Raw genomic sequence first — 244,095 nt, forward strand, 5'->3', positions numbered from 1 at the left:
TTCCTCGTAGGTCAGACCCTCCAGACCCTTCACCAGCTTGGTCGCCCTCCTCTGGACTCGCTCCAACACCTCAACATCTCTCTTGAAGTGTAGGGCCCAGAACTGGACACAGGATTCAAGGTGCGGCCTCACCAGTGCCGAGTACAGAGGGACGATCACTTCCCCAGACCGGCTGGCTACACTATTCCTAATAGAGGCCAGGATGCCATTGAGAGAGAACACCTCTCACTCTGCGAAGCCCTGAAAGGTGCTGGTCTGTGCACTGGGGTTTTCTGTTCTCTCTCACCATGCCCCGATTTGCTTTCATAGGGTCGCTCACGGCAGCCTTGCTCTTGCCCCAAAACGACTGCTGGGCATCGTCATTGCTCAGTTTGATCAAGGGTCTAACTTGGAGCCATCCACTTCAGCTGACCAGGAAATTCACTGTCTTTGAAACACAATAAATTTGGATACGGGCTGTCCTTTAGTTATAGACCTAACAACGAGGTTTGGGCGGATAATTTATAAAGGACAGTAATAAAACAGACTGCAGAGTTTAGATCTTAATAAAACTGCGATGCCTTGTGTCTGATTTTATAGACAGTTTTTATTAACTGAGTACCTTTGTACCAGAAAGGTCTGACAGGTTTCTCATGGCTGAGGGCTCTCCTGAGCAAGCATGCATGTTTCAAAGAGGATCAGAAATGTTTAGTGCCCGATAGCAGGAGATTAAAATCCCCCTGCAAACCCACCCCCTTCCCGTGGGTCAGGGCCGGGATGGAGCTGCAGGGAGAAGGGCCATGCTGGGGAAAGGCTGCTGGCCATCCCTGGCTGCCAGCCGGCCACCGGCGAAGCCTGGCACCACGCGTGTGGGACAGCTGGCGCCCGAAAGCGCAGGTAATTAGAAACGGTTTGCTAACAAATTTCATTTCAAGCCATAATCAGCAGTACCCGAGTACCCATCCCAAGCATCCTTCTGCCCCAGGCTGACCGTCTCATGTCAAAGAATATTACCAAAAAAATAAGGAAATACATCCTGGGCTATGCTTTGTAGCTGGGACAGAGAGGGATTTCCCTGCTGGAGTTCATGGGGAGACTCATGGGCCTGGGACAAGACCACAGCATCCCCCGGCCATGCTGCGGGTGGCAACTCCTGGGGGTTGCCCCCGGCAGCGGCCATGCCTGCACTGCCCGTCCCAGTCTTTCCCACAATGCAGTGACCTTCCTAGTCACACTTTGTGCACAGACGTGTTTTAGCTGCTACTAATTACCCAAATGATTTGCATCTTCTCTAGGACAAGGCACAACTCCCCTCTGTGAGCAAATCACTACCTATTTTTGCCTCACAGACGAATTTCTGTGGTGCTGATTCAGGAGCTGCAGGACACTCTGCACCCTCTTCTGTGGCCGTGGCCATGGGATGGGGGAAATGACCTTGGGAAGCTCTGCCATGGGCACAGCCATGGGGTTTATGTTGTTTTTCTTGGAGAGCCTTCATCCCAACGCACAGCTCCCATTGGGGAGGATGGGGCGGCCATGCAAATGCGTGGGGTTGGTACAAGGTCCCACAGCTGAATCCGATGGTTTAGTTAAGGGATTGCAGCATCTTCTGGAGCTTCACCGACAGAACACTGGAGTGAGGGATGAAGCTGGGCTGCTTCAGGTGTGCAGTGCCACTGCTACGCACAGCTCCCAGCAAAGGCAAGTCTTACCCCCCACTCATCGTCCCAGGCTCATTTTTCTGTGTTCATGAGAAATGCAGATATGGATTTAAAAATAGTCATTAACAGCATTAGTGGTAAATATTTAACCCAGAACCCTTGTGCTTTCTGCTCCCTCTGTTTCCCTGGGTGCACGCACAGCGAAGGTGAGCTGGCAGGAGAAAGCACGGATTAATGCAGGTCTTGACAGATCATTTTAATCGCTTTATTAAAGCATATTTATATCTGATTTATTTATGCCCTGTTTCAGGTGTTTCGCTGCCTGAGCTGGCCCTTGCTCAGCACCATATGCTGGGTTTTTCTTTTACAGTGGGGTTTTTGAAAGTTTTAGCACCCCGTGGGTAAGGTCAAACTCTCCAAAGTTGTGTATGGGACACAGCATTAGGAGTGTCCCTAAAAAACTGCTCCCGTGAATAGGTGCCAACCCCTTAAAACCAGGGCCTGGCCAACAGGGGACTGGAGCTCTGGCTGCTTCTCCTAGCAGAAATTAAGAGAATTTGTGTGTCTGAGCTCTTAGGAATCCACGACCTGGAAGCAGCTTTTAATGAATGGAGACAGTCTTGAAAAGTCCCTTGCAGACCTTATCTCCTCTGCACCTCACTGATTTCTAATCCCTACATGAGCTGCTGGCTAATTCGAGCCAGAATTGTGGCTTTCATTCATTCTGTAATTTTTATCTCCAGATGACACAGAACAGCTCCCCATTCAAACTCCTGGAACAAGTTTTCGCATGACAGACACGCCTTCAGTCCCGAAGGAATAGATGAAGGACCATGCTCCCGTCGCTGTTGATATAGAAAACCCCACCTAGTCGGCTTCCCATGAAAGCAGCACAGAAATAGGGACAAAAATGATCAAACCAGATAGCAAGGCTGCGAGGGCAAAGCTGTGAACAGGGCACGGTTTGGTTCACAAGGCAATTAGAGCTTGCGGGGGAGCAGGAGAGGCAAAGCTGTCCAAAGGGGCGTCAGTCTCAGAGATTCCTGGGGGGCTCTTTTAGAGAACTTACTCTGTCTGCAGCAATTCAGATTTTCCCCGAATAGGTGGCAGCTGCTCCTCCGCTGGCCGTGCCCCACAGCAGTGGGACGGTGCGGGCTGCTCAGGCAGGATGAAGGGATTTTCCTGCAGCCAGCGATGGGCAGCTTCTCATTTACCCACTGAGGCATGTTCAGCACTAAAAAGGTCACATCCAGCTCCAAAATCAGAGTGACACGGCCCATGCAGAGAAATCAGTTGGGTGTTTTGCTCTGCTCTTTCCTACATGTTGGACAACACCGACAGACATGGGAGGGTGGTGGGGTTTGGTTGGTACCCAAACCCCATCCCAAGGCATCACCCCATCATTGCCAGCTGCTGGCACAGCCAGCGTCCTTCTCCCTTGTACTCCAGGGTTAAAAAAAGGGAAAAAAAAAAAAAAAAAAAAAAAAAAAGGGAAAAGAGAGAAACAGAGTTCTCGTTTTGTTGCCATAGCAGCCTTCCGGATTATTTAGACTGATAGCATTTGTAAAAATTCAACAAAGGGTAGAGGATCTCTTGGAAATGGGAGCAGATGTAACATTGCATGCCATATGCCACCGGGAAACAATCTATTGGCAAAGGCAGCATCATCAGAACGAAAGCCTAACCCACATTGTGCAGTGGAAAATGTCACTTTCCCTAGATTACAGGGTAGAGCTGTACAGCAGAGAAAATTACGTTCATGTATATAATTGCTGAAAGACGTTCTCAGCAAAGAGCCGAGCCGCTGCTGGGGGAAGGTGGGCTTTTTCCCCCCTCCAGAACTTGATGAACCGTCATGTGATACAAAGAAAAGGTTGTTAACATTAAAAATTAATTAACCCTCACACGCAGCTTAATGGAACTCGCTCCCGACAATTCCTGCCCGCACAATAGATGAATTACAAAGGTCTCTGCGAGAGCGGTGAGTAACAGAGCCCTTGGAAAGCCGCTGCCTTCATACCCCGAGCTGCTGCTGCAGCCACTGCTGGAATAATGCCGGTGCCTCTCGGTGCACCAGAGCTGACCCGAGAGCTGCTACCAGGGGCCCGAAGGGTGCTGGTGTCCTGAGGGTGCTTTAGGGAGTTATCCCGAGCAGGGGTCGGCAGCCAGGCAGAGCGGTGTGGTTAGCTGCTCTGTCCTACATGTGTATTTATAGGAATCAATAGCTATAATCTAACCCGAGCACACCTTAGCAAAGACTAATAAATCATTTTTTCCTTGGAAGACACAAAGAACCGAAGTTTTCTCGCTGCAAGGACCATCCTGAGCACCCCAAGCAGGGGAGGCTCCCGCTCCACCGGGTGCCACCAGCACCCCACGGGTCCCCTCCTGCCCCGGCATCCTGGGAGCAGTGGGGGAGCAGCCTGGGACCTGCTGGGCCAGCACCCAGGCCTGGGGGGCAACTGGCAGAGGAGGTGACCAGGACCCCATGCTGTGTACCAGCATGTCTGTGGGCAGTAGCCAGCAGGACAGACCCTGCTCAGCCTTCCCAGGGGCTCGCTGCACGCCCAGGGCTTTGCAGGAGCTTCTGCTTGGCTGCAAGTGACCAAAACCCCGGGTTCACTTCCCCACTCCCACAACTGCGAAGACTTCTAAAAAAATTATGGTTTGGAATGAAGAAATGACAATAAAATACAACTTTCGCTTGCACAGGCTCCAAACCAAGTGCAATTGCACTGTTCTCACCCCAGGTCCGCTCCCCAGACATTTCTTTCATAACGATGATTTTTGTAGCCTGGGTTTCGCCCAGACAATGTCCCTAAACACGGTGTCAGCTCAGGCGATGGCTCCCGGTGCATCCTTCAGACAGCTGGACCCTGAACAAAGCCAAAGCTGTGCAGGAGCCAGGGGCAGCCTTGGCAGCCTGGCAGGCACTCGGTGTGCGGGCATGGATACAAGATAAATCCCCGCTTGGGCGGGTGAAAGGACGGAGCTGCCGGTCGGTGTAAGCGGAACGGGCGGGAAGTGGGAAATTTGGGGATGAGCAGTGAGACGGGCCCGGGAAAATGATCACGGTCACTAAACAGAAACCTTTTTCCCTGCAGTACAATGTGCCTTTTACCCCACCTCGGCTGCTTGGATGCGGCACTTCACCGTGTCCATTCCCAGGGATGCAGGGCGAGGGCAGCATCGCGGAGGCTGGCAAGTCCTGGCACTGCAGAGCCCATGGCTGGGACCCCCAAATGCCACCGCCACCACCACCACCCCGCTTTGGAACCTTGCTTCCCAGGGGACATCTGCAGGGAGGGCTTTCGGGGAGCCTCCGCCAGCGCCGCAGCTGGGCAGGTCTGAGGGATGCTGGGCAGGCAGAGGTGGGATGCTGGATAGGTCTGAGGGATGCTGGGCAGGTCTGAGGGATGCTGGGCAGGCAGAGGTGGGATGCTGGGCAGGTCTGAGGGATGCTGGGCAGGCAGAGGTGGGACGCTGGATAGGTCTGAGGGATGCTGGGCAGGTCTGAGGGATGCTGGGCAGGTGGAGGTGGGATGCTGGGCAGGTCTGAGGGATGCTGGGCAGGTCTGAGGGATGCCTGGCAGGCAGAGGTGGGCTGCCTCTAATCCTGCCAGGTACTAGGAAAATATTGAACTGAATCAAATCAACTTGGTGGAGCGATGCTGGGAGCTGAGGTCAAATAAATTTACTGCAACATTTTCTGGAAACAGGGGCATTGAAGGGGCTGGGGTTAAGCTGAGGACAATCGGGCAGCTTGTCCCAAGTACATATATAAAAAAGGGAGATGTGGATCATTTGTTGCAGAGGAGCAGGGGGAGAGACTGGAGCCATTCCCCAGCCCTTGCAAAGCTTCAGACAATAAAAGACCCTCAGGGAATATTTTCGTTGGTGGGTTTTATCCCTTTTTTCCCTGCTTGGGAGCCAGCTATGCACACACCATGTCCTCAAATGATGGTTGAGCTATTTCGACGTGCTCGTGCATAAATCATGATTTTAAAATACTCACCCTTAGCAAGTGCCCTCGCTGACAGCACTCTGCGGTGCTTTTTGCTGCTTCCCAGGTCTGTGAAAAGTGGTTGAGAAGAATCAGTTGTGTCTCAGGCCAGGAAACTGCTGGGGACGCGTGGAGCTGGGCACCCTTGAACCTTGGTGCTTGTGGCCAAACGCTGGGGCGCAGAGACACCCGCTGCTCTCAGGTGCTTTCCTGGTGTGAAAGGGATGCTCTGCGAGCTGGAAAGTTGCTTTTTAATTAAAATAATGAATTCATGCCAAATCATCATCCCTAACTAGGAGGCACTCCCGGTTGAATGGCTTTTCCATGGAGGGGGCAGGCCCCGGGACGGCCCCGCTGAGCCTTTTCGGGGGTACGGCGTGGTTAGGAAAATGATGTGCGGTAGATCACAGCCTCACGCTGCGGCCGGTCTCCGTGGCAATTCTGTCGGCCTGGAGGCCAGCAAAAATTACATTGTCTGCACTTAAAGAAAAAAATTGCTTTATTAAATTACCAGTCTGTGAAAAATGTATATCATGTTCCCCTCGAGAGGGGAGAGCCACATAAAATTTGGGCTCATTTTGACAAGATACCTTCGTCGAGTGTAAATCCCTCGTAGATTAATTAACCTCTCTGCTTGGGCGATTCTGCAAGTTAAATGACAAAGTTTCCCCTCATCCTGAAGGTTTTTACTGACCTTGTAATGAATCCACGTATGCTAATGTCTTTTTTTTTTTATATAGGGCCAAAGCAGCACGGCAGCTTTACTGCCTGGAAGCTGTTTGCCGTCGGTACAGGACATCACTCGCTGTTTACCTTGTTTTCGCCTCAAATATCAGTAAATTAAAAAATCACAGAATGGAAAGAGAATTTTATCAGCCATGGCAAACGATCCCTTTTTTGATGCACATTCAAAGCAGCAAATTAAGCATCTGCTGATGTTCTTCCATGTACCACAGAAAGGGGATGGGATGCTGGATACATGGGATGCTGGAGCAATGGCACAGGAGGGAGGGATGGAGGGAGCGTCACAGCCGCTCCACCGTGCACACACTGAGCATGGATGGGGGTCACCAGGACCAAAATATGACAACAAACTCAGAAAACCCCAGAAAACTCAGAAATCCCCTGAACTGGCCCCAGCCCCCTTGTTTATGTCTGCCTAGCTCATGGGGCTGGGAGAGGTGCAGCCCCCTGCCCTATCTCAGTGGGATATTCGCCCCCTGGCCCCGTGTTGGCTCCGACCTGCACAGCTTATCCCTGCTGAGGCATCGAGGCACTGAAGATTAAATGCTTCACAGGCTGCTTAGGAGCTATTTTAATTCCAGGCGTAATTATTTGAAACGGCAATTATGTGCTCGGTGAGACTCAGGCACAGACATCTCCAAAATCCCACCTGAAGGGGAGGCTGCTGGGCACCGCGGGTTATCAGCCACAATGTCCATGGGAGTTTTGTGGCCAGTGGAGGAGGACGAACGTCCCCATCGGGTTTGAGCCTGGCTCTGCTCCCCTTCGTCCCTCCGGGGCAGGGTTTTCCCCTGGGAAGCTGCACCAGGGATGGAGGAACCTCCTTCTGCCCCTCAGCTCTGGCTGCAGCATTTTGCCCATGAAATCACAGCGGTACCATAAAACAATCCTTATGAACTTAGGAGTGTTCTACTCATGTCCTAGAATCTGCAATGTGAAATATCATCATTTTTAAGCCCACTTGTAGCAACACTTCTCCACGTGTGGGACAGAGAGCCGGGGCCAGGGCTGCTCCCCCTGCTCCTCACCCCTGCAGAAATACAGATAAAAAGGGGGAGAAAAAAATCCCCCAGCTTCCTACAACCAGGCTCAGCAAAAGCAGGGACATGCCGTTAACATGGGAAGGTGCTCTTACGAGCTGCTGAAATGTTTTCTCCGATTGACTAATAAGAAAAGCTAATTTCTCCAGGCTCGTTAGAGTTGTGCTGCTGACAAGAGCAGGGACTGCAGCGAGGAGGGGTGAGCGCCCGCCCTGGGCAGGGGCAGTTTCTTGGCGAGGCTGGCGATGCCTTTTGCATCACATATGGAAAGTCTAAGTACCTCCGTGATACTTAGAGTAAATGATGGAGTATGTCCTTAAAAATAAACACAGTCAAGGAAAGCTGTACGATGAAGCTGTTAGCAACAAAGGAGTTATGAGAGGAGGGGAAATTTGCCATTCAGACAAAGATGACCTTGCAAATACATGTATTCCTGCCACGAAAAGAACAGAAACAACATGCTCCCTGTTCTCCCGCTTATTCATCCCTTTCAAAAACATCCAAGGCTTCCTGCAAGGACCATATTTTATCTGCACATTCCCAGGTTCAGCCGAGGTTTCGGTGGGAGCTTGCTGAACTGTCGCTGCCTGCAATTAACACTTGTGACTATTTTTATAGCAAGCTCCAGGCTCGGTGTTTGAAAGTCCCTGGATAGATGCTCAGATGTGCACGGTGGCGAGTGTGGCTTCGGGCAGCGCATTGCCCTGACCCGGCGGGCTCCTCCATCCCCCGGATTCTCACTGAGCCCCGGAGAGCTGCAGAGCAATGCAGATGGGTACGTGGGTAAAAGGGAGTCAGGACTCGGTTAATCCCTTTCTCTGCAAGTTTTTGGTCTCAGCCTGACCCTTGGGCACTGCCTCGCTTGGCACTGTAAAACCAGAGCTCAGCATGGTCCTTGCACCCTGCCACGAGCATGGCAAAGGCTGCTTCTGCCCTCTGAATGTTGTCACCAGAACAGAGCAGCCTGTGACTTCAACTGTCTTGAGGCTGGAAATTTCTACGAGCAGAAACAACAGTCTGGACTTGAAAGCCCTTGATCTTTGAAGTCTGGTGTTGAATGTACCGTTGGCATCCCGAGGCCATCTCTGCTGGTACCAGAAGTCTGCTGGTGTTACCTGGGCTACGGGGAGCACGAAACCTATGGTGATGTCTGGTGCTACTGCCCAGGCTGAGGATGGGAAGCACAGTAGCTTATTGGCTAACTCCTGGAGTGAACTAAGCTTAGATGGCAGGTCATCTCATGGGTCACTTCATAGCCACGACAATGACATTTTTGCCTCTTTCTCTGCAGAGCCAGTGAGCACCCACACTCCCCCAGAGGGTACTCGCTGGAAAGGCACAGTCCTCCAAGCAGATGTAAGTCAAAAAGCTTTCAGTGTAGTTTTTTTTGGTATAAACCCAAGAGAAGCTGCTTTGCCAGTGGAAAGAGACAGGAGTGAAGCCCTACGTGATGGAGGAAGGTCTGGGGGCTGCTGTGGGCATTGCTGCCCTGCAGGAGAGCTGCAGGCACCGGCCTCCAACAAATTTAATTTGGGGGCAGGAAGGGCTATTTTTGTGTTTGCTGAGTATTTCACCCTGTTTTGGTGGCAAGAAGGGGCTCGCTCTCCTGCCTCAGCAGCTTCATTCCCTGGAAGCCGCGATTCAATGCTGCTGCTTTTTAAGCTGCTTGGGAGAATGGGGATAATTAGTAACGAGGCACACATGTTAAGAACATGCAATTATAACCCGTTGGGTTATAATTTACGTCTTATCCTTCTGTGCAAAGTAATTAATATAGTAAAAGATTATTTATACCTAAGTGCCTGGAAGGCAAAGTTAGCTCTGCAGCAGCGATGAAACCAGCTGAACGCTGCGCCCTAAAGAGGCCGGAGGCTGGAAACCCAGCGTGGACAAGGAGAGGTTTCAGAGGAATCCCTGGCTGAACAGAAACTGGTGGTTTGGAAAGCCTCTTCTTCTGGGCACCCTCAAGGGGAGGAAAAGCACTGCAGGAGGGCAGGGGGAAGGCGCCTGGCTGGTCCCCACTCGGCCCATGCTGGGCTTTCCTCTGCTCCCACTGCATCTCCTCTTTGGGGCAGGGGCTGCCCGCGCCCTGCGGGATGGCTCCCTTGGCCCTGCTGAGGCTTTGGGCAACAGGACATTGAGATTTATTAAAGAATGATTTAAAGATCTTGCCTCCTGGCCACGAGCCTGAAGCAAGCAAGGCAAAGGCTGGCCCATCGGTGGGCTTCCAGCAGCCACCAGCAAGATGGGGTAGAGAAGAGTGGGGGGGTAGCTGGGACAGGGGACTTCAGCCAGCCAGCAGTGCCACTTGGCAAGGGAAATGAGACCAGATCTCAGCTCTAAACACAGTCACGCCTAAGCCCATGCAATAGTTTGAGCAAATTAGTAGGGACTAGTTTTTTCCTGAGGATGCGCAAGCAGTTGAGACCCCGTGGTTTAATGAGTTTTTGTTCCTCAGCTCCGTCCTGCAGCTGGTCCCCACCAGCACAGCAGCGAGACGCAGCATCAGTCTGACGTGCACATACCGAAATCGCTGCAAACTCCTACTGGGTCACAGAAATAGGGAACTATTAACCCTCAGTGCCCTGGGGAAGGCTGCAACACGTCCAGGGAGCTCTGGGATGAGGTTTCCTTGCCCTGTCCCTGCTGTTTCTGGAGCTGTAAACCCCTGGAACTGAGGCTGAAGGCTGAGCGCAGCCCATCCCCTGCCGAGACCCCCTCAGTGGCTGCTGAAAAGCACATTTTTTTTGCCTTGGCTCTCTGTTTCCATGGTAATTTGCTTGGGAGCACCACTGTTGAGGGAGCATCCCCATGGGATGCCCCTGGGAAGAGCACGGGCAGCAGAGGTGGACGTGGTCCAACCCGGGCTGCCCCCATGGGCTGGCATTCCAGCGGGCTGCTGGGGGGTTTGCCCGTGTAAATTATGGGGAAATAGCACAGACTTCCAAGTTCAACTTCCAGAGTGCTGCTTTTCTCTTGTGCTGGCGGGATTTACAGCTCCGTGTTCAGCCCCAGCTCCCGCCAGGCTGGTTTCTCCCCTTTAATTCTCGCCTGGGCGTAGGGGAAATGTTTTACCCAGCAGGTCCCAAACTAAAGGACCAACCGCTGCTACCAGCCCCCAGCACGGACAGACCAGCTGGGCTGGAGCCTGAGGATGGGTGTTCAGGTGCCAAATAGCTGTGGCATTCACTGCTGCCACTGTCCATGTCTATCCAAGGCAAAACCCGGATGCTCAGAGAGCCAGGTCTGTCCGGAGCAGCCGTAACGCAGCTGAGGATGAGCACAAAGTTCTTGCTCAGGCAAGAGACCTGCAAGCAGGATGCCTGCACATCCTGCAAACAGGTTCGAGTTTACTTAGGCTGAGAAAAAAAGCCTCTGCAGGAGGTTTGGTGGCCAGAGTTGGCACAGGAGCCCTTCAGCTGAGCCATGTTGGGGCAAGTGTAAAAGGCTTTTGGTCACCTGGGGGAGGTCATGGCCCACATGCAGGCAGCAGGTCCCCCCATGCCCCAGCTGTGCAGGAGCCTCCCACACCTCCCCAGCCACGGGCTGCTGCTGCCGGGGTACCCTGGGGCAGGACGGACACGGTCGGGTGCTCTGGGGAGCACTGGGGAGCCCAATCCCTGGGTTCTGCTGCCGGGCCAGAGCTGAGCATTTCATCCCCGGAGCCAAGACAGGTATGAGAAAGGACAACATAAGCCATTTGCCAGAGGCACCCTGGTGCTGGGTCCTTTGGTAACTCTGTACGTACACTTACCACTTTGCTATAGCACAGGAGCTGCTCTGGGTCCTGCTGGGTGGCTGCACGGGGCACTGGGATGGCCCACAGTCAGGCGGTGGGACTGGATTTGCCCAGAAGGAGCCCAGGGGACAGCCCTGCTGCAGAAGGAGCCCAGGGGACAGCCGTGCTGCAGAGCAGAGTGTGGGCTCAGGCCTTGCTGACAGTCTCCAGAGCTCGGGGCAGACGGCTGGGGCGTAGCCAGGCTTTGCTTTTTTTTTTCCTGGCACAGCCTCTATCCAGAGCAACTGCCAAGAACCCTCTGACAGTCATTCACCCTCCAAGAAATATTGGATTTTTTTTATGGCCATGAAGCCTTATTGCGCTTTGACAGTGCTGTAAATGCTCAGGTGCTGCTGCTGATGTCGGTGCAGATTAAACAGTTGTGTCCATCTGGCCCTGAGTCTGCCTGGGCAGGACCGGCCCCAGGACGTGGCACTGGACCCATGTGCAGGAGCATGAGCATCTTCACCCTCCTGACCAGTGCTTGCTCCTCCACCTGCTCCGTTGTGGCTCTCGCAGCTCATCTGTACCACAGTGACACGCAGTCCTTGCCTCACCCCACAGCAGTAGCAGGACCTCATGCGTACGTACAGAATCACAGAATCACAGAATCAATCAGATTGGAAGAGCCCTCTGGGATCATCAAGTCCAACCATTGCCCTGACACCACCATGGCAACTAGATCAGGGCACTAAGTGCCATGTCCAGGCTTTTCTTAAACCCCTCCAGAGATGGTGACTCCACCACCTCCCTGGGCAGCCCCTTCCAATGGCTAATGACCCTTGCTGAGAAGAAATGCTTCCTAATGTCCAACCTGAACCTCCCCTGGCCAAGCTTGAGGCTGTGTCCTCTTGTCCTATAGCTAGTTGCTACCCTTCAGGTAGTTGTAGACTGCACTAAGGTCACCTCTGAGCATCCTCTTCTCCAGGCTAAACACCCCCAGCTCCCTCAGCCGTTCCTCGTAGGTCTGACCCTCCAGACCCTTCCCCAGCTTGGTCGCCCTCCTCTGGACTCGCTCCAACACCTCACCTGGGGTGCTTGTGCTCCTCCTAAAGGTCACTGTAATGAGTGAGGGGGATTGCTTCTCCCTTCAGGCAACCTGAAAACTTGGGGAGGCCTCGTGAAGTGCATAATAAAGCTCATTCTGCAGGGAGAGATGAGCACTAAGCAGCACAAGAAGGGTGTGCCAACCGCTAGTGGTGAAATTCATGTTTTAAATTCTTTCTGGCAGTGTAAAGATGGGGGATTTGGCAGCAGGCTCTCAGAGACCCTGGCTGCTGGTGATTTATGGTGCTCCGTGATGGAGCAGGATTTGCAGAGACAGCCATCCCCTCTCCCGCTTCCCTTCCCCTGCTCGGTGAGGACTTACTCAGGGAGGATGAGACATTGAAAGCCGTCCAGCTCCGCGTAGCTCCCTGCTCAGCTGCTGCCCTGGGCTCGAGTGCTGCTCGGCAGTGCTGGCGGCCACGGGAGGGGTTTGTCAGCAGATGCTCCTCACTCCTGCTTCCAGAAATTGCATTATAAAATGCGGTGCAGAGAGCTGTAATGACAAAAGGGTAAAGAGAGCCCTCCAAACGCCGCTCTGGCAGCACCCGCCTGCTCCGAAGGCCCCGTAGGCCACCTCCCTGGGGTGACTTGTGCTGCTGGAGCTCAGCGCCGGTGTCTGCTGGGGATCGGCGAGCCCCGAGGAGCTGTTGCTGTGCAATGCTCGACCCTGTTGTTGGCAGAAGCCAGCCCAGAAACACTTGGTGTGTTTCACTGTCGCTGGAGCCGGATGGTGACGGGGGCTTTGATGGGCTGATCTGGCCCATGGAGCATCCCTGGTGCCCTCGGGAAATCGATCCAGAGGGAAAGGAAACTCCACTAGGTGTGGGGTTTAATGGCCCTATTTTCTTGGCCATGCTGAGATTGCTCTGACCCCAGAGTAATTCCTCCCCTGCAGCCTCTCTGCCTCAGCCAGTTCTTCAGCCCATTCCTCACCCGGGTGTGGGCAGGGCATGTGGATCGGTGGCCGGCAACCACACGGGTCGGGCACGTGTCCCAGGGGCAGAGCAGCCCAGCTCGGGGCGGATGCGATGGGGTTTGGTACCCAGCCACGGCCTCCGCTCCTGCGTCCTCTGCTCCGACCATCACATCCCTGCGCGTCCAACACCCAAATATCCAGATAACCATTGGGAGGGGAAAGATTTTGGAGTAACATTTTGGAAGTGGCTGCAGGGGAGGCTTCAGGGCATCACGGGGTGAATACGGCCCTGGCTCCGAGTGCCATCGAAGTGCCTCGCAGCGCTGCCGTTCGTCCTCCCAGCCAAGAGCTGCTGCCCCAAGAGGAGCCAAGAGCAAGACGAGGTAGATGAAAAGATCCCCTGTGGGGTTGCTGCCTGTCTCCATCGCCGTCACCCCTGAAACACAGTGGGGCCAGTCCTGGCACCCATTACCCACTGTCCCATTTGCTCCCCAGCATGGTGGCATCTTCCCCTGCACTGGCCCTGCTATGGTCACAGAACTCATCCCCACCCGTGTGACATCTGCCTTGTCCACGAGGGAGCCGAAAAACCCTTATAAAATTAAATGAAAGCAATTAAAGCATTCCTGGGAGCTTGCAGGAGGGGCTCAGGCTCCCCAGTTTCTTGCTGACAGCCACACTGGGAGCTGGGCACGCTCCCCGCATGCCAGCAGCAGGACCCGGGCTCCTGAGTGGGGACCCAGGCTCCTGCGTGGGAACACGGATCCTGCGTGGGGACATGGCTCCTGCGTGGGGACATGGCTCCTGCGTGGGGACACGGATCCTGCATGGGGATCTGGGCTCCTGCATGGGAACCTGGATCCTACGTGGGGACATGGCTCCTGTGTGGGGACATGGCTCCTGTGTGGGCACCTGGATCCTGCGTGGGGACACGGATCCTGCGTGGGGACACGGATCCTGCATGGGGATCTGGGCTCCTGCATGGGGATCTGGGCTCCTGCATGGGAACCTGGATCCTACGTGGGGACATGGCTCCTGTGTGGGGACATGGCTCCTGTGTGGGCACCTGGATCCTGCGTGGGGACACGGATCCTGCGTGGGGACACGGATCCTGCATGGGGATCTGGGCTCCTGCATGGGGATCTGGGCTCCTGCATGGGAACCTGGATCCTACGTGGGGACATGGCTCCTGTGTGGGGACATGGATACTGTGTGGGGACCTGAATCCTGCGTGGGGACACGGAGCCTTTCGAGGCCGGGCAGGGAGCAGCAGCCACTCTGACTCATCAGGCTCGCAGAGAGGACTCGCAGATGGATGCTAAAGGCATTTAAGTTTTAATTTTTTATGGTGTCTGACAGTTTATTTTTTAATTAAGGCTGTGCGTGAGCAGGAAGGGCTGGAGCTGTTATTTCTATGGCTGCTCTGCCCTGGCAGATGCTCATGGTTGAGTTTCGCCCCTCAGGTTTGGGAAAAGGAGCGGGATGGCCTCGGGGGGCACAGCCCTTTCCTATTTAATAAAGATGCTCAGAGTGACATCTGAACGAACTCAATTTTCTAAGAAAGAAGAAGTGAAGAAGCTCCTCCAGGCTCCATTACCTCCGAGATACCAGATGCGACAAGTTATTAAAACCCACCTTTTACACTCACAAACGACATTGCGCGTGGTGTACGCCTGGAACGGCACATCGTGTACCCCGGAACGGCCTTTCTGTTGCTTCTGTGGGGAGACAGGAGGAAAACCCAGCGCAGGGCACAGCAGGAGCTGCAGTCGCAGGTGAACACGTGTGAGCAAATCCAAGGGGTGAACTGTTTGGCTGCCCTAAGCCCCGCTCCTGGCAGCGTGGGTACCCCCGTGCTCCTGGGTACGGCCGAGCCCGAGCTGGCGGGGACCCCCCGACCTCACTGCTCCAGCCCAAACCAGCAGCTACTGGAGAAACTCAGCTCCTGATGCAGAGGCTGCTGGTTGGATCCAGCCGACCCGTTCCTGGGAAAGAGACACCGAAAAGCTCCTGTTTTGGATGGACAGACACGTGGCGGTGGTGATTGCTGAATCGGTCCCTCCTTGCTTTGCTTCTCACAAGAGCCCTGCTCTCAGCCAGTCGCTAAAAACCAGGCATAAAAGCAGGCTTAATTACGTTAGCAAATGGCTCCCAGGAAATAATTGCCTCTTTTATGGAAGTGACCTCATTAAGCACCATTAAATTGGGCAGTAAGGAGACATCTGGTGTTTGTGACATCATGGCACCAGCAAGGGATGGGATGGGATGGGATGGGATGGGATGGGATGGGATGGGATGGGATGGGATGCGACCACGTCCGTGCTGTTATCCCCAGGGTTGAGTTGTGGGTTATTTTTGTGTCCCTACAGTCTGACCTTAACACGTGTGGCCACGTCTGTGCCGAAAGACACAGAAGTGCCCGGCGCTGGCGCACAACGGTCTGTGCCAGGGTAATACGGGGCTAGATCCCGATCCAGAAGACTGCGAGTCCCACCCAGACCTGCAGCACTGGGGGCTTTAACAAAGGGAAGATGGGAAAACACAGATGAAATCCTGAAGGAGTCAGGGCCGCCTAGGCTGAAAACACATCTAAATCAATAACCAGGCAGCACAGCATAAATAGAGATAATTAATTACCTCTGACTGCATTATTTATTAATCCAATGATTTGACATTTTCTATAATGGTTCATAATTTTCTACTCGCTCCCTTCTGCGGCTCTTCATCCTTGGTGCTGAGTGAATTTCCAGCAAATGTCACACCAGGGAAAAACCAGTCCTCCAAAGATGCTGGGAAACCTCTTTGGTGCCCAGCAGCTCAGCCTGTTTCTGACCCAGGGTGAATGAGCAGCCCCCTGTTTTGGGGGGTAATTGGTGAGTGTGCCCAGCCGTGCTGGGCGGCACACACCGAGCTGCTCTGCTGGGGCTCCCACTGCTTCCCACCCGGCCTCACCCGTGCTACACCTGCACCTGCAAATGGTTCTCATGGGGTGGAAAGAGTGGATGGACCTGGGGGCAGCAGAAAGAGCCCAGGCACCTTCCCTGAAAAATCTGAACCCATATTTGCAGAGAAGTTGTTACCTGGGAACCCGAAGGCAGAGGGTGGGCAGTAGGATGTGCCAGGGCTGCGGGACGAGCCTTGTCCTTAGCTGGAGGTAGGATGGAGCAGCTACAGCAAAGCCAGGGTCTTTGTGTGAAAACCCCCAATCTGGCTGCCAGCTCCTGCAGCATCTCGGTGACCTGCAGAAAGCAGAGATGGAAATTAGAGAGCAAAAGTGCCTGTGTGTGAGTGTGAGCGTGCAGGAACAAAGCTGGAAGGTGCCTCTTGCTTTTCCCCATCTCCCATCGCCGAGGCTGAAATAAGCTGTGATTATGTGTTATCAGAGAAGACGGGCAATGTTTGCCATAGTATCTGCCTGGCAGCTGCTGTGAGCGCTCCCCTGGGCTGCAAACACTCTCCTTTCCCGACACAACAAATGCGATTTACTGCGCCCATCGCTGGAGACGGTTGCGGTGCCGCGCGTGGCACCACTCTGCTCCTGTCGCCGCACTTGACGCTGCAGTGCCATGACGAACGCTCTGCCCAGCCCCGAGGGAGGCTGAGATTTGCTGTTTCCCGGCTTGAAGCTGCTCCGGTCTCAGCCACCCACAGCAGGGCCCCGCCGGCCCCCTGCCCACCACGGCCAGTGGCTCCTGGATGGGGGTGGCCAAGCCCGGGGTGCCCCGAGCTCAGCCCACCGCGGTGAGACAGCCTGCGAGGCCTTCCTTGCCTGGCTACTCACTCTGCACTTAAAAAGACACTTTTAAGTTCTGATGCAATGGGAAAAGCCTTTTCTAGCCAGCTAGGAATAAGATGGGTGACTTAACAATGATTTTTCTCCAGGTATGCTGGGCCCCGGCAGGACACAGAGGCCAGTGCTGGGGCTGGTGGCGGCCCTGAGATGTGCTTGCCAGCTTCATGCTCCTGAAGCTCCGCGCCAGGAGCCGGGTCCCCAGGAGAGCTGCTGCTGTACCCACCCCACACGGCGAGCTAGTGGGTAACCACACAAAAAGGGTGCTGGAAAATAACACTGGGCTCAAAGCGTTATTCCTTTCCAGGATGCAACAGCGAGGGTGGTTGGCAATAAAGCCGGTGGCTCCACAGGCCACAGGTCCGTGCCAGCAGCCCGAGAAGAGGCAGCGCTGCGAGCCATTGCCATCTAGAGGCTTTTGAGCAATGAATGGCCTCAACCCCACAAATGCAGCCCGAGACAGGCAGCACCGGGCCAGGGTGCCACAGCATGGGTCCCTCCAAGGCTGGAGGTGGCCGTGGTGCCCCATGAAACCCACCCCAGCCGGTGCGTCCCATCCCTGAGCACTGCGGCGGCTGGGACGGGGCGAGGAGGCTGCGGCGACGGCGCTGGCTTCAGGCTGTGCCCGGGGGAGAAAGCACTAATTAGGGCTGGATTGGGCAGCCCCCAGGATGGGCCCTGAAGGGCTGCAGGAGAAGAGACAGCCTGGTACAAGCCCTGGGTGCCGCAGCCGCAGCCCATGAGCCCTGCAGCAGGGATGCTCTCGCACTTCTTCCCAAGCCATAGCCAGCCGGGGTAGCTTAACAGCCCTGCCCAGGGATGGCGTGTGGGCTCTGCTTCATGAGATGGCAAAATGCGAAGACGCCCCAAACAAGATTAAGTTGCAAAGATGCATCCCCGCAAAAATACATCATGTCAGTATTGCATCGCTTGTCAAGTTTCTTTTGGCGACACCGGGGCAAACCCGCAGCCTGTCCTGCCTCCCGTTCTCAGGTTTTGAAGTGCTCAGGCGAGAAGGGTGTGGGGCTGGTTTGATTTTATTGTTTTTAAATTAATTGCATTTTAGATTTCTCTGCTTTTTGGTCTCCCAACAGAGCCCCAGGCTGCTCTCCTGGCGCAGTGTCACCTTTCATGCCTTCTTCAGACCAATATTTTGCAGCTGTGTGTAAACCCAACAAAGCACCAATTGTTTTCAGAAGCACAAATGAATTTAATAAGGGTCTCAGTAAGTTTTTGAAACCCCAGTTGCCTTGTCGCACCTCCAGCCCCCTGGGCTGCATTGATCTGCTTATCGCTGGGCTGAGAGCACTGTCCATCACTGGTGCCCAAATACAGCCCGCGGCCCGGAGAGGACACTGATAGAGCTATTTAGGTGATAAATGAGACGTGCCTCTCATTCAGCACGTTTATGAAGCATGAAATGCTCGTTTTTTTAAAGCACTGATGTCTAGGAAAGTCAGCAGTTGGTTCCTTTATGTTTCTTGCTTTAGGTAAGTAGCAGTTGCGCTGAGCTGCGGGTGGAAATGCCCTTGCAAGGCCAAATGCTGCTGCTAAACAGCAGGCTGAGGGAGCTGGGGGTGTTTAGCCTGGAGAGGAGGAGGCTCAGAGGTGACCTTAGTGCAGTCTACAACTACCTGAAGGGAGGTTGTAGCGCAGTGGGAGTCGGCCTCTTCTCCCAGGCAACTAGCAACAGGACAAGAGGACACAGCCTCAAGCTTGGCGAGGGGAGGTTCAGGTTGGACATTAGGAAGCATTTCTTCTTAGCAAGGGTCATTAGCCATTGGAAGGGGCTGCCCAGGGAGGTGGTGGAGTCACCATCTCTGGAGGTGTTTAAGAAAAGCCTGGACATGGCACTTAGTGCCTTGGTCTAGTTGCCATGGTGGTATCAGGGCAATGGTTGGACTCAATGAGCCCAGAGGCCTCTTCCAACCTGATTGATTCTGTGATTCTGTGAGCTTCTCCTCTACTGCTACAAGACTTGCTGAGGGTTATCAAATCCAGAAGGAACTCCCTCTTCAACTGAAGGGCTGGGAAATCCCTTACCTCAGCATCCTGTAACCCCCCATACTTCACTCCTTATCCCTGAAAGGTGCCTGTTACCTTCCGTGCTAGAGTGTGGCAACACTTCACCATCCAAACCCCCTTCCACTCCCCGCAGTAACAACCTCAGTAAGCAACAAACCTGGACATGAAGGCTTTCTCCCAGCCTGTTCAGGACCGAAACATCAGCGCCATGGCCCGGCTCCAGGTGGAGGACATCACACAGAAAGCACCTTTCCTTGCCCGCCTCGGGACACCAAAGCCACATCAAGACAAGTGGCCTGAGACGTGACGGGCAGGGTTGGAAATGTGGGCAGAGTTCTTGAAAGCCTCATCCTCACCGATCAGCGGCTGCCGGTGCATGTAACCCAACTTTTAACCCTCTGCAGCTGACTTATCCATGATGCAGATTTAGAAGAAATAAGCTCTGCCTAGAGAGAAGGGCTGGAAGACTTAATGAGCTGCCTGCTGGCACGTAGCAATTACTGCTGCATGGTATGTCCCAATTATGGTACTATTAACTTTGGTTCTCTGGAAATTCAGTGATTAATAATACTAATAATTCTACTGACCTCAAAGTAATTGCAGAACATTAAAGGAGAAAACTGTTTCTAATTAAGCAATTCCCAATCCTTCTGTTTTCTCCTTTTCTAAGCCTCTGGTGCCCCCTTGGCTGTCCTGGCGTGGGGCTTGCCTGGCCAGGGAGACGGGACATGTGGCGGGGCAGAAACTGTTTTCCCCACCCTAAAAAATGACATTCCTGGAACACTTCAGCATTTAAAAAACGCAAAGCCTCTGTAAATGACTTCTGAAGGGAAGCCTTTGTTTCACTGCCTGATTAACCCCCCTGGAAGGAGAGCTAGTAGCCCCCACCGGCCCCCCAAATGTGTCGCTGGAGATGCTCGAACACCAGGTCCTTCATGCTTGCTCAGCACTGGGCTCTTGCCATCAAATTGGGATTTAATCACAGAGCTGAATCGAAAGGGTAAATATTTCCCTCTAGGAAAGCTCTTGAGGATGATAAAAGGGTCCGGACTGCTCTCAGCTTTGCATGGGGAAGGTAAAGGAATGGGAAGGAGTTGAACGAAGATAAAAGTTTATCTGGAAAAACCCTACCAACTGACCTACCACATCTGCACGGGCTTCCCCAGAGCAGGACGGGCAGATGGGACGCGTTCCTGGAGCACGCAGGGTGCTGGAGCACGCAGGGTGCCAGAGGCAGCAGTCGCGCAGCCCTCGCCAGAGGTTGCCCCTTTGATGCTGGTTGGCTCCAGGAAGAAAATGCTTGTGGTTTCCTTGTCCTTTCTGCTGCAGACAGCACTGGGGCTGGGGTCTGGGCTGGGACGGCCGGGCAGCGAGCACAAACACAGCCCAGGAGCTGACGGGAGTCACGCCGGGAGCTGTCGCAAGCAGGGAAACAGGCAGAAGTGTTCCTCTCCCCAAATCCCTGTGGGGTGGCCACAGAAAACCTAAACCCTTTCAAACAAAGGAAACCAAAAAGCTGGCGGTGTTTGGAGGTGAAGAGAGGGCTGGGTCCCTTGGGGGTTGCTGCCGTGTAGCATCTCTGCGGGCTGGCAGGGCTCTGACTCAGCCCCAGGCAGCCCCAGTGCCTGGCTTCCTCCTGCCAACCTCCAAAAATAGTAATTTAATAAAAATTGATGCTAGCTCTTGTGATCTGAGTGTGATTCCTTTCAAAATGAGAAACAATGGGAAGCAGTCCAGCCCCAGTCTGCGCTGGGCGCTTGCAGTGATGCTGCACGAGGCCTGAAGCAGAGCAAAAAAGCAGCCTAGGTGAGCCCTGTTAACACTGAAACCTACTGAGGAAAAAGGCTGTGTGCTGCTCAGCGCCTTGCTCTGGGCACTGCAGCTCAGCGAGGACGGAGCCCGGGTCGTGCTCAGCCCATGAACAGCCACAATAGCCCTGTCCCACCATCCCTGTCCCACAATCCCTGTCCTGTCCTCTTGTGCTTCAGCCCATCAGCGAGGGAAAAGCAACCAAAAGACCCCCAAAATGCTGAAATAAAGAACTGAAATGCTGCAGATGGGAGGGTTTCTGTCTTCTTATTTTTTTTTTACTTCTAAAATGCAGCAACAGAAGGGCAGAGAAATAACAAAGTTCCAAACCCGACCATTTACGCTTAAAAAACGACTAGGGGTGAAAAGAAAATTTCATCTTGTACAATGAGGTTCTCAAAATTACCAGCTTTCGGATATTGTATGCATTTATGTGTGTGTGTGTATATACGTATATAACGGCCTTATATTTTAAAGGTTAGTACTCCTCTTGGCAAGGGATCAATGAAAATGTTCCTCTAAAGTTTACCTCCAAAATACAAAGTGAAGATTATCTCATTCCAACATGTCACTAGATGTAAACATCACTTTAAAGGCCCCTTTACGATGCCAGTCTTTTGCTGCCATTTTATATTACTCTTTCTTACAAAATTCAGAGAAATGTTCCAGAACATATAAAACACTCAAATTTTGTTTGCCTTGGGGAGGAGGAAGGGAAGGCAGAGAGCTGTCTCTGTAAAGGTGCTGTGTTATTATGGGATTTTGCTTTTCTTTGTAGGTATTTAAAAGCAATGATAGACAATGCTTTATAATAAATAAAATAATGCATCCACCCACGCAGCACTCGGGACCAGGCGCTGTGGGAGCTTCCAGCTCCCTTCCAGCACCCCTGGGAGCAGTGGGACCGTCGGGGAAACAGCTGAGTGCAAAGGGGCTTTGTCATTCAAATCGAGAGGAAAAACAAAACAACACAACCAACCTTTTAATCTTTGTCTCCCATTTTAAGCCCCAAATCTTGTCAGGCTGAGTAGCAGGAGATGGGATGGAAGGAGATGCCTTTACCATGCCCGTGTCCCACAGACTCGTCCAGCTGGGGTGGCTCTGTGACCAGCCACCCGGGACAGCCTCTGGCCGGTGGTGGTGGCCAGTGGGCTGGTCAGCACGCTGCCGATGAAGGTAAGGGGACCTGAAATCCCCAATTATCCCTGCGCAGCTACTCACTGCTCCCTGTGGAGCCGTGGTCGGCTCTCCACAGGCTGCCTTCAGCGGGTGTTTCGCTCCAGGCTCCCCTCCTGGCCACAGTGACCGGCCCATTGGGCTACCAGGGGCGTTGGGAAATGTCCAAACACTTCACTCGCACCCGTCTGCAGATGGGCCAGGGTTGTTCTGTTAAATAAGCCAGCTATTAGCAGGCTTCTGTAGCTGGTGGTTTTTGTCTGGCTGGGTTTTTTTTGATCTTCTCGTTTCTAACTCTGGCATGCCAGAGAGATTTATAGGAACAACATCAAAAGGCCTGAAAGCGTCGGGGATGTACGTGCTAAACTGACCACTGGCCCCCGGATTTGTCAAGCTGGTATTTATTACAGCACTAGCAACCAGGGGAGGATACAACCGTGTTAAGATCCGTTTCAAAAGTTGACAGTGAAAATGCACCAAGGCTGACCACCTTCCACCAAACTGGAGACACCAAAACGCACCCAAAACACGTGAACAAAAAGCACATTGGTCTGTTGAAGACCGGGGTGTAGAAAATACTCACGTGGCTGCAGGTTTCTCACGTGCTGCTACCCTCAGACATCTGAAAAACGGTCCAGAGACTGGAATGAACAATTATTTTACCCTGCAAAATCTCCAATTAGGAGTTGAAAACTTATAGCAGGAGGCCAAGCAGCAACGAGGACTAGATAAGGTGAAGATTGGTTTTGTTTTATAACCAAAAGGGTTTTCATACTAAGAAAATTTACTGGAAAACAAGCAAATCAGTGGGAAAAAAATGAAAACACAGGATCTATTCTTTAAAAACACACCAAATGTTTTTATAGCTAACTACAAACACAACGATGGACATTTACAAGACCTCTTAGTGCATATTTACACTTACTTTTTTGTCTTCTTTCCTAGAATTAAAGCTGTCATAATCTTCAAAGACTTTAGGGCTGTTTCAACAGCTGAATTACAAAACAGCTCAGTCACAAATTACAAAATAACTTGATGGTTTAAATGAAGAGGAAAAAAATAATCCACAAGCCACTTCAATACAGATTTATATAGGAAAGATCACTCTCTTGAGACATTTTCTAAGGCTGTGAAATGGCAAACTTTTAGTATTTTAATTTATGCTTTGATATTCTGGATCCTAAAGAGAAGCAGCAAACCAGTCGCTCATTTCTCACCTTTGAGACCACAACCCTGCTGAAAGGGAAACTGGGTTGAAGCCATTTGCCCCCCAAAAGCTCCTCCTCTACAAATGGAAGAGACCTAAATGACAGGACCCGCGTCCTGAGCGATGCCTCTCTCGAGGACGAACCCTGCTCCCCAGGGAAAGGCAAAGGGCAGCTCTTTCCCAGCTCTCCCCGCAGGCAAGGCTTGGGAGCTCCGCTGCTCTCCAGTTATTGCAGCATCTCCTGAGCAGAGCTCAAGCTGAATGAAATCAAGTGTTTCAAATACTTCAGAACTTGGAGCAACACAGGCTCTGCTCAAGATGGGAGGGCAGGTGGTCGCCTTTTTCTTCAATCTCAGTAGTTTAGCACAGCCCTAACGGTACAGTTGGACAGCATGGTGCAGAACAAGAGGGGCTGCAATGCTCCTGAAAGCCTAAGAGATGATGTTGTTGGAAGTCAAGACTCCAAAACCAACTTAGAATGAGACCTTTTTGAAAAGAAATGTATTTTCTTCATAAATACAGTACAATTACATTTTACAATGTCTTTTTACTTTCTAGACATAAAAATGCTAGCTTAAAAAAAAAAAAAAAGAGTTCCTATACAAATACATGAAAAGAGACCCCCCCTCCCCACAGCCCCCCGCCCGCCACGGAGCAAAACCATGGGCCACGGTGCGAAGCAGCACAGTGAATCCCAGGATAACCTGTGCCAGCCCTCGTGAGGAGGGAGAGAAAGCCAAATTACCCCCCGGGGCTTTCCTTGTCCTCACTGCACCGAGTTCGTATCGCCACCGTTTTATAAGCAATAGGAAAAGCACATGGTCTGGGATTCACTGTACGGGTGTCACGGCTCAGGGGACGCGGTTGTTACACGTCTCAGGCACCGCTGGTCATCGGTGTGGGCTCCTGGAGCAGGAGGTGTCCTTAAGAAATGGTTCTGGCCTAAAACTCTGCGAGTCCCCTCACTCAGGCAAGCCTCGAAAACGAAGCAAAGCTAATGCCAGTTTTCAGCCTCCCACTCTACGGTCTTGCCAACCGAGGCAGCGACCACACATGAGGAATTTCAGCCCCCTGACAGTACTTGCTGACCTCAGCCACCCTTTGCAGACTCCTGAGGAGCAACTCGGAGATCCCCATGAGTCCTCAGACCACAGAGAGAAAATTGCTGCTCTAGACCCCACAAGAGTCACCAGGTAGGAGCTGTCTGAAGTTAATAACGACATCGGGCCAGATGGGAACTAAAGCCTCTACATCTCAGGCAGTTCCCTGAGCTGTCACATCCCAAAGGAACTGTCCAAGGGAAGGACTTGTGAGTTTGGCCATTCTGTAAGCAGTGAAAAGAAAGAGGAAAAATAACTAAACTAATTTTCTTGTTTTGCTCTACAAAGAAGAATATGTCGCTTTCTTTATAAAAGCTACAATTCTGCTTCTAATACCCGAGTTTAAGAAAAACTCTTAGTCTAAAATTTTGGTTTGCAAAGAAAGTCATTGCAATCATTGTGTTAAAAATCACTTTCTACTAGAAATAAGCTCTACGGAAGGAAAAGGAACTAAGTGTGCAGTTTGTCTCCTTAAAGCAGTTTCTGTTTAAAAACAAAATAAAAATCTGTACAGAGACTGAAGACTATAGTACACGTGTTCCTCAAAGCAAGCAGCTCTGTTACATTCACACCAGGATGGCTCTGAGGAAGCTCGAGGCAAAGAATACATTCCTGATGGTTCCTTGTTTGTCAGCACAGGAAGAGGACCCTCAAACTTCCACGTCAAAAGTTTTGGGGGTTTTGCTTTTGGAAGAAATCAAAACTACAAAATAAGGCAAAGAACCTGACCTAAACAATGTAAAACTTCACCATCTTCTTCCAAATTTACTTCCACAGGCACAGAACTGCTAAGGTTCCTGCAAACCTGATGGCTTGGACTGTCAGAGACCACCTGGCTTCCCATTTTTGGAGGAGACAGTTGTTGCCCATAATCTGTATTTTATTCACCAAAAGCTATTATGTCCTTTTTCTTCATAAAAATAGATTACAGAGGCACTCAGTTTGAAAACAATGAGCTGCAAGGAGGATAAACAAATTATTTTTACCTGGTCCAGCTGAACAGCCAATATCGATTGGGGAGGATCAGTTTTCTAAACCAGACTTTATCTGCAAAGGATCCAAATTTTCCCAGATGTTTTAGAATTAATGTGAATCAAGCGAGTTGGAACTGTTTATCTAGAGCCCTACAGTTGCAAAACTTCTTTCCTACTGCTGAGAAGTACTTGTAAAGATGGAATATAATTTTTCCCGACTTGAAAAGAACAGAAAAGCACTCAGACATCTCTCCCCCTCTCTCACACAGACACTCAGTGGCATTTGATCTCCCTTATTGCTCATTCTAAGCTCAAACCACAAAATAGAAAATGATGCTGAAATGGCAGAAAGATGGACACCTTGAGCTAATGAGAAAAGCTTCTCCTGCATTTTCAGCTGTGGAGGAGGAAGAGAAATCAATTCAAACCATCCAGAGCAGGCATTACTTCATATAATGGGATGGGATTAAGCCAAGAGAAACAAACCTAAGACATTCTCAGGGATGAGAACAAAGACTGTGAACAGCTTGCCTAGAAAAGGGTGGAGAACTAATTCAGACAGATTATTAGAATACACCTAGGGAAGGTCTACCGCACTGTCCAGAAGGACGTTGTCCCATAGGCAGAGACAGTCAAAGCCTCAAAGTGCAGCTCTGAAGTGTCTTAAGTGGTGGTGATGGACAGGAGTTTGTGCTGCCTGTTCAGAGCAGTCACCGGCAAAGCCAGGCTATTTAGGCTTAGTTCATATCTTACCATACGCATTTTGCCATCTCTAACTCCCAGCCTGAAGAACACCAACAAGCAGCAAATCTGCTAGAAATGATGGGAAGTGTTTTCGTCGTTTTTTAAGTGATTATCACTAGAAGACAAACAAAATCCAACTCATCTTTAGGCACCACTGAGTCACCTGTGCAGCAGACAGAAGGCACCTCTTCATCTCCCAACCCTCCTTTGTAAACTCATGTTATCTGTTGATCTGGTAAGGCCATTGCAATTGGACACCTATCAGTAGTGTCAGCTAAGGAGGAATTGAGGACATTCACTAACTGTTTGACGATTAATTGCCGTTTTCCTTATTTCTGGTGTGAAATGATCTGAAACGAAAATCTGGCTACTCTAAAGCTGCACAGAAGGCTGAACTAGCCAGGTTCCCAACGTGTGACCACTAGCTAGTTAAATATTTTAACATTCAAGTTAAAAAAAAGTAGTTTTTAACAGAAATTAAGATTGAAGTGTTTTAATAAAATGCAAAAACAGTAACCAAAAATACTCACTTACTTCTATTGGTCTTAATATCTCCTTACAGCACCTGCAACCAAAGCATTGCTGCATCTGTGCTAGTTCCCAAAAATGTGAAAGTGAACTTGGTGACTTAAATGTGTAACTTTCTTCTGTAAAGCCTCTGGGACTTTCTTTCAGCTGCTCTCTCCAGTTAGATGAAGAAGAAAAAAACATTTTGGAAGGAGAGAATTTGCCATCTGAAACTCTACAGAGAGCTCCTCTTTAAAGCTCTACCTCTGAGGCTTTGCTCTATGAAAAAGAATCTGGTATCTCCAAGAAGGAGGGACACACAAAGTAGAAGGCATTTGAAATACAGGAAAACCTGCTACGGAGAAAGAGCTTCACAGATGCAGTAGATGAAGCTGCTAACACTGAAAAGCAACAGGGCTTGCCACTTGCACTCTGATAAATTTGGAGTAGTTCCACTACAGCCAATGGAATTACAATGGCAGAAATCTGATCTAACAGATCAGGACTGAGCCTGTAAACTCTCCTTTTTTAATTTACGTAAAACATGATTACAATATATTATTTACTATCCACTGTATAAATTATTGAAAAAGTACTTAAGTATAAAAGTGTGGCAAATCTTTCAATGAAACTAAAAATAAGAAATGCGACATTAATCACCGGAGTCATTTTTTAACAAAGAAATAATACAATTTGGGAAGTAAAAAATAAAAAAAGAAGAATGTTACCACACCGAAAATGGAAATCTTTCCAGCCTATGAATGTAAATACCTATTATGAGTGTAAAGAGAAATCTCCCTTGATCACAGCTCAAAGTTGTAAGAGCTTCTCAGAATATCTGTATTCTGAAACCATTAAGTGATGCTCACAACTAAGCCCCTGGTTCTGATCATTATAAGGCCATTCTGCCCATCTCACTGCGTTCACGCTGGACATTTAACCAACCGCTGTGAGAGTACATACTTCTGTTTGAGATACTTTAAAAATACTGAAATGAAATATTAGATGTAGTGCACCTAAGTTCTTGGGTTTTCTCCAGATGTTACCAGATCCAGCATTTAAAAAATAAAGGGGGAAAACTTTAAAAGAACAAGTGTTACGGGTTTTTTATAATTTAGAACAAATTATAAATTAACCTGTCCATACTTTTGAGACATAATATACAAGAGCAAACAGCTGAGTGTTCTTTTATTACTCAGGTACTACAATTTTTTCCCAATAAAAATGTCTTTTTAAAATTTCTTGCTACTGTATCCCAGCTCAGATCCTGGTACAGCCTTTCAGATGAGGTATTCTACCATCTCTCCATCTGGGAGGTCCTGCCCCATGGTCTGAACAGGGGCTTTTCTTTCAAGAGTGCTGGAGTGGAAGAGTGGCCCATCTACATGATGAGGAAAAACAAGAGACAGATAATCAAAGCTGTAAGTTCAATGAGGTTAGAAAAATGACGTTAACATTTTAAAAGTCGTCTTCTATCATTGGCCAAAAGACAGCTAACAACTCTATTTCATTTTTAAAAACGCAATTCTTCATGTATGTAGCTAGAGAAATACAGATATTTCGTCAAATTCCCTTTGGGTATCTCCCACTGACACACACTGGCATATAAAACTGGAGTGACTGCATTTAAACCAATATAGTCAGTGCAGACTTTCACCACAAAACCTGTTCACCTGTCTCCCTCGGTACCCACTAAAGAGCACAGCACGGGCAAGATGCGCAGCAGACCAGCCAAATTCACTCTTCCATAAAGAACAACGTAATTGTAATGTGTCTGTAAGTAGCAGAGGCCAGGTTGTGTAATCTGCATTGATTTGGCAGAGTGGGCTGGAAAACGAGCAGCTCTCGCCAGCTCGGAGCTCTGTGGGAAGCAAATTCAGCTTCTGTGACAGTCACTGTCAACTGGATCTGCTTGTGCCAATGCTGAAGCCGGTCCTGCGACTGGGACAGCACAACAATGAGACAGCTTTATCACGATAGCTGCCTTTCGTTCTGCTCCCTTCCCCTTATCTGAGCCCACTTTGCTTTGAATACCCACTGAAATGCAATGGCCAGTTTCTACAGCTCATTTTCATGTGCTGTTTAAACCCCACATGCTACTCGTAATTTACTTCAGAGTAGACACTGACTCAGAGACTACCCTGGGATTTCCATATACCTGCTCCAATTCTTAAATCTCGCTATACCTCTCTACCCAGGGTGTCCATGCTTATGCTACCACTCTTAAGGCTTTTTTTTTCCTTCAGAGCATTTGAGACCCCTCAGAACATTGTCAAGCTTGCCTCTGAAACCCATCCTGTCCTCACAAAAACAAACCCAGTATTCCTGAATGGAAAAAGGGACGGCAGGGCCTGCCCCACAGAGCAGAACTGGTGGAGAGTCAGTGGCAGGGGATCCCTCTGGGAGGGCGGCTGAGCTTTGTTACCTGTTTTGTCTGCACTGTAGGCCAGGCTGGTAGTGGGGAGTCGTCCTGGTGTGGGAGCTGCAGTGGAGGGTGCAGCTTTGCTTTGTTCGTTCCCCCGGTCAGTCTGGGTGCTGCAGTCTCTGCTGCCTGTTTTCGAGTGGGCTGACAGCAACGGTGTGGAAGGAAGGACAGGAGAGGGCGTGGAGGGAATGGATTCGGAGCGATATTCTGTTCCCAGCAGAACACCTTTGTGGAAAAAGGGAAGGAAATTTCACAGTCTCAGAAAACTAACTGGTATCAGTTCTGCAGCCCTCTGGAACTTGCTCTAGCATCTGGAAAGTGCTCTGTGCTTCAGGAGACAGCACTAATTTACCTTTCTATAGCACCTTTCACCACTGGGTGCTGAAGTACCTGAAGACCAGCAGTATCCTCGTGTTGCTGCACGCAGATACACAAGTGGGCACTAACACCTTACTTCCCTGTCTCTAAGCAGTGGCCCATCTATGGCAGGGTAAGTCTGCACACTCTGAAATCAGCTGCAACAGATTCTTGTTTACATTTCAGGGTCTTTCAGTCTCATAAGGAGGGTCTTTGGGCCTAACTTCTCCCCAGGAAAAAAAAAAATCATTTAAGGTTTGCTTTGTTACAACTAATTTTCTCTTAACAGTGGTGTTGAGCCGCTCCCAGATAGGAGTCATGTTAGTGCAGACACAACACTAAGGACAGCAATCCTGATTAGTATCTCTGCTCCTATTCAAGGAGGCTTTACACCTTCAGACAGCCTAACAACCCAGCTGAAAGTAAGCGCTTGGGAACTCCGAAAACTAGATCTCAACTATCCCTAAAGTCAGGTACCAAACTGGGAATAAAGGCTTACATATTTTAATGACAGATCCTGGGGCATGAGAAGACACTATTTCCAAAAAGTGATTAAAACAAGCAGTTGCTCCAAATGTGTCCCATCTTGCTTGCAGTCAGCTTTACTGCACGCTAGGCCAGCTGATCTGTCTGTCCAACACACCTCCTTCCTTCTGCTGCTCCTGCCTCCCCTCTAAGCAGTGATTCCCAATCTGAATTGCCACTGTTATTGAAAAATTACCTAGGCTGCCTTTCCAGCTCTTGTCCTCCCTCTTCTCCTCCAGGATGGGAGTGCTGCTCAGTGTTGACGAGTGGGACAGCAAGCCCGAGCCAGCGTTCGATATCGACATCAGCGACTTGGCGGGTCTCATGGAGGAGAGCTGGTCTGTCTTACCAGGCTCCTTCCGGGAGCGCTGCTGCAGGACTTTGATCATGGCATCCTTCTCAATGATCTGAGCATGCAGAGTCTTAATCCTTTTTGAGAAGTACAAAGAAGAACAATATACTTGCACTCCCATCTCCTTGGACTGAGGCCTCAGTGCCCCCATGGCTGTGACTAGGACTCCCTCAGGCATTTGAGGAGGCAGAGAGAGGATGCAAGCGACCTTATTGCCCAAATACTGGCTGCTCACTGGCCCACCAGAGCAGATCATGCATAAGACTTCCTGTACACGTGCATGAGAGAATGGCACTGAGATACCCACCCACCTTTGGCTACTGGAAGCTGCTCTAAACAGCCACGGAAGGGGCTTTGAGACAAAGCTGAGAGTTAAGGGCAGGGCAAGAGACCAACAGAAAGAAGACGGTTAACACACTTTGGGGAGTCTGCACTGGACCTAACCCCAGGGAAAACAGTTCTGTGAGACTGTTAAAAGGTGGCTGGAGCCTGGGGTCTGATGAAGATGTCCTGAAGAGAGAAGAGGAGCAAGCTAGATGCAAAAAATCTAAGATGACTTTTTGGCATTAGCCTTCAGTATCAAGACAGGTTTTGGATTGCTATGTAGATATTCCTTGGCCAAATGAGCGTCTGGCATCCTACGTCGTTGCTATTGGTGAAGACACAAGAATTTCTGGTTCTGAGGCATCTACCCAGACAATTAATTTAAAATCCCTGTTCTGAAGAAGTCAGATAGGACCAAACTGCATTTTACCTCCCCTCCATGTCGAGACACCTCCTGTTGGCAAGCAGGATCTCCTCCTCCTCCTTCTGAATGCGAGCTTCCAGCGAGGTGTCATAGCTAGGGTTAGGCGAGTGGTTGATCACTGTCGTGTCCCTGAGAACAAGCAGTAGAGCAGATGAAGGACCAGCTAAGTTTGCTGCTTTCCTCCTAGCAGCACAAAATTATTGCTCAAAAGTAACAAACGAGAATATCCGCTTTTTTTGAGTTTAGGCTGGCTCAGTATCTTCCAAAAATCCAACTCCCAGTACTAATGAAAGAAGGATTACAAAAATATGCAAGTCATTGCAACAACAGACAATACACTGACTATCCTGGGCCAGTCTATAAAACTAATGGATTCATTGTACTATTGTAAAGTGATCAATAAGGCAAATCCAAGGACATGGGGAATGGGAAGGATGGTACAGAACACTGGGCACTTTCCTTCAACTGAAACAGCACAAACTTCACTTCAGATATAAAGCTTTTCCCTTCCGCTTCCAACAGTATCATACAGGGAATCTGAGTATCAAAGGGAACTAGGCATGGAAGGTTCTTAAGCAATCCCAAGCAGCCTGGTCAAAAAAACTTGGAGTGGGCTGAAAACAGTTTTAGACTGATTGCACATAGTGCCTGATGTTAACACTATGATAGCTGTTCAGTCCACTACCCAAAACATAATGAGTATGTCATTCTACTTGCTGCTGTTCAGTCAGAACAAAGTCACTGTGCTATGCTCCGTATCGCTGTATGACTCACAGCACTAAGAGCATGTTACTGACACAGCTATATGTTAACATCATTAGAAAAAAACCACACACATAAAAAAAATGGACTTACTGAGAGCTCCAATTCATTGTAATATGAAATCTGTTCTCTCAGACCCAGCAGCTCTAAGAACTGTCTGGTAAACATACCTTTAACTCTGCAAAATTTCAGATCAGGAACAGCAAAGGACCAATGTGAAGGGCATAAGGTCATTCATCAAGGAAATCTAACCTGACCCAGATTCCTGCCTGTACTGTAAAGCACCCTTCCTGCAACCTCAGCTTCCTAAGGGATGCTATTTTCCACTGTCAAAGAAAAGGGAAAAAAATCTGTGCACAGCGTTCATGAGGTTGCCGCTGAAATTAGTGGAACCCCTCACAGCCTCTGTTTTTGAAGGAGATACTACAGGTGCCAGTTGCATATAAGCTTGCAGAAGTATTGACACTAATGGAATACTCTCTTTTAGGGGAGAAGCAGCTAGAAGGAAATGGAAAAACAGAGGTTGGCTTTTCCCTGACTGGAAGGCATTCTTGCTCATTTAACAAAACCTGAACAGGCCTAACACATCCCCTCTCATTCCACGATAAACAATAGACCAGACCCCTACTTATCAGCACACGCTGAAAATATAACATGGCCTCTAAGGACAAGCAGCAGCAAGAGCCTTTAGAGAATCTCTGGGGAGGCGGAAAACAGTGCACAAGAAGCATCAATACCCTAAAATAACAGCCTGCTTCTGGAGCAAGATAAGATAAGTCTTTAAACACCAACACAGCAGATCTGCAACTTTACCCCTGTAATTCTAGCATGATCCTACGAGCTAGGAAGCCAGTTGTGATAACAGCCCTATTTGAATCTGGTTCACGAAACAATCTAAAGTAAAATCTGCCATCAAGAACCAAAAACTAGTGAGCAATGAAATTACATGTAAGCAGTATCTAACGCTGAAGAGCTGCACTCCAGTAACAGCTTTTGTTTACCAACTAGCTGAAGCTCTTGGGCCTGTTTACAGTCACTGTGTTTCTGTACAGTTGCCTTGGAATGTGAGCTTGTTACCAAATTTCAGACACTCTTCCCTTCCCTTCCAACTCCCACAAGCAGCACTTCTCCATACACAGCAGAATGTTTTGAGCAGATTTTCCTAGTAGATGTTTCTGGTTAGTACTGATGTTGAGGACAATACCACAAAGTAATTTGCAAAAACATTCTGGAGAACAAGTAAGCCATTCAGGGTGAATGATGTGAATCACCAAGCTTACCCCATCTCACATGACTTCAGTGAGGACTGATTCCTGTTTAAAAAAATAAAAAAACAAAACACTCCTCATACATCTATTTTTGAATCAACAGCTTCTAGGAATGGCTCAGAACAATTCGAGTCTGGAAAATGGCTCCTGCATGTGGGGGGAATCTTCCCCTGGAAAAAAGTTTCTAATCGTTGGCAATTGCGCAGCTCCCAGGAACAGCAGCCAAGCTCCACTGGTGTGCAGAAGTCTGAGAAGCCATTCAGACCGCAAGGAGAGGTATCATGGGAGGGTGGTATGACAACATTCCTTGGTGGGAAATATGACATTCAACTGGAAAAAGAAAACACTCCCTGTACTATGAAAAGTCTCGTTTACCTCTGAGCAGCCACAGTTGCAGCTGCATCCAAAGCAAACTGCCTCATCACACTCTCCTCCAGGTATTTCTGTTCCCACTTGGTCATGTCAGCTTCCAGAGCAAGAATCCTTTCTTCCTTCTCGCGCAGGAGTTCCATGAGCGCCGTGGCATTGTACTCTGAGACGTTGGCAGCCTGAGACGTACCCTGACGCTGATTTCCGAAAGAAAAAAAAAAAGAAGTCTGAGGATGCACCTTTAAGAGTCAGGGTTGGTTTGTTTGCTTTTTGTCTGAAGGACAGAGGCTGCTCCAGAGCAGCACTGGCTTGACACAAGTCCCCTCAGAGTGAAAAGCAGTGGCCTATGCCATGTTGGGCAGACTAGGTGATGGTAACGTTCTCCTTCAGAGCTTAATCTGAAACATCTGCAGGGCCACTTCAGCCTCACTCTGTCAAAACCAGGAAACAAGCTCATATAATGCAAGAAAGGCTCCTTCTATTTTCCAAATGTTGAAGCTCAAGTCATTAAACACCAAGAACTGCTCCCAGGAAAGACAGCTTAACTCACAGCACCCATGCTAGCATGGTGCCATTCCAGAGCTGGTCAATACTAACAAGCAAAAGTTTTTTGAAGGGCCTCTTTTCAGGCTAGTTGTTCATGAATTTTATATAAAATATCAAACTATGAACAATATTTTAAAAATAATATAAAAATAAACAGGTTACTTAAAGATAGAATACCATCTAGCTATAAGGCTATGTCTCAATCTTGTCGCTTGATGGATCTCATATTGCTCTCATGTAAATTTTCTAGTTGGAATGGAAGAATTAAATAAAGAAAAATACAACAGGCAGCAAATCCGTGATTCTAACTCCCAAAAGAAAAATTTGCTAATTTTACAAGATGGAAAAAACCACTGCCCTTCTTTTATGTGTGGCATAGGGCATAGTGTACAATCCTACAAGAAACCTAGTACGGCACAGGGAGACAGCGGGTACCTGCTGCATCCGGAGAGATTCCAGCTCTCTCTCCAGCCGGGTCCGCAGCCTGTGTTCCAGCTGTTCCCGTTTCTCACACGCTGCCTGCAGCTGAACCAAAGCCTGCTGCATCTTTTCCACCTTCTCAACATAGACCTGCTTCTTTTTGAGCTGAAACAAAGGAAAAAAATGCAACGTAAGTTAAATAATGAGAACAAGTGAGTGAACTTCTGGCTTTGTACACACTGCAGAGCACAGAAACACCAGCCAGGAAGAACATGTCCAGGTGACTGCTGTCAGCGTGCCTCAGACTCCCACTCTGGACTAAACACTCAGGATGTTACAGGCATTTCCCACCTCTGCTTTCCTGCTAGGTACAGTTGTTCTTTTTGTTCTCAATGACCCCATGGTAATGATGGGGAAACTGAGGTAATTATCTGTTGCAAATAACTGAGAGCAGCAATGGGCTAGAAAGGGCATCTGGGTTCAAAATAGAGAGTGTTTAAGTGACTTGACCTGTTACCACGGTAACTGTAGCAAAGACAGGGATTAGAGCTGGTCCACAAGTCGGGAACGCTTTTCAGTGCAATATTGAAAACTGCTGGCAGTGGGTTTATAAGATTAAGCAGAAACTGAATCAAAAACTGCAGGATCCTATTGCAGGATCCTATTGCAGTCCCATAACAATAAAATAATGAATAGGATCATAGCATACACTAGACACGACCTGTGCTCTCTCCACACTGCAGGCAGGTTTATTCTAAGTCTGGACATTCACCTCGGTCTTCTTGGCCCAGTGTGACCTGAGAGGTCCTGCTCCGTTCCTTGCCCCTGCCCTTCCATCCTCCTCCGCCGTCCATCCTGCAAACCAAGCTGCTCTCCTGCCTCACGATAAGCAATGGAAACTACCACGCTGAGACCCCCAATAACTGTCTTAGCAAGGTTAAACCCCAGATCACGCAGAAGAAAACCAAACTAAAATATGAATAAAAAAACAGAATAAAGTACAGCCAGGGCCCAGCTCGATCCTAATATACAGAATAATGCACACCTATGGACATAATCTTCTGTTAAGGAAAAGACTAACAATCACAATTAGCTGGCCTTCCGTGGCAAATCTAGGGCTCTGCTTTTGATTGTCATAAACCCTGAAATACAAAAATAGCAGGAAGAAGGCAACTCTTCCCAACAGTCAGAGCCAAAGTCTAGAGAAGCACCACAATGTAAAACACAGACTCCCTTATGCGAGTTCAAAGAGCTACTCTACAGCTTCATGGAAGAAAAGTCCACCGAGGGATATCAAAGACAAAAGACACCACTTTTGGCTCAGGAAGTCCTTCTTGGAAGCGGAAAGTATTCTGGGAAGGTATCGCCGTCTGTTGGCCCCATTCTGGTAGTGTTCCCTAGGAATCTGCTGTAGGTTTTGGCAGAGACAGGACACTAGGCTTGCTGAGCTTTGATCTGAACAACAGGAGCTGTTCTTACATCGCACCTTCCTTCCAAAAAAGTCTTATCATGTGTTTCTTCAAAATTTTCCCTTTTCACACTCCTGTTCCTTGAGGCAATCCAGAGACTGCAATGTGAATAGCAGAGCAAGAAAAACCTCCAAACACTATTAATCCCAGACATGGTACCCTTTTTCTTCTCTTCATAAAGTCAGCAGGCATCTAATCTCACAGCATGAATGCTGCTGCCCTAAAGCATTTTCCCCAAACAAGTATTTTATAATAAAAGTTACAATAAATAGAGAGTAATCCAGCCAAAGGCCTTCCCACCAGTGCATGTACAGTAGAAAGGTATTTTTGTTCTTTGATTGCTCAAGATTTCAAGCTTGTTTGGAATGGGAGGGACAAGAACATTTTAATACTTAATATTAAGTATTAACACTTAATATTCCACTGCTGCTCTGCAGAAAAATCAATAAAAATGTTATGCTTAATAGATCTTTTTATTCCAGACCATAGTGCTTAATAACACTGATTTAGGCTTTCTCGAACTCCAATAAAGTGTATACTAATGCACTAGTTTTACATTCAGATTAACAGCAGCTCATAGTAGTTATGTAACTAGCCAGAAATGATGAACTATGAGCACCAGAACGTAGAAATGGAGAGCACCTGGTATCTTGGTTTTGCTATGAGCTTACTGACCTGGACAAGAGTAAGGAACAACCTAACATACTCACTAACAGTGAAATATCATGCATCGAGCTGAATAATAACCTCTTGAAAATCAGCTCTCCTCTCCCACTCTTCTATATAAAAATTAAGGCAGGAAGGATGGACATTTGGTCTCTTATTACCTACCACAACACATTTAAATTTCTGAAAAGTTTTTTAACGTACAGGGAAAATTCTCCTTGCAAAAGGTAGCCGCCGACAACACTTTCCTAGTTTCATAATTAATAAACTTGTGTGGATTAACGTTTTGGCCTGCATTCAAAGAATACCAAGAGCCCAGCCAAAAAAGAATTAGGACACAGAAATTCCACTGAAACGTTCACTTTGAAAGTGCTCCCATCAGCCGAACCTGCAGGTGAAACGTTGCAACACAAGCTGTTGCCCAACCTACCAGCACTGCCTGCACATGCCTAACTCACGCACCAGGCCTAAAGTACAGGCACGGCTTGTTCATTGCCTTTGCATAAAGACAACTTTTTTTTTCCCTTCACAAAATACACTTCATCTTCCAGCACGAGGAAAAATTAGGAATGTTAGAAAATTTGGGGTTTGTGTGTGTATTTTTTTTTAGTGGCTTAAAACCAGAACTAATTCAGGAATCCCTCAAATCATTTTCAGTTTTTTGGAACACAGATGATCAGTAAGCTTTAAAGGCATGTATGTGCTCCAGACAACTCAGCTTTCATGATGTGCCTTTTGACACAATTATCCTTTATATACGAGATTGTTTCATTTCATGCACTCGCTGCACTCGGTCAACCCACTGCATACTCTGGCAGTGCCACTCATTTCCAGCTCTGCCATCTCCGCTACTGGGAGTATTTCTGAGGAACAATTTACCTTTCTGTGCACCAGGATTCTCCAGGAGTGGTAGTAATGAAGCCTAATTTATTTTTTTTTAATCTTTCTGACTTGATCTGTCTTCTCAACATAAAGAGGATCAGGAATAATTCTTCCAAGCACAGAGTGATTTCATTACCATAAATTGAGAGTATGATCGTGTTTTCCTAAGACAGGAATTGGAAACACGAGTTTCCTGAGTATTGCCAGGGTGCTGCAGACATAAGTGAGATGGGAGGAATTCAAAAAGGCAGCATGCTGAGGCTTGTTCTTGGTTATTTGCCATGGATTCCCCACCCTCCCTCTTCCAGCAAAGTACCAAAACTGGCTGCTCAGTGCCAAGGGCCACAGTAACATCTACCACGGGGGAGATGGCATCAAAGGACACTGGAATTCTCTCCTCTGCAACAGGCCTTGCAGTGAACACGTGCTCCAGACAAGAGTTCATTCCTGAAGCTTTATAAGGATGCAGTCACTCCCTTCGGTATATAATTTTAAATAAATTTGACAAGATAGTAATTTTCCTTTTGATGGGACTGCATTTAACTAAGCAGCAAGCTAATGCTCACATAATGTAGTGTAACTGTTTTGCCTTGAAGGGTGCTCTGAAAACACAGAGCGTTTTACTCATGATAATATCTTTATTATAACACTCTTTAAGATGGTAAGATCTCAAATAACCTCAGTGCACGTCTGGAAGCACAGCAGAGCACTCCAGCATGGCTGTATCCCTTCCCAGCATTTCCTACAGCACATGGCACAGCTTTAATCGTGTGTATATCTTCTCCAGTCAATCCCTTACTGCTTTGGAAAATGTCCTAACCAGGTGTCAGAGGTCAGGCTTTAACTCTATCAACAAGATTTTCTAATTAAACAGTTTTAAACAAGAGCAGTCACTCTCCAGTTCACATCCACTACCATGTTTATGTAAATTCTGCAACAGGACTGAGGACAAGAAAAATAAAGAAGGCAAGGACTGGCTTGGGACTCTGCACAAATCTAGTACACAGAAGTGTGAATTGATGCAGGGAACACCCCTGAAAGATTCCCTGGCCTCCCGATCAAGTATTTCTGTCTTCGTTTTATTTCCTCTACCCCTTGTCAAGATTGCTTTCGGCAGTTGAGAGCCAGCTGGGAGAAGCAGGATACGCTTGGGATTCAGAGGCTTCCTGCTCACAAGAGCCTGGCTGACCTGAAGAGCAGTCTGCTTCCAAGTTAGTCAGAAAGATTTACTGCCTGAAAATGCCTGCACACCAAAATCCCCCAACTGCAGGGCTTCCAGCAATGGAAAATGAATCAACCACTCTAAACATACAGGAATTAAATGATTAAACAAAGTCACTAAACCTAGAAAACTGGAACTAGTCCTCAGGATCTTTTTGCAGAAGAAAAGACTTCCTAAGCCATCGTAATGCCTGGCAGCAGGCAGCCTGCAGGCTTCTCTGCCACAGAGAGCATTTGCATGGTCTGAAATCAATGGCCAAGGACAAAACGTTCCTGTCAGAAACAGGGACGTTTGACTATTACTACAATTGCCCAGCAGAAACGGGATTAACATTCTAAAAGCCAAACAAATCCTGTTCCTCCATTCAATTCAGGCTTCTCAGCCAAGTCTTTGACACACCATGCAATCTCTTTCAGGGGTCCCAGGTCCTTGCAGAAGAAGGGCTCTGAAGAGGGCATGGAGGTCTCATGCACACAGCACAGGGAGCCGGGGCAGACAGGAATGAGGAATTCCTACTGTCGAGTCACCAGAAGCAAGGGAGGTAGAGGCTGTAACATCCTCCAGACTGGAGCTGCCTCTGCAGGACAAACGCAGCCCTGGACATAGCAGGTAAGGGGGAAGGAAGGATCTTCTTTTGTAAAGAGATTCATTGCTTCCAGATGCGTTACTCAGCAAAGAGCTTTTCTGGGGAAGAAGAGAGGACTTCCTGCATAGCTCGCAATGATTCAGAAACCCTCCCAGGCATTCTGACAAACCCAGCCATTACCCTCTTCATCTTGGACAGCTCCTATTTCAGCAAATTGGTAACACTCGTCAGCATCTGCTTGTCTCCCACCCACTATTTCTAATGTCTTCAAAGTCCTTTGTTTAATATATTCAGGGTGTTTTCATTACATTCTGGGTTTATCCTAAAGCTGAATCCATTCAGATGCAGCTGAAAATGTGTTTCCCCACAAGAATTTGCCTGCTATGGCAGAAATGTAGTAAAAAAAAAAAAAAGACAGCAAGCACGTTTAAACCACCTCTCCCTCTTGCAGTTGGAATATATTCTTCCAGGATGCCTTTGAACCCTCAGTTTGTTTGAATTCAGGCCCAAGAAGGCGCCACTGGCCTCAGCAAGAACTCATGCTGAAGCAATTTGGTAACACTATCCTCTTGCTAGGGAATAGTGTTTGTTGCATGGGAATGTCATAATGTCGTCTCTCCATTTGTTTGTGTTAAAATAAGTTATAACTCTCAAAGCCACCTCTGGAAAATTACTAACAGGCAAAATGTGAGAGGTACCGACACAGCAATAAAAAGCCAGTTGTGCATTGTTACACGAATGCAGGTCATTAAAGACACACACACGTACTAGCTACAGGGACGAGAGGGAGTTTTCCCTCATCTCCACCCTACCTGTCCATGAATGATAAGCCATCCAAAAAGTGTCCCCTTTAAAAGCAACTCTGTCCTCAAAGGAGTAGTTATGTAGCTCTGAGAGTCTAAGAATTGAAGTGAGACAAAGCTGTGGAGACTAGGAATATCTTTTTACAGACACAGAGGAGTGACTGGAAAAAAACAGACAAGGCTTCAAGCACACAAACTCTCCTTTGGGTCCCTTCCCTACGAGCCAGAGCTCTGTTCTGGAAGTATCTCAGGCACCGCACAGAAAGTACAATAGATGTCTTTTGGAAACGAACGTTTCTACGTTTCCCCACAGACAGAACCCTCAGTGTTATCAGACAGAGTGTGGTACTTCTCTCCACAATAGCTCAGTGGGAAATGAATGTCATATCTTAGCTCTGGTATCTGGTTTATGATGAATTCTGATGGCTGAAAGATCTTATAGCTTCTAAATAGAAGCCAATTTTAGAAAAGATACTTTATTCAAACTTCTTCCCTTCCCCAGCCCCCAATTTGCACCCAACAGAGAGGATGTCTGGCTTCTCCTTCTATTGCAAGGTGTGTGCATGAGGATGGCAGAGAGTAGGTATTTTTATCTTCTTAGTGGTAGTCACTATTTTTCAAAGCTGCCTCCCTACAGCACTCATTAAAACAGTGGCTTGTAAAGTGGTGGAGTAAAGGGAGTACAAGTTACCCTACTATAAAAAAACCCACAAAATTTTTTTAAGTTGAAGTGTGGTCTTCCATAGTATGAATTTACCAGGGTAAGCAGAAATGACCAAGTTCAATAGAAGTTCTGGAAATTCCTTTTTTTTTAAAAAAGTGTAAAAACAGTAGCAATTGTACCCTCTACATCCAGCAGTTGTGGTTAGATAAAGTATTTGGCATCCAACTCCCTCCTGCAATATTACAAGCCTGGTCAGGACCCACGATAAGCCAGCCTTTACCCAGAGTCTCAGGCTGGTCAGGATGGTCCTTTCTGTAAATGCAGCAATTCTGCCTGTGGCCCAGAGCAAAGCAAAGTTTAACCATCTGCTCTGTTTGCTAAAGGCTCTCAAGGTGCACGCTAGCAGATGTTGGTGAAAGCACGGTAACGTGACTAGTTCAAAGGCTCACACATACAGGCCATCTGTGACCATCTAGCAGCTACCCACCTGCTGCACACTGCAGCCATTCACATGTTTACATCAAAATTGAGACCATCACGGCAATCCATGCTCCAAAATGAGAATTTTTCATGCAAATATTATCGCTAATGATTTCTGACTGTGATATGTTTTTAAGCCAACATGCATTTTACCTCTAATGTATTCAATTTATCTCAAATTTATTGCATGTAATGAAAATAATCTGAAGTTTAAAAACCAGACTAATACTTCACTAGAAAGAATTTTAATAAGCTGCTGACTTATGCATAACTGTGGAACAGCTACTAAAGGGAAGAATGAAAATGGAGAAGTTAAGATAGGGGTTAATCACTGGGTATCTTTCTGCATAGTGGAGAAGTCATGAAGTTTAAATATTACATATAAAAAATGCACATACTTATCAAGTCTGTCTGTAGACATATTTAAGTTTGTTTTAACCTATGATCACTCACCCTTTTTAGCACTTTGCAGAAATAAACTCCATGCTATCTAAAACTTTAATGGCAGCTTGTTCTAAATTTGAAGAGACATTTCACCCCTGCTAACAGAGCAGGGAAAGTATTCGGTGAATGTCTACTTTTGCTTCCAACTGCTTCACCCTGTACTTGGGTATCTCCAAGATCATTCCTTTCTCCAGCACATTTAGCATCCCTTTATCTCTTCCTTCCCTCTAACTTGGATGCTAAAATGCAATATTTATAAAAGCTCTCAAAGTTCCACAGGAGTAGACAAGTATCTACATTTTACAGATGGGTCATTTTGCCCAAACTGGCAATTCAGGGAAAGGATTTTTACAAGAATATGGAAATTCCAATTCCAATGCAACATTTAAATTCAGCTATAGTGATATATGGCCTATAGCTCTCACTAGAATGGAAATATTCTTTTTATAAAGGACCTGGTGAATATAAGGCAAGGTAACTCTGCTTAATAGGAAGTCAAAACGGAAAGGGGGAGAAAAAAAAAGCTGAAAACTTACATTACAGGATGCAGCACACCCCCTCAGGCCCTGAGCCAGAGTGGCTGCCAAACCTTTGCCTAAGAAACTCCACCCTCTTCTGCAGGACTAGTTTGGAAATTCCTGACAACTACAGGGACTAGTAACTCAGATTAAGCTGGCAGGAATAAAAGAAATAATTGACAAATGGTTCATATATCCCGGTCACTGCACGTCACTAACTCAGGCTGACATTTACAGTTCCTTCTAAATGGTGCCCTGAGCACTGAACAGCTTGCTTGGCTGTCGTTCGGAAAGTTACCAAACAGCTTGGGGATTTGAGAAGTTCCCACAATTTAACACTAATGAGGCAACAAATGCTTTATAATCCTAAGTATTTCACTGAAAAGTTATTTGGGAAACCTGCAAAAGTGACTCTTTACCTCTTCTGTTTCCCCTTATTGCCCTTCACCTCTAGGAAAAAGCAGAGTTAACTCCTGCTCCCTCACTGAGACGCTTCCATATTTATCTACAACAGGAAGGGTGGCACTTCCTGCGCACCCTGGGATTCGAGTAAAGGTTGGATGCAAATGACCACAAGCCCTCGTGCAATCAAGACCAGGGCATTTCACTCTATGTCAGCATATATGTGTTTTTAAGCTATCTTGCAATCTAGCCCAGAGTTACTTACCTATTTTACTATTCTACCTAGGCAGAAATACTTTGCAACAGCACTGAACCCAATTCTTCTAGTAAAAGGAGAGAGGTCTTTTGAAAGGAAAACGTACAATTATTATTACCTCTAAGGGCTTCAACTTTACTGTGAGGGAGCCAATATTAGTGCCTGCACAGAGGCTGAACCTAGCCAAGTGCTGTGTGCGCTGGCTGATCACAGCACCGCTATACACGTTGACTCCAAGCATGTGAAGAGTTCCAGGGAAGGCACAAAGATGTCCTGTGTACTTAAAGTTAGTCACACATCAGACTTTCAGTGTAATAAGGTGCTGAAATCCAAATGAAAGCCAAAGAGCTCCAATACATTGCAGGATCAAATGACAGAATAGTTTTAGAGCCAAAGAGAATCATGTCATGTTTAAACTACCCTATAACCTAATGTTCCCTGTGCCCCTGAGCAACAATCGGAAACACACACATAGGGCAGGCCAAGAAGACAGTCTCTGGGTTAGCATGAACTGTGGCCCAACCTCTGCCAACCATGTTGTGAGCATCACAGCAAGGGATGCTTCAAAGTGGCCTTGCCAGTGTTTGCAGTGAAGGTGAGGACAGTCTGGGAGGAAGCAAAGAGTGCTTGTTTGGGGTGAGGAGGAAGAGGTCGTTGGAAATTGAGAAGGACAAAGGTAGAAGAAATCCTCTCAGCAACAAGAGGAGAAAAGAAACGGGGTTGGGTAAACCATGAGGGGCCTGGAAAGTAAAGAGGAACTGCCTGAATTTGATGTGGTGGAGAAAGGAAAGGAAGGTGGAGCACTGGGGAGCAACGCTAATAAGGTATGACGGCAGGTAACCCTGCGACAACATCCTGAATGAGCAGAGCAGATCCAGGAGGGGACAGATTGAGGGAGGGCTTCCATGAAGCTGAAGAGATTAAAAGAAAGGTACTGCAAGGGGCAAAAATTAAGGACACCAGGGAAAGAAACAAAGGAAGGTTCAGGGAAAGGGCTACTGAGGCAAATACAGAGCTTAGAGAAGAGCAGGCTAAAATTAAGAAGGTGGCTACATCTGTACCTGGCAGAGGAGGAAGGCAGGCAAGATAAGGTAGGAGGATGTTCACTTTGTATTTGATCATTCCTCCTCTCTTGGCACAATGGGATCCTGAAAAGAGACAGGAGTAGGAGGAGACAAGAGGAGGGTTTGAGGAATGTCTCTGAAGACAGCAAGATGCAAGTGGATACAGTCGTTGTGCTCAACTGAGGGCGATGGCGAGTGCTAGTAGGTAGGAAAATGGCAGAACTGAAGGAGGAGAGAGCAAGTCTGCTGTGGAGGAAGTGTGCTTGGTCATGAGATTTCCTCCAGAGGCTCTCTACGGAGGAAGAGTAGGAGTAAAGGAAGCAGAGTGGGAAATGGAGCCTTTGAGAGGAAAGGAGTAGGCGGGAGGAAAGAGGACGGACACTATGACGCAGAAGGGCAGCAAGGTGAGAGCCATGTGTGAGTGGCAGGGACAAGGCTACGAAAGAAACTGCTGTGAAAGCCGCACAGCTAAGCAGCTCAAATGCATTATACCCTCTTGGGAAGAAAGGGAGAGAAAGCAACTAAGGTCATACCCAGCTTGTTATGAATGCTGGGCACATACGGTGATCTGCACTGTGCACCACGATAACCTGGTGTGGTTGGAATACCTGGCAAGGGGACAAGCCGCATTCATTTGATATTAGTTAAAAGTCCATCCAGATCTGAATTTCTGCCAAGTTCAGGAGGTTGCCAGGGCTGGGACTTCAGTTCCAGCCCACTTTTATCAGTTGAAACAAAAAGAAAACGAAACACGGCTGCTTAGACGAAAGTACTTCCAAGGAAATAGGGACTCATGGCTTATCTGTGCACAGCTCGGTGGTGCAGCTAACCCACACAAAGCTAAGCCGACAAAACAGCTATGAAGCAAGCAGATCTCCCTATAACATGCACAAGACAAACTCATTCCCACAGTCACTTTTACTGGAACTCCAGCCACCCTAATTTCTCTCTCCCAGCATTCTTACCTCCTCCTCCAGTTTCACCACCTTGGCCTGAGCATTGTTCAAGGCCTGGTCTCGGATCTCGATGTGTCTTCGTTGGTCCTCGTTGGTGGAACGTGCAGCAGCCAGTTCTATTTCCAGTTTCTCTTTTTCCCGCTGTGTTTCCTTGTCTATCAAAACAAAGCAAGAGTTACCAACGGACAGCACTCGCCTCTACCCAGCTTTCAGGAGTCTTTCACTCCAGAAGGAAAGATTGTACTGGAACTTCTCACAAGAGAGACAATGCAAATCTGGTGCTAAGGGGGAAAAAAATGTATATGGCTTTCAAGGAAGAGAATGACTTGTAACCCTGAAAAACAGGCATGGTACCTTCAAGTAACAATGTGCCACAATGCTAGTGAGAAGGAATAGAAGGTGCATCACTCAGTACAGTTAGGTAATTTGCTCTGATTATGCACACGGTTAGTGAAACTTGGCACCTCTTTAACTCTGAGCTTTCAGCAGTGGAAAACAAACTGGGTAATTTTAATATCCCAGGCTGGGGAGAGGAGATGGCAGACTTCTGTGCCTGAAAACTGGTGCTCCTTTTCTTCACACTGACCCCACAAACAGCAAGGCTGTCCTCCTTCTCAAAGTAACACCCAGTTGTCCCACTTTGCTGGCAGTACCATCAGAGGAGTCAGAAAACAAGTGAGCAACGAGAAGTCCTCAGTCTTCCTCTACTGCCCTTAAAAACGACCCCCTGGGCCAGAACTGAGGCACATATATCTGTTCTGTCACTGCTCAAAGCAGACCTGCAGTTCAAGAAAGCTTTTTGCCCAGCACTGAGAGTTCATGTCTGATGCTTTAAAGCCACCTCAACCACAGCAGCCAGTCCTCCAGAAAGAGCTGGACCTAGTGGGAACAGCTACACTGTGTGTTTCAGGAACAGGGCAACTGCCTTCATAAAAAAAAAAAAATAGGATAAAATAACTGGGGACTGGAGAAATTATCACACAGGGGTGTAAAGCAAAGCCACAACACAGAGCTGACGTCCTCTGTATATGTTGCCAGTGCCAGCTCAAGCCAACCAGCTACAACGATAACATTAACACACTTGCTGGATACATAACCACAGAATACTCCCTCGAGTGATCTACACCCAGCACTGATGACACCAGAGAAACTGCATTCCAGAAACCAATATCCCATGACAAAGGAATGAGGACAAGGAGTGGAAGGCTTGAAAAACAGGAACTAGATCCTGGGTGTTAGGACAGACTGCATACGGAGTACACAGGCCCGTTTGTGCAAGCATGTGCATAACTATATTTACAGGACCACAATTATTCCCTTTCTTCTGCCAGCAGAGAGCCAGGAGCAAAGCTTTAGCAACACGGAGTAGCTAAAGATTCCCTTCTGCTAGGGAATCAACGCAGCCCACACACAGGTTGCAAAACAAACCTGTTATCCAACAGCACCCAGAAGTCTGCAGAGCAAACCCTGACTGCAACCCAGAGCCAGCCTGTGACATAAGATACAAGGACAAAGGCTAATGTCACCACCTGCCTATTCTTTTCCCCATCTCTCTCATCCCAGTATTTCTCCTCCACCCAGGAAATGAGCTGCTGACAGTGGCAGCATGCTAAAATGCATTGCAGAAAATGGGCAGAGACAAGACAGGGTGGCACTACACCAGCAGGTATCATAAGCACCAGCAGCCTGTTAATCTGTAAGTGCTTGCAGTAAGGCTCTTGGAGGTTTTGTTCTGGACTCTTCCCCAAATGAGCACTGCTTCACTTCACCAGTGCCTACAGCACCCCTAGAAATGCTGGGAGAGCAAAATGTAGACTATCGTTTCTATGTTCACCCAACAGGAGAAACTGAATGGGAGGCCTCACAGCTTTGACCTTCCCACCTCTCTGGGTGAGCCTATGAACCTCAAAGTCCACCCAACCAGTCTGAATGCGAGACTAAATTCACAGACTTTCCACTACCACCAGGAGTTTTGAATTCACACCCTGACAGCCACCTGCTTGCAAGGTAAGCCACAAGGAATAAGCTAAAGACAACACAAGAGAGGGATATTAGCATTTGTCAGAGCAGAAGCAGTGTGTGATAGACCACAGAAAATCTCTATTTTGCAATTTTATTGCGTTACCTTTTTATATAACAATTGAAGAAAAGTGAGCATTGTCAGAAGGGTGGAGTACACTATGGGATGAGAGAAAAGTTGGCTCGCCGCCGCCAGCCTCAAGACATTTCAGTACAAAGGAAAAGCAGCATTTCACATCTGTCATTTTGGTTTGCCTTGTGATAAATCCACTGCCGTGGACAGAATTCATGACCCTCACCCAGCTCAGCACACTGCAGGCAGTGTTCAGCCCCTTTATTTTTGCTGAACTGGATTGGGCAGTGGCAAATTAAAGAGGAAAGAGATAGGAGACCTACCAGATTCCAGTCCTACTGGCCTTAACTCATGCCAGGACTCTCATCAGCCTGGAAAGGTTTAGTTCCAAAGCTTTCAGGGGACAAAAAAGGTGGACAAAATATCCTGTACGTTACAGGGTAAACACTAATTTCACAGTCTACCTGCAAACTACATTTGCTCCAAAATGTCTAAGAAGTGTCACCAGATGGACTTTACATACTGACAGAAAAGGCATTCTTGAATCCCTCCTCCTTTCTCCACTGCCAGTTTTGGACTGTCACTGCCCTGATTTCTGTCCTGGCAGAAAAGCGACAGATCTGAGCTACAATAACCTGCTGCATTGTTACCCTTCCCAGGGTGACCGGCGCATTTCTACTGACCCATAACGATTGCATAACTCACTTTGTGCAAAGAGCTGAGAGATGGTTTTCCGATTGTCTTCAGACCCCTCGAATTCCTTCTCTGCAAGCTGCTTGTTGGCTGTCTCCATACGTTCTGCAAAATTTTTCAACAAAAGGAACACTAAATAATTAAAAACTTTCAAGCATTAAGTCACGTCTGCTTAGGACATTTCTAAGGCAAGCTAGGGAAATGGATCTCCTAATTCTACACAGCCAAAAGTAAAAAGCCTATCAGAAGCTGGTACTCACTTTTGAAATGTTCCTAATTATGTCCTTGAGAAAATACTCTCAATGAGACAAAACAGGTTAAATAAAGTTCCAAAGAAATTACTTTAAACAACTATAACCCATAAGAAGCTTATTTTTTCCATTTTTACAAATGTTAAGATATCTTATTTTTTCCACCCAAATAAATCTCACTATGCCAATTAAAAGACTCCCTTATAATTCTCCACTAAATCTTAATAGTTAGAAGATTAAATCACTGCTGTCCAATTACGTGACTTTAGGGAAAGGTGTAAGACCCTAAGGACAGCTTAACAGTTCTGCTGCTGCAGGCTGTCAGAAATTCTATCAATCGATGAAAAAAAGAATGAAATGTTTATGCTGTGTTTTATTATGAATAAGATTATTTAACGCAGGCCTTTGTGTACTGTCCTTCTCGATAGCACTGGGCACTGTATGGCCTTACTTCTCAGATGCAAAACAATTTCTGGGAGCACAGTAAGAGACATGGGGCAGTGAGAGTAGACGACAGGTAGGACAATCAGAAGGCTTTCACAGAAAAAATTAAACTTACAGATTAAAAGACTGATTGTGCACCTTTAAACATCTCAAATTGCAGATGTTTTTCGCCTTTCAAACTAGTGCTTAAACTTTGACCCACGTTAAGGTCAAATACTATCAACATCCCTCTCCACTGCCAGCCGTCATACTGCCTCAGCCTCTTAGCAAGAACCAGACGCTAATAACATCTCACTCTGGAAAAGGAAGGGAGATCCAAAAAACCAGATGCCTACATTGATAAGGAATGACAAGACCTTCAGGAAGAACAGGCAGTCTGCAGTTTGTATGTCAGTGCAAAAGGGTCACTGGACAGGAAATAAAGTGAACGTGCCTGGTGTGGGATTAGGCAGTCAGCAAAGCGTCTTTCCATTCGTATAAACTGAACAAATTGTACAAATTGTGTCTACGATATAAGACCAGAGAGAATTCCAGGCTTGCATCTGGTTTATGGTATTTGGTTTATCACATGTTTCTTCTCAATGAGAAACAGGCTGGAAATGAGAGACCACAGCACTCTCCTAAACCTGTCTTTTCCGCACTCCCAGCAAGTGCTTAAGATCTCAGACTGCTGAACATACCTGAGTATCCTGTCATATTCTGGTTGTGTGAACAGACACAGGGAATTCTGCAGCAAAACACTGCCCTGCCAAGTAAGTAAAACTATTTAAAAAAAAAAAAATGAAGAACAGAAGTTTTACTTCATTCACCTCTTAGATCCCTGTTGAAATCATGAAGCCTACGAATTTCTCCTTCCAGCTTGTTTCTCATGGCCTTTTCCAGGGCATCCCGCTTAGAGGACGATTTCTCCAGGTTTTTGTACGCCTCTGAAACTTGCTGAATTTCTGTTTCCAGCTGCAGTGGAAGTGAAAACAAGCACTTACTATTTTATCACTAATAATTCTTTTCATTCAGTCTCAGAGAGGAAACTACTTTCTCTCAAGTTTTTTTTATTGAAAGAAACCTACACTCATACATTAAGCAAAACGTGAGTCTCAGGTTTGCGGTAGATCCTTCTGTATAAAGAATACCAATGGCTGAAACAAAGACCTGGACTCTCCAGATCTTCCAGTCTCTAGCTCTGTTTCCTCAATATGATCAGAGCATAAATATAGCAAACTGAAGAAGTGCAAACGTAGTATATTTTTTTCAAAGACTGAGGCAGTTTGGCACTACTGTTAGTTTGGGCAAAAAGCATTTATATAAAGAGCTAACACGATATCAAGTTGAGTAAGTAAAATAAAACAAGAAAGGCAGACAAAACTATGCTAAAAAAATTGCTAGCGGCAGATGCGGCATTGCTGATGAACTCTGCGGATCTGTAATTGTTATGGTCCAAAATGCATAATAATAAAATCTCCTGATGTTCTATGTTTACACTTCAACAACTTAGTTGTGCTTTTAAATATTCAATTTACTAAACGAGGGAAGGGAAACATTTGCAGTAAAATATGTTTTATCCTTCCTTCTAGCCTGCAGTGTAAAGCTTGTCTGATCACCCAGAGCAAAAGGAGATTCACTTCTAACTCTCCTTCCCAGGCATGGTTTGGTATGGCTATGGAAGTATGGATCCACATACTAGCAAACCCCATCAGCACTGTCTACAGCAAGTGATCAACAGGGGGGTGGAGGGAAGGGCATTTTTATCCTTCTTTCATTATCAGGAAGCTGTCAAATATTTCTCTAAAGCATTTCCTGGCCAGGAACCTTCCAAAAAAAATACAACAAAATGAACATATGTCCCTGAAAAGAGGTAACACAGGGAAAAAATGAGTGTGGAAAGCCACACGTGAACTCAAACAAGTGTTTTAAGCAGCCACACATTTTTATCGCCCTAAAGACTGCTCAGTGCAAAGAGCACAGCAAGGCCCACAAAGTCCTAAATTGCAGGTAGCATCAGCCTTTTCACAGCTGCAAGGCAAAAGCAGAGCTGACCTGCTGCACAGCTTTAAACCACTGGTCATCGAGAAGTTATTTCTATGAGGCTGCAATGAAAATACCTCTCTACACATGGATGTTGATGATGGCTCTCACTGGGATTTTTTTTTTTTAAAACATCTTAGCATCACTCATAAAGCCAAAGGTGGCAAATACCTCGATACAAAACAAGATACTAAGTTTTCATGGAAGTTGTGTGGTATTGAGGGAGTGACAAAAGAAGTGTTAGTTTCAGTTCTGCAGTCCAAATGTCTTTAATGTAGCCATAGCAGCAGCACTTGTCTTGCACACTGTCCTGCCAGCCAGTTTTGTAGCAATGTCCTGTTGTCTCCTTGAGTGACTATGGTCTCATGTCATTCCAAACAGGCCCTTCCTGCAGCCTCTACAGTCTTTTAGACTGATGGGAAAATGAAGCCTGGTGCTACCCTGTACATAAGAACACTAGCTTTACTTTAACCAAGCAAGCCAAGCTGCCAGCCTCTTCGAGACAGCTGATGAGGATGCTCTTTTGAGCATGGTCAATAAGCCGTTAGAATAAAACTGAAGGCTTTGATTTTATCTTCTGACAAAGTTAAGCTGCTGCCCAAAGGGACTGGATACAGACTAATCAATCTACATCTAAAAGACTCTAAGGTAGATAATCAATCCCTTAAGCAAGAAATGTTAACAGTTGCAGATTAGATGATTCAATTATGGACTATACTAGACACAGGAGAGTGCCTGATATCCAAAACCACCCACCTTCTGCAGCCGGGCTACTTTCTCATAACACCCATCCAGCTCCTGCCGTAGAGACCGGTTCTCTTCTGACAGGATTTCCACCATCTGCTGGGCCCTGGAAACTATGGCAAAAGGATCTACTGGCATCTGCTGATATGGGGAAGGTATCTGCTGAGCCCGGGACATTACTGAATAGGAATCGCCTTGTTGCTGCTGTGGGCCTAGGAAGGGCTGGCATAGTCGGTACAAATCTCCCTGATGGACTTGGTTTGACAAGAATGGCTGCTGGGTCCGTGGCAGAATGCCAGGATCTCCCTGGCTTGGAGTCAGAGGTTGCTGATGCTGGGAAGGGGACAGCCTGGATGGTGGTGGAGACTGAAGCAAAGTCAAAGATCCCAGGGATGTCAAGGAAGAAGTTGGGCTGTGGTGGTGAGGTGGTCTCTGTTGTAACTGCAGCTGCACATCTGGGTTCTGCCTGGAAAAGAAAGAGCAGAAGCTCCATCAAAGTCATGCAGAAGACGGTGCACAAAGCCAGTGACGAGGCGTGGGACAATCTGTGTAGCTCCTGTGCACAGTCTTCCCACACAAAAGACTCATATGTGAGGTTTTCCTCAATTTTATAGGTTTGTTTTAAAAAAAAGCTTCAAAATCAAATCATTATCAGCAAATATATTCTAAGTGCACAAAGGTCTTTCCTCTTGAGTCTATTTTGTACAGAAACACTGAGAAACTTCATCAACAACTACTGACCAAAATTGTAACTTTTCTCCACACTTTGTGGATAAAATGGCTAAACTGAGGACTGTTAGGAATGGGCTCTTTTGACCTGTCCTGAAATGTGCCATCTCTCATGGAGAAAACAATGAATTTTCTTCTGCAATAGAGGATACAGAGTCAAAGGGACTGGCTAAGCTGTATGTATATATGCCAGCACCACTGATCTGAGCATTCTGAAATATCAACCAACAAGCTGCAGTCTGGTGAAAGAGGCAGTTCAAGGATCTGAAAACCAACCTAAGAATCAGAAGCAGCCTTTTGATTCAGAACCACCCTCAGTCCTACGCAGTAGGTATGTTTACTGCTCCTAACAACAACCTCTATAGGATATCAAAGACAGATCTAGCAATCTATAACATGCTTGAGTCTGTCACAGACTAACTCCAAGCTACACCAGCCCACATTTCTCAGGCGCTGGAGATCCCCAGCTCAATTTCCGCTGCATTAGCCAAGTAAGAAATCTCTCTTAGAAGACTGTGTGGATTTATCACGCTTGGATGACCTCAGGAGGCAGGTTTTGCTTCCTCCTCCAAAGACATTCAACCTTTAACTTCTCTGGATGTTCTTTATTCTAACAGTTGAAGTCACTCCCTCTCTACGCTGCAGCCAGTCTCTTCTTAAGCACAGACCTCAGCCCGGCGCAGATCCAGTCTGGCAGTTCAACGTGTTCCAAAATACTCCTTTCTTCTGATAAAATTTCCCACCCCTTGGGAAGCAGTTCAACCCTGCAGCTGAAAACCACATAATGTTGTTCTACCTGGCCATAGCTGCTACAGAATACTCCCATGGTTGTCTGTGTTCACGGGAAGGACCCTACGCTGAGCGCAGTAGGGACACTGGATGTACAAGACAGTCCGCATGAAGCTGAACTGGGAACTAAAGGGTTACACAACGGGCTTCTCAGCTGATGTGCAAACACTCAGCATCATCCTTCCTGTTCTCTGCAGAAAGAACGCATCAACCCTTCATACCGTCCAAAGAGGAAACGTCTGCATTACTCACATCTGGCTGGCAGCGCGTGTAGGAGTTGTACATTCTCAGCCCAGAGCAGGGTTCACTATTTCAATATCACGCACCTTATGTCTCATTTTCCCTGCTTTCCAGCAGAGAAGGTGCACAGAAACCACCAAGCTGATGCTTAAATTCCTTAATGGGGAAACAAATCTAGCCTTTGTCACTTAGGAAAAACCAAATAATTACTGCTCTAGTTACTGTTTCTCTCTCTCTCACACTCTGGTGATGGTGGTCCCTGTCAGCAACATCATTTCAGAAGCTGCATTTCCCCAGAAATGATCATATGCAACGTGAGGATCTCAGGGGTCGTTCAAAAGAGAGATGTGCAACTAATTTCCTCAGGCATGTTCAGTTTAGTAGCAGCAATTTGGTTCTTCCCCTCCCAGGAGGTCAGCTCTACTTATCATTGCATTTATTTCATTACCTTTATTTGCCAGTGCTCCTAAAAACGAGGCAAAACCATCACATGCCGTGCTCAAGGTCATCTGGTCTGTCTCAGGTGGTTTCCAGCTCCTTTCTTAGCTCACCCAGTTACGTGCAGAGTTAAAACTCTGCATCTTCAGAAACCACGCATCTCCTTGAGCTTATTCTTTCCCTAATGTCACGCACCTCTGCTTTGATGTTATAATCGATTAGGGAATAACCTTGCTGTGACATTTAATCTATGATGACCTACAGAGGTTAGATCAAAAGAGATACGCTGCCAGTCTGCCTCATGGATGCAAAAAAAACACCTTTCCAATTTTGAACCTACAAAATACACTCTTCCAGTCTGCAAACAACCTGAAGCAGTTACTCAGAGAGACTGACTCTGCAGATGTCGGTGTGTTAATACTACAAGCCTAATGAGGACTACTTAGATGCCAACATTAACAATTTGAGCTATTCGACTAAAAGCATCTCGTTCTCCTGCCATCAGAGACGCATGGGCAGAATTTTGCCATTTCTGCAGGACCTGAGCATAACGAAAGGAACATAGAGATGGCCCAAGAAAAACAGCAGTGGCAGCTAAATTCTGAAGGGACAGTCTTTGCACAGACATGCCTGGTAATAACTTTTTTTTTTTTAAACCTATTGTAAAGAACAACTCTAGGAAACCATGGCTGAGTATTTCTAAACAAGACACATTTCCAAAATTTCCAGCATCTTGGCACTCACACCCGAAGCCTCTCATAGTCTTGAAATTATACCAATCTTGTGGGTTCAAGCTAAAACATGAGAGCTGGGAGCCTCTAGTTCTGTTGCGTTACCAACAGCATTAGAGCTTCCAAAATGTCACAAATGCCTTTATATTCCTGCAACTGGAGTAATACACCCTATCTTTAAAAAAAAACCCTAGTATCCCTCACAGTGACAATTAGACCTTTTAAGATCTCGTACGCAAATTTTTACATACAAAAAGTTCAAAGAACTTTTTAGCATCCCCACTACTTTCAATTTTGTCTTATAAAATACTTGTGTATATTTTGTGGCTTCAAAATACCTGGCTCTGAGGTCCCTCAGACTAACATGAGAATCGTGGAATTTACTTCTCTGGCAAACCAATTTTGGACTGAGAGATTCAGAAAGGTAAATGAACACAACTGGACTTTTCAAGATTTTTAAGTCAGGCTGCAAAATTTTAAGGTACAAATCACTATTGGGGTCACCTGATAGAACTGCTGACAGAATGGTAGTAGAAACTTCTCTCCAGGAGAGAATGAGTCCTTGGGTAACCCTGCAGTAGCAATCAAAATCACATTCAAACTAACCACTTCATGCAAAAATGCAGAAAGACTCTCAAAAGACGTGGAAAACAAAATTACACAATCACCTTTCATTTGCCTCAGTGTCATAAAGACCTGAAACCCCCAAACGCAGGAAAAAAACTCAGAGCAGTAATTCCCACAAGTGTTTAAGTTTGAAAGCATAACTTCAAGGGCCACTTCATTTTGAAGACCATATCATGCAAGAATCTCTGCTTCTCTTACAGTCCCTGGCGCGTATCGGAGAAACACACCACGCGGGCCAAGTACCTGGATTTATGGTTCTGCAACTACAAGGGTCACACTAGCTTTAAGTCATGAAGACAGAGATATGGAGTAAGGGCAGCTCTGCAAGCAAACCTTGCCATCAGGAGTCCTGAGGCTGCCAGGATCGCAAACATCAAGTCACGCAGAAGATCTGCGGGTAGAGCAACAAAGTGGGGAGGGCAGAAGAATGAAGAGATCAGGAAAGGTCTCTGGCTCAATTAAATTTTTTTCTGCCTTCCCAGCTTCTCCTGCCTGTTTCATGTTCAAGAAGCTACAGTTCCCCTCCCTCCCACAGCCCTCCTGCACAAACTGGGAAACGCTGGCTGCAGGAGGGAGCAGACTACTCAATTCGACAGCTGAAATCAAACCGACGCATTTTTGTTCTGCTTCCCAGTCATACCTGATTATCCCCCACTTTGATGCTGCTCAGGGGAACGCAGTGCACAGAAGTGATTTACTAATTATGGGACAAATTCTGCAACCCTCCTTCTCAAAAAGTTCCTGTGAAGTCAGTGGGATTAATCACCCCAGCAGGAGCTCAGTCATTTGGGCTCTGAACAGAGGATGGCGCCTGAATCGGAGAGACAGCGAGCTTCCTCTGCACCCAAAACTGCACCAACACAGCCCCTGCTCCCCCGTCTCTCGCTGTTCTGCCACAGGAGACCTTGCAACCCCACAAGACACTGAGCCCAAGGCACCCATCTTCTCCTGTTAGACCTGAAGGTTTGTTTCCATCACCAATGCTAAAGTGCAGCTGAGATATCAGGGAGAGAACAGGACTTTGGAGCTTCGCGTGCAGCCAGCCCTCTTCTGAACTTTCTCTAAAATTCCCAAATAACAGCCCAGATGCCTCCGGCATGCCCAGTATTCACATTAAACCAACATCATTACGAACACATACGTGTTCCCAAACTTACACCACCCAAGAGCAGGTGAGGCAAACTCTTTGCAGACTGGTTTAAACTTACCACACAGCCCATTCCTTTCCCAGACTGGGGAGGGTGAAGCATGAGAATGCTGTGAATTCCCCAATGTTTATCTTGCTCAACGAGTTTTATTTAACCGCATCGTTAGGTCACCCTCAAATTCCCCCGAACAATGAGGGGAAAAACCCGCAGAAAAGGGTGTGGCTTCGCCAGCAGAAAGAAGGGGCTTTGTTTCCTTGACGCATGGTTCAAAAAATGCACACATTTACCAATCCAAATGAATCCCGATAAACACAGAGCTGCAGCGCAGGAAAACAGGAGTCTCTGGAAGTATTTTATCTGCAAAGACACTTGTTAGCAGTGCCTGGTGTGAGGCAAACGCACCCCCGAAAGCTGTATGCCTTTAAAATCCTCACACCATTACCCAGCTGCACCTTTAGTAACACAGAAGGTTTCTTGTCTAAATGACAGTTTCTCTTAAAGCGTGTGGGAGAGGGAAGGGAATAGAGGACTCGCTCCCTTCCTTTGCCACGCTGCGCTGTAATTTATGGATTAGTCTTGCAATTGTTCTACCGCTTCAGCATTTGCTTGCAAAGGAAACCTCTCCTCTGTGCAGCTATTTAGGTTAAAAAGTAACCTCATTAGATTCCCAAAGCTTTGAAGACAAATTTCAGTTGCTTCCCCTACTGGAAACCTTGCCAGCTGAACCTTTCTCCTCCCCCCGCTTCCCCCCCCCCATGTTCTTTCAAAGCAGCCAGGATCCATCCAATACAGACAAAAATCACCCTGTCTAGAGGAGCTGACTGTTGGCGTGTTTTCAAATACCTCTCCCTTAAACAGCAAGCAGGCTACATCTCAGATTCACTATATATAATATTATGAGTATTTCTGATGCAGCACAACCGTCAAGGATCTGTTTCCCTTTCCTGTGTGCACAGAGATTTGAGGCCTTTGAATTTTCAGAAACATTTGCAACGAGCTTCTACAATCATTACCCTCCCTAAACCCTTTACTTCCCCTTTTCCTGGCCTCTTTATTATTTATTTAGCCAGATCAAAGGGCCTTTTCATCAGACTTGTATGCTGCTGAAGTCATTTCAGATCACAAACAATGGTGGACAAACTCTGAAAATAGCTCCCCATAGGACTAGGAAGGTTCTGAGCAGATTCAAATCCCCCAAAGCTCAGACCCTCTTCCCAAATACAGGCTGGTTTCTTCTTCATGCTCCCCTCAAAACACAACACAGTATGTGCAAACACAAAACCTCACCATTTACTTATGTAGCAGCACCCTCCCGTTGCTCCTTTGGATTACGCTTTCAGCTTCAAAATAAGGCCCAAATCGTTATATCAGATCCCACCTGCCCTTGGACAGAGATGAGATGGCAACAAAACAGGTAAAGTAAAGCCGTATTTTTAGCCCACCTGAATAAAACTTCATCTTCACCCACCCGGCCATCAGTGTGTGCCTCAAGCCAAATCTAGCTCCTTATCTAGAGGAAACCAGAATAGGCTGACATTTCAAATGATGCAAGGAAAATTAGTGAAAGCTAAACAAGACAGGCTGGGATGAGGCACAAAGCACACTCCATTTTCCACTGCTACACTTTGGTCCACTGAAAATAAAATTTGAAAAACTCTAAAGGAAGTTCCGGTGATTTTTGCTACCTGCACCATCATTGCGTTCATTCACTTCCTCCTTTCCTACATAGCATTTAGATGCAGTTTAAATCTAAAAAAAAATCTTTTGTCTGGGCAGATGTAATTAAAGAACAGCTTAAGTCTTGCAATAAGTAACTGCAAGTTCCTACAATGAATCACACCATAACTTTGGCTTTTGTAGCAAACCTTTTGTAAGGCTCTGGAGCCTCAGCACTAAACTTCCCCATGCCATAAAACGAAACTTGCTTGTTTGGGTTTATTTTTTGTTTGTTTGTGGGTTTTATTTATTTTTTTTTAAAAGAGTCAGGCCTCTCTAGGTAAGCTACTGGAACAGGTCACAGTCCTTCCAGACACGGTCTGTAGCTGAACACAGTGTCATCTCACATAATAAAGACAGGGTCTTTGCTGAAAGAAAACCTGCCTCAGGAGTGAGGGCGATGGACTGAGTTTTATACTGTCCTTCCTTATGTGGCTGTCACAGAGTTTGTTTTAAGATCTTGCTTACCTGACTGACACATACTCAGGGGGATGTTGATACCTCATCATAGGCCCATCAGATCTTCCCTGCTGGCTCATGCGATGATCACTATAGAAATGTCCCGAGTCCTGAGGTTTGCAGTTCATAGACGGGGTGGACACATTTTTGTAAGGATACTCTGGAGGAGGACCCCGCTGCTCCATCCCTTTCATGTTGGGCTGGGAAGGGGGCTGCACTGAGTTCTTGTAGAACTCATTGGAGCCAGAATTTTTGTAAGGGTCGCTGGACTGCTGAGGAGAAAGCGGAGAGAGGGGGGAAAGCGGTGCGCTCGTGACAGGCGCGTGGGCTTTGACACCGCTGGTGGCCAACGACAGCTGCATCAGCCTCTCGCTCAAGGAGCGGACGTGCCCTTGCTTGAGGTCCTTAAGTCCTTCATCCTGGTGGACCTTCCCCGGGCTCACCCGCTGAACTGTGGGCCGCCCTTCAGTCCTCATCTTTTGGTTGGTAACCCCTGTTACATAAAACGCTGCCCCGACACTAGCATGCGGCTGGCCCCTGAAATACTGTGACTGGACTTTGGCTTCCTCATAGGTCGGGAGATCCTCGCTGTTCTGAAGTCGCGGGGAGAGCTGCTTCTCCATGATGCTGTTGTCCACCTGTATCTCCTGGCCCTGGGGCTCCTGCCGGGCAGCATGAGTCACAAGCTGGTGGTCCTGGGAGCTCAGCCCTTCGTTCTGAGACGCTGGACTCCCAGTGCTGTTGAAAGGGGGGGCATTTCCTGTGGCTTGCTGGTGTAAGGCAAGAAGGTTACGGTTGTCATTTGGGTTTCCGTATCTGAGCTGCTCCTGCAGCAGGCGCTGTAAAACTGTCGTAGCTGCTTGCTCTTCTGAATTCCTCATCTCAAACTGTGGTGCCTTTTGGGTGGAATGTGAAAGCTGCCCTTGACCTAAGGAAGGGAGACATGGTTATTAGCACCTGAGTGGATCAAGCAAGAGACATTTAAGAGCAATGGCTTGAAATACAGAAAAAAAGCAGGTTAGATTACCAAAGGTTCCCATAACAATAGGGGTCGTTAAGGCCCTTGACCTAAGAAGGACTTGCATGCCAGGGGGCAAAGCCTCAGAAAGGTGATGAAAGGTGACTTGCAAGTTTATAGGAATATCAATCGACTGCAAGCTGTAGGGATGCATGCCGAATGCCTCAGACTGCACGGCTGCTTTCAGGCAGAAAGGAGACCTATAATTCACAGGATGATGGTAAAAATACCTAAGACCTGTTTGCTTTACACTTAGGGCTACCAGCAGTGAAATACACTTCCCATATTTCCAGGCAGACAAGGATTAAAGGGTGAAATCAGCAATTTGTCAGTTTTAAGGGGGAAGAAGGAAAAAAAAAATAAAAAAGGAAGCGAGGCCCATTGAGATAGGATATGGTTCAAAGGAAGTAAAGAAATCTTAGCTTAGATCGTTTAAAGCAATTAATGAATACCTCGTTAGCCAGCAGGTTTTTAGAGTTATGAAATACCCAGAGTGAGATCAGCACCTAGTCTCCCTGCTGCAGAAAACACCACGTACTGGTGCAAGTGAGGACTCTGTAACTTCCTGCTATACAAAGGCAACCAAATCCTCACACATCTAAATACCATCAGCTGAATGCATGCAAATGCAAGAGGAGGAAAAAGAGTTGTCTGATCTAAGGAGCAGAAAAAGACCTCTGAGTGGCAGGAAAAAACAGCGTACCAAGGAGAGAAACACAAAGAGCCAATGTCAAGCACATCCTAAGTACAGATTAAGTCAGTGACCAACAGTGATTACACTCTGCTCAGTCTCCCAGTAGAGTCAGGAATTTGTCAGGGAAACTCAAGCCCATTGGCCTTGCATGAGTTGAAATATCCAAAATTAATGATACCTTTGAGACATTTAACTAAAAGCAGAGCTACTTTTGAGCTAGAGCAGTTCAGAATAGAGAGTATGCTTTACTTGCTGGCTAAGCTGTGGCTCTGCCCTGACAGCAGAGCGCATGTTGGTATTCTAGCAGTTTATTTTGACACCTTCTTTCTGTATATCATCGTCCCTTAGCAAAAGGTACCTTGCTCCCAACAGCTTGTTCCGTGGCAGAACCAGGGATGGACTGCAGGAGTCAGGAGGCCTGAAGGGTCTGCTTTGTTCTGTGTCTCCACAACCACCCAGTTTCCTCCCCCAGGCCAACCTACCGCAGGAGCCTAGCCCTGTAACACAAGGCCTCCACACATCAGGCAGACAGAACCCTTCTGCAAACGCTAATGAAGAGAAAGTTAAAATCCACCTCATGCCAGGTTGCCTCACCAAACTAGAATCCAGGCCCTGTTAACTGACCTGGAACGTGGTTCTTCTGAAATCCTGTTTGAAGTGGCACATACCTATTTCCTTCACTTTGACTTCCTTGGCAAGGAGAAGCAGTTCTGCCACATGGAAGGGGCACACACAGCCTTCCTCCTGCAACTCCAAAATCTCCACTCAGAGATGGCTTCAGTCTCCTCTTCAGTTGGCCAGATCACTTGATACTCTCCTCGCTTCCAAAATAATTCTGAGGAAAGCATTGAAAACATCATTTTAATCAGCAGATGAGACCCTACAAATAATAAACCTTGGCCCATACTTGAGATTTTTCATTTGTAGCTTCTTGTTTTCTCCCAGAGCCCAACAATTTTGATCCCTTTAGGATGAATGAACCCCCTCGTCCCTAGCAATCTACTCCAGCTGCTGCTTTAATCATGACAATTTCTGCTCCAAGATTAAATGTTGCCAAGTAATGCTCTGTCCCATCTGTGCCTCCAAGTGAAACACTGATTAAAACCCGCTAATTCTTTAACTCCATTGTTTTATTTTTTGCTAAGAATGAAAGCTGCAGCACAGATGATGATACCCTGTGCTTACGGCTCCTTTTCCAGCGGTGCTGTATATTTCAAACTACATCAGCAGAAATCCTTTGATGAAAGGTGATATGGTTAAATGCTTTATAAACTTCAACGGATTATGCCTCAGAAATGACTGTGAGAATGATCAGTAAACCAATATTAGCTTTGTTTGACAGACTGGGAAAGTGAGGGGAAGAAAAGGACACTGACAAAGTATATGCCAGAAATACACTGCAGAGCACAGCACAGCTCTAACTCCCAAAACATTCTCTAATTACGTTACTTTTCCCTTTCAGAATATAAACCACTAAAGAAACTTTAACCATTGAATGGAGAATCAGGAGAACACAGAAAAATGTGTATTTAGGCGTGTTACTCAAAAAGCAGTTAAATCTACTACCTAAGGCGTCCTAAAGAAAAAGGCAAAAGACAAAACAAGAGGAACATACTTGTGCACTCGGTGTCCTTATACTTTAAGGGCAGGCAATTAAAACAGAACTAGTGAAATTAAATATGTTCATTGAGATGTATAATTTAACTTAATTTCCTGGAATGTTGCAAAAAATAAAGTGAACAGATGCAGTGAAGGAATGCAGACATGGATACTTCTGTCTCTCTCTTATTATGGCACACATCCACACCCAACAAAAATTATCTCAGATCTGCAAGTTAAATACTTGAGGTGTCAACAGCGATTTCGAGGCACATGAACAATATCTAACGAGGGAACAAGGCTGTGTTGTGTGGCACGGTACTTCAAGATGGTGGTTGAAAAACACATCTAATGTCAAATTCTTAACTGGTGACTTAGCTCGAGAGGGATATATTGAAACCAGCTGCCAGCAAATATGCAGTAAAGAACCTTTAAACCAGGCATTAAGATAGCAGATAACCAGAGCAATTTCTAGCCTCTCTTCCCAGTGTTGCACAACAGAAGTTATGGATTTCTTGTCCCTCATACCAGTATCATCACTGACTCTTTTTTCTTTTTCTTTTTTTTCTTTTAAACAAAGTTGCCCTAAGCAACCCTTTTTATTAGAGCAGAAAAAGGCTTTTATTACGCAATATGATGCTGCCTTTCCACCCAGAAATTTCTTTTGTCTCAACTGGAAAAATCTAAGGGGGGGGGCGGGTGGTGTTTATTTTTTTTAATACAAAGATACAACCCAGCTTGAGATTCTGCCTCTCTGCCTTAAAGATTTTCTCAGCAGACCAATTCAATCTGTGCATGTTTAACTCCTTCAAACGTTCAAGGAAGTAATTCGGTATGCAACCATTTCACACCGAGTTCCACTGCACAGCAATAGAGGCTTATTCTGCTGATCCGCTGAAGGGAGGGCACAGCTCACACTGCAGGTACTTGCTGGGACTGAATACTACCAATTTTAGTGTGGATGTAAACTAGGAATCAGCCTGGAAACCCAAAACAAAAGGTAGACTGAGATATAATATGAAGATATTCTGGCCAACAAATCCACTTTCTTTAAATACCGACTGTTAGCGTTAAGCCTATTTTTTCCAGTTTTATCCCATTATTTTTAATTAACAAAGAAAATCTTGTGCAACTAACTTGGGTGGCAGCGTTCCTGGAATCTGCTTTCTGAGCGAGCTGGCAACTCATGGCAGAACCAGTGAGCTAACTTTTTTCTGCAGTGAAACACAAAAATGAACAGTACAATCGGTCCTGAAGCCCATGTGTTATTTATTTGGACACCAAATTCTATTTGTGTTAGACTCTTCCAGCAACTTCAGCTTTCAGCGTGCCAAAGATGGAAATTAGTGAGGTGCACTGGAAAAGTTGTTATGATAGAGCTGGAAGGAAACTGGAATAGGTTCTGCAGATATTTTAAACAGACATATTTGGGGGTTTAGCCTAAATCTATATGGACAGGGCTGAATTCAGACTACCAACAACTCTGCAAAACTGCACTGGTTTATGGACTGGATGGGGCGCTCTTCGTAACCACAAAGCCAAGAAACATCTTGCTTTTCAAGTGGAAAATTCAGGTTTAGACCAATTCTGTTCCAAGGAACCACAGTGAGGTGGATTTCCCAGGATGAACCGATTCCATAGTTTGTTCCTGAGCATCGTGACTCTATCATCTTACTATCTTATTCTAACTTCTAGTCTGAAATTATTCATGGAACTTTATATCCGTACGTTCTTGAGCAAAACATCAGTCTAGAACAAACACAGGGATTGCAAGTAGTATTGCACTTAATCATGCTGAGATCAAGAACGGGCATAAAAGGGGAGGTAAAGTAGGTATTATTTAAGGAAGAAAAGACCCGTGTTTGCAGGGCATTGTGTAAAATCTCAGTAACTGAGGCTTCTGTCTTAAACATCAAGTAATTATGCACAGGAACCTTGCCAGTCCCTCGTGAGGAAGAAAGATTAATGAAGAATTTAAAATGATAATACTGCCAGGCTGTAAGGAACCAAAGCAGCACATTTCTGTACAGCGTGCAAATATTTTTCAGCATTATAAAAATAAACAAGCTCAGACAAGTGAGCTACTCACCACTGTTTGATGAGTGGCTATAACGCTATAGCTCAATTAACCCGCATGGAGCAATAATAACCTCACAAGCGAAGAGAAGCATCTTTCTTTAGCTTGTGAAACTAAGAGGAATGCAAGAGTCCCTGTGAGGACAGCCTGTTCATACTTGCCCAGAATTACTGCTTAGCCAAGGAGCTAATTAGCTTACACATCAGGTGGGATGGGAACAGGTTCACCACCTCAAAAGGGCTGGAGTACAGTTAAGCACTTTCAGTTTTACTACTAAATTTTGTGTCACTCATAGACAAAACAGTCCAGTGACAGTGACAGACTTCAAACTCGAGCAGTAACTTTTGACAAGTAATTCTGTGTTTTCCTTAAAAGACGTGCATGTGACACTGCTCATCCTGGCTGGCGACACGTGATGGGATGCTATCAGTTAGATGAAGTCTTAGGTTGTTTTTTTAGGTGCAGAGTTATCTTCAGCCATACCTGCACACTGTAACAGAGGAGGGGAACACAAAATACAGATAGCACAGAAAAGACTGGCTGTGAAGTCCCTGGGCAATCGCAGAGACCAGCTCACACGCTGAGTCACCCACTGTTTAATAGAAACATGCCTTTGCTACATGGCCTACGCAAAACCCAGCAGGCTGATTGCCTGATCCTGCAAAATTTGCTTAACGTGAGTGTCTATAAGACCATTGGAAACATGGCTATTCTGTACCCACGCTCACTTTGAAGTGGCTCAGAGCACCAGTCTCACAAGGGCGAGGTCCAAAATCATTTAATGAATAGTGCAGGTTATCACTGAACGCTCTTCATTTCATTTCAGCCCTACCCAAGGAGGAGGAAGGGAGAGAATACACATTAGGACAGTCCTTGAGAATAAAGGTTCCCAACGTCTGGCGCCAACACCCAAACCCGCATGGCAGCTCACACCGAATCCCAGCATTGTGATAGCGTTTTAACACCCGCTCCTAACCCAAAGTGGGTTTCAGACTCCAACCATAAACACTTCCCCAGCTTTCATTCAACCATCCCGTCCCTGCTTGCCTGGATCTGCTGACTGTGACTCAGGTGATCTCGGAGGGTGGCACTGAGCAGGTGCATGGAGCAGTGCCAACATTACTCATCTTCATACCAGAAGGACAGAGTCACCGGGCAAACAAGAAAAACTTCCTTCTTTTAACTGAAAACAAGAACAATGTCACCCCGAGGTGTGCAAATAATATGCATACCCATTAGATTAGATCATCAGGCAATTATAGCGAGATGCCACCGCAGCACCCGAAGATTGATCACGGTTCTAACAACTCTCCGGGCCAAACCGAGTCCACCTTCAGCAAGGACCAGAGTGCCTCGCCGAGAGCCACTAACCATTCTCCTCAAACACTCATGGTATTGGGATTTGGGCACAGAACAGCACAAGAAAGCCTGACAGGCCTGAAGAAAAAGCAGCAAGTCGCTTAGTCTGGCTTGAGATAAATAAATCAAGACATCAATGTAGGAAGACCCTCTCTAAACAACATCTCTAAGGAAAAAAACTGCAAAGACCTTACTTGACCTTTGAATTACTGCTCCCTCACTGTAAAGTATCAATTTCTTCACAGGGAAGTACCTATAATCTTCTCCAACATAATTTAGGTTTTATATTACAAAGGGAAAAAAAAAAAAAAGAAGAGAAGAATAAACACTTACAGAGCGTGGTATAAATAGGAATGCTTCATGGCTGTTAAGCATTTTGATAAGAATGCTACGGAATTTCAAGTTCCTCAATAAAATTTCAAAAGTCAGAAGGGCAGGAGGATTTAGTCTGAATACACTGGTCTAACAGCAAAATAGGTATATTCATCCGCTGTTTTTATTTGGAATATTTCTACATGAATACATCACACCGTTCAGCTGCTTAAACTATGATGCAGCACTACCAAGCACTACTCACATCTGCAGAGAGACAACCCTTTAGTGGCATGTACTGCCACTTCTGCCTAATTAATGAAACACTAATTCCAGCACAGGCGACAGGATCTTCGCTACTAACTTCATAAAGGCCAAGATCTCACCTTTTAGACGTCTTCTTGACAAAATCAGATCAAGCTTACACGGGTTTTAGTCACACCAGGTCTCATTTCAGAGGACTGCCTCCCAGCATATACCAAGCAAGATTCATTTGCTTCGAACTTCACAGATTTCCAGTAATTATCCTTGTAGAACCGGGGAACTGTTGTAAACCCACGCCACAGTTTTAATTCAAGATCAAGTTTTGTTTTGTCTTTTAAGAATGCTCCACTTCTTGCTGCTGCTAGCACTCAGGCAGCGCCCTGCTTCTGTCGTCAGCAGCCCCTGTCCCACAACTATCCCAAGTATGCCTCAGCACCATTTTCATTGCATTGTGTGGTTTCTCCATTCCTTCACTGATTTAGTCCAGGCCTCTCCTCGGGGCTCTCAGATAATGAAAACCATGTGAGAGTAAAATGTAATCTTCAAACACGCAAACCAGTTTCATGTGCATTATCAGAAGGGAGCAAAACGTTGACAGTGCATCATTTGTCCCTACCGATAGGATCAGGCTGTTTTAATTGCTGGTGAGATAAAAAAAAAAGATCAGAATCACCATCTACATTAAAAATAAAGTCAAAATTCGAACCTAAAAACTTAAGTCCTGAGAACAATAGAAATACACTCCCCAAACAGACGTAACCTTTTTATGCTACCTTAAGGCAGTTTTTCCTCACGTCAGTTGTGACAGCCTGAAAATTTGTATCATACATTGACACAAACAAAAACCACAGGTGGAAAAGGCTGTAGAGAAGAAAACAATCACTATGGCTTAGCTTCAGCATGGAATTTTCTGGCTTTTTCTAGCATTACCACAATTTAAACTATTTTAAGCCCCCATATGGAGGAGCTCTTCTTGTTTCACCAAGCAGTTTTACCGAATTTAACGGGACTCGTCACAGACTACAGAAAGCAAGCGGGCACGGGCCCTCCTTTTTTCAAAGGGCTGCTTTTTTTTTGTTATAAAAAGAAACAGTTAAAATACAGTTAACTTATCAGTTGTCCGTCCGCCTAACAGAGCTGGCAACGCTCATTCTGAGATGCTGTGGCTCAAACCTACTGCAGTACTGGGACAACCCAAGATCACAAAGCAAGGCCATTTTGTGATCTCAAGGGGTAGCATGGGTTGAAACGATGGATCTGCATTTTTTTTTAAGTAAAACCCAACAGAAGATCCAGACCACCAAATTTTTAGAAAGCAAGGATGTTAGAAAAGAACACCACCAAAACCACTTTTATCATAACCACTTGGGTTTTTCATGTGCACCTTGTAAAAACCTTTAATTGCTTGTAAGATGATTAATTAAGTCTCACCACCACACCGAGAGGAAGATATTACTACGTTCGTTTTAGCACAGCGTTGGTTGGCTAAGACCCGGCCTACGTTTATGTTTTTGTTGCCACAACTATGTCACTCGGGGAAATGATTTCTTTAAACGTAAGTATTCCAGCAACCACTCTAAAGCAGATGCAGTTACACTAGGAAATAATTGTTTTTAGGTATACTACTTAGGAAACCTTGTGTAAACCACTCCAGCAAAACTTCTTCCTTGTTAATATAAACTTCATCACTACGACAAAGATTTTTCCATTCTAACTGGAGCAGCAGAAGTTTTAAGCATAGATCCTGCCTCAATGGTTTTGATCGAAGATGGAGGCATCTCAGAACCTGTGCAAGCACAAGGCAGGGGAACTTTCTGAGTATTTTCTACAGCTGGAGAAGATACTTCTGCGAGGTATCCCTAGCAGCTGCAGGAACAAAAAGTTAGAGCTACACGACGTTCCCCTAATGAAGGAAATCTGCATGTTTGCATTTTGATGGTGCAGTGTCAGCAACTGTGTCAGCACCACGATCTTATGCCACTTAAGCACTGAGATGCCATGGAGATGGGATGGGGCCAGTGGCCTTCCATACAAAACTCCTCTTGCCATCCCTACATCCCCAAATCAGAAATGCACGGGTCTTTCGCCAGGTGCTAAATCCACTGTTCCCCCATGGATGCTAAGATTTTTTTATTACTTTTTCTTTTTTTTAAACAAGATCCAAGTGCTCCACACACGATCCCAACTTGGCGGCAGCAAAAGCTGTTTTTTTTTGATGTAACTTTGGAGCACTCTTTTCTGCCTGCTCTCTGTGGTTCCCTGATCTTACCCAAAGGAAGAAGGGAACAGACTACATAATTGCTCTCAGTCTCTTCAACCTTCATCATTCTGCAGTAAGGTGTGTTTCAAATTTGTTTTTACCTAACACGAATATCAGCATTCAGTTGTGATGACTTCAGTAAAATACCCATTACCAATTCCTTGTGCCCCTCCACAGGCTGCCTTAGCCTGTTTTAATGTTCTGTGTCTCCAGAAATACGGAGGCAGTTTCTGCTTTGTTTCTTTTCAAAAAAACAATGGGAAAACTAGGAAGATATGTTTTCCCACCCCATTTCTCCCAAGCCCCACAACAAGACAGGCTAGCCCCAGTATGAAGCAATAAAATGTGTTTCAGCTGGCCACAGAACCACCCAAATTAGAACAGCAGGAAAAGTCCACCAAACCCTGAAGCGAACAAAGTCACGGAAATGTGGAATTACTTTCCTTGAGGGTTACAGTAAATAATCCTAAGAGATTAAGTAATTCTTTTAAAAAACAAGTTGTGTAGAGACACAAAGCATTTTAAAGCAAACAAACATTACTGTGATACGACTCTTAGACAAGGTCTTACATATGTTAATTAATGCATTAAACAAAAACTTAAATTGGCGTAATTCATAGATATTCACATAAGAGAACTGCTCAACAACATCTTGGTCTACAATTAGACACTGTAAGTGCTTTGCTAATACAAATAATAGCAAGGCTTTAAAAAATGATTTTATTAGATCAGTGAACTTGTTTATGCTTTAAACAAAGTCTCAATTCTATATTCTAACCAATACTGATGAACCTGACTCGGTACAACAGTAGTTATCAAGGAAAATGACCAAAGACCTCTCCAAACTCCCAAATATTTTCAAGTAGTTAGTAAGTAAAAAAATAAAAGGTTATTTTAAGCTTAGACACAACCAAACTAGACAACAGTCATTCTGAGAGAGGATGAGAAAGTAAAAAAGCAACAAGTATGAATGGCAGTATTTATCTCTGAACCCCTTCCGCAGGACCAAGAATGCAGACTGCGTGCCAGCAAAATATGAGACGATTCAGCTATTAGAGGAGAGAGCACTCGCTTTTCCAGCGCTAAGCTAGCAATGCGGGAGCTGCTCCCAACAAAGCGTGACACATCAAACAACCATCATGAAGGATGACCACAGCTCATGATCCCCAGTTGCTACAGGAGACTCCAACACATGTTCTTCCTTCACTTAAGCACCTCACATAACCGCTACTCTACTCAGACATGATTTTAAGGCTTCGAGAACTCTGTTTCCACAGGCCTTTTTATTTTGTTCTCAGGTTTTGTTTTGTTCACAACTTTTTCTTTTCCGTTCCTATCCATTCACCTATTCCTATTCACTCACCTATTCATTCCTCATTCACCAGTCTCCCTCTTGTATCAAATGTCTGGTTTGCCCTCAACGGCCATTTATACACAGGTAAGTTTCAAATATATTCTTACTTAAAAAATTACATCTAAGGGTCTAGGTAAACACAAATTTCATCAACCCTGAAAAAATCCTTTCACTTACAGGCATAGTAGGCAAGTAAGACAAATATTATATTGCATATTTTAAAATGAATTGCTCCTAGGAGCTCCTTTACATTATTATTCCCCAAAGTTGTTGAGATGATTTTTTTCTGTCTTGAAGATTACATTTCAAGGCTACTCTGGAGAGCCAAGTAACGTGCAAGATTTGGATATTTGCTGACTTTAGAGTTCTCCATACAGTACAGTATTTTCACATGGATACAATTTCAGCATCAGATCTGTTCAAAGCATGAGCCAAATACTTCTGCAAAAGCTGAAGGTATGGCCGTGGCGTGGAGGCTGCAGCATGCAGTTCTTCCTGTGGCCGGCACCGCATTCCAGAGCTGTTTGGGAATACACTCGCTCCTGTCTAAAAGGGTTTAACAACGGAGAAGCTCCTGCAGCCAAACTGGACTCATAGGGCATTTATGTGCCTGTTCTTTCATAAAGACAATGATTTAAAGCCTACAATATGATGATGCCATATATGGGGCACATACAGAGAGAAGATCAGGCACAAGAGGTAGATGAAAGTCTAATCTAGAAAGTAACTACTCATCAGAAAGTAAGGCAAGCAAAGAATTCCTGAAAGCAGAAAACGAGCTTACAGAAATTGGTTGTGGCCCAGATTCAACACAATGGACTAAATAATTCTGGCAAATCCTCTAGTGCTTCCTGAAACTTTATAACCCCAGCAATAGGCAATTTGGAACACTTCTGTGAAGAACCAAGAGATCCAAGTCCTCTCTTGTATTTCAGTGGATAGAAGAGGAGAAAGAGAGCCTTCAACCTTGCTGCCAATCACCAAGAATGGCTGTTCTCACACTATTATAAACGTTTGGTCTCCATGGAAGGGGGATACCTAGCAGCAAACATTGGCAACCAAGGACATTCCGCTCCCACTGTATCGTCCACAATAGCAAGAAGAAAAAAAAAAAATCCATAAGGCTGCTTCAATTAGGAAACCTTTGAGAAGACTTCTTCAAAAGTGAGCGTCCAAAAATACCTTGAACTGTGGGAATGTGCAACAAGAGTTAGATGGGGGAAAACAGGCGTCTTACTTTATTCTGAAAGCATTTACACTTCACCCCAACGTGGGAACATCTAATAATCCAAGAACCTTCTGCCAAGAACAAGGTCACAGTTTTCTTTTTAATTCAGAACAGAACCTAATACACGCCACATTCTGCACTGAACAGAGAATCCTGTAATCTACAGGTGTTTGGAGCCAGGTTTTAGTTTAATGCAGACTCAACACGTAAGAACTTTCTTATATTGGGCTTTGTCTTTCCATCGGGTTACAGTTCTGCAGCTCTTTAAAAGCCGTCAGTAAGAACGAGGCAAGAACTGTAAAGCAGAGTTCTGCCCCAAGAGAGGTATGAACAGATAAATCCATTCACAGCTAAAAGTACGTATACATTAGCACACACTTGGAGTGTTGATAATTCTAGAATTAAAGACTTATCTCTGTATATACATTAATATAGTAACAATCTAAACCTACATCAGATTTTGCTCCATGTTAAGAAAATAAAGTGTTTAACGAGCTGAAATTTTACTTCAGCTGTTTATGCACTGTAGTAACAACGAGCCCTAGCCATGGGCCAAGACATCATCGTGCTGGTCGCTATACAGAGTTACATGGTGCAAGTTGCTCCACCAAAAAAAACACCACCACCACTCCTTGCCCCCCCCCAAAAAAAATCACGTTACACTCAACTGGAGACAAAAGGAAGGGATAGAAGAGGCATTTATGTTTTGAGAACTTGCGGGTTGCAAATTCTCAATTTTACTGTCATGGTTAGGAAAACGTGGCAGTAAAGCAACACAACCTTATTTCTAGATAAACAAAAAGACTGGTCAGTCTGCTGATGAAAGACAGGATAAAGAGAACAAGAGAACTATTAAATTATCTCCACTTCTAGGATTCTTGCTATTCTCTTGCAAAGTGAATGGCTTATGCTAATCAGGATGCATCTGAAATACATCATTCAAGCCTTCTTGTACAAATATAGTTCTTATTTATCCAGAAGGATCCCCACCAGCTGGCAATGTTTGCATACAATGTTAAACCCAACTTGAAGAGCCCGTGCATTATGAGTCATTTTACATTTAAAAACACTAGTTCTCTTAGCTGTTCTCGAAGGTGGTGTATCCCATGAGAAGAATTTTAGTGGGATTCAACAATAACACACTATGTTACCATCCTACTTCCTCTAGCACAAAGAAGTTTTAAGTTTTCTGTTGTTTGGTGGGTTTTTTTCTCCTAATGGTGCTTTGCCTACAGAAAAATCTTTGGAGAAGGGACAAAAGGATTTGCACCAATCCCTTCTATATGAATCAAATATTTATGCTATACCCTCTTCAAGCACGTCCATCTGTAACCTGTGGAATGTGATCTCCTGACCTTAACACTCAAGCACGTCTAAATCAGCTGCCCTTTGAGCTGTATTACAGACTACAGAGAATTTTTATACATTTGTATTACAGGCATATGAAAACCTTGTGGGTCAGCCGTGGTATTCTGTGCTACAAAGCACACATCAGCGCAAAGTCGCTCAAGCATGCTTCAGGAAAGAGCAACGCTTTGATTCTCCCATGTTTATGGCACAATCTGATGTCACGTGTCACCATAAATAGGTAGAACGATGAACCATGCTATCAGTACATTAACCAGCCATCACAATTTAAATATGTGTCATACCAAACACCACCAAAATTACGAGGCGCCAGCACCACTGCAATCCCGTGTCCCACTATACAGCCCATTCTGCCTACTCCGCACTGCCCAGCTTCCTTTCTGCCTCCTCACAGGACAGGCAGTGCTGCCTGCAGAACATCTCCAGAATCAGGAAGACAACAAGCTTGGGGGAAGACCAGGTGTCTCTTTCCCTTCTCCTGGAAATCCTAGCCTTTCCTCAAGAAAGTGCTAGAGCAGAAATAAATCACTGTGTGTTGTGTTTGTGGCTCCCAGGAATGTTTTAAGGACAGGGGTTATGCTGCAATTAAGTATCCTGGAGAAAAAGAGAGGGAGACCTAGTGCCCCAGATGAACCTGCAACTTCAACTATGGGATAAATTTTTCCAGGGTCAGCTCACGACCCTACTCCTAGGAGGAGCAGTCAGTGAGGTAACCCTGGTGAAAGTCTGACCCAAAGATTTAACAGGGTCACGGTCTTGATGGTAGGGTTCATGTTTTTGTATCAGCCCTGAAAAACCGACATGCTGCTGCCCACCACTCACACAGGAGCAGCACAAGGCTGTAGGGCAAGCTCGAGAAGATGGTTCTTGTGTTCCCACCCTGATTTGGCAGAAAGGCTCAGTCCCCAGAAAAAGTCAAGGGTAGCAGAAAAAAGTGGGACAGCAGCCAAAAGCTATGCTGTGGCCTCTCCCCCAGGATGGATCCTGGTCAGACACCCACTCCAGTCCACTTGCAAGGTGCCCCGCTGGCTGTTGCACCTCAGCAGAGACTGAGGCACCCTCAGATCTCCGAGGGTCCATCAGCTCTGAGCACACTGACTTGCTGCCCCCCCTCTAAGCGAAGAACAGGACACCTTTTCCACTTTCTTTCCCCATAGAAAACCCTCCAGGAGTGAGGAAGAGTCAAAAAAAGAAAGAGGAAGAGGGACCACAACAGACCAATATTTAGCATTTCCTGTATCATCTACAGGAAAAACCCACGCAGTGGGGAAGAGCACGATGTCAAGGCTGGTTTCACCCCGTGAACAGCCAGATCCTCCTGCTGGGGGCCGCCGTGTGTTTCCACAGGGAACAATATAATCCTCCCTGCAAAGAGGAGTCCTACTCCCAGCCACACAGAATTCCACAGGTCGTTCCCTTGCACAAAGGACTGGGAGCAATGAAACTCTGGCTGTGGGAAGTGGGGATGTGGGGACAGAGCTGGGGAGAAGGAAAACTGGAAATTCACAGCGGTATTATCACTTGTAAACCAGCACACACTCAGCACTCGGCCCCTAGAGAAAGGAGTACGCTACGAAATACGTTTCCCTGCGCAGAGCCTGGGCCTCCCTCCAGTTATTACATGCACACGTCCCTGCTGCGTTTTCAGTCTTAGTTCAGAAAAAATCTCAAAACAAAGACAACATCCTCACGCTCACACTGTACAGTGCCAAGCGTGTTCCCAGCCATGTTCAATAATCTGTTAAGGCACGTTAATTACGGGTTCAACACTTTCACACCTTGTGACACAGTAGTAAAGCACTTAATGTAAAACAAATTCCAGCGTGACACAAGAAGTCTCAACTAATTGTGGAAGTCCTGCCTGCACACACGCATACGTAAACGCACATACATGCTTCTCTGCGAAGCATGACGAGCAAAGACAACCTTGACACGTGGATTACAAGCACAATGACTGCGATTATTTTCTCAAAAGAGCACCACAAGAAACGCGGCTGCTTTCAAACACAGCCTGACACAAAACCGCTTCAGCGACTTCCACAGAATTGTACTTCACCCGATTACACACAAGCACATCACTATTAATTTTGGCTATTTACTGCCAGGGGTGAAACGGGTGCATGGGCATATTTTTTTTTTGCAAGAATTTTGCAAGATGAAGAGTAATCTTTACAGGAGAGAAAAGTGATGGGCAAAAGCTGACAGAGAAGAGAGCCAGTCTAACTCCCAGGTTCAGGCTGCAAGAATGAATGCAGAGTCCCTTGCGCCATGAGCACGTCTCTTACCTACTGATCTGCTGAAGACAAAAGGGTTTTCTTCTTTTCAGAAACTGGACACTTGTAGCTCGTTGGGTCAGTCACACAAAGCTTCCCTGCTGCCAAAGGTATTTTTTTTCTCCTCGGGTTTTTGTTGTTGTTGTTTGGTTTTTTACCCCAGAGAGTAAAGGGCAGAACAGTGGATTCAGCAGGGGCAAAGGGTGGAATTCGAGACTCAACAGGCGAGCTGCAGAGCTCTCTCCAAAAGATGATGTATTTCAAGGCGCTTTCACTTGCAAATCCTTCTTCATCCTCAGTGTCAATAAAACCGGAGAGGGGGGCAGTAAACTTTTTTAACTGCAGAAATAAACCGGACTCCACAGAAAGGGGAATACGATATGAACTGAGTTTGTGGATCGACTTTTTCTTTTATTAAAAATAAATATACTTTCAGACAGGCAATCGAGATAGACGGATAAAAATCCAACAGGTCAGACAGGACCTGCCCGCACCCCCGGAAGGAGGATAGCGGTACCTCAAGAACGGCAGAATAAACAAAAAGAAGGGAAACTCCGCGTCCCGGTGGAGGCGGCCCGGCGCAGGCTCCGCTGTCAGCGGCAGCGCCCGCGGGCCCGGCAGGGAAGGGCGGCCCGCAGCATCGCGGCGGGGGGAGGCTGCTCTGCTCCGCGCCGCTCCGCGCCTCCTTCTCCGCGGTTACCTGTGCGCTGCGGGGCGAGGCGAGCACGGCGGAGCCGCGGGGCCGGGCGCGGGGCTGGGGCGGCAGCGTCCCCCGCACAGGCTCCCCCCGGCACGGGCTCGCAGCGGCCTGCACACAGCGGCGGGCAGGGCCGGCCCGGGCAGCTCCGCTCCCTCCTCCGCCTCCTTCCGCCTGGCTGTGCGGCGCGGCGGCCCCGCGGGACGGCGCTGGGCCGGGGCGGGCAGGAAGCGCCGCACCGCCCCCGCCCCCGCCCGGGACCGCCCCCGCCCCGGCGGCACCGCCCCCGCCCCGGCACCGCCCATCGCTCCGCCGGCGGCGGCGGCGCGGGGCTGCCCCGGCCGCTATTGTGTGCGGGGCGGCGGCGGGGCAGCCGGTGCCGTCCCGGGAGAGCAGCGCTCGCCGCGCCCCGCGGGAGCGGCGCCTCCGCAGAGCCGCCGGCGGTGGCCCCCGCCGCTGCCCCGCGGGAGCGAGCTCCGGGCGGCCGCTGTGGCAGCGCAGGCCCTCGGGCGGCGGCGGAGCTCCGGGCGGCGCGCAGGCACGGCTCGGCCTGGCAGCGCATCCCGCCGGACTGCCCGGCCGCACCTCGGCCGAGGCACCGGGGAGCTCCGGCCGTGCCACCCGTTACCGTGTGTGAGCCCGACGTGCCCCAGCCAGCCCCGCTCAGCGCCGGGGGGCCGTAGGGACTGCGTGTGACTAGTCACTTCATCACCCGCAGAAGCGTTCACAGGAGTTAGCCCCAAGGTCTCAAAACCATTCTGCTCCGTCAGTGGAGTTTAATGGGTTTATACCAACGCACACCAGCCAAGGATCTGACTCACCCGCTTTTTGCTGGCCAAATGCTGAAAATAATTGAAAGCGTGGCAAGAACTGATCATGACTAACTGCGTATAAGCACGATATTAGAGGAGCTTCCTGCATGTAATGTTCTGCTTCAAACTAAAATACGTATCGTGTAGTCTTCCAAGGCTCAGTCTATCGTAACAGCAAGCACCCACCGATCTCTGCTACCCTGACACCGCTGGATCTAACGGCTGCTGCAGAAAGAGGAGATGGAAGAGACTTCAGTTTGGCTTTAAACATGTAACAACCTTTAAAGAAAAACATGAACATATCACCTTTGTGCATATCTCCCCATTCAACAGCAGCCAGTCAAAGGATCCCAAAATGTTGATAAAAAGAAAGGCTTAAGCCAGTCTCCCTGTTTTGGAAGATCTACCAGCACCTGGTAATGGCAATAACGCAGTCATCTCCACAGTGGTACCAACCTCTGTACCAGAGAGGCAAAGCTCTTCTTCTAAAAAGGGGTAAAAAGCAACCTTAACTTCTAGCCTGGTGCCTGTAATCAGGACAAACGCCCAGTCTAAACAAGGCGTGAGATAACAAACTGGTCCTTCGTTAGGGACGTATTTGTGTACAAACAATGGCACCTTGCCTTCCTCACAATCCACCTCCTCCTCTGGCTTCTGCATGCAATGCACTCGAATCCTCCCCGTGAGGTCAGTCCTGCCCGCGAATGCAGAGGACTATCTCAGAGTGACACCTTCTACCAGTCACCTCCCTCCTGTTCACTAACTTGTAATTTCAAGAAAGAGCAAAACAAGAAGTGAGAGATGCTGTTACGGTGTGTCCACAGCTGATTTAACACACTAAGGCCTGAACACGCAAATAATCCCAGGTTGGTAAGGTTTGGCCATAAAATGACACCAGTTTCCAAAAGTATTAAATGTGCAAAAACTGGCCACATGTCAAATCCTTGCACTGTGAAACTTGGCCTGCTGGAGTTCAGTAGGGCTCTTCGAGTGAGAGAACATAATTCAGCCATTTACCTTTTAATTGCTCTAAGCAAACGAATCCTTTCCAACATTCCCAACTCTTAACATGGAAAAGAAAGATCTGGGAAAAAATGCAGGAAGTCACATTTCAGAAATCCCAAATGCAGCATATATAAACATCTTTTTTTTCCCCTTGTAACTGACATTTGTTCAGTGGAACAAATGTAGAAACACATGTAAACAGTTCATTAACATCCCATAACCTTACGGTTTGCAAACGCAAAAAAAAGACAAGGCAGAACAAGCTAATGAGGCACATATTGGCTAGATGCTGTGGGGTGGAGTTGTAAGGGAAATACATAGCTACAGCGAGTTAGAGAGTTATAAACTATGCTTCCACACACATCCTGTCTCCCTCCCACACGCTAAAAGAAAATAGTGAGGAGTAAAGAGAGAAGGTAGAGTCATCAGGAAAGTAAAATATTGCTTAATGCAGACCCTGAAAAGCAGCTAGCCTGGCCCGAGGCAGATTAACCTCAACTCATCTGCCGCTGTTTATTCCACAGAGCACTAGGGCTGCTCGTGTTTAACCCACACAACTGGAGAGAACAGCTTTATGGGAACTGGAAAAGAACAAAGATGCATGAAATCCGCATTCTCTTCCTTAAAATATTCTCCCCCTGCATCCTCCCTTCACCCAGCTCCCCGCCCAGCCCCGTCCTCAGGAGCTCCAGCACACATCTGAACGGCTGCCAGTGGAGGAAGCGAGCAGTTTCCATACACACATCACGCCACAATGTGGGAATTCAGGAAACAACACAAGAAAGGGGTTCCTAATAACTGTTCCAGCGTACTCGGGCCAATTTATGCAATCATACAAAGGTCACAGTAGATGTGTTAAAAAGCACAAAAGATAAATGCCACAACGGCAACTAGTTCAAGGCAGGAAAATAAATCTCGGGCTTACGAAGTGTTTGGATGACCTGGAATTGCTCCACCTACAATTTTTTAAGAGGTTGTCCTTCACATTCTTTAAAATTCCTCCATCTTAAAGTTCCTCCCTCCAGGAATCGCTGTAGCTCCGCCGTCCTTTGTCCACAGCAGCTGGAGCTCAGGAAGCTGCTGATATTATCCCTCACGTACAGAGAGAAATCACCGCTCAGCCCTGCGTCCATTCAGTGCAGCTGAGAGGGGTGTAAATTAATTTCCATGGACCTCTGATCTCGGGCCAGTTTAGCAGAGCTTTCCTTCTTGCACATAAAAATAAATTGTTAACAGTGCTCAGAAGTGCCATTTAGCTCTTGGGACCGGACAGGACATCCCTACCACCACCAAAGCGGGGGGTTCTCTGTCTAGTCTGTAAATACGCTGTTGGGTGAAATAATGGCCCTACAGTACACAAACAATAATGCAAGCCATAGTAAAAGAAGAGTAAGAGGAGGAGACGAGGCCAAGTTTACTAGGTGAGCAGGAGCAAGGAATAGGTAATTCTGATAAGGGAGATTACTTTATCTTTCTTGCCATAGAAGCCAAATAGCTTGACAGATCAGCACCCAGGGCCTTCAGGGTGGTCATGGCCATTTTTAAGTTGTATTTAGAGGATTTGATGTTGCTGCTATATCCAGCCCTGAGCTGTAACAAACCCTGAAAGGCTCCCTCAGGTCCTGCCATTGGGTATGGCTGGAGACCAGCTACGATTTCTGAAGAGAAACAAAATCAATCTGAAAGACATGAGACTGAGGCATGAATTGTATGTAAAACCAGTTATCTTTCACCAACAGATGGTGATGTCAGGCATTCACAGACCAACACCACCAGAAATTACTACCATGAAACCTGACATGCTCGGAATCACTAGAAAAATTCTACTTTTCAAAACACAAGAGCAGGAACAGTTATGCACTATGTATTCCTCTGTCCTTCACTAATTGCTGTGTCTTTCTACACGAGGTTATTATTCTACCACTTCTACATAATACAACTTTAATGACCACACAACTTCTGGAAGGGAAGTAATTGCTACAGAGACTTTTGCGTAGCCAACTTCACGTCCTGTCTATATTGCGATTTACACTGTAACGTGGCTCCTGCTCATCTGAGGTTTTGTATGCTACTGCGTGTGAAGAGTTTTAAAAGTATATCTGTCTGGATGGCAGCTCTAATGGAGTGTAACTCAAGTTCAGCATGGTTCCTTGGGTCAGGAAGGGGAAGAAATGGAACAGCTTACCCCAGTGAAATACAATCTAGAGGTCAGCAGCGATGTGTCACCCATGAGTTGATTGATCAGGTACCACCTGTAAAGAGAATTATTCTAACTGCTGAACCTTGGCCCCTTTTTATCCAGAATTTTGGAAGAAAGCTGTGGAACCAGAACAGTGATAAACAACTGCCAACTATGGAAAAATAAATGTTTCAGCTTTGCTCTAAACGCGTTCACACCCCAGTCCCCTAGATTTAAATGTAGTTTTGGCAAAATGAGGACAGCAGGGTTAGCCTGGACAAAGGGATTTCCTTACGAGACACTGTTCTTCTCCCAAAGAAGGCCCTGTAAGCCTTTAACTGGTGTCTATTGTACATTAACAACCCTGACGTACAGAAGTTGACCATCTCCCTTGTTTCTCTGCACTCTTGCCTCTCGTGCCTCTTTACAAAAAGACGTCTCTTCAAAATCTGCTGAAATGAATTAAAAGATTCCCTTAACTTCAATGGATTTGGATCAGAGTGAACTGTAAGAGCAACCTGCACTTCAGCACAGTCTTTGTTTGCTCTCGATGACTAAAGAATGTATGAAATCACAAGAGAGTGAGGCGTACAGCAGGTTCTGCAGCAAAAAACAGATTTGATAATCCTGCTATTTCAATGACCATAAAGATTAAGAGGGGAAAACCACAGCCGATTTGAAACCAAAAAGCCCAACCTCTTCACAGGCTCCAGGACTTCTAAGGTGCAACTGTATTGATAAATACCATGGGGACGGGGGAGAGGGGGGGATTTTTGATTTAAAGCTTTTGCAACTTGTTTTTAATATTGATGTTGGAAGCAGACTCAGAACTGAGAAATGAAAGAGGCCCAACCAAAAGTAATCTTTAGCTGGAAGCAACCTTCCATTGCCTGGGAAGGTTCAAAGTATGGTCGCAGTGAAACAATGAGCTCCATATAAATGCTAGAGCTCTACTAGTTGTAGGAGCAGGGCCATCTTCCCCTACTACATAGAAGCTGTACTGAACAGTAAACAGATTGTTTTGAACATGAAATTAAAGAAGAGAAATGAAAGGAGAAATAATGTTATGTACAAAAAAAGGTCAAATGCATTGGAACAAAATATATGACATTCTGTTAAATAATTGCTTCAAAAAGTGGCAATTATAATTTTTTGAGCACATAGTTGTGCTGCTAAAAATGATCTTTCTCCTGTAGTAAGCTACAAAAAGACTGATAATCAGAGACAGCAAGATTATCAAGTTACAGATAATTGATTAACATTCCATTTTCACCAAAATGAAAAACTAAAAATAGAATTATGGAACAAAGTCTGATTTGGCTTTACAATCAATTTCAGAAGATGCTGCCGCATCCTGGAAGAGCACCAGCACTCTCTGCTGGTGATCGTCGTTCAATAGTTATCTCGAGGAAAAATGAGGAATGAAAATGCATTATAGTTTTGACATGGAATGCCATTTTTGTTTTAAATGGATGATTAATTAGATCCATATCAATGTAGCAAACAGCAACTCTAGGAGCTAGTTACATCTTTGGAAACAACACGGTCATTACTAAGAAGTGTATTTACTCTGGGCAATCATCATTCACTGGAATAAATTCCACTGTTGCACATAGACATCTGATGTTTAATGCTTCTCTCTGCAGAAGGCACTTCTGCTGTGCTGTAGCACAAAGACAAGCTGGTGTGAGAAGTTCCCATGATGCCAAATCCCTTGGCTCCACCCTGACTTTCCATCAGTTTTAGAGCTACGCCAAGAAAAACAGCTCTTCTTAAAAAAGTCCTAGCGTAGCACCAACGTCTTCCCCTACGGTAGTCACAGTGGAAATGCTGCTGTGTTTTAATCAAAGCAAACCTGCTTCCAGCCCTGTCTCTGTTACACCCTTCGCCAGGAAGCTGGAAAACCTTTGACTCCCTCTCCCCAGCAAGCACCCAAGCCCTGTCCGCACCCCTCGTGGGTTACTTGACCGCATCTGAGCCAGAGACTGCACAGGGACAAACAGATCAGGAGCAAAAAAAACAACAAAACCAAAGCCAAGTACCTAAGTGACAGCTGTCCCAGTTTCCAAACTATGCACGGATCAGGCATCAGTAAGAAGGGTTAAAGACTGGCAAATTGAATCCATGTGCAGCTCATGAAAGTGTGGGAAACAAAAGAGACAATGTGAATTAAGGACAGAGTATTCATCAGCAAAGGGCTCAAGTTTCTTGGCTTTTGCCGGTCTGCTTCCCAATGGCCATTTCTCAAGGTAGCTTTTTGTCCTTTAGTTTTGAACATAGTCCTGGAAAGACATTACACTCTTTCTTAGCTAACAAACTAAAGCTCAGTACATGTTGAACTGCTTAAAATATTTTGTCTTTTTAATTCCCTGGGGGTAAGAGGGGATAACAACGTCAGAGATGGGGTTTTTCTGCTGGGCTACAGTGGGCTTTGGATCAGAGCTTCATATGACATACCTGATCCAAAGACCTCAGACACCTTCATAAATATTCATTTATGCTATGGTATTAAATACATAAAGAAATCCAATGTTTAAAAATCTTCTGACTTCACAGTGTTTGGGATGCTGAAGAGATTCAGTTTACAGCAGCAATGTTAGGTTGGAGAAAGGGGTCCCAGTTATTCACGGAGAGAGGCCTGGGGTCTCCAGTTTTTTCCACTTGAGGGGCACAGTCAACCCTCATAGCAGGTGGAGTGTGCAGCCACGGCTGAATTAAACGATGTGGGAGCGTGAGCGACACCAGTGATACCCAGTGCTCCCAAAGCCCTGGGGTAGGTCTATACCCCTCCATCATGTGGGCGACACCCAGAGCAAGACTGCAAATCCCCTGGTACCCAGGGCCAGTATTTTGAAAGCAGCTCCGCATCTGGTAGGACATAAATACCAGTTCAGGATCTGCTTCATAAGGTCCCTACGTATAAGCTGAATCTTGAAAATCTGACCTTTGCTTCTTCAGAAAAATCTGTATTTTGGTAACCCCCCAGGAACTGATGTGCTGCTCAATCAAGAAAGAGCAGCAATTAGGGTGGAGTTCTGGAAAAAGTTAAAATAGTGGATCAGAAATTGAAACCCAGGGTCTATTTCACTATTTCAATCAGTAGATATCTATATATTCAGTGTAGCAAGATACATAGCGTTTCACTTTGACTGTTTTACTTCATGAAGTAAAAAAATGGGAAGCACAGCTCCTGAATTAGAGAAACAGCTAAGAGCCCTAAAAGGAACAAACACAGTGGTAAAAATCAGTGAGTTTTAACATAGTTATAAGTCAAAATCAGAAATAATAGTTCTAATGCATTCTGCTCCCGACAAACCTCAACTTCTGAAGAGCTTCACATCTGCAGAGAGTCCCAAGGAACTTTTTAAGCATTCAGGGATCACCGACACTTGGCCGAGTGGGACGGAGGGACAGCCAAATGCCGAGCACAGCATCATAAAACACTGCATGAGGAACAGAGATTCCTGCCTAAGGGATCAGAGCAAGTTTCCCATTGTACAGAAGGACAGAAGGTTTCAAACCTGAAGTTTTCTACTTTTCTAGGAAGTAGTATTTTGAACATGACAGGACCCAGCAAGAGATCACTGATGTACAGGGAATGAGAAGATGCTAAAAGCCTTGAGAACTTGAGTAACTATAGGAAACAAACATGATTACTTTTTTTGAAATATTATTAACTATACATGCCAGACTGCTCTTAAATATTCTCTTCCCACATTCATACCCACACCTTTACCTTCGTACCATACAAATTCCGTATTCAGCTCTGTCCCTTGATCATTAATGCAGACTCCTCAGCTTCAGACTTCAAAGAAATGCACGCGTAAGAGTCACAGGCACAGGACTGGAACAGCGTCAAAGCCTCCCTGTGCAGGAACCTCCATCTTCTGTTTGAGTTCACTGTACAAATATCTCGTTCTATCAAGACTAGGAAATTCAATGATTTATGTAGGGCTTCCCACAGATTAAGTTAATAAGGGAACCCAACAGTGCCTCATCTCCTTCCGCCTTCCAAACACTGGTAAATGAAAGGAAATGGGAATGTCTCCTGGGGTAAGGGAAAGACGTGAGCGCTCTACAAATGTGCAAGGGAAGAAACCAAAGGCTTCATTGTGTGGATATGCACTTCTCCAGGAACCCTCTTCCCTTCTCCTCCCTCCCGTAAGTGGCATATGAGAATGTTCTTAGGGAAACTTGGTTCAATTGCAAAGCCTCACCCACACCGAACCGATCATCACCTCCAACAGGGGTGTTTTAGTTTTCTTCCTCCTTTTTCTTTTATATTTTTCCTTCCCTTGTCCCTCCCCTCTTTTTTTCTGTTCTCACTCTCCCTCTTTCTGCTGCTCAAAATGTCTGCACTCCCTGCTTCCTTATTGCTGGAGGTTCCCTTCTGTCATTTGTAGTACATTTCCAGTACCACCAGCATTACTCGGAGCTCCAGTCATGCCTTACTAGGCAAAGTTTCCAGCATATAAGACTGAATTACAGTTTAACACAATACAAATGAAGAAATTACAGCACAGATATAGATCAAGATATAGGTCTCTCCAAGACCCTGAGGGACTCAGGGACTCATTTTAATGTAACTTGCAATCAACATCCCTTTGAGTTACATTTGAAAATTACACCAGCATTCCCTGGCCAAGATTAAGCCCCATCACGAGACAGGCAGAAAGGCAGGCTGGCCTTTTTCAGCCTTATTGGTGGCTGCTCATACACCGCCAACTTGCAAGGAAACTACCCAACACCAAACTAACACAGGTGCCGCTTCTTTAGTGGTAAGAAAGCTGCCATGGGTCATCCAGTTCAGGCATTTTCATCAACAAGATGGTCTACACTTGCTCTGAGCTAAGTTAGACTTTACAATGGTAACGTGTGAGAAGCTCTTGTAGATACGCTTCAAAGTGCCTTCATCAGCCTTATGATCCCTCATAAAATATTGGGCTCAAGTGACAGTACTGATGGTAGATAGTGTTACAGAGCAATGATTTACTTACTGAGAAGGTGAACTATAAAGCCAAACTCAGAAATTTCTCTGCCTAATGAGAACATGGCAATTAGGTCATTGCTGAACACGGCGTAACCACAAATTGGAGCAAAAACATTCCCACAGAGTAAGTAATACGTGAGAGCAGGTATTTGGAATGAGAACAAGGATTGCATCCATGTAGCCCTACTGCTGAATTACACAGATAAACAGTGGTCCTGAGATGATCAGCTTCCAGTGGGGACATGCAGGTCGGGATACACAGACCCAGTTTAGCACAAGCAATCTAGAGCCTAAATTCCCAAACATGAAAGCTCACATCCTACTTTGATGAAATTTGACAAGGTGTTCAGAGCAAGTTTCGGGGTCAGAATTCTATTTAGGTCGTAGACGAACCGGATCCAGGCCACAACCTTCTTTGTATCTTCTGGACTCTAGCTGGAGCAATGCTTCTAATTTCCAATAACTATTTCTGCTAAAAACCTAAATTAGTTCTCCGCCTAACCTTGCTCAGTTCAGGCTGTACATTTTGGTAAGCCGCCGAACACGAGACCTTTATTCAAATGACAAGATAGGGGACTTCAATAGGAGAACACTCTCCAGACTGCTTTTGGTCACTGCAACTCCCCGACCCTCTCCCTCCCTTGGGTCCTGCACAGGCATGTGGAAGTACCTGCTGGTGGGGCAGACAGGTCAGGAGAGTGAAGATTTGCAGCTTAATGGGATACTGTTCTGATCAGGGAGATTAGGTTACAAGGCTGTGCCTTTGAGGACTGGCTTCTTCAGTGTGGCACTTCGGTTTATGACTGGGGATTTCTTTTAATTAGGTTGTACTCTTAATTATTTATGACCTATATTATCTGCAGAAGCTGCCCAAAACCTAAGCCTTAATAAGGATAATTGGAATAATCATGTTTTTACCTCTTTTGTAAAGCACCTTGAGCCTTACTGATGAGAAATGCTAGGACAGGATTAGATGCTTAATGAAAAATTATCATTGAAAAGTGGAATAAAAATGAAAAGTGAACTAAAATGGGATTTACTATTTTACACTGCATTAGGGCTGAATTGAGGATCATTTATCAGAGGCAAGACAGAAAAGTTTAACCTGAAAATTGAATGGGGATCTTCTTTACGCGTCTCACAATGGGAGATTCCAGGCAAGGATGCCAAGGGCTAGAGCCTGGGCCTGAATGTTGTGAGAAGTCAGAACAGCCCCCCACGAGCCTGCACTATGGAGGTGCTGAGCTGTCCTACCGCATGCTGGCGATTCAGTCAGCTCTTGGCTATTTACAGCATCAAGCAAAAGCAGTGGGTGTTTAAGGTCACCCACGTTCCCGTGTCCACCACAGTTCCTCCACCCTAAAGATTTGGCCTTCCAGCCCTCACCTTCCTCAAAAAGTACCCTGGAACAGAGACAGACAGCATTTGTGCTTCTGCTTTGACCATGTGGTAAATCTCACCGTGAGTATTTATGGGCCTACCTCAATCAGTCTCCTAATGAAATACATCATCTTTCAACCTGAGGGCAGACCATGAAGTAGTAGCGGGGACGGCTAAACCCAGAGCCTCAAGAGGCTGGTGGGATCCCCACTCTCTACCAGGCAAGGATGCAAACCCAAAGCTTTGTGGATTATCACCCTCAGCTCACATTTTGTTCTCTCAGAGATCAAAGCAGGAAGATTTGGAGTCACTTCTGCTTAATTCAGAGTTTGGGCAGATGCGGATCAGCTCCTGTGGGTGTTTGGGGCTGACAAGGACAGGGACTCTGGAGGGAAGAGGAGGGCAGAGCAGGCACCATCTCTTGCAGCTATGTCAGGAGCTCTGGACCTCCTCTGCAGCACTGCAGGTAGCAAAACATCCCCTTGCATTACTTGGACTTGAAAATAGACCCAGGAAGGGACAGGAGGGCTCTGCTCTCTCCTTCTCACTGAATCCTCTGTCCTACAACACACATCTAACAGTCCCCATTACAAGCCCTCACGGCTTTCTCCTCGCCTCGCCGCTTGCCCATGTGACGAGGCTCCCCCGAGAACACCGGGGGTGCCTGCAGTGACCCCCAAATACTGGACGTGGCCGCGGGGTTTGCGGGCTGAGCCACAGAACTGCCCCGCACCCGCCCACCTCGCCCGAGGAGGGAGATGGTCTCCGTGCGGGCAGCGCAGGGACACGGCAGCCCCTGAGGGAGCACCCCCGCCTCGGGGGAGCCGCGGGGCCGTGCGAGGAGAGGGCAGCGCGGGGGGAGGGCCGCATTTACCTCAGGCTGGTACCTCGGGGCGCCGAGGGGAGGGCCGGGGCCACGGCGGCCGTTAGGCGGGAGCCGGCGCGGCGCGCCCCCGCCTCAGCAGCCCCTCCGGCGGGGCAGCCCCAGCGCCGCTCCCCGCTGCACCTGCCCCCGAGCCCGGCATCCCGGCCGGGCGGGGCGGCCGCGGCCCCCTCCTCGTCGCGGTGGGGGCGGCGGGGCAGCAGCCAGCCGCGCTCCCCTCCCGCAGCCGGCCTCGCAGCGGCGGCCCGAGCCACCCCCCCGCTCCGCACCCGCTCCTCACCTCGCGGGCGCCTGCCCCAGCGGCCGCCCGCTCATCCATCTTGCTCCTCTTCTCTCCGAGGTGACAAAGCCGGCATGGCAATGAGAGACACCGAGGAGCTCTGGGAAGTGCCTACCCCAGATTCAGTTATTAACTTTCACCAGGCGGCTGCAACTACCGCACCCGGCATCCCTCGCCGGGCCAGCGCCTGCAAAGGCGGCCGGGAAGTGTAGTGCTCCCGCCCCGCCCGCCGGCGGGAGCTGCCGGCCCGCCTCGCCTGGCCTCACCGCCCGGCCGCTGAGCGGGAGCACCGCCCTCGCTGCGCCGCCCCGGCTCGGAAGGGAGCTGCCTCCGGGAGATCCTTTGGGTTTCCATGGCCTTGGCCGATGGAGAAGAGGTGGTCCAGGCAGGTGCCCCATGGAGGCAGCTCCTCTCCAGCAGGCCGAGGACACGCAGGCATCTGCGGGCTAAAAGCGCAAAAAGCCCTCCATGAAACACCATCTGTGCTGCGAGGCACACCACGAAGGCAGGCGTCAAGGGGAACGCACAGAAAAAGAGGGGACAGAGGCGTTCACCCTTCCCTCCAAGAGAGGGGGAGGCCTTCCCCACCGTCATGGCAGCACTCACAAAATGGCCGCTGCCCACCGGAGGCCCCATCCCTCCGAAAAGCAGAGCCGTCCAGAGCCATCGCAAAAAGTTTTGACGTTTTAGCAGTTGCGAAGGTACGTTTGCCACAGCTGGCCTCCTAGCCAGCCATATCTGCACATATTAAGGATGTCCTGGGCCCCCTCTGCCCCATCAGGGCTGATATCCCTGCATGTAGCCACCAAGTCACCAGTGCTAGGGGGTAACTGCCATTTTTACTAGAGTAACTTTTCTGAGTACCCTTGATTACACATTTTACAACATGGAAATGCTTTCTCTACCTCCTGTAGTTAACAGTAGATTGTAAATTATGCAAGGAGACACCACTATAAGAGCTCACATATTTCAGCCTAAGAGGAGCTTATTTTGTTGACAACAAATTTGAAGACTTTCATGTTGAAATTTTTTATAAGCTCAGCCATAACGATTTAAGCTCTTCACTTTTTATTTCACTTGGCTCTTATTATCAGCCCACTTACATGCTAAATGTATTACCTTCATCACATCATGAGCTTTCTGCAACAGCTTTGTTTTCAATGTCTTCCACAATGTTTCTGACTAGCAACATCCCTTGCCCAAAAAACAGTCTCACAAAAGCAATAAAAATGTAAAAGCAGAACTGTCAAAGATTCATGTCAAAAAAGTTGTCAGAACACATGCAAAAATAATCTAGGAAGACTGGTGGGACTCCAGAGGATGTAAAATTTAACCTTTAGGTGCCTCAAGAATATTTTATCACTGCAATAGCCAGATGCTGAAAAATATTAATAGGCAAAGCTTCAAAAAAAGATCTGGAAACTCTGCCACTCAAGTAATCAGCTGGTAATCAAGTGTACAGCTCTTGCAGTCTCATGTTGAGATGTTTCATCCATTTTTCTATACAACCCATAAAGCTGAGTATCTCTCTGGCCTTGCTGTACAAAGTTTGCTGTGTTGAGCACACGGACCTGAACATCGCATTAGTTACAAGAAGCCGTGTGGAAACAAAAGGACATTTTAAAGATGTGAGTAGGAAGCATCCAAAGTCAGGTGGAAAAATGCTTTTAAGTGCAGACATCTGTGGTCATGGAGCATTACTACTCCTTGCCATATTTGATTACAGATAGCTTTGGTTTGTTGCTTTTGATGAAGAGGGGAAAGAGCCCAGCAGAGGTAGGAGCCACACACCAACCTTTCACTGTAAACACCAAGAAAGGAGCTTTGGAGGGAAGGTCTGTTATTGCTCCATGGGAATCCAGCGACACAGGGGTGTAAGAGTGACACTAAAATGGGCTGTGCTGTCACGAGGCCTTGTTTGCCAGAGCCAGACAAGAATGATCTGTTATAAAACATGGTGGAACGATTGTTTTTGTAGTACTGGATTTCCAAAATCCATAGTCTTTTTGCAGCCGACAAGCTCACTCCTTTCTTTGCCTCGTTACTGCAGCTGTCGGAGGTCTGCACCCCTGCCTGGAAAACATGAGTAACAGCGAGAAAGCAATCCTAGCAAAAATCTGCATCATTCATGCATAATCAGACAATGCTTCGGAGATTTACAAAGGAGGGGAGGAGGAGGAGAAAACCACAGCGCTGCAGTCATTTGCATTCTTTCTAGTTTCTTTTCAATAGTCACTTTTAGCTTTAAAATGTAATGCCTACATATTCCATACGCAGCTTTATACACGCTTCAGGGTCTTAATTCGCATCCCACTGTGACCAAGTAAAATTTGGCAAATAGGCTGTGTCTGTTTATAACACATGCTTTCATTTTGGTTTGGTAATATTCTGTACATACATACAAATTAATTTAAAAGCATACTCTGTGTTGTGGTTTACTGCTTACCTTAAAGATTGTCTTCCCTGTTTTGTCCTGGCTGCTTTATACTATTCGGGCCATGCAAAACCTCCCAGGAAGCACCCTAACAATGCTGCTGGGACTTCACTCGGAATAAAAACAGGCAATGGCTGCTTTATATCACCTACTTTTCTCTGATCCAGCAGGAAGATACACAGGCAGTTCAGCTGGAGCACTGCACCTTCTTATGGTTCTTACAAGCAGAGCCATGACTACTAACATAATCCAAACCACACTTTCGGATGCTCAGAAGCCAATTTGAGTTTGGAGTAGTCCTGGGTTTGGTTTAGAGCCACCCTGTGCTCACATTTGGGTGCTGCAGCAAGCATAGGAGCCAACGCACAACAGTGAAAATGGAAATGCCAACTTTATACATCCACGCCGTGTTGGTGGTCCTCCACTGACAATACTTGTGGTTCTGCAACACGCTTAAGCCACACACACGCCTCATTGTCCAGCTGTGTGCGTTTACTATGCTAGTTTCAGTGCTTTTAGGACCACAAACGTGAGCAAAGGTCGATTGCAGTTGTGTTTCCTGTAACTCAAGTTTTTACCTGTCTCTCTCTTCAAAGTTTCCCTTATATTCAGATTAGATACATCAGTTGCCTACTATGAGGCAAGTTCTCTAGATGAGAAAGGCTTTTAAATTTGCACGTTTTTTACTAGACTTGCACGTTCAAGATTTCATCTTACTTTATTACTTGATGGCATGGAAGTTTTAACTAACAGCACACCTGTAACAATTTACTTCCTTACCAACAAAGTTCACTTCTATAACTGGGTGCTTATAGATCCACTGGATAAAAATAAAAGGATATTTACAAATATTATAATTAGTGCAAAAAGGACAATTATCTCCAACTCCTGATGCAAGGAAGAAGATATTTTAATGTAGACTGTTCTAAAAACCTGAAAGAAGGACCATATACAAACTGGGAGCACTTTAAATATGTTTATTCAGCAGCTATTACAGTCAGCCTCCAAAAAACTGGAGTCCCCTCTTGTTTCTGAACCGTGTCAAGTGATGAAAATGCCTAAGGACGTTGAAGCTACACAGTGCACTCCTTTCTGAGAAACAGACACGTCTAACAGGGATTAATCTCTTTGAAAAGGCAAAATATAAATATATACACTCTAAATTCACAACAACAGTTTAAACTCACTACGTTAATTCAAGTGGGATAACAGTGGACAAATCCACATCATGTAAACTGCAGTCATAAAATCTCTCTGCTGTTTCCTCCTCAAACCCTGTCCAGTTTCGGTTTACATTCTGTGATCTGCCTGTCGCAGAGCTGAAATACAGAAGCGCTGAAGTGTTGAATCTCAGGGGCTGTGCACAGGACCAGGAAGGGGGGCGATACTCCGTCTCTACACGTTGCTCAAGGCATCCACGCCAGGAAGAACCTTACCTGTAATCAGTTAAAAAACACCAATAGAGTTAAGAACCCCTCCACCCTCAAACAACTAAGCTTTACACTTGCAATTGCAACATTTAAGCATATAAAACAAATAAATCAGAAATTATAGTGTAAAAATGGAAGAGCTTGGCTCTGCATACACTCCTGTTGACGACTGGCCCTTAAGGCATATGGGTTACATTTAAACTGTTCCACACAGTAAATACCTTTTAGGGCTGTAGTATCCAGAGCACAGCTGCACTCGTATGTCAGCAGACAGATTCTTAACGTACCACAGTCCTCAATTCTCAATTAACAATAATGGGAAATTTCTATCCAAGTCTCTGCTAGGGTCAGATCCAAACTCCTCAGATTTTTTTCCATTAAGTTTGATGGCAAACAGATTTTTGATTGGATCTAGGGAGTCGTTGCATACTTTCTTCAACCCCTAGTGGCATGTAAATAGAATTTTGGAGTGCGTGGTGGAAATTTTAAGAATGAATTAAGAAAAGGAAACAAAGCCTCCTACAAGTCTTAAGTCTTTTACTGGGATTAAACCACCCAGGTCTAGGTATTTACATGCCTCATTCCAACTGATGGAAGCAAGGAATATGCACATCTTTGAGTATGAGGGCCCACATTATTAAAGTGTAATGTTTTCTAAAGCATTTTTAGCTTTTTCTCCTACTTTAATAATGAAGAGACCATTCTGGTTTTGCTTTTTTTTTTTTTTTTCCAGAAAAGCTGCCTTCTAATGCTGAAGCTGTGTGGCACTAGGGAATTTTAACACTGTTCATTCACTACTCGCTAGTTTGCTGGGTTTGGGGGTGGGTTTTTTTGCCTGTTGTTTTAATCTTCAGAAGCTTTTCTAATTAGCTAGACTTCCGTTACATTTAAAAGATCAGACACACAAACCCACATTTTGGGCCAAAACTTAGACAAGTTTGTCCTTCTGAATAAATCGGTTGCACAGTGTTTCCTTCCAGCCATCTAGCCATCCGCATTCTTCCCCTTTACCACCACTCCCTAGGCAACAGAACAAAAGCTCTGTCTTGCATAGAAACGCTGGAAACTAACAGCTGCAATGCAGTTTATTGCAGTTTCTCTTCTCTAGAGAAGCTGACAGCATTAAATAATTTACACATATTGGGAAACAGCTAATTACCAGAGGAAATGAAACCTCATTTAGAGTACAATGTAACTCATTAGAAGAATCCTGTAAATTCTCACTGTTTTCAATTCCAAGTACCCTCGTGCAGGCTCAGAAGTGATCACTAGAGGGCTCCCCAAAACCAGGGAATTTCAAACAATGCCCTGAAAAGGAGCCTTCCGGCAAAAATTCGAGACTATTCTGATGAGATTTCCCTAACAGAAACTGGGCCTTTTGAACAGTCTGGTTAGCACGTCTCAGGGGATCACCTACAAAAGACAGCCCGCTCTCAAGGCTGTTTTATTTTCTATTCCAGCATTTTTGCTTTCTGGGAGTGGCAAACTGTTTGCAAGAACACTCCATTTTCTTTCCTCTCTTCCTCTAGGAGGACTACAAAAGAAGAGCAATGAGGAGCTCATTGCTCAAAAGCTACATGCAGCTCCACGTGGTGGAACAGAAAAGCCACTCACTCTAGTGCTGTGCTTTCTTGAGTATCAACACATGGTAGAGCACCCAGAACTACCCAATTTGCTCAAACACGTTAAGAGAAAAAGCACAGTTACCCTCTAGCAGTTCCAGACTGGCACCACCTCCCGTGCTGACGTGGCTAACTTTATCCTCAGTGTTCCACTTTGCACAGCAAGTAGCTGTATCTCCACCACCTGTAGTACAAACAAAATCAATGAGAGACACAAGAAAGTCAGATTTTGTTCAGCTTAAGGGCCAGAGCCTTGCTACGGGCTGGTGCTGCTCCCAGATACTCAGCACTAGTACAGACATCAGTTTTTAAAGCCCCATCACCAAGCTGAAGGACAGATGAAAACATGAGGAAAGAAAAACAATTTGACAAGTATGTTTCACATGGTACTGGCCAGCAGAAGCTTCCTTGTTGCACTGAGAAAGACAAGAACAAACACATACAACTACGTACCAATAATGGTGATGCTGCCCTTGCCAGTTACTTCTACCACTTTGTCCATCAGGGCTTTGGTTCCTTTGGCAAACTTGTCCCACTCAAAGACACCAACTGGACCATTCCACACAATTTGCTTGGCCCTTCCCACAACTTCAACAAACTTCTTCACGCTTTCAGGGCCGCAGTCCAAGCCCTAAGGCAAGAGAAGCCATAGAGACACTTACTGCCCACCCTCATCTGAAATCACCAATGTCTAGCTGGGATCCTAAGAGGCTTCCCTCTCACCCCCAGATATGAAGCAAGGGTTTCTCTGAATGCACTGAGTACTCCTCTGAGTACTGAGGAACAGCGAGATTTGCCAGCAGCTGCTGCAGTAGGGTGGAGTCTGGTGTGGTATTTATCTTCCTAGTATGAATAAGTAATTTTTAAATCAATGTCAGATGCTTGAAGCCTTGGTTACAAACTCTTGCCAACTGCACTTAAATTCCAGTCAAATAAAAGGGATTTCTACTGCATTCAGATTTAGAAGAATTTTGCTGTTTTAACCCAAATCTCACAAAAGCTACTTTAGACTTAAAGATTCAGGACAAACCACAGGGCTTCAATTTCATTAAACCAACATACTCTATGCAGCTTGACTGCCCTCAGAAACATTTGCAAAGGATCACAATTACTCTTTCTACTCCTTTAAGCTGTGTCCTTCCCATCCCACCGCTGCCTGTTACTTCTTTTAGTCCCTTGCCTGTTAAAACCTACCATCCAGCCAGCAGGAATGCCTGAAGCCACGGTGGCTGCCCCAGTCTGTGCATGCTCATCAAATTTGTCTGCAGTGATGAAGTCAACAGGCAGAGTAATCTTCACACCGTTCTTCTCTGCCTTGGCCATCAGGTCCTTGACAATTTTTGATCCCTCTTCATCAAACAGAGAGTTGCCAATCTAGAGAAATTATTTGGGAAAATGAGAGAGGCGTTTATTTAGCTACTGGTCATTACAGAAGAGAACAGCAGCAGCCAAGCCAGACTGCTCAGACAGCAATTCTGGAAAGACTGTTTTCTTAAAGCACGTAGCAAGACATAGGCAGTCATCTCATTTTTGCAAAGTGATAGTCAAGTAACTTCTTAGTGCTGCCTACTCTTGCAGAGAGTCAAGATAGCCAGTTCTCAACACCAGCATGTATCAGGGACATTCTGACCATATTCTCTACTAGGAGCAGAGAATGGTTCTCTTCATACCTCCATGTTGTTGATCACTTTGAGGAAGGTGAACGCCATTCCGCCACCAATGATCATCTCATTGACCTTGTCCAACATGTTACTGATCAGCTGGATCTTATCCTGAACTTTGGCTCTGGCGAGAGAGAGAAGGAAAAAGAATTAATAACGTAGCCACTGCCCAAAACTCCTCAGACAGAACTTACTCTCTAGTAATCTTTAGCTAAGACAGCATGAAGCCTCACAGGGACTTCTTGCATCAAAGCAGAATTAATCAACTGCTATTCAGTAATGGCAATATTGTGATTGTGGCATGTCAAGGCCATTCTGGGACGATGTTCCAACACAGGAGTTGTTGGGAGTGAGCAGAAAGGGAATTTGGCAACTTAGCAGGCCAGCATTAAACATGAACTTACAAGAGCATTACCCAGCCCTCCATTTTTTCCCCTACTCAAACATAAACCTCATTTGGGACTTTAAAGCCTGATTTCCCCTGGCTGGCCAGTAAGGCAGAGCAGATGAGAGCACTGCCATTCACAACCGCTGTCCAAGCCCGGATCCTCTGTACCAGGTACCATCTGCCCAGCTCCTGTAACCCGTCCAGGTCTGGCACCTCATCACACTCACAGTGCAGCTTCAAACTACTGGGATGATCTGTGACACAGAACTGCCCTGCCCAAAACCAGACAAATGACTGCTTTCGGCACCAGATACACATGATAATGGAACAACAATGCCAAAATTACTTTATATAGGAATGGCAGAGGAGTCAGTAAATAGACACAAGTCTCCTGTCTTCCCGCTTTAGTGCCATATATGGCATTTTTGTTATCTAAAAGAAAGCTTCATTTGTATTGTTTAGCAGAGTATTTTAGTTCACCTGATGAACCGAAATACACTATCACAGAACTACAATGCTAAACTGGGCACACACGTGACAAAAATCAGCAGCAATGGGAAATTATTTCTACACACAAGCAATCACTTGGTTTTGCACCGTCAAGCTTCTTTGCACACTAGCTGCTGCTGCAAGAGCGGAGGCCCATCCAGCTACAGTAGGTCATTGCATAATGACCGGTCGTGTCAACTTACACAGTGCTGAGCCTGCAGGATGCTTGTACTCTGAACCCTGGAGGAAAGGTCACTGACAATGTTTCAGGGCCATCGTGTGGATCTAACAGCTCTTCTGGTTCATGTGTACAACAAACTGCTGTGGACTATCTCGATTTGGGGCATGTAAGAGGTCAGGAGATACAATGAGCAAACCCTGATAGTATCATCACAGGAACGGACATGGTGAATTAGCTCCTCTCTACTCCACATCTTACAGAGATCTCAGGATTTATCTACAAATCTGAACTGTAGGTACAGTTAAAAGGAAAGCACTTCTTTGAACCAAGCCAAAATAACTTTTAATTTCTTACAGAGGAGTTAGAGAAATACAAAGTCAGTATGTTCTTGAGTCTTACCCTCCAAGAATTGCTAAGAAGGGTCTCTCCGGACTCTCTAGGGCCTTAGCAAAATAATCCAGTTCTTTCTTCATCAGGAAGCCAGCAGCCTTCTGAGGCAGATTGACACCTACCATGGAGCTGTAGAATAAGAGAGAGGAAAGGAAAAATTTTCTATCAGTACAGGTCCAAACACCCCTGTGTCTCGCAGCATTATAAAGCCAATCCTTTAGTCAGCTGCAGCAATGAGAACAGCTACTACCTGCACAAGGTTTTTGTTTTCCTACTTTGATAAGATGGCTGTACACACCGACTTTGTGAGATTGTTTTTGCACAGACATATTGACATGCAAGACATTTATAGTGTTAACTAGTGATTCAAAATGCTGAGGGACAAATAAGCATAGCAAGAGCAGAGATGTCTGTTCCTCCTATAACACTGGATTATGAAATCAAGCTCAAAGAAGACCACTAGAGTTTGCAAGTACACACATCTAAACACACTCCATGAGAATAATCAACCTGGAGCTATTAATCTTTGGAAAAGAGGTCTGCTATAATTGCAGGACAATTTATACAAGTCCTAAGCAGGTAATTTTTGTATCTTCAAAGCCTAAAAAGTCAATTCAAGTCTTAAAAGAGTTTCAGTTGTCTCCTGTTCCCAGAGGCAAACGTGAAAGAGCATACGCTATTGACAACCACCTCCACTAAATCCATTACTCGGGAACAAACACAGCAGAATGATAATGGGATAAGCCCAAAAGGCAAAGCTGTGTGTTTCCATGGCAGACATCATTCTGCAGTTCTGCCTGTGGAAGGAAAATGGACACACCTGTGAGCTCGGTGGGCAGTTCCAAAAGCATCGTTGACATAGACATCTCCCAGTTTAGAAAGAGAGGCTCGGAAAGCCTCCACTTTTGCAGAATCAGCCTTGATCTAAAAAGAGAAAGAATGACAAGTTGGTGCTATTCAGGTACACAGAACTGATTCTGAAACTAAAGTCAAAGTCAGAAATTTGACCTGTAAACCCAAAGCAAAGAAATGTCAGCTGGAGAAACTCATCAGCTCACCCTGTGGGTCGCTGTATTTGATATGCTCTTTCCCGGTCCAGTAGAAGCAACAAGAAGATTTAAATGGTCTACACTCCGCATAAAAATCCCTGAGACTGCTATTACAGGCCTAAGGACTGTTCCCACTTCAAGTTTCTAGTCCATCAGCAGAACAGGAATGAACTGCAGCACTACCAACCTTTCAGTCTCCAACAGACTTCCAGTTTTGTGTGGTGAACACAGGTAACACAGGAAGGGTGTGTAAAGACAAGGCAATGCTGAGATGAGACTAAACAAACTCATGCTCGCTTACTGAACAAAAAGTGTGGTCTGCAAGCGCCACAGGTGAAAGGACGAGCTCTTGAAGGATTGTTTTAGCCACGGCATTGAGGATTAACCTATAAATAACCTATAAATAACCTGTACACTACAACAGGTCGCAGTGAAAGCGGCCAACATCGGAAAGCTGGAGATAATCTCAGCATGTAGTGGGCAAGAACAGATGCATTTCTGTTAAAAGACTTTTTCTCCACCCTCCAAGCATCCTACCAAATCCTCATGGGACAGCTCATGTAGTTCAGTTTTCTTTCCCACCGTGAAAGGACAGCAGAGCTCACTCTGACAGTGACTGCTCAGACCTCCTTTACAGCCACTTGCTCTTAAAGAACGGCCCAGACTGGCAGTCAAGCGATCACCTCTCCAAGTGCCTTCCTGCTTTATCAGCTCACCATTCCAAGCGAGGCCTCTGCTAGCACCCACATGTAACACCACAGGGACGACAGCAGGAAGGTACTCTAATGTATGCCAGATGGGTTGAGTACAGCTTTGGGTGCCCTTTTATTCACACAGCCTGAGCAGAAGACAAGCCAAAGGGACTACACAGATTACAGAACAATGCTGTCAACTGCTCCTTCACTTGGTAAATTGCCTGGCCTTCCACAAAGGTATTAAGTGCTTCTGTTAAAATGAGTAACATCTGTAAGCAGAACACAAGAGGCTCTGAACGAAGGAACCACGACCACTTGATCTGCTTTGGAAAGCCACAGTTTCCAAGCACCAGTTAGTAATCTGCAGTCTTGTATTGCATCACTATTTCCACAGCACTGACTTTCACCTCTTTAGGACAAGAAGCAGGTCTGTCAACAGCACCTCCTGTTGTGCTTAACTGCAGTGCCTGCTTCCGGATGCATATACCTGGCTGAATCATCTGGAATTACAGAAATGCACAAAACCAAGGGGCTGCTTCCCAGAGCAAATTAAATTCTTGCCACACTCTTCTCCCTGCCACCATATTGGCTTTCAGTGGCACTCAGTTCTAGTAGTGAGTAATTCCAGACTTGCCCAATTTCTCATTGCCATCTGCAAAGGCTTACTAGTTCTCTGGGCTATTTTTCTGAGCTACAGGAGTCCTGTGTCAGCCCATAAAGGGCACCGCACGATGTCAGCATTCCGCTCCACCCAGTGAATCTGAAAGGAGCCAAGGCCTGCGTAAAGTCAACGGGGTCACCATCGCTAAGAAAAGCAGCTGTCTGGAGCAAGCATTCTTCCTGACCTTCAAGCAAATGTCAGAGGTGCAAGGCAGCCTGGTTCTAGATGACTGCTCTTAAGAGCAGACAGGCTTATAAAAGGGTTTGATAATCCCTATGCTGCAGAATGTTTAAACATTATATTAAAACATTGGTTAAAACATAACCAAGAAAGAAGTGACATTCCTATGGCCCCAGTAGCAACAAACTATCTCCAACAGACCTTGGTTTTACACATCCCAAAATAAACTCTAGTAAACAGCAACCACTTTCCTACACAGCCCTACGTTTCCTTCTTCTACAGACTACACCACTTTCAGCAGAATCTTCTATAGCCTTTCACTTAAGCTGTTTCATCTCGGAAATTCAATGCGTTTTGACTCAAACTTTTGCACAGCATGGTACAAATGATCGGGCACGTTGAACTAAAGATCTCTCACATCCCTCTGAGAGCAAATTCATAAACAGCATTTTAGACAGCCTGCTGCCTCCTTGTCAATCTGCAGCAAACAAGGCAGTAAGATGAGAGCAGGCATGCACAAAAGCTAGGCTTGAAGTTTCACCTTGTTCCCTGAAGCATCCTTCCCTTTCCCTTCTTCTTCTACATGGAAGCGGAGGTTCTCTAGCAGGATGATGGAACCAGCTGCAGGATTAGCACAGGCCTTCTCCACCTCAGGACCAACACAATCCTTCAGGAATAAGACCTCCCTGCAAACACAAGAAAACACGGTCATCCCACCAGTGACTCTTCCTTTCAGAAAGGAAAGCATCCAGGTCTGCTGACAGAGATGGCCTGATGCATGCTGGATTGCTCTTCTACTTCACCTGCCCAGGAGTGCTTTAAGCTCCACAGCTACAGGGGCCAAGGAGTACTTATCAGGCATGGGAACACCATCCGGGCGACCCAGGTGACTCATCAAAACCACAGACTTGGCTCCATGATCCAAGCAGTGCTTGATGGTAGGAACAGCCGCCTTGATTCTGTAATGGCAGAGAAGAACAAAGGAAAAAGGATTCAAGCAGAGTTTACCAGGCAAGGAGACTTAGTGGCCACTTACACAAGAGCCCTGGGAGCTGTCCCTCAAAAATGACAAAAGCACAAGAGCTGGGCAGAACAATTACTTAAGAAGTCCATCCTACCTCTGGCATTCACACGGTTCAGCCTACCTCTCATCAAAGGGCAGCAGGGCATCACCACCAGTAAGCCTCCGAAAGGGATACTGGGCTTCTCAGCAACCTATCCTTGGTAGAACAAGTGTCTGGGAGACTAACCCCATCCACAGAGCACAGCTTTCCCTGTGGAGCTAACCCAACCTACTCTTCTCCTAGGGCCTGTGACAATCCTGAAGCACGGTCCAGAAAGCATCAACAAAATTCTCCGTCCCGGCATGTTTTCGTACATTTCACTGTCATCTTCCACGTGATGTAGGACACGGAAGTAAAATGCATTTTGTAATCTAAATTCTGCTGATGGCTTGTAGCTAAGAAATGCCAGGATGCACTTGAATATTACCAGGCTTCCTGGTTTAGTCTGTGATCCTTAACCAATAAAGACATGATGGGAATGTGCAGCAGTGAGCAAATTGTGGGGAACAAAACTGGCATCTGCCTGCAAGACAAGAATTTGATATTGCTGTCTCTAAACCTGTGTCTTCGTACACTGCACTAGAACAATTATTCTAACATAAGCCAACAAGTTAACACAACCACACGGTAACCAGGAGGCAGAAAGTCTTCTGGATACCACCAACAAATATAGCAAATTTTCACACACAGTCAAAGGGATGTTGTTGTGAAATGGTCATATCAACCATATTTAAGGAATGAAGTTTAGGATCTGTACAATTAAAAGACTTTTTCTATATGCTTTCTACAGCAGTTACAGTGAGAAGAAGCCTCGTAGTTAGTGTAGTTTGCTAATACCCACAGGGGTTTAAATTAACAATTGTTGGACCTTCTCTGAGACACCTTTAATATTCTGGTATGAGCAATGACAGCTTAATCATGGTAGCATTCCAGGTCCTGCTAACAGAACTGGGCTAAAATCAGAGAGCAAACAGACTTCAGGGCTTCCATCTGGGATGGAGATTACGGCTCACCTTTGATTGTTGGTTATTTTGTGATCCTTCATTGGAACATTGAAGTCAACCCTAAAAAAAAAAAAGAAATAAAATTAAATACTCAACAAATTTCTTTTACAAAGAATGAGGGAACCTGCCAGGAAAGGTGTTGGCTAGAAAAGCAATGTTACAATTAGAGTAAGATTTTTAGCTCTGCCTTGTACACAAGGTCCATTTTGAAATCAGGATGTTATTAGCCATTTCTGCTTGTAATAACAGAACACAAACGGAGAACAAACATCTGCTAGAAGGACTAAGTAAAGCTATGCCTCCAACACATCCTAATGCTCAGGACCGCAGCGGCAATGATGCTGAAACAGGAAATAAAACTGCGATTGAACAAGCTCCCCACAACCTTTTCATTTTACACAACATGCTCACAGACTAGGAGCTTCCAAGGGAAAGGAAGCGAATAATGAAAAGTGACATCGTGTTCTCCAATGAGGCCACTAAATACTTGGTTGGACTACTACGGCAAGCAGGCAGGCTCAAGGAATTTCTTCAAATTTCTGTTCTCTGCTGCTTTCATCTCTTTGCAGCCGAGTGCCGTGGCTTACCCCATTCCCACTGGGAAGACCTGACATGGATCTAGAGGTCACTTCCCTGCCAGATGAAGGGATGGAAGGGAGGAGTTTCATCAGCCACGTCTCACTAGCATACCTTGTGCCCATGTGCTGACTGGCAGCAGCAGGAAGCTGTGTTGCGTAACAGCAAAGGCAGAAATTACTCACAGAGCTACGGAAGGGACCATCTAACTGACTGGAACAGCGTATCAGAACGAGGAAAGTGAAATAGGGTGTTAAGAGTTTACCCTGCAGCATTCTGTATCTATGTTGAAGAACAACAAAATTCAGGAAGTTACTTGAATTCTCTTGCAGCCTGCTCAGCACGAGAGACAGGTAGAAAGAACGAGAAAAGCTGCCAGCAAAGCAGGAGTAGCTGAGCAGAAAGAAATTGAACTGGCAGCCCCACAGTACAGCAGACTAATTCTAGAAAGGGAAAAGAAAAGCACCATTATCGTGCTATTATCCTAAAATGAGAGAATAAAAGAATAGTTTGCTTTACAGAGCCATCAGAGCTACAAAAGGAAGACCCAGCTCACCCTTCTTCCCCACTGCAGACGACTGAAATCTGAGCCCCCCTTGAACCCTTTCTCCTCCCCATTCCCAACTTCTCTTGAAGCTTCAGCATTAGGACTGGAAGATGAGCAGGTTATGAGGATGCCAAAATCATGATGAATGAGAACAAAAAAAGAGGTATCGATTTTAGTAGTACTGAGAGCACATGGTGACTCTTTTCAGGGAAATGAGATGCAGGCAGGAAGCAAAGGTTGGCACCTCATCTGCTGTTTCACTCAGTTTCAGTAGCCCCTCACAGACTTGCAAAGGTAGATACATGCATTAACTATTGGAGACCAAAGGCTGGCTAACCCATCCTCTGCCAATGCAAGACCGTGCCCTGTAACACAACTTGGAAAAGGAAAAAAACCAGTCAGAGAGTAAAAAAATCAGTTGCTACAGAGATAAAAAGATCTTTTGTTGTACCAGCTTAAGGAAATGCATGCAAATTTGGAGCTAGCTTCTCCAGTACTCATTATTCAGGACTAGTTTCTGGTAATCAAATTTCTAGGGGACTACTTCAAAATAAGATGAGAGAAAGACAAAAAGAACAAGTTGTCTGACACAGACTATAAGGAAGAGAAGTTATAACTTTCTTACACCTGCCTACTCACCGAGCAAGGTAACAGACACATACTAACATGTTACAGTGACCTTGCATAAAGAATCCCACAAGAAAAGTATTCGAGCAGGACCTATCCAGATGTACGGCAGTGCCCTTATCTCCCAGTATTTGGCAGCAATTCCAGCATTAAGCTTTCAGCAGGCCTTGAGGCTCTATAAATAAGCTACGAATTCCCGTTTTAGGGTTTTACACCAGGAAGGGCTGAATACCTGCGATTCGACGCTTGTTGCAAAAAGCAGGATTATTATTTTATTTGTGTAGCTGGCCAGAGCCATGTTTTCACTTTTTTATTGCAACGCTTCTTGGGTTTGCAGGAAGGAAAAAGAAAACTGGGGAATAAGCTTTTTTTTTGCAGTGCTCTTGGATAAAAATATCGCAGACTGGTTAGTTTTGCCCTCAAACTGCCCGTGGATGCTGCACGTACAAGCAGAGAACTGTACCAAGGCAGAGCCCCTGCGGGTTCAGCTCCCGGGTAGGCGGTGGGGGCCCGGCCAACGCGCACCCCCGCTTGGCCACAGCCTGGATTTACGCCCTCCCCGTCCCCCCATCTCCCCTCGCAGGGAAACAAGCCACACTCTCCCACGAGCAATTCAGGACGCACCGGGGCCTCTTCCAACGGTCGGCGGGGCGAAAAAAAAAAACCGAAACCAAACCCCACATAAAATAATTGGCCGGGCTGAGGCGAGAGGCTGCTGAGGACAGAGATGGCTGGCAGCTGCCCCCTCGGGCCGCGGGACCGCCGAGCCGCCCGCCCGGCACCCAGCGGCGGGGCGGGGGGGGGCCAGGTCAGCCCTGCCGGGGCCCGGGATGGCCGGCGGGCGGCCTCCCCACGCTCCTCCATCCCCGGGAGGCACACACCCACACCCCACCCCACCCCACCCGCGGCCTCCCGCCCTCCTCGCAGGGCCCCGGCCGGCGCCGAGGGCCGCCCTCGGGACAAGGGCACCATGGGGCGGCGGCCCCGGGCGCTGCCGCGGCCGGGCTGGCCGTTCCCTCCCGCTCACCGCACGAGCGCCCAGCCTCCTCACTCATGACGACCCGCTTGCCCTTCACGTCCACCTGTCGAGGGTGAGCTCTGTTGGAGGAGGGACATGGTTGCTCCCGGCTCTCGTCCGACCCGCCGCTCCGCTCCGCTCTGCAGCCGCCCCACGCTCTGCCGCAGCGACCGCCAGCGCCGCCGGCACCCAGCCCGCCACCGCCCCATGCCCGCCACCCATTGGCGCGCGCCCGCCGCGCGTCGCTATGGTCCAGCTGCCCTGCCCGTCGGCGGGCCTGCCCGCCCCCGCGGGAGGCGGGGGCGGCGGCGGGAGGCCCGGTCACGTCCCGCAACGAGCCGCCCGCCGCCGGGCGCGGAGGGGCGGCGCAGCCTCGTGTCCGGGCAGCGGCGTCTGGGACGCGCAGGCGCTCAGCGCCCCGCCTGCCTCAGCCGGCACGGACCCACCGGCGGCCTGGGGGCGGTTCTTAGAGGTAGCAGCCACGGACTAAACCAACGCTGTTTGGCTGTGGGATTACAAAGAACCGTGGAGGCGCCGTGCGAAGGGCGGGCCTGGCCCGCAAGGCCCCGCGGGGCCCGCAGGTCACTTACCCCGCCCGGCCCCGCCGCCGTGGGGCCCTTCCAGCTTTTGGAAACATCAGCTATTTGCTTTGTTTCCTCCTTCAGTCCTTGGTCAGATTTACACCGAGATGAATCCTCTTTCACTGCCGATCTCTAAACATCCAATTTGATAGTTCGGGATCTTATTTGAGGGTAAATTATCCATAAACGTTGAATGTGTCCGTCGGTGGGGACCCTCCAAAGGACGGACAGACGCCTACGCAGCCCGTACGTAGGGCTGGCAGCTCACCTAAAAGACAAAACCCAGGATATTTTTAAATGACCTGGGCAGATTCATACTTTTCAAGAGAACCGAGGAAAAAACTGTTTAAAGGGATACACTTCCCAGAAGTGTGGTTTGTGTGTGCTGCCAAAAAATTACCTACCCCAATGTGTGTACGCGTGTGTGTAGCCTGTAATGTAACGGGCTCAGTGCTGTGTGGCAACAATGCAGTGCAAGGGGCTGCTGTGTGAAAAAGGAGCTCACGGTCATGTGGCTTTTACCCATAGGACAGCTGGGCCTTTCTGTTTGCTGGCATGTTTATTTTTTCGCCACACACTAAATATACAGATGCTGTTGAGAAAATTGTGCCTGACCAAAGCGGTTCTTTGCTGACAGAAAGGCCTAACGTAGAGGAACAGCCCACAACAGGCAAGCGAAGTGCAGCCAGAACAGAAGAAAACAAGTGCGCACCTACAAGAAACAAAATACGAAGATAGGTAGAGAGTCAAAGGAATGTGTTGCTTGCACATGGATGAAAACATGCAGCCTGCACGGCTCTGGGGCAGAGGAGGCGGGAGCCTCCTGCCACAAGACTTGTCAGAAGGCTCAGAAAAGCCTGGATGGGCCTCCAAGACAGGTTAGAGCTGTCCGTTTACCCAAAATTATACAGCAATCCCAACAAGCAATGAGAGCTGAAAGTAACACAAAGCTGGAACAAGCTCTCAGGTGATGTGAAATCACCTACTAGGTGGTGACCTATTAGGATGGAGAAGACCAGGCAAACATCACCTTAGGATATCAGTGTGCGTCACTGTAGTTGATCATCTATAGCTATAAATCATACAAATCAGGGTTCAAATTAAATTAGGGCCAGTAACAGTCTCAATATTGACTGCAGACCTGGAGTGTATCCAGGGGGTCCTTCCCACAAAGTAGTAAACCAGCCCTGAACTCGGAACAGCCAGCAGGGTCCTCGTAAAGCAGAGGACCTGGGTGGCATTCACAGTATCACCTGTGGGCAGGGACGTCTGGAAGTATTGATGCTCATACAACATTCACCAAGGCCCAAGAGTCAAGTCCTAAATGGGTCCTGAATCCAGCCTTCCCAGCGTCCGGGAGCGCTCCGTTTGGGAGCGCACAAGGATTTGTCCAGCAGAAGAGCCCTCAAGGGTGGGGATCACCTGCACGCAGCTGCCTTACCCGCAGAGCCTGAAGCACAACCCACAGCAGGTGAACAAACGCTCACGTTAAAGGGTAAGAAGATAAGGAAGGGGTGCTGCAGACCCACAGGAGCTGTAACTATTGCACTGCTCTGGAATTAATCTATTTCCTTCTCCCTGTTCTACTTTGTGCTGTGCTGCGTTCTTCAAAGGCAACGGTTAAATTCCTTGATGCTGACTCAGAAAGGAAGGCTCCTTCAGCTGCAGTCCCACAACCCCGTCTTGCAGCACCTATTACTTTCCCCTGGTAAATGGATTCACTCATTAGTAAAAGGCTCTATTTTGAAAAGCTTTCGTGCCACCTCCTCGGAGTAAAAAAGTACAGGGGAGAAATGTCAAGGTGCATGGTGTGAACACAGTTAAGTTGAGCCCCCACAGTAAGGTAAGAGGGAAGACAGCTATACACTGCAGTGGACTGAGGAGAGGGGACAGTGGGACAGTTGCTCATCCCCAGTTAGAAGAGGGCGTTCAGGAATAAAGGGCTAAGTAAGCCATTAAATAAATAAATAAATAAACCCAACCAAGAACACTCTACTCAACAGGAGTAACTCCACTACATCTATATACATCTCCTAGGCTAGTAAAGTATTGTGTAAGTCTGTAGTCATCTGAAAGCAGAAGCTTAGGACAGTTACAAGGATCTGTTGTTTTGGGCAGAACTACAGTTCATAAGGTGTACTCTGGTTTTATGCTTGCTTGCTTTTTCTCCATTTTTTGGTGAAGAAACGAGGTAGGGGAATAGGGAGGAAGTCACACAAGAACTTGGGGTGACAGAACGTAATTCCAGATGGGATATGGCCAGGACACCAGAATTTGTGTTTATAAAGACGTTACAAAGAAAGGGGAAGTGTTACAGACACATGTTCGAGATTCAAAGCTCATTTCCACGTTTGAGTCACCGTTCTGTCCTTCCCTCCTGTTGTGAAATATTTAGAATATACTGCAAATATTTAAAGAAAAAAGCTCATGCAAACAGTTCAGAACCTGTACTTTTAAATTAACCAGTACAACAAAGCCAGGAGGGCAAAGGGCTGGTGACGGAAAAAAAAAAAGGATCTGGCGTTAGACCTGTGACCATCCTGGGAAGGGATTCCTAGGAACAGGAAACAGCAGCTGTGCTTTAGGCCGACATAGCCAGCGCCTGCACGATCCTGCCTGCTTCGTTTAGCCAAGAGGAATGGGACTGGGGCAGGTTTAGACAGATCACAGGCTTTGGTGCACTGGCCTGCACATTTGTATGAATCAAACTGAAGGGCTGTGGTTTGGAGACCAGTAATCTGCATCTTCATCTGTTATCGCGTGATCCAGTCCTCAGGAACGTCCTGCTTCCATAACCACCCTCTGCAGTTTAAGCTTCTCTTTAAAAACAGGCTTCAGCACGAGTTGTAAGCTTTCTTTTCTCCTTGCAGCAGTGCAATGTTTAAGCAGTTATCTTATAGGAAAGAGAAGAGAGCGCTCTTGAGAGAGAGAGGTGGAAGAAGTTCAGGAGGGAGACTGAGAAATAGCCTTTTTATTTTTTTAAATTTAAATGCTGGCTCTCAACCTTCTATGCCTAGATTTCAGAAACAGCATCACTGAATGAGTGGAGAGCAAGACCGTTTATATTAAAAGGCTTTTACACATGGATCCCATATTTCACTGTGGGGTTTTAATAGCACAGTTTAAAAATAAGGGGTTTTAAAAAATTTGTTATTTAAAACCTATTTAATTGATTTGTAATACAGATTTTATTGGATGATCCAAGCTGATGGCGTTTGGGGCATGTATTTTGATATTCAACGTAAATATCAGACATACTCGCCTCATCAATCTCAACTGCACATTTCTCTGTTGTAATGCAGTCGGCTCCTGGCTTTTGCTTTAGACCCTTAATACTGCCTGCTTAAACAGGTAACCAATTAGTCTAGCAATAATCACCAACTAATAAAGAGACAAATCCCCAGTTATACCCTCCCACTTGCCACTGAACCGTGTGTCCAGTGAACAGAACCCGAGGTGAGAGCGAGTCTGTAATACAGTGCTGCTCTTTACGTGATGATTATTCCACGATTTCCCAACTGTCACTGACACCACTTGCCAACAGCCCCCCAGTTTCACATGGGCTGAGTGTCTCGCTCAAGGCCAGGCAGTTCAGCAGGGCTGGAAACACACCTCAGAAACCCCGAGCCTCAGCCTTTTGCCGAACAAGCACAAAGCAGGAGTGCCTCACCTCTCCTATTTCCCCCAGAGCGCTCCTGCTGGGGGAGATGAAGTGCACAGGACATCAGAGCTGCTTGAACACCCCTGTCCTGTCCCTGCCCCTTGGAGCCCGCTGCAGGGAGAGCCCACATCACCTCCCCGAGGCGCCTCGGCCGGCCTTTGAACAGCGTGGAGGAAGGAAGGGGGAGGCATTTTGCACAGCTGGCACTACAGTCTGTTCAGTCAGCAAAAGAAATCTTCAAAGGAGACCATAGAACATGATTTAAAACAGTCTTTGGACGTTACGTTTTTATTATATAGCTTATAATTGTCGTTATCTTGATGGAGGCAGAGTCTTAAAAGAATAGGAAGTGTGGGATTACATGTTTCTAGATGTAAAGAAATGTAACAGCATTAATTAACATTCCACAACAGCATTAATTTCTCCATTCTTCATACCAAAATCTAATTAAAAAAAAAAAATCTCAAGCTTAAAACATTTCTTTGGAAGTTCTAAGCAAAAAATAAACATAGTTTTTAATAAATAAAATGTTTTGCTCGCTTCCATTGTGTTTTTCTCAGCTTCACATTCTTTTTTCATATAAAATTCCAAGTGTCTACACTTTAAAAGTTTATTGGTAAGATTCAAAGAGTAGTTTTTGAAGCCTGGAGCGTATATACTTTATTTTTAAATAGAGCACAGGTTTTATAAATAGCTAGTTACAGAAAACAATAAAATAGACAAACTAGTAATACCATTTCATTTGTAACTGTGTGTTTCCACATGATATTTTAAATTCCTGAATCCAAACTGTCTCCAACAGGAAGAACATATTTACATATTAAAACATTTACATTTGGGAAAACATTTAGCTCCCACATTATTTCACTTGCACTGTACATTCAAACTGAAAAATATTTTGGTTCTTCAACATAAAGCACCTGATGGAATATTTTCATGATCAGATAAACATTCTGTAAGTCAGTATCACATCTCTGGCGGGGGTGGGTGTTGGACAGCCAACCTGTTCTCAAAGATCTGGACTCTGAATTTTGTAATCAGCTGTACCTTACTCCAACGCATTGGGTACTAAATTCAAGTTCAAAAGACAAGTCCAGACAGATTCTCCTGAAGAGGAAACCTGGGTTGAAAGGGGCTTCCTGGGTCAGCAAGCCCTGGCCGCCACCTTTGCTGGCATCACTTCGTACAAGCCTCTTTCAGAAACAGGAGAGCAATTTGCTTTCCACCCCCCCTAGCTCTAACAGAAGCTGTCTCAGAACATAATTGCTGCTGTAGTTAAAAAGCTTCATCTCCATTCAAGCCTAGATTTACCACAACCACCTTACGCTCATTCATCTTGGGCTAACACTGGTCTTAAGCTTAGTTATTTCCTCTGAGTTTGATCCTCTGTACTTACAAGCTGCCATTCCACTCCCTCTCAGCCAGCATTTTATTGTTCCTTATTCCCCAATAATCATCTCTGCACCTCATTAAGTATCCTGGGTTTGAAAAGTAGCCTGATTTTGCTGTAACTGGATCAAATGCTGGGTTTCACAGGAAATGGAAAAGCCTTGAAAAACATCTGTATTGGGGAAAAAGTTGGTCATAAAGCCAGCATGCCACCATCAACATTCAACCTATGCACAATTTGGACAACAAAAGGTTGAAGCCAAAGTACTCTAAAAATATATTTGGAAATAATTTAACAAATTCTTCATGCTGCTTCATCTACCAACCCCAAATTATTACTCTCTTTCCTGCAGTAAGAGCATGGAAATTTACACTGTCGTTTACACCCTGTATATACCATAACTAGCACCAGCAGTAGTAACACTCCCACCAGAAAGCATGCTGGGATCTGCCTCCTGTCTTCACTGCACAATTAAGACCACCCATCAGCACAATCCGGACAAGAATATGTAGCCCACTTCCCTCTCATCTGCAGAGTCTTGCCAAGAACACCACCGAGAATGAGGGCGGATAAAGAAGAAAACTGAAATCTTTGGAAACTGTTTATATGGTCATGAAGCACTAAAAAACCATCATCACAGGATCAATCAATCTTTAGGGAACTATCTGCTTTGTAAGAAACAGCGTTGTTGCTGAAAGCTGAGAACATCATCTTATGGAATGGCTTTGCAGTGATGTAGCTCAGCATTTCTTACCACTACAATAGATACATGTAACTATAATCTAATTTAAAAAAATAATCTATGCTCACGTAGAGATATTAAGAATCTAAATCCTGCAACAGAAATATTTTGTTTCTTAAACTAGCGGCAGCGACACATGATGTTGTTCTCCTCACTGCAACATAACAAATACACTGATTGACTAACAACATACTCCATAGCACAGCTCTGCTGTTCTCATACACTGGTATTTTTCTGGTAGTTCTCAGACGAAATGCAAAAGCTATTTACTTATGATTTTTTTACAAACACAATCTATGCACTGACATCAAACTTCAAGGTAAAAACGAGAACATTACAGAGATCTCTTTATCATGCTCCGAACTGAGCATTTCTCCTCTGCAAGCACAAACTGGAATTACACGTTACACCATGGACTGTATTTCGTGATACAATTCAACATCATCGAACCTAGCAACTGCCTCAGATCACTGTCTCTGCACAGATTTTAAAAGAACAAGGTTTATTAAGTAACAAACGGGTAGCTAGCTAATGAGTGATGAACACCTTTATTTCTCATTGAGAATATTTTTAGTATCAATGATTTCATGGTCAAAAACTGCATTTTGGTATTTCAGTTCAGTAACAAATGAAGACTGTCATAATTCACAAAGCCTGGATCTGAACACCCCAAGCAAAGGAGATTTGGGTCAATCTATGGAGTGGATTCTGGACCATTCCTGGTACGCAGACACTTGACTTATCTTTACAAGAAACTGATGTTAGTGCAGTATCTGACACGTATTAAATTCTTTGATGGTGTTAGATATCGGCAAAACTGAACTGTAAAGATTTTAACGGGAGTCTGTGTGACACTGGTCCAAACTATTCTGGTTCATTTACGGAGTGCTAGTAGATACTGGTAGGGAGCACTAACTACAATGCTGCCTTCTTAAAAGCTGAACATTTCAGCTAATACCACATCACATTCATACTGTATTCAGATGCTCCAGGAGTTTTTGGCTTAGGAGAGGCTGTGGATAAGCAAACCTCCCAAACCATTCAACCTTCAAGCAGATAATCTTAGGAGTGTACTGGGGCATGGATGTAGAGAGTTAAATGGGGGCATGAGGTTAGAACGCAAACCCCAAAACCTCTCGGTTATCTCTGCCTCGCAGGAATCCAGATCACAAACGGTGATTTAAAGGAAGGAGTGTGAAAATCTGGAACCAGATGTTTGTAAAAAGAAAAGGCATTTGAGAGGAACGATTTCTGGTAGAAGGCAGGCTACAGAAACAAGAGGGGTCCTGGAAGTTCTGAAGTAAGGCACATCTATCTGCAAACACAGAACCTTCAGTATTGTGCAGATACAGTGATTTATAATTTTTTTTAAACACAGTACTAAACTTGATTATGCATAAAGTAGCCTGTTATAAGGCTGGGAAGCAAGTTTCTGGTTCCTTAGTTTACTTAATTGTATTTTGACATTTTACCAAAAAAATGCTATACTGCAAGCTTCATGGAATGGTAACACAGCCCTGTTGGCAAGCTTTAACAGCCCCGGCACCATTTTTTTTTTTGGTAAGTCTAGTTTTTTTTAAGAAAAAAGAGACCCTGGAAAGTCACTGCAAAAACTAGCTTCCCACATTAAAGAAGAAATACATCTGAAAAGACCTCCAGAAATGATCAGCACATGTACATACTTCTAGACACCTGTTTTGGTTGGGTTTTCATCTTGCTTCAGGTTTTTTTCTTTTTGCTTAGCTGGGGTGGGAGGGGCGAGTCTTTCATAATGCTGTGTCGTCATCTGCTCCAAAATCTCCCACCAAGAGCGAATGCTTATCTGGTTCATTAAGAACGATGCTGTTCACTGAACGCTTGTCTGAAAAGAGAGAGTTTATAGAGGCTCTACTGTAATTGATGATTCGATCCATTAAGCTCAGTTTAGGAGACCCTGTTCCAGTCTCATCAATTCCAATGTGGACACTGATTTCTGATGGGCTCTTGTACCTCATTTGGCCACGGGCTCGGAACTCAAGTTTCTCAGCACTTGGTTTCCGGTACCTAAGGAAGGAATAAACCAAAGGATGACAATACATCTCAGCTGAAGTAAAGGAGACTAAAATATGAAAAGAAACTGGCCTACGTGCTATGATCACGCACAAGCCAGAGACATTTATAATTCGATCGATGATACAGTGATGAAAGTTTCATGTTTTGCAAGGCTTCTGTACAACCAGAAGCCAGTTCAGTGCTTTTTGGCCAGGACTCAGAAGAACAGGTAAAGCTGACACGCATCACTCAGTATTTAACTGCTTCAGTGGTGCTGGGCATCTGCAAAACGTATTGGCAAACCGTATCTACTGAGAGTGGACCACTGGAGCTATCATTCACCAACCCTTTTACTCTCCTTCTGAAACCTCGTGTGTTAACTAAATAGCAAAAGATATCATTCCCCCTACACTGCTCCTAACTGCGGAGTAAGGAACAATAGTGCCACGGCAAATGCAGCAGCTTGGTTTACTTACTGCAACAATCTCAGTGTCAGCGTGGGGCTTAGAGCTGCATTGTCTCAGAAGTCAGCATGTCCTCACAAGATTTCTCACAAAGGCCACAAAGGAATTTTCCAGTCTGAACACACTTCCGACTTGTACATTCTCTTCACATTAGAAAATGACATTTTAAAACACTACTGTCTGAAGCGCTTTGGACCAACTGACTCCTCTTCTCAACCACAAACAAAGCCAATTGCTGCTGAACACAGACCTGCCTGAATTGTTCTTCAGAAGGCTTTGACAGAAGGCTTTGAAATCTGTCATAGTCCCACACTTATTTTCTGCCACTCAAAGCGAAAGGCCTGAGCTTCAAAACCAAATTACAAACCACAAAATTGTTCATACTCACATCTTTAACAGCAAAGAAGAAAGCACAACAGAGACAGAGGAGGCAGCCATTGCTGCAGATCCCATCCAGGGCTGCAAAACCAAACCGATGGGCAGGAAGACACCTAGAAAAACGAAAGAGCAGTAAGTTCAGAGCAGGAACACAGCATTATTCATATATTAACACAATCATTTTCGCATGGACTGTCTAATTTTAGTTGTATTTCAATATGTTAATAAATATTACTTTAGTTGACTGTTAAACAAATATTCAACACATAAATATTTGTGTTCTAGCTCAGCTAGAACCTACAAGTGAGTAGAGCTGGATGTGCCACTTACACAGTCTGAAACCCAGAGGCAGGCATGTCTTGCCCGCCTTGCAGTAAACTGCTTGTTCACAGGATCAGGTTCATCCAATAAACCTTTTATCTTAGAAGTTATTTTGATGTGCTGAGCATATCCATACTAGCCATAATGTGGGAGAAGGACACACAGCTCACAAACACATCACTGCAACATCCCCAGGCAGAGAACTTCGCACTTACTGACAGCCAGAAATAAAGTGGATACTCCTGCACACAATAGTACAGCACTGCCATCTTCTACTCACTAAGCACAATCTTATTACTGCAAGGAAACATTCACATACCAGCAGCTATGGGAACGCCAATGAGATTATAAATTAGAGCAAAGACAAAGTTGATCCGGATCCTTTTCACAGTTTTCCTCGATAAATCTATACTTGCTACCACATCCATCAAGTCATCCTGCAAGGTAATGTGTTTATTGGAGAAGTCAAAGAGAGGAAAAAAAAAAAACCATACACGTAGTGTCATCATACGCCTATTTTAAAGCTAACTACCATACACTGGATGTAAGAGACCACACGTAGTAAGTATTCCACGGGCTGCTCTAGTTTGTCTGCACAGAGCCCCTATAATCAGCGCCAATCTTATTCCAGATATCATCATAATCCAAGTAACATACACAGCACCACACAGTACAGCTCTAGACACTGACCACAAGTTCCGTCAAGGTGGTGCTGATATGTAGGAAGAAGTGACTATAATAATCTTGGAAGTATCGTGGTATGTCACTGAAACATAATTTATGTTTGCCAAAGGTCAGCTCACTTTTTCCTCCTTTGCCCACTCTCAAACTTTAATTACCCCAAAATTTGTAGTAGCCAGAAAACGGGGAAGTTGCCTTCATAGGATAATTACCACTACACTAAGCAAACATGATGAAGACAATCTCTTCTCTCCAGTTCTCCTGACTTATGAAGGCTGTACACCTCAGCAGTGGTCTGAATCATTCAAGACATCCTGGGCCTTCTAACCCCTCTTTATCATCTCATTTTAATGAAGCACTCTATTTCTTACCTTAATTAGAACCACATCAGCTGCCTCAATGGCTACATCTGTACCCGTGCCAATAGCAATTCCCACATTGGCCATAGCAAGAGCTGGGGAGTCATTGATACCATCTCCAACCATGGCCACCCGTTTTCCTTCGTCTTGTAACTGTTTCACTTTGGCTACTTTGTGGGAGGGAAGAACCTCTGCGAACACTTTGGTGATGCCAACCTAAAGAGAGAGAAAGTACAAAACTGTCTTGCAGTTTTTCTACCAGCTATCAAAGCTTCTGCCTCTAACAACGTGCCTAGGAAGGCTGAAACCCGTGTTATCACTCATGAACTAAAGACCAAGCCCATCTGATACAAAAATACCTCTGAATTCAAAGTTGATGCTGTTTCCATTCAAAAAGGCTTTTTTAGTTCCTCTCTTATTCTGAATTGGTTTACATTACCGTTTTTCACAATAGACCAGTTCTACGCCAGCCACCAGCCAGTATCAACATGACACAACACCTTCCTGTACGTGGGCTGTAGCAAGCTTCAAACCCAAACACGTGTAACAGCTCACCTGAGAGGCAATAGACCTTGCTGTTTTGCTGTTGTCACCAGTCATGAGGACAACTTCTAATCCCATATTCTTCAGAGTGTAGACTGCCAGCTCAGCTTCTGGTTTCACAGTATCAGCAATAGCTATCAAACCACAAAGCACTCCTAAAAGAACAGAAAGACAGAATGGGTTTGTAATAAGGATCTTTATTGCTTTAGGAAAAAAATGTAACTTTTTTTTTTCCCCCAGTAAGACCAACTCCAGCAGCAGTATTATTGGCAGTAAAAAGCAGAATGAGAATGGCTATCAAGGCAGCAATGTTTAAGGCAATACAGAGTATGGACTGTCCAACAACAAAAAAATTCCCTCTTTCTCCTTTCTTCCCCTTTGCTCTCTTTGAAGTCTTTGCATTATGTCCATCTCTCCTGCCAACCAAGAAAGGTAGGAAGAGGTCTTTCTCATATGAAAGTGTTATAAAACTAGCTAATGATCTCTTTTCATCCCATTATTCTGCTTCAGGTACAACTGCTATGACATTACCACTTACTCTATTTAAGTAGTGACAAAACAACCTCTGAATAAAAAAAAGACAGCACTGAACTTACCATCAACAGCTGCCAGAACTGCTGTGCGACCTCTCCGCTCATGTTCCATCATGGCTTTATCAACTTCACTTTTAACAAGGAGGCCATTTCTGTTCATCCATTCCCGGTTCCCAATGAGAACAGAGTATTTTTGAGAGGTCATAGTAGCTGAGGGAAGAAAACACAATCCTACCATCATATGGATTACTAGGAAGCTTCCCTCCAGCTAATCCTACCCAGGTTCTCCCAGTATGCTCTGAAATATCATTACAGAGAATTCAAACAGAAAGTCTTTCTCAATACTTCCTGCCCTACCAATCTTTTCATGTGTTCTTGACAAGAAAGACGCTAACGTTTCTTCAGTAATGGGTAGCTACCACGTCAGTGGACCAAGAAACACAGGTCAAGGGACAGTAAAGGACCAAATCCCTTTCTCAATGCTTCTAATTTATATGTAACAGCCCAATATAGTTGAAAGATCTAACAATGAACTGTTCTCGATTGAAAACCAGTCAGTTGTGCAAAAATACATAATTTTGGCTAGCAAATGGTAACTTGAGATGAAACAAAGTAAAAACAGAGAGAGCTGAAAGACAATTCCTGTATTATTTTCCAGCCCCCTATTCAACATGTAACTTCAAATTGTATTTAATCAAAATATCCTGAGTGATGTGTGAACATGAGATAAACTAATGACCAACTGCTTCATGTGTGCCTTGATGCAAGCCCAGTTCTCCAGGACAGAAAAAAAGTGACCTCATTCTTAAGGATCCTAAAGACACAAAAGTAAAAATTATCCATTTTATTCTATGAACCAGAGTTAGCTTACTTGGTAGTTCAGCATCAATAATCAAAGGAGGCTGCACTGAGTCGTCTGTATTTTCCTCAATTTTCACAAGTGTCACATTTTTAATATTGTTTTCTTCAACCATTTCATTTTGCCTGTAGAGTAATGCTTCAATATTGGTGACTTTACAACTAACCCCACATCCTGGAACTACCTGAAAATCTGTACATGTCCCAAGGGTTTCTGAGTCCAGTTCCTAAAGAAAAAGGACAAAAACGGAGAAAAACTTTAAATATATAAAAGCATGCTGCATTTACAAACCCCACAAAATAAACTGCAGTCAACCTAACTCTAAGAGGAGCAGAGAAATATTCAATCAATCATCAAAACATAAGTTTGAGTATCCAGTGCATCTAATACAGTATTAAGTGATTTATGTGGCTCCACAAGTTTCAGCTTTCCCTAATGAACACATCAATTACTTTTTAAATAACACAAGACTATGTACACATATTAAGTACTGCAAGAGAGGTTCTTCCATAACACAAACTACTCTTCCTGTGTGAGTAACTTACCTTTTTGCAGTATTTTGTTATTGCTACTCCGAGAGGATGCTCACTATTACTCTCTGCAGTCCCCACTATCGCCAGCATTTTATTACGTGGTAGTTGGTTCCCCTCCACTAGAAACTTCACCTGCATCACCTGTGGAGTCCCATGAGTAATAGTACCTGTTTTGTCAAACACAACCACCTTTACCTGCAGCAAAACAGGAAGACTTCATTCAATCAACAAAGCTTGAACGTGTAGCTTCCTCAGAAAACCACCCAATTTAACCAAATTTACTAACGTCGACTGATCATACTTTGCTTACTAACACGTACCGATGTGTTAGTAAGTAATCATCTGCTTAGGCAGCAACTGGCAAAATGCCACCAACACCAGCCGTTAAAGTTTTGTAACAATAACCCACATTTCTCACCTTATGTGCCATCTCTAGCGGCTCTCCCCCTTTGATCAGTATGCCGTTCTGAGCTCCTACGCCCGTACCGACCATCACAGCTGTCGGGGTGGCTAACCCCAGGGAACAGGGGCAGGCAATACACAGGACTGTGATGGAGGCTTGGAAAGCAAAGCGGATTATCACTTCGGCTGCGGAAATGCTCTTATTGTAACCCTAGGGACAGAAGTTTGTTTTAGTAACAGACAAAACTGAACAACAGAAACAATGTGTTCGACTACACACTGCCTTTGATGTTAAAAAAATCTGCAAATATATAAGCTAAAGTATTAATATTGAAAAGTAAAGCACAGGCAAGTTACGCAAAAGCTAAGGTTAACGAGTAAATTAATGACTAAGTTCTGTTCCATACTGCATATACCCGTGATCTGTCTTATTTATAGGACATTTTCCCAAATAAGGAACCACATACTATGGTAACTCTTTTATGCTGTAATGTAATAGAAGATACTCTATCAACTATATATACAATAACAAAAAAAGGGGATATGAAGATTGCTTTTGTGGAAACTAATAAATTCTAATCAGAAATAGTCACGAACCAAGAAACCTGTGATCTAAGCAAGCCTAATGTACAAGTTAGGATCGTGATCCTCCTCTGGCATCTGTAATGAAGATGAATTCCACTGATTTCAAAGATGAATTTACACAGAGCTATGCTAACAAAACTAGATGCAGAACTGGAGCTGATGACACAAGGGACTTTTGTCCCCCCACAGAGAAGGAATGGAAATTGGGACATTTTGATGTTTAGTATTTACTTTTTTTTTTTAATTAACTTTTATTAAAATACTAACTTTCAGTAGTTGATTAATTACTGAAAATTCTCTTTAAGTATAAATGTAGGAGTGATACAGTGGAAAAAAATATATAATATGAAAAATATAAAAACAACAAAACCAATAATATAGTATCTATAGTCAGCAACTGCCTGCAAGGATAATCCAGGAAGGGAACCACTGCAGTCTAATAGACTTGTAGGCTAACTATTTTTTAAATATTTCAGAAGGTGTTTAAGGAGACTTACTTACCAGAAAGTATTTTTCTACTATTTTAAAATCCACAAATCCAATTATAATCCAGGCAAAAAGGGTAACCACAGAGACAGCCACAATAGAAGGAACGAAGTACCCACTAAGTTTGTCTGCAAATTGCTGGATAGGAGCCTAGGAAGGAGAAACACTTCAGCTCCAGCAACACTATGCTTACTCTCTTCTGTGTCTTCAGACACAGATATAATCACAGCTTGTGTCTGCAACACATTTGGCATATCACACTTCATAATTACTTATTTACTTAATAAGATGGTGAGACTTGGAACAGTAGACCGTGTCAAAGTCCTTATTCAGCAAGATACTTCATGATGCAACTGCAATTCCAATCTAAACAATCTTAACTACTCTTCAAGTTATTGGGTGTGCTGATGCCTAAACGATAAGACAAAACCCAAATGCTTAATTGGATCATACTCTACCTTTGAGGTCTGGGCCTCCTCCACAAGTTTAACAATCTGTGAGAGAGTTGTGTCAGCTCCGACGTGGGTTGCCGAAATCAGTAGTGATCCATTCTGATTAATAGAACCCGCAATAACTGTATTGCCAGGTTTTTTAGTCACAGGCATCGCTTCACCTAAGGGAAGGTCAACAACAGATAGTAAGATATATTTTTCAGCAATATTATAACAGCTACCAACTCCTAACATGCAATTAGGAGAGTGAGGAGAACATCAGCTTCACCTTCCCTTCTTCAGAGTCATTTAAAGGAAAAGAAAAACATTTTTACATTTGCAAAAAGCAAATGCTTACCTGTGATAAGAGATTCGTCTACCATAGAGTGTCCCTCAATAACACGACCATCCACTGGGAATTTGCCTCCTGGTATCACTTTGACAATGTCACCTCGTTGAACCAGTTCGACATCAACTTGCTCTTCACTAGAATGATGTACAGTGTTTTTAATAAGAGATTGTTAACTGAAGTTACCCAGGCAAAAGGAGCTGTCACTATACACAAAGCATAATCTCACTGGTTGACATTGTTAACATATACAAAAATTGTCAGAGGAAAGGCCATTGTAAAGAGCACTATGATTATTTTATCATAATTTTATTTATTTTCCAGTTGAGAAAATCCACTAGTTTTCTTATCACAGCAAACATTAGCAAGATTCCAATAAAACAAATCAGAGCAGTGTTAATTTTTTTGCATTTTAACATTTATATCTGGCAAATCTGCCAGCAAATCTGAAGTTATTTGCTTCATAGTTCTATAGAATGGTAACATTTGTCTGTGAACTAAGCATATTAACAACAAAAAAGGAACAACAGAAAAAGCAAATGACAAAGCAAGATACCTTAAAAGAACGTTATCAGGGCCCAAGGTAACAATAGTAGCTTCAGTAGCTTGTAATGAAATTAGTCTTGCCAGTGCTTCTGATGTTTTACCCTAGAATAATAATTTTCATATTTTTCTGACTATGCTATTGAAAAAAATTGCTGGGTAAATGACAACTGCGTATGTTGCAATTTACCCTATTAAGAAAAGACTTTCTGCAAACAGACTTATATTGAGTCATTTCATATTTTTACTAGTTCAGTTACTGAAAACTATTTTACAACAAAGAAGGTTAAAAGAACCTAACAAAGCTTTTTCATGGGATTTTTTTTAAAGGCACACAACATTCCCAAACGATTCTTAGTGTCTTGCAGCTTGTAGATATCATGGACTTTTATTTTCCTTACCTTTGCAACATGCTCTAGCCACCGGCCCAACGAGATGAACACGAACAGCATAGGAGGTGTGTCAAAGAAAGTTACAGGGTTTACTTTTGCTTTCTCAGCCATTGCAACTAGAAGAATAACGAACGAGTAGAGGAAGGCAATGGAGGTTGCCAAAACAATGAGCACGTCCATATTTGCAGTTTTGTGCTTCAGTGCTTTGTATGCCTGTATGTAGAAGTGCCAGCCTCCAAACATCTGTAATGAGAGCATCAGTTGTATTTTATATACATATCTGTAACACACAGCAGCAGTATTTCTGTAAGAGAGGGAGACCCCCATTTTATTTATTTGCCTTCTCCATCTCTTCCTGAACAAAATCCCAGCTCTAGTCAAGGGCTACCACCTCTACCACAGTACTCTCAGGTCTTCTCACCTCCAAGCAGTTCCACCAGCTTCTCCCTGCACCCACCAGTGTGGCTAGGCGGGCTGCCGCGGGTGCTGCCTGGCTGCACAGCACCTCCACACGGACTGGCTGCCCGTAACAGTCCCTAGCACCACTTATTTTGGCAACAGCAGAAACATGTAACAACCTCAAAGCATTTTGAATCAGCATAATTACAGCCACTTTTCAAATGTAATTTCTTCATTGCCTTCCATTTTGAGCGTTTAAGCCCAACAAACTAGGAGTTGTCATATTCCCACTTACCTGTACAGGGACACAGAGTAAAAACGACAGAAAATTCATAACAGACAATCCTGGGAGGAGCTGGTATTCCAGGACCATAGAGGAGTGAAGGGCCTCCATTTCCTCATCGCTCATGTTGTGATGGGCGTGAGCATCTGAAAGCTGACTGTCCATAACCATCATGTAAATCATCAGCCCCATGACAGGAATACAGAAAATGAGACTCACAAAAAAAGACCTTTTCCACCTCAGGAGTTAAAATAAGAAAAAAAGAAAAAAAAAATCGTTTTGCTGTCAAGTGCTGGATAACATTTTAGCTAGCAAGTCTGCACAGTCACAACAAAACAAATCCATAACTTTACCGTTGTTTAAAAACGAAGAATCAAATATGTCTACAATATCTAAATATGTTCAGGAATACTTACTGCCTTATTTCTTGTTTGTGATCTAGATGACTAGCAGATCTATCTTTTTTGACTAACGAAGTAGTGAAACCTAAATCCTAAGGAAAAAAGCATAATAATAAAAAAGAGAATAGGCAGCTTTTAAAGACACTTTGTGCTCATGTGAAGTTATTGCCAGATTATTGATGGTGCCAGCCTTGCATTTGATTTACTTCATTAACATTTCTCATAGGATTGTTACTATTCTTCAAGTTACCTTGCAAAGAGAGAAAAGCAACCTGATGTAAAAGTCAACCTTTACAGAACATTAAAATGCTATTCTAAAATGTGGCTTTGCAGAATGGTTATTCCAGAAGCACAGTAGTAAAAAATTGAGGGAGAAAGCCAAGGAACTTATTTCACCTCTCTCCTGCTACAGTACTCATAGATGTGCTTTATTTTTCTGCAAACCTACAGCTGGTATCCTCAACTCTAGCATAGCCTGGTTTTCCTACTATTTCTGTTTAAAAACTTGGGCAAAGTCATAATAGAGCATTGCTTTTGAGCCAGCACACGCATATCTGCAGAAACCTGCGCTAAGAAGATGTCAGATGGAAGAAAGTCTTCCCTTCTGTTTCTGGGATATGTAACTCTTCAAAGGACACTGGATATTTTATGAGACTTGGTGCCTTTGTGAAACTTACCTTTATCACTTGTATAACATCTCGAGGACCTATTATTTCAGGATCATATTTAATGTGTGCTTTGTTGGTTGCAAGAGCCACTGAGCAGTATAAAACACCATCAGTCTTCATGAGGGTGGACTCTATTTTGTGTACACAAGAAGCACAGGTCATTCCTCTCACCTGTAAAATAAAGGTTCCTTCCTTTTATCAAAACCACAGGTTACTTGGTAAATGCATCTTAAAAAGCAGGAAAAGAACAAGTGCTTATGACTATCCTGAATTAGATATTGCATATTTCTGGGGTTTGAAGCAGTGAGATGGAGCTCTCTAGTTAAGGATGAGAGCACTATAGAGGAAGCATAGCATAGAGACAAGGTTATTCAACTCTGCTGGCTCTTCAGGCCCAGAGCTGGGGTACACTGAGCTAGATTCAGCTACAAAAAAAAAAAAAAAAAAAGGAAATTCCTCCAATAGGCAGAATAATCAAAAGACCACAGGAATATTTCTCCGACTTCAGTGTAGTGGTGAGCCAGCACACTTTGAAGGACAAGATATAATTTGTGATACATACCTGATGTACTCTTATACTTTACATTTTGTAAATTAAGCTCTAGTGTGTGATTAACACTTTAGGAAGTGGATGCTTACACAAGCAGATCCAATAGATAGAAGTAACAAAGACGGGGGTGGTTGGTTTTAATTACTAGCTTACAACAAGTTCCAGAATTCCATCTCCTTCACCACAGTTTTCCATGACGGTAGCTCCAAATCCCAGTTCCCGTATGAGCTCTGCAATAGCTGACGGGTGTATGACAGCAGGATTATACCTCACTTCTGCCCTTCCTGCCATTAGGGCCACAAGTATCGAATGTATTCCTAGAAAAACAAAATGTGGGAATGGCAGATCATGTTTAAGAAAAACACTGCATTTACGGGAACCTGACAGCACAACAGCAATTTACTGAAATTGAGAAAGCGACCACATTGTAGGTACATATAAAGAGAAACGTCATCATTTTTGGAAGATACATCAACGATGCAACAAAAGCACCTACGTGTAGGTGCGACAGATGAAAGTGTTACTCCACAAGTTGCATGTTTTTAAGTCTAATTACAAACATCCAATCTATGCTACATGCAAAGATGATCTATTTTTACTTAAGTTTTTCTAAAACACAGTTCTGCGTATTTTTCTGATCTGCATTTACCATTTCTAAAAGCCTTTTCTTCAAGAGAGGACATGTATGAGCAAAGGCAGCTGTAACAATGTGCAATCCTACTGCACACTAAGTGAAAAGGATTTAGATTCATCCATTTTCTAGGATTAAAAAAATTAAATTCCAGGTTAACTTGGAACACATCCATCTTCATTACAATAATTAAACACAGTCTACATTAATGACTCTTCATTACATCACAGTCATGCAACTATTTGTTCCTGCAAATGTAATCAACACACTGACAGAAGACAGACGTAGCTGTCCTGACTTGCAGAGCTAAAATTAACTTATGTCTCTCTAATCCATATTAATACTGTCTCTCTCTAATAGCTCCCTTCTTAATACAAGCACATATGCTTCTGCCTTTAAGTTGCAGACCTGGGCACGCCCCTCCAGTAAAAAAGATTTGGTTTAGTTTCAAAAGGATCCGTATTTGATCCCTACATTCTCTTTGGAGCACTCCAACTCCTGCTTTTGCAAAGGCAATCCCTAGCCAGCATGCCCACAAAGCTGCGAGAATGACATTGCTTTCATCCTATGAACCAACAGCGACCAGACTATGTTCTCACCCATGAAACACATCAGCAACACACCAGCAATGGTAGTTCTCTTGACAACCCACCCATTAAAAACGCTGTACAAGGCTAGATGGATTTTCTAAAAGAAACGCTTAGAAATTTAACAGATTACACTGACACATATCTTACCGTCTTCTCTTCTCAGGTTTCTCTCAATGTTGGCTACACACGAAGCGCAGGTCATTCCTGTGACTTGGACATAGCACTTTGATACAGTCTTTGTCTCTTGGCTAGCAAGGTGGGCTGGTGACACTTTGGAGGGAGGCTCGGTTTTGTGAGATTCCAGCTGCACTTCAGGTGAGGGCTGAGCTTTTGCCACAGGTAGTTCTGCCTTTGCTGAGAAAGGAGATTGCAACTCATGACATTATGAATAGCAATTGCAATGAGGTATGAGCTGGTACTACACCAGCCATAAACACATTGCTGTAAATTCAGACCAAAAAATGGTACATGTACATGCCTTGTCAATCAGATTCATCCATCTGTCAATTAAAAATAAGCAAAAGAAAACAAGACAAAGGGTTGGGCCACTAATTAACTTACTGTTTTGTTACTCTTTTGCCTTTCCTCATTGTATATATCTGTTCTGTTGCACATCCTTCGTCCTCTTCTGTAGGTCGTAAGCTAAACCTCTGCATTACAACCTTAATTTTACACACAATTTTATTGACTTTATCTGGGGCACAAACTGAATTTGTAAGCAAGTGCATGTTTCGTAAGCAAAGTCAGTGTTTTCAACCTTAGAGAAAGGCTGTCAGACAACTGCTTCTTACAGCAATTCAGGAGATGCCATGTTTATGCAGGAGCAGTAGAAAGGAATTAAATGGGAGCACCTGAACACTTCTTCAGTTATTGACATAAAATAGCTCACATACTGTATTTCTCAAAATTTAGTCTTACTGAATCAAGAAATGGAGCTTCCCTGTCCCCTCAGGAAGCCTCTCTTCCTATGAATAATAGCCTGTATTCTCGCCGTAAGTCATCTGCACTCTACTATCTCGCCATCTGTACTGCTTTTGGCTGGGACAGGGTTGATTTTCTTCATCGTAGCTCATATGGTGCTATCTTTTGGACCTGTGACCAGTTTTGGGAACACACCGATGTTTTAGTTATTGCTGAGCAGTACTTACACAGCATCAGCCTCTTCTGTTTCTCATGCTGCCCCATCAGCCAGCAGGCTGGGGGTGCACAAGAAGTCGGGAGGGGACACAGCCGTGAGAGCTGACCCCAACTGATCCAAGGGAAATCCCCATGCCATGTGATGTTGTGCTCAGCAACAGAAGCCGGGGGAAGGAGGAGGAAAGGGGCATGCTTGGAGTGATGGCATTTCCCAATAACTGTTACACATGATGAAAGCCTGCTTTCCTGGAGATGGCTAAATATCTGCCTGCCGATGCGAGGTAATGAATTAATTCCTTGCTTTGCTTGCACGTGCAACTTTTGCTTTACCTATTAAACTGTATTTATCGCAATCCACAAGTTTTTGCTCTTTTACCCTTCTCTTCCCCATCCCACTGTGGGGGAGTGAGTAGCTGGGTGGCTCTTCGCTGCCTACCAGGGTTATCTCACAACAGCATCATTTCAACTTCCTCAGTGATGTCCACACTCCTCAGTCACACCTGAGCCTGGTTAAATATCCCTTCACTAGTTACTCCACAGGAGCCAAGTCTTTGATAATTTGCTATTAAAGAAACTCCAGCACAGCAATCTGTAATATTCTTCACAGCTAGCAAAGCTCCAATTCTATATTCATGCCATGAATATTATACAGCAGCAAACTGGAGCACCATTCGAACACCAGTATTTATCTGACATATTTACATTTCCAGATATCTCAATCATTTTTAATTAATCTGATGTATTAAAGGAAGTGCTTGTGTATTTAATTATTTTATTGACAGTGAAGATATAAAGCTTCTCTTGGCAAGTACAAAGTATCTGTCAACTGCTAAATTTCACCTTGGATGGTACCAAATCCTAAACAGAACTGCACAATCCTTTTAAATTTAAAAGTTTAATATGTCATTACCTGATAAAGATGCATCAAATCCCATATCCTCTATTGAGGATCGCAAGTCTTCTGGGCTTGTCTGCAGAGGGTCATATTCTATAGTCCCATTATGATTTGCGAGAGAGACATGAATAGATTTTACACCTGCCTTTTGGGATAAAACCCCCTCAATGGACTGCACACAAGAGTTGCAAGTCATGCCCTCAATATTTATCACAACAACTTGAGTAAGTGGCTGGCTAACACCCTTCAAAGCTGGATGAGGAGACTTCAGTGGAGATGCCAGCGTGGAGAAAAGTGCTACATTTTCATATTCATCAGGAAGGCTGACTTTAAACGTCTCTGGAGACACTGCCTCTATGGCTTTTCTCAGTACATCTATGCTAATTAAGTTTGGGTTATAGTTCACAATAGCAGATTTCTTCTCTAATGAAACAACTACACTTGTTACTGATGGGAGCGCTGATACGGTACTCTGGATATTGAGGACACATGAACTGCAGTGCATGCCATCGATTCTGAAGACAACTGTCTTTGTATCATTCAAATTCGAGTTTTCTTTCAGTGCTGTCTCGGCGCCTTTGGTCTGAGTATTCTTCAACCTTTCCAGGTCAATAGCACTGAGCTTGAGGGGTCTAGGCTGCTTTTTGAAAGATGCTGTGAAACCCGCAGCTTCAATTTGATGTTTTACTACTTCTGCTGTGATTAGATGAGGCTGGTAGACAACAACAGCTTCCTGATTGTCCAGGGACACTGAAAATTAATCAATAAAAATAAGTGTGCATTACTGCTCTAAGCATAATAAGCACGTTGCCCGAAGAGCAACAGATCTTGTCAAAGCTTTCCAAGAATGCTTTAAATGCTCAGAAATGTAACTGCAATGGAAAGGACATTTAATTGGTTCGGCAAATATAAAATAATTTAGTTCTTCAACCAGTTTTTGTCTAGTACTACAACAATTTTCAACTCATTTCCTCAATTTTTTTTGCCCTTTCCCCAGGACTTTCACAAATGGCATTACTATTTCTTACTAATTTATCCCCTTATCAGGGGTCTGTGACAATACATTTATGCCAAAGCTATTTATACAGATAATTTTGTCTTGCCTTTTAGATACAATCACATATGTCAATATTAATTTTTAATTGAATAGAAAATATAAACTAATATTAACTACAATACAAAAAAAGACATCTGGTATTAAAAGATTTCTGTAACTGGTAATAAAATTATGGAACACGACTACTCCAGGCTCCCTACCAAAATACAAAGCAACCACTGAATACTGTCACACATATAACAGCAACAGCCTCACCACAATTTGGGCCCCTTTCTTCACTTCTAGTCCAAATTAAACATGTAACTAAATACCTGGTACCACAAAGAGTAACTGTCACAATAAGCTATCTAATCTAAACCCAAGAGAACTCTACAATGTCATCAGAGAAGAGCATGGTCAACTGCAATTTACATACACTAAGGTCTTACCTTTAATCCGCTGAATTCCTTGCAGTTTGCCAATCTTCCCCTCTATGGTGCTGGTGCAGGAATGACAGGTCATCCCCTCTACTTTCAAGCGCAGCACAACACTACTTGCTTGAGACCAGCTGGAATCTTCACAAGTTCCAGGCGTTACCTCTGGCACAGAGACATTTAAATCTGCTCCTGGGATCATCTGGATAATCTGCTCGCCATTTATAATGGAAGAAATGAAAGTCACCACTGCGGTTTTTTGATCAGAGGACACTTTAACATCCACGATACCTTTGTTCTTCAGTAGTGTACTACAAATCTGTTCAGACGTTAGAGCTGACTGAGTAGGAATTGTAAGAAAAATAGTGTCAGGCAAAACAGGTTGTGGGTCTGAACCAGCTAAGGTAGCATCAAATCCCATGTCATATATTGCTTCCTGCAGTGTTGCTGGAGTCTGCAGTTTTGAGTCATAAATGACGACTGCATTCTTATCCTCTAGAGATACCTTGCAAGGGAAAAAAAAAAAAAAACAAAAAACCACACAAAACAATTTAGCAAACTGCAATACTAAGAGGTGAGAACTAACACCCTGCCTGAGACTAGAAATAGCTTTTATTTGCATATATTAGTAATACTTGTCCAGTATAATTTTATCCATCACTACTCACCTTGAAGAGTAAAGCCATACCAATAGCCACCATAAAGTAACTTCTGCTCATCTGTGCAGCCACACAGCTAGAAAGAACAGATATTTTTCTTTCCCCACCAGTTTCAGAATCCTTTACAAGTTTGTCTGGCCACTTTTACTTACGACATCCAGACAGCATCAATGCATTTAATGAAACTTCCAGAGCCAAACTCCCTTGAATTACGATGACTCACTCAATTCAATAACAAAAGCAAAACAACCCACAGAAAAAATTCTAATCACATATATAATTCTGCAGTTAACAGTAATTACCCTTAGGCTACAAGGATGGAAGAAAACACTCTTTGAAAAAACCCACACATTCAAGTGGCAGTGAAAGGAGTCCAGTATTTCTAGGCATCTTAGGCACAGGCTGTTAACTTGCTGTGAGCAATAAAGTGCACCAGGCTCCACAGAACAAAATTCAGTTTTGAAATTTGATACATGACAAACATTAAAGAAGCTGGTTTTCCTCTCTCTGTACATTTCGGCGATCCAGAGACATCCTGATTTGGTACTAACCTTTCACATCAGATGGCACAAATGTCCTCAATTTAATTTGCTCCCAACTGATGATATATCAAACAATTATTGCAGTTTCCAAAATGGAAAGCTGATGCCTGCCAGAGGCCCAACACATTATCATTCAATTCTATCTTTCCTCTGGGCAAAGGTACAACCTAAAGGCCACAGTCATGATTAAATTAGACCAGTTAAATCATTTTAAGAACCACCTTTCTTTGTTTTTGTCCCAATTACAGACCTTAGCAGAACTAGCAACATGGACATTTATTGGTTTCATTGCAGCTGGAGGCAAAATAACCCAAATGCAGCTCTGTTTGTCTGTATTCGCCATCTAACATTCATGTCCCTTGCTGACCTAACTCATAATCACTAAACAAAACCCTGTTTTACTATTCTCAGAGATCTTTCTGAACAAATGATCTGGCTAAATTGAAGTTCTGATGCTGTAATGACGATAATTACTAAATATGACCTCTTAAAGTTTCTTATAGTCCTGCTCTACTCAGAGCAAGCTTTTGTAATATATTTTCTTGCCAAGGATATACTCTTTCCACACATTTTCCTCCCTTGGTGCATACTTTACTGTGGTTTCTCATGTAAGAGCAAAGCTTTGTAGAAATAGCAATAGTGTTACTTACTTTGATGTTATGGACACCACTCATCTTCCCGACGTGCTGTTCAATGGTTTGAACACAGGAATTGCATGTCATCCCCTCCACGCTGATGACTATGGATTTTGCCTCCATTGTGAAATTCTACTCAAGTCTTCTCATTGCTGTGGGCCAAAAACAATTAAAACATTTGTTCTTAAATCATTTCACAAAGATTGAAATCAAAACAGGGATTTAACAGATGATGTACTTGGCCACATGTAACTCTAGATGACGTCAAAATCTGAGCAAAGCTACACAGGAAGGAGAACTTTAGATATTTATTCCTACGAATTTTCAGAAAGGGCAAGTGTTCAGACATCTATTATTTGATTTGTGTTACGATCAAAATAATTTAATCGCATGCAGCAAGCTGTGACTAACTGGTGTGTGAGATGAAACTATAGGGAGAAGCAAGTGAGAAAGAGAGAGACAGCGGCTCTTGGAATGCCAGAACTATAGAGGATGGCACGTAAAGCCACAGTGGCACAGGTGATGATCACGTTTATCCCTCATACATTATCCTATACTAGCAAAAAAAAAAAGATACTGAAATTAGCCCTAGGAAGCAGATCAAGCTTTTTCCATATTTCATTCAGAAAAGTTTAATTTCTGCTCTCTGAAGATTATCCTCATTATTTTTGCTCATAAAAACAAGTCCAGAAAAAAATGACTGAAAAGAGAGCAAAAGAAGTGATTTCCAGGATTTTTTTTGAACCTTTTGAAAAAGTGCATTATTATTTCCAATGACAGAGAGGTTAGTGACCAGGAAAATTATCACAGTCAACTGCTTAATGTTTGGCTCGGTGGAAGCAACAGCAAATTTTGATGATTAACTGAACAGCTAAAGTTAAGTACGTGCTTAACTCATTTTTTTTTCCCCTTGGGACTTACCTTGTAAAACTAAATTACATTAAGCATTAACAATGTTTAATAAAATTAATTTTCTTGCTTCTTGGCTACATCTCAGAACTATTCCCTGTTCTAGAAGGTCTGAAAGTTTCTGGTTTTGCTTTGCGACATGCTACAAACTGTGTAAGAATACAAGGATGTTTCATCATAGAAACAGGTTTACCTCACTGATGCACAAACTAAATGCTGAAGCTTAATCAAAAAGAAGTAAAGATGGTATAAACCTCTGAGTTAGTGAAGTTTCCAATAGATGAAATACATATTTTTCCTTTAACTGCGTTTTGTGGGAAGAGCCAGGAACATATTGCAAATTTCTGTCAGCCACTAACCTGTGGGAGAATTTAACTACAATTTCTAGATCAAAAAAGAAAGTTTAACTATGTAAACAACATGATAGTGTGAGAAGTTGATTTTAAAGATTAATTTTCCTAATGTGTCTCCTAAAATCCTCAAATGACCACCTAATTCATCTAAACTGTGGCAGGAACCTTCGTATTCTGATAGTCAATAAGTTTTGTTCAAGAACTACGCAGTAAATGACTAGAGAAACCAAGAATTAGCACATACTAACGATAAGCGTGGCTAACGGACAGGAATGTCCCACAAGGCGTAAAGGAAACCTCGTAGCCATAAGAGCCTTGAACAACTCGCGACATCTGACTTTCCTGAAAGGCAACAAATATTTACTCTGAATGTATCGTAAAGCACTAATGCTTCATCGTTCCATCCCAATTACAGATGAAATCAGGAAGCATAAGGGCTGCAAGCACAACTCGAGACTGTGGGTGGCTGCGGGATCAGAATCAAAAGCAGCGTCCTGCTCTCGTCCTGCGTCTGGATGCAGGCGTGGGTGCATGCAGGGCACACCGCAGCATGATGGGGTCTCAGGAGATAAAACACTGACAGTAAGTTACTCTTATTGAAGAAGGCATCATATTATGCTATAGTCAGTAGAAAACAGTAACAATAAGTTATTACAGATCTCACTTCTCGCCTATTCTTACAAGATCTGGCTTGTTAGAAACACACCCACCCAAATATTTGTGTGTAAATATTCACACCTTAAAGAAATACAGAACTGTCACCTGACACACAAGACAATTATGAATCAGAAGAGTGTATTTTAAGGAAAGTTCATATGGTAGGTCCTTTCTCAGGCTTATCTGCATACTCAGAGGTACAAGGTATTTTTAAAAACAGTATAAAGCTACCCAAGAAAATACACACTTTCATGTCATCATATTGAAATATGATCCTTACTGATTACCTCAGCTCTTCCACAAGGAATGCTCAGTCCATGTAGACCAAACAAAGACATAACTGTAACTCCCCAGTCAGGGAACAATGAATATTCCCACAAGGCTGAAGTACAGATAAAGTTTCAAAAAGTACTTGACTTACAGGATGTTTTGTGAGTACAATCAGACAGATACAACTAACTAAAATGAGATACAACAGTATCATAGACAGAGTCAATCTGTCCTCTAGTAAGGTTTCAATAGAAGTGAATTCAAAAGCATTTCAGGTCCATGATCAACTTGAACTGCCCTGACAACTGCACTATTACTGTATCTTGAAAAAAATATAAAGTAAGGAAATACTTTGGCTGTGAGCTGCTATCTAAAATAATCAAAGGTTGGTAAGACACTGCCTTTGATGATGAGAGCTGGGGTCCAGCTGTACGCTGGTCTGAGAACGCTGAGCTCCTGGCTATCCTGCCTGTTCTTTGGTTTAAGAGATTCAAGCTACAGTGTAGTAATATCCATTATTGCAAGAAACTAGGATACAGCGTTGAAGTCTTTTCTGCAAGTCATACGTCAAACTAACAGCAGCCACACATGGAATATGGTGAACTAGTACTATTAAAGTGATTACACTGTTCCTGAATGCCCACTGTTAAAAAAATTAACTGCTTATATTTGTAAAAATAACATACTTTTTAAAAACATCTACTATTATTATAGTTTGTTACAGACAAAGTATTTCCTCTATTTTCTCAGTTTGTTTCCTTGCCCTTCTGCTGTTCACTTCACATATAATCACTTCCACCATTTTTTACACAGCCTCATGTTTTTTTTACTTAAAAGGTAGCATGTGGAAAGAGAAAAAGGAATTATTAGAGCTATTCTGCCTTAGTGGCCTAATTAGCTAAATAAAGTTTGTAAAGTGAATTCAAATATGATGGATGACATTTACAGAAGTGGAAGAAAATACTCTGGTTGCAGTAATTGAGGACCACTTATAAAGCATGTTAGAATCCTATTGTGTCAACAGAACATCCTGTTTACGTTTCAAGTGTATGCTGCATACAGACACAATCTTTCCTTTAAAATAAAACACATCGTCTGCTGTTTGTGTTTGGATTTAAATAATAAATCAAAAGCAATCAAGCTTCACTCTTTCCACTGCCCCCAGAAGGTTTTTTCTGTTGGGTTGGGGAGTTTTAAAGACTGCTCTCCTAGGACCAACTGATCGGGGCCCCATGGCATTAGGCATTGTATAAACACAGGAGGCAAAATCATTTCCTGAAAGAGATTATAATTCAAACATGCATAAAGCATAAAGGCATAAGAGAAAAAGATTTTTTTTTTTTTTTTACTCCTCAAGGCCCCGAAGTACTAGGACTGAATCCCGAACTTCTACCACAGAATTTACACATTGGATCAAACTGTCTCTTTTTTGTTCTCCGACTTTTAATCAAGACACACTACTGGATTTATACGATATATGCAGCATTAACAGCTCTCTGGTGGTGGGGAAAATGACAAACAAGGGGTTTGATTTGCTTTGTCGCAAGTTGCTAACAGTTTTCATGCCATTTTTAAAAACAGGCTGTTCTCTAAAAAATGTGTCCAAATCTAGAGGTAGCAAATGAGCCATGTGTAAGCAATACTGTCTCTTAACATCAGTTACATTATATTATTGACACCGAATTGAGAAACTGCATATTCACAGTCTGAGTCTTCTGTTCAGCCTTACTGAGATTTCTGAAGACCAAATTGTCTGGATTTCCAGTGCTCCTGATGCTTTAAAGAGATCTTGTCCTCAGAAGAAAATATAAGGTTAATACATAGTGACTGTAAATACACACAGACCCTTTTTCCTCCCATTACAAAATGCCCAGGACAATGAGTGAAATTCAAAAGCTAATACATGCTTATATCTGAGACAGTATTCTACCTTGGTATATTCTATTTCTTCTCTAATGCTCTGCCTCCCTTACAAGTGCCTCCTGGCAGAAATACTTTGGTTGAAACTTACAAGTAATATTTTTGTTATAATTTCCTCCTTCTGACAACAGTAAGAAAAATTCATGATTAAGCAGCCTGAAAAATATTTGTTACACCGATAAGTTATGACTAGATGCACACAAGAGGTGTACAAATATTGACAATTTAATCCTAGTTCTCCATATAAGTGTTAATATTTTACCAAGTTCACATGAAAATGGATGCAGAAGTCAAAAGATCTGCATGAGGCTGTGTGGCAATCTGTGTGTACTACAGCGATGGCTTGAACTTGGAACACTGTTTCCTCACTCTTGCCATCCATCACTATATATTGGTCCAGTTTCTCCCCCCATTTCAAAAAAAAAAATTTATAAAATAATGCATATATACATGCTTGCATTTTGATATGCAATAGCTCAAAAGAGAATTCTCACTGTACAAGGGACACTTATGGTTCTGGCAGGATGCAGCTGAAACAATCACAAATTAAAACTTCTCTAATATTTAAAAAGCTTTCTAGGTGACAACGTACATTTTATAAGATGACACTGAAGATCTCAATTATTGCCACTGACTGCAAGGCAAATGACTGCTAATAAACACCTCGTAATTCAAATTATCACGGACATACTTTTAAGTAAGATGCTAAGTTACAGATCTCATGTTGTTTTAGAGAAGAATTATGGTTTTATTCTTAACCAATGCATTGCTCCATCTAAAAAACACCTTCTGCATCAATTAGTAAAGACTTTTAGGATTTGATGATGCAAACAAATGGCAGCCCCCCTCCCCATCATTTAATCTAACAGCTATGTATTTAGAATCCAAAAAACCTTCAGTTCAGCTTCAGTTCAGCTACTGCTGTTTTGGAATATCATCTAAAGCAGCTTCATCCTACAAAGAACCTTGGCTTTGAACAAACTTTGTAAAACCTTTTTGTATTCTCTACTATACTACTACTGCTTGACACCTTTAGAAACTCCCATTTTCTATTCTCTTGCACAACTTTCACCTATGTTTTGCAGCGTACACGGCAGTAATACTTCCTTGTTTGTATATTAACACCATCAATGAAGCAGCAGAGCCCCAGAAATAATCTGGCTCTGCAATAGTGCAGAACCAAACACAGCAGGCTACAGGTGGAGGAGCAACGCTCAGCGATAGAACAGGAGACGTACAAAGGATAATTAAAACCAGAACAACATTAGGGAACAAACATAGGTTCTTCTATTTTTTTTTTAGGTACAATTTTAGGCTTAACATTTGGGTTGCCTGTGGGCAAGTTAAAATCCAAACATTTAATTTTCTTGAAGAAAGTCAACTAGTTGCTTCGTTCACTGAATAGAAACACAGGAAGAGAAATAATTTCTACTTCCAACCGCAATTTCTTCCTATGGAAAGGAAAATTAAACAGTGATCAAGCACAAGGCGACTAAGAAACTCAGATTCATCTCAACCATATTTTTTGATGTGCTAACAGCAGTCTTTGTAAGTAAAATATCTGAAGCAAGATAAGGTTTGATGAAGTCAAAGTTAAGCCATTCACACCCTCACACTACAAAAAAAAAAAAGAACGAAAAAAAGAAAAAAAAAAAGAAAGAAGAAGAAGTTACAACACTGGTAAAAACCCAGACTCTCACCTTATCCCAGAAAAAATGCATTAGTGCTTCTAGTATCCGAGCTAACCCAGGCGCCACAGGGTAACAAAGCACTGCGCACCACAAACATGCTTTGTGCCTGCTCTAGGATCAGTCAGGATACAGAACTGAGAAGCACACAATGTTTCTGGCTAATTGCACAACTTCAGTTTTCCCCAAAGTTTTCTATATATAATTATCTTGAATTTATAGCTGCTGAAACTAAAAGAGCTCAGAGCTAGGCAAAAATCACAGAAATGCCAATCTGTCAGATTTAACTACAGCCTTTGGACTTTATTATAATTTCTAAATGGCTGAGTCCTGCTTTATAGCTTGCTTTATTTCTGGCAGCAGAAAGATAAATTACTAGTTACATTAAATGGAAAAAAGGTACCTGTCCCTAAAAGTCTGCAAAGACCTATGAAAGAGAGCAAAGGCCAGCATGAAAGGAAAAAGCTGTATCATCTCATCCTTGGGCTCACAGAAGTGCTGGAGAATGGGTTACAGCAGATCTGCTCCAACACAAAAGAACAAGGCTTTATGATGTTCATTAGCAAACAGAAACATTTGAAAGTATGACTAGATATATGAGGCTTAATCATTGAGGAAGAAACTGCACACCTGTAACAAATATCCATCACAGACAGCTACGTGATACTCTAAATAGGTTGTAACTCACGTTGCTCAAGACTAACAAGTCTTGCTTGGTCAGCAGACTACAGAAATTGCTCTTGAGAGACTTTATTTCAACACAAGCCGGATGAAAAAAAAAGTATACATTGAAAACATTCTACTTCACTGCTAACAAGAGTTTTGTAATACTTCAGACAAATTCTTACCAAATCCGTTTTACTTCTTCATGCCCTTCCACTACCTCTTCTAGTCAGATTTTTGGAGAACATGAATGTTCCCCTGGAAAAATCATAGCAAATATTAGGAACAGAATATAATTTATACAGCCTTGGTATGTGAGCGTACTAAGGCCAACGGGGGCTCTTGAGCTTATATACAACACAGTCTCAAAATACAAGGCAGAACAATGTGGGATGCATTATACAAGTGAAAATTAGAATAAAAAAACAGTAAATGACATGTAATGTTAGCTTATACATTCCCAGTTTGCCACTTGGGAAGGAAAAAAGCTTCAGGTCTTTTCCCTACAACAAAATACACTGTAATTATTAATTTCTAATCAAATGGTGTTTGTGCTCACATAGTGCATTGTAATACACACAACTAATTTCCACACTACCAAACAGAAAAAATTATTTCTTGGTCTATTTACACCCACAAATACAATTGAACAAGTATTTAAGTACAGAAACGCAATCTTTGGTGACTGCATCAAAGATTTTAAGGAACTTTACACTAATAATAATTACGTGCAATTTCCAGAAGATGGATACAGAGAGGCAATAGTTAGCTGGGTTTGCTCTTGCTCATTTTCATGAGATTTTACCCCACAGCATCGCAAAGAACTATTTGCCCTTTTCCAGAATATTTACACTCTGCTTTCAATGAAAACATAGGAAAAACGTAATTGTGCACAGAGTGCTGCCATCACAAGGCAAAACGCCAAGAAAGATGTTTCAGAGGTACAAGTTAAGTAGCTTAGATTTGGAAAAGAAAGAAAAGGGCCCTGGAGAAGAGGCTCAGTGACTTGGGCATTCAACTTCATTCCAAGTCTCTCTCTGAAGATCGCCAACGGTAGAAGAGGTTCTTTTTCGAGTCCATCACTTACTGTGCACCAAGAAGCAATGAGAGCGCAAACGTGGATGTCCCCTGACCAGCACAGCCTCCCGCGCTGCACCGCCCCGTTCGGTACTACCAACCTGCTGGCACCGGCTGCCTCCCAGAGAACCCCGGAGCGCTGATGTGACCCCCCACCACCAGGGCTTGCCTAGCGCTGGAAAACCGAAGGCAGGAGCCGCTTGCACAGAGGGAAGCGGCTGAGCAGGACACACCGGTCCGGGGTCAGAGCCGTGTTCCGATCAGAGCCCGCGTTACGTCGGGGTGTTCCGAAACGCCGAGTCACCTCCCGAGCCCCGCGAACGCCCCCGGGATGAGCTACACGGCGCGGTGTGCCCTAGGGCCGGGGGGACCTCACCACGCTTCCTCGCCCCTCCGAAGCGACCGACCTCGCAGCAGACCGACCGGAGGGGCCGGAAAGACCCGCGGCCGAGCCGACGCCGCTATTTCCGCGCTTGGACCCTCCCCGGCCGCGGGTCCCGAGGCACGGCCCGTTCCCGCGCTGCGCCTCGGGCAGGGGCGCGCCGGGACCGTCCTCCCGGCGCTGAGGGGACACGTAGCGCTGCCCGGCGCCGCGTCCCGCCGCAGCCGCCTTCCCGCTGGGCAAACACCCTCCCCGCAGTCACAGGGCGGCCGCCCCCGCTCCCGACAGCCCGGGACGCCGTGACAATGGCTCCGCCGGCAATCGAGGGGGGAAGAGGGGAGACCCCCCGGGTGGCGGCGGGGGTAAAACCGAGGCCGTGACGCGGCGGAGCAGCCCCGCCGGCGGCAGGGCCGCACTCACCGGAGGCTCCGGGCGGCTCAGGCTGCCTCTCCCCGGCGCGGGGTCGCGCCTGGCACTTTGCCCCATGTCACCGCCCCGCCGGGAGCGCGCCGTCACGTGACCAGACGGCGCCCGCCTCCTCCCGCCCGCTCACGTGACACGAGGACACGTGACGGCGGAGGCACCGCCCATTGTCACGTGGCGCCGCGGCGGGAGGCGCCCGGTAACGCCGACGGCGACGGTCACCGCCGCGCCGCAGCTGGCACCCGCGGCACGCTCCCGGGATGGGGACAGCGAAGGCGCCCCGCGCGGTGCCGCGGCTCGGCCCCGCCGTCCCCCGGCTCAGCTCAAAGCACTGCAAAGCTGAACGGTGTCCGCGGAGGTCCGGCCGGTCACGGGCCCAGACACCGCACCCGGTCGGACCTGCTGGTCAAAGGGGCGTTTGCACCTTAGCGCCGGGAAAAGCAGCAGCTGGGAAGAAACTGGTAATGGAAATCTGCGAGGAGAGCAAGGGCAGCCACTTCGTACCTCTGTGTTTTTGAGATTCAAACTGACTCAAGAGTTTTACAGTCTGCATCCACCCCTGATCTATTCCCTAACAAATGTTAGAATTAATTAGGAAAGTCTTGTTTCTCTCAGCACCACTGAGCAGCAGTGCTGGGATACTGTCTACTCCTGTGGAGCATCTCTGATTCTGAGACTAATTTAAGTTCTTCCCAGCTCCCAAAGGCCTTGGAGAAAAACACCTTATTTGCAGAGTGATTCAAGACGTAAAAATACTTCTGTGGAAAAAAAAATGGGATCTCAATAGAAAATGCAAACTTTGTCATTAGATGTGCAGAAGTCAGAGCTAAAGTGCTGTGAACTCTGCAGTGGGAAGGGAGGTGAAGTTCACTTAAGCACACACAGCTGGCTAAAGGGACAACTCTACAACGCTTTGGATTTGTCCATTATCCATGAGTGACCTTTACAGGAACACTGGGACTACTTAAAATATTATTTAATTATTTTGAGTTTTTACACTATTTCTTACACTTCAGCAGACACGGAGCATAGAGGAGACCTAGAAGAGCCAGAGGTTTCTAGCTATGTTTATTAGACCAGGAATGCCACTGTACAAGTGGTCATCAGGGCACAAATGCCATTAGATGATCTTTTTTTTCAGTGAAAGTTTAGACCAGTTCATTATAAGCAAAGCCTGTTACTCCCTCCATTCTTTTGGAGTGATTCTGCCAACAGGTGACAAGCCCCATTCAATTCCAGCTTTTGTAAACACCTGTAGGAGGATAAAAATCAAGATTATTAACTCTGAAATCAAAGAAACCTTCTGATAGAGGGCTATTTCTCTTGTTTTCAGTTTAGATTGCTTGTATTGGAACATGACATCTCATTCATCTTCTAATAAAGCGAGTGGAATATATTTATATTGAATAATATTTAAATACTTCCATTTTCTATTTCAAAATATCTAGCTTTACAACAAAGAATCTGGAATGCAAAACCCCATCACCATGCTGTTATTTTCACCTCTAAATTCTTCTGCTAAAGCTTCTACCTGCATAGCTTGGAAATCCCAAGTAAAATAGAGAACATTTGTGTTTCTACTACATTTTAAAATCAAGCAACAGACTGACACAGAAATTTGTGTAACAACTCAAAATCAAAATACGAACTAACACAACTTTCATCTCCATCGTATTACTATTCACTTGTATAAAAAGCTCCTAAATTCTGACCACATAAGTTACTGCAAACAAGTAAGCCCTTGTGAAACTTAACAGCTTGCAAGTTTACAGCTATAATCACAATAAAATGGTGAAAAAAAAGGATGACTTACGTATCCCCAGACAGCAGTAAAAGCTGCGGCTCCACCAAGGAGGACCAGGTTTCCATATTTATCATGGAAGTTAGGCTCATATTTGCCATGAGCTTGTCTTACTGCAGTATGCTGAATGCCACGAGCTAATGAATGTTAAAGAGAATCAGAAGTACAGAAATCAACCAAAATATATATTCAAACCATTCACAATCCTCATCTCCCACCACCAGAGGCAAGTGTAAGCATTAAAAGACTTTAAGGAAAGCTGAAAAAAATTAATCTTTTGGACTTAGAGCTTTGGAATGGTTCCAAAACATGGGATATACAGAAAGCCTTGCATTTTGTTTCAGCTCTCCCAAGTTCTTTCTAGAAAGTGATTCCTGAAGTCTAATTCCATTAAGAAAATCCTCTAAGTTACCTTGTTCATTAATATGTCTTCTTTGGGCCCTCAGTGTGGAAGTTCCAGTACACTTTTAAGAAATACTATTTCTCTAATAAAATATTTGGGTTACTACTTAAAAGTTTCTGATTTCTATATGCCAGTATGTGTACCGAATAGAAGCATTTTCAGGATGCAGCTCACCATCAAATTAAGGGGTTGAAGACAGGGGGTATGGGTAACACGAAGATTTTTGAAGAGAGGGGAGGGAAAGGAAGAAGGAAGTGGAAATAACTGTGGGCCTTCACATGAGGTAAATAATAACGAAATACAGAAGGATATCTTCAGATGACAAAATGTATGATGTACATTATAAACATACACTATAAAAGATACATTTATTAAGGAGAAGACAGAGTGAAAAATCAAACCACGAGCTTCAAAACACAGAGATTATTTCGTAGTTGTGTACAAAGCATTTGATGACACAGTGATCTGTGCATAAAGATAGACGTTACAAAATACATCTTTTTGTTTAAGGTCAATGGTTCAACATTTACCCAAATATGATTAGAGAAGATGATGGCAACACCCATAACGCTACCACATCCCTAGCGTGCTCTGTGAGGCTGCACAAGGTTGGTTTTTTTTTTAACTGAACGAGAAAGCTTAAACATCTACCGAGAGAAGGAGCTAAGCCCGTTTATTTTAGGTGAATGAGCCTTGGGCTAAGCACATCATGAACCAGGAGCGGATTTGAGAGGACCAGGTTAAGTACTGGGGAGTCTGTCACTGAGGAGGTGACTTTACCCTCGAGTTTAAGGGCTGGTCACTGACTACTCCTTGTCACCTCACGTTGCAAAACCTGGATGTGCCTTTAGTTACTGCCAAAGAGGAAAAGCACCGAGGAAGAGAACCCAAGGTCAGCTCAAGTAAAAGCAACTAGGAAGTAAAAGAGGCAGAAAAAAGGGAAAAAAGCAGCAGAGGAAGGACGACGAGGCAGCCACCCGCGGCCCTCAGCCGCCCTCACGACCCTCCCGCGGGGGCGAAGCGCCGAGGGACCCTTCAGGGACAGTCCTCACGGGGAAGGCAAGATTCCCTGTCGAAACCTCTGCTCCCGCGGAACGCCCCCAGCACCCCTGTACTCCAGAGAGCCCCCTCCTTGCTTACCGGTGAGCTTCAGAGCAGCCCTAGCCACAGGGAACATGCTGAGGAGCGGAGCGCAGCCCGGCCGCCGGCGCGTACCCTTGGCGAGCGTTGAAAAACAAAATGGTCGCGCCGGAAGTCGCCAGCGCACGGCGCCACGGAGCGGAGCCCTGTGGGTAGCGCCGCGGCGGGGGGACGGTGCGTCCTCGCTACGGCTGAGCCGGAGAGGGGGCAGCTCCGTAGCGGGAGAGAAGCCGGGGCTCCTCAGCGGTATACAGGCGCGGAAGCATCGCTTCGCGAATGGCGGCATGGCGGGGGCAGGCGGGCGCGGCCATGAGAAAAGCATTAACAAGCTCCCGGTGGAAACTCAAATCACAGTGTCAGGATGGCCGAGTGGTCTAAGGCGCCAGACTCAAGGCGTTCCGCGCCTTGCCGTGGCGGGTTGGGTATTCTGGTCTCCGTATGGAGGCGTGGGTTCGAATCCCACTTCTGACACCATTTTTTTTCAATTTTTAATTGAATTCGTAAAAGGGCCGAAGGGCTAAAGCCAGATATTTTAGTGCGAATAGAAATTGCGGCGAGGCCCGCGGCGCCAGAGATAATTTCCATAGCGTACACGTCCTCCAATAAATAAAGAAAAAAACGAAGCATGAGTAAAACGACGTTTTTCTGCGGCGATTACGCTTGAGAGCCCGTAACCCGTTACAGACCGGCTGAGCTTTTCCCGAGTGCGTTCACGATTTTAACAATCTTTTTAACACACGACCCAGCACTATCCGTGCGTCTATAAAATCAGCCAAGCGTACGCCTTTGGGGATTACCAAATTAAGGTACCTTGCAGTTACCGATTAAGTTCCTTGCAGTTTTATTCTAGGTTCCTTTTTTGGTTTCTTGAAGCTTGCCGCCGTGAGACCTGGCCACCCGCCGCGGTGCCGCCCCCCCCGGACCCCGGGCGGCCCGAGCACACTGTGGCTGTGGAGCAGTTTGCAATATTCAAAAAGCCGCAGGCGCTGAGGAAAGCCCGGGTGTATCCTCAAGGCGAGGGGCTGCTGCAGCCACAGCAGCCTCCCGAAGCGGGCAGCCAAGAGACCGCCGCCGGCGCTGCCGCCATCTCCCGGGGTGCCGGCCCGCCTCAGCGCGGCAGGGCCCGCCCCCCCCAGGGCTCCGCCAATCGAACGGCTCCAGCTTGCCTCGCTCCTATGGGCTAGCGGCCAGCCCGCACTAGAGACAGCTTCAGCGAATCGGAGGCCGGCGGCGAGTCGCGGGCCGGCGCCGCCGCCAATAGGAAGTTCCTGGGCGGGGCCGCGCTGCCGTTGGGTCGGCCGTTGCCAATAGGCGCCAAGCGGCAGAGCGGGGTAGTCATGGCGGCGTTGCCGGTGCTGGCGCTGCTGCTGCTGGCGGCCTGGGGCGGGCCGGGCGCCGCGGGGCAGAAGCGGAAGGAGGTGAGGTACCGCCGGGAGCCCCGCCGGGCTGCCCCCGCCTGCGGCCGCCGCTCTGCCCGGGCCGGGCGGTGCCGCCGGGCCGGGCCGGGCCGGGCCGGGCCGGGCCGACCGCGGCAGGTCCCCGCGGGCGCTGGCCTGCGCTGGGGCCGTACAGCGCTGGGGAGGCAGAGAGGGGGCTCCGTCAGGCCGCGCACTGGGGGGCCTGGCCCCACTCCGGATAGCCCATGGGCCTCCCCCGCCTGAGGCTCGGCCGTCCTCGGCGGCACCGGCCAGGCCCTGGGGGGAAGCCCGCGGGCACGCCCGGGGGCCGAGCGGAGCAGCTGTCTTTATAGAATCAGATAATTCTAATTTTTCTCTTTATTTTCAAGTGTGTTTAATTCCGGGTTCTTCTGTTCTTGTAAAAAGCACTACGAGAGTGTTGTCTGCCTACTGTGAGATTTGGGGGGAGAGGGTGGGTGGACTGACTGTCTTTGGTTGTAATCACAAAGATGTCACATATCTCCACGCACCTGACTCCTGGGGTTGAAATCAGTGTGTACGTGTGTCAGTTGTAAGTCAAAGAAGAGTAGTTTATTATTTACCCCAAAGTATTTGTCTGAAGAAGGGTGTTAATAAGGGGTAGAGAGGTAGTTTATGGTAAATGTAATATTTGAGGGTTTTTCACTTCTTTCTATAATGTTATAGAATTGGTTGGCTCATTTTTAACGAAGAGCTTAGTGCTGAGCACGCCAGAGTTCTCCAAATATGTACCAAAGCAAGTTTTTTCAAGCAATGCTGGAAATGAGATGTTGAGCTCACTTCTGTAGTGCTTCCCTCTCTAGCATTGATTCCACTTCCACCAAGTTTTGAAATCTGAAACAGAGTGTGATGCTTAGTATTGAATAAATACTGTGGAGTGATTTAGGGCTGTTTGTACATCTGAAAGAAATCTTACAGTTAGCAACATGAGAAATTACTAGTGAGCTGAGTGTCTTCACCAGCATTTGTAATAGTAAGTGCTTAAAGGCAAAGTGCTTGAAGTGTGTGTATTAATAAGTGGTTAAAGTAAATGAACAATATTAACGTGACCATCAAACGGATCTGTGAATGCCTTCAAGAATCTTAATGAAGTATCCCATGATGTGGTCAGTGTTCTTATGAACTACAGTGCTGCTGCTTGTTACGTCAAAGCTAAAAACCTTCAAGATTGGACTGTGAGACTAGAGGAAATAAAACCAAAACCCAAGTGTTTCTCTGACTTTATTTTCAGATGGTGTTATCAGAAAAAGTGAACCAGCTAATGGAGTGGGCTAGTAAAAGATCCGTTATTCGAATGAATGGAGACAAATTTCGACGCCTTGTGAAGGCAGCACCCAGAAACTACTCGGTGATTGTGATGTTCACTGCTCTTCAGGCTCACAGACAGTGTGTTGTGTGCAAGTATGGGCTTAATTTAGTCCTAAGTTAGAACTTGAAAGTCATCATAAGCTTTGTAGGAAATTAAATTTAAGAATAGGATAAAACTTTCATGTATGTGGGAGGAATATAGGGCACATTGTAGTAGGGTTATCTTTGAAATTAAATCATTAGGGACTATGTTGTTTTCTTACATACATATTACACATACATTCCCACACATTTATCTCTCTCCTAAAATAATTGCTGCTTTGCAGGAACAGTATTCACACTCATAGGCTTCTGGAGGAAGCTAGGGTGAAAGTTCAACTTTCCTGGCATGAGATGCTGAAGAAAAGTTTGTAGAATTACTGCTAGCCATGTAGTCTAAAAGTTTACAATTACAATATGGTGGATCCTTAACCATGTTATAGCTTTCAGGTATTAAACCAGAGGTGGCAGAAGTCTGGGAAGATGATTTTTATACCTAGTTAGTTGAAATTAATTGGTTTCCAATCCTCTGATATGGAAAAGAAAGCACACCTGTATTCTTTTTGGTGCTCTGTGGACTAGCAAATCATGAGCTGCTGGGTTCCATTTCATTTAGAAGTTACCACTGCTTGTGTTCATGGACTCGACTCAACAAAACTTGCCCTTGCATTTAAAAAGCAGCGCGAGATGCTTCAGGAGATTGTTAGATGAGTCTCTGGCCTTAAACTTTAACACTAGAAAATTAACGTAGGGCTGTGTGGCTGCACCCATTAATGGAGTGGGTGACTACATCTCCCTCAGCTGTTTTGTAACTTGTGTTCGGGACAAACATGATACAGTATCTCACTTTGTGTGTTTCGCAGGCAAGCTGATGAGGAATACCAGATTCTGGCAAACTCCTGGCGATATTCCAGCGCATTTACCAATAAGATTTTTTTTGCTATGGTAGATTTTGATGAAGGCTCTGATGTGTTTCAGATGGTAATGTCTTTCTTTTTCTCTTCTAACATTATTTTTAACTTGGGTTTTGGAGACTGAGGGGCAAGAAGGTAAAGTTGTATACAAAATTTCGTGTTATGATGATTAAAGAAATAATTGAAAAGTTAAAAGCTGCCACTCAGAAGAAATGAGAAGAGCAGAGGGCAGTAGCACGTTGGCAGTAATATTAACAGAACTGACAAATCACAAGGAGCGAACTGGCTTCTCTGACTGTTTCTGAGTTTGTCTCCTATAGTAACTTACAGTGTAATTCTTAATGGAATTCTATGATACATGAAGAGGCAAGATAGAAAGCACCAATGTTACTAGGAACAGCTATTACAATTTTTAGATTGCTAGAGGATGATAGAGCAGGCTTTCAGTATCAGTTAGCTTATTTCTAGTACCCATTTTGCTCTTCTATGAACATTATGTAAGCAGACTTTAAGTGTATGAGAACATCCAATGTATGCTTGCAATTGTAGATCACATTAATAGTTCATTATAGTTTTGTGAATCTTAACTCTTTTTTTTTTTAAGAGATACTCGTCTTTATTTAAAAGCTACACAATTTAGGCAATAATATTTTATTAAATGGAAGCTTTTGGACTGGAGAAGTGGAAAGGGATGTCTTTTATTATTCTTTTTAATTTTTCCCATAGTGTTACATCAAAAATTCATTCATCAAGTTATGGCCTTTATAGATTATTGTATATATTCCTATTTTGCAGATTTCTTTCCCAAAAGTGGTATTTAGATAAGAAACAGTTTCAAAAAACCTGAAATGCTATGGGGAAAAACAGTGTTAGGAAAAGGTAGAACTGCATTTTGTGAACAACTACTTCTATTTACCTTTTATAATCTCCTCTTAACTTGTCTGAATCTTTTGAATTGGTAGCTATAGATTTGAGTACTAACAAAGAAACATCAATCACTTTAGAAAGCATGCTCAATTGTGTTTAAAAAAAAAAAAAGCCTACTCAGAAGTAACATTTTTTTTCTCAGACATCCAGAGCTAAAAAAAAATTTGTTCATCAAGACTAAAAGGAGAAATCAGCATGGGGCACAAGAGAAATTGCAGGAGTATATTGAGTACTTCTATGAAATACAGAAATGCAAGCTACTGTGTGCTGTCTTTTCTTTTTGTTTTAAGTCATTGTCAATGAAATCTATTTATTTGAATAGTTACTTTTTCTGATTGATTTAGTGACAAATGTTGCAAGATACAGCACCATGAAAGGTCTATTTAGTAACATTTGTATCTTCTATGAATTTTCTAAATACAGCTAAACATGAATTCTGCTCCAACCTTCATTAACTTTCCTGCTAAAGGGAAGCCTAAACGAGGTGACACGTATGAACTTCAGGTGCGTGGCTTTGCAGCTGAACAGCTTGCTCGTTGGGTGGCTGACAGAACTGATGTCAATGTGAGTATATACAGACTTTCCCCACCTCTGCAGCACTCCCTTTTTATGTAATTCCAGCTATGAAATATGTCAGTGGTGTTCTGTGTCTAACGATCTACTCTCAGATAATCTAAATAGTTCTTGTCTACAAAATCTAGTTTGGGCACATGACTACATCTTTAAGTTTCCTTACATTGTGTTCTAATATTTTGTGTAATTCTGTATTTGATAAGATGGTAAAACTCCTCTCCTTCTTTATCCCTCGTCTGTTCCTATGGAAGAAAAACAGTCTTTAAATTATTAGGTAGAGTAAAGGTGTATAAAACTGAAGTTACAGTAATGGGGGAAGAAGCATTACTTCCCTAGTCAGATTTATTACATAGAAAATTTTTGTGTGTGTGCTGGTATTGTTTTCCACTCTAATATATTGTGGGTTTTGTTAGAAGGAATGTGAGTATAATGTATAATCCTATTGAAGGAAAGTAATTTAAATATCCTGTGTAGATTCGTGTGATAAGGCCACCAAACTATGCTGGACCGTTGATGTTAGGGCTGTTGCTGGCTGTCATCGGAGGCCTCGTATATCTGCGTGGAAGCAATCTGGATTTTCTGTATAACAAAACTGGCTGGGCATCTGCTGCTTTGGTGAGTAATTATAACTCTTGTCTGCCTGTTGTCATGAGTTTTGTAACAATTCACATCTTTAAAAGCTTTTGTGTTTAGAGGTGCTTACACCTGGTATACGAAAATGAGGTGCATTTAGTTTTACTTTTTGGTAGACTGATAATATTATTTGATCTCTGTCTTTTCAGATCAGTTAATGCTTTATTAGATGCCTTTTATACAAATAAAAGGTAGGACAGTGCCTAACCTAAGGTTGTGTTCCAAACCAGTACGTTTTGGTATGAAATGAAAGGAAATTGGGTAAAAAATAGTAATAAAAATCCTTATTAAATAGTGTTTCATCTTTCCTTTTCAGTGTTTTGTATTAGCAATGACATCAGGCCAGATGTGGAACCACATTAGGGGTCCCCCCTACGCTCACAAGAATCCCCATACAGGACAAGTGGTAAGTCTTATCTTCATTTTCTTTTCTGTTGTATTTCTACAGAATAAGGCTGATGCTAAAAGAGGCAAGTCAGAGTGCAAATTGTATTCTTGGCTCCTTTCTTTGTAAGTCAGTGAGGCTAACCTCTCCTGTAGTGAGCAAGGCAAACTAGAGAGCTGTTGATTAGTCAGAGGGGATCTGTCTTCTCTTAAAATATGCCTGTAAAGGAGGGGTTTTGTTTTGTGTGAAACAGAAGCATTAGAGCTCCAGTCAAGATTTAGATTTTCTTCTAATTAGCTTTATCCTTGTCTTGGCACAAATAGAAGACACTCTGTTTGCAAACTCACACTTTACTACTAAGAAATTATAAAATACTGATCTTAATCCAAAACAAAGTGCTCTGTTGTGTAATTGCTGTGTGATAACTTCAACCATTACCTAGAATTCCATTTTGATAGTAAAGTCATTCTTACAGTCTTTTGTTCAATGATTCCTTAAATCTGTAAGAATGGTGGCATTAGTTCTGTGATGTTCTGAGAGCAAGGACAAATGTTGCTTAGGGGTTTTTTAGGTGTATTGCTTTCTGTGCTCAGTAATAAGCTTTTAAGAGAATAAGAAATGCAATTGTTAATCAGATGAGAAATATTAAGATTAATTTACTACCTAGCAGCATGTCCAGTTTCTTGTTAGAAACTGCTCAAAGTGCTTTCCATGCAATAAAGCATTAGACACCAGTCAGGGATGGTACTCTGCTGGAAATGGGACATACTGGTTCCAGAGTGTTACCTTGGGGTTTATTTTTGTTGTGTTAATACCCAGTGTTCAAGGTCTTTGTGTGTGTGGAAACTTTGATTATTCTAGTAATGACAGAAAGCTAAGAAGGTACTAGAATAATGCTCTAGAGTAAAGAGGGAGAGCATACAGAGTAACCGAAACTATTTGCTAACAAGTTATTTGGCTGGGAGGGTTCCCCCTTGCTTCAGAACCAAAGGTAAGCATTTCTTTCATCCTTCTTCTTGTTGCCCATCTCTCCAAAATGAAAAAGTGAAAAAAGTGATACATTTTGGAGGAAGCATAATGACAGTGCACTTTTGCTTAGGTTCTGAGGGTAGATTATTTTAAATTACCTGATCTCTTCCATTTCTCTGACCTTCTATGCATCTTTTAACCATTCCTACTTGTTTTCCTGTTTTCAGCATTTATTTACCTGTGACATTTGCTTTCCTCTGTATTGGACATACATTGTATTTCTAGTGATGAAGAGTCACGATAGCTCTAAATTGCTAACAGCAAAATAAAGGTGCTTGTTGAGTCTTACATGCTAAACAGTCCTGTTGCTGAGCCTGGCAATTTCGTGTTTAACCTTGTCTTTTTAGCTCATATGCCCATCTAATGACTTCCATATAAAAACATCTTCCTTTGAGATTCTCGGGGTATATTAATGTCTAGTGACCTTAGACTTATGAAATCTCATTCCTGCAAAAAATCAGTTTTAACATCTCTTAAGTATACTGCTCTGTACATAATACAGAATGAGATACACTGTCAAAGTAGTCAGAATGCATTGAGAGCGTTGCATCTCTGCAGGTGCTTACACATCCCTTGTTGGCTTTTCTCATGTCTTTTACTCAGAAGGGAATCAATTTGGTGAAATGTCCTTTCATGCCTGGTTAGGTGGGTCAGGCCCTCTGTATTCTTCCATAAAAAGTGGATCTGCTTATCAATTTTTTTTTTTTCTCCTTACATATAACATCACAACCATAGTGATGTAGAGCTTTGCAGAAGGGATTAAAAAATGGTATTTCACAAATTTCAAAATTTCTGTTAACCCAGTTTGTTAATAAGCTGTTAATATAAATAAACCTGATCCAACTTCCTGAGTGGATGTTGACATATTTTAAATGTTTTCTTGAAAGCACTTCCTTTTGTTTCTTCTGTTTTACATCATTCCTAAGCCTTTTTGAGACTGAAGAATAAAGCTTGAATGGTATTGGTAGTGCTGTTCCTTTTCCTGGTATGCCATGAAAAAGATTGCAAATGCTTGGTTCTGGAGCCAAGCGAGTTAGGGTTCACACGCAGATTGAAGAGGCTGTCCCTAAGCTGAGGAGCAACGTGTGCGACCTAAGAATCTAAGCCTGGGAACAGATCAGACTTAGATTGCAGGGGGTGCAGGAAGGCATAATTATGGTATTCTGCCCTGCTGAACAGGGTGTCTGGGCCATGAAGGTTGTAGCTGCACTCGCACTTATAATTGGAATGGTACTTTGGGCTGATTGCCCATGACACTAGAAGGATTTTTGATGCTGACACAGCTCCCCCCAAAAAATCAATGGTCAACAGATGAAATTGTTCATGCTCCAACTTCTGTCTCCTGCAAGAGGCAGTGCAAAACCCAGTTCCAAGCTGTTGTTAATCATGTCAAAGCTGATTCCAGCCTTTTCTAAATTCAATTACTCTTTGTCTCTTTCAGAACTATATCCATGGAAGCAGCCAAGCCCAATTTGTGGCAGAAACACACATTGTTCTTCTGTTTAGTATCCTTCCTACTGAGAAAGAATGTGGTTAGTGACGATTTTTCTGGTAGCTTATGTTGCTGCCTTTTCTATGAGAGTACTTTGTCAGGGCTCGAAACTGTCACCTAGTAGTGATGCAGAAGCCTGTAGATCCTTTCTGTGTTGACAGCTGTGCTTTTCCTGTGCCACAGATCTTTGAGTTGAATAGAAAAATGTTTACAGCTTTCTCACCACCTTCTTCCTTGCTTAATGACTGAACTGAATACAGCGTTAAAGATGTGAATCTTTGTGGAATCATAAGATTCTTCAGGACAGCCCGTGTTCCTCTGTGCATGTCTCTTACCTTTTCAATCTCACTTAGTTCTTGCTTTAGTGTTGAATTCCTTCCTCTGTTACTGACCTTTTCTCTTTTATGTCTTTACTTACCTCCTTTACTTTTAACCTTACCACTTGTTTGTGCTAACGATTCAGGATTTTTCCATGCTAGTATTACGCCACCAAGAAAGGCAAGCGGAAACTTGCGGGTTGAGAGGTTTTGCCTTTCTCATTTGTATAAAAATGTTTCTTTGGAGTCATAAGAATACTCTAAAATTCAATGTTTTCTTCTGTTCCCACATGTATATTTTTGATCCATCACCTGTAAGTTTAGTAATCTCTGACTCAAGCTTTTCTTCTTTGTCTGTGTCAGCCTGTGCATTCTTTTATCTTTTATTCAGAATTTTTTATTTTACCTAATATTGTCTTTTTCTCTTGCAACTTCACAGTCCCAAATTGTTCACGTTTTATAGTGCACAAGTATACAGAATAGCAGACTTATTACAGGCACATCATTTCAAAACTTCAATCAATGTACTTTTCCTCCTCACTGCTTGACAATGATTAACAGGTCTCTTCTGTTGCAACAGCAGTGTTCTTTGACAGAGTGACTTCTGCTAATTTCTCCCTTTTCTCTTCTTATCTATTCAAAATCCCAGTTTAGCAACTGATGCATTGGGTGTTTTGTAATAAAATAATACAAAGTAAACAACTGATCTTTAAATATGCTGGTATTAAAACAACTTTACTCTCTTGGTGTGTATTCGTTATCAAACATTTTTTTTAACTTAAAACATCCATTTGGAGGGGGACTTCTGATCTTTTTCTAATTATTACTGTACTTATGATGCACTCAGTCTAAATTCATCCTAGAAACTTTTTGTTGATGTTTATTTTTGTTATTGCAATCCATCACATAATGGACCCAATCTACCAGTTGCTGGAGATGTTTAAAATGGTAAAGTTGGCAAGATTCCTGTAGGTTGAAGTCCCTTTTCTCTTGTGCTGAAGGTAGACCGCATCTGAAATGGGAAGATTTCTGAACAGTCCCATTGCAGTCAATGCTAAATATTTCTCATCTCAGGAGGAGAATTGGGACTGAACATCTGTAGTGAAATGGAATTAAATCTTTGGGAATTCTGTCTTTGTTCCTCTGGATCCACTATTTTGCTTCGCTAGGATTCACTCTTTGCAAATGTGAAGCCTTTTAAGTTGTCTGTGCTTCCTTAATTTTACAAGCTTTATTTTTTTTTTAATTGAAGAATTGGGAAAGGCTGAAATATTGCTACTTGAAAGATATCCTGTTAGATTAAATATTACGTGCATTTTATTCATTCTATTAGCTGAATAAAATGCAGAAGTTGAATTCCTTTTGGGATTTCCCAGTGGAATAGAACAGTAGTAGGAGTGGACCGAGCTCTCTGGGAAGGAATACTGTTTCATTACAAACTGAGACAATAAATGCATGTTTTTAATTTTGTGTCAAGACCTACCATACCTTCCAGTTTATATTTCAAGCTTGGTATTTTTTTCCTCTTAAAAGTTGACATTATGAATGCCTTTCAGTTGCTTTTTCCCCCCCCATAGTTGCTGGTTTGGTTGGGAAGTCTTTTAATTTTTCGAGGGAGTTTTAGTGCCCCAGGTATGGAGTGGGAGCTGAATTTATTAGATTAGGAATGAGTGTGTTATGTTGAGTCTATTGTATTTTGTTGATTTAGCCTTAAACAGTGTTCGTAGATGGTGGTGTTACTTTAGGTATGGTACTCCTCCACAAAGCTGCTACTTCTGACATGGATGTGGGGAAAAGAAAAAGTAAGTACTAATACTTTTCTCTCTAAGAGAAGTCATATTCAGTAAAGATTTTGATACACTATTTAGTAGAAATGCTTTTGTACTGTGGATTTTTGTACACTTCCCACCTCTAAGCAGAAGTGAATCATTTGTTTTTTTCATCAGCATTTGGAGTTGCTTAGCAAACTGCAAGATAAACTCAAAGCCCTTTTGGGAGAAAGGGAGATACAGAGATGCTTTGCAGCATTTTGCTAGTCAAGGAGGGAAGAAGGGACTTACTTTCTCTTAAAGCAATGGTATAAAATTGATTTACAGTAGGAATTTGAAAGAAAATTGGTGTTAATTTAGTTCTAAGTGGCTCTAATAGAGGTCTCATCTGACAAAATCTGTAAGCATTACAGAATGCTTTTGAAAACCCCAGTCACTGTGGGGTTTTTGGGGACAGCTGTTACGTTACCAGAGTCTTACTCTGCATCTCTTGCAGTTATGTGTATTGCTGGTATTGGCTTGGTGGTGGTGTTCTTCAGCTGGTTGCTGTCTGTCTTCAGATCTAAATACCATGGCTACCCATACAGGTACGTCTTTTCGGCTGCTTTAGTCGTTGTTTTCCTGTGCATTGCAATACAGCTACAACACCACAGAGTTCTTGCAAGGAAGTGGGTAAACACAAATGAGGAATTAAAGATTGAGTGGTACTAGAAGTTGTTTGTTGTTTTTTTTTTTAATCTGGACTGCATGCTTATGAATGTATCTGTGCCTGTTGACTGGTATTGCCTTGTTTGATAATATTAATATAAACAAGAATGGAGAAATAGGCAAAGAGCCTATTTTCTGAAATTTAATCTGGTGGGAAATACTCTTTTAAAAAATGCTCTGCTTGCTTCTCAGAGAGTGGCAATGTTGGTCCATATAATCACCAGAAATAATGGTGTTTGGATATCATGTTTTTTTCAGTCTGGCCAAAGGAAAGGTGGTGGTACTTTTATAATATGTAATGGCATGAAAATAAAATATTTCTACTTTCATAGTGATATCTCAGCCAACTTATACTGAAAACAAGTCTTTTTTTTCTACTTTTCTTCTCCTCCATATTCATACACCTTGTTTATTAATCCTTATTTGTGAGAAGAAGAATGGCCGATGCTTTAAAGCTGCATAGATTTTGGGATCACTTCTGTAAAGAGTCTAGCACTATTGACTGATACATATATATATATATATATTATATATATGATTGGTATAGATATCTTGTCCATTTTTCCTAGGTTTTATGCCTTTTGAAGGAATAAATACATGTTGAGGGACCAGCTTCTAACTGTCTCAGCTTCTGCAGAGTTTAATTTGTTTGGAAGGCTAATCCCATAGGCAAATATTATCCCCTTTCTATGAGAAGTTGGTTCTTATTTAAAAATATCTAAATAATAAATCTTATTATTTCATGAAGACTTTTCTCAAGACCAGAAGAGAGCTGAACTTATTCCCTGTTTAATAACTGGTCATCTTTTATTCTGTCCCATGCAATGGTCTTATATACTTCTAACTTGGTTGGAGGTACGATGTGGTTATCTTGGCTTTTGAGTTACAAGAAAACTCACTTTTAAGTGACTTCTCCACAGCTACTTACATCATAGTTGCATCAGGCCCAGTTTCTCAGTCTGATTTTCTTGGTATATTTGAAAGCTAAGTGAAATGTTGCACACTTTTGTTTCTTGGAAAATTAATAAGAATGTTTGTTATTTTGTTCCTGCAGTTTCCTAATGAGTTAAAGGATTCCAGAATCTGTAACATCAGAAGGGTGGCGACTCTGAAATTGCATGGAATGGAATGGAAGAGCTAAATACGTATGGTTCGTGCTACCTCTCTTTACACTGAATGAGATAGTTAAACACTGAACCAAAGACGACATGTAGTGCCTTAAATATAACAAGCAATTTGCTCTGAAGGACACAGAGTATTAAGATGCAATCTCTTTTTTCACAAGCTTTACATCTCCTTAAACAGCTCTATTTCTAGTGAAATTCAGAACTTAATGCTTAGAACTACATTTCCATAGACTAACTAGAAACAGTACTTTAAATTCAGTTGGATAATCTGTTTTCCATACGTTTCTTTTCCCCTCACATATTTATCAGTTTATTTTCTGGTTGTGCATAGCAGGTGACAATTGCTTCTCTGTCATGCCTTTTCATGGTTGAGAAAACACCTTCGTGTACCTGGAAGGCTTTTCCTTCAGTCTGTGTGTGACCTTTGGAGCATACTCCAAATTCCAGTGTGGAATGTGCATTTCCTAGAGCTGTGTCTTATTTTTGAGAGGGGTACTTAACTGCTGTATGATGCAAGAGGTTGTTTCACAGATGAAGGGAGAATTTTCAACAGGTAGAACTGAATTATTAATTCAATTGTTCATTAAAAACTTTCTTTGCCAAATGCTGAAACTGCAACATTTAAGTTGTAAATATTGACTGGGAGCCAAAAAAAAATTCTTATACTGGCCAACACTCACAGTCTCAAAAATACAAGCCAAAACTAGAAAGGTAACTAGCTATCTGTAGCATGAATTGAAGGTTGCTAACTGACTTTCAAGTTACTGCTCAGAGCCCTGACAAACAAAAAGGTATCAGATTTTTGGTCACTATGTAAGTTCTTGCATTCTCCATTTATTTTCTCCAAGGTTTTATCCTTGGGGAGGATATGAGAATGGGCAGAGATATCTAATCCCAAGATAAATATTGTTACCCCAGGAAAGATTTGTCAGCCTTACAGTTGAATGCCTGTGCTTTTTGCTCTCTCCTTTTGTTATTTCATCTCACAAAGATACTTTGCCTTAAGGAGCCTTGAGTGGAAGACGTTGTGCCTCAGCCCAAACTCTTGTGCAGTTCAGCACCTGTACTACAGGAAATCTTTGCAGCCTGATCCAGTAATACTTCCTTCCGTGGGCTGTGGTGGCCTTGGAGGTTACTAGTCAGAGGAAAATATGATGAGACTTTTTTTCTCATGCCTCTGCCTCTCCCCTGTCTCAAGGGGTTACAGAATTTGGACACTTTAGATTAAAGCTCGGAAAGGACTATATGATTCAAAGTAGAATGCTATTCTTATGCAATTTTGCTAAATTAACACACATCTCAAGTGCCTTAACTTGACTAATTTAGTTGTTTGATGTTTCACCTTGTTGAGATGCATTTTTCTATGCCATTCAAAATGACAAGCCGTAGTGGAATGGATAAATTGTGTGCCTGACTGGATTTTGGACAAGTTTCAATAAAAATTTTTAGTCTAATCCATGCTCCTGTGTGTTTTGAACTTTAACATAAAACAAAACAAACCAATGTCTTTTCTTCCACTATTGCTTCAATGTGTTAGTAAAAATGTCTGCATCTAGTAAGTAATGTGAGTACGGCTGAGTAGACTGGATTAGTAGCATATATATGTTTGTATGGGAAATTACAGCCCAAAATGTTAACACTAGAGATCTTCTCATGTAGCCAACTAATAGCATAAAGATTGCATAGTTTTAATTTGTCTTTGACAGCTGTCCTGAGGTGAAGATCTTGGCTTCAGATCCACTAATAGCATTTCTGGAGGTGGAATCTAGTTAGCACTATAGATCTGCCTGGCACAACTCTGGACTGCTGTACCTGTTGCTTATTTTCCTGCCCTGTTGGTACAGTGCTTCCAATAAACTTTCAGGTTGGTTGTACTTCAGTCACTAGCAGTGCGGATGAAAGTGGCTTACAATCTCATTCTAAAGAAGTAATGTTTTTTTCTTAAACTTTCAGACTTGTTTCAAATTTTTCAGACATGGTGCGTATTTTATTCTCTCTCTAAAAAGCATCTAATCCTGTAGTAACTAAAGAGTTGCATGTCACACTGGTGGATGATGGAGACATGTTCACCTTCCACTTAAGGTGGTATAGTTGTTCAGAGTTTGGGATTTTCCTCTTTTTCCATGCTGGCATATGAAATGAAAATAATGCTTACTCTTTCCAACAGTTTTTCTGCTCTCTAGGCTGGAACTGAAGTGCATGGAGGAGGGAACAAGTGTGACAGTGGAGCAAAAGAAGATTGAGTGCTTGCAAGGACCTGTAGCAGATGTAGAGAGTATGCAGTTCTAGAAAGATTTGACTTGTGCAGCAGCTGAGAGGTAATGGCCAGCTACAATTGGTACCCAACGTGATTCCTTGGGGCCATTGGCACATGCATCTCACTAACTAGTTAGTATAATACAGTTCTGAACCCGCTGAACAAAGGTAGAAGAGGCAGTGCGTTTGGGAACTGGTATACTGAAACTGGGAGTTTGATGAGGCAGTCTCCTTTAGAAAGTCAGTCATTAAGCAGCTCAGAAATACTGTAAAAGCTCACCTTTAGATAACTTAGAATAAAAGGAGGAAATGGTATGTTCTGTAGCTGAAAATGGACTGTGTGGTTTTGTTAATGTGACTCACAGATTGGTGCTTTTTCTGCTTTTGAGAAGGGGCTGTGGTGTACTTAAAAAATATTTTGGAATAATTGCTAGAAGCAATGTAGGGAGTTCTCTGATGAGCTAAGCCCAAGGCAAGATAGTAAATCTAATTGTATTAATCTCAGTAATGGTTTGTATTATCTACAATTTACTGGAAGCTCCTGTCTTCAAACCGTTGCAGTGTTCAGCACAGAACATGCTTCGTGATGGTGGGTGCCTAGTAGTCGTTCCTGCAGTTAAGCCTTTAACAGAGGTGCTTCATAAGCACGTGCTCTTCAGGGGCAGAGCTGCTTAATCCTCCAACAAGATGGAAGATGTGCTCAGCTCTGCATCTGTTGGGTATGGCTTGGTGCTCGTGCGAATAACCTTAATTAATCCAATTAAACCAATGGCTGGTGATGTCCGTGTGGCTGAGTGTACATATGCAATCATGTGATTAAGACACATATTGAGACATGAGGGTAAGAACAAGTTAAAGCTTTTGGCAGGCGATGGGGTAGCCATCAGTGTCTGGGGAACATGAGATGATGGCCGCCTAGAGATTTTAGGAGAAAAATGTAGATGCTTTTATGGTCACAACTATTGGACGTTAACTAAGTGTACAGCAAGGCTTATCCTGAGCCTTCTTAACAAAAGTGTAAAAGTAAGCATAAGAGTGACTTTTTTTTTTTGATTCCTAGTCTATATTCCTGACAAATCAAAGTAGACATTTTAGAAGTACTGAAGAAAGTCAGCTGCTTAACTTTCTAAACATTTGGAACATCCAAAGAAAATTAGATGCCTTAATCACACTTGTTTGGATATGCTGCCCATGACGTCAGATTATGCTAGATCATGGCATCTTGTAGCCAGATTTTGTTGGAAGAAAAGAATGTTCTGTAGTGTTCCTTTATGGCTTATTAGCAATGGTTTCTGATAGTGTGTTTTAAAAATTATCCGGTCTATAACAGAAAATCACTTATGCTGAAATTGGATTTTTTAAGAAGTTAAAATTTCAAAGTGCTTTCATCTGCCATGAGAAATTAATTCTCACAAAGGATTTGGAAAAGTATTGGCATTTATTGGACCTTGATGTTTACTGCTTTCTCATGCTGCAAAGGTTTAATTATCAAATACAAACCACTACTCAACTGATTCCACACCATCACTTTGAACTTTATTAAGGGGAATAGAATAAGAAAAAAGAACAAACCCAGGCTCTGGGGTAAGCAGTCATCTGTTTTCACTTTTTATCGTGCTTTTTGTCTGACGCATGGAGAATTGAGTTTTATTGCACACAATCTATTCCATTTAAAAGCTCAGATTTTGACCATTCCTATAAAATGAATTTGAGCAGCGTTTTATTGTTCTGGATTAATTGTGCTACTTCTATCACAGTTAATAATCTGAAAAGGATGTATATGTAGTTTGTATTTCTAGGTCAGGAGCACATAAAGTTATTAAAATATTCTCTTGTCAATTGATAACTATACATGTCTTTCAGCCATTTTTCTTAAAAGTAGGCTAATATCTACTTAAGAAAACTAATTACTATCATTATGAAAAAAAAATAATCAGTGTGATGAGACTCTACAGTGGCCCTTGGTTTGTCCTGCAGACTAAGCTCTGAATCCTCGTTCTTCCAGGTATATCGGAGCAGCCAGCAGTGTCTGTTAGTGGAGTGCTGGGGAAACTGAACTGTAGGCTTGTTAGATGTGCAGAATGATTCCCTGCAATATCTGTCCATACGCAGATTTCAGTGTGCTTCTACAATCTGTTTTTGACAACACCATGACAGTGTCAGGTTTTGTCTTCTGCAGTAATTGTTGGGAGATGGAAACATTTCCATTCTTACTTATCTTGACCTTTTCTCACAATAGGATTTCTTTTTCATGTGCATCTTTAGAGATAAGTTGTGAATTGGAGGCAGTTAAATTTGGTTGTTTTAAACTGCTTTCAAATACCTCCTTCCATCTCCCAAGAAAACAGTAAAAGAAAGATATATTGTAGAGTAAAAGTAATAAATATATCTATTATTCTAAATCAGTAGGATATTAGTCCATAAAGCAGACTAAGTCCCTTGAAGCGGAAAAGAAATGTTTTGTCTTCTTATTTTAATCACAGAATTGGAATACTAATGCAGAGCTAAGAATACCTAATGCTTCCAGTTTAATTCATCGGTCTGGTGGCAAAAAAATAGTACGGCTTTTTGCAATTTTTTAATGGAATTTGTAGCAGTCAGTTAATGTGGGTTTATTTTTTTTTTCCTTCTAAAATTTAGCTAGAAGGCAGGTGATGCTTCGGTCTTTTAAGTAGCATTGACCATGAAACAGCATTTGTTAACAAAGCTGTTATTAAATCTGCTGTTTGGTATTACTAAAATTCAGCAAATACAGGGTGCACTTCTTGGGTAAAATGGTAAATTCTAAAACAAATTCTATTTAGACCAGTTTGTAGAATTTCCCTGAGATGGGTAAGCTTGTATGTGCTGAAGAGTGAAAATGCTGAAGAGCGAAAATGCTGTTTATTCTGTTATCATTGCCTTTTAGAATGACATAGGTATTAAGGGGTAGTTATACTTAAAATGACAAGGCTTTCACTTACGCTTTTTTCTCCTATTTCCCACATTGCTTTATGAAACCAGGTGAGTTGGTACTTTTTTTTCAGTTTCTGCAGAAAAATATGTTAATTTTCAAAACTGGTTATAATAAGTGAATAATGCTTGTGTTTCAGATTGTGTGGTACTGGACTGGGTTTTGGTGGTGTGTTCTGGTGATGTGGGGAGATGGACGTTTACATGAAATCCCAGCCAGTGGAGTTCGGTAGCCTTCTCACGACAGCATGTAACTCCTTTCCCTCTGAATAGGGATGTATTCGAATCCTCTACTCTTCGCACGGATTTTAACATCTGACGGGAATGTAGAAGCTGCTAGTACAAGCAGGGAGAATTATCTTGGCATACTTACGTGAAGCTGCCAACGATGTGTTGCCTTATCTAAAGAATTTTCTGTTAAAAAAAGAAAAAAGTTCTAGCAAAGCTGGGCTTAAGTGACTCGAGCAACAGGGTAACTTGGGTGCTGTTCAACCTCGGTAATTCTCAATATAGCTTACGTTATTCGTATCTCTCTGTCTTTTTATTCTGTACTTGGGAAACTGTCTCCTCCAAAGCTTGCTTCTGTGCTCATGGGTGGTCTGCTTTGCGTTGGATGGCTGATCCCCATGGAGGACTGGGGTCGTTCTGGTGCTCCTGTAGAGTTTGGCCGGGATCGCAGCGTTACTCTTCGTAGGGCTGATGGATTTAACTGCCGTGATCAGCTGGAGGTGTTGAGTCTGGGGACGGGGTGGGACCCGACCCTCGCTGTCGCCCCTCGCGCCCCGCAGTGCTCTGCCCGCCTGCACAGCACCCGTGTGCCCTTGGCTCCTGCCGCGGGGGCTGAGGCCATCGGGGCACCCGCAGGCCGGAGCCCCCTGCTGGGCAAAGTCGTCAATACACTTTGTTTTGAAATGATGTCACGGGACTTGGTGCGTGACGTCAGCCCCCTGCCGGTGATGTAACCCTCCCTCCAGCCAATCAGAGCGGGGAAAGTTGGGACGGTGACGTGAAAGACCCTAGCAACAGGCCCCGTTGGAGCCGCCCAATTAGAAAATAGCTGGGGGCGGCAAGGAGCCAATGGGAGGCGGCGAAGGAGGAAGGCGGCAGGAGGCAGGTCTGGCTCAGCCTCCCTCCGATAAGATGGCGGCGGAGCTTGCGATGGTGGCAATAACGGCTTTGTCTGCTTTCAGCGCCTGAGCCCGGTTCCGGCCCGGCCGGCCGCACCGAGCAGCGGCAGCGGAGACATGACCGCAGAGCCCGTGAGGTACGGCCCGGGGCCCGCCCCTGCCGGGCGGCGGGAGGGGGAGCGGCGGCAGCTGCTGGCGGGCGGCCTCCGCGCCTGCACCGCCCGGCCCGGCCCGCGGCGGGGGTGGGGCGGGGACGGGCCCGGGGCGGCGGGCGCTGGCGGAGCTCGGGCAGGAGGCGGGATGGCGACGGGAGGCCCGGTGGGTAGCGCAGGGGGAGGGGACGGCGGCGGAGGCGGCGGGAGCGCGTCTCGTCGCGGCCCGGCCCTTGCCCAACGGCGGCCCGCGCGCGCCCCTGTTCCCCGCGCGCGCCCCTGTTCCCCGTGCACGGCGGGGTCGGGCCCGGGCCTGAGGGGCGGGTAGGGCTGGCTTGGGCAGGGCCGGGCTGTCCTGTCCCGGCCCGGCGGGAAGGCCTGGTGGGGCGGGGCCGCCATCGCCCCCGGCCGCCGTGCCCCCGCCGCGGGGATGTGCCCTCCGTTCGTCCGCCCCCGCCACACGTGTTTGCGCTGTAGTAAAGTCCTTGTATCCCGCTGATCCCCCCGCGAAGGATCTGTTTTCATGCTGGTTTACAAACATCTCCCTCTACCCTTGACGAGCTGTCGCCTACTGTGTTAATTATTACGAACGGCTCCTGTTTTGCGGCGTAAAGTAAGTAAGGTGACAAAAAAACAAAGTCAGTGTTAAGAAAGACGCCATGTTAAACGATTAATAAATAGTTGGCTTTGTGTGCTTTCAGTTTATCGACATCTCGAGGGGCCGGATCCACACAGTCCATCACCCACAAATATTTCAAATGCCTAAGCATAATATAAACAGTAGAGTATTGTCACTTGACCCTCACGAATGTTGCATGTATCTTCCAACTGCATGTATCTTCCAACAGCGTTAAGAAGCAGAAGCATCGCGCTGTCTTAAGTACTGAGCCTTGAATAAAGTTTTTTCTGTGGTCGTATTTGTGTATCTTCACAACTCAGTTTTAGCCTTATTTTAAGTAGCTCATAACTATTATTTAGTTTCAGCCAAAAGTTAAAGGGATGATAGTTTTCCTCCTCTTGTGTATTGCTTGATTTTAAAGCCTTAACGTTTCTGAGGAAGTAATGCGTATGTAATCTACTTCTAACTAACAAAAAGAGATTTTTTAAAAGATTATCGTTGTTATTGATGTTGATCACATGCTGGATGTAAGTCATGAGTATTGCAAATATACATAATTTGGTGCATGACTTCCCAACAGCGGTTTCTTCTGCATATGTTTTCTTCCTTATTTTGTAGGATAGGGATTGTCCATCTCTTCCCCCTTTCTCACTCCCACTTTTCTCTCCTCTGTGTTCTTAAAGTACTTTGACAGCTTAAACTACTTTTGTGTTGGATCGATTATTTTGTGTGTAGACTGAAATACTAATTAAGGGGTTTTCTCCTTTTTCTCCCCCAATCCCTGAAAATCAAGGGTCGAGTTTGATTTTTGTAGAGCAAAAAGATCTGGCGTAGTAACATTTATTGGCTGTTTTACAGTCATAATTAGTATTACATATTCTGAAAAATGCTTTTCCGTTTGGACCGCTTTGCTTTTTATTTTACTATGACTGCTGTATTTTGTTCCCTGTTTTCCCATATTCTGCTTTGTATTTTTTTGAACCACTATTCCTGGTCTCCATTATGAAGGTTTTGTACTTAACCCTTTCCATGTCCTTATGTTGTCATTAGTGCAACAGTTAGCCTTACTACTAAGGGGCTGCTTTAGTTGGTGCTTTAGTGGAAGAGGATACAAAAGATCATACGTTTTCCATGCAGTTTTTCAGATTACCCGCAGACAGAAAAGTAAATTGGATTATTTCAGATTATTTGTAATCTTGAAAATCAAAAAGTACGTACAAAATAGATTTGAGATTGCAGGCCCTGTGACAAACTACTTGTTAAGTAGATGGACGTAATTTTTTTTTTGGTGCTTCAAACTTTTATTGTGTTCACGAACTGAGTTCTTACTCAGTCTGAATGTTTGTTATCATTGTCATCCCATATAGAGCTCATCTTCAACAGTTTGTTTTTACATTACAAGAACAGTTCCATGCCAGGAACTAGGCGTGACATTGTAGGGTACCATGGTTTCAGGGTTATGAGCTGATGAACACATTGCATGGGCTTTTTCTTCTTTTCTGTCAGTTCAAGTTCTATTTAAAATTGGGGTTGGAGAGAAAGAGAGAGAAAGAAAAACACACACTCTCGCGTTCTGATTTCCCACAAGTCCTGCTGGCCTGTCAGCTGCCTGCATTACTGTCACCCTGCACAGTCACCCTACACATTCATTTCATCTTCTGCTATCTGCAGTTTTGGTCACGTAAGAGGTGTACAGAAATACAGCTGGGAGGTTGTTGTTAGAATTCTTTGGAAGATATGCAAACAATAGGATTTTGGTAGCAAATCTTTTCCCAGAACTTCTGGAAGATAGAGTGCTTAAAAGGAAAATAATCAGTAATAGTCTGCTGGCTATGAAGTTTTACACTTTTGTTAAAAGGAATACTTTTATTTAGTACTAAGAACCTAGGAGTCTCCCATGTCCAGCATGAGGAGTTTGGAATGCTGAAAAACGTGATGAAAACTGTAGTAACTTACTAAGAAACTTCAAAAAAGGAAAATGCTGCTTCTGTAAATGTTTATAAAGATTTCTCTACAACTTTTGCCCCAACAAACTTTTTTTTTTTTTCAAAGTGGAGGAATCTTTCTCATAGTGACCTTACCTGTTCCTACTAATGAGTTCATACATTGTACAAAATAAGCACAACAATAGAAAAAGGACAAGTTTTGAATCTCTCTCAGTTGAACCATCTGGTAGTCAATGTAGTGATACTAGTTTTTTTTTAAGTTGGCAAAATAAACTTTTTTTTTTTATGATTCAGACTTTTCAACTTTCAGTGTGATATTTTGGTAACTTGGTCTTAACATTTTTGTTACATTTTCTGCATTTTTGAGTCACTTGAATTTCTTTGTTCTGAGTGATATTGTAGGGTTGTTTGAGGCGTGTTATTTAATGCCACAATAACCTAATTGGAAATAAGTCAATAGCGATATTCTCTGAAGGTACAGTGTAAGTTAGTTGTCTTTCACACAGTCATGTGGAATGGGCATAAGCACATTCTTTGACTCTTTCCCCAAGGAGAGCAAAACTTTAGGCTGGCTGTTGTCTTCTGTGCCAGATGTGCCCCAGAGCCAATGTGTTTGCACTACTTATGTTCCTCTCTGAGAGAATTTCATTTACTGCAGTGACTTCGTTATTTCTATTTTAGTACCATACTGTCTCTGTTAGGGGTTTGTAAACTTTGTGTCACAGTCTCTGTAGGGCTTTACTGAAGGTATCTTTGTTTTCTATGAAATAATTTGGTCTGACAGAGGGGGTATAATGCAAGTTCTGCAGTAGGATGGCCTTAACTTTGTGGCAACTTGAAATTCCCAGTTCTCTTGTAGATGAGCACTTGGACCCTCTGCTTGTAGGGAGGAAAAGCTAGTGCTTTTTACGTGGGTGTACCTCACCAAAAGAAAATATCAGAAATAGTACTGAAGTGTGCTGTGTTCACCATAAAAACAAATGCCTGCAGTCTATGACAAAGTATGTTTTTAGATTGGATCACTAGATGTGTCTCTTACAGGCAGGAAAGCCTAAAGATACTACTGAACCTCAAGAAATCACATTTTGTATCACTGGAGCTCGGCTTGTGCCTGCAGGTGATTTGGAAAAATGAATCAGTTCATGGATAGGTCAGTGGCAGGTTGTTCCAGTGGCGAGTCAGGAGGAGAAAGAAGAAATTGTAGAAATTCCGTGACAGATATAATGGAAGGTTTTATACTGACTTTAAAAGGTGGTAGGTAAAGTGCCCTGATTTACTAAAAGAAGAGTATAAAGCTTTCCTCATTTGTTACAACATCTAGCCACCAGGCAGTTGTCATTCAAAATGGATGATGGATTGATTGATGTTGATTTCTTTTTTTTTCTTTTTTTCCTTTGGAAAAGGACTGAAACCTTGATTACACAGATTGTTGACCAGTGTCAGTCAATTTAGGCAGGTTATTTGCAAGTCTGAAAGCGGTACAGTTGTAGAAATTTCTATCTTAGTAAGTCCAACTGTAGGTCTTAATAGATTCACCTGTAGAAGTCTTGTTGGGCAAATCCATCTATCATGTAAAAGAAAACCAAAAAAATTAGACAATAAATTCAGGACTGACAGTGGGGCGAATTGAGATGTCTTTGATCTTGTAAAATAAAAAACCCTACACTTAGATGGGCTGAAACCCTTGAAACCTGTAGCAAACCTGATTGGGAATATCAGGGAGCCTTGAAGGGCCACACTTTAATTCTTAGAGTTTGTAATGAATGATGCGTCGTTGAGAATCTGTGATGAACTCCAGGAAGCAGAAGGCAAATGAAGCGGAAGAGAAGGCAGGTTTAGAGTTAGAGGGGCATGATGCTGTGGGATGTGGAGCCCTTCTTCCCCTTTAAACAAAGCATGTTTAAGCTTTTTAAATACAACTTTGTGTGTTATATATGCTAGTTTGAGCTCCCTTTCATGAATTAATACAGTAAGGTATTCAGTTTGCCGTGATTTTTGTCTCATAAAGGTGAAAATACTGTATTTAGATTTTCAAGTGGTTGACTTCAGTCAGTCTTTTTCAGCTTGCAGATTATTTTGCCATTGAAGTTAGACTTCTGTGTGGTATTCAAGCCAACCTAACAATGAGATTGTTTGTCTTAGCTTTTTTTTTTTTTTTCCTTAAGCTCCCATTAGAGAAACAGGTTAAAAAAAACAAGAATTTTTCACTTTTTAATGAAACTTGGTAACTCTCAGCCAAATCCTGATATGGTTGTTTGGATACTGTCTCAACAAAGAGAAATTGTGTAATCTTCCTTGAAGAGAATAAAGGGTCTGTCTTCGTTTAGCCCGCACCTGGGGCTAAATGATAGCAGTTTTTCTATCACCCAGTGTCCCTTCCCCAAATGAGGAAGGGAATTGGGAAGAAGAGAGGGAGACTTGTGGGGTGAATTTAACCAGATTTAATGAAATGAAGAAAATCAATATAAATGACAACATGAAACAGACAGAAATATACTCATCCACAAATCACTGTCAAGTTGCTCCAGGAATCGCAACAACAGACAGGGAGAAGGGAGGAGAGGCAAGGAGAGCAGGAAAAAACCCACCAAACCCTCTCTTCTATAGTGAGCTTGATGTTAATGCACCTGTAGGCCAGCCAGGGTCAGCTGCCCTGGATTTAACTTCTAAGGGCCTTGATCACCATGGCTGGCCACAAACTGAAACCAAACCCCAATGAAACCAGGACAGGGTCTCTTAGTGACTTTGAACCATTGCTTTCCCATTCCCCTTGGGTGTCTGGAGGAAAATAATTCTGTTTACTTGTCTGAACCTGTTATGCTGTACTTAAGCTCCAAAGTTACTTCATCCACATCATCGAGTGTCTTCAACTGTACTAGTTATCACTTGATTAAGCCCCTGTGGACTTAAAGTCTGTTCTGAACTAAGTAAAAGAGTGAATCTGTGTTAACGAAGTCTGAAGCGTAGAACCTCTGAGTTGGGTGAAGTGCTAGATGCCTGCGTCTCTTTTCAGTCAGAGGTTCGGTATTCAGGTATTTTCTGACTGTTTCTGATTTACTAAGTTTAATGTGGTACAGTTCTGTCTAACAGAAGCTTTTTACTGTGAGACTGGTCAAACACTGGAACAGGTCACCCAAGGAGGTTGTGGAGCCTCCGTCTGTGGAGGTACTCAGAACCTGACTGGACATCTTTCTGGTGACGTTCTGTAGCTGTCTCTGCTTGTGCTGGGGGGTTGGACTAAGCGATCTCCAGAGGTCCCTCCCAACCTAAATGATTCTGTGATTCTTGGAGTCATTTACCTGACCAACTCTTAATTTTGCGTTGCTGCTGCTGAAGTTACAGTCCCTTCCTGCCCAGCTCAGTCATCACCTCTGCTTGCAGACACATTCATACCCATGAGCAGTGAGCTGGATTAAAAGTAGCTGCTTTTAATATGGATCAGCTTCTGTGCATAGCTCAAAACAAATGCCTGGCCTGAAGTGGAGGAGAAAGGAGAGAACTGAAAGTGTGGGTGGCATCAGGAGTGTGCGTTGGGGCACGAGGGTTTGCGTCCTTTGGCAGTAGAGCTGGTTCATGCCAACTTGAACAGATTGTGTGTAACCTGATTGTAAAGCCTCGCTTGTTTTGCCGTAATTGGTATATCAGAATAAGTTACAAAGTAGTGATCTGATTTAGGCTATACAATATCATGTTGCTTTGCCCTCGGAAAACCATTGTTGAGTTAAAAAACAACTACTAGGATAGGAGTGCTCTGTTTCCCCACCTTTACAAAACCATATTGTTTTACTTGTTCAGCTGATACAGAGGTAGGCTGATTTTGTTTTCTGGTGATGTATTTTTTCTGAGAAGTAGGCTTCTTGGGATATTGCAGGTGTGTTCACTGCTTTGCTGGTCAGGGATAAGAAAATAAACAACTTCTGTTGTAGGTTTTATCATCTTTCGCTCTTTCTGACAGTCTTAAGCTCTTTCGTTCGTGTGTGTTCAGCTACAATATTGACATGTTTCATATGAAATGACTATGTAGGCTCCGCTCTTGTAACTGAAATCTTTGAATTGGGATAAGTTTTCATACTCTTCCTTCTCATCAGGAAAAACTTGTGTGAAGATTTGGGGGTGACAGAACATTGGCCTGATTGTATCGAGGCTTAGGCAGTACGAAAGGAAGTTGTACATTGGTGTGTGGGGGGGGAAGGTGCTTAGTACCGGTGTTGAAATTGTATGTTTAATTAAATCACATCAATTTCAGCTTTATTTACTATAAGCCAATAATTTTAAAAGATGGTCATGTTTGCAACACATTAGACATAGGAATACTTTGGAAAAATATGTTCAGATCTCCCTCAGAACTTTGAGTGCATCCATATTAGCATCTGAATTAAGAAGTGTATTTTTGAAAGAGGTCTGCAGGTTGTCCTTGCTTACTCAGTTTTTTTGATAATGGAGAGAGGGCTTGGAGTGCACACACTGGATTCCTTCTGGGTGGGACTAAGCTGAAAGATGTGCTCCTGCATTCTTGATGTGCTCCAACTGCTACTGCTTGTTCAGTCTGCAGCACCAGACTACCCCTAGTTTAAATTACTGAAATGTGTGTAGCGTGGATATCGGGTCATCAGCACCAAACCTTCCTGTGTTCTAAGGTAGACGTAGTCTTTGTCTTTCCCTTCCTCTTCCCACTGTCTTAGTTAAAATACTTAGGCTTTTGCTGTGGGTTGTCAGATTTCTGTCATTGACACAGGGATACAGTCTGAAGCAGAGGGTGGTGGTCTACAGACCAGCAGTTTAAGAGCACATCTGGCTTTATTTTTCTTTCATTTTTTTTCTAAGGATTGTTTAATTTTGTCTGTTTAACACTTGTTGTTCTGCGGTGTTTCATTTCAACTTCAGAAGTGAAAAATGATTGGGTCTTAACTTGAAGCAACTGTAAATATGAATTTAAAAAACTCGTGCTCTTGAACTATTTTAGAAGTTTAAATGTAGGAAAATTTTAGACGTGTTGAACTTGAGGAAGGTGAGTACTTAAGATAGGAAAAATTTTGCAAAAGCTTATTTGTCAACATTCAGATAGATGAAAAGCTAGAAAGCCCTCCTGTGTCACTGACTTTCAGGAGCCACTTGAAATTCAAGTGAGGGGCACTTACATAGACTTAAAGTTGGTAGGATCCTGTGGAAGAATGAGAAATTCATTTGTTTAAAGAAAATACAGTTTTAAAACTGTTCTTCCAGATGTTGACAATAACTGAGACATTCCCCACCTACATTTTTGAAGTGTCTGAAGAAAGTAGATAGAAACTGAGCATATTAACAAGGTTTTTCCAGTGCAGTTTGACAATGTAACCCAGTGTGACCTGGGTTTGCTGCTGAAACAGGCAGTCCTGCTCTTTCCCCTGCCCTGGCCATGAATTTTCAGCACTTCACCTGCTATCAGAGAGAATGATCACGTGAATGTGTGGAAAGTTGGATGCAAAGGAAAACCATTCCTTAAAATTTGGTTTGTCTGAGGTGATTTGACTCGCTTTGCAGAAGTATGATCATTAGCTAACACAGGTGATGAAGTAATGGGATGGGTTGACCCTGGCTGGATGCTGAGTTCCCACCAAGCTGCTCTATCACTCCCCTCCTCAGCTGGACAGGGGAGAGAAAATACAACAGAAGGCTTGTGGGTCGAGATAAGGACAGGGAGATCACTCCGCAGTTACTGTCATGGGCAAAACAGACTCGACTCGGGGAAAATTAATTTAATTTATTGCCAATCAAATCAGAGTAGGGTAATGAGAAATAAAACCAAATCTTAAAACACCTTCCCCCCACCCCTCCCTTCTTCTCAGGTTCAGCTTCACTCCCGATTTCTCTGCCTCCTCCCCCTGAGCGGCGCAGGGGGATGGGAATGGGGGTTGTGGTCAGTTCATCACACGTCGTCTCTGCCGCTCCTTCCTCCTCACACTCTTCCCCTGCTCCAGCTTGGGTTCCCTCCCACAGGAGACAGTTCTCCACGTATTTCTCCAATGTGGGTCTTTCCCGTGGGCTGCAGTTCTTCATGAACTGCTCCAGCCTGGGTCCTTTCCATGGGGTGCAGTCCTTCAGGAACAGACTGCTCCAGCGTGGGGTCTCGATGGGGTCTCATCCTTCTTCGGGTATATCCACCTGCTCTGGTGTGGGTCTCTTCCATGGGCTGCAGGTGGATATCTGCTCCACCGTGGACCTCCATGGGCTACAGGGGGTCAACCTGCCTCACCATGAGCTGCAGGGGAATCTCTGCTCTGGTGCCTGGAGCACCTCCTCCCCCCTTTCTTCACTGACCCTGGGGTCTGCAGAGGTGTTCCTCTCACATGTTCTCACTCCTCTCTCCTGGCTGCTCTTGGGTAGCAGTTTTTTCCCCCCTTCTTAAATATGTTATCCTAGAGGTGCCACCACCGTCGCTGATGGGCTCAGCCTTGGCCAGCAGCAGGTCTGTCTTGGAGCTGGCTGGCATCGACTCTGTTGGACATGGGGAAAGCTTCTAGCAGCCTCTCACAGAAGCCACCTCTGTAGCTCCTCACCCCTTAGCAAACCTTGCCACACAAACCCAGTACAGGTAATCATGTTCAAGGAGACAGCAGTCAACAGCCAGATTGAATTAAGTATGTTGTGTGTAGATTAGGACACCACATGTCCCTTTATTTTCTTCTTATATATTCTGTTGATTTGTAGAATCATTGAGCCTAATACGTAGTTTTCCTAATATGCACTTTTTTATCCCAGTAAGGGCCGGGCATTTACTGTTTAAGATTACAGCACTTGTTCTGAATTTAGGTAAGAAATGGTATTCTTATAAGATAGTTTCCCAAGGTCACAAATCAGGTTCACGGCCAAACCAAAATAGTAGGACACCTCTCCTTTCATTCCTGTTTTAATTAGGCTAAACAGTGTTGAAATAGCTCTAGAGTGGTGGTGAAGCTATTTGCTTAGAACATGCAAGCCTGAAAACACCAGTAGATAGTGTAGGGACTGTTGCTATATGGTAGAGGGAGGCTGCTTGCTTCACTGCGTGCTTCTGAGATGGTTCTGAATTGTTAGGCTCCTGTGTTTTTTTTAAAAAAAAATACATATTTTATAGGTTGTGATCGATTTAATAGTTGATGGGTCTAGTAATATATTACAAAGATAAGGTTTTTGCAGTAGAAGCTTTAAAAAAGATTATAGATAGTATATTCTCACCTATAAATGCATGACAAAATCGCTTTTGTACAAAAACAGGTAAAGCATTGCCCTAAATTAAAATTTCTTGGTGGTGAAGTATAGTAAGTGTAACACCTTTACTTACATTTGACCTGGTATTCCTTAATACACGCTTATGGTATAAAATGCTGAATAATCCAGACGAGAAGCAAGTTGAGAAGACTTTTCAGTATTAGTTTGTAGGTTGGTTTTTTTTTTTGCTTGTTTGTCAGCATGAACATTTTGCTCTGAAAATGATAATTTTAGGCTAGTTAAGATAAGAGTTAATAAATAGTAGTAGATCATGTTCCAAGTGTTAGTCACAAAGACACATGCTATTCTGAATGTTTTGTATTGAGAACAATGATCTTATAATTCATCTATAGTTCCCTTTTTCTTTTCTAAAATGCTGTGACCAGAACAAGTTATTTATAAACTAAATGAGCAGAATTCCACATGTGGGTTTTTTGGTTTTGTTTTTAATACAAAAAATGTACTTTTTTGCGGCCTTTCTGAATGTGCATTATTAGTTCTTCAGGCCATGTGGAATGGATATAGAAATCTCTTTGTGTACTTTTACTATCAAGTAATTCTGAACAACTCTTTAATTTTTTTTTAACTTAATGTGAATAAATTGTCATTAAATCTCCTTTCTAAAGTAGAGCATGCGGTCAGTTAAAACTGAAGCGTACCATTATCTTCTGTAATGCTTTCTGAGTATGTCCTCCATCCGGGGCAAAAAGGGAAGCCCAGGTTTAGGGACTGGCAGTTGAGTAGCAGCGTGAGTCCGGTAATTAGAGGGAAAGAGTTTTAGACAGATGGAGAGAAAAATTGTAAGATACACTTGAGAGTAAACCAGGCTTTGTTACACTCTCTTTCGAAGTTGCTCAAGTGATTAATGGTATGTATGTAGTCTCAAAAGGAAAGTGTCCTTTTACTCATGCAGAAAATCTTTCTATTACAAAGTGCTGTTTTGTTTTGAGTACTTCAGAAGATTTAAAGAAATTACATATTTTTTTAATATGGATGTTTTATGCTGTTTTATATGTGGTTATTTTCACTGGTTTAAATAGTCATTTGCATTAATGTGACGATACCCATTCACTCATTGCTCACGAGAGCACTCACCTGCATGTCCTTCTTATAAAACAGGTTTTTTTTTTTTTATCAATAACAGTTAAATTGAAAGTCAGAACTTAATAAATTGATGTGTTCAGAGAAATAGTAGAGATGGTAAAGGTGAGTGGACCGAGCTTCTGATAAATATTCAAAAGCTCCTACAACCCGTAAAACAGGGTCAGAAAATCTTATTTCTTCTTGCTATCAGAAGACTATTTTGAAAGTAATGGGGAGATAAAAAGTGAGCAGGATGGAAGCCTGTATCCTTTAACTGGGTTAACTTGTGAAGGGGGTAGTGTAGCTCGGCGGTTTGGAAACCCTTATCTAGCAGCAGATAAGGCACGATGAGTCAGACCCAGCAGCTGGCGGGTTCTAGAGGACTGGTGGTGTCCAGGAGGGGAGCAGTGACAGACAGCTGAGAGTGGTAACTGGCTACAGGGGGTCTGAAAGGGGGACTGCCCTTGGCCTCCGTTGGTGTGCTTGCAGGTAGAAGGCAACATCTGTCTCAGGAAATTGTAGAAGCTTTGGGAGGAGAAAATCTGAAGTAAACAACATAAAATGAGAGGGAATGACACGTAGATTATGAAGCAGTATAGCTTCATAAGATAAAAGTGTTGCCTTTTTACTGTAATGAGTATATATACAAGACTTAACAGTTCCTGGTGTCTAAAACTGCCTAGTAAAAATTCCCAGGGTAATATTTTTTATAAATTAATTATGAATACTCATGCAAACAGATCAAGAAATGATCTGATCCTACATGGTTGTATTTTGACAAAATTAGTACAGGATACACAATGTGTATGTACGTGGTGGATTTACTACAAGTTTTGCATAAGTGTGTAGATCTATCATACTCAATGAACCTGTTTGTTTCTAAGGTTGTAAGTGAAATTCTGCTATTATTCCTGGTGTTTTATATCCCCAAAGGTTACATTTTTGGTAATAAAATAAAGATTTTATTATCTCTACCCATTTCGCTTCTGACAAAGTAGAATCTTAAATTCATTTTTCGGAGTCTTCATATCCTAGCAGCATTACCACTCAGGCTTTCTTGAATTTTGTAAATAATTCTAAACAGTAAAAACTATTTAAAATAGGCTTTTATTATTACTGTTAACAGAGTCCTTAGTGCTTTTTTTTTCAATAAGGCAACACCTATTATTTTACTCAGGGTTTAACAAAATTGTATGGTTTTTATTTGATATTCTCTTGCAGAAACAAATGTTTAAGCAATAACTGAGTTTCTTTTGTAGGTTTGTATTAACTGGGATTAAACACAACTTCTTTCAGGCTTGCTAAATTAGAGTGAGATATATACGTAACTTCAAGTTTTACTTGTGTTTTAACAGTGAAAGCAAGTTGAACACATTGGTGCAGAAACTTCATGACTTCTTGGCTCACTCATCGGAAGAATCTGAGGACGCAAACTCTCCTCCAGCATTATCTAAAACCAAAACCATAGGTAAAAAGACATTTTATGTTTTTATTTTCAATGGATGTATGATTCTAAAGTCAAATAACTTTGTGTTGTTATTTCACTATATCACACTGCACTGGGGCAATTATGCCAAGTCCTACTGTGATTTAAGTGGTGATATTTTAATAAATGTACAATAGGCCTTTGATACAATATTTCTTTCAATTCTGAATCTTTTCTAACTGTGAAAAAAAGCTAATCCTACTGGTAGTGCACCTTCTATGAAACATGAGATGGCAAACGTGCTGTGCTAGGGGTTCACTGTTCAGTTTTCCTGAGTGTGTAAGTGCATTATCCTGTTTTGTCTGCTGAAGTAAAGCTTTTGCAGTCCTTGTAGTTGTGGAAGAAGTCCTGGAGATTAAGCTTTCATAATTATTTGGAAAAGATTTCTGCCCGTAATCTGGAAACATTTGAAAACAAAGTAATACTTCTGAAAAACCTTGAGTCCTACACTAGGTCAAATTTGCTATTAGAAATTTTTACATAAAAGTTAGAAATAGGTAATGAATTTTAAATGCTTTGTTTTGATTACAGTCATAAAAAGTGAAATTATTTCATAACAGTACTGAATAAAATTTGTTTCCAAATTTAGGTTGAATCTGTTTCCTAGTTTAACTAGGACTGGATACAGTGCAAAACCTTTCAATCCTACTGTTTAATGAGCTAAAAGTTGAGCTGAAGTGGTAGTACAGGAGAATGAGAGTGTGTTGGCTGTGTTACGGAGTTTATTTTCAAACTCCTGTTGTCCTGAGAAGTAAACTTACACGGGTTTTCTGGTGTGCAGTTATTACCTTTTAATATTTTGTCTTGAGAGAGAGTCTGCTGCCATGGGGTGCTTACCTCCTCGTGTCGGCATCAAACTGAACCGTTAACATAGGGAAAAATAAATTATTCATGCGACACTTCAGCAGAGTAATAAGCTAAACTAGGATGTAGATGCATCTCAAGGTGAAATTTTGCTGAGGAGCATACTGGGAAAAAAAATTCTTCTCCCTTTATCCTGTGTAGTTACAAAGTAGAATTTGGCTCCTTGCCTTAAAATACAGATTTACTTTGAAACAAGGGTACACTTACTAATTAATAGCAGACATGTTTCAGTGTTGTTTTTGAGATCTCAGCTTTTATTTCTTGAAAAAGAACATATTAAAGTCAGAGTCAAGAATTAAACACTTAAATATTAGGAAATGCCAGAATTAACTGTGCAAATTTACTTCCCTTCCAACTTTCTGTGCATAATGATAGCGTCTTCAGCAACTGTGCTGCTTTTTTTTTTAATCCACAGGATGCTCATTCAATGTACAAGCGACAGACATGACTGGGGCCAAATCAGGTTTATATAGTAATGGGTCTCATTTTGTTCCAGCATTTGAAGGATATGTGAACTACTAGGTAGAGTGTTGTGAGGAGGGACATGATGATGAAGACTGATAAGTGTGGCTCGAGAGTTGGAATGTGTCCCTGCCACACACAGAGGTCAATTAAAAATACGAAGCAGTTGCTTGCTGAGCACTTCCATCTTGTGCACTGCTGTGGAGCTGAACTGTACTGTAATGCTTGTGTTCTAGGAATGATAAGGAAAGTGAAATGGCACCAGTAACTTTCATTCTGGCTTTTCTTAATTTTTGAATACTTGATTTTACAGCCTTAATAATGTTTCTTTATCCTCTCTGCATTCGGATTGGATGTCTCCCTTGTCTACACAGAATCACAGAATCAATGAGGTTGGAAGAACCCTCTGGGCTCATCGAGTCCAACCATTGCTCTGACACCACCATGTCAACTACACCATGGCACTAAGTGCCATGTCCAGGCTTTTCTGAAACCCCTCCAGAGATGGTGACTCCACCACCTCCCTGGGCAGCCCCTTCCAATGGCTAATGACCCTTGCTGAGAAGAAATGCTTCCTAATGTCCAACCTGAACCTCCCCTGGTGAAGCTTGAGGCTGTGTCCTCTTGTCCTATCGCTAGTTGCCTGGGAGAAGAGGCCGACTCCCACTGCGCTCCAACCTCCCTTCAGGTAGTTGTAGACTACAATAAGGTCACCTCTGAGCCTCCTCTTCTCCAGGCTAAACAGCCCCAGCTCCCTGATTATGTGGACGTCAACAGGAGAATCACTTAGGAGAGAATGACTTCCTGCTCTTGTTTCAAGTGACCAGCCCCTGCCCTGGAGCAGTAGTCACAGGGGCAATCCTGCGCTCTAGTAGCCCTGAAGTGGGGGGAGCATGTGCAGTTGGGTCAGCACTAGGGACTGTGAGGGGCGCAGCATGATCCGTCATTCCATGGTGATGGCGCACGTAAGGCCCACACATAGAAACTGACAGTAGAGCGTGTTCAGTTGCTTGTGGCAATAGTGTGCAGGCTGGTTGGCAATCTGAATGCAGAATCTACAGAGATTGTAGCTGCTAGAATAAAAGAAATCTCTACCGAGCATGTGCAAACTGGTATTTTCCATGGATTTATTACTTGGGCAAAATTGATCAAGAGTAGAAGGTGGGCAGCGTCTAGTCTCCAGAAGAAATGTCACCCTTCTTCCAAATTTCAGGTTCTTTCCTCAGAATGAGGCAATGCCTGTAATATTCCAGAGAATAAATTTCAGGTACTTAAAAGAGCCAAAAACTTTGTCTGTTTCCATTTTTTTTTATTCGCCTCTGCTTTAGTTTCACATGCAGAAATGGTTGGATATTTTTGGCTGAAATTTACCCAAACAATTCAGCCGAGGACAAATACCCAGCATTAAAGTGATTTATTTTTTTTAAAGTGTAAAAGAAAATTGTTTGTTTTTCCCAAAACTGAAGTGTAAGGATATAGCAAGTTGCAGTGCTAGCAGTCTTAAGTTAAATCACCGATGGTCATGATATGTATCCTGTAATTATCCTACCACTTTACTTGTGTGTTTCTCAGTAGTACATCTATTAAAATACTGCTATTACTAAGTCTTTTGAGCAACTTCATGCAAGTATCATTGAATCACTGAACTTGAAACTTTCCCTTCCATTACCTGGGCTGGTGGATTGAACAGGTACTAATAGGTTGCTTGTCTTTAGGTTTTATATTCCACACTTCCCAAGATCAACAAATGGGAATTCTCTATCACACTCTGTATCAAATGGGATTTTTGTCTGTGGTTCCGTGATCCCAGATTTAATATTGTGTTTTTAATGTCAAGATATGTAAGAGAAAATACTTGAAGTAACTTCTTAGAGATAAAAAAATGTGCTAACTATATTATTTATGCATATACAGTTGCACTTTCATTTCTTCACTATTTCTTCACCAATGGGAAGGCTGTCCTTCAGCCTGTCAGTGACTTAACTGAAAGTAATTTCTGAATGATTTCTGTAAAATTTATGCTATACAATGAACTGTGTTTTGTTGTGGAACAGTTTGTCTCTGAAGTTCACCCAGTCATCTTTATTCACGCTGGTGAAACATAAACAATGGTATGATGTGCAGTGTGAAGAACTTTTACTATTTCTTGCATTTCAGTGGATTCCTTTAATTTGTCTCCATAGGTAAAAGTAGAGAACCTAAAAGTGGTCCAGCTTCAATGGAGAACAATAGAGAAGAGGTAGGAATGAAAATGCATTTGAATTTCGGTTGCATGACTAGTGCAGAATGGCTAGTATCGGAAATGCTGAGTTTATTTTGTTGCTTTTACAATAAATACGTAAAGAATATTGTCAGAACCATGCAGTAAATGTTGTCATATCTGCTGAATAGAAACATTAGCTGTAAAATACTTTAAATTTAAAATTAAATTTTAAATTTTGATTCAGATTGAGTATATTGCAAAGTGACTTTTTCTTTTTGAAGAAATTTGGTTAATATTCTTTTATCCTTATTCTGTTCTTTGGCTTATGAGTAAACAGGCTCTTACTTATTTTTGATTTAAAAGAATTGGGTTTTGTTGACAAGTCACTTGATCACAAATGTCTTGACTTCTTAATTTTTTCTTGTTTTTAGGGCAGTAGTTCTTCAGAAAGAACCAAATCCTTAGGATCATCACGTTCAAAAAGGTTGGTTTGGAAAATAAAAATAAATAAATTACTTTTTGGCACATGAAACTATAGAAAAGTCCATGCACTATGCCAGATACTTCTAGTATACAGCAGTATAAATCCATTAAATTAGCAGAGTGCTGGTAAAACAAATGCCTCAGAGTGCACTTAAAATTCAAACCATCTTTCAGGGTCAAAGGTTAAGATCATAAAGCTTGAGTTTTTGTTAACAAAGACAAGAAGATCATCCTGTATCTTCAGGACAAAGGTTTTCATACAATTGTTCCTTCACTCTTTCTATTTCTACGTGCAGGATTCTTCCAAAAATATAAATGGGGTCATACGGAACAAAGGCTTTATGTACCTTACTGTTAGGAGACTGTAGAATCAAAGTGTGCTATTAAGTTGCCCTGTGCAGAAACTGCCATTTGCTGTATCTCTGCTTAGGCCTTTCTTGCTCTTTGATTTAAAAAAGTAGAGAGTTAACTGTTTACCAACCAGTTTGAATGTAAAGGAGACAATTATTTGTGACCTAAATAGCAGCAGACTTATTCTAGTAAAACTCCTTCTCATCTTTTGCTCTCAGCTGATGCTTATGTGCTTCATGATTTTTTTTTAAACCCTAGTATACTGTGTAGATAGGTGAGCTCTTCTAAAGGCACAATTTCAAGAGCTGCCTTCTTACTGCTCTTTAAAAGTGTTGTGTATCGCTTTTCACTCTCCTTTTTATTCAGGTTTGTTTATTTTATCATGTCTGCTGGAATTAAATAATATTCTGCATTCTACCTTTTCTGTTTGTCTTGATTCCATATTTGCAAGTGTGGTTTTATAGTTGGCTTTAATTTCTCCCTCGTCTTCTGAATCCAGTGTCCTGCTGAACTCTTTTTCATTTATGTCATTTTTACAGTCTTGTTTTTTTGCTTCCTGTCTATCACTAAAGGTATTTTCACTCATACTTTTATCATACTGTACCTGAACTGACAAAAACAGTATCCTGCAGCGGTTTGTGTATTACCTTCAGACTCCTGAAAATTATGCTCAATATTTTTTTTCTTTTTTCTCCCTGCCCTGACATAGTAAATCCCTTCATTTTAACGGATTCAGTTCTAAATTAGGTTTGTGTGAAATTCTAGCCACAGGTCTTTTTATTCAACAGTCAGCTTTTTTCTTTTCTTTCTGCTTTTCCTTTATTTCTTTGCAAGCATCTGTTCTGCCAAGCTGCTTTTTGTCATTTGCCAATATGTATGTTCTCTTTGTGCTGCTTGTTAAACTTGGAATGATGTATAGAATTTCTGAGCAGACATTCACTTGTGTTTCATTCAGGCTTTTTTCCTAAAAGTGTGTCTTTTCTGCATACCTTCTTAAAAACACATCAAACCTTGATTTTACAAAAAAAAAATACAGCAAGCCTGGGAAACAAAGGTACTTTATTAGTATGTCTTTTTATTTCACATAGGAGGGGAGAATTCCTAACAAGAAGATTCGCCTGCAGCTTATTTATTGTAATAACTCGGAGCATCCCACCTCATTAATGACTTAAATGAATTTAAAAATAAGTTTCCCCAATTAGTATGGTGTTTTTCTTGCAAAGCGCTAGGCTTACCTGTATTGCACTATGTAATATTTGTCATGGTATGGGTTTTTTCTGTCTATGCAGGAAACCTACAGTTGTAACAAAATATGTTGGATCAGATGATGAACAAATCGTAGACGAAAGTGTAAATGAAGATATTTCCAATGAAAACTCAGAAAATGATGTCGATATGAAAAGCTTGCCTAAAGGTAGTTCATGTCTCTCTTTGTTTCTGAATTCAGCAAATTAGCCAAGATTATGATGCAGCATAAATAATTAACTAGAATGCACATGTATTAGTAAAATGCCTGTCTTAGGTTGTGTTGGCTTCTATATATAAACATACATGCTCATGCACAAACACACGTGCACCCCCTGTGCACGCGCATTTGAAAGAGGAAACCAAGCACCTGTAGGTTTGAACCCAGCATACTTCAGTCTGTGGGTACACCAGGATGTACTGGTGCCTTAATTTCAAATGTCTACTGACATCTGTATAAAACCAACGTGAAACAGGGGAAATAATTTATTTCTGTTCTTTTGTAGAAGTCTCAAACTCTGTCATTTGCAGGTGTTATTTATTTTACTGTTGTGTCTTTGAGGTTAACAATTAGGTCAACAAAAGTAAAACTAAATCTGGGGAGGAAATGTCATTATTGGATCTATTTTTAAGCACCCTTTTAAAACAGTTAATACTTTAAGCCTACATCCCGCTCTTCTTAACTATAGTGTGAGTTTGATTAATCTCTTCCATTTCTTATCTGTGAAAGTTACAGGAAAAACTGGAGGGACTGCTACTGGTTACTGCATGAGTAGCAGTATTTAAAGCAGTCACTTTAAGATTATTTTTTCAGAATATTAACTTATTTCCATTGTCCTCACAACAGAAGTGTTAAAACTGAGCTCTTAAGTAGGAAGGATTGTTTTTCAGTCACAGAGTTTTGATTAGTACTCTTCTCTGTTTAAATAAAGTTAATTTCTGCATTTTGTTAAAGACAAAACAGGTTTTATTCTATTGCTTTTTCATTTATTTCATACTGAAATAACTTAAGATGAGGGAAACTAGGTAGAAGGGGGAAAAGAGAGAGAAAAGAGTAGTTACTGTAAGGCTTTTGATAGATTGAAGTGACCTAACCAAAGTCCTTTATTTGTAGCATTGCACTGCAAATTCCTATACTACACCCACCCAGCAGTATGACAGTCCTGTTCTGCACGTACCACATCAGGGCAGAGAGGGCAGAATTTGCTCCTTGTAGCCCATTCACTCTTTGGCTATTGTCCTACAACTGCAAAACAGATGTAGTTTGAAGTGTGTGGTGGTTTTTTGTTTTTGTTTTCTGTGAACATCTGTGCATTCAAAACTTTGAGTTTTAGTCAACAGATTGCACTTTTTTTTTTTAAGGTTCTGTGTTGGCTTTTATTTAAACAGGACTTTTGCACTTCATTTGGATGTGTAATGGTTTCCAATTTCTAAATAAAATTATTCTAGGTACAGTGGTTGTACAGCCTGAGCCAGTGCTGAATGAAGACAAAGATGATTTTAAAGGGCCTGAATTTAGAAGCAGAAATACCGTTAAAATGAAACCTGAAGCTCCCAAAAAGCGTGGAGGTAAATACAACTTAAAACATTTATTAAAACGGGTTGTTTGTTATGACCACATTTGGTACATCTAAAAATTGCTCATATTTGTAATAAATTACCCTAAAAATACCTCCACTCTTCTGGCTTTTTTTTTATTAAGGATTCTAGCTGGCTGAAATTAGCCTCCATTGCTGCCCCTGCAATGCAGCAGTGAAAGCTAAGATCAGTTCTCATTAAACTTCATGTTTTCAGTAGCTATAGGATGCATCATTAGGTACTCCATATGGACCCTTCTTGCTTTATGTTCAGAACAGTTGCTTGGTTGCAATCAGGTGTTACAGGTATTCCTTTTTTAAGGAATTACATTGGAACACCGTTGATACAGGAACATTCACTGACTCACAAGAAAACAACCATATTTGAGCAGGGACACGTACAGGCATATCATCAGTCAGTGAGCTAACAAGAAACCTAAAACCTCTAACAATTCAAAGACTTTTGTTTTGTTTTTAAATTGTGGGAAATTCCCTACCAGTGGGCCCTTCTAAGGATTATCTTTGAAAAGCTGCTGTGCCAGCTGATTTTCCATAGCTGCTGCTAAAACTGAGGAGAAGTTAGGTAGATAACAGTGATAACAGAAATTCATCTCTCATTTTTTTTTCCAAAAAGTAAAGGAGAGGGAGAATTATGTATAAAGTAGCCAATAAGAAGGCAGGCATTTTTGTTAATACTGATATCTTGGTTCACACACCTAGAGCAGTACCCAGGATATTCAGACAAACAACTCTTGTACACACTATTCATTCTTCCCACTGTATCATTTGAGATACTTGCTCTCTTTTAAGTGTTATTGTAATTTTGTAAGTGCTAGTTCTCCATCTGTGGTTGAAGAAGAGTAAAACGTGACTGTGTCGAAATGTGCTTGTGCATACATATGGGCTCGAGTGATTTTAATCACATTTTGAGCATTGTTTTTTTCTCTAAATTATTAATCTTTGAAAGTCAGTTCTGTTCTACTCATGCAAGATGTTCTGTTCAGCATATAGGAGTGCTTTTTCCATTTGTGTTTATAACAATTTTACAAGAGGTCTGACATATATCTTAAGGGGTATAGTGTTAAAGAGATAAGACTCTTCTGCTTGAGCTTTGTGGCCTGTGTCTGCATCCCAAGGACAATTCCTATGACCTGCCTTGCCAGCTTTTTTTCTCCATCACTAGAGAATTTGCAGGCCTTCCTTTGTCTGTCTGGACTGGTTGCTCATGTACTGGTGCCTGATCTAAGATAATAGTTTTGGAAGGGACATCAAGTTTAAGCCATACCTTTATCTAGGGCAAGCTCAGCTATATCTGTGTCACTACTGATAATCTTTGACTTGATTTTAAAGCTGTCCAGTACATGTGTTAAGCTCCTGTCCACTTTCAGGGAATGGAATAGGTACTGCCTGCTCCTGTGTTGTCCCCCTTTCTAGACCAGGAAGGGTAGCCAGGTGAGAGACATGACCGCAGTCTACCTCAAGAGCAGCTGGAATAGGAACGTATCAAAACAGTTTTATGTTGTGACGTGCACAGAAGAGGTAGTGCAGATCCATTTATTCCACACCTGCATGCAGCAAGTCTAGTTACACTAGTGGCATGTACCTTTTTCTTGCTGCTAGAACTACTTGAGATCCTGACTTCTATGCACAGTGCAAGTAAATAAATAGTAACAATAAAATAAAAAATGTCAAGTCCATTTGTTCTTGGCGGACTGCATCTTCACATTTTTATTAGAAGTTATATGTCCTGTTTATATTAGAAATAGTAGTAGTAATAGAACTCTTGCCTTTCTAGCATCCAAATGCTCTTATCCAAGAGTGTAAAAGGCATTGTGTCAGTCCTTATTTTCAAGTTTTGTGTCTGCAGCATGGCTATGGTTGTGTTTTTGCTAATAAAAGCATAGTTAGGAATGTTTTTTTTTATTAAGTATTTTCTCAGTATAAATGAATTAGGAGTTGTTTTATTTCTTTGGATCATCATCATTTCTAGTAGTAACATGGTTTACAAAGGTTTGCCTCCTAAATTATCCTCTTTTTTTTTCTGGTGCCAACTTGCAGATTTTAGGAAGGAGGCAGCAGTGCTTCCCTTAAAGTTGTAGAGAAGGGGGAAGTGGCTTGGGACTTGACAGTGAATAGCTTGTTCTCCCTCAGTTGGCTGTTACCCTCTGTGGTTCTTCTACCCATTTAAGGACTGTGATGTTTGACAAAGCCTGGGTAGGGCTTCTGTGCTGCTTGGTATAATAGAATGTGCTGTTCTTTTCCAAGTACTATGATATGGTGGATGTGTTTATTCGAGGTTTACCAGCAGTGTTTGAAATAGGCTTTTGAGCTGTTTTTGAGGTCATAAGAGGTGCTTTGCAAGTCCACGAACTCTGCAGTACGCGCAGTCATCCATGCATTGAATTGAAGACAACCATTCTTGTATTCACAATTTCAGACCTATTTTCACTGAGTTGTAAGGGTTCATTAGTTGTTCATACTGGCTTGTAAGTTATTTGAGATTGTGCTGCAATAGCAAATTGCTAGTAGCTTGTATTGTGTCTTGAGAATGTTCATTCAGTTCCTTAACATTGTGGTGTTGGTGCTTGGTTCTAATTCTGTGGTAGTGATTATTTTAAAAAAATATTGTGTACTCAGAGGGTAACCATTGAGTTAACCATTTGAGTTAATTTCCTCATACTTCTTACTGAACATGACAGCAAAGGCCAAGTCACAGTTAAGTGATCCCGTATCAAACCTCTCTCTGCTTGATCCCAAATTAAGTTTTTGAAAGTGTATGAATGGAGTGTGTGAGCTTTCACAAATGATTTTCCTTTTTCTTAAAAGCATCACTGCTGTTGAAATCAGAATGATCTCATAGTATTAATTAGTCGGTTTAACAGCCTGGCATGTACTGAGCCTCCAACCCCAAGTTCACCACCTTTCAAAGTGAACTGGGGGACTGACATTAAGGAAACGCTTTCTTGACCAAATGTAGATACAGCAGCAGAGCAGTGCACAAACTGTGGGAGCAGTGAGCAAAGTTGTAGTTTCAAAAAAACCCCCAACCTACCATCAAGAAGGGAACAAAAAGTGAAAGAAGGTTTTTCAGGCACTATTACAAGGATTTCCTGCATCTTCTGTAATGGTTTCTGTATTTTTCTTTGAGAAACTAAAACTGTGTGTTTAAGAAATACCATAATACAAATGTGAATGAAAATGGTATTTTATGAACAAAGATTAAATGAGGAAGGTTGTACAGAATATCAGGCCTGCTTTGAAAGAGTTTTAGCGATGACTCTTATTTAGGTGTGTTCTCTTGAGGTGACCAGTTAATCCAAATCAAATATCTCAAAGGAAAAAAATTGTATCTTGGCCCCAAGTGGAGTAAAGAAATTAGAGGAAAATTATTTCAGCCTTTAAATAGCGAGTGGTTACAGAAAGATTTCTCTAATGCTGGGTGGTAAAGTAATAAAGGCATATGAAGAACCTAACGGGCCAAAATATTTTGAGAAAATGAAATAGATATGTACAAATTTCTTAAAGAAAAAAAAAAAAAAAAAAAAGACACCAACCAAAAATGAAAACAATTAATGTGTGGTTTATAATCCTCTCTATAGAGGAAGGACTGCATGGAATTGTAAGCTGTACAGCTTGTGGGCAACAGGTGAACCATTTTCAAAAGGATTCAATCTATAGACATCCTACACTGAAAGTTCTTATTTGTAAGGTATGTGGTAAACAGTTCTACAGTTTGTACTGTTTGTTTTTGTTTGAAATGTCATATTAGTTGATTTGGGTGGGATTTTTGTGGGAGTAGTTCTGTTTATTAGCCAATAAACTTTTCAGTCATTAACTGTTGCAATTAAGGAAACTAAAAGCAGAAAACAAAAAAGCAAATACAGATTACAGATTTATATTCCTGTTTGCTTATACCCCAGTTAAACTCATTGTGGTTTCTTTGTAATTTATTTTTACAGTTTAAGGCTATAATTTTACTGAATTTTTTTATGTTAAATGACCTGTCTGAAATTTCTGCCTACTCGTAATGTATTACAAGAGCAGATTCAATTCTGGATCTCCTGGGAAAGCATTGTATGTAAAACAACATCGGAATAAGAAGCAGAAAAGTAGCTTCAAAGCCATCTCGGTTTCACTCATGTACAGCTCCTGGACTGTTTTAATTTGTGGCAGCATCTGTAATGATGGTCGAGTCTGTAACCCAAAACCAGCATCTGGGTCTTCAGCTACGTGGTTTCATGGGGTGGCTTCAGTTAGACCATGAGTTGCCTGCAATGGGAAAACGTGGGGGACAGGGGAGGAAGGAAACATCCGTACCTCCTGTTGTGGAGACCTCTTTTAATTTTCAAAGAGATACAGAGATCTCTCTTGCCAGTTGTAGAGATTCTGTATTTATAAAGATACCTCTAAAGATAGAGAGATACAGATCTGTGTTACAGTGAACATTTAGCATTCCACTTCTATTCCCTCCTGCTTCTCCCCCAATTCCCAATTAATGTTACATTTTCAGCTGACATACCATCTCAGGCATGTCCATCTAGTCTAATGTTCTGGCTCATTTCTTCTATTCATTCCAGCTTGTTTCTTTTATAAAATATGCTTTAGAAGAATCAGCTTACAAGATAACTGTCTTCAGTCTTCGTTGGAGTCCTAACTTTTGTTCCTAGACTTGAAAATCCTTAACATGCAGCTGGTACATGTTCTTGCGATGCGTGCAAGTTACCTGGTTCATTTTTGAAACTTGTTTAGGGTGTTGGGTTCAATAGCAGCTCTTGACTGTGAGCTCTGCTAGGCAATTATATCATGTGTTGTTTCCCATAAACTTTATGTATCTTTACTTAATTGATCATGGCCTTAAGTTAATGTGAGAGAGAGGAATGGAAGTCCCTGATCTGCATACTCCATGTCTTCCATTACTTTCTGTGCTTATTTCTTTCCTTATTTTTTCTCCTGCTTAGGTAAACAGTCACAGACTTGAGAAGCTGTTTTCCTTTGACTATAAATGTTCCCTCAAATGTCTAAACATCAGCTTTTACTGGGGTTTTTTTGTTGTTTGTTTTTATTTGTTTGGTTAGTTTAGTTGAACAGGTGTATAACTGTTGCAGACAAAGGGGCATCATCACTTTAAATTCAGGTGCTGAAGCCTCTTCGGGATTCTGAATTGACTGATGCACTTGCTAAAAGGACAGAATTTAGCTAATAGCTTGTATTAATCCCTATTCAAAGTGGAGCTTCAGGTCTGGGAGAACTTTCTTTACTAACAACTGGAAAAAAACCCACACCTTCAAAATCTGGTTTAAAGAATCAGCAACTGAAGCCACTGCTACTACTAGCTGAGTTGTGTGTATTTTTTTTCTTACTGTTACAAATTTTTCAAAGAGAATGCTTAGTTTGCACCTGGAAATTGAAGCCTTGGCTGTTAACGTCAGGATAAATGCTGAAGACCTTTTTATTTAAAGCCTTATGGTATCGATTGCTAATATAAGGAGCTTACAACTGAAAATTGTAATTTATGTAGGATTAATTGTGTCAGGGAAGATGTGGTGCTGATTTACCTAGGAAATAGATGGAAAAAACTTACAGATTAGAAGAGAAACATTCAGTTGATTTCTGGAATAGGCAAATACGCAGCCATGAAACAAGAGCCTGTTTAATTTTCAAATAAAACTTGAGCCATCTAAATAAGAAGTTATGGTTTAGGACCTGTTGTATCTATGGAAGATGTTTTTTAAGATTAACACATGTAAAAGGGTTAGAATGCTGAAGACCTTGCAGATGCTGCTTTTAATGGCTTGCTTCTAATACATGCTGAAATTGTCGGAATCACCGAAGTCCAGTTGAAATTTAATAAACAATTCCTTGTCCTGTCACTTTCTTTACAGACTTGCTACAAGTATTACATGAGCGATGACATTAGCCGTGATTCAGATGGAATGGATGAACAGTGCAGGTAAGTGTACAAAAAACGAAATAACATCCACAGCTCTTCTGTTTTGTTTTGTTTTGTTTTTTTCCTTGCAATAATGACATTATTGACAGATAAAGACCAGTACATAAGAGCTTAATCAACAATTGTTTCTCACTAAGAAATGCTCAGCCTCAGGGGTTTTGTAACTATTTGATTGTTTTTCTAGCAATTAACAGGAACACATTTTATAAAGAAATCCTATAACAAGCACTTGTAAGATATCACATTTCTAACTAAATAGCATGCCACCTTGCAAATACTTTAAAGGTGGGGCTAGAACAGAATCGCAGAATCAGTCAGGTTGGAAGAGCCCTCTGGGATCATCGAGTCCAACCATTGCCCTGACACCACCATGTCAACTAGACCATGGCACTAAGTGCCATATCCAGTCTTGTCTTAAACCCCTCCAGAGATGGTGACTCCACCACCTCCCTGGGCAGCCCCTTCCAATGGCTAATGACCCTTTCTGAGAAGAAATGCTTCCTAATGTCCAACCTGAACCTCCCCTGGTGAAGCTTGAGGCTGTGTCCTCTTGTCCTGTTGCTAGTTGCCTGGGAGAAGAGGCCGACTCCCACTGCGCTCCAACCTCCCTTCAGGTAGTTGTAGACTGCACTAAGGTCACCTCTGAGCCTCCTCTTCTCCAGGTTAAACACCCCCAGCTCCCTCAGCCGTTCCTCGTAGGTCAGACCCTCCAGACTCTTCACCAGCTTGGTCGCCCTCCTCTGGACTCTCTCCAACACCTCAGCATCTTTCTTGAAGAACCTGACATTCTAAGCCTTGTGAGCCACAGAAACTTACTTTTCCAGATGCATCTCCCACTTTTGAAATCCTAAAGTACTGCCCTGTCCTTATGTCAAATATATAAATGTGTAATCCAGTCAAAATTGTGTGGTCTGTGATGCCTATGAGCTTACTTGTCAGCCACTTTTCAGATCTCCATCAAAGACTATGCAATCTAGACATAGATCAAAAAACTTATATTTTTTTTTTTCATGTGTGCCTGCAGCAGTAATATACCAGTTAAGGCTAGAAAGACTTGAGCTAATTAGTTTTGCTGTAAAATAAAATAAATTCAAATTCTCAGTTGAGTGCTTTTCAGTCATGCTTTTAATAATGTTTTCGATTAATGGATATCTTGTTTATCACCTGAATTCTTAAAATGCAATTTCTTTATCAAATAGTGAAAAATATGTGAACCTCAAATTTGTCACCTTGTAGATACGGAGATAAGACTCTTATATTTCTTATGTCTCATTTCAGGTGGTGTGCTGAAGGGGGAAATTTGATTTGCTGTGACTTTTGCCATAACGCCTTCTGTAAAAAGTGCATTTTGCGCAACCTGGGTCGAAAGGAGCTATCGACTATACTGGATGAAAATAACCAGTGGCACTGCTATATTTGCCATCCAGAGCCTTTGTTGGACTTGGTCACTGCATGTGACAGTGTCTTTGAAAATTTAGAACAGTTACTGCAACAAAACAAAAAAAAGATCAGAGTTGAAAGTGAAAAAAGTAAAATGTATGACCATACAGTCAAGTTTTCTCCAAAGAGAAATAATTCAAATTGTAACGGTGAAGAAAAAAAACTAGATGATTCACATTCAGGTTCACTAACGTATTCCTATAAAGCACTAATGGTGCCAAAAGACTTGCTTAAGAAAACAAAAAAGCTGGTTGAAACGACCACAAATCTGAATTCTAGCTTTGTAAGCTTTTTGAAAAACGCTGCAGAAAATGTAGAAATAAGCCCAACTCTGCAACTTTGTCAGCTAAAAGCTTTTAAATCTGTGTTGAATGACATGAAAAAGGCTCATCTGGCACTAGAAGAAGGTCTGAACGTGGAGATTCAGGCTTTGAATGTTAAAATCAAAGATAAGAATACCAAAGAGAAAAAAACTGATGTTAGATCAGAAAAAAGTGAGGTGAAAAAAGATGAAGAAAAGGAACACGTGACGTTAAAAGAGGGTGAGACCGTAAAGACACAGAAAAAAGTTGTATCAGAACAGCCTGAGAGCGAGCCCATGGATCAAAGCGTTCCAAGAACGGAACAAACAGATAACAAGCGTACTTCTGGTGAAGATAAGAGGTCTGGCAGCAATGAAGAACCTCAATATGAACCTAATAGTACAGAGGCTTTAGACATGGATATAGTGTCTGTTCCCTCATCTGTTCCTGAAGATATTTTTGAGACTCTGGAATCTGCTATGGAGATGCAGGTTACATCAGATGAGCAAGACAGTGTAAATACAGGAACAGATCATGAGACTCTAAATTCAAATACAAAACTGAACGCTCCTGTGAAAGATACCAAAGGTGGTACTAAGTTAAAATCATCTGCTAAAGGAACAAAAGAATTGATTGTAAAATTGACTCCAGTTTCCCTTTCAGAGTCTACAGTGAAAGCTGAAAATCAAGACGGCAATCTAGAAAAGGGAAGTAAAGATGTTAATGTAATACCTAGAGAAGAAAACTGTGATTCTGGAAAACAAAATCACAAATCTGGCAGTGAACCTTCCACAGAGAATGAAACTGTCTCACTTGTAGAGGAATGTGATCTCAGGAGATCACCACGTGTGAAGACCACACCTCTGAGGCGCCCAACAGACATCAGTCCTTTAACATCAAATTCAGAAGAAGATAGCAATGACACATGTCATGAAAAACGTAAGAGAAAACCATCGAAACAACCAAGGAGCAAAAATGATAAAAGAAATTCTTCTGACAGTACTGTTGATGGTCCTAGCCCTAATAAACTTTCTAAATCAAAAAAGCCATATGTATTAGATCATAGCTCAGATTCTGATGAGATGCCAGCTGTTCTTAAAGAAGTGGCTATGATGAGTCACAGTTCTTCAGATATTGATAGCAATAGTGAAGCACCAACAAATGATCAGAAGACTTCAAAATTTCTAAAGAATCAACCAGTAAAGGATGAAAACGGAAAACGAAAAAGAAAAAGTTCCAGTTCTGGTTCAGATTTAGATGCCAAAAGAGGCAAATCGGCTAAAAATTCCGCCGCTGCTAAAAAGAAACGACAAAACTATTCAGATTCTTCAAACTATGATTCTGAGTTAGAAAAAGAAATAAAAATTTTGAGTAAAATTGAGTCTGCAAAAAAAGCTAAAAAAAAATGCTCACGAAAAGAAGATAGCTATGATTCCTCTGAAGAAGAGCAGAGGAAAAAAGTAAGTAGTAAGAGAAAGATAAATTTGAAGAAACGGAGAGTTAAATCTTCTGAAGATGATGATGCTGAAAAGTCTTCCCAAGAGAAGGAGATCAGTGATTCTTCTAAAGAGAAAAAAATTGGTAAGGGGTCAGCTGCTAAGGAAAGGATAACCAGAGACTTAAAAGAAAAAACTGTAAAGGGAAAGCACGAAGAGTCTTCTGATGCTGAGAAGTCTTTACTGGAGAAAGAGGAGAGTTCTAAAGGTGTAAAGCCAACTGAAGTTAAGAAGAGCAAGGATTTGAAAAAGAAAAAGGCACAGGAAGATTCTTCTTCAGAGAGTACTGAGAAATCTGCAAAGAAAGAGCACAATTCTGATTCTTCAAAAGACAGATTCAAGAATAAAAAAGGATCAGAAAGCAAAGCGAAGAAATCTGAAAAATTGAAAAAGAAAAGTTACAAGAAAGAGCAAGATTCCTCTTCTGATGTTGAAAAGTCATCTCCAGAGAAAGGAAGCTGCAATTCTTCTGAAAATGACAAAACTAAAAATGAACCAGTGTTTAAAGAAAAGAAAAGGAGGAGTTTAAGAGAGAGAGTATCTAAAAGAGTACCGATTGATTTATCCTCTGATGCTGAGAAATCTCCCCTAAAAGAGGAGAGTTCTTCCGAAGATGCTGCGCGGAGTAAAAAACAAACTGAAACTAAAGAAAAGAAAAAACTAAGTCACAAAAAGAAAATTTCCAAGAAAGAACAGGATGACTCGTCCTCTTCTGATGAGGAGTCTTATGAAGACAGCAAGAAAAAGATAAAAAGAGGGCCAATGAAGGAAAGTAAAAAGAGTAACTTAAAAAAGAAAGTGACAAAAAAGAAGGTGGTTGTCTCTTCCTCTTCTTCATCTGATAAGGAAGAAAACGATGAACAGAATTCAACAGGTGATGGAAGCAGTGATGAGCAGAAAATTATGCCAGTGACTGAAAACTTAATGCTGTCTGCTGGTACAGGATTTTGTCAGTCATCAGGTGTGCAAAAGATGTTCATCTACACGTATTACTAATACCCTAATAGAGGAAATTTGTAAGACTTGGGTAACATTTAATAATCTAGAAGTGAAAATATTCATAAGTAGGTAATTATACATTTAAAATGTTTGCAGCCAGTTAGGTTTTCTGATGCTGGTTTGAAAGCACCTGTTTGAATTTGTGCAGCTTGTCACTTGTGGAAAAAAGGATGTCACTGTAAATGGAGAGGCTTGAGAAGCTAAGTCTGTAATTCCAGCAGGTATTTTGTTGCAGCACAGCTTTCAAAAGCCTGTTCCTCTCTTTGGCTGCCCAGGTACTATTTAGCAGAAGCTGGCTTTAAGCAGGGGGTGTCTAGTGAACTCAAATTTGTCAGCTCGTGGTTATGCACTAGAGATGACCCTGAAGACCTGTGGTGTTGTAGTATACTTTTTAAAAATCAGGTAGATGATCTTTGTGCCTCGTGAGACCGATCTAGCCTTAGAGCAGGTGGTGTCTCTTAACGGAAATCTGTCATTGCTTAGTGTTTTCATAGCAGGTTTAACAGTAATAATTCTTTTTCTTACCAAGATAGAACTACTTCATCAGTGTCTTGTATCTTTAGGAAATTAGAAAGAAATTCAGCACTGCTGAATTTGAGCACTCAGTAATTTTCACATTACATGGACAGTACACATGTTTGTAATAAATGAATTTCAACTAGAAAAAAATGAAATCTATTTGCTGTTGTAATTAGGCAGGTAAATTGTTTCCTATTTGTTTGCTTCTATTGATGTTTCCTAGAACTTTCTGTACATGACTTTACTGTATCTGAGCCAACAGTTACAGTAGTTTGCGAAGCTGCAACTAAGCAAAACATGGATGAAACAGCAATATGTTTATGAAGATAGCAGAAAGGACATAGTTGCATTTTGACTTTCCAGAAAAGCACTTGTAGGCAGACGCTAAATGGAAAATGAGATGATTGTGGTTTGTAGTTTCTTGAACAAAAAAAAACCAAACCCACCCCCAAACAAACAGAACACACAGATTTTAAATTAAACATAGTGTTCCTCCTTTTTCCTACCAACCTGATGCTGATCCACTTCTTCCCTAAGTTTTGCTGCAGTTCAGTTTCTGGAGGGTTGTTAATCTTTGTGGATGCAAAGGTTGCTTTTCACAGGTGCTATTCTGCTTTGGGTTTAGAGCCCTGTAAGAAAGCAAAGTTTGATTAATGGTGTTTTGCGTCACTGTAGAGTAACAACTGGAAAATAAGTTTCTTACTCTGCATATTATACAGCCCTGTAATGTTTGTTTTTCGAGGTCCTCTGATGAAGTAAGTTTAGTTGTGTCTCTGTGCGTGTAATACTGGGACTTTTAGGGCTTTTCCTTGATGGCTGCCAAAACAGTGTTTTCCCCAGTGATGCCAAGAGATTGCAAATAATGAATGGTTTGCATAGTAATGAACTAGTATCTTGCGTGTGGTAGCTGCCACAACTGTTAAAACCTTCGCTGTAGATAGACAGTTGATGGTACTCAGTGACGGTAAACCATACGCAACAGTCCTCAGCATCACTGGACCATCAAAGAAAAATACTTTAAAAATAAAATTGCTCATGTACAATGTTCATAGACTTGGTATTGAAACGGCCCAGGATGAAAAAGTTGGTTGTAATATATAGAAGGTGTCTGAGGCAGCGCGAGTGATTGTTTTATTTGCAAGTCACAAGTGGAAAGATTGGACAATTATTGGATGGGAGAGACGGTTAACAGCGTACAAATTGGAAAAATGAGGTGGTCGTGTGGACTGATTGACAGTAGAGCTGGACTGAGAGGGAAGTGGGTTGGTTTAGCCTGGAGAGATAATGCTAAAAATGGGGAGTCTTAATTGCTGTCTTCTAATCACCTAATGAGTAGTTACAGAGAAGGCTGAGCCAGATGCATGACGAAAGGGTGAAAGGCTGTGGATACAGCTTTTGGCAAGGAAAACTGATTAGATGCTAGGAAGTAATGCTTTACATTGAGGATTGTCACAGCCTGGAACTGGTTGCCCTGTCAAATTTTGGAATCCCTGCCCTTGGTAATACTCAAAACTTGACTGGTCAAGGCCCTGAGAAAACTGACCTCACTTTGGAGGTAGCTCTGCTTTGAGGATGGAGTTGGAGTAGATTATGTCCACAGGTCTCTTCCAGCCTTAGTTATTGTATGATTCTATGAGAATCTGCCTTTGGTTTATTATTTTAAGAGGAAGCAAACTTGCCCTTTCTCTTCAGTTTGCTTGTGGCTTAATCAGTGAATAAATAAAGGAGTCTTTTCTGTGTCTGAACAAGCTATGTAGGTTGATAGTTGAGTGAGACTTAGAATCTGGTTTAACCAGCAGGATACTTGTATTTATCTAAGCTCAAGAGTGAGGGACTTTGTGATCACCTCTTACACAGTTCCTGTCAGACATCTGGCTAGTGGTAATTCCAGGACAAGTGTACATTAAAACAACTGGGAGCAAGCCTCTCGCTGCCTAGTTTTAGTCCACTGCCCACAGGTAGAAAATAGTAGAAATTATGAAGGAGGGGATCTCAGTTCATTAGGATTTTGAGGTCTTAGTTGACTTACTTATATGTGAATCAGAAGAACGAGAGAAAACAAAGGGGAGAGGCCGGGCAGTGTGCTAGAAATAATCCGAATTCCTCTCAGTTCAGCCAGGAGAGTACAGCAGAGCTGAAAGGCGGGCATCATACTGAGCTATTCTTTCTCTATTACTGTCCCATGCTGTTCATTTTGATGTGAGGCAGTACCCATGTAGTGTAGCTGAGTTTTGATGTTTGCAGTAAGGATAGCACGTGTAGTTTTCAAAAACTTAGGTCTTCCCATGTACACAACAAATGTACGTGCATTGTATTTGATACTCTGAAAGCAAAAATAGGCAAAGGTCATTGTTAGTGGCAGTAGGGTAGCTCATAAGTTTGATAAGTGATTCTGTAATATATTTGTTTGGGCCTTCTTTTCAATATACACAAATTCAGTAGTGGAGCTTCTGAAGTAGAGCTAATAACTTCTTAGGAAACTTTAATTTCTGAATCCTAAGTGGAGTATTCAGTTTCTATATGTTTTGGTATAAAAAACCAAATTTCACAGTATGTACTAAGGAAAGAATTGCAAGGTGTGTGTAGTAGCAAGCATAACGTGGGTAAAAGCGCTGCTTGAAAGGCTAGATACTTTTATTAATAAAAATACTTATTTTTATATGTCAAGATAGGTAACTGGCTTTTTTGTTTGCTAGTAGAGAAGTGTTGGTATTACCAAGGTATTTTTATATGGGGATTCTTGATGGAGGCAATAGTTCATGTGCTGTGGTGTTTATTGCTGATTTTACATGTATTAAGTGTTCATGTTTTCTGGTGTTTTGTTTCGCCTTCCTCCCCCAGGAGATGAGGGAGAGACTAAATCAAGGGCTGTTCCAATGGAGGAGGAGGAAGATGATGATGATGACGATCCTGAGAATAGGTATGATACCATCCGTAAGGACTTAAAACAGATTATAACACACCCTAGGCGTGGGCGCAAACCGGCGCAACGGAAGAGCAAGCAGGTTGTAAAACCCACGACTGCCTGCCTTGTAAAGACTCGCTCACGGGCTTCCCGCAAGTTTGAACAAGGGGCCAGAAAACAGAGGCCAAAATCCAGAAATGCAAAGAAAGTACTTAGAAGTGTGAAGCTAACACACCTTGCATAGAGGGTGTGTTATAAATGCACTGCAGCGCTGTCCATTTTATGTTCCCATTGAAAGTGTGAGGTTTGTGACAAGTATTTCATTCAGGCAGGTAAAAACCTACTTCTGATAAATGTGAATTTCAGCTAGTTATATGAATAGAAGGTAAAAAATTGCATCTGTGCAATATGCAGTGCTAAAATCTTTTCAGATTGAACTTTTATTACTGTTACATCATCTGCATTTTTAATTGAAACACCTTTTCTCAATGAAGAGAAAACACAAATGTGGATAAAACGATATTAGATATTTTCAGCTGTTAATTAGACTGAGTTTTAATCCACTAAACAGTACCTGAAGTGACTAAGGTGGTAGCTAAGGCCCTGATTCTACAAGCACTGTGCACAGGCTCAACTGGTATTGAAGAGGTTAATTATACATATAAATTTTAAGTCTTTGCATAGGTATTTTCAGAATTCTGGCTTATATGTATTGCTTCACTTTCAAGTTCAATAAAAATGAATTTATGTAAGATATAGTTAGTTAAGACATGTCATATTTTACCAGTACCATTGTAGTCATCAAAATTAGCCTGGCTAGAAGATGTAAAAGCTTCGTTTCCTGATGAGTGAATGCACAACATGAAGTATTGCTCCATTATGAGCCGCAGTTTCCTTTTGGAGGTTGTTGTAGTTAGGTTAAAGAGTTGTTCAACAAATTTTTATACAGTATTTCAGAAACTGATTTTTTTTTTTGGCCACATAGCATGTGTGGGACCAGCTTCATAGCTTTGCAGAGTTGCTGATCTAGTCTTTTTTCTGCTTCTGGCCTTTCTAGTTTAGAGTGTGGTATCTTTGTTCAGAGAGTTGTTATGTTTTGATCTGTGGCTGAACTAAATTTTAAAAACACTGTTTTATATCCTTCACGGACCTCAGTTTGGCATCAAAATGTTGCTGCTGATGTAGTTCTTGCTTATTTTTAGTCATCAAATTTAATAATTAACTTCTAAAGGAAGATGCTCTTTAGGGACTTGACAGCACAGGGTCATAAGCAGAACATGTAAACATTGGTAATACAAGATTTTTTAAAATGATACTTTAATTTCAGTCCTGTTTTGGTTATTTTTTCCTTCTTTTTTTCTTTTTTGTTTTTCTGGAGTGTTCCTGGTTGATAACTAAGCCAATACACTTTTGTCAAAGTTCAGTGTTTACCATACAAATGTTACTGACAGATCTTAATTATTAGTTTAAGAGCTATATTGGGAAAGGAATTAACCCAATTGGATAACAAACAAATCAGTAATATCTGGATTTGGGGTTTAAAAATCAGTTTCTGTACTTTGTTTTTAAGCTGAATCTTTGTTGAAGTTTTTATTTAGGGGATATTTTGAATATATATTTGTGAGATGAGGAGGTATTCTGTCAATAAACCAGTTTTTGTCAAACTTTCAGACATGTTAACTGGTAACTGCAGTCTGATTTTTACGTTCCTCACGCGTTGTACTTGGCTCCAAAATCAGATACATAAAATGTAAAAAGATGGAACAAATTTCAAGAAGTTAAAAACTTGTTCTTCTGTTTACTCAATACAAAGTGTTTAAATAGTTTATCTACTCTTCAGATAAGTTGCCTATTTTCTTCCAGGCCAAAGAGGGTACATAGTACCTACTGGGTGTTTGTAGCGGGGGAGCTCTCATGTTTGCAAGTCTCTAGTTTAGATGTTCTGTTATTTGCATACCTTTGGATGTGCATGACATGAATATTAATAGTCTTGAAATCATCTTTGCCAAAATGCAATATCCAAGTGGGTCATAATATGACATACAGTGCTGTATGCTTTCATCTTTTGTTGTGTAATTACCTATTATTGGTCCTTTTGATCTTTTAAATGGTACTGTTTAAAATGTTTGCAGTAGTTTTGTTTATTAAGAAGTTAATAGTGTACTTAATGCAGAATGCCTTTAAGTATTTGATGGTTGCAATAAATTTTTGTAAAACGTTTTTCTTGTCCAAGCATTTAATTTAATACAACTCTAACAGCTTGAATATCAGACTCTTTCAACAAAGACAGTTAAGTATTTAGAACAAGGTGTTTGGCAGTTTTCACAATATTTTTTTAAACATATATGACATTTAATCCAAATATTCATCTCTTAAAATATATTTTTAAACACTTCTAAATTTTTTAGTAATATACCAAAGGCCCGTTTAATTCAGTAGTGCTCTAGCTGAAAGAACGGTGGCTTTTACTAGCCACGTAAAAATGTACCCCCCTGCCCAAAGGCTTTTTTTGGGCAACCTTATTTCTACATATAATTAGTAGGTATTTATGAACACTACATGTGAGTTGATATAATCTAATTGGTAATAGTATGTCATTATAATTAACTAATATTTAAAATTAATGACTTCTTAAGAAGAAAAACTATTTTACAGTAGTAGCATTGTCTCACCAAGATTTTTGACACTTTATAAATGAGTCCATTGTATTGGCACTCTAAAATTCATGAACAAGAGTGGTGCAAATTATCACGTGGACTTAACTCCACATCATGAGAGGCTGCACCTATTATTCCATTTTTGCTGAAATGTCTGAAGGATAATTTAAAGCAGTCCTGTACTGTGACTAAGCAACCCCTGGGTAACTTCCAGTTTGCATATGTCTTTTTAAAAGTGTTTTCTTTTAGCATAAGTTAAAAAATACATAGTAACCAATTCATTATTTAGAAATGTATATAGTTGGTGTCATTCTTAAAAAGGTGAAATATATTTAAATCCTGATTTATATCAAATTATACATATATACTCTTATTTTATCCTAGAGTTGTTTTTATCTGTCCTGGTTGAGATTGCAGTCCCATTCTGTAAGGCACTGTATAAATACGTGTTGGGAAAATACCCTTTATACAAATCTCACGATATGTTTAGGTAAGATGGAGCGGGGCTAGGCAACATGATGTGCTCAAGGTCACAGCAGGTCAGTGGCAGAAATGAATGAAATGCAGGGATTATTTTTTTTTTTCCCCCCACTACCTGAAGTCCTTTGCTGGAGGTCATGTAGCTCTCTGTGCTGCTTAATTAATTTGTTCAGAGTGTTCAACTGTTATATCTGGTTGGCCAAGAATATCTTTTGTGTCCATGTCCTGAGTAAATATTATGATATCTTTTGATTTTCATGGGTTTCTCTGGAAGAATGTGAGTGAAGGAGTTTTCACACTATCGTAGCTTGTTTTTCTTGGTACTTGCAGTTTCATGTTAATGCAAATACTAAAATGTTAAAGCTAGCATATGAAGTTTCTTAGCTTAGAAGCCTGGTCACTTTAAATGGGTTTATATCTTAAAATAGAAATGTGATATATTATCCTGAGCCACATATAATTTAATTTAAAACCAGTTTCAGGAGTCCAGTACTCAATTTACTCTTATTCATCTAAGGCATTTGTTACATCGGTCATTTGTTAGATGCATTTACAAGACTTAATCTGTTTGGTTCTACTATTCCTTATGCTTTCAAATCCTATCAGATATGTAGCTACATTAGAAAAGGAAACTTTTAAATTCTGAATGTCTTAACAATGTCTTATATTTTTAGCCTAACATTGTACCAGTAGAGCGCATTGAAGAGAATGGAGCTTTTTTTTCACTAAACAAACAGTTCCATGTCAGTGTGGTTCAAACTGGTTGAATCTTTATCCCAGATAAAAAATGTCTTGTTTTCCATCTTGGAGTATAAAAGCAATGATTTATCAATCAATATTATTATAAATAATTAATTAGACACTAGTAAGTTTACCCAGTCTAGTTGCTGGTTATGATGGTGATTAGTAGGAAAATAACAGCATCTTCTGTTTATGGATAGTAGATTTTGTGCATGGTGTTTTTAGGTGAATGATACATTTCCTTTTTTTTTTTTCCCCCCCTCCCTTAAAAAAATATTTCATAAAAGAACAAATAAAAATGTATGTCTTCTTTTGTTAAGTCAACCTTTGTTTAATAATATGTAAGTAAATTTTTAAAGGTGATCTGTATGAAAGGTAAGTATTGTTATCCACATTCAAGTTGTGTTAACTTTGCTAATGCAATTGAGGACAAGCCAAAAGAAGTCAAAGGCAGTATTACCAGGCAGTACTTTCAGGATTGAAGTTTAAAACTTTGCTGTTCTTTTTAGTGTTTTTACTTTTTTCCCTCTTCCAAAGCAAAACTTTGATGATGATATTATTATCTTTTTAAACAAGAAAAGTAGCTGTCTGCATTTCCTAGAGTAGAATTCAAGGTTAATAATCACATTAAAAGCTTTTTAAAGATAAGCCAACCTGTGATAGTCCAAACAGTTTCATTTTGAAGAAAAAGTTCTTCTGACCATTAAGAGATGGAAGAAATATTGTCTTAATTTCTTATATAAGGAGCTGTTTGTTCCTGTTGCTATTATACATGATGTGGTGGGTTTAAAAACAAACAACAAAAAAAACCCCTAAGTCCCTTTTCCAAATCCTCTGGAAGGACCTAATGCAAAAAAACATTTGGAAGAGGATATTACTGGGGACTTCAGTTAAAGTTTTCATTGGGTTCACACTGCGATCTGTTGATATATATGGAATTAAAGCTTACCAAGAGTACTGCATTTTAAAGTTTTAATCAGCTATTTCTTCGCAAGCCATTTCTCAAAAGAGGGGGGGGGTGTTTTGGATGGTCATGGATAGTCTGTGTCTCACTGAGCAGTCTTAAATGTTTATTAAACCATTTTACTTACAATATACATTAGCATTAGAATCTTTTTGGAAAATATACTACCACTCAAGAAATAGACAATACTGTATGAAGTGTTAGAAAAGAGACCTTGGGAAAATTCCCTTTGAAAAGTTCCTTTGTTTTAGGAACATTTTTGCTGAAAAATGAAATACAGATTCTTTAAATCTTTACTTCATAGTGCTGCATAAAGTAACAGCTTAATTTTCTAATGTATAAGAAGCTGTACTTAAGGGATCACTGTTCCTTTGCCATTTCCAGGTGAAGCCTAGATTGTGGTTCAGTTCCATGGTTGAACTATTGTTTTGACTGGTATAAAAGCTTTCCTGTTCTGAACTATGTACATACAGTGTACATTAATTCTCCCGAAAGGCAACACAGACCAGATTTGACTTAGGAAAAAAAAGAAAATCTTCATTTAAAATTGACGACCGTGGAATGAGAACTGTAATACTTCTGAAATTTATATCAGGAAGGCCTGGTTTCATTCTTTCAGGATTTTTTTTTTCCCCCTGTAAGTACAAGTTCTCAGATAAGTCCTCTATTTTCCTGTGATCTTGACGTATTTTATATTTTGCCTTGGATGGATTAATGTAAGATTTCTTTTATGTTGCAAGATAATTTTTTCCGTAGTTACTTCTTGCACCTTAGCTGAAAACATTCTTGTGCTAAAATGAAACTGAGAAGCTGAGCGAACAGTTTGTGGAACAGGAAATAAGATCCTAATTTTTCTTTGAAGCTCAGGTCGCATGGTGTTTGATAAAACTTGTGTGTGTGTATGTGTATATACACATATATTTTTTTTGCTATAGTTGCTATAAGACGAGCGCTTGTAGTTGCAGGAGGGATTCAGTGTCGTGTTTTTTCCCCAAGGCACTTAATATCAGTTCATCTTGAGACATCATGAGTTGCTTCAATTACCCCAGCATCTCTTTTGCAGTAGGATGAGCCCAGGCAATTAGAATGGTAACACAGTTGAAGGCAAGTTATGTAGCGGTAGGGTAAGAAATTCTTCTTCTTTTTTTAACCTCTGAGTTAATGCATATTGCAATAATCTTTTTCTCCTTGGTTAAAACATGCGTTCCATGATACACTGATACACTAGTCAAGTAGATTCAGTGCCTCAGGAAATTAATGTTATTGATTTAAATCAAGTAAGCATGATAACCATTTTTGGGGGGAATGACTTGAGTATTAGGATTTGGTCTGCAGCATCTTCACGTTCTTGTTACAGTTAGAATTTATACAGGTGTCTATTCCAGAACGGACAAGAGTCCATCCACATAGACCATGAGTAAAATGAAGTGTTTAAGTTTTTACACTTTATAGCTATCTCCAGTCCTGAAGTAAAGCATGAAACTTCTTTTTTAAGAAGCATTATACAGATCTGCTTTCTAAAAGCAAGTTAACACGTTAACATTTAACATGAGATTTTTGCTGAGGTATCCTGCCTTAAACAAAGACTTTTTGTCGTGTGTCTTTTTTGTTCAGCTTTCAACCCTTTTTTTGACGTTCTGAATGGTATAGGATTACACTTATCATTCACAGATTTACTTGAACGATGGAATAAATAGTTTTTTCTGTTTTACTTCAAAGAATTGCCAAGAAAATGCTTTTAGAAGAAATCAAAGCCAATCTTTCCTCTGATGAGGATGCATCTTCAGATGATGAATCGGATGAAGGAAAAAAGAAAACTGGAAAGCAAAATGAAAACACAGGAGATGATGGTGAGCACCAAAAAGCATCTGGGAAAAAGTGGTGCTGTAGCACCTGTCATAATTTCGAAGGTCACTTGGGAAGATTATAATTATTAATGATTCTTTAGTTTTCAACAAAAAAGTCATTGATGTTGATAGGTAGTTGCCAGATAGAGGCCAATGTACATAATCATAAGGTTTATCATCTCTTTTACTCTTCTGTTAAGTGTTTTTTTTTTTTTTGTTAATAGTCTGATTTTTGTAACCAATTCAGAAGTCCTAGGGGTTTGTGAGGAATAATCTATACAGAACAGTAAGACGTGCAAATGCACGCGAGAGATTTGACTAATGTACACAGTCATTGGAACAGACATTCCAAGTGTTCAGCCAGCATAAAATACTTAAAATTTGAGGGAACAACAGTATGTTGTTGTCTGTAATTTCCTGGAAAGGCACAGGATTTAGCCTAAATTAATTCAAATTTTAATTTTTGCCAAATTTAAGTGAGAAAAAAATGATCAGTATACATGTTGTACTGACTCTTATCTCTGACAGAAGAGAACGAGAAGGAAGATAATTCTGAATCGGATTCAGAGGAACAAGAATCAAAGAAGCCTAGATACAGACACAGGCTGCTGAGGCACAAGCTGACAGTGAGTGATGGAGAGTCTGGTGAAGAAAAAAAGGTGAAACCAAAAGACAAAAAAGAAGTGAAGCGCAGGAATAGAAGGAAAGGTACATAATCCAAACGTTTCTTGTCACAAAAAATACTTGCTTGTATAAAATAAGTCCAAAGCATGTCAGAATGGAGATCTGAAACTCTAATTTTAAAATCTCTGTGTAAACTTCCTTGTGTTTGAGAAATAGTTTTATTTAAAATGCTGAATACAAATGCATCTCTCTCCACTTACTGTGTCCTCTGAATTGGATTAATCTTTTTTGCCTCCTAGAATATTCATCTTAAATGACAGAGGCAAGCCCAATGTGTCTAATTCGTGAAAATCAATCTTGTCATTTATGTAATTTCTCTCTTTAACTTGGACTGGTGGCAGGCCCTGGTGCATCAGGAGTTTCTCCATCCTAGGATGTAAATGTCCAAGCGTTAGCCGGACACCAGATGGCACTGTGAAATGATGCTGGGCTCAGAGTCTTCCTTTTCATTGTTGCATGTAACAGCAAAGAATGTCAGCCCCTTGCATTTAATCATTTTGAGCAGAGGAGGGGAGCGCTAGTAAAGATAACTGCTTACTGCTCCGTTGGCCAGTGTTTTGTGGCCAGTGGAAGTAAGGGTGCCCGGCACTTCCCCGTTCTCAGTGTTGCACTAACGCTGGCCGTCTTTCGCAGGGTTCCACAGACTAAAAGATGCAAAGCGATTTGTTTATCGTTTTCCTTCATGAAAACTCTCATTTTTATCTGAATGTATATTCATGCTTTTCCTCCCTTATGGAATTATAGCTCTACCAACAACGTTTCTTTCAAGAAAAGTAATTGTAAATTACAGTGGCAATGTGCAAATAAGGTGCAGCCAGACTAATTCTCAGGGTTCTTTAGTGTAAGTCTTTTAAGTTCACTAGTCTCAAGTAGAAGAATGTATTTTATTTCAGCTCGCCCTTTTTTAGCCCAATGGTATTAATATTAAATTTCGCCATGTATGTAAAACAATCCTTGTTCTAAGCCTTGTTACTGATAAAACAGCTAAGCTTTCCACTGTGTTCAAGGTCAAACTGAAATTCTAAATGTCATGCTGGTCGTAATTACCTGTAAATGCCAGTGATACTTCTGTAATTACTTTTAGGAACTATTACCTAATGCTGCTAGTTTAGGTGTATTTGTAATTGTCTTTTGAGTTAGTTTTAAACTTGCATTACCTGAAGAAACTTCAAGCTGTAAATATAGCAATATAATTGCCTATGTTGTTAGTAAATAAGGGTCTGAAATGAACTTTTACAGTGCTTGTTGATCTTAAACAGTTTGTTGTGTCATTAGAATATATGTAATGTTGATACCTTTGCAATAATATTCAATGTGAAATCATACTTTATTTTTAAAGTGAGCAGCGACGATTCAAACGACTCTGAGTTTCATGAATCTGCAGTTAGTGAAGAAGTCAGTGAGTCTGAAGATGAACAACGTCCAAGAACAAGGTATAAATAAACTATGCTTACCTCGTGTTTGATTTTGGTTTTTAATAGTGCAGTTTAGGCAGGGAGATGGTAAAAGTTAGACACTTCGATCAGTCCTTAAAACCGTTGATGATACCTGTCTATAATTTGATATCTGCTAATTAACCTCACAGCAAATGTGAGAATTTTGAATTTGTACTGCCATACGTGGTACACAGCAATTTGATGAGCCAGTACAAAAAAAAAGATTAACAAAAAATGAGCATTTTTATGCCAAATATGTCAATGTCGATTGAGGAATAGTGGATTGCAGTAGAAAACTAATACTTAACAATTCTGAGATTCTTCAGGGTTGTCTGGAATAGACTGTTGCTGTGTGTGTCCAGTGAGTTGAGGAGGAGGAAGGAATTTGGAAGTACACCTCTGACTGCACAAAAGGAGTATATATTCTATTAATTAGCAGTGTAGTTCATGTACTTATTTTATCATTGTTTTTCAGTTAATCAGTAAGACTGCCTTTTTTTTTTTCAATAGATCTTCCAAGAAAGCCGAGGCAGAAGAAAACCAACGCAGTTACAAACAGAAAAAGAAACGAAGGCGTATAAAGGTTCAAGAGGATTCTTCAAGTGAAAACAACAATAAGGTACTGTACTGTGTTTTGAATTAATAAACGGGAAAAGGAGTTCCTGTCTCTTCTGCCAGCTGCTTAGGGACTTGGGTATCTCAGACAGCTCTGTACAAAGTACAGTAAAAAATTGGAACTTTTCTCAGTTCAGTGCTAAAATGTGTTCAGTTGCACCATTACGGAGAAAAAAACATTGCATTTCACTAAAACCATTTCCTGTCTAGATTTTGATAAAAATGTATATCTTTTAAATAAATGGCATTTTGGAACTAAATGTAGAAGATGACACAAGTAGTATATTAAGGCTTTCCTAGTATTGGGGTTTCTTTTCCTATGTGGAGTACGTGATATCTGATCTGATCTAGCACCAGTAGAGCAGAAAAATAGTTCTTTATTAATAGTCATTAGTTACTATCAAATGATAACAGTACCTTTGGTACTGCCTTTGCACAGCTGGGCTTATCTTTAGTATCTCAGAATACATTATAGTTAAAGGGGCACTTCTTTTGTCATGCTGGCTAACTTGTTTTAAAAAAAAGTGTCTTTTTTCTTATGAGCCAAACTCCACCTGTGTGTATAAAAATTTTTGGGAGCTTGTCTAAAAATGAAGGACTTGATGGTCTGTACCTTAATTTTCTTGCTAATACTTAATTTATTTAATTTGTAATAGAGTAATTCTGAGGGTGAGGAGAACGATGATTCAAAATCTCCTGGAAAAGGCAGGAAGAAGATAAGGAAAATTATTAAAGATGATAAGCTTAGAACAGAAACACAAAATGCACTTAAAGAGGAAGAAGAAAGAAGAAAACGTATAGCAGAAAGAGAACGGGAGAGAGTGAAATTGAGAGAGGTATGTTCTGTTTTCTTTGCAAAGTGCTAGGAAGTTGAATTGTTGATGATGTTTAAGACAACATATTTCTACCTCAATTTAATTTGATAAGTAATTTTAAAAGTACTTATATGTAGCCTTGTAAGCCACAAGTTTTATTTGTAGTTTCCTGCAGGTTAATATTGGTAAGTTTTTTTTTTTTTAAGACTACTGAGACCTTGAGAAAGCTGTTTTAGTTCTCTACTGCTTTACTTTCCCTGGGGAAAAGCACTCTCCTAGAGTAAGTTGTGATGCATAGTAAAGAATTTAAGGTTTCTCTTTACTAAATAAATTATGACGTCCAGTTTTGCTAAAGCTAGTGTCTGTCAAATGCTTAGTATTATTCACTTGTGAAGTATTCCTATGATGCACTATTTCTGCTTATAGGTGATAGAGATAGAAGATGCTTCACCTCTGAAGTGTCCCATTACAACTAAGCTGGTTTTAGATGAAGATGAAGAAACCAAAGAACCATTAGTGCAGGTTCACAGGAGTATAGTTACCAGACTGAAACCACACCAAGTAGATGGTAAGGAAAGAAAGTTTAAATTTTTTTTTTTTCCCCCCTCCACTGGCACAGCACCTTATGCAACCTGTTTTAGAATCATAAGAAAAACTCCTTGGCAGGGAAGTGCCAGAATGTCAGGTTTAATGCTTTATTTTTGGAACAGGTGAACAAAAGTAAATGGGATCAGCAATATATAGTTCTGTTTTACAAGCAAAGAACCTTAGACACGTAAAGTTGGAAGGGTCATCAGAATCATCTAATTGCCTGCACTGAGGCAGAATCAAATATATGTTTACCCATTCTATTGAGGAATTAGTATATTTACTTTTTACAGTTTTCAGTGAAGATTTAAAAATCTCACAGTATTTTCCTGGCTTTCTCAACAGAATTTTTTTTTCTGATACCAGACATGACTGCAAATCAGGCCAACTTCTTTCCATATTCTGTTTCTAGTGAAGAAGGAGAAAAGGAGAATAACCAGTCATCGTTTTCTTCACAGCTCATTCTGTTATTTTAAATTTTCCTCAACGTTCATAATCTACAACCTTTCCGTTTTAGTAAGAAACTTCTGGACTTGCTTCAACTCTTAAAGGGAGGTGTCCTGAACCAGACACAGCAGTCAGTTGAAGCCTCCTCTGTGCTGAGTATAGCATAGTAGAATACAACTCCCCAATAAATATATTGCAAAGAACAAAAAAATCACCCAGCAGACCCTCATGTTGTTAATGTATTTTGTTATGTAGCATTTATTTCCTTTCCTTTTTCAGCTGTCACAGTTCTTACTTGATTTTTTTTCCTCTTTAAGCATAGCACTTCACTTCTGATCTGTCTTGGCAGAATTTCTTCCAGTTGGTTTCAGATAATTTTGCTAATTTACCAAGATCATTTTAGTCTTTCCATGAAGTCCTTGCCACTTTTCATTCTGTCTCTTCTTTTCTCCCTGTCCTCAAGATTGCAGTCATCTGCAGTCTGCACAGTAATATTTTCTAACCCAGTTGCCACATCTTCAGTGAAAACTGAATATAATTAAGTTCAAGACAAAGATCATCCCACATACAACCCATTGGACAGAAATGAATCTATAATTATCCTGAGTACTGTTTTTCTAAGAGTTACCTTGATCTTACAGTGATCACACCTGTCTCTTATCAGGTGAACTTGAATAAAATTAATGTTTAATAAGAAAATTTTCAATAATTTTCTTCAGGTGTTCAGTTCATGTGGGATTGCTGTTGTGAATCTGTAAAAAAAACAAAGACATCTCCTGGTTCTGGATGCATTCTTGCTCACTGTATGGGTCTGGGGAAGACATTACAGGTAAGAAACAAGTCATCATCTTTTCTGGGTTGTACCTTGCTCTCAAAAGCTGATCCAGCAAAAGGCAATTTTAATGACTTTCAGAACATAGTAAAACATAACTGTTTCCTAGGCAGTGACTCGATGAGGGTTGCTGGAGGAAAACATCTTGTAAAGAGGTTTGGAGAAAGAGATTGTGTTCTGTAGTATACAGCTGTGGAAGTTCTGATACACGCTTGTGCTTTCTCTGCTTTTAAAATATCTAAAATTAAATTAGGTAGTCATTGATAATCATGTGAAAAGGTCATATTTTATTGTAAGTGATGTGTAGCAACTCAGAACAAGAAAATACGGCTAGTAGGAGACAGGCTTCTGGAACCTATGTTTCTAAGAGTTCAATAATCTTAAGCAGGTTGTGGTTTTTACTGTCTTCCTCATTCGTGTGTTGCTCCTTAAATCATTTCTTTTCCTCAGTGTTTTTTTAATTTATTTGTTGCACGTATAAAGTAGAGGTTTATCAGGTTTTGGTGGTTTGTTTTTTTTAATGCCGGACTTTGAGTGTCTAAAGTCAGATGCTTTGTGTTTTAATATGACCAATGTTTTGCTACAATTTAGACTCTTCTGGGTTGAGGGACGGGGGCATTTGTTTTCTATTTCACTAATGGTCTGTATGTACATTCATATTTTTGGGTCATTGTGCATCACAAACAGTTAAGACCAGAAACTTTCATTGCCTTGGTGGTTAACTATAGGGCATACGTTCAACCCCTTTTTCACTCCTTAATTTATTTTCTTGGGCTTTAAAGTTCTTTGCTTCCTGAGATCTTCATGTTCAAGCCTTCATTGGCACTTCAGCGCATGTTGCTTCTCCTTCACACTGCCAAGGACTGCTTTGTAAAATCTTAGAAACAGAATATTGTAGCATTTCTTAAAAAAATTTCTCTATTTCTTGATCTGCTACAAATGGCTCTTCTGCCTTGCTAGAAGTTGCACAGTGAACACCTTACCATTTCTAATAGTCTTTAAAATCTGAAGCTCAATCCCCATCTTAAAATGTTTCTTCGGAAACTGATCACCCAAGCTGTAAAAACGGTGCTCGTAGCTCTTTTTCTTGGGCCTCTTATAATCATTGTGGGCCTTAGGAGCAGCTTATGCCCTTGACCTTCAAAAGAGGTAAAAGATCAAAAACGATTCTCTCGAATTCCCTGCATCTCAGTATTCACGCTCGTATGTTTTCAGGATAGTCAGGAGCGTTGAATTCCTTTTGTGTTTGCTTGTTTCCAAGGATCGATCTCTCTTCATGAATTTTGGTTTTGCATTTAGCCAGATGTAGCATCACCACAAAGCAAAGCACTGGGGTGGGTTGCCTGTCTTGCTGCTCTGCTGCCCAGTCTGTTCCCAAGAATTCCTTTAGCAGAAGTCATTTGGTAGAAGAACCTTTCCCTCTGATTCTGGGAAAGAGAAAGGGAAAGTTTTGAGAACTCTGAAGAAGCAAGGAGGGTAACAACTTCACCTGTGCTTGAAAAGGCCCTCGTAAAAGCAGGGCGGCTTTGGTGTCCCTGTCATTGGCCTTCATTGATGCTGTTTCCTCATTTCTGGAGGAGGGAGATATTCCCATATCTTCATCAGGACAACCAGCCTAAGTGAAATGAATTACTGTGAACCTTCTTGATCTCTGGCTCGAGCTGAATCACTAAAAATCTAACTTGAAGCTTCTGCAGACACTGGAATTGATTAGAACTGATTTCAACTCAGGATCAATCAGGGCCTTCCTGTGCCAGGAGCGGTTCTTAGCTATAAAGTCAGTTGACAGGAGCTCTGCCCAGTGCTCTGGTGAGTTTGTGACTGGCAAGTCTAGATCACATTAGCAGCCAGCACTTGCGCAACACTTCATTCTAAATTCTTTCTTCACGTGCTCCAAATACGGATGCACTTTATCATTCCCTGGAGTGCAGTCTCCTTAGCATCGTGATGATGGTTCTCAAAGAGATTATTTTCTTCCTACAGTGAGGATGGGATCCTCAAAGCATCTGTGAGGAAATGCCATTTCACCACCCTCTTCCATCTTGGTCAGTTGTGGTAGAAGCTTCCCCATTGGATTGGGAAGCCCTGTCACCTGACCTGAAGGCTCAAGGTCTGTTCATTCGTAGAGAGGTCAGTATATCAACGGACTGGAATTCCAAGCTGTGTGAAAGATGTCTCAATATTTTTGTGCCGTAGCTGGATTCACAGCTTTACAACCTTGTTAGTCACTTAGCAAACAAAAGGCTGTAAGATCCTGTTGACAAGCAGTTAGTCTTTGACACCTGTGTGTTTGGGATGAGGTGTCTCAGTAGTTTTTACTTCTGTAGCACTCACATCTGCCTGGCTAGTTGGCGTTTGGCATAGTCAGCACACCTGGATGCTGCTAGATAGCAGACTTGGCTTGACTTGAGTCTTTCATTATTATTTTTGAGAGACTTGAAATGTACTCCAAGATAAAATCCTCAGAGAGAATCTAGCAGGAGGTATCTGTTATTCTTTGCTAGCGTTAGCTGTGCCTTACAGGGTCAGATGGCTTCCTTATCCTTGTGTCTTCCCTCTAAACCATTGCTACCCAGGATTCTTCAAAAAGTGAACTTACATGAGAAATACCTAATCCTGCTCTCCTTTGACCTAATTTAGACAAATTTTATTAGGACTTTATGTTTGTGTGAATCTTCTTTCTGGACCTGCGAATTGCAGGATACGTCATGGAGCGCTTAGGCTGGTGTAACATCTTCAGATGCTTTGGATCCCTCAGATTCCTCTGCAAAACCAGGCTCAAGGGAATCAAGGAAAGCTTGGTTTGTGTCGTTTTCTGATTTGGGGGGTTTTCCTGGGGTTGTGGGGTTTTTTTGAGTAACACAGAGCTGTAGATGATCAGAGGGACTGCGATCATTCACTGTATGTACTGTTCAGGTAAAACAAGCTGCAGTCTTGGTTGTTTGTGGTGCACAGCATGTGGACAGTATGTTTTTAAGAACTCCAGCTGCAGTGTATATAGCTTTGCTTTGTGGAAGTTGGGGTGTCAGACACAATATTTTGACAATCTATAATCCTACCGAGGACTTTGATACATACTTTGAAAATCACCTTTGAAGAGTGTATTTTTACATGCTTAATTCTAGCTTAGGTGTTATGGTTCTTCAGAACTTAATTACACCATTTACTGGAGATCTGCAATGTTTTGCAGAACTGTTGTGCTTTAATGTAGCAATGCAGTCTCGGTGACTTTGTACACTTACACTTTATACACTATATACAGAATCATAGAATGGTTTGGGTTGGAAGGGACCTTAAAGATCATCTAGTTCCAACCCCCCTGCACGGGCCACTAGACCAGGTTGCTCAAAGCCTCATCCAATCTGGCCTTAATATACTCTAGTTTGAAATATTTCACAGCAGAAGGCATTTTTGTATGTGGTCCAGATGTGTTCACGACGTTCATTTTGATGGTAACTTCTTGATAAGCCACAGTTACAAATCTGCATCAAGTATTTTTATGGCCAGTGTTTGTAGCTTAGGTAGTTGTTTTTTTCCTTACATGGTCATTTGCCAGTCCTTCTACTGTACTCTGTAATGCTGTTTGTTGTTTAGCTCTTAAAAGAGCTAAATCAGCGATAAGTTTTAGCAGACTTTGCAAACTGCAGAGAAGAATGTCAGTAATGGATCAGGGAAATAAGGCAATTAGGGACTTGCTGGCTGTCCAGGGCACAGGACTTTTGTGATTAGTCTTCATGGTTAGTTTTTGCATCCGAACATGAGATGCTTTTGTTTTGATCGCAAACCCACTAGTAATTCCTTTTGCGTTGCAGCATCTAAAAGCAGTTTATTGCCCAGTGTTCCAGGCATAGTCATGCAGTTTGAAATGACTTTGAACAGTGTGTTAAATCAGAGTTGCCAGATACCAAGATTTGATCTGGAAAGAACTTTCTGGATGTTGTTCAGTTCTGTGGATTAGAGTGCAGTCTTCACCATTGAAAGTCTGGTGTGAGACTCAGGGAGGTGTTACTATCTGCAACATATATCCAGTCTGGTGGAAAGCATTTCAGTCACCTGCTTCAGAGGTCTTTAGAGAGAATTTGCCAATATGTCGAAAAAATGTGGAAAACATTGATTTAAGACGGAAGTTCACTTTCAAGAAACTTGATACGTTTATGAAGTCCAAAGAGGTGAACTTACTTAATGTTTGGGACGAGTATTGGGAGAAAGCTTAAAAATGACCTAACAGAAATTTTTAGTTTATGAAAATGATTGATGAAATGTAAAGGGAGAGCTCCTTATTTATGAAATTGTTCATCTATCTGATGCAATTCAAAACTGCGTGTATCCCAGCCATGTAACACAGAGTAATAAGTGTATGACTTCAAAATACATGTGTATTACATTTTAAGTAGTGAGTTGTTTAACAGAAGAAGAATGTTTGAACAAGACTGTTGTTGGTAAGTTATATGTGAATATATACTTGCATATTTCTTTCCAAGTGTTTAATACTCAGTGTTTCATTGGGCATTTTGTCTGTTTTTTCCTCTCGCAGGTAGTAAGTTTTCTCCACACAGTCTTGCTGTGTGAGAAGCTGGATTTTCGGACAGCTCTGGTAGTGTGTCCACTGAACACTGCCTTGAACTGGTTGAATGAATTTGAAAAATGGCAAGAAGGTTTAGAAGACGATGAAAGACTAGAGGTATAAGGCTTAAAAAGAGTTCCTAAAAATGAAATAACTAAACAGTTTACATAATTGGGAAGCTCCACCACTCAAAATGTGGGCTAAGGAATGCAGTTTAAGTATGTGAAAAATCTACTTGCATTAATAAGCCTTAGGTATTTAAAAGTTACACCAGTACTTCGGTATTTTAAGAGAAATTCAAGCATATTTTTCCCCCCTTTGGAAGGTCTGTGAACTAGCAACTGTGAAACGCCCTCAAGAGAGAAGCTATATGCTCCAGCGCTGGCAAGATGAAGGAGGTGTGATGATAATAGGCTATGAGATGTATCGTAATCTTGCACAAGGCAGGAATGTGAAGAGTAGAAAACTTAAAGAAATATTTAATAAAGCTTTAGTTGATCCAGGTAAGTGAAAATTAATGCAAGTATGCATTATATATATTGTACTTTCTGGTTTATGTGTATGAGGTAAGTAATCTTGCAAATGGCAGTCTTGGGCAAATAATTTTAAACAATAACGTTAGTAAGATTTATCAGATTTTCATTGTTGGCTTTTGCTGAGTTACAGAAATGGTTGTTCAGAAACTGCCCCATCTGCTTTTGTAAACAGACTTCTATAACAGTCTTTTCTGTTGGATCAAATAACAGAAATGCACACAGGAATATATGCTGGAAGCTTTTCCTAATAGGTATTTCTTTTGCTAGCATTGCTTTCTTTGCAAGGTGATTTGAAGTGGCTCTGTTGGGAACCTAAGGTTATTTTAATCTGCAACCACAAGCTGCTTAATCCTTGCTAGAAATCTACCATTAAGGGAGCAAGAACACATGAAAAATAGTTGAGAATGTACCTTAGAAGTGTGAACAAACAAGTGTTAATTAAGTGCTAATGAACTGATTGCAAATAAAGCACTTAATTCATTTTTTCAGTCTAAGAAGCGGATGTCTGGTTTAAGCTCAGCTGAACTGAGCAAACTTGTGTAAGCACTTGAAAATATTCCCAGTTGATAGAACCAATCTATGAGGTGGTCACCAAAAAGAACTAAAAATTTTAGGATTAGCAAGTTTCACTGAAATAGCAAAATTTTCCTACAAATTCTGAACTTGCAGCTGATAACTGTGAACAACTTACGGATATGCAGCATGCAGTATACCTTAAAAACTGTTTTTAAAAGGCACCTTTGCTGTAACTTTGATATTTCTCTTTAAATTAAGAATGCTGATATGGTAGGTAGAGTAAATGGTTTCTTTGATTCTGGAGGTAGGTTTTCTTGGGTTTTAATTATCTGTCTGGACTTCAGGTTTCTTGACAGTATGTGGTTGATTTTCTTTTTCTTTTTTTTTTTGTTTCCAACCTTTTTTCCCTTTCTGATCAGTGAAATACAGCATTGATCTGGTTTATAATTGAACTTGGTGAGCTTGATTTTGTGACGTTTCAAATAACAGTAGGGCTGTGAATCTTGTTCTAACGGACAAAGGGATTCTTCTAATGGAAAAAATAACTTTGTGATTATTGGCATTGGCCCACTGGAATTGGCATCTCCAGCTCTGCAGAAAGCCTGTTTGAGCAGCTGAAGCATTAATTAATTTTCTGCCAGTTTGACCCACTAAATCACATAATTGCTGTGGAGTCAGGGAAGCTCCAGTACAGTAGCTGATGAACTGTTTTTGTGATCATGTTGAATCCACACGCATTATTTAAGCAATGAAGAAAATGCCCTTCTTGCCAGTGGGTTTTCTGACTCCTATTAATGCTGCAGTTACTAAAAGCAAGCAAAAAAAAAATCGGGGGCGAGGGGAACCCTGTGCTGTCAGTCTTATTCTGTATCTGATTTGCTCGGGATATTGCATTTGTTGAGAATGCAGCCAGGAAAGTCACAGCTAGAGAAGAAAAGGTGCAAACCGCTGTCTTGAAGGAGCGGTGAAGGGACAGAAGCATGCCAGGACAGCAGCTTTGTATCCCCTTGGTCATGTCGTGGTGCAGTGACGAAATAAAATGTTCCACACACTTACAGTGATTGATTTTTGTGGGTTTTTTTGCTTGTGGAAAGTAAGTGTAAGGGAGGCTAAACAGAGGGGTTGTTACCACGTGTCTTAATAATACTGTCCCTTCCTTCATGGATTTGTATTTATGTAGCATCAAAAATATTGGACTGAGGAGTGAGGTAGCATGTTGGGCATGCACTTTTATGGAGGAGACGCAGTGACTTGTGTAACCTTCTCTGTCCCATCTCCTGTGAATCTCTTGGGTCTTACATCCTGCTTATAGGTGTGGTTCTGTTCTACTTCCAAACCTTTTTATTAGGACAACACAATAGAGCAGCGTTTGTGATTAGGTTATTGACTTTGTAGATTTAATCAAGTTCAGAAACTGCGGCACATTGAGCCTTGTAGGCTTTGAATAATTTCATATGAACATGGAACCCCTTGTTTTATTCTCTTCTTGGACTGGTTGGTTGGTAGGATGGCATCAGATAAACTAACCTGGAAATAACTCTGTAATTATTTTCATGTTGCTTCAAATCTTTCTCTATTTTAACTAATTACAAAAAGACAGAAATGTTCATCTCTTGTTATCCCTTAGTTTTTGGAGACATTTGGATTGGCTAAATTGATGAGAAGTATCTTGCAACGACCATTATTTGTTCCTTGCTGTCTGTGAATCAGAGCATTGGCAATATAGCAGGCTGCCAGTAAAAGTTATGAAGCAATGTGCTGGCGTACTGCTGTGACTGTAAATAGGAAAACCTTTGCCTCTGGGAGCATTTTTAATTTAAAAAATTACGAATTTAGTATTTGAGCAATAATTTAATGGTACGTATCTGGTTAAAACAAACACTGCTAGGGTAGACATATTCTATAGTAGAAGCTTGTATTGCACTGTATACTACAGAAGAGAGGACCAGAGAGTGAAGGTTTAGCCAAAGTTTATGGGTGGAGAAGTAGTGTGAGAAGTGATTTCATTAATTAACTAGCTCGGCTATGTGAAATAATAGCAGGATTAAGTACGCATGCAGAGCAGCAAATGGTTTCCCATAAGGCTTTGTGCAACTGATGAAATGCTGTTGGGTTTATTGATAGCTGTTGTGCTTTTGCTTGCAGCATTTCAATAACTTTGTATTTTTTACTTGTTGCTACTAATAAAAATTCAATTACTGCTTAACTTGGAAACTGCTCTTTAATTGGCAGTTGTATAAAGCAGACTTAAGTTCTTGTAGACTTCAGATGAAAAGGACAACTGTGTGTATAACTATATATCTACCACTGAGTGTGTTTTATCTATATCAGTATATTGACGTGTGCAAGTACAGCAAGAAGGATAAGATGATGAAGACTATGAGGAAAGATTGAAGGAGTAAGGCATTTTAGCCTGGAAAAAAGACAACTAAACTGAAATTTCCCCCCATGTAAGAGCTGGTTACTGAATGAACTGTTATCTGTTGTTCTTTACATCAGTTGGAGAAAGGCAAGGGCAGAATTTATTCTGATTTGCAGCAGAGGTCATTTAAATGAGGTATTATTGCACAGTGTTTTAGCAAAAGAGAGAGGTCAGAGTTTCCTACTTCTGTCAGGGAGGATATGTGCCTTTCTCGTAATTCTTATCTCAGATGAAGAAAACAGACTACATGATCCCTTGAGGTCCCTTTAAGTTTTACATTCCTTTAATATTTTGAGAAATATTCTGTCCATAATGAATTGCATTCGTGTTTTTTAAGAACAAGGAAAAAAACCACAAATTTATGAAAATCCCTGACACTGAATTGTAGCCAAGATGTTGGTTCAAGATACCAATGCTACGTGCCTGCCAAACCGCAAATAATTTTACTGAAATAGTTTTTTCATTTTTTTTTATTATCATTCACTTACTCTAAACAACAGTTTTTGAGGTGGGTTTTTTGTTTTTTGTTTTTTTTTTTTAACTAACCACTTCATGTTAATCAATCACAGTCGTTACTGAGACTGATTTCTGGGGTATTTGCACAATTTTGATTGCTATCTATCATTAAGTCTTCATTATCCTTCTTCTCTAATGTACTTTGGTTCTGATTGTAAACATAATGTACTAGACCAAATCTATTTCTGAGAATGATATATTAAAGTGCAAGCTGTCACATCTGGTGGGGAGATGTTGCAAGTCCTTGCAAATGCTTTGGTTCTAAAAACGTCTCCAAACCATCTGAGTAGTGCTGTACGCTGCATGAACAGCTTGCTTGGAAGATCCTTAGTCCTCAGGAAATACTAGGAGGAGGGCTAGAGAAAGGATCTGTCACTACTAAGAGGTGTTTGCCTAAAATTAAAGGAAGGCTTGGTGTGTAGCCACTCAGTGTTTTGCATGCTGTCAAAACTGGGTAAGGTACAAAAGTCATGAAATAATATGGGGAAATGTTTCTGTGGCAAGTGTGGAAATTCAGAAATAAGTAGGCTTGGACAAGTCTAAGTGTGTTTGGAGTTCATGTGTGGAGTTTCATGATTGTCTTCTAGACTTGGTTAAAAAGACTTTTTTTCTGCTTGGAAAAAAATGCCTTCTTGATTCCTTTTCTTTTAGCATGTAAAATTCAAATCCCTTTTTGACACTTAAAATGACACAATTAATATGACTGGCACTGGCATTAAGTCATGCAGGTTGTCAAAGGTATAATTGATTCTCTGTTGTTAATCACTGTCCTAGAGTTAATTTTCTTTTTTACAAGGCAGTTTAAAGTTAGTCTGAGGAAAACTGTTCTTAGTAAGTTATAAAAGATTAGATTGTCCATGCTGATAAATACTCCTTTGCCACCTCAAATATCAGCCGCCTTAGAGCTGAGTCCAGCTGATGGCATTTTTCAAAGGTGCATAAACTTGACTTTAGCTGACTTCACAGTTGATAGTACTGGAATTGAGGTCAGGTTTAGATCTAGTAAAAGATTCATACTAAGTTACTAGTTGGATCCTGGAATATCTTTTACTTCACCTTTCAAGGAAAGAGCTTCCAGGACATGCTGCAAATCTGAAAACCCTTGGGGTGTGTAAGTCTGTTCTGCCAAGTTTGGTATTATTTATCTTAAACCCCAAATTGTAATACTTAATAATTCTGTTAGAGTTGGAAATGTATTGTGGTGTAGTTTTGACATTCCTTGTGCAACTCGCCTAAAATAGCAGTCTGGAATCCTTGGTTTTATCTTCTGGAAGAAAGCTGAGGACATTCCTGTGGTGACTTTCACTTTCAGCTACAAGGTGGCAATTCACTTGTCTGTAATTCAGATCCAATTTGATTGTGTCTTACCTTAGATAAGACTTTTGATTGCATTCTTTACCCCTGTTGGTACTAACCTGTTGCCTTGATGAAAAATGACTGGTCCTGATTTTTGGTTTTCTTTAGAATTGACTGAGCACCAGTAGATGGCAGCCAGAGCTGGGCTGAAGGAGCAGCTGTGTGAAGTTTTGACAGGATGAGTGGAAATGTAGACGTGCACACTCAAGCTAGATAATTTTTATAGGAATATATTGCAAAGCTGTATATAATCTTTTCCATGAAGACTTTACAAGCAACAGCCTGTAGCTTACCAGAATGGTTACTGTGAATGCTTGGGCAAAGGCTGAGTGAGAACAGTAACAGTGCTAAAAAAACCCACCACATAACACACACACACACAACTTAAAAAACCCCCTTAATAACATTAGTAGAGCAAATTTTGGATTCTTTAGGCTGCTAGTTTCTTTTTTGTTATAAAAGATGGAAGAGATCTAATGTTGTTTCTTTCTAGGCCCCGACTTTGTGGTTTGCGATGAAGGGCACATACTAAAAAACGAAGCATCTGCTGTTTCTAAGGCAATGAATTCTATTCGATCGAGGAGAAGAATAATTCTTACAGGAACACCGCTGCAAAATAATCTTATAGAATGTGAGTAGTTCTCTAGTTTGACAAGTGTTTATTTCCTTGAATAGGCTTTTGCCTTTCAGCAATGTATAGATAGATTTAGTTTGATTAGTAGAAAAGGTTTTGATACAGTGAAGCTGTTTGCTAGGTTTCTATATCTAAAAAAACCATAACAATCTGTTTTTGCAGTTTACATTTTAAATTGTTGTCTGAAGATATGTGGCTCCATGATGGTTTAAGCCAAATTAAAATGAAGCTGGTGGGAATCTGGCCTTTCCTCCATCCTTTCCCTTGACGTGGCCTTACATACATCTGATTCCTCCTCATGGAGCCTGGACGAGGAGTATCAGAAAATTAACAATGCAGAAGCTTTCTGACAGTTTAGTGCCTTGATCTGGCTAACCAAAAGATCAGATGAGTCTCAGGGCAAGGGAGGGAATGTTCAGAGGGGAAATGGGTGGACCAGGTCTTGCAACAGCATCAATTTAAATTGTTTTAAACCATTGTGGAGCAGTGTTCTTAGTGAACTTACTAAACAGTGGTTTATGCTACTGTCTTGGAAATGTCATTCTAAACTAGCTTGTAACATTTGTTCCTGTTTGTTAATGTGCTGTAATGTTTGTTCCTATTGATTAATATGCTTTTGAATCTATTTAAAAATCTTTGCAAATGTGATTTTGTTATATGGTTGCTTTGGTGTACAGCAGCTTTCAAACGTTGTGTAACAAAGACGATGAAGTAGTTTTAATTGTGACATAAAATTTAGAAGTTACCTCCGTGCGTAGAGTATGTGTCAATTTAAGATGCCCTTTCTGGAAAATGTTAGGGTGGTTGGGGTTTTCTGCTGAACAAAAAGTTCTTAGTTTTCATAGACCCATTTATTTTCTGTCGGAATTAATCCCAGTACTGTACTTCCCATTTTGAAAAACTCAAGTCTGATCTTTTTGTCCTAGATCACTGCATGGTTAACTTTATTAAGGAGAATTTGCTTGGTTCAATTAAGGAATTCCGAAATAGATTTATAAACCCAATTCAGAATGGTCAGTGTGCAGACTCCACTCTGGTAGATGTCAGAGTAATGAAGAAGCGTGCACATATTCTCTATGAGATGTTAGCTGGATGTGTTCAGGTAAGAACTATAACTAATTATTTGAATTACCTGCAGGGAGGGGGAGGAGTTATTTCATCTCGTTCTGATAAAAGCACTCAGGCCTGTAGACTCGCTATTTGAGAGCTCCATTGAATCCAGCTATTACTTTTGACGTAAATATCTTCACTAATTACTAGATCTCTGCAATATTTATTGTGCATAGAAAAACGTACAAAAATTTCATAGCTTTTATCCAAATGTCAGTGTGTGCTAAGCAGAGCATACATGTATATTAGAGAATACAGCTGTTTTCTTGCTAGAAGACTAGAAAATTACATGGCAGAGCAGGACATCAGTTGCTTTGAAATATTCTCTTTTAATTCCCTGTACACATTTAAAGGATACACATTTAAAAACTCAACTGCTTTACAGAAAGTTGCTGATCCACGGTTTGTCACTTGGTTCTGAATTCCTGTTTTTTCTGATTTGTGAGAATCAGAACAATGGGGGAAAGGAGAGAAGGAAGATTAATCAGGTCCAAAAGGCTGAAGAATTTGTTACCTTGAAGACCTTAGATGAAAAAACAAAACAAAACTGCGTAGGTTTCCAGAGTGAGGGCTGGCTTCCTTGCTCTGCAGTTAACCTTCTGTGGAATTGTACCTTGTGTGCTATCAGCATGGTGTTACTGCTCTTCTGCTCTATAAATCCAGGCACTGGTGGCCTGATCAAAGGTGTGATGCTTTGTAGGTACCAAGTGCCTCTTCCTGGCTGTGCAGTTGTTGGTAGTTGATTAAATAGTCCAAGTGGGCACGAGCTGGGTGAAATGGTCATGGTGGGATAGTCTCACAAGCAGATATTTATTTCTCCTTGAAAGAAATAAAAAGGTTTGTCAGTGTGTAAGACTGGTAAAGGGCCTCCTATCATAAAATTATGATCTTGGAAGTACAAATATTAGTGAGAGGATAGTGTACGTAATTCTACACATCTATACAGCAGTACAGGAACAAAAAACGGAAGACAGAAGAAGAAGAAGAAGAAGAAGAACATGAACAGCAAGTAAATCTGACGTGCCTTCAGATGCTGGGCACCCCTGGATGGAGCCCAGGTGGATTTTCTCACAGCATGCTGCGCAGAGCACGTCCTGTCCATAGAGAGCAGCTCTCTCCTGCGGTCATTCAAGCTACTATGTAATTTACTTCGAAGAAAACAACTGTGTTCCTGAAGGATGTTATGAGAGCTTCTGGCTGCGCTTGGAGATAAGAGCAAGGCCATGCAAGTGGTGTAATCGCCGGTACCAAGTGGGAGCTGCTTGCAGGCTCCTCTGTTGCAGTGAGCTGGCTGAGGTGGTCCTGCAGCCAAGGAGTCTGTGCAGCACAGCGGAGGCAGGTTAGCTCTGATGAAGGTCTCCGAACTCCTAAATGTGCAACAGTCTCTCAGTCAGGATCAGTACACCATTCACCATTTGGATGAAGGGGTAGGTGGAGAGCAGTAAAAATGAAAACAGAAGTAAACTTTTCATTGCCTCAAGCAAGTATTCAGAAACTATGTGCTCTTAAACCAGAAAACAGTTAATCTGGGTGAGTTCATCTGTGATACAAACATTGATATTAGCTGCTAGACTTACCTACGCTTTCACAGAAAAAGGTTTTAGAATTTAAAAAAAAAACCCACAACAGTAGTTACCAGAACAGCTACTGAAGTTGCAGTCAGCTTTGGAAGGACTTGGAACTGGGACATGGGGTTACCAGGTCATGTACTTCTGAGTAGACAACCACATTTACTAGGTAAGATGGGCTTCTGCAGACAGCGCCTGTAATCAGATTGTATTTAGTGGGCTATTTTCTTTCCTTTGTGGTTGGAAAGCATCTGAATCGTTGTAATTTATGCACGGCGCTTTGTCGTTTAAGATGCCAGAAGTTAAGCTCTCAGTAGTCGGTTTCATGTTTATATGACTAAAGTACTGTTTGTAAAATTACAGAGGAAAGATTACACAGCATTAACAAAGTTCCTCCCACCAAAATATGAGTATGTTCTAGAAGTTCGAATGACACCTATTCAGTGCAAACTCTACCAATACTACTTGGATCATTTGACAGGTATGTGCCTACAGTTCTCTCAGGTAACAAGACTGATGGTCATTTAATAAGGAGCTTTTTGCCATAGTGGGTAGGTTGGGGTTTTTTAATATGTATTACTGGTTCTATGGATGTATCTTTCTGTTTCCTATAAGATTTACCTTAGCTCTGAAACTAATTATAGCAAAACATTTGGTTGCACATAAAAATATTTTTTTGAGGAATAATAATATTTACATCTCTTGACAGTAGTCCATCTTCAGGTTTTGGTTCATCTCTTTTTTTTTTTTTTTCCTTTTCTAAACATAAAATGTAATTGATTTAATGTCTTACTCTTGCAAGAAACAAGATACTGACTCTAAGACTGGAGGGAGAGAATGCAAAATTGAGAGGTAGTGGTGTAAGCGCACTGCCAAGCCTTGCAGTTCCCTTTTGTCATTGTGCTAGCTGAAGCTGTTATTTGTCAAATATTGGCTCTTCTGTGGAACTCTTTCTTCTTTTATGCTCAAAATCCACAAGTGTGGTTTTCATAATGACCATGCTTTTCATCGGCTTTCAGTGGGGTCTTCACTGGTCTGTCTTGAGGACCTGTATCTTCCCAATAAACTCTAAATTTGTTTAATTGAAAAGGTGTATAAGGAGAAAAATACAACCCCAAAAGGTGTTACTGTGGGCTGGTGTGCTGTTCAATTATAAGCCACTGTACCTTGTAATTTTAGTATATCGAGGTATTGGAATGTCAGCACTTCTAAATGATAGACACGTGTGTACCACACAGACTGCTAGAATGGGCATCTCAAGGAGCTCTTAGTGAGGTTTTCTGTGCCGCCGTGCTTCGTGCAGCCAGGTTCCTCAGCAGCAGCCTTTGGGTTCTGAAGCAATTCTGTTTTTTTAAATACAGTTTATAAGTAATTATAATTTAATGATCAGGGGTTGAATTCCATAGTCAAGAATGTTTAAGGCACCGCTGATCGGATTTTGTCCAAATCTTGATGCGGGTATTCACTTTTCGCAGCGACTACAAAATGTATTACATGATCTGTTGTTCCAGTTTATTATTGTATTTTTTTGCACTTGCTAAGCCACCTGTCTTAAAATGCCTGTCTGTTGCTGGATTTCTTTTTTTTAAACTATATTTTTCTATTCTGGCTACCTCCCAAGTTTACTTACAAGAAAGACTAATTGTATCTCAAATTAAGCTATGATTTATAGCAGTATGAAATTCTCTGTGTTGTCTTAATGGCTTTAGATTCTGGATAGTGCAGTTTGTGATCTCCTAGGTGAGCTGCCGGCTAGACTTATTTCCACAGTTCTCTTGTCTATTGCCTCTATTTGGTTAAGTTATAGAAATAAAGAGTTTTGAAGGACCAGTGAAAGTAGTTTCACTTCTACTGATACATCCAGTAATAACTGAATGCCTTAATGCCAACTACCCCCTTTGCCTTTTTACTCTAAAGGAGTAAAAACTTTGTGTTTTATTAAAAATAAAAATAACCAAAACAAAAACAAACCAACCCTCTCCTTCTTACATTAATAGCACTTCAAAACAGTATATAAACAAGCCCAAACCTTTGTGTAGTGGTGGTTCCTAATTAGTTCTGTACTGCTGTCTGTTCTACGTTGGCTCCTTCTTTATATAAATGTTCTGAAAAGCTGCTTATTTCTGCAGCACGCTAAATGCCTTCCAAAAGCTAGTAGCTTAAGAATGGTAAGAGTTAGCTATTTACAGGCAAGCATCCAAATGATTTAGGTTAAGTCTTTGTAGCTCTTCACTGGACCTTTTTTTAGACTCTCTATTGTAACAGAATACTGCAGCATTACAAGTCATTAAATAAAGGTAGCTCAAAATAGTAAGCCAAATTCATTGAAACCTAAATGCAAATTTTATTTTGTGTTTTCTACCTTGGACTGCTTTTACAAAACCTAAATAGCCATGACTGTCCTTTTAAGGAGGATTTGGATTCATTCCTGTACTTGGGGAGAAATGTGCTTTTATGTAAAAATGTAATCATGTTTCTCATTATCAAGAAAAAGGGGAAAATCTAATTTTTGACAACTTTAACTAGGAAAAAAATGCCCGTGACTCAGTAATTTGACCTCTTTTACAAGAGACGTTACAGTATGATGTGCATCTGGAAAGAACACTCAGTACTGCGCTAACTGATTGCTCAAAGGGGGAACAGTACGTGGCAAACTTACTTCAAGGTTTCATTCTAAAACCTGAACTTTATTGTCAGGTGTAGGTAGTGGCAATGAAGGTGGAAGAGGCAAAGCTGGAGCTAAACTATTCCAGGACTTCCAGATGTTGAGCAGAATCTGGACTCACCCTTGGTGTTTGCAGCTGGACTATATTAGCAAAGAAAATAAGGTAAATTAGATATATCAAAATACTCTCTATTGAGAACTTTCCAAATAAGCTTTGCCAAATGCTAGGTAAAGTTTCATCAAATTAATGGAAATCTTTGTTGCTGTGGGGTAATTTCACTGCTGGTTTTGTCATATTTTTGTTTCTGCGTATGTTGTCATTCTTAAAACATTTTGCAAGACCAGCCCTTTGTGGAACTTACCATTGTTTAAATGAAGAATAAGCAGATGGCTAAAGGTTTAATAGAAGCTTCTGGATGAGCATACTTAATAAAATTTCTTTTTTTTCCTCTTTTGAGGGCTATTTTGATGAAGACAGTATGGATGAATTCATAGCTTCAGATTCCGATGAAACGTCAATGAGCTTAAGTTCTGATGATTATGCAAAGTAAGTGAGCTTTAATTTGTTGTTGGATTTATTTCCCTAATAGAACTTAAATGAACGCTGTAAAAGTGAATATTTATTTTACTTATCTGTTAGAATATGTCCTCTAGCAGTAGAACTTTTAAAAAATAATGGGATGTACAATGTTACCTTCCTAGGAAAAAAAAATCCAAGGGGAAAAAAGTGAAGAAAGAATGTAGCTCAAGCGGCAGTGGCAGTGATAATGATGTTGAAGTCATTAAAGTCTGGAATTCAAGATCTCGTGGAGGTGGAGAAGGAAACGCAGAAGAACTTGGAAACAACCCTCTGTCAAAATCAGATGAAGGTGAGTATAATATGTGAGTAAATAAAATACAAGGCAGCTTCATTTTGCAAAAGGCCATTTGAGAGGGCTGTCAGGAATTCTGCTTTGTTGCAAAATGGCAAATTCCTTAATTCCATGAACTCCTTCTATGCTTACAGCTCCTGCTACTTCTAATAATGTACTCGTCCTGGAAAACCAAGGGGCATCATAGTAACATGTTAAAAATAGGATTGTTCCCATGGATGTATTTTACAGGTGTTTGTTAGTGTAATAGTGTGTTGGCAGATGAGCAGACAAGAAAATTCCTTAAAGAACTTTTTGCAAAAAGGCAGAATATGATGGTGGAATTTGTTTGGTTTTTTGCCCTCTATTGTGAATTAATCTAAAAGATGAGGGGGAGTTATTTTTTTCACTATATGCTAAAGTTCTCTTCTAAATTAGCTTAGGAAAAAAATACTTCTGTTAGGGTTAGATTTAGGGTGAGAGGAGATGGTTTACAGGTTTCATCATAAACACCTGTACTACTGCAACATTTGGAAACTTTCTTCCAAAGAGTTAATCTTCATAGATGAACTAGGTGACCCAGAAGACCACTCTCTCTCTTTTCCCAACAATTTCAGATGTTTGTTTGAGATTCAAAATAATTTTCTTTATGGAAAGCTCCTTTTCAATGGCTGTAACATTTATGGATGAGTTTTCAAAGATACATACTTGTGGGAAACAAAGCTGTTGATTAGATACTCTTGGGGAGAAGATGGAGATGGTAGAACTATTTGTTCAAATATCCTGCAACACAGAAAGGGGATTTGTGATGCCTATCGATGACTTGTGCTACTGATAACTGCTAATAGTGCCAACACGATTTATTCTTTGCCTGTTTAACTCTTTTCATACCAGTTAAGTCTAATAATAAAGAAACAATTCTGTAGTTCAGACATTTCAAAGTGTTTAAATGGAGACTATGCCTTTATCTTTTAAAACTTTTTTATACTCTTTGTTTTTTGTAGGCAAAGCTACATCCTCTTCCAATCCTGGTAGCCCAGCACCAGACTGGTACAAAGATTTTGTCACTGATGCAGATGCTGAAGTGTTGGAACATTCTGGGAAAATGGTGCTTCTCTTTGAAATTCTTCGAATGGCAGAGGAGCTTGGAGACAAAGTGTAAGTCAGTTCTAGAAATATTTTTAAAGACCTTATAAATATGTTAGTCCAACAGTGTTCTTCGTTCAGCCTTCATAATGCTGAAGCTCAGTTTTCTGAAGCAAATGTGCATGCTGCATTCATTTTTACCAGTGAGTTTTCCCATACATGCACGTGCTCCACCAAAGTCTTTCTCTGCGTCTAGAAAGGCTGTTTCAAAGGTAGTATCAGAGTGAGGAGGGAAGAAAAATAAAGCAGTGCAATAATTAAAATAACCTCAGAGGTGAATTTTGTGTTTCCCTGTTTCTGTTTTCAGCCTAGTGTTTAGCCAGTCCCTAATATCTCTGGATTTGATAGAAGATTTTCTGGAGCTGGCCAACAGGGACAAAACTGACAAAGAGAAGCCTCCTATTTATAAAGGTGAGTGTCGCCTTGGACAAGTGCAAAACTAATAACTCTTTTACAAGTCTCTATTCAGTCCAAAGGGAACGGATTTGAAATAATTTTAGGGAGTTTGTGCCTTTAGTCTGAGTGGGTTGTTTTTTTCATTTGTGGTAGTTCTTTTGGTAGGCAATTAGACTATGTATCGTACAAAATTCACCATATAGAGAGCTTCCTGACATAACAGTCTTTCTCATAATGGATTGTATTGAGCAGTGCTGTCTCCTAAAAATGCTATTTTCTTTATAATTGATGGGGTTCATTTTGTGTACATATACCTTGATGGCCAAAGATAATAAAAGGTTACTTGATCTTCTGTCAACTGTAATTATTTTTTTTTCCCCCGTCTGGAAAGAAGTAGCCATAACTCCCACGGTAATTAAACTCAAAAAGATTTTTCCTGAATTTCAGTTCCAAAATGATTAGACCTTGACTTTTGAAATCTCCTTTTGAGCATTTACTTATGAATGCTCTTTGTATGGGAGAGGCTTATTTACGCTAATTGTGTAACGCGAAACTGCACAGATGAATTAGAAATGTACAATTAGTACTATAATGCGTAAAGATTAGATGTAGTTACTTTTTAAAATGAACTTTGGCTCCAAGTTAAGGCACATCTCTACAAATGTGTATGTACAACTAGAAATAGTGAAAAATAAGAGGAACTCCCCAAAAAAGCTCAGGTCTTTTCAAATACTTCGATTAAAACTTAACCTTGGAACATTATTTGATTATAAATTCATATCTTTAAATTCCAATCTGTATAAAAATGCTTTGAGGAGTTTAATATCAATTGATCTTTTTGTCAAATATAACAAAACCTTAAGAAGAAATGGATAGTGATAGATGTTGGATACTTTCTGCAAGGTAAAATATTATTGACAACATTTATTCTGTTTTTGAATCGTTTTAGACAAAATTGGTTTAGGCTTTGTAGGAGCTATTGCAGGCTTGTGGATGATCATTGTCATCACAAATCCAATTGCTATTATGTTCTGTCATGTCACATAATTTATATTTTGTTATCGAAGCTTCACCACGTAATTTTCAAGGCACGCCTGTGGCAAGCACCTATATCCTCCAAAAATGTTCTCTATCTTGTATAACCTGTAGTCTTCTCCCATTGTTTTAAAATCAATAGTATATTTTATGTTCCATATTTGTTCTTTTACTATTTAGAGAGTTGTGTGTATCCAGTATTATCAGTCTGGTTACTTACGCAGTGAGCACTTCAATAATTTGACTATCACATTTACAGGCGAAGGAAAGTGGTTCAGAAACATTGATTACTATCGCTTAGATGGTTCAACTACAGCTCAGTCAAGAAAGAAATGGGCTGAAGAATTTAATGATGAAACTAACGTGAGGTGAGATCTCTTCTGATATATATGCTTAATTTTCCGTCTTCTCTTTCTTTTGTTCCCTATTTCTTTGTCACTTGTATTAGCTTAGTGACCTCTGAAGGTTAGGCAAGTAAATATCACCATGTTGTCAGGTGCAGAACTTGCACAAAAAATGTGCAACAATAATAGGTGTCTGGTTTCCCAAGGTTACTTCCATTTGTACTGATCGATACTTGTTCAGTGTTTCCTTGCTGTTTTCATTCTTGTTTAGCTTGTAAGCAATTTGGATCAGAGACAGTCTTTTTATAACAATTACTGAGAAGGATATAAGGACCTAGGAAGGTCAGAGCCCCGTGGGGTCTGGCCAGGAGACGGCAGTCGCTTGGCCACACAGAAGCGTGTAGCTCTCAGCTACCTCCAGAATTGTCTTCCAGCCATCCACTGTTCATACAAGATGGGACTTTCAGTCTGATTTGGATAGGTGGATAGATACAAACGTGTGCAAGTTTAATGAAGTTAAGGAGCTTCACCTTCCAACATTGTTTAAAAAATAAAATATGTAGTTATGTTGCAGTTATTTATAACGTAAAAAAAATTAAAAAAAACCAGTTAAATGGAACAAAGTAAACTAATTTCAGTGTTAATACTCTTAAGTAGTTTATTCTGTCATGTATCTGTCAAGAGCTCATTTTAAGTTGATCCTGAGTGAGATGGTAAAAAGCAGATGCATCAAAGAGACAGTGTCATTCTAGAGTTATCCTCAAAGTTTTCTAGCCAGGAAAACGGTTTCAATAACATGGGATGTGCCTGTTTAAAATTATGGTTTAATTTGATATAACTAATTTTATTAGAGTTTGAAAACACAAAACCAAAAATTTTTTCTTACCCACCAGTTTTTGTTAACAGTTGGTTTGCAAAAGGCCCTGATCTGTATTTCTGAGAGTGTGGTGTTCGCTGAAGGCGTTGTTCTCGTAAAATCTGCCTGTTTTATGCTTAGTACAGTATTTTAATGAAGCTTTTGGGTTATTTCAGTGTATGAACAACTCCATAGTAACACAGCAACATGGGAACAATAGTTGTTTTCCAAAATATTAAAACTTTGCAACTTTTCTCTGTTCCAGAGGCCGCTTGTTTATTATATCCACTAAAGCAGGTTCCCTCGGAATTAATCTCGTGGCTGCTAATAGAGTAATCATCTTTGATGCTTCTTGGAACCCATCGTATGACATCCAGAGTATTTTCAGGGTTTACCGCTTTGGGCAGAACAAACCTGTGTTTGTGTACAGGTTTTTGGCTCAGGTAGGTTTCTATCTGATATTTTTGAGATATTCTGGTCCTGCAATCAAATTATAAGCTGTAACTATTTGGACTGTAACTATTTGGACTTGTGTTGAAGTCTGTAGTGGTCCACACTGATCCAGTCATCTTCCAGCCCATATCTGATAGCAGTATTTGGCCACTGAAAAAGCTCCTGAAGGAAAGGTTGGCAAAATAAATAACAACTGAAGTTATTTCCTGTTAAGCTGACCTCATCTGACACTTTGTGTAAGACAAATCCTGGAATTCTAGCAGGGATTCACACATCCAGACTCAGAATAGTATTCTCAGCCTTTTTAATTTGCACACCACTAAAAATTCTTAATTGAATAGACTGCAATAGAGGATGGTGGTCGTTAGGCAATAGACTTGCTTGATGTAGTTGTCTTCTACACACCCCTGGCCTGCGTGCCCCTGACAGTCCCAACTGGAATGAAAACACAGGGAGCTAAAGAATTTTTTATGAAAAGGCATCCAGTCATGATTTGAAAACTCGTATCACACCCTACGGATATTAAAGATGTGTAATAATTCTGATGGTCACTGATCTATGCTTTTTTTAAGTATAATGCCATTATTTCTGTTGGGAAGTATCGTGCTTCATCTTCTAGTTCTTCAGGTGTTACTGAGTAGACTGAAGACCTTTTCCCAGTAACAATACTTAACTCTTGATCAAGTCACTATTTACTTGCCAGCTTCAATAGATTACTTTTTGTAACATGTTCCTGTCAGACATGGGTTTTTTCTTCAGGCTTCAGTCTATTTTTGTCATTTTCTATGTGCACTTTTGAACTGTTGGTATCCTTTTTAAATTACGCTGTTCAGAACAGGCTGTGCTGTTCTCATACTTCTCATAGTGATCATCTTTTTTTTAAAAAAAAAAGTAAATTTCCTTTTTTCATCAGGGATCTCATTTTTTCATACACAGCTGTGATGAATTAGACTTGACTGCTTCCCTTCCCCTCTCCTCTCCACCCCAGTGATACGGTATCTGTTTTCCCTTTTACAGGCTGCACAGAGCAGCAAAATAAGGTACATGCTGTGGAAATTGGCATTTTTTTGTCATAATCCTACTCTGGAGAATTGAAGCAAAAAAGGATTTCTTCAAACACTACTGAAAAAATATATGTCTTACTCCAGTCAGTAGCTAGGTGACATCTGTCACGTAATGCACAATTCGCATTACTTTGAGTTCGCTTCCAGGAGACTTTTTTTTTCTTTTTTTTTTCCTCAGCAAACGAAGTGTTTTCAGGTAACTTTGTAGATACGGGGTCAAAGAAACGAGGAAAATAGAGCACTGTTACGTTGTTATTCTAGCTCTTTTATAGCTTTTTTTTTCCCTATATGACAAGAAGGTCCAGTATTTGTATGAAAGCAAGTGTCTTCGTGTTCTAGGGAACCATGGAAGATAAGATCTACGATCGTCAGGTCACAAAGCAGTCATTGTCTTTCCGGGTTGTCGACCAGCAGCAAGTTGAACGTCATTTTACTATGAATGAACTTACAGAGCTGTACACTTTTGAGCCAGACTTGCTGGATGATCCTAATTCAGAAAAGAAAAAGAAGAGAGATACACCAATGTTGCCAAAAGTAAGTTGATGTACATCACTGGGAATTACATGCTATAAAAATAACTTACATCTGTTTAAGGACACACGGGGTATGTGATCCTGGAAGAAGAAGAGTGCTGTGTTTTCACTTTAGAGTGGTATTTTTCACTTTGAATGGAGATGAATAGCAGGTAACAATAAAATATGTAATTAATATAACAGATGGTATAATGAGCTAGATAATGAGTTTCCCTTTAATGTAATTGACAGTATAAGAAAAAGATTTTCAGTTAAAAGACAAGAATTTTAAATCAGAACAAACAAAAATACTTTTTCACACAATTTGAGTGAATAGAAGTTTTACTGCAGGAAACTCTGGAAGCCAAGGTTCAAATGATTGTCTAAGCGGGTGCTGGTGATGCCTAACATTACCTCAGTTTGTGATAACACATCTGTGAGGCGATGCTGTACTTCAGGGTCTGGTTTTATCTACCTAGGTAAGACTTGTAAGAGTCAAATTAATCCATGCTCTCCTTTGCCAAGCCTTTTTGGTTTTGAGTTCCTTGTTTAACTCTTCTTGTGGGGACCGTTAATAGAGGTATGGTAGAGACAGGGGAAAAGTTGCACTTATTTAGTGTTTAAGTGAGGAAAATTGGATAAGCTAAGATTTTGTCATCTGTTTTTAGTGTTGCCAGTCCCAGCAGAGACCATTGACATTTTTGTAGACAGTCGTTTACACCATTTACGCAACTTAGTGGGCATGCTGGTACTCTGTACTCTGAGATCATATGAAGTAGTGATGTTGGACCTTTTTCCAGCTCGCTCCTAAATGACCTTTTAAGATCACAGTGGATTGTTTTCACCGAGGCCTGCCTAAATCTGTTTGTAATGGATGTCCATGTGTAGTAGTGGTTCATTGTCACTGCTCTCTGTAGTAGTTGTCGCTATCCTATGTGATACGTGGGAAACTGAAAAATTTACTAACTGAATTAAAAATAAAAACTGTAACTTTGACAGGCAGGCAGGAGTAAACTTCAGGGGAAAGAAAAACTAGTTCAGTTATTCTGTTCTTTTTTTTCCAGGTCAGTTTGTATTTAAGATTAGTTGACGGTTCTGTACTTTGTGTAATTTATATACTCTGTGTATGTGTTCTGCTAAAGACTAATTCATCATTAAGCTGCTGTGCAATTATCTTTGCTTCTTACCAAGTGAATAGCTAGTAAACAGTAACACGTAAATGTGTGGCCCGTAGTTAGTTAACTGGTTATGTTTCTGAGTTACTGCTCTGTTTAGGTCATTACACAGTGTCTGGGTGTGGGGAGAGAGGTTTTCCAGTTTGTAAATCTACTATTTTTCCAAGGAAAAATGGTGTGTTTTCCTCCCAGACTATCTGTAGATGACTATAATATAATAATATAAATTGTGGTCAGGCATCACACTGGCATTCTTAATAGTTAAGCCATTCTCTGAAACAATCTATTAGACCACCTACAGAGTCGGTGCAGCTGCCAGGGGGATTTAGGAAGTGTTTGCCCTATAAGTGTAAGTCACTGTTGCACATGCATTTTAAAACCCTTGAAAATAAACTTTAATGACTGTATCTATGCTCTTTCTATTACAGTGTTTCTCACTGTAAGCAGTAAATTGTAGATAACTGAAAATTTTATGCTACCTTTTTACGGTGTTTACATTTTTATTTTGGCAGATTCATTTTTTTACCTCCTAAAACATCTTCCTTTAGGTTGTAATTAATAGTATTTATTTTATCTTTTTTACATTCTTAGTTATTTTATGCCATACACATTTATGCTTCCACAAATTCGTAGCTAATGCATCACCATTTGCTGCTGATGCTACTTGTTTTTAAGAAAATAAAAATAGGTCAAAAAACCTATGAAGCAACTGAGTATGTTTACTCAAAGCATTGATCAATCCAATGCAATAATTATATTTTGAAAGTTATGTGGGGTTTTTTTACAATAATAATTAATGAATGAAGTATATTGCAAAAGAGAAAGTTGATAAACTACAAACTTACTTTCTCGTTCAGTTTGAAACATTAAGTTCCATATTAATTCCCTTCCAACCATCAGTGTAAAGATTGTGTTAGTTAAGTTGAATACAAGGTTTTAACCAAGTCCCTGGCTGTAAATAGAGCAAAGCTCTGTACTGGAATTCGCTTTGGTTTTTCATGAGTTTAGCAAATGGTACTGAATGGAATTTTGTCCTTTTTAAGATGTGCATCTTAGTACATACTGTGTGCAAATTTCTAATCCCTTTTTTTTTTAATTTGTTGGTTGAAAAGGCTAGAAATCATCAGGTAGATTCATCTTATTTTGGCAGTTTCTGTATTTATTTGTTGAAGGCGGGGCTTTGCATTCCCAATAGCCTCACAGAATACAGGAAGCTAGCCATTAACCCCCCAAAAATTCTTTTTCTTTCTTTGTCCCCCTGAATTAGTCTTGGTAGTGAGGAGGGATCATGCTGGATGCTGAGTTCCCTCAGCTCCTGCAGAAGCTGGGGGTCGAGAGCCGCGGGTGTGAGGTGTGGTGGGAGGTACCTAACTCCCAATGCCCGTTTTCAGCTGCTTGGCAGGGTAGTGGTACGTGTGGTAGCTGGTGTTTTCATGTGCTGTTTTCATTTTAGCCACAGTTTGGTTCTTGCTTTGCATACAAAACAGAGCTAGTCCAGTAGCTGCAGTGTCTCCTTGCTTGGTTCCTGTGGTCTCTTTAATTGAATTGTGGCTCATGCCTTATTTGTAATATTGTAAGTTTAATTTTTATGTTTTATTTCCTATTCTGCCTTTTTTTGGTCTTTCTAATTCTCTAAAATCCTATATAAACAATCAAAACCAAGTATCAGCTGTAGGAAATATTGCAGTGGGTGTTATTCTCTAAATTGTGCAAGGTTATTCATTCAGAAAGTAATTATTCCTCATTTCAGTGTTACTGTAGCAGAGACGCATGATTTAGCTTCATAATTATAAAACTTCTTAACAATTAAATGAAATTAACAACACACTCGTAGCATTTTTTTTAAGAAAGTTGATTAAGAAGACTGTTGATCTGTTTCTGAAAACATTTTATTGTAACATTGATTAATTACACAGCCTTTTGGAGAGGGACATTTTCTTTAAGATCATGTTGCATGATACTCCGATGCTTTGTTCATGGTCAGTTCAGCACACCCAACCTGATCTCTGCAGCTCTTCGCTGGAAACAAAGGCCACTCAGACTTCACCTGTATTACTCCTCCAGCATTGAGCTCTCTACCCCTTGCTCACAAAGACTGAGCTGTTCCTGTATAATTACCAGCAAAGCGAAACAGGCATTTAGGCTAAAAGAAGGCTTTAGTTCTGCCTTTTACAGGTTTTGTGTGTAATTGTCTCTCTTTGTCTTCAGGCCTCTTTTACCTCTTCAAAGCATGGCCTGTTGAACAGTGATACCCCTGTGTAATTGTACTGTTGTACGAGGTAAGGGGTTACCTCGGTAATCCTTAGCATTGGAGTGAAACGTGCAGTAAAACACGTAAATATCCTCGAATGTCAAGTGGAGATACAGCTGGGCTCTGCGGGAACGGGTTCCTCGGAACACGGGTACAAAGGTGTTTGAAAATAGGCATTTCAGAACTGACCCCTTCCAGGCGTGCTTTTTGGAGGGTAATTCTGAACAGGAATTAGGTGAAATGTTTTCCATCTTTTTCTCCAACCGTCTAAGCGTGAATGTGGAAGAACCTGGAGGGATAACAGGTTTTGTGATGGATGTCTCATAAGTCAGAGGGCTTCTTGACTTCAGTAACACCCCACAGAAGGGAGGTTCTTTAGGTTATGCAGCCAGGAGTCGTGTGTGTTGGGGAGGAGTGATCCAGGGCTGAGCGTTAGGGCTTGTAACTCCTGGTTTTAACACACTTTTCAACTTCAGTGATGGAAGGAAAAAAATTGGGTTTCAATTCTTTTGGTTTTAATGGGTTAAGAGAATTCATTCTATATTGTTTTAAAAGTCAGAAGTAAAGCCGTTAAGTGAGTGAAGAAACAAATTCTACTTGATTTTGAAAATAGATCCTTGAGAATTTTGTTTTTGCAGTAATCCAAGTTTCAGACAAAGACCAGTTTTCTTAGAAAGTGTTAGGGGAGGGGGAAGATGCTGAACGGTGCTATTTTATATAAAAAGTCGCACGCCAAACGTGCAGTATGTTGTTTTCCTGGAAGCTTATCAATGTTTCGTGTCAAGTTTTAATTTTAGCAGCAGTTTTCTGCCCTTTGTGGTCTGAACAAGACCTTCAGGTTGCCGAGGAATGCTGCGGAGCCAGCGCGTAGGGTCTCAGGGGACAATGCCTATTGCACTACAACCCTACCTTCATAGTGCCATTCTCTGCCCTTACCCCTCTGAAACAGCTTCTGCATCTTGAACAATGTAAATACTTGGTTTTAACAGAATATTTTTATTATGAATGCTTTTCACATGAATTATGAAATCAGTCGTAACTTCCACTGCTTGATTTTGTTCATCTGCTATCCCTGCAAAAGGAAAAGATGGTGTAAAGTGAGAAAACTCTGTTTAATGGATTACGGTTATATTTCAGGTGTCACATTTTACTTTGCTCTGAATTTAACAGTAGGTCTGGAGTCTTTTTTTAAATCAGTGTGATTTATGACTGGGCTGTTTGTTTGGGTTTTTTTAAGTAGGTTCTCACAGACTCGTTAACACGCAGCTCCCAAAGGATTGTGTACTGGGGTGGACTTGGCTCATACGCAGCTAACGGGGAAAAGTCTTTTCACCACAAATACTGATAGCCAGACCCGGTGATAGGTGCAATACTTGTGGCTTACCTCGGCCAGTGTTTCAGAGCAATATATATGAGGTAGGAGCTGGACAAAGACAAAGCAGGGGGGCACGGTGTGTCCCTCGGAGCTGGCACTGTTGTACTCTCTGTTCCTTGCGTATCCTTCCCCAGATCAGCCTGTTCGGTGGATTAGAGTCAGTCACATTTTTATGTGAAATGAAAACTTGGCTCAGTTGAGGTCATGTAACGCAGACTGGAAAAGCAGATTAAAATAATAGTTCAGATTCAGTTGGATGTAGTGTATCATTATTTTATACTACCTGAGGACATAGCCAGGGCATGTGTTTTACTGTAGTTCTGTACTAGGGGACAATTTTGTGAATTTTGGAAGGCTTTTGATCTCAGAATCAGAAGAATTTGCTGCTTATTTAAATTTATTTTTATTTTTAACCTCGGTATTAAATGTTCAATTGGTTGAGGAAAACTTGCTTAACTCGCATTCCTTCATGGAAGATTTCCTTTCTAATACGTTTATCTCACCATAGCATTTAATTTCCATCAGGATTTTAAAAAGACAAACCTTTTTTAAAAATTCAAAACCTTTTTTCAGTATCTCTTCATTTTTTCATTCATCACCAGGACTTCATCTTAAAGCTTATAAACCAATTAATAGTCATTGTTCTATCAACAAGCTAAACAAATGAAAAGGAAGACTTACTCTGATGATTTTTTGTGTGTAAGGTGAATTTTCTTTTCATTGTAAAATCAAACAAACTGAATGGCAGTACCTTCCACATCCCAGTTTTCAAGCTCCATCGTTGAAGTTAATGCAAAATAAAGTTTAGACAAAGAAAAGCAAACACACAGTTGGATGTAATTTAAACCACATTTTGAAGACAGTGTTGGCTAAGTGAGGGTGGATTATATTCCAGTATTGTTTTCAATAATGGTGTTACCATGGAAATTAATGCATATGCATGTCCAGGAACCCTCCACACGCTGATGTACAGCTACGGTATGCTGGGAGCACTGTAATTGTGTTAGCTTACTGTTGTGATATCGTCTTGACTTCCTTTAGATGTTTTCATCATATCCTCTTATCACATCCCTCTTCTCTCTCTGCCTTCTCTCCCACCACCCCAAAAATACCATTATTTTGTTCCTTGTGCTCATTAGTCATGCAGATATTACATAGAATATTTTGTCGAGGAGCCGGCGAAGAAAGCATTGATTCAAATTTAGGGAGGCCAGATAGTAGAAGGATGAAGGAAAGGCTGGCTTGTATAATTGGGTAACAATTGAGTTTTAAACACACACAGAAACAAACAACTTTCTGTAGCTGTTGTGACGAAACCACAGGACCTCTGCACTGTGCTGCCTACCTTGAAATATCAGCTTTTCATATTCATTTTATCTGTTTTTCTATCACTTTAATTGAGATAATGATCTATCATAATGTGGCATCTGTTGTCCAGACAAGGGCAGTAGTTCCTTGTTTTGGTTAGCAGCTAGTTTGGTTTTGCTTTATCTAGGAAATATTCAACATGCTGGTTACTCTGCATTTCAAAAAACACTAATAGGATTTATGTATAATTTTTTGTATTAGAAATCGTAGACTGAATGCTGAGCTATATTGGAGCTTTCTTTTATTTATATATATATATATATATATATATATAAAAAAAAATACAGATATATGTGTATAAAATGGTAGTATGCCTGTGAACAAAACCTTCACAATAGTTTGCCATTATAAATGACATTGTAGATATTTCAGTTAATCGTAAAAGCAATTAAGCATCCGGGGTATTGTGGAGTGTAGAGGTCTAAATTGCAACCTGCTGATCAGATCCGGTTCATAGCAGTGATTTGACCTGTCTTAGTCCACACGGGTGGGGGACTATTTACCTCGACGTGTATCTTAACAGTTTTAAGAATGCAGCCTCTTGTGTTGCATGCCGATGGACAGTTGATGGACCAAAGTACTACTTAGTGGTTTAAACCCAGTAGAGAGGTGCTCTTTGTATCTGATAGATGCAGATTTTTGGTAGGGCCTGTCAGGTATCCAGCCCGAGCAAAGGAAAAACCATTGAGCACATTCCATTCTTTTTAGGTTCTTAAAGTGCATTTATTGTTGTGGAATCTGAGTGCGTTCCCGTGGTTCATTAAGTGATTGGACTGTCATGTCTGTAACAGCTTGTTAATCCATTACCCTCCCTCCTCGGAAAATCGTACTTTTACATTATTTTTTAATTTTGTTTCGCTGTGTCGTGCTCTGAGCTGCTGTTTGTGAAATGGGGTCAAAGCAGTAAGTCAGGCGAGCACAAAGGGTGAACAGGGAGAGCTGCTGAGTGGACGTCCTCGTTTTATCATCTCTTCATTTGAACAGGATACAATTCTGGCAGAACTGCTTCAGATCAATAAAGAGTATATAGTTGGGTACCACGAACACGATTCACTCCTGGACCATAAGGAGGAAGAGGAACTGACTGAAGAAGAAAGGAAGGCAGCATGGGCAGAATATGAAGCAGAAAAGAAGGTAAAGCTATCTGTATCAGGTTTACATACAGGAAAATAACCTTTCCAGATTTAAGCACCACTTATCTTCTCAGTTTGTTTTGGGGACATTAATTTTCTTACAGGCCAAGAAATGGATTTGTAAAGCAAATTTTGATATATGAAAAATGGAGATACTGTGTCGCGTGCTCTTGCGGTGCTGGTCTTTTGTGTGTATTTTCTTTGTTCCTTTCATTTAAAAGTTACTTTTTCCTTTTACACACACATTTTTTTTCTATTTCATAATAAGACTCAACTAGTGTCTTATGTAATATCTCTCTTTTACCATTTGAGAGAAATTTCTAGCTCCATTTAAGGTATATAATTGATTTCAGGATTTTTTGCCACAATCCCACAAACACATAAGCATCTGCCAGAAAGGGCCTAAAAGCTTGCTTTTTTTTTTCCTGTTATTCCCTGTGTCTTGTTTGTTTGATATTTAAGCAGGTGGTAGAATGAAGAAAACTGTAAATTGGCTTCAAGTTTGGGAGGTTTTTTTACTGTAAAAGGGATATGATAACTTGGTGTAACTAGAGTCTTAATAGCAGAAAATTCCTGGAAAGGCAAAGTTTGCTGTTCAGATCTGATCAGTAATCTGAACGTACAAAAATTGAATGTATAAATTGCCACTGACCATCCTGAGTAAACAAATGACAAATGAAGTATTGGGAGAAGGTTTTGTGAGGGAGAAGAAATAGGAAGATACAATACGGTAAGCACTGAAATTGCCCTATGAAAAATCCATGTGGGAGATGAGCTTTATATTCCTGCTAATAAATTATGCATTTCACTTCTTCAAAATTTGGTTATAGTCAGGTCAAACTCAACATTAAGTAGTGGGTTTGTGATATAAAAAATGCATCTTAAATGACTTAAGATAATCTAATAAGCCTTGGTCATTTTTTTTCCTTAGTATACCAAATAATTATAATTATGCTAAACTCCCATATTACTCAAGACTAGAATTTAGGTTCCTCTGTGATTAAAATGTCCTTTTGAGTGAAGGTTTGGAAAGGATCTTCATTTCTCTGAGGTAGGGTGGCCTTCATGCGTGATGTACAGTGCTTGTCTGATTAGTCTGCGTGTGCTATTCCATGGGTTGTTCTAGAAGACCATCAGTTATCAGTTACTCCAATATAAGTGCATTTTGTGTTTTTAAGGGCTTGACTATGCGCTTCAACATGCCAACTGGGACCAATATGCTTCCCACAAATTTCAACTCTCAGACACCATATATTCCTTTCAATTTGGGTGCTCTGTCAGCAATGAGTAACCAACAGCTGGAGGTGAGTAGCAGTCAGAGTAGTGTAACATGCCTGTGTTGCTGTAAGCATGCCTGTATTTTTCTGTCACAAATAATAGTTAATATCATTCTTAAATATCTTGATATTTATCTAATTGTATGCTATTTCTAATAGGGGCTTTTTTTCTGTGTATAGCTATGTTGAAGTCTAACTTGTAAGCACACAAACCTATACGTGTGTAGTGTCTCAGGGTTCTGGAAGATGAACTGCATTCTTTGCAGACATCAATTACCCCATCTAGCTTTCTACCTCTGTGTCTTCTGTCCGAGAAGGAATGGAGAGAAGGAATGCGTGCTCTGTGCCTCAGTTACTCGGGTCTGGTTTCATCATAGCTGGAGTATCCTGAGGGCATTTCTTCCTAATAAGATGCCAGCTGTAAACTGCAGGAGTTGCAGCACAGTTGTCTGATGATACCTGCTGGTGTCTTGCTGAGGAGCCTGTGCTGAAGAATTGAAAACCTCTAAGTGTGCAAATCAGGGGCAACTATGTTGATATACCCGAGGAATAATACATAATACACACCAGTATCATGCTAAAATAGGTAATTTAGATAATATTTTGAGCACATAGAATGAGTTGAGTCTGTAACATCATCGAAGTCAGTGTCACAGAAAATTTGCCTGGGTAGAAATGAAGCGCTCCTGTGACGCTCTGAAAAACTTGGGGTACAAAAGTAGTTTTTATAACTACTTCCCACTGTACAAATTGGCAGATTTGTACGTGCGGTTCAGTTACTCTGTGCTGAAATTCAGTCGTGTGGAAGCTCAGACTCGTAGGCTTGTGCAAATTGAAAGGAAAAAGTAAAGACTAGGTACACAAGGCAAAGATGAAGAAAACTTACAAAAGGTTGGCAAAGAAATGTGTTCTTCCTGTCTGTGCTTTATAATTAATTTCCTGGTGTTTTCTCAGGACCTTATTAATCAAGGAAGAGAGAAAGTTGTGGAAGCAACAACAGTGTAACTGCAGCAAGAATTCAGCCCCTGAAGACATCATTTCAACCATAGTGAGGAAATGAAAACTGTAGGTTTAGATCAGGAGATGGAAAAATGTTACCAGGCAAAGACATTACATTGTATATGGTCATGCAGTCTAATTAATTGCATTATTAATGAATATAATTTCAGTTTGTATGACCTTTATCCCTGCAGGTTGCAGTAACCCTTAATGGTATCTAGATGACACAAGAGCCTTAGGGACCAGCAAGCTCGATCTATAATTATTCCCATGCTCTGAAAATGCCTGATTTTTCTAAAAATAGGAATAATACTATGAACAAATAAGATGTATTTCCTATACCTTATCTATCTATCTATCTTGGCTGCCACATTTCTCACTTGCTCCCAGTAATCTAGAGGTGTATACCTTAATTAGCAGTTAGAAGAGCTAATAACTCATAGTTCTAATTCTGGTGAAGTATAATTTTACCTTCACTGGAAATTGGGCTGTATTTTAACTCATGATGCAACTCTGAACATAATGCAAGACCTCAGTTACCATCACACTTCTGTTAAAGTGAGTAGTGCCAAGAAGGTTTTGTTTTTTCTCCTTTTCAGTGGAAAGAAAACGTAACACTCACCGAGAGCCAAGTACAGGCCCTGGCACTAAGCAGACAGGCGAGCCAGGAGCTTGATGTCAAGCGTCGAGAAGCCATCTATAACGATGTCCTCACTAAACAACAGATGGTAAAATACCTAATATTTATTTGACCAACTGGCCATGTTTGAACTGGGATGTTGAGTATGGACTGTGCATGTGTGCGTTCATAAAATAGAAGCATGTGTTGAGGTTCATAAATACATACCTACAGGATGTGTGTTTCAATAGGTCAGGGATTTGCTGGCATTGTGTAACGGTGTGTGTGAGGTGACATCAGGAGATGGTGCCTTCTGCAACGTGTTGGATTGCATTGCTCAGTCTCATCGAAGGAGAATCCATGAGAAGTTCGTGTAAAAAAAAAAAATACCAGATTTTTCTGTTGAAGTAGTTTGCTTGAAGGTCATGAGGCTTAAAGAGAAATGTGATTCCCAGAGCTCAGAAAGCAACTGAGGAAACACCCATCTTAGAAAGTGCTGGTAATGGTTTTTTAGCTTAGAATTATTTTGCAAAATCTGAAAGTTGCCCAGATTATGTCAATGGGGAGAGATTTCTCTTGGGCAAACAAACATTTAGTGACAATCCACATGCAGGACTTTCAAAGGGAAGATAAATAGTACCTGACAAATAATGTTGTAACTTATACCTGGAAATAATTTCACAGTATAGTGCGTGTTGCCGTAGCAACGTAGGTAAATGCCGAGTGCAATACAATAGGCAAGTCATTAAGAGAACTCAGCCCTAAATGGTGTTACTAAATGGTTTCTACAGTCATCAGCTTGTGAATACCATCCCATTAGTGATGGTGGTAACAATGGTGCTTTTCCCTTCAGCCATGCTATCCCTAACAAATCGATTTTAACTCTGAACTTGATACTTGCAGCATTGAGACGGGCCCTGCGCTTACAACAGCTCTGCTTTCCCTTCACAGTTGATCAGTTGTGTTCAGAGGATACTCATGAACAGAAGACTACAGCAGCAGTACAATCAGCAGCAGCAGATGTCTTACCAGCAAGCAGCAATGAGTCATCTCATGATGCCAAAGCCTCCAAATCTGATCATGAATCCTTCCAACTACCAACAGATAGATATGAGAGGAATGTATCAGTCAGTGTCTGGCGGTATGCAGCCACCGCCGTTACAACGAGCACCACCCCCAATGAGAGGCAAAAATCCAGGGCCTTCCCAAGGGAAATCAATGTGATTTTGCACTAAAAGCCTAAAGGATTGTTAAAATCAGAGAAAGAACTTTTTATTTTTTTAGGAATCAATGGCTTAACAGAACTCAACTGTAAAAAAAAAAAAAAAAAAAAAAATAGTTTGGTTGGTCCCCTTAAATGCCATGTTCCACATTAGTGTTTCAGCTTTGTTTAAATAGGACATAATGTTTTCCCTGTTGTCAGTGATGTTGCCTAGAATCTTCTTACATATGTTGAGTACAGGAGATAACAAGTTGTTTTCAGTGAAAACAAGTCCTCCCGTAACAGTAGCATCTCCACAGGTTTCCTGTCTAAACTCCTGCGCGTGCTTTTAGTAGCTGCGAAGCTGTCACCGAATCCGAGAGGCTTAGGAAGGACTGCAGGTCTGTGTGTTTCAGTATTCCATATGTGCATCGTAAACAGCTGAGTTCTTGATTAGAGTTGATTCCTCAAATTACGGAATACTTTTCTGCTTACCCATTTCTTTATCTTAGTGGGAATATTATAACAGAAATAGTCTGGTTTCCTTTTGACTGAGGTCTGGACTCGTGCTAGATCATCTATGCTGAATGAAACAGGAACTGAAAATACTCTTTGAAACAGAATTGAGTGCAATATTCTTAAATACTACTGCTCTGAAACCTTTGAGTCGTGCAGTTACGTAGAAACTGTGTAAACAGCCTTAAATAGTGACTCGGGGAAGCCGATTGTTCTTCCCTAGTCTTCTGCCATTTTTTATTTTCAGTTTTATGTGATGGAAGAACAAATGGTGATCTTGGAGATGTTTTTCCTTCACACGCTGATTTACTCTATGCGGAGTCCAATACAAAGCACATTTCTGTTAACTCCTTAATGCTGGTGCTACTGTCTTTCCCCATTGCCGGCAATGGGAGACGGGCCAAGAAAATGGAATTCCTGGTGTTTTGGGGGTTAAAATAGTGGTGGTGGCCAGGGTCAAACCCTGTTATATGTACAACTTGAACATGGCAGAACCATTGCTGATTTAAAATCGATAAAAAAAGAAAGTGCTGTAGCAACTTCCAGAGCTGCCAGAACAGTGAAATAACTTTTCCTCTTATTAGAGAAGAGTTTTGATTATGCACTCTACCCCTTCCCTTTCGTTTGTGTGAAAATATGATTTAGTACACAAAGAGCTTGATGGTTTTGTTTGGTTTTATTTTTTATGTAGACCAGAGATAAATTTCTGGTTTATTATATATCGTTAGCACTCTCTTTACCCACACTTTTTGTGCTTGTGAAGATCTAATTAAATACAAATAGGGCTTTTCTTTGAATAGAGTTTGGTTGATTCTTCTCTCCCCACCCCCAAAAAAAAAAAAGTTTATAACCTGGGGGTAAAAGTAAGTGACAGGAACCCGTGGGGCGATGGTGTATCGACTACAGAACTCCGGAGAAAGGAGCAGATGGAGGCGCTTACTCAGATATTGCTGGACTCTTCGGACTTGCTGACGTGACCTAAAATGGTTTTGGTTTCTGGGAAGTTTCTTGTTTTGGAAGAGGAAAAAGGAGCTTTGAGTTCTTGCCCTGAATGGACAAGTGGTTTTTGCATCTGAATATGCAAATCTCACACGATATTTCATTTTGTGATTGAAACTTGGTTTGTGATCTGAACAGAGTTTGCTTGATCTGTTGCAAAACCAGCTACAAGTTGCTGTCTTGGACCTCTTTATTACAAGATACCACAAAAGAACCTCAGTATGTTCTAGTGCTTTGCCAGCTCTACAATTAAATTTAATTTGGGGGGAGGGGAGCAAAAGGAGACGTATTCACACTAGAAGAAACAAAACGTGAGACTTTGAGACAAACATTGGAAGGCAAATGTACTCTGGGCAACTCTCACCGATATTCCTACGTGTCGTGAGTAAGAGAAATACTTTCTACCAAACCTGGGAATGTTCAATGGAGTTTTACAGTAACTCAAAGACTTAAATGTGGAAGTTTTAGGCAACATTTAAAGGCACATTTTTTTTCATTCTGGACAAAACTATGGATAACAGAAGACTAATGCATAAGAAGAAACCTGAGATAAGCATTGAAATAAAACATGGACCACTTTGCATACATGTTCCTCACTTGACATTTTAGCTGCATAACAATGTGCTTTGAGTATAACATCGAGCTTTAACGAATATTTAAAGACAGAACATACATCAGTAAGATAATAAAAGGCTTTTTATATTTGTTTTAGATGTTTTAACTAGGTGAAATGGCTTAAGATGACGAATAAAAATGTTGCTTGTAATACAGTTTTGCCTGCTAAATTCTCCACATTTTGTAACCTGTTTATTCCTTTGGATGTAAAGCGTTTTTGCTTAGTATTGTGATATTGTATATGTTTTGTCCCAGTTGTATAGTAATGTTTCAGTCCATCAACCAGCTTTGGCTGCTGAAATCATACAGCTGTGAAGACTTGCCTTTGTTTCTATTAGATGGCTTTTCAGTTCTGTATTAAATATCTTAAGTACCATAGAAAAGGTGTCACCTCTTCCTATAAGGCTGTTTTGTAATATATATAAGGACTGGAAATGTGTTTTTAAAGAAAAGAAGCATTCAAGTATGACGATATACTATCTGTGTTTTCACCATTCAAAGTGCTGTTTAGTAGTTGAAACTTAAACTATTTAATATCTCATTTAATAAAGTGACCAAAATCCATCCCCGTGCCTTGTGCTACATTCGCAACACGGCGTGACCTCCGCAGGGATGACGCAGGCTGAGCCCGTGGCTTTGGAGGACTGCGCTGGGAGTTTCAGCTGCCATTTTTCTACAGCGAGGTACCCGTTACTGGATGTAGCCTTTAATTTAATTTAGGGAAAATAGTTGTGGTCCAGGTTGTCAAGTTGTATGAATGAATAGTAGCTTCTGCAGCCGATCTGTCTGTTAAAAATGAAGAGTGAGTTACTGCCCAGCAATGATAAATTGTTAAGAGTGAGGTGAAGTTCTACTTGGTCAAATTAGAATAACCTGCTTGCATATTTTAACCTCATTAATTGTACTTCTCTTAGTTATTAAATCCCACCTGTTGAGCAAAAAACCCCTTTCCTACGCAAAAAAAAATGGCATGACAATTGTGTTTTAAATCTGCCCCTGTGTTCATTCCCTGTACTTGAAGCTTTTATCTGTGGCTCCTGGCCAGTGCTGCAGCCCCGTTACTGCCCCGGGTGGGTCCGCTCGGGGGGGGGCACAGCGGCTCGTGCCGGTAGCGGAGAAAGGGCCGATGCTGTGGGAATGGTGTCTGGTGTGAAAAGAATCGAATTGTGCTCTAAGGGGCAGCGTGGGCAGCGTGTTTTTGAATACCCCCGTAGCTTTTAACTTGATTCAAAACTTTGATGGAGGGCAGCAGGAGGGTCGTGAGTGTGGTGGAGGCTGGATAAGGGCTGTGTCGGGCTGGGGAGCGAGCTGGAACAAGTTCCCCCATACAGAACAGGCCTGCAAGGTGCGTTTGGGTGTGTCAGGTGCTAAATGCTTACCCCGGGGGGTTTTTTTTGTCTTCACCTTAAAAGCAGAACCACTCTGAGCAGGGTAAATCAGAGTAAATCCATCAGTTCAAGCAAAAAGAGTTTTGGAGTTGGATCAATTTTCAACATTTATGGAAAGACAAATGCCCTCAAACATTCCCAGCTGGAGATGTTTGGAAAAAAGCTGCAGCATCAGCCACGTAAGCACGCAGTGTCTGAGCTTCCCAGCCCTGCTCAGGTGCTGCAATAACCCCACGGGCACCCTCGGTGCTGTCGAACATACCCCGGCACTGCTGGAGCCCACCTGCACCCACGGAGGGGGCTTGGGGGGAGATGGTGACCGAAGGCGGGTGTTGGGAAAGGGCTGAGGGCTGCAATGGGGCTGCTGCCCTGGCGAGGGGCAGGGGGGCTCTGCGGGGACGGGGGTCAGCCCTCGGGTCTGTGCTCGGCCACTTTGCGGTCTGATCTCAAACGCCGCCTTGGCTTTGTGTGTGATGATGGTGCGCACGAGAGCTGTTGCAGATGCTGAGTGTGACGCAGTAAGTGATACCTGCGGTGTTCATCAAAGCCTCATCCCGTGGCAGCAGCTACTTTGGTAATTCTATTGCACAAAGTGTGTTTAATTCCTGTGGATCTTGGCTGATGCCCGTTGGCAGCAGCGCGGGCGGCCGCGTGCGCTCTGTGTGGTTGGTGTCTGGGTGCTGATCTGCCACGCTCAGTCACGGGCATCTTGGGGCTAAATACTGTCTGGTGCAGTGAGGGAAGAGCCCGAGACTCCTCGGTGGAGCTGGCTTGGCAGGGCTCTTACTCAAACCCAGCCAGTGCAGGTACGAAACTACATCCTTGGGATTTTCCACGATGAGAATTTAACACCTCCGAAGCAGTTACTTGCTTTGGAAAAAAAATACTCAAGTCTTACGCTCCCTGTTGCAGGCCTTAGTCCTCTTGGTTTAAGTTCCTCTCTACGATTCCAGTTTGGCTCCTGGCGGTGCGTGGATCGCAGGCCCTGCTGCTGGGGTTTGCTGTCTGCTCTCCTCTCCTGACTGCAGCCGTGTTCTGTCTTTACCTTAAAAGCAAGATCAGGGGCTGTGGTTGTAGAGCTTCAGCCTCAGCAAGTGCTTTTGCCGCGGCACTGCCTGCTGTGTCCCACCTCCGTCCCAGGAGCTGAGCTCTGTGTTTCTGGCTGTGTCTCCCCCTTTGATGGCTGCCCAGGGTGCCTACAGCACCCCAAGAAGCAGCACATCGCACCTACGTTGCGTATTTGCCCATTAATTAGTGGTTTTGTTCTCCAGTTCACCCGCATCTGCTGGTTAGTAAGTGATACTGAGATATCAGGTAACCCAAATATCACCCTCAGGGGACTGTACGCCCTGTGGCTTCGGGGGAGCACTCCGTAACCTCACTTTATTTCCTCGCAGCACCTTTGTTGTTATAAAGCTTTCCGGATTGAGCTGAAGCCACACTTTGCCCTGCAGACCGCTCCCCGCACCGGCATAACTGGTGTTTCGGCCAAACCCCCCCAAGTACGAGTTGACTCCAACTGTTGGGTTGCAGGAGGGGACATCGCCCTTTGGATGAGGTACCCAGGTCATCATCTACCACCAGCGCTATCCCCAGGGGTGGGGATGTCTTTGTCTCACCAAGAATTTCAGCCCTTTTCCTTCGGGGATGCTCCATCCCTGGGTGCCCTTTGGGGAACATCTCAGCCACGGTCCGGTAGCTGTGACGCGTCCCTCTGGACGTGCTGCTGGGTGGGCAGCACTGAAGCAGAAGGACACCTTCCCTGCCTTTCTGCACCAAGTTTCTGGATTTTCTCTGCAGTTTTGGGCTCTCCATCACGTTCTCCAGGGGAGGTAAGTCTCTGGGGCCTCTGCTCCTTCGCCCCATGGAGAAAGGAGCCCTGAGCCGCCTGTCCCAGCCAGGAGAAGCTCCTGTAGGCAGCGAGGTCTCCATGGGGACATCCCTGAGGCCACGTGTGCATTGCCACTTGGAGGTCTGTCTCCTCGGTCCCATCCAAGACCGTCCCCGTGCCTTGGATCACGTGCCAAAGCTGGGGAGACGGGCTCCTTTGCTGGGTTTGCACTGTGCTGTGCCTGGCGCCGTGCTGGCCTCACGCAGAGGGTTTCCCTCCGTCTCTGCACCCCTCCGTAGCGAGACTCGAGAAATTACCCATCCCTCTGCCGCTGACCTCCTCCCTCCTGCTTTGCACAGCTGGGCCCGGGATAACGTTTCCCTTACAACGTGCCCACCCCTCTCGGGTGGCAGGAGAAGGGTTGAAAGCAACGCCTTTTGTCCTGTTTACTGTGTTTTTTTTGGACCCACGGCTTTTTGTGTGTAAAACAGCACTGGGGGGTGAAGGGCACAGCGGGGCTTCTGCGGGACCGCGGCCGCCCCCTGCACCAGCCGCCTTTGCCTTCCCTTGCGGAGAAGTTTTTCAGCTGGCCGTTGTGACTTTGAAGCACACAGAAACTGTGAGCTGAGATCCCGAACATACGTTGACATGTCCTTTTGCTAATTTAGGAGAGAGTCTCTCAGGTTGAAGCATCGCAAACGTATTTTCCTCTCAAACTTTCCCAGGAGGAGCAGGGGAGCCCCTGGGGCCCGGCGCAGACGCAGCTCGGCCGCGGCCCCCTGTGCTGCCCCGGCTGCAGGGTCCATCTGCCAGCCCTGTAAAAGCCTCTGAGCCGAAGGAGCAGTCGGTGTCCCCAGTTGGCTTTTGCCGGGCAGAGCTGCAGCTGGCGGGGTGATGGCTAGACGAGGTGACAGCCCGCTCTGCCCCCAGGACGGGACGGGATGGAGAGGTGAGTGTGTCCATGTGAAAACACCCACTGCGCATCACAGAACCATGGAATCATAGAACAGTTTGGGTTGGAAGGGACCTTAAAGATCATCTAGTTCCAAGCTCCCTAGGCAGGGACACCTTCCACTAGACCAGGTTGCTCCAGGCCCCATCCAACCTGGCCTTGAACAGCATCGCTGGCTGCTCTCCGTGCCATCAAGACGCAGCCCAAGTCTACGGTGGTTAATTCTGCTGCCGTTCAGCTCCCAGGTCAGTCAGATTACTGGTACCTTTATTTCGTTGAACAAGAACCAAACCCAGTAAATTCCTGCTGAAAGCAACCATTTGGGTGGGATTCGGCAATGCTGAATTCCCCCTTTAAAGAACGTCCCACGTGGGAGATGACACCAACCTTTACCAAGGGGTTTCCAGTAAATTCTTTGCGGATTTTGTTGTTGGCAAGTATCAGTTTTTTGAACCCAGATCCTGAAACGGTGTTTTACACCATCCCTCGCGTCCCTTCGCAGCAGGAGGCCCTGCTGAGGCAGCCTGTTGATTCCGGTATCGGACAAACGAGTCCGTCACGTTGCCCCCACAGGCCAAATCAGCTCCCTTTCGAGTTGGTGAAAAACGTCCTTGGCGTTGCTGAGACCAGGTTTTGACCTTCATTTTGAAGAAGAGGAGCAGGATCTTCACCACTAGATTTATCTCCGGGGGAAAAGAGTGAAGCTCAACGTCTCAGGGACTTCCCTTCGTGCAGGGGAAGGTCAAAAGTACACTTCAGGCCACCCCTCCTGAGCGAGCG

At 42.5% G+C, this 244,095-nt stretch overlaps 6 protein-coding genes, 1 long non-coding RNA gene and 1 other non-coding gene across 13 annotated transcripts; 4 read left to right on the forward strand and 4 right to left on the reverse strand.

The window, feature by feature from the left end:
* Positions 1 to 27,656: 27,656 nt before the first annotated feature.
* AMOT (angiomotin) lies at positions 27,657 to 86,005 on the reverse strand. 2 transcript variants are annotated; one of them, XM_068409011.1, is made up of 13 exons: positions 85,840 to 86,005; positions 60,188 to 60,354; positions 57,817 to 58,735; positions 50,943 to 51,396; positions 48,974 to 49,118; positions 47,482 to 47,574; positions 44,694 to 44,839; positions 34,288 to 34,437; positions 33,313 to 33,503; positions 30,914 to 31,036; positions 30,004 to 30,236; positions 28,926 to 29,150; positions 27,657 to 27,881 (listed from the first exon to the last, which is right to left on the reverse strand). In XM_068409011.1, exons 3-13 carry the CDS (start codon positions 58,686 to 58,688, stop codon positions 27,781 to 27,783), a joined length of 2,733 nt encoding a protein of 910 aa, XP_068265112.1. In that variant the 5' UTR covers positions 58,689 to 58,735; positions 60,188 to 60,354; positions 85,840 to 86,005; the 3' UTR covers positions 27,657 to 27,780. The 2 variants fall into 2 exon arrangements, with proteins under 2 accessions (XP_068265112.1, XP_068265113.1); XM_068409012.1 differs by lacking the exon at positions 85,840 to 86,005 and adding an exon at positions 73,626 to 74,470.
* A 3,230-nt stretch (positions 86,006 to 89,235) lies between these two features.
* Positions 89,236 to 101,930, reverse strand: PGK1 (phosphoglycerate kinase 1). The gene is made up of 11 exons (XM_068409468.1): positions 101,888 to 101,930; positions 99,097 to 99,147; positions 97,823 to 97,978; positions 97,561 to 97,705; positions 95,255 to 95,358; positions 94,444 to 94,563; positions 92,996 to 93,110; positions 92,520 to 92,699; positions 91,779 to 91,956; positions 91,411 to 91,509; positions 89,236 to 89,709 (listed from the first exon to the last, which is right to left on the reverse strand). The coding sequence occupies exons 1-11, from the start codon at positions 101,890 to 101,892 to the stop codon at positions 89,669 to 89,671; spliced, it is 1,194 nt and encodes a 397-aa protein (XP_068265569.1). The 5' UTR covers positions 101,893 to 101,930; the 3' UTR covers positions 89,236 to 89,668.
* A 4,427-nt stretch (positions 101,931 to 106,357) lies between these two features.
* Positions 106,358 to 135,411, reverse strand: ATP7A (ATPase copper transporting alpha). 4 transcript variants are annotated; one of them, XM_068408355.1, is made up of 24 exons: positions 135,319 to 135,411; positions 126,995 to 127,131; positions 125,159 to 125,648; positions 123,689 to 124,423; positions 121,789 to 121,995; positions 120,574 to 120,737; positions 119,880 to 120,041; positions 119,218 to 119,294; positions 118,814 to 119,039; positions 118,129 to 118,362; positions 117,741 to 117,832; positions 117,194 to 117,321; positions 116,863 to 117,017; positions 116,420 to 116,554; positions 115,350 to 115,544; positions 114,944 to 115,126; positions 114,411 to 114,624; positions 113,603 to 113,749; positions 113,019 to 113,161; positions 112,476 to 112,679; positions 111,743 to 111,860; positions 111,113 to 111,215; positions 110,219 to 110,272; positions 106,358 to 110,090 (listed from the first exon to the last, which is right to left on the reverse strand). In XM_068408355.1, the coding sequence occupies exons 2-24, from the start codon at positions 127,100 to 127,102 to the stop codon at positions 110,060 to 110,062; spliced, it is 4,305 nt and encodes a 1,434-aa protein (XP_068264456.1). In that variant the 5' UTR covers positions 127,103 to 127,131; positions 135,319 to 135,411; the 3' UTR covers positions 106,358 to 110,059. The 4 variants fall into 4 exon arrangements, with proteins under 4 accessions (XP_068264456.1, XP_068264454.1, XP_068264453.1 ...); XM_068408353.1 differs by having other exon boundaries at positions 106,358 to 110,272; positions 118,814 to 118,958; XM_068408352.1 differs by having other exon boundaries at positions 106,358 to 110,272.
* A 961-nt stretch (positions 135,412 to 136,372) lies between these two features.
* Positions 136,373 to 138,780, reverse strand: COX7B (cytochrome c oxidase subunit 7B). The gene is made up of 3 exons (XM_068409202.1): positions 138,666 to 138,780; positions 137,135 to 137,259; positions 136,373 to 136,573 (listed from the first exon to the last, which is right to left on the reverse strand). The coding sequence occupies exons 1-3, from the start codon at positions 138,700 to 138,702 to the stop codon at positions 136,499 to 136,501; spliced, it is 237 nt and encodes a 78-aa protein (XP_068265303.1). The 5' UTR covers positions 138,703 to 138,780; the 3' UTR covers positions 136,373 to 136,498.
* Positions 138,781 to 139,020: 240 nt separating this feature from the next.
* TRNAL-CAA (transfer RNA leucine (anticodon CAA)) lies at positions 139,021 to 139,136 on the forward strand. Its single transcript has 2 exons — positions 139,021 to 139,058; positions 139,091 to 139,136. It is a non-coding gene; the product is annotated as a tRNA-Leu (tRNA).
* An 834-nt stretch (positions 139,137 to 139,970) lies between these two features.
* Positions 139,971 to 152,776, forward strand: MAGT1 (magnesium transporter 1). 2 transcript variants are annotated; one of them, XM_068408739.1, is made up of 10 exons: positions 139,971 to 140,083; positions 141,333 to 141,502; positions 142,312 to 142,429; positions 143,713 to 143,853; positions 144,337 to 144,477; positions 144,812 to 144,901; positions 147,351 to 147,414; positions 149,446 to 149,520; positions 149,984 to 150,074; positions 151,250 to 152,776. In XM_068408739.1, the coding sequence occupies exons 1-10, from the start codon at positions 140,003 to 140,005 to the stop codon at positions 151,263 to 151,265; spliced, it is 987 nt and encodes a 328-aa protein (XP_068264840.1). In that variant the 5' UTR covers positions 139,971 to 140,002; the 3' UTR covers positions 151,266 to 152,776. The 2 variants fall into 2 exon arrangements, with proteins under 2 accessions (XP_068264840.1, XP_068264841.1); XM_068408740.1 differs by lacking the exons at positions 147,351 to 147,414; positions 149,446 to 149,520.
* A 4,843-nt stretch (positions 152,777 to 157,619) lies between these two features.
* Positions 157,620 to 239,708, forward strand: ATRX (ATRX chromatin remodeler). The gene is given in 37 exon segments (XM_068409731.1): positions 157,620 to 157,794; positions 170,040 to 170,152; positions 173,680 to 173,735; positions 174,131 to 174,183; positions 175,823 to 175,947; positions 177,228 to 177,347; positions 180,955 to 181,064; positions 183,238 to 183,305; positions 184,584 to 187,504; positions 190,903 to 190,981; positions 197,528 to 197,658; positions 198,184 to 198,363; positions 199,679 to 199,772; positions 200,286 to 200,394; positions 201,047 to 201,226; positions 201,632 to 201,773; positions 202,960 to 203,069; positions 207,607 to 207,753; positions 207,962 to 208,139; positions 213,476 to 213,613; positions 214,543 to 214,718; positions 216,658 to 216,775; positions 218,992 to 219,122; positions 219,418 to 219,506; positions 219,662 to 219,828; positions 220,815 to 220,968; positions 221,264 to 221,367; positions 222,647 to 222,755; positions 223,853 to 224,030; positions 225,444 to 225,638; positions 232,770 to 232,919; positions 234,097 to 234,222; positions 235,150 to 235,186; positions 235,189 to 235,218; positions 235,221 to 235,243; positions 235,794 to 235,922; positions 236,765 to 239,708. Coding segments are annotated over 37 exon segments (7,263 nt in total). The 5' UTR covers positions 157,620 to 157,774; the 3' UTR covers positions 237,038 to 239,708.
* LOC137668303 (uncharacterized) lies at positions 157,903 to 158,692 on the forward strand. Its single transcript, XR_011048914.1, has 3 exons — positions 157,903 to 157,975; positions 158,322 to 158,422; positions 158,511 to 158,692. It is a non-coding gene; the product is annotated as an uncharacterized lncRNA (long non-coding RNA).
* Positions 239,709 to 244,095: the final 4,387 nt, after the last annotated feature.

Source organism: Nyctibius grandis, chromosome 10 (assembly GCF_013368605.1).
Source record: "Nyctibius grandis isolate bNycGra1 chromosome 10, bNycGra1.pri, whole genome shotgun sequence".
In the NCBI taxonomy this organism is placed as follows: Eukaryota; Metazoa; Chordata; class Aves; order Nyctibiiformes; family Nyctibiidae; genus Nyctibius; species Nyctibius grandis.

Excerpts from the sequence above, each read along its gene's own strand:
- AMOT (XM_068409011.1), bottom strand. The coding sequence starts at position 58,688 with ATGAGGAATTCAGAAGAGCAAGCAGCTACGACAGTTTTACAGCGCCTG. Across the intron at positions 47,575-48,973 it reads TTTCAACAGGGATCTAAGAG|AACGTATGGAGACAGCCAAC; the intron begins GTGAATGAAGTA and ends AAAATTTTGCAG. Across the intron at positions 27,882-28,925 it reads CTACAGTGCAGACAAAACAG|ATGGGCCACTCTTCCACTCC; the intron begins GTAACAAAGCTC and ends CTCATCATGTAG.
- PGK1 (XM_068409468.1), bottom strand. Across the intron at positions 92,700-92,995 it reads AAGTGATCAACAACATGGAG|ATTGGCAACTCTCTGTTTGA; the intron begins GTATGAAGAGAA and ends TAATTTCTCTAG. Across the intron at positions 91,510-91,778 it reads GGGCAGCATCACCATTATTG|GTGGTGGAGATACAGCTACT; the intron begins GTACGTAGTTGT and ends TTTGTACTACAG.
- MAGT1 (XM_068408739.1), top strand. The coding sequence starts at position 140,003 with ATGGCGGCGTTGCCGGTGCTGGCGCTGCTGCTGCTGGCGGCCTGGGGC. Across the intron at positions 141,503-142,311 it reads AGACAGTGTGTTGTGTGCAA|GCAAGCTGATGAGGAATACC; the intron begins GTATGGGCTTAA and ends TGTGTTTCGCAG. Across the intron at positions 144,478-144,811 it reads GCTGGGCATCTGCTGCTTTG|TGTTTTGTATTAGCAATGAC; the intron begins GTGAGTAATTAT and ends TTTCCTTTTCAG.
- COX7B (XM_068409202.1), bottom strand. The coding sequence starts at position 138,702 with ATGTTCCCTGTGGCTAGGGCTGCTCTGAAGCTCACCG. Across the intron at positions 137,260-138,665 it reads GGCTGCTCTGAAGCTCACCG|CTCGTGGCATTCAGCATACT; the intron begins GTAAGCAAGGAG and ends AACATTCATTAG. Across the intron at positions 136,574-137,134 it reads TTACTGCTGTCTGGGGATAC|GTGTTTACAAAAGCTGGAAT; the intron begins GTAAGTCATCCT and ends ATCCTCCTACAG.
- ATP7A (XM_068408352.1), bottom strand. The coding sequence starts at position 127,102 with ATGGAGGCAAAATCCATAGTCATCAGCGTGGAGGGGATGACATGCAAT. Across the intron at positions 120,042-120,573 it reads ATGGAATTCTGGAACTTGTT|GTGAGAGGAATGACCTGTGC; the intron begins GTAAGCTAGTAA and ends TTTATTTTACAG. Across the intron at positions 115,127-115,349 it reads CGCTAGAGATGGCACATAAG|GTAAAGGTGGTTGTGTTTGA; the intron begins GTGAGAAATGTG and ends GTTTTGCTGCAG.